This window comes from Megalobrama amblycephala, linkage group LG8 (genome assembly GCF_018812025.1).
Source record: "Megalobrama amblycephala isolate DHTTF-2021 linkage group LG8, ASM1881202v1, whole genome shotgun sequence".
NCBI classification, from domain to species: domain Eukaryota; kingdom Metazoa; phylum Chordata; class Actinopteri; order Cypriniformes; family Xenocyprididae; genus Megalobrama; species Megalobrama amblycephala.
Genome location: NC_063051.1, coordinates 5,171,790 through 5,388,253, shown reverse-complemented (window position 1 = coordinate 5,388,253; position 216,464 = coordinate 5,171,790). Strand labels below are relative to the sequence as shown.

Below are 216,464 nucleotides of genomic sequence, written 5' to 3'. Positions count from 1 at the left end.
AAGGGATTTAGCTGGTAAACATGTCTTCATGGTCTTCTTATTGAATTAAAAAAGTATGCACATTTTTAGAATTTATGTGCATCTTTGTGTTTCCATCTAGCATTTATTATGTGAAATTCGCATTAAAATACAGTATGTCGGTGTAGGTGGATGGAAACGTGCAGTAAACAGTAAAACTATTTGCACTACAAACCATTGTGTTTATAATTATGGCAATATATTAAAGTAATATGGTAAGAAATATGAGTTTGCAATATCAAGCAGCATAACAAGCTTTGTAAGGCTAAAAATGACAGATAGTAGATGACACTGTTTGTTTAAAACAAAATACCAAGATAGAATTATCAATAGATTTTTATTTGAATTACTATTCAGTAACTGTCATTTCAATTCCAATTTCCAATTCAGCTTTCTGTGGGGTTTGACCAATTCCATTCAATTCTAACAATTTTTTCTTGATAATTTCCAGAAAGAAAGATTTTTATGTTAGGACAATACAGGATAATTGCACTGTGAAGGAGTGAATACCTCCTAAATAGCACTGCAGGATCCCCAGTTAGAAATGCTGAAAAAAGACAGATGGGAATCGTTGCATTCAGAGTGGTGTCTCTGAATACTAAAAAAAAAGACAAATCAACCTTTTGCGTTTCACATCTGGACTTTTCAATCAGAGACTGACCCGTCACTAATAAGTGACATCCCTGGCACGCTCAGTAATTTATGAGCTACCACTGCAAATTGCCTCACAGGGGAACGCAGCAGTGCCGTTTGGAGAAAGTAAATGCCTTCGAGACGGACCCCTGACATGTCAAACCAGCTTTATATATGCCACCTCACACAAGAGAGAGAGGAAGCTCCTTTTCTTCTCTTAAGGAGCTTAAGGAAGCTCTATTTTACCAATCGTTTCCGCAAAGGCCTTTTAAAGTTATATGACACAAGGGCAAAGTTTTGATTGTTATTTGGGCTTTGTGGATGTCTGGTTTTTCACAAGTACTAGCCTCATTCTCCATGATCTCAAAAGTATATTATAATAAGATGGTATTGAAAGGGATAAAGTTCACCCAAAAATGAAAGAACCATGCGAGAACCAATGAGGTTCATTCTCGTGTGTTACGTAGCACGCTTGAGCTTCCGCAAGAGGTTAGTTTTTGAGCGTCAAGCAGGTTCAGTTGAGCTTCTGTTTATATTCAGTGAACAATGTTTATATGTGAATAAAAGCCTAAATTCAATATGTTAATCATTTAAAGCCATCAAGTTTCTTCAGAGAATTTGGACTGGTGTCAAAGTGTCAGTTGTGTAGCTGTCTATGGAGGAACAGAAAGCTCTCAGATTTCATCAAAACGTCTCATAATCTTCATCTATGTTCAGAAGATGAACAAGAGTCTTACGGGTTTGGAACAACATGAGGGTGAGCAATTAATGACAGAATTTTCATTTTTGGGTGAACTGTCCCTTTAAGTAGATAGCTCCAACTCTGAAATCTGCCACATACAAGTGCATTACTTAACGTCATGCCTAACAGCACTACTTGACTGTGGTAAAATGCTGTAATGGCTATATATTATGGCCAAAGGGTAGGGTTCAGAAACTTCTACTGAAGTAGCTAGTAGTTCAGACTTTCTACACTGCTTTTCTCCTAATTGTATCTACTGGGAGAAGATTCTCAAGTAAGGGGAAATAAACCATGACCCAGTTTTAGACCTGACCAAGAAAGAACCTTCTGTGACCTAGCCTAACCTTTTTAGCCATAATTCCCAGCCTTGGGAAAGACTCGCTGTCTGCAATCCGGTCAGTGCATCACTGTGATTTGTAGCTCCAATTGCAATGGTTTTCTAACAACTGTATATCAGTGAGAGATTTGGGATTTCTACAGTTCTTCATAGGTCACTTGTTTTATAGAGGGGGAAATAAAAAAAATCGATACAGCATAGTATTGGGATTGTATTGAGATTGTGAGCATTGTGCATAATTTTAGTATAAGCTTTGCGCTTATAATGCGGAAAATAATAATTTGAAATCTTCAATTCAGAAAAAAATATTACAAACAGCACAAGTACAGGGTACGGAAAGTATTCAGACCCCCTTACATTTTTCACTCTTTGTTATATTGCAGCTATTTGCTAAAATCATTTAAGTTCATTTTTTTTCCTCATTAATGTACACACAGCACCCCATATTGACAGAAAAACACAGAATTGTTGATTCTGCATTTTTGCAGATTTATTAAAAAAGAAAAACTGAAATATCACATGGTCCTAAGTATTCAGACCCTTTGCTGTGACACTCATATATTTAACTCAGGTGCTGTCCATTTCTTCTAATCATCCTTGAGATGGTTCTACACCTTCATTTGAGTCCAGCTGTGTTTGATTATACTGATTGGACTTGATTAGGAAAGCCACACACCTGTCTATATAAGACCTTATAGCTCACAGTGCATGTCAGAGCAAATGAGAATCATGAGGACTGCCTGAAGAGCTCAGAGACAGAATTGTGGCAAGGCACAGATCTGGCCAAGGTTACAAAAAGATTTCTGCTGCACTTAAGGTTCCTAAGAGCACAGTGGCCTCCATAATCCTTAAATGGAAGACGTTTGGGACGATCACTGTGGCTGAGCTCCAGAGATGCAGTCGGGAGATGGGAGAAAGTTGTAGAAAGTCAACCATCACTGCAGCCCTCCACCAGTCGGGGCTTTATGGCAGAGTGGCCCGACGGAAGCCTCTCCTCAGTGCAAGACACATGAAAGCCCACATGGAGTTTGTCAAGATGGTGAGAAATAAGATTCTCTGGAACTTTTTGGCCTTAATTCTAAGCGGTATGTGTGGAGAAAACCAGGTACTGCTCATCACCTGTCCAATACAGTCCCAACAGTGAAGCATGGTGGTGGCAGCATCATGCTGTGGGGGTGTTTTTCAACTGCAGGGACAGGACGACTGGTTGCAATCGAGGGAAAGATGAATGCGGCCAAGTACAGGGATATCCTGGACGAAAACCTTCTCCAGCGTGCTCAGGACCTCAGACTGGGCCGAAGGTTTACCTTCCAACAAGACAAAGACCCTAAGCACCTAGCTAAAATAACGAAGGAGTGGCTTCACAACAACTCCGTGACTGTTCTTGAATGGCCCAGCCAGAGCCCTGACTTAAACCTAATTGAGCATCTCTGGAGAGACCTAAAAATGGCTGTCCACCATCCAACCTGACAGAACTGGAGAGGATCTACAAGGAGGAATGGCAGAGGATCCCCAAATCCAGGTGTGAAAAACTTGTTGCATCTTTCCCAAAAAGACTCATGGCTGTATTAGATCAAAAGGGTGCTTCTACTAAATACTGAGCAAAGGGTCTCAATACTTAACACCATATAATATTTCAGTTTTTCTTTTTTAATAAATCTGCAAAAAATGTCAACAATTCTGTGTTTTTCTGTCAATATGGGGTGCTGTGTGTACATTAATGAGGGAAAAAAATGAACTTAAATGATTTTAGCAAATGGCTGCAATATAACAAAGAGTGAAAAATTTAAGGGGGTCTGAATACTTTCCGTACCCACTGTAAATCCGTGCTACTGCATCTCTCGCTTTCTCTCTCAGACATGAGCTGTTTAAAGGAAGCTGGCTCTTGCATATTTCTGAACATGGACTGCCTTAGTTCAGGCTAATTAAACATGTTAATTCGACACGCAAATGCCGTCACACCGAGTCTGTATTACGATCCAACTGTGCGCTCTGATGAAACAAAACTTCCGTTTCTTTCTTTCCGTTTAAGAAAATGTGTTGATAAATATGAGTTTTTTTTAAGGTTAAAAAATAGTATTCGTACATACACCGTAAAAAATGATCATGATACTAATGGTAAAAGACTAAAAATGCTACGTTAAAAAACTGTTAATTTGTTAACAAAGTTTTGTCTTAGTTTTTCTAATCAGTTATGTACATTATGGTTTTATGTTCTGCCTACTGCTGTTAAATGAATGTTTATTACATTATTTAATGTCATGTGTTACCATGATGGTGTTTAGTGTTAGTGTGAATGACACTGTGCACCCTATATATATTAGTATATACCTTCTAAGCTTGTTAACAGATAAATAATCTGTTTTATATAAATCTGTATAGCAATTTAGTCTCTCAAACTTGTGAGAGACCCCCCGTGTGTTGCTCTGTGTCTGTTCAGTCAAATCAATTAAAAGGAGGTGAGAATTGTTCCTGTTGACTCAGGAGCGAGAACATCAAGGTGCAAATCTTCTCCTAAAACAATGCACCCCCCAGATACAACAGGATATGCTCAGCACTGTTAATAGCAATGCAAAAATAAATTTTAATTAACATGACGAAAATATACATTGTTTTATTTCATCATGATCATGATGCAAAGTTGCATTACTTTGTAGTTGTCATTTATAAAACACAAAGTTTTAAATCAGAAGCCTTTTTGTCTTTTAACGAACAAAACTAAATCAATAACTTCAAGGTACACTAAGTAGTTACATATTCATGGTTCAATACAAGGAGGTCTAGAGTACCTAGAGAAAGCTAAAACATTAGCATTCCCATTCATCACAATAGCAACATATTTTGTTTCCAAACAGATAAATACTGCACCTTTAAAGGTAAGGATCAGTGCCTTTAAAAAGAGAAATACATATGAAAAAGCAACAGCAAATACATCAAAGCAAAAGCGAGATTTGAAGTCAAAAAGCAGGCAGAGAATCCTCCTAACAACAAAAAGAAAAAAGCATGAGCCTCGCTCTGTAGTGGCTAGTGGCAGCTCAAATGAGTCTCATTATGTTCGTTCCACTCTGCATACATGAAATAGAAAGAAATTGCCCTGAGTGTCAGTGGGACAACCACAGGATCTCTCCTTAATGTAGGGAACATGTCAAGGTTGCCCTACTTTCTCAAAAGCAAATGAATGATGCACCACATTCTAGCAAAAACTTTTGTCTTTTCTTGCTTATGCAACTAGCTAGTGCAGCTAACACTAGCAAAGATGGATGTGTGCAAGCTATATGCGACATAGAGGTTTGCCCTACGAGTGTCACATCTATCTGTGCATCTCACTTACTCAAGGTTGCAGTAAGATGATAAACTCTACTTCCAGGCCCATTATGATTTTCATTCCCCTGCTGGTAATGGGGCTTGAAAAGAGAATCTGGCTGTAAGTAATTAAGAGGGCTGTGCAGTGCCCCTAATCTGAATATGAAAAGAATGTTCCTGAATTTCAAACATGAACATGATTTGCTCCACTTTCGTTCATCGTTTAATGATTTTATAAGCCGTTTTGTGCTTTGTGGTTGTTTCTTTGTCACTCTGGGCTGAATTAAATGTTATTAAGCGTACCTTCTGTTTTTATTGACTTGCACCGTCAGCAATTACAACTCTCTGAACTAGAGGTGCTTTCTCAGAGGAGTGAGAAGACTCAAAAAATTGTATGAGAGGGTAAATAAATAAAGCACAGAAAATATTAAAAAAGAGACATAAGATGTGTTTCCACTAATGTTTCCTCTATCATTATGGAAAATGAGTAAACGGGGCCACTCAGCACCCCGGGAACACCCCACTCTTCATCGGTTACCCACTGCGCAAAACATGTTCAATGATAAATGTTCAAGATCTTCCGGAATATCACATCATTTTCTCAAGAGAAAATACTATTCATTATAATGTCCATTGTGGAGGGTTGAGGTGAAAACAGGGATTTTCAAACTTTTTAACGCTAACAAACCCCCTTCTGAAAAATAAATGCAACTATTTTATATAATTTCATGTATAAAATCCCATTTATACAGTGTGAGGAAAATATTAAGTGCTATATTATAAAGAACACAAAATTAAATAAATGATTTATTTATATTGTCATTTTAGTTCATCCAAAACAAATTACTCATTCGATTTGAGGAATATTTTATATATAGGATGCATTTATTTGAGCAAAAATACAGTATAAACAGTAATACTGTGAAATAGTCTTTCTATTTTAATGTATTTCACAATGTAATTTATTCCTGTGATTGTAAAGCTAAATTTTCAGCATCATTACTTACAGTCTTCAGTGTCACATGATACTTCAGAAATAATTCTAATATGCTGATTTATTAAGTAAGTAAATTGTATTTATATAGCACATTTAAACACAGCAAAGCTGACCAAAGTGCTGAACAGAGTATAGAAAAAAATGAGACAATACTAAAATGAGATTAAAACGCCTGGGAGAAAAGATACGTTATCAGCCGATTTTTAAAAAATGATAATAGAAAGTGCAAGGTGAATATCCAGTGGCAACTGATTCCATAAGCAAGGGGCAGCAACTGAAAAAGCTCTGTCACCCTTGGTTTTTAAACGTAACCGAGAGACATACAAGAGATACCGATCAGAAGACCTTAAGGATCTGCTGGATGAATGTGGAATAAGATCTTTTAGATAAGAGGGGGCTTGATCATTAAGAGCTTTAAAAACAAACAACAGAATTTTAAACTGGAACTTTAAATGGACTGGGAGCCAATGGAGCGATGCTAAGATTTGGGTGACATGGTCAAATTTCTTTGGATGTTCTGGTCAACATCCTTGCAGCTGCATTTTGAACCATCTGGAGGCAAGCAAGAGATGACAGAGAAAGACCCAAGTACAATGATAAAATGTGATAAAAGCATGAATGACCCTCTCCAAATCTTGAAAAGACAAGTTTAGAAATAATTCAATAAAAACTATTCTTAACAACTGAATTTATTTGCTTGTTTAAGCAAAATTCTGAGTCCAAGATGATGCCAAGGTTTCTAACCTGAGAAGAAATTGAGGGGAAATGATTGCCAAATTGATTAATGAGCCCATTTCTCAATCTCGGGGGACCAAAAACAATAATTTCAGTTTTGTCCTCATTTATTTGGAGAAAGTTATTTATCTTCAAGACAGTCCAACAACGGTTGAATGGAATCGGCGGCTTTCAATGGTATTTACAACTGGGTATCATCAGCGTATAAATGAAACGAGACATTGTGCCCTCTTATAATATTCCCTAGTGGACGCATATATAAATTAAAGAGGATCGGGCCCAAAATGGAGCCCTGAGGTACACCACTAATAATAGGAATTGGAAAACTTGCATGTTGATACAGAAATCAACATGATACAGAAAAGGGCCTGTCTCTAAGATATGAACTGAACTACTGTAAGGCAGTACCCTTGATACCAATCAAATGCTCTAAACACTAAAGAAGTACAGGATCTACACTATCAAAGGAGGCTGTAAGATCTAGTAGCATCAAAACAGCATTTTTACCAGCATCAACTGCAAGTAAAATATCATTAGATACCTTTAACAAAGCAGACTATGTGCTATGATAAGCAGTGAAGCCCAATTGGCAAGGTGCTCAAGAAATATTTCTTATTATTATCAATGTTGAAAACAGTTGTTCTGCTTAATATTGTTGTCGAAACCGTGATTTTTTTTTTTCAGGATTCTTTAATAAATATAAAGTTCCAAAGAACTTTTTGTTACTTTTGATTTGTATTTACTGTAATGTGTTGATGCTGCAAATTATAATTTTCTTTAAAAAAATAAAATAAAATAAAATAAAATAAAATAAAAACAACAATAATAAAAAAAAAAAAATCTTACCCCAATATTTTGAACAGTAACACATAATTTCAGATGCTTTTATCTTCCTTTTTTGGATGAAAAAAGAAAAAAGAAAAAGAAGCAGACAGACTTAATGGACAGAGATGATTGTTCAACTGATATGTTCTTCTAAAGCCTTACTGACTTGCAGTGCCATTAGAAATCTCTAGACTAAGGTAAAACTCAGCTAAATATCTTCCTACAACTTCCAATGCCCCTGTCAGATGTTTCAACTGAGCTGACAAGTGTGATAACTTGCTAATGGAAGTTAAAAGTGATCGTAGAGCAATCAGGGAAATCTTCCTTGTACAAGTAATGTGACATGATATTCCTGAGATGAGGATCATAAATTATCCTGTCAGAGAAGCTGATATATTTGACTCACATGTTTATACTCTGTCTTACAGATTTGATCCGACAAAAGAACAGAGAAAAACACATTTAATGAGTCATGCCAAAAATATTGAGACATACAGGTGCTTCTAAACCAAAATATTATGAAACTGAAAGATGGTGCTTGCAAAATCTTCTCTTCACCTTCATTTAAATGCAAGTCTCAGTCCGGTGTGGTTCAACATTACTTGTTGCAGCCGTGTGGCAACTCCGAGTTCAAAGTAATTATCTCCAAGCCAGTTTCCCATCCTTTGCTGCCTTTTATGTCTTTTTAAAAGTACAGACCTCGCCCAGAGCATTTCACTACGTTATGGCACGGTCCAATACAGCAGCCGCCTTGATGATGGGGTCCATCGACCAGAAAGAAATTGCTCTGGGTAACAGGCATGTCAGGTGGCCATATAATCAATCTTTCAGCACCACGGACAGCAGCGATGTGTAAAAAAATTTAGCTGTGGCATTGTGGAAAACCATTGACTACGTGCTGCCAGGAACAAGCTGCTCACAGATGAATGGATGAACATGCAGCGAAACACACCTAAAGATCTCACATGTGACCAAGAGATACAAAAGAGACCCTTCCCAAATCCCAGAGGCAAGTCGGCAGACAAAAGTTTCCACATCCTTTGATCTTCTTATCTGCAAAGTACAAGCACTTCAGATTCATTCAGGCTGACAGAAGGCTTCAGCTGAGACTCATCAACATCACATGCACGAGACCTGCACCCTCATGAGAACCACTTCCATCACTCCAAAAGGTTGTTGCTGTTCTCCACTTAAATATGTAGTTAAATGCAGTTAAGGGACCTTTTTTATGTTAAAATATTGGATAGGTTTTTTATTGAAGTCACTAATCAAAGCAACTTTAATTTGCTTCTAAGTTTGAACAATTGCTTATGTTAGCCGCAGACTAAAAAAAGGCAACTGTCACACATGTCTGCACTTCCAAATGCCATTGCTAAATCTAGCCATGTTTATAACTAATTATCAAGCATGTCATCAGAGACAAGCAGACAGATGGCATCAAGCAAAGCTGATGGAACACTGCTGATCATTGTCATATAGGTGTTGGAACAGAAATAGGGCCGTCAATGCCGATAGCATAGCTTGATACAAGTTAAACTGAACCGTTAAACTGAAGTATATATTCCCAGGATATTGAAATATCTAACCAGACTTTTTAACTACATAATTTAAAAGAAATTAATACTTTTATTCAGCAAAGACACATTAAATTGATTAAAGTGACAGTAAAGACATTTATAATGTTAAGTTTTCTATTTAAAAAAATGGTGTTCTTTTGAACTTTCTATTCTATTATACTGTTCTATATCAAAGAATCCTAAAAAAATGTATCATGGTTGATTTCAAAATTGATAATAATAGGAAATTATTCTTGTGCACCAAATCATCATATTACAATGATTTCTGAAGGATCATGTGACACTGAAGACTGGAGTAATGATGATGAAAATTCAGCTCTGCCATCACAGGAATAAATTACATTTTAAAATAAAATGTAATAGAAAACAGTTTTTTAAAATGTAAAAATATTTTACAATATTATTGTTTTTACAGTATTTTTTGCTCAAATAAATATGACATTGGTGAGCACAAGACCCTTATTTCAAAATCTAGGGGTGGGAATGTTTAGGCACCTCACAATCTGAAATTCCAAAATGTTTCATTTTTGCACTCACGTGAGCTTTTGATAGCAGCCGTTTGTCAGTGAGTTTTGTATATTGAATATACTTTATAGGCATATTGCATTCCAAATTGCATAAATTATGCCTTCATATAGCATTTTAAGGGAGAACACTGAAATTCTAGCAAACCCCCCCCCCCCCCCAAAAAAAATCATTGAATAGAGAATCGCGATGCATTGGAGAATCCCTTTGCTTCCCTATCAATAAATAAATAAATAAAAATAATAAATAAATAAATTTCTTTTGAACAGTAGAGTAACTCAAAGCAGACTTTTTTTCCCACAGACATGTAGTTTACTTAGGGGCAGCGATATGACCAAAATCTTATTGTATATTTATTTCACAATAATGATATACATCACAATATAGTTATTTTTGCTATAAATAAGGTTTTTATATGATCAAAATTTTTGAAATTTTTGAAATTTCATAATTCTTTTCACCAATTTAGTACTTGCCTATGTAAAAAAAAAAAAAAAAAAACTCAAGCTTACTGAAGACAAGTAAACAGTTAGTGATTAAATTAGAACAATGAAACTAATTACAACAAACTATAATAGAATAAAAAAATAAACCTACCTGAAAAACTTAAAGCACTAGAAATAAGAAATACTAGCCTACAAAAATTGTATAATCAAATGTATAAAAACACTGTATATCTTCACTGTGTAAATGAAAGATACATTTATTCTTATTAAAGAGAGACAAAGTGATTCAGTCAAGAGCATTGAGAGATTTTCTCTTTTTTGTTGTTTGATTAACATTAATGACAGTAGGTTTATTAGGTTGCTGTCACTTTAAGACAGAATGCACGGATCCAATATACTGTTACACATGCTTTTTCTTTCTCAACCGTTTATGTTCACTTAAGACATAAATGACTGTGTGCAGGATACTTGCAAAGGGTCATTTTGACACATAAGTATGTGTATTTAACTGTTGAAGCCCAATTAGGTGGCAAAAAGAACTCAGTTCAGTACTCACAGGCTCTATGAGCAGCGGCTTCATGTGCGCATAAAGCGAAATAAGTTCTCTTTCGCTGCTTATTGGATTTCAACAGTTGAAAATCACTTGTTTTAACCATAATACTAAAAAACGCATGCAAATGATAAGCTTTCATGACCATGCAGCAGAGCAAAGTCATGTGAGCATAACCACGATTGAGGCGATACTCCAAAACCTCTACCGGTTGACAAATTTCTACCGGTTAATCGCGTATACCGCTAAGTTTACTATAAGTGCCTCCAACAAAACTTTGAATATCTTTCAAAGATTTTGATCTAACTGACCTGGCACTGAAACTAAACTTTGGCAAATCTGGTGTTGTTCTTAGTTCCTCCTAAAAAGTGCACATTACATCAACCCAGTAACTTTTCTTTAACTTGTTTCATAGGCCAACCATAAGAAAAACCTTGTGGAAGTTGTGTGAAGCCAGCCCATGAGACTGGCAATTTCAGTCAGAGCTTGCCATTTTTAAGAGTAATATACATCAGACGGTCATTGAAATATTAACTTTAGCTATTATAAAAGTACATTTAAATGAGGACTAAATATTTGCATTGCTGCCAGTGTCTGACTGCCTCGTTTGATTCTGTATCCTGGAGGCACAATTGGGTTAGCGTGTCAATTGCACAGCGAAACTGTATCCGAGAGACTGAGGCTGTTCACTTAGGGGCCTTGACTCCTACTTTCTCTCTGTGATCCTGTGATGAAACATGGAGAGGCACACATATCACGCACACACGCTGCCAGCAATCTCAGTGTGAGCGCAGGGGGAAGACGTGAGCTCATTAGGAGTGTTATCCTGGAATGAGCTCAGCAGTGAGGCATGGGATTATTGCAGCTAGCTCTGCTACCCCGAGCTCAATTCTACATAATGAGGTATCCTCAGTAGGCCACCAGCGGTTGCGCTGTCTCATATCTGAACCTTGTGAGCAGACGACGTGTGAGTGTGTCTGATTATCTGGATGCATGTGCAAGACTGCTGATTTAACCTGTTGAAATAAAGATGACACATGTAAATAGTACAGAGCTAATTCAGAATTACAGTACACATCACAAGAGCTCATATGCTGCACTGCTTCACACTTCCCAACCACATGAATTATAGCTCTTCTCTTTCTGAGGCCGCAAGGTTGACTCAGTGTTTTTCAACTTTTTATGACCCAGAGATCTCCCATTCGCACTCTCAGCGAAACAAGATACTCCAGATTATAAAATGCTCGATTTTCTTAATTAACATTAGCAAACATTATTGCATTGTGCTAAACTAATGTTGACCTAGTTTCTCATTGACTGTACTGTCCTTTGTCATGTTCTGGATTCATCCAATTGCAATTAACAGAGTGACGTGTTAATAGCAGATTTGAGCTCAACAGAGGCAACAAATCAATCAATTATTATAGATATACTTATTTATACAACGGTTCTTTCTGATTCTCGAATCGGATTGGCTGAGAGGTCTTTCCAGTCATGAAATATTCTACCAGTATCGCCACGGGAACCGTTTCACCATTTGAATCACTCCGTTGTCAGGATTCTCACAGCAAGTGTCATGGCAAACCTACCATTTTTTTTATAGATACTACTTTTATTTTGTAACAGAATGTAGTTTTAAGGGTTTTTTAGGTGAGAATATAGTTGTTTAGACCTCAGATATGCGATTTATATGTAAAAGGGCAGTCTTTGGTCTTATTAATCTATTACTTGTTCCAGAGCTAATAGATTTGGCTTAAGGGCTATATTTATGTTTCAAAACTTTATATTTGTGAATTGAAAATATAAATTAAAAATTAAATCCTGTACTAACTAGAACTGTTTGCTTGTGTTTATTTCCTGTTTTACTTATACTGTTATAACGGCTACTGTTGTTAATTTAAATATTATTGTTCAATAAATAATATTTTATGTAAATAACAGTTTTTGGTATTGAGAAAGAGTCCATTAGTGATTTCGATTTCAGTGAAAGTTACATTAATACGCCATGAGATGGCGTCTTTACGAGTGAGTCAGTCATTCACAAAGACTTTTATATTGAAATGGTCTTAAACAAGGAAACAAGGACGTTGTTTTTACTTTAAACATCTTACGAGACGCAACTGACAAATGCATTTTCTAGCACCGTCATGGGAATGTCTTAAATGTTAAAAGGACAAAGACAAAGACATCGCTTTCCTCAGCAGACATTCAACTGATTTTGTGATTATGAATATAAGATTGGACTGAAGAATATCAGCTAGATGTCAATAAGACACTCACTAAGCCGATCTCTCTCATAATACTCTACATATTACAGTGAGTTTCAAAGAAGTGACTTAACGTTCCTTCGTTACTGGTTCTAAAGTGACGTTTGAGACTTGAGATTTGAATCCGTGGCAGAAGGAAGTAATTCCTCACAAAAGAGGGTTTTTAAAGACACTCCGTTGTTGTACTTATTTATTTACACTCTTGTGCCATCGAACTGTTGTATAAACGCAATATCACACTCGTAGCCATGGGATATGGGTGTATATCAGCACGCTGTGATTGCCTACGGCTGAATCATAGATGTGCTGATATACAGCCATATCGCATGGCTACTTGTGTGATATTGCTCATATATAATATATACATATTGCATGTTGAATATACTTTAAAATGTATTCAAAATATTTTAAAATAAAAATAAAAATATGTAAATTAAAATATTTAATATAATTAACATATGTAAATTAATTGCAAAGAAAAAATAATTATAACAAAATAAATAATAAAATGTGTATGTACATTTGTATTTCCCACTGTCTGATAGTCAAGCTCTGCGTCTCAATGAGCAACCTAGCTTCCTAGGTCGTGAATCAGTATATCGCGTAAATGAATGTGGCCGACTCCCTGATCAGTGTCCTGACTACTGAACTAGCTGATTGAGACGCATGCTAAGTCTTCTTAATCTTCACTGTGAAACAGGTGAAAGGAAATATAATCAAAAACAGGTCCAAACCTTTCCCGGGATGACAATCCTCTCCAAGAAAAAATGGGCAGAAATGAAATATTGATGCACTGCAGAAAATAGACCATGCCAGGCCACGGAGAGAGACGAGGAACTGACTGTGAGACAAGTACGAACACAAGTTAGGCCAACCTAATATACCCCAATCAATTACTCCCATGCTATCAGCACTGGGGCATGCAATTAAGTAGACGAGCCACTGTGCTTGTTTAGGGATATATCCATCGTAAAACTATGTTGGAGTGACACTGTGATTGATGGCCCAGGTTTTTCACTCTCTGTTTAATCCTCCCAGTCCCAAAAGAGATTCCTCTATGCCAGCACTGTCTCAGATTGGGAAAAAATAAAGCGGAGAACATTGATTACAGATCAGTGGATGAGAATGCTTGTCTTCTTAAATTACCTGGCAAAATAAACCCAACCAAGCCTGTAGCAATTGTACATGAGATAAACAGAAACAGTCAAATGAGGGGTCATGTGATCCGCTTTAAGGTGTACAGTAGCAGTGAGATGACTAAGCTGAATGCATTCAGCGAGTCCACAAACTAGATGCAGTATACACAATCTGAGCATGTCCCTGTCTGATTTGTGATCATTATCAGGGAGTAACACAAGAATTCTCCAAACAATACTGAACAAGATGACACCAAAGCAGCCTAGCATGGCTTAGGCTAATGGTGCAGATGCTCTGATAGCTAGAATGAGTGAAGAGGTTATCAACAATATAACGTCTTCCCTGGACCAAAGAGTAAATGCAATTGATATGTCTGTCAATGCTATATGCAAAAAGATCTCCTCAACCGAGAAAAAGCCTGATGAAACCGAGAAACTTATCTTGGATAACGTTGATTCCCTAGCACAAGTGGGTAACTGATTAATCCGACATAAATGAGTCAGACTGAACCCCAAAGTTTCTTGTTCCAAACATTTCTGCTTTCTCTTAAACTTTGGGCACTTTTATGTCCCAGGGTTTAATTTTTATTAGAACTGACATATTTCAACTTTTTCTTTTTGTTTTATGAAGATCACAAAACTGACATGTAAACTTTGTATCATGCCTTTATTTATTTATTTGTTTGTTTAAAGTTTAGAGCCTGTTTACACCAGGTCACTTCATGTTTGAGTTTACTGATAGGATAGCTATCTTCGATTTGTAAAAACTGTTCCATTTACACTTGGCCACATATATGTGTCTCCGCAAAATGAATAAAAAATCCAATCTTCAATTCCAGCGCTCTATGCAAATTTAACGGCGTTCAACAGATATGATCAGCATTTTATTAATCAGCTAATTTCAAGATCAAAGACCAGAAATAGGAGAGAGAGAGCAGCATCAGTGAAAAAGTGAAAGTGACATGTGAAGAATGATTATAATAACCCATACTCAGAATTTGTCCTCTGCATTTAACCCATCCCGTTAGTGCACACACATTAGGAGTAGAGAGTATTTTTGCTGTAGCGCCCAGGGAGTGATTGGGGGTTAGGTGCCATGCTCAAAGGTATCTCAGTCATTTCCTGCCAGTATTGAGACTTGAACCCGCAACCTTCAGGTTACCAGTCTGACTCTCTACCCATTAGGCCACGACTGCCCTTATGCTGTGCAAAGGTAGTCTCGCTACTTTTGACTGTGTATTGAGCTTCAGGATGCGACGCTGAACTTTCAGTTTCATTTGCGGCAGTTTGTGCATTGGCTAGCTGAAGAGATGCTCAGCAACTCATTTGCAATGGCCATATCTGTGGCGAATGCGATGCACGTTGCAGTAGCGCTGTCATATCTGGCTACTGGGTGCTGGGAGCCAATAAAACACTCTCACACTTTTATTTATTTTACCATTTTGGGAGTAGTAAAATGTACATATAAATGTATGTTTAAATAGTTAATTAATCATTTACTTACACTTTCTAAATGATCTTATAAACCACTGACATCTCCTAAATAACTGGTTTGTAAATAATGTAATAATTTAGAAATGATAAATTGATCATTAAAGGCACAATATGGATATTAAAATATCCAAAAACCACTAGAACAATGTTATATATTTTGTTGACTTGTGTACATACATTATACCAAATGCTTCCAAGAATGTTTAAATCCAGAGAAATAAGCAATTTTAACCAGGACTCGGGACGTGTCCGTGCGTCACTTATCAATGACATCATACCCTCGGTTTCCATGGAAACACCAAAGACACTTTATTATATTATGATTTATTAGACAGGTGAGCAACTGTTTAGATGGATATGTTCATCAACAGAAAACGAATCATGTTATATATCTAAACACAGTAACTCTTATTGTTTAAATCTCGTTTTCTTGATTTACAGTGAGTTCCATGTTTTACCATGCCTAATATTGATCTAGCTTACTGCAGTGTGCAACAAGTGTCTCAAAGCAGCTGCTAAGTGAACGCAGAGTAGCACTATAACAACTTTCAACACACAAATGTATCTAATATGATAAAACAGCGCTGCTTTTCCCTGGAAGAAGCGGAAGCGGCGACTGCGGCATAATAAAAGTTTTGCTGCTCTCAAGACATGTGTTGTGTTTGTCTCTCATTATCAATCGCTCCAGCGGCCTAATTTCTGCTCTCACAGCACTTGGTCCTGCTCTGCTTCACATAACAGTAATGTTAATAATCTCATCCATGAACATGATTTCTGCCCGAGTCCCATCCAGATTCTTTTCCACCGGCTGTAGACGTGAAGACAGCACATCCCATGATTCTGTGAAATCAAGGCGTCATCAAGCTACGCTTTTGTTTTGAATGAGCGACCTCTTGTGGCAAAAAATGTACATATTGTAGCTTTAATAAAGCATGAAAATACAATTATTGAACTCATTATTTATATGCTTATAAAAGAAGATTAAAGCATTTATAGCTGTATTTATAAACTGCTTTATAATGTCTATTAATGCTTTATAAATGATGAATTAACTATTTACTAATGCTTAACTAATGATTCATAGCATGCAGTTATTACAAAGTGATACCGAAATACATTGGACAACTCAATTGCATAAACGGTAAATAGTTTAGTTAACTAAAATATATATATATATTTTTTTAAATGTTTTTTTTTTTTTTTTTTTTTTTTACAGTGTCCTGGAGCAGTTTCCAACAGAGGATTATTAACCTTCTTGAAGGCACAGAGGCTGAAAATACAATATTTTTGAGACCTGACCGCCCACCTTGCTGAACCAGAATGTGTGTGGGGGAAAAAAACTGACAATTTTCTGTTTTATTTTTTGTCTATTTCATATGGCTAAAGAACTACAGCAGTTGCATTATCCAGCATCATGTAAAGCACAACGCAAAATCAATCTTATAAACTTAAGGAACATGCTTGTATGTGAATATTGCATTTGATAAGCGGGCACCCTGCCCAGCTCAGTGATCGGAAGCAATCTGCCGCACAGATACAACCAATCAAAGCAGTAACCGCAGGTGTTCGCATTCTAAACATCCTCCGGTGTCGTCCCACTGCTTATTTACACTGTAAGCACAGCTCATTCATTTTTGAACACACCCTACAGGTCTGGGTGACAGACACAGCTGACACACATAGCGGAAGAAAGCACAGCTGTTATTTCTCCCCACTTTTGCAATATCAGACGGGATAATGGCTTGCAGCGAAGTGCAGCGCGATAATTGATAAGATGGATAGTAACACATATGATGGAACATTCGAAGTTAGGTCAGTACACATGGTCTTGCCTGTTGCTGTCCACAGTTCAGGAATTAAAGAATGTTCGAAAGGGTCATTTATACAATGAAAGAAGCTACACTTATTTGTCTTGATAAACCTTCCGTTTCTAGCTAAAACTACACTTATTGCACCACAGCGATACTGGGCATTTTCAGTTAAATTCTGAATGGCACACAACCCTAGTTTTAACAATATCAATTTAATTAATTAATTAAATAATGAGAAGGTATAATTCCCCCAAAAATGAAAATTCTGTCATCATTTACTCACCCTCATGTTATTACAAACCTGTATGACACAAAAGATATTTAGAAAAAAAAGAAAAGAAAAAAAATTGTCCATATGAAAAGTCAATGTTGTTTTGAAGCCCAGTCTTCAAAATATCTTTTGTGTTCCACAGAAGAAAAAAATCATGCAGGTTTGGAACGACATGGTGAGTAAATGATGACGGAATTTTCCGTTTTCATTGAGCTATCCCTTGGGTTTATAGAGTTATGTATGCTGCATTAAACACTCTTTTTATTCTCAAACAGGTTTTGAGCCATATCCAAGTCAATTTACAACTAATCTGATCTTTCTGTGGTTCTTCCTGGGGAAACAAGCCACACAGCAGGCTGTGCTTGATTTTAACCGCTAGAATGGACGCAGAATATGGTCAGAATGATCCTACAGGACTTCGGGCCACTCTAGTTCTCATGCCGACCGTATGGCACAGGCCCTCAGAGAACCCCAGACAGCTGCGACCAATAGTCTGCCCTGTCACGGTCCCAACATACTGCCAGCAGAGAGAGAGAGAAAGCGAGTCTAGCAGATCATCAAATGAGCACAGACACCCGCTGCGAACATACCTCTATGGACTTATTGCATATGTGCATGGCCTGCTTTGTTTCTCTCTGGTTTAAAGCTGCACAAGCTTGTATATGTACCCCTAAACCAGCGTACCTGGTAATCTTGCTCTCTGGCCAGCGAGTTACAGCTTTGTAATCTCATTACCCATGCATGTCCCATTAATTTTCCTTCATGGTCAAGCAAGTCGTCACTTCTGCTGCAGCTTTCTGGTTCCAGCACCCCCCTCTTTTCGCTTTCACTGAGCAGATGAAGAGAAGCTAATGATAGCCCATTAAAAGACTGATCTCTCTGCAGAATCCTCAATGAGGCCTGACTGTGGGGAGAGAAGAAGAGGATGGCACTCCAGTGCAAGTCACCGGAAGTGATTGATTTCACTGATTACCTCATCTGGTCAATATCTGCTGAGGGGTTATAGCAAAATAATTAATATCTTGATATTCAAACTGTATCTGTGTATTGACACAAATTTCACCATTCGATTCCATTTCGATTCAATTCTGACCTCGATTCAATTCAACATTGATTCATTTGGATATATAGGCTTAGACAAAATTGTTGGTACCCTTGATAAATATGATCAAAGATAACTGTAAAAATAAATTCTCATTGTTTATCCTTTTGATCTTTAATTCATAAAATTAGATCTTTAATCTTTGATCTTTAATTCAAAAATCTAACCTTTCATTGAAGGAAAATAATTGAAAGTTGGGGAAAATCACATTATGAAATACATGTTTTTCTCCAAAACACATTGGCCACAATTATTGGCACCCTTTTATTCAATACTTTTTGCAACCTCCTTTTGCCAAGATAACAGCTCTAAGTCTCCTATAATGCCTGATGAGTTTGGAGAACACCTGACAAGAGATCAGAGACCATTTCCTCATGCAGAATCTCTACAGAGATTCTTCAGATTCCAGGTCCATGTTGGTGCTTCTTCTTTTCAGTTCACTCCACTCATTTTCTTTAGGGTTCAGGTCAGGGGACTGGGATGAGCATGGCAGAAGCTTCATTTTGTGCTCAGTGACACATTTTTGTATTGATTTTGATGTTTGTTTTGGATCATTGTCCTGATGGAAGATCCAACCATGGCCCATAATTGGATTTCTAGCAGAAGCGGTCAGGTTTTGATTTTTTATCTGTTGACATTTGGTAGAATCCATGATGCCATGAATCTGAACAAGATGTCCAGGACCTCCAGCAGAAAAATAGGCCCACAACATTAAAGATCCAGCAGTATATTTAACCGTGGACATGGGGTACTTTTTATCCATGTGTGCACCAAACCCATCTGGTGGGTTTGCTGGCAAAAAGCTCTTTTTTTAGTTTCATCTGACCATAGAAGCCGGTCCAGTTTGAAGTTGCAGTCTTGACTGACAACTGAATATACTGGAGATTGTTTCTGGATGAGAGCAGAGGATTTTTCTTGAAACCCTCCCGAACAACTTGTGGGATGTAGGTGCTGTTTGATCTTTTTTTAGGCTTTCTGAGACCCAAGACTCAACTAATCTCTGCAATTCTCCAGCTGTGATCCTTAGAGAGTCTTTAGCTACTCAAACTTTCCTCCTCACCTCGCATTAGGTCGATTTAGACACACGTCCTCTTCCAGGCAGATTTGTAACATCTTTAGTTGATTGGAACTTCTTAATTATTGCCCTGATGGTGGAAATGGGGATTTTCAATGCTTTAGCTATTTTCTTACAGCCCCTTTCTATTTTGTGAAGGTCAACAATCTTTTGCTGTACATCAGAACTATATTCTTTGTTTTTTTCTCATTGTGATGAATGATTAAGGGAATTTGGCTTTTGTGTTTGCTCATGTTTATACTCCTGTGGAACAGGAAGTCATGGCTGGACAACTTCATGTTCATGATCACCCTGGTGTGCTAAAAAATGTAAATATGAATGGGAATATACTTCAGATTTTACTCATAAAAAAATTCTAGGTGTGCCAATAATTGTGGCCAACATGTTTTGGAGAAAAACATTTATTTCATAATGTGATTTCCCCCCCACTTTCAATTCTTTTCCTTCAATGAAAGGTTAGATTCTTGCTAATTTTATAAATTAAAGATCAAAAGGAAAAACAATGCAGATTTATTTTTACAGTCATCTGTCATCATATTTATCAAGGGTGCCAACAATTTTGTCCACGTCTGTATATCCAAGTGTATCTGACTGCGTCCCACAGAACTACGCACCACGCCCCAACAAATTACGCCCCCTACTACAAGTTACTACAATGAAACAGCCAATTATCATTTTAAAATGACCATCCTTGGTGTGAACGGTCCTTTAAAGATCGATTCTTGGGATTTTATAATTGATATCTGATCATAAAAATAAAAATAGATTAAAATCAAGAAATCATTATTTTCAACCTAGCCTTAGTATCATTGTGATGTAATTGGGAAAGAGATGTGCAAAGAGAAATAACAACTGAGAAAAAATAAATAAAATAAAACAGACAACTTTCAGTCTACACAACTTTGGTTCATTTGGATCAATTTGATTCCACCCACATCAGGTCTCTTTTAACAATGTACTTTTGGGTCTTGCGTCATCAATGAGAAGAGGAAAAGATGCCAGTTTCACTGTGTTATTGAAGTATTTGTCCCTTTGGATTTAGCACCAAAACTTTAAACACACTTGTGTTTGTTGGGTGCATTGCAAGAGATGCAAAGAATGTGAGCTGAGGACATTTGATTCAGGGACAACCAGAAGTGAGAAATGCATTACACTACTGCATAATAATTGTGACTGCAAATAAGTAAGTACACCATTCATCAATAAAGGTGCATTTCCACAAGTTAGGATGGATTGCTTTTGTAATTACCAGTGGTTCCCAGACCTAGATTTTGGATTATAACTTTCTCACTAACCATATTAACTCTGAATTTAAACAGACTCAGGTTTGCAACAAAAGATGGACCAATGACGTGACGGGTCATTTTTTTTGTCCAAAGGCCTTAATAATAATAAAAAACAAAGATATGACATCCAAAATGTGTAGATCTCTTTTACTGAATACAAAAGGTTTTAATTATATTTTGCTATATATAAAAGTATTTTAAAACAATATTTCAGTGTAAACCATGATACATTTTTTCAGGATTCTTAGAGGAAAAGTTCAAAAGAATTTATTTGAAATAGAAATGTTAAGTAACAATGTAAAAATCTTTAACTCTGATGTCAAACATACGCAGGTTTGCAATAAAGGATCTAATGTAAAAAAAAAGTGCTCTAAATTTCAGATTGAGATTTACAATTTTATTAATTTTACTTGGTCATCATAGGCACTAAAGTGAACTATAGCCTTGCATACAAATGCTTTTATTCATTTCCACCATCACCCAGGTGTTGATACATTACTTGATGGCTTTTGCTGTGTGGACTATATAAGCTGACCTTGCCTTAGGCTTTAGCATAAAACTGCATACTTTGTATTTTATTGTCTGGAGGACTTTGTTTATATTTAATTGTTGTTTTTTTTTTAACACTTAATAACTTCAATGACTACAAAGTAATAAATTGGCAATTTTGCTATGCAATGCATATAAATTTAGACATTAACCTTGAATATCCCACAGCAATGGTCTTTTAAATTTAATTCTGCAATATCAGGATGTCCCTGTTAAATAAACATATTGTAGGACAACACTTACTCCTTTGTACGTTATCAGAAAATAATCTGCTTGAACAAAATATCTTAACTGACAGTTCAAACCAAATCCACCACTTTCGATGAAACGAGTAAAAGTAGTAGATGTCAAGGTAAAGCGATATTGATATTGAACGATATGTTGGATACCAACTGAAGAAAAAAACAAACAAATAAAATTCTTTGACCTAATGTTCAGCTTTTCTAATCTGAGGTTAAAGTAATACAATCATGTATTGCTTTTTCAAGGTTGTATTTGAGAGTCAAATCAGAGGTTGTCAAGTGTCGCCAAGAGACGTTAAAGCCTTACACGTTGCTTCTGACCTCAAACTTTATCTGAAAAAATGACCGACCACAGTTAACCTCCATAACTTTGGAAAATAAATCCAATGTGCGCTTAGAGCTTGAAAGTTTGTTTCTATTTTGAAACAACCTAAGGTCAAATAACAGCAATGCAACATGAAAAAAAAAAAAAAAAAAAACTATAATCCACCACACCAAAATGTATTTTTGAAACCATACATTGCATAAAGCAAATGAGAGTGTAGATGTCAGAACTTCGGTCCACATTATTTGACCTCTTCTCTAATATAAAAGCAGACACTGATATCAGACAAGAGTTCGCACTCTAAAGTGTTTAGCTATTCAAAGTTAAATAATACATATTGTTTGTTACCTCTCCTAACTTTGTGCTTCTTTCCTAACTGTTGGTATAAGACATCAAGGTAATCAATATGATTGTTAACAGTCCTTCATTATCAGAAACCTCAAGGGTATGTTACTGAGAAAAATGGTTTTGTTTATTTAATGTCCATTATTTTTCACACTTAAAAAGCAATTCAGTTCATTTCTCGCCTGAGTGATTTAATGATTGAGCAGTGCCACCGACATCTAAGTACTCAAGCACAGAAATTTTTAGTATTATAAGATGTAAACAGTTTAATTTAGGGACGGCTGCCTCAGAAGCTCTCATGCAGTCTGGAGACACGTTCAAATATCCTTTTATGAATGAGCTCGCTCACACTATTGAATATTGAAATGAATCCTGGTAGGTGTCAGATGTCATGCACAGAAGGCACATCAATGGCTTGGTGGAAGCACCACCAAAAAAAGGGAATAAATCTAAATATACACCATTGTTCAAAAATTTTGGATCAGTACAATTGTTTTAATGTTTTTAAAAGAAGTCACCAATGCTGCATGTATTTGAGCAAAAATACAGTAAAGTCAGTAGTGTTGTGAAATATTATTACACTTTAAAATCTATTTGAATATATTTTAAAATGTATTTTATTCCTGTGATGGCAACGCTGTCTTCAGTGTGTCACATGATCTTTCAGAAATCATTCTAATATGCTGATTTTAGTGCTCAAGAAAAATTTCTTATTATTACCAATGCTGAAAACAGTTGTGCTGCTTAATATTTTCGTGCCAGCTATGATACATTTGTAGCATAATGTTTTATAATATTATAAATGACTTTTTTTTTTTTTTTTTAAACAATTTCTTTTTTCTTACTGAATGAAAGGTAGCATATCTATGTAGATACAGTATATAGCATGTATGGATATACTAATAAAATGTTTGTATATGATAAGTTCAAAAATGTTTAAAATATCAACAGGTCTTCAGTATGAGGTAGGTGGTTTAAGCTATATCACATATAGACAAAGACATTCAAAACAGTAGTTTGCTGCACAATACATGTCCAGACTATGTAGCTCTATTTTCTAAAAACGTTCATCGCTGACAACCTTCTCTGAAGCCTTGCCAATCTCTGCTAAATATTTCAGATGTGGTTTTTCCTAGAACTCCGAAGGCCTAACAATACAGAATATTTGATGAACTACTGGTTTAAAGGCCTAATTTGCATTATAATATTTAATTCATTCCGTGATGCTCGTGGGATCATTTGTGTGTGCAATAAAGGATCTATCTCTAGATACTTCTTCAGTCACTCACCATGCATTGCCTTAAACCACAAATGAACTCCAAATGAACTTCAAAATGCCATTTAAAAGTCTTGTTGATAAACTCAAAAATCTCAATTTCATAGCTCGCCTACTTTCAATGTTGTGAAAAAACCTTCTGATTTTAAAATGTGTTTGTTTATAGTTTATCCATTTAAATAGCCCTTCATGTACAGTACATCTTGTTGCACAAACACCACACAATAAAAAAATCTGCAGACACAGTATATGTAGTATGATAGTATGCCCCTCCAGACATAGCCAATGCTTTTGATGGTACTTCCTCTGTAGACTCATGTCACCCACACTGAAGTCTTTAATTTATCATAGTCTGTAGATCTAGATTAAGAAGTTTTGTTTGCCCTCAAAGTTACAAAGTTAGAGAAAGAAGAGGGGGAAATTACAATCATACAAGAGGAGCATAATTAAAAGGCAATTATAAACAACAAACAAGCTAACATTATAACTATCGTGGCTGTCACTGATTTGATTGGAAGACAATGTTCCCTGTAATGAAACACTGCAAAGTAAGCAATTATGTTTACAACAATAAAGGTGTATGGAAGAGAATCTGTACCGATTAGAAATGATGGGCCATCATTTACATACTTCAAAAGAGAAAGACAAACTGACATATGTTACTGTGAAAAAACAATTCATGTTTTATTTAATTTTATATATATATATATATATATATATATATATATTTGCTAATGCAAATATTTTTTTTAAGTGTGGCACACGTATTCAAGTGTGTGTGTATATGTATATATATATATATATATATATATATATATATATATATATATAAAGAAGTGTACATGATATTATACATAATTTCTATTTATATTGCCTGATTTGCCATTCCGTATATACAGTATTCACCTCGACTGTTCACACTATTCACATTTCACTTTTCGTACATAATTTTGTGCATTTCATCTCTCAAAATGTAGCTAAGAGAAAAATGTGAGAACAGGATGAAACTTTCAGCACCTTAAACTCATCACTACTGATTGTTATTTAAGCCCATGAGGCACTTCCCTTTAATGTGTTCGAAATCACCAACTATACCCTTAAATAGGGAACTATATCATTACTACTGGAGCTGCCAGTTTACTTTGAAAATCTGAAATTATTATTATTTTTTAAATGATTATTAAAAAGTAGGCACAAACTATGCAAGAGTTACAGCCCTTCCGGTGCACCCAGTGTCCAAATTCACTCACTTGTTTTCATTCATTCCTTTAAAGGATTAGTTCACTTTCAAATAAAATTTTCCTGATAATTTACTCACCCCCATGTCATCCAAGATGTCCATGTCCTTCTTTCTTCAGTCAAAAAAAAAAAAAAAAGCTTTTTGATGAAAACATTCCAGGATTATTCTCCTTATAGTGGACTTCAATGGACTCCACTGTTGAAGGTCACAATTACAGTTTCAGTGCAGCTTCAAAGGGCTTTAAACGATACCAGACGAGGAATAAGGGTCTTATCTAGCAAAACGATCGGTCATTTTCGAAAAAAAATGGAAATGTATATGCTTTATATAAACAAATGATTGCCTTCCAAGTGGTTCCGCCAAAACCGCACTTTAGTATTCTTCAAAAAGCTTATGCTGTATGTCCTACACCTTCCCTATTCAACTTACGGAATGAACGCAGCTAGTGCCGGTTCCGTTTTTTCCATAAGTAGAATAGGGAAGGTGTAGGACATACAGCGTAAGCTTTTTGAAGAATACGAAAGTGCGGTTTTGGCGGAATCACTTGGAAGGCCAAATATAAAGCATATACATTTTTTTCCGAAAATGACCGATCGTTTCGCTAGATAAGACCCTTATTCCTTGTCTGGTATCGTTTAAAGCCCTTTGAAGCTGCACTGAAACTGTAATTTTGACCTTCAACAGTGGAGTCCATTGAAGTCCACTATAAAGAGAAAAATCCTATGTTTTCATCAAAAACCTTAATTTCTTTTCGACTGAAGAAAGAAGGACACAGACATCTTAGATGACATAGGGGTGAGTAAATTATCAGGAAAATTTTATTTGAAAGTGAACTAATCCTTTAAGGAGACAATAGCAGTGTACTAATGTAGGGAATAGTGAATCAGGGTATAGGCAGCGATTTCTAACACAGCTAATCATCGTTAAGTTTTTTTTCCTAAGAAGCACCATCAAAATCCATATATTGCTCATAAGGGATTTTCTTTCCCATGCAATTCAAGTTTGATAACAAGATAAATGGGATCTCTCAGCCAGCTCGAATAAAAGAGGAAATGCCTGTTAAAGTTTGACCTAAAGTGCTGCAATTTTCTACCCTCTTGACATCCACTAGGAAAGCAATTCACAGGCATCAAAGAGGACACTTACAACGTCACAATGCACTGACATCCAGCGAGAGTTTGGGAGGGTAGAGTGTTACTCTTCCCATATGAAATCCCTCTCTCAAATGAGTCTGATAGGAAAGACCTAGCTGTAGACGAAATTCAAAAGCATTGCGACTCAATACCAGCGCCGAGGCTCTCACCTCAGGAGACTTCTCCGATCCATGGCGAACAACAGAGGCACACCGCTCACCGCTGTGACAGCCTTCAAGGTGCACAGATAAGAAAAATGAGAAATGCCACCTCTGGGAACAGGGCCGCTATTGTTCTGAAAATGAAGTTGCAGTGTGGCTTTTTCAAATGCATTGTTTGCTCAGTTTGCCCAATTTAAAAACCTGCAAAGGATCCTTTCACATAGCCTTTGACGAGCTGCCAAGTGTAACTTTGTGCCCTAACGAACACTTTTCTTCTTCAAGTGACGAAGGGAATTCATAATTAATGTTCTAGAGTGCAAGGTTAATAGCTTATTCTGAGAAGAACAAAACAGTCTTTGAATTTTGCTACTTGGCAGTTGTTTATCTCTTTGCTCCTGCAATGTACTGAAGAAGAAGAGTGCTTCAACCCTGGACTCGGAAAAGACCATCTGAAGGCTATTTTGTCTGCTGTTCTTCAGCACAGCAATTACCACACTATATTTACGAGACAAATCTTGCTAAATGGGAATGGCCCTTGATACTTTGCAAATCACAGTTAGAAATTCACTTAGTGTCTTTTCACAAAGTTTTGTAAACTTGTATATACGATCTCAACAGGGGAGCTCGTCTGGATGCAGCTTACTGCATATGTATGAACCAAATAAACTACAGGACGCATACTTAAAACAAGCATCAAAAGAACAGCACGTGTGGCCAGGGTTTATGGCTCTTCAATAATAGATTAAGAGCTGCCTGAGCTCATGGACCATTTTAGGCATCTAAGATATCCCATTTAAATTATGCACTGAATATGTTTCTAATCCTGTTAAATTAGCCCATAATAGGCTACTACATTTTACAAAAGTGTAGGCTAATTCATAAAACTTTTAATCTCAGATTATTCGCCATTATGAGCAACATTCACTTTTTTGGACCTATAAACCAAAATAAAATCAACTCTATGCTGCTCAATATTGAGGAAATTTGCAAATTTAATACAACAGAGGCCTTTATGTTACCTATATCTCTGAAATTGGCAATTGATATTAACATTGAAAAGAAAAACCCTCTGGTCCTCCTCGTTTAGGGGTCACACTTGACTCCTTTGCACTCAAAAGTGAGTTTAGAGTGTCACCCCTTCATTGCTGTGCACTTTTTTTCTGCACAGTGCCTGATCTGTCATTTGTACCACCAAAAGATTCTCTGAGTTTTTGTATTTTTCCATATTTCCCATTAATTTCCGATGTCGGCCACATAGCTAATGCGACAAAAGTCACCAAGTGGCATCCCATTCCGACGGAACAAAACAATTTCAAAGCATAACATTTTTCGGTAATTTTTGACCAAAGAGGCCCAGAGAGTTAATACGACAACTAAAAATGAACATTAACACATTCATAAATACAAGAAAATGTGTGGATCATTTTACACTGCCAGTGACGATGACAAAGTATACCACTGCCATTGTAATCACACTGCACATGCTCTTCAAACATGACTGTTTGAAATGAAATGATTTCTGGATTCCTGCAAATGTGTAGGGTGTTAAAATACAGTTGTGGGATATTAAATCAGCTTTATTGCTCTTTAATTAGGCTACTGCACACACACACACTAAATAAATAAAATGAAAATAATAATAATAAAAAATATACAACTATAACAATAAGTGAAGTTCATAACGTAATTTCAGGAGGAGTGAACCCATCTAATCTTTCAATTAGTGAAATTCAAACATAATCTCAAGAGGAGGGAACCCTAATCTTTCAATTACATCCAGAGCATATAAGCAGCTACTCACCCTGCTCCGGCATCAGTTGTTTCGATATCCCTCCACCTCCCCAACTCCACCACGTAAATTAGGCATCTCATCTATCGTACTCCTCTTCCATGCACTAGTAGTCCCTGGGGGTATATCCAAGCTCGAGTTGAAGCTGCTTCCTCGAGCCCCTCCACAGCGGACAGCAAGCCAAATATGCTTAACTTTATTAGCTTAAAGATTTTATGAGGAAACGAACTCGTGAATATATAACAATATATAACAAAGTAAGATCCTGAACAACTAAGGCTCTTTACACAGCAAAGGCGGCACAGAAACCAAATCTGAAGCAGCATAAAACCATGAAAATGTGCATTTACATGTTTAATGCTGCTCTGATGCGGCATAAATGGATTTACACAGGAATTGAAATCGTGGGAAGCAATGCTTTGAACATAACTATTTTAAAATGACAGCTTTAACAAAGTGTTACAAATTTTAGTGTTTAATTTAAAAATAATAAAAGTACTGTAATCTGTAATACTCAAAATAAATCAAAATTTTCTGAGCATTATAGCAGTACTGATACTGATACTGGTACTGATAGTTATTTTGTATTTTTTAAATAAAATTGTTCGAACTGCAACAAACACTACAAAGAAATTATGACTTATTACACCGGTATATCACCGCAGGATTAAAAGCGGGCAAAGGTTTTTCAAAGAGCCAGAAAGTCACTGGCACAACAAACGAAGACTGATACTAGCGTTACCATTTCAGGCAGGACAGAAGATGTCACCATCGTGTGTGGGTAAAATATCATCCATAAGAAGAGGATGTTTGGAATATAATATAACAATACACAATTACAGTGATGCTGATTGGGTTAAGCATCAGAGAAAAATGTAGCAACGCGTTGATCTGCCTGTCTCTTCAAAGGAAGATTACAAACGGAGACTTCACGATGTGAGTACAGGACTCTTTTACTTCAATATACTATCCCACTCTCACTTTTGATTCTCGCACCGCCTGAGCTGACAGGCGTACTTTTGGCTGTCATGACAATGATGTAGTTTAGTGCGACACAAGCTCACGTTCATTTACACCAAAGAGTATAGAACAGTACAGGTGCTGGTCATATAATTAGAATATCATCAAAAAGTTGATTTATTTCACTAATTCCATTCAAAAAGTGAAACTTGTATATTATATTCATTCATTACACACAGACTGATATATTTCAAATGTTTATTTCTTTTAATTTTGATGATTATAACTGACAACTAAGGAAAATCCCAAATTCAGTATCTCAGAAAATTAGAATATTACTTGAGACCAATATGTGAATCTGGCGAGAAAGGATTTTTAGAAATCTTGGCCAACTGAAAAGTATATTTAAATGAAAATTTGACATGAAAAGTATGAGCATGTACAGCACTCAATACTTAGTTGGGGCTCCTTTTGCCTGAATTACTGCAGCAATGAGGAGTCGATCAGTCTGTGGCACTGCTCAGGCACAGCAGCTGTTATGAGATAACTTCATGCCCAGCACATCAATATTTAAAGTTGCTCTCAATATAATATATTGATAGTATTACTCACGGCCTTCAGCTCTTCTGCATTGTTGGGTCTGGCATATCGCATCTTCCTCTTCACAATACCCCATAGATACCTCAGCGAGTTTGCTGGCCAATTAAGAACAGGGATACCATGGTCCTTAAACCAGGTACTGGTAGCTTTGGAGTTTTGGAGTTATGAGTCTTTACTGTGTGCAGGTGCCAAGTCCTGTTGGAAAATGAAATCTGCATCTCCATAAAGTTGGTCAGCAGCAGGACGCATGAAGTGCTCTAAAACTTCCTGGTATACGGCTGCTTTGACCTTGGACCTCAGAAAACACAGTGGAACAACACCAGCAGATGACAGGGCACCCCAAACCATCACTGACTGTGGAAACTTTACACTGGACCTCAAGCAATGTGGATTGTGTGCCTCTCCTCTCTTCCTCCAGACTCTGGGACCCTGATTTCCAAAGGAAATTTACTTTCATCAGAGAACATAACTTTAGACCACTCAGCAGCAGTCCAGTCCTTTTTGTCTTTAGCCCAGGCGAGATGCTTCTGACGCTGTCTGTTGTTCAAGAGTGGCTTGACACAAGGAATGTGACAGCTGAAACCCATGTCTTGCATACATCTGTGCGTAGTGGTTCTTGAAGCACTGACTCCAGCTGCAGTCCACTCTTTGTGAATCTCCCCCACATTTTTGAATGGGTTTTGTTTCACAATCCTCTCCAGGGTGCGGTTATCCCTATTGCTTGTACACTTTTTTCTACCACATCTTTTCCTTCCCTTCGCCTCTCTATTAATGTGCTTGGACACAGAGCTCTGTGAACAGCCAGGCTCTTTTGCAATGCACTTTTGTGTCTTGCCCTCCTTATGCAAGGTGTCAATGGTCGTCTTTTGGACAACTGTCAAGTCAGCAGTCTTCCCCATGATTGTGTAGCCTACAGAACTAGACTGAGAGACCATTTAAAGGCCTTTGCAGGTGTTTTGAGTTAATTAGCTGATTAGAGTGTGGCACCAGGTGTCTTCAATATTGAACCTTTTCACAATATTCTACTTTTCTGAGATACTGAATTTGGGATTTTCCTTAGTTGTCAGTTATAATCATCAAAATTAAAAGAAATAAACATTTGAAATATATCAGTCTGTGTGTAATGAATGAATATAATATACAAGTTTCACTTTTTGAATGGAATTAGTGAAATAAATCAACTTTTTGATGATATTCTAATTATATGACCAGCACCTGTATATACACAGAATTTTGAGCAGGTACAGACCCGGCTTAACTCGACTGTGTAAAGATGCCTTCATGAGTCCATATTTTGCATGTGGGATTTTCCCTAAGAGGCATGAAAGTACTGCTGGGAATAGACAATGAAAAAATTGACTGAAATAACGATAATGCAAACATTTGCTCAAATAATTATGGCATAAACTGTTTAAAAGGCTGGGACACAGTCGGCCTGTCTCTTATTAATAACTCTATTCCTAAATTAATGCAATATTTTCAGAGAATTCAAGGTTTCTGAAGGTAAATTTAAGATTTTTTAAAGATCTTTTTAAGACCAGAAAAGAAAATGTATAATAAATTGAAGGGAAGACAATATGTCAATATATTCTCTAAATGTAGATGTCTAGTGATAAACACAGTTTGTTGTATTATTAGCAACACAAGTGCTTTATTCGCTCTACTCCCAACCACTAGAATATAGAAATAACTTTTTTACTCTACCTTCTGATCACACTGCAAAAAGTGATGTTCTTCATCAGTATTTTGATCTTGGTTTTGTGCAATTGTAATTGATAAGTGCAATTGTCTAAAGATTCTTAAATCAAGATACATTTTCTTGAGATGCAAAATGACAAAATATGAAGTATTATTTTCTGTGAAATTGGTGAAAATGAAGTGAATAAAACAAGAACAAACAACTGCCAATGTGCTCAGAAAAATCAACTTTTTTATATTTTTTTATAGGGAAGTGTTATAACTCATTGACAAATATCTGTTTTTGTTTTAAGCATAAACATATTCATTTTTTGCAAGGCATGCAACATTTAATGGCAAGACTTTATGAATTTAAGACTTTCTGCTCTGATTTAAGACCTTTTAAGGCCTTAATTTGTGTAAGGACGAATTAAGACTTTTTAAAGACCTTTTTAAGACCCGCGGAAACCCTGGAATATCTCTTGAATTAAATATATTTATTGGCAAATAGATATTTTTGTTTTAGGCGTTATGCTGTTAGATTTATGTCTAAAACAAGAAAAAAACCTTTAAAAATGATAAATATATCAGCACTTTTGGAAGCACTCATCCAATCAAATTAGAAAGCATAAAACATGTACTTTAGGTATAAAGTTTAGGTATTTAGGTATAGCAAAGCAATGTTAATTTTTTAAAAAATTTCCTGAATGCTTTTCAAATGCACAGAAAGGATGTGTTCCTTCACCAAGAATATGAACTCAAAGGTCTTAAAGGTCTGAATTTAACTTGAAAGCAGCTCATTACGGTAGTTTATAGTGGACTGTAAGGGGCTACACAAGGTCTCAGGAAAAAAGTGGGGTGCTTCATAAAACTTCAGTAAGAGATGTGATGAATGCTTAATCTGGCTGAAGCTGTGATTGCAGCAGTGCTGATAAGTGGCATGAGGCAAATCAGCAGTGAACAGTAGGAGGGTGATAACTCTCCGCCAGATCCAAGATGGCTCCCACGCTAATGCGGAACGAACAGCCAAATCTAAGATGGGCTCCCTGGGAGCTGCATGTTCACATTCAAGTGTGGATCCTTTATGGCAACAATCACACATAGTTTCATTTTGCTTTTGTTTTGGAGATGAACAGCTTGAGTCTTTCAATTAAAAAGGTAAATTAAGAGTAATGATCATGATACAGTCTTAATACTAGACTGCAGTAGGGAATACAGTGTATTCATAATTATTGTATTTGCTGTGTTGAATTAAAATGATTAATATTCACTACCATTAAAAAGGGTCTGGAGTCTATAAGATTTTTTAGTGTTTTTGAAAGTCTCTTATGCATACCATAAAATACTATTTTCTCATTTATTTTAACATGTTATTTATTCCTGTGATGACAAACAACAAAAAAATGAATTTTCAGCAGCCATTACTCCAGTCTCCAGTGATCCTTCAAAAATCATTTTAATATGTTGATGGTACTCAAAAAACATTTCTTTTTGTTATCAATGTTGAAAACAGTTGTGGTTTACTTTTGTGAAAACCGTGATATTTTTTTCAGGATTCTTTGATAAATAAGGTACAAAAGAGCAGCATTTATTTTAAAAAGTGCCATGTACTGTCACTTTTAAACAATTCAATGTGTCCTTCCTAAATAAAAATTATTATTAAAAAGTAGTATTGAATTAGTATCTTACTACTGACACCAAACTTTTGACAGGTAGTGTATATTTACAATTTGATGGGTGAAGAAAAAAAAAATGAGGAAAAAAATTGTTGTTATTAAAGGTACATGGTTAACAACACCCTTAATATTAACTAAAGTTTAGAGACAAGTAGTAGATTTCTAAGCTGCTTTAATTCACATCAGACAAATATGGGAATATGTTATCAAAGTTTGAGACACACACACACACACACACACACACACACACATACACACACACACACACACACACAACACACAACAACACAAAAAAAACAAACAAAAAAAACAGCAACAACAAAAAACAGAGTTACAGCGACGTTGAAACAATATGTTACAACACTTCCTGGTCTCCCCGGCCACTGAAGACAAAATATCAATTTGGGCATCTATGTTTTTTGACAGCTCTACATGGTTTTCACACCACAGAGCGAAAACATGGTGGTTTAGCAGTTAGAGCCCTTTGTGCTGTTGTGCCCTAAAGCAAAGCACTTCTGCTCCTGGTGTGCAATAAAATGGCTTACCCCTTGCTCCGTCTCCTTCCTTAATCTTTGTATCAGACAAGAGCAGGAAATCAGAGAAAAAAAGACTCCTAGAGTCCATCTGTGTAAGCCAAAAGTCCAAAAATAATATATACAGTAAATTTGAGCCACAGCTCTCCTATCCATGCTCAACATCTCTGTAACTTCCTTACCAGCAAGAACACACATCAACCATCATCTGACAAGCATACAGCATATACTCCACAGCCAGGTGAAAAATTTTGCTTTTTTTCATCTCAAAAGAGGAAAGTGACAAGACCAGACTGTTTCAATATCAACAACTCTCAAAGAGAAGTGAGGTATATTAATGTCATTCCCTTTGACAGCTCATAGGAAACATAGAGATCTGCTGGAGAATATAGTTTCCAAAAATCCTTAGTTTCAAATTCTCTCTTAAACTGCATCACAAAGACTAACACATAGATTGGGAAGAAACTTTAGATGATTTTTCTCAAATGAACATATTCTGTACATCTACTACCAAAACAATAACAGCGAATTAGTGAAGTGGAATGAACATAATATGGACATTTTCAGTATGTTTCAAGGTTGTATGCCATTCAGAACCGACTTTGAATTGAGGTAGCAAAAAATACACCGAATTTGAAATAGAGCTGCACAATTCTGGATAAATTGAGAATCAAATTTAGTTTTTTTTAAATAGAGATCATGATTCTCCCACAATTCTAAACAACTGTTAATTAATTGCTGCAGTATATTTAATTATATAAAAACATTAAAAATATTGAATTAATTTGATTAATTATTTATTTAAAAAATGAGGTTTGGATGAATGATTCAAACACTCACATTTCATTACTGTATGAATCAGCGTTTTTGAACGAATCTCTTGAATGAATGATGAAAGCCACTTGAATGCAAGCCTGCAACCTTAAAAACTCGTAATGCATGCTAACTCTGCAGTATGCAGGGAAGGAGGAAAGAGGCTGTTTTTTTATGGATGTCAATGGAGGAGACACTTCACTAGGCTGAATAAAACGGCCTCACAAAAAACAATTGTCCGACAGGCATGATTCAGTTTACGGCACTTCTCATTAATTTCTATGGTATCCGCAAACAATGACTGACTATTGCACAACTCTGAACGAAATTCAATGACGTCAAGTCAAGTCAAGTCACCTTTATTTATATAGCGCTTTTTACAATGCAGATTGTGTCAAAGCAGCTTTACATTGATAACTGGTACATACATTTTGGCTGCACAGCAGTTCTAAAAGAATAGTGTCAGTGCAGGCAGATCAGAAGCACTGTTGAATAAATGTCAAGAATACTGTTGAATATCAAATCCCAAGTCAAATGTCAAGTGTCCCCAACTAAGCAAGCCAAAGGGCGACAGCGGCAAGGAACCCAAACTCCATCAGGTGGCAAACAAGTGGCAAATAGGTGTTAAAATGGAGAATAAAACCTTGTGAGAAACCAGGCTTAGTCGGGGGGCCAGTTCTCCTCTGGCGAACAGTGCTTTGTTACGACTCAGGTTGCTATCATAAGTCCGATAGGATCGCAACAATTTATTTCAGTTCCATCCAGTTGAGGATCGTATTCATCACGCCGGTATGGACGGTTTGTTGAGGAACTGTACTACTGGCTGTCATGTCGATGAGGCCTTCACAATGGATGATCTAGTTGACTCGATCTCTGCTGATACTAATAAGACCATCCCTGGATTTTTTAACATTCACTTGTCACCACCTACTGTTGTAACAATGTAATTGATAGCCTACAATTTTTTTGAAGCGTCAAGTTTCTTTCAAAAGGTGATTTACTCTATTTTGATTGCTACCATAGACATCAGTGTTTATATCCAAACAATAAACTTTTACATATACTTTTACTTTTTAACTTTTCTTTTTTTTTTAGATTCTGCTTGTCAAAGGTTTAATAGACATAGATGAATTGCTGTCATAGGAATAAGATCGTGTGGGTGTTTGAATTGAAATCCAAAACTAATTTCCTGAAAAAGGACAATAAAGTATACTCTAATTGTAACATTTTACCGATTCGTCGTGCAGCACTAATTTGAATGTAAAAAAAATATAATTAAAATAAAAATTAAAAATCATTCTGTATTTAACTAGAAAAGCAAAGTTCATCACGTTTTGTTCAAGACAGATGGAGTGACAGATAGATATTAGTGCATCAAACATATGGAGCAACTGACAGATAGAGCGACACACAGCAACAGAAAGACAGAAGGCGACTGATAGATAGACAGACAGACAGATAGAGTGACAGAGAGACAGACAGGGGGTCAATTCTGACATTACACACTGGCAAAAGTTTCAAACATCTACGTCTTCAAAACGCTGATTAGTTTGGTGCAGCCCACTGTTAATTTTCTAAGAACATGAATCACAAGTTTTCACACAAACATTAGGCATGATATCTCTGTATATCACACACTGGAGATGCAATTTACCACATCAGGTAGGATTAATGTAAGCTCTGTTGATGGATAACTGTCACTATGCTTCATGTGCTTTTATAAGCAGGTGTTGATGGAAAAAAGTCTCACCTTTATTGCGAGACTGAATGCAGAGCATCACTATGAGCAACATATAGTGAAGAATGCATCGTGACTTTTTCTGAATACAGCAGTCTAGCATCTCAAAGGCCACCATAAAAAGACTACCTCTTCACAAGAGGTAGCTAAGGAAACTCAAAACCACCTGCTAGAGAGCACAATGGTCTTTAATGAATGGATTATAATGAGTATCGCTCAGGAAGAAAAGGTCTGTATATTTCAGAAGAGGCATAATACAGAGGCAAGAACATTAAACTTTGAAAACAGCTCACTGTAACCTTGTGCTTTGTCACTGATAAAAGAAACATCGTCATGACTCAATTCACAATCATTGCATCCTCTCATGAAGCAAAAATTGTGATTTACTCTGAATTTAAACCACAGTCCTGTCTGTGTTTACGCCTCAGAGGGAAATTGCGGAATATGTTTACATTTTCTGAAAGTTTAATTAGGAGAATAAAGATGCCTTTAGGGGGAATATGAAGTCTGTGTATCCCAATCACTTCACTTGTTCAAAGTATGGGAGCAACAACAATTATTAAAAATAACTGATAAAATGCAGAGAGTAAAAATAATTACTAATTAGTCTCGTATTTATCTCTAGGCAACTATGCCATTCTCTGAATAATTGTGTAAGGGATACAGCAAGTCGGTCATTATCTGCTTCGTGTCTGGGTCCTGATCACCACCTAGGTTTATTTTGCAATAATGACTAGCTGAATGTACATTATCCTGCTTATTATACCAAATAACTAAATATGTGGAAGTTAATTATTCATTTGAAATTATAATCTTTTTAACAGTCCATAACAATATACAAAACTATTGGCCTACTTGCTTTAAGAGAAGGCTAAACTTCTAATTAAAAATTCATTCTAATTATGGCTGGGCGATATGGCAAAAATACAATTGCAATAGTTTTTTTGGGAACACTTTACAATAAGGTTCATTAGTTAACATTAGTTAAATACATTAGTTAACATGAACTAATGATGACCGGCACTTCTACAGCATTTATTAATCTTTGTTAATATTAATTTCAACATTTACTAATACATTATTAAAATCTTGTTAACATTAGTTAATGCACTGTGAACTAAAATGAACAACTGTATTTTCATTAACTAACATTAACAAAGATTAGTAAATACAGTAACAATGTATTTTCATGGTTAGTTCATGTTAGTTAATACATTTACTAATGTTAACAAATGAACCTTACTGTAAAGTGTTACAATAAAGATTTGATTAATATTGATATGTATGACTACTGTATATATGATTTGGTAATGCTGCCAGCTTGAAGAGTATCCCAACAATAACTCAAGACTGGAGAAAACAAAGGCTTCATTAATTACATTTCGAGAATGCAATGTATTAACATAAATAGAATAGCATAACATAAACTTTTAACTGTGCGAACATGTTTTTTCTGCCTTGAAACAACAGAAGTTAGGTTGTCTTGTAACATATTAAAATAGTGGCAACAGACATCTCACTGTTAGATAAAATAAAGTTCAGATATATTAACTATGCATTTGGTTTACATCTATGAAATGATTTAGAGAAAGACTATGAGCAAAAAGTGCAAAATGTAAACATTGTAAACCAGTCATTATGCTACACAGATTAACATGGGACCACATTTTTGTAATCACTGTGTTATCGCTGCTTTTCAGGTGACCGTTTCCCGCTTGGTTGGAACCAACCGACGACATATTTTGCAGACTGTATGGGCCGGTTCACACAGAACGCATTGTTGCATTCCACTGCACTACTTTTATATTGATTTTCTATGTAAACATGGCAAACTGGTCTCATGACGAAAACGTACCAGTGGGCACGTTTTCGCGAGTCGCGAAATACGTACCAATGAGTACATATCGCTGCAGTTTCGCTCTGAAATGTCCACTGAGTGGCGCTAAAAGCGTGTTCTTTTTTTTTTTTCGGAGCAGATAATAGGGTGAATGCGGTACGTTTTTATGACGTTGCTTTTTAGACGAATCGCCGCGGTTCTCGATTTGACGTTTGCGCTCCGTTGCATTTTAAAATAACTTCCCACCGACACTACACCTAAACCTACCCGATAGTGTTAACAAAAGCAAACGTGACGTAAGAAGCGTCCGCGATCGTGTACCGTTTTTGAGCTCGTTTGGATCTCTATTTGAGCTCTCTCTTTTTTTTTTTTGCCGTCAGTCGCCTTTCACGGGATTCGTACCCAGGCAGGGGGAGTTGACTCCGTATCGGCTGAGCTACCGAGCAAGCTTGGTTACGGCCAAAAAAAGCGAAACGCATAGAGCCGGAAAGTCCACAGTACGTTCGGGCAAAAATCGGGCACTCTGGTCAGATGCGTTTTGAAGTCGTAACAGGATATTGCGCGAGGAGACGCCAAAACGAGTCTTTACGAATCCATAATCCGACCCCGGCCATCATCGAAACCGTGCGTGAAAATGAGCAAAAGCGATTATCGACGTTTTACCGGCCTCTAGTGTTCGTTTCTGTCGGAAACTGCAGCGAGACGTACTCTTTGGTACGTAATTTTGTGTCTCGCGAAAACGTGCCCACGGGTACATCTCTCCTATGAGACCAGGTTGCAACATGTGCTAGACAGACGTGTTTGACCATTTTGCAGCATCTCATGCATAACAGCTTGCAGATTGTTTTTTGTTGTTCTTTTTGTTCACCACCCATTGGTGAACCATTGAATTTTTGAAACACTTATGACATAACGAAATCCTTTGGCAGATTGATACATGCTCCAAACCACTGATTCGAAACAAAAGATTCATAAAGCCTCAAAGATTCATGAAACAGTGTTTTGAAATCACCCATCACTAGATATTGTTGAATAAGGTCATTATTTATTTATTTTATTTTTTTTGCTGCACAAAACGTATTCTTGTCGCTTTATAACATTAAGGTTGAACCACTGTACTCACATGATCTGTTTTAAATATGTATTTAGTAGCTTTCTGGGCATCTGAAAATGTTAATTATCTTGCTGGCAATGCAAGCCATCTGATGAAGCCAAGTTGTGTTCCGAAGATGAAGGAAGGTCTTACGGGTGTGGAACGTCATAAGGGGGAGTAATTAATGACAGAATTTTCATTTTTGGGTGAACTAACACTTTAAAAGCCTTTTTAAAAACATGATGCAACACCTGAGACCAATTTCAGCACCGATCCTATTGATCCATTCATGAGCTGCTACCTCTCTAATGTGATTTTATACAGCCTAATGAGCCTGAAAATGACAAAAAACTGTCATATTTCAATTTTATTGATTTGTCTGTGAGGTTTGGTTATTCCCAAGCCTTTACAGGAAATTGCAGCTCTATCAAAGGTGACGAGCCAATAGCATGTATTTTCTAACTGTGAAATAATGGTAAATTTTCACTCATTAGTTCTCATTGCATTCGTTTCACAAGAAAATGGCTTTTTGCTTTCCATTTCAGATTTAGGGGTTCAGAGTGTTGATTGTGGTCCTCTGCTAGAAGATGGTTAGAGAACAAATAGGCTGTCCATCTGCCAGCCTCTGCTTACATGAGCTATACCACAATATATCCCTTATGTTTTCAATAGTTTCATCATTGCATGAATAAGATGAATGGGCGTTGACCGAGGGATGGGCCATCTGGATAAAGCTATGGCAGCAGTAGCACTATCGACTGTGCTTTCCAATCACCAGCCCGAGGCTCATTCGTCACAGTTTCTGATGTGGCGACGAGCAGAACCCGGGCGGCTCTATCATACATCATAACACTAAGCTTGTTTTTCAAAACTATAGAGGTCTAGTGAACGGGAACATTGAGTTGTCTAAGAAATTCCTTTAGTCATTGAAATTCTGTGTTTAAAGCAACATATTCTATGTCTTACAGCGCAGATAGGGAACATTTGCATTCAAAGCTATTCACACTGCTTATGTGCAAATAGCTCTGCACTGTCCCAACACAACAAACAAAATTAAAAATCTAATACATGACCAGACGCTAAATTCAAGACAGCCAAGATTACGTACAGTTTGTACATAACCAATAGAATAGAATGTAAACAGCATTTCGTAACCACAGGATTTATTGCCAGTCTGCATCATTATCCACCTAGCAACTAGTGTGAAATAAATGAAATAAAAAGCAATACATTTGTATGGTTCTTTAGGGATGCAAAATATGCTAAGGAGAAAAAAATTGCACCCAAAAATGCAAGTTGTTACTGCAATGGCGCATTTACATGACTATCATGATACTTCAAGTTTACCTGTGCAAGTTATAATATTGTTTACACTGATTTATGTCATATAAGAAGCATTTGAGTGAAAAAATGTGTTTGATTTTCTTCAATCTCAGAGGATAGTCAATAAAGCAGCCAATTCAGAAGGTCCAAAGACTAACATCATAGACTGTTACTTCAACCAGTGTTATGATATTCATCCCATCCCTGGAGTGAGCCTATAGCAATAAAAGAACAAACATTTCTCTGTTTGCACTTTTATAGCTGTTGTTTTTTTGGTTTTGTTTTTTTTGGTTGGACTTCCGATGGAGCAGCTTGAAGTTTTTATGACGAATACTGCAATTTAGGTTACATGGCATATTTGGAAAACAGAAGTATACACAGTGGATTGACAGCCATCTGCTGTTTGTTTCTTTTTATCGTTATTTGCTCAGCGATGTTCCTCCAATTTTTTTCCAAGGTCAACGTGTTCAGACGCAGTTAGCGTTGCACCATTCGCTCATTCTTTCCTTATACCCAAAACGTCCCATGTCACTGCTAGGTTATAAAACAAATTAAATCCCTGTTCACACTTCTAATTTGCTTACCGCCATAGCGAGAGGCCAACACGGAATTCCTCATACAATTTATGTCTTCGCAAATTTGACATTTGACACAGCTGGTGATTCAATAGGCTTTACACCAGAGAGCAGACAGAGAGATAGAGCAGGTGTAGATGCAGAAATGAGTCAGGACAGTCTTTAAAGCTGAAGTGTGTAATTTCTGTACTACTAGCGTCAAGAAAAATAGCATGTATATATATATATATATATATATATATATATATATATATATATATATATATACATATATATATATCGGTCATTGACGAATAAGCTTTTTAAAAGTATAAAAACATAATGGAGATATAATTAATTTTGAAGTTTTCTTAAGTGTTTACAATGAGATTATGTTGTTTTTATAATCAGTTAACACTGCTTTTGCCATTTTTTACAATATGGGCAAAATTTGTCTCCAAAAAAGTCATCCGTTTTACGGAATGACACTTTTGGTTATACCGAATGACGATATTTTCAAACAATGCTAACAGGCTGATATCTAGCTAGCTAGCAAAAGGACAATCAAATATTTTATATTTAGTACAAGGTTTTAAAATATTACAACATTTTCCATGTTTTATAGCGGTTGTACCGAATGACCTGATGTTTCGGGACATGCGTATGAGCAAGTGAAAAACATTAATTTTTCAAACAGTTAAGAGAGAGTTAGTAACTTTGCTTCACGACCATGTGGTCCTTTGCAGGTGTCTGAATGATGTCACATCCTATCACATGATACTGACCACATGACTTGATCCAGAAAGATCCCTTTATATTAGTTACTCTGAATTACATCAATGAAATTAATTTTTTTCAGACATTCTTTCTCATAACAAAGCAGCGACTTCTACACATAATTTTAATACCATTTTGCATTGTTAATATATGATGTTCTAAAATCATGCCAGAATAAAAAAATACATACATTTATTACATTTTTAGATATTTTAATCACAAAAGAAAAGGCTGTATTGGCCTTTGAATTACATTTTGACACTTCAAAATCTACTTTTACATGTAGCAAAATGTAATTAAAGGTGCCCTAGAATCAGAATTTGAATTTACCTCGGCATAGTTGAATAACAAGAGTTCAGTACATGGAAAAGACATACATTGAGTTTCAAACCCCATTGTTTCCTCCTTCTTAAGTAAATCTCATTTGTTTAAAAGACTTCCGGAAAACACTCGGATCTCAACATAACACCGACTGTTACGTAACAGTCGGGATCATTAATATGTATGACCCCAATATTTGCATAATGCCAGCCCATTCGACGCATTAGACAAGGAAAGGCAGTATTAACGGCTGGATCTGTGCACAGACAAGGTAAGGAAGCAAGAACAACAGCGAAAAATGGCAGATGGAGCAATAATAACTGACATGATCCATGATATCATAATATTTTTAGTGATATTTGTAAATTGTCTTTCTAAATGTTTCATTAGAATGTTGCTAATATACTGTTAAATGTGGTTAAAGTTACCATTGTTTATTACTGTATTCACGGAGACGAGAGTCGTTGCTATTTTCATTTTTAAACACGTGCAGTCTGTATAATGCATAAACACAACTTCATTCTTTATAAATCTCCAACAGTGTGTAATGTTAGCTTTAGCCACAGAGCATAGCCTCAAACTCACACAGAATCAAACGTAACCATCTAAATAAATACTTTACTCACATAATTCGAAGCATGCATACAGCATGCATGACGGACATCTTGTAAAGATCCATTTGAGGGTTATATTAGCTGTGTGAACTTTGTTTATGCGATGTATATATAATCGAGAGCTCGTGGGGCAGAGGGAGCGCATCTCTTAAAGGGGCCGTGCTGAAAAAATCTGTGCATAGTTAATGATGCCCCAAAATAGGCAGTAAAAAAAATTAATAAAAAAAAATCTATGGGGTATTTTGAGCTGAAACTTCACAGACACATTCAGGAGACACCTAGGACTTATATTACATCTTGTAAAAAAACAATCTAGGGCACCTTTAAAACCTTTTGAATTCAATAAAAGAGATCTAGTTGTATTACCTTACATACTTTGGATTTCATATCTTTGTTTTTTTATTATTATTAAGGCCTTTGGACAAAAAAAATTACCCGTCATGTCATTGAACCATATACTAAAGGGCAGTTGAATGCTTGAATCTGATTGGTTGACGAACGTTCGTAAGTAATTACAAACAATGATTACAAACTATTATGCTGTCAAACAGGTCTCCCTGTCTGTAATTCAACCTAAAATAAATAAATAAAAATTAATAGTAAAATAAGCCAATATTGCTCTGACAGGAAGCAGATGTTTTGAAAGTAGATTGAGAGTTTATTCTTTTCTAAGAAATACTTACAAATGGCTTGTTGATTGTTGTCACTGCTTATTAAAAATGGGATAAGAGAAAGTGTTTGAACAACAAAAATAAATTACATACATCAGCTTTAAAGTAACCAATAATATGCATTTTTAAATTTGGGAATAAATATTTAGGGTCTGTTTAGTGTATATCATTTTATTGAAACAGTGTGCAAAGAAGAGAGGAAAATCAGAACAATATTAAAGGACAAATGATAACAATTCCCTTTGTACTTTGATGTCTTATGAGTTACAAATTAATAAATATTTCTATTCATAAAAGTAACATTAATTTTATTAAATACAAAGCTACTTTTGGAGCTTTTTTTTCTGTTCTGCCTTTTTTCAGAAATGTCTTTTTATTATAGTCACTGAAGCTATTTTATGTCAAAACGTCAACTAAAAAAAGAAGCACATTATTAATATATTTCATGCCTTAGAGGTTTAACAGGCTTCTAAGTACCAAAACAATATTTTATGAGAGAAAGAAAAACAGAAAAGTTTTTCTGCTATATGAAATATAAAGAAGGTCAAAGAAATTTCTGTTGAGCGGAGTGTGTTTTCTAAAATTATTATAACGCATGAAGAAAAGCATTCCTATCATCCATCATAACTGGCCACATAACACTAATTATCTCTAAGGTGTGCTTCAGCTGATGAGTGATCAAGAATGTTTTCATCCAAGGAATTACTATTGTTCCCTTAAATGATGGTGTCATTTATCATGGCTTTCACATCCAATCATTCATCCTGGAGCCATTTATATATTTTCATTCATTTCATTATCGTGCCAGGACTAGAAAAAATCATTCACACGCAACCTCACACAATTCCTGCGCAAATATTTGTAGAAGGGATTGCATCAGAATAGAGGCAGTAGGATGTTCTTGACGACTATCAGCTCAGTAAATTATTTTCAGAAGAGATTCCTTCAAGTTTATTATCTCTGATATGGATGCAGAATCACACAGTGAATGAAAACTGACAGCACCGAGGGGGAAAAAAGAGATCTTGCTCATTCTCTAAATGTTTGCATCAACAAGTAAATGCCTGTAGGCCAAAGTCTGTGACAGGTATTACTATAAGAAAGGTGACCTATATAATGCAGATTCATTAAAGCAATAGCTCATCCAGAAATGACAATTCTGTCATTATTTACTCACCCTCATGACACTATGTATTTTGTTCTTCTGTGGAACACAAAAGCTGAACTTTTGAAGACTATCCTGCATTGGGAAAAGTAACAATTTTTGAATCCACTGATTTATGTACAAACTATTCTTTTAAATCTAGTAAACTGGATGATTCATTCACTGGTCTGAGTTGAACTATACTTTTATGAGTCATTTTCATGGTTTTGTGTGTTTTTTTTTTTTTTATATGAAAATATGAAATAGTGACTGCTACAGTACATTCATCAGTATTTTTATGTTCCACAGATGAAATAAAATCATACAGGTTTGGAATGACATGAGGGTGAGTAAATGAAAACAGTATTTTTATTTTTAGATGAACTATTCCTTTGATTTGATCTATGAACTCATAATAATGCTTGGGCAATTTTACATTTTAAATAATGTTTGAAATGCTCCTCTAGGTGCAAGATCACACATTTTGGGGCATAACTGTGATTTTTGACTTGATCTTTTAACTAGCCAGATTAAAGTCAAGGCCAAACTTTTAAAGCTCAAGGGCAAGCTCTCTTGTCAGGATCCGGTGAGCTCCTCTTTACCACAGAGAAAGCAATTTTACACAGGATAAAGAACTAATCCCAGACAATGCGAGGATTAGTGCAGCAAATGACCTTTATCTCGCCATGGAGCAATGAAAGCCTGCACAGAAATAGTTTAGGTCTTGATCTGAAACCCACCACTAAACTTATCTTTGAATTGGAATGTATCATGCTGTTTAACCTAAATCAATTTTAAAGAATAGTTCACAACCTGTTGTTGGGAAGGAACAATCTCCCAAACCCTGGCACCCTTCTCACCCCATTCTCAATTAGTCAAATCATGGTTGCATATCTGAACTGGGTGAATGCAGAAGCACAGACTTTAAAGGTGCCATCAAATTGAAAATTTAATTTACCTCGGCATAGTTGAATAACAAGAGTTCAGTACATGGAAATGACATACAGTGAGTCTCAAACTCCATTGTTTCCTCCTTCTTATATAAATCTCATTTGTTTAAAAGACCTCTGAAGAACAGGCGAATCTCAACATAACACCGACTGTTACGTAACAGTATTACGTAACGTATTCACGGAGACAAGAGTCAATTAAAAAAAATCTATGGGGTATTTTGAGCTGCAACTTCACAGACACATTCAGGGGACACCTTAGACTTAGACTAATCTTGTAAAAAAACGTTCGATGGCACCTTTAATTTCCAACAAGGTCTCAAGGAGTCTCAGGCATAAAAACTTCAATGAAGCCAACTGTCACATCCACACGTCACATGAACTGTCAGTTTGTTTGTTTTTCTGCTGTCACGTGCTTCTTTGTCTGAGTTTTCCGCCACAATCCGTTACCATGGACAATAATCATCCACATCACAGCGTGTATATTAGTTCAGTTCTATTGGCGTGTCTTTGTCGGGTCTCGTTTTACGTATGTAATGAGTTGGTGTATGTTCTGATCTGGATTCTGTATTCTCTCTGTGGATTATCAAGTACAGACTTGTTTAACTCTATTCTTCCTTGTCATGTGTTTGATACACCACCGTTGTGCAATACCAACATTATCGCAAAGAAAGCTCAAAGACAAAAACAAGACACCTAAGATTGGTGTAAAGAGGATCTTAATCTTAAGGTCACCTGTTTAAGCTTAAACTTGTCTTTCTTTTAATGATTGTTTAATTGAAACATAACTGAACTACTAAACTTTTCCATGTCTTTTCTTCCACAAGGTCCTTCTATAACAAAGAGCCAGGTAAATAGGACAGGACGAATCTTTGACATTTCAGAGATGTTTTGAAAAGCTTCTGAGCACAAGCTTTGAAGGACTATCCCTCTCGAGGGATTCCTTAATGAATACCTTTTGATGCTACAACTGTCCTCAAAAGAAAATGACTATCCTTGAGTTAAGGAAAACTAATATAAATCACATTGCCAGGTATTGTAGACCTTATTAAGATGTACTTGTTTTGGAAAATTTTCATTCTTTGCAATTTCAGGACTTACAATATTTTTCCTGTGACCTTGCAGAATTATTGTGCCACAGGCATGAGTTATAAATGACCTCAGATACGGCAGAAGATGGACTAAGCCCAGAAGGACATTTTATGGTTGCTTCATATTCATAACTTTACATATTCATAACTTCATAATCATATGCTGAATGATTAAATAATGTCTTTTAAGTGAAAGAAGAAATAAAAATGGGTCCAATTTACTTTGATAATCCAAGTACTTTGTCTCATTGTGAATGATTCAATGGTTTATGCTACTTCAAAGAAAAAAAAAAAGTTTGTCCTTGTACTTTTTTTATTAAAATGTAATGAACAATGTTTACTAACAGCCAAATAGCTAGTTAGTAGAGCGGCACAATTCTGTATAAATTGAGAATCACAAACCAGACTTCATTTGATTCATTACTGGATGAATTAGCATTTTTGAAAGAATCTTTTGAATGAATGATTCAATGACAAATAAAAGTTTGTATTTACTGCACCTACTGATGTAACAATGTAATTGATACAATTGTTATTTGAAGAGTCAGGTTTCATTCAAAGGGTGATTTACTCCATTTTGAATGCTACCATAGACATCAGTTTTTATAGTTGAACTATAAACTTTTATCCAGGTACTTCTGTGATAATTTGAATTATTGTAATGCAGAAATAATGATAGCCTACTATGTGATTGGAAAGGTCATTTGTGAAGTTGTTTCAAACATTTACATGACAACTGCTGTCTCTGACTCAGCGGCAGCGCGAACACAGACTGAAATGTTCTGCTGTGATCGTACTTGTCAGGTTTAATAGTTTTAAAAGGTTTAACATAGCAAATAATTTTCATTTAGGCATAAGATCATGTGGGTGTTTGAATCGAGATCTCGATATTTTAATGATTAGTAGTGCAGCTCTACTATTTAGGCATTATTTTAGGAAACTTCATAGCATCATTTTGGTATGTAATGCCATTTTTTTTGCCATCTAATCAATTCCCAGTTAATAATATCAAGTCCTGATCTACATCTAATATCCTTTTTATAAGAAAATACATCAAACTGCACAACCAAAATGGATTGTGAACTAAATTAAAGTTGACTAAGTGACAGCTACATCTGGTAGAACTTTATTTTACAGTCCTGTTCCACATGTACATACTATGTACGTATTATAGTAATTGTAATAACTGTGTAATAACTAGGTACTAAACCTGAACCTAACCTTTACCCATGTTACATTGTATTACCCAGTATTTTCTTAGGTAAGTGCACGTATTGTAAAATAAAGTGCAATCAAAATGCTTCTAAACATTTAAATGTGCAATTACAGAAAATTTTGGTTGCATGACATTCAACACTGATCACAGATGTATTGTTAAAACCTTAATTTTATTGGAAGCTTCTACCTTGATCTTTTCACTCACCATTCTCAGCTTTTGAAGGCAATAGCAGGATCCAATTTTGCACAGGATGTCATATTTCAGTACAAGAGCTGCTGGGCTGGCCGTATCTATACGTTCCTTTATTCTCTGTCATTCCCAAATAAAAAGACAGCTCCTGTCTGTACCAATTAGGGCTATCTGGGCAAGGCCATCTCATCTTTGAGATGCAAATATGAAAAGAATACCAGAGAGAAGTGATGTCTGTTGCCGCAGTGCTTTCAAAAGTATAATTAGGGTGAGCATAGGTCTCGCTTTCAACAGAAAAAAAATGCAATTTAATTTTCAGCCACCCAGACCCACTTACGGAAAATGACTGAACTTCCTTTTTCACAGTTTCTGTTTTTCCCCCCTGTGGTCATGCATTTAATTGTTTGCTGCATGGGAATCAATAACCAAGTCATAGTTGTTGTAGTGAATCACTAATGTTGAATGCTGTGGTTAAAGGAAAATTTCATGCAAAGCTACTGTATCAAAAGCATGATACATTAGAACAATTTTAACTTCAGTTTGTTAAAAAAAAAAAAAAAAAAAAAAAAAAAGAATCAATGTATTAAAAAAAATCAAATTGAAAAAGTATTTTATTCAGTGTTTTATTTATACAGTTGTTTTCTTTAGGTATAGTTGTAAAATACTTATGCACATACATATACAATATACATAGGTATTTAAATACATACACACACACACATATACACAGCAATGATTTCATATTTCAAACATATTTCACATCTAAGTGATTCTGCTGATACACCTACAGTACCATAAACCAGGAATTATTTTCTTGCATGACACAGATGCTCTCTACAGAGCTTAACTTGTATTGAACTCTTTTAAACAGAACAGAACAATCCTTTAAAATAAGCCACTGCTAAATACAGCGTAAACATGTTTCAATGCAGCTGGGAAAACGGATGACAAAACAAACAAGCAAAACCATTTCCATCAAAGCCAATGTCAATATGCTAAAGTTCCTCACTCTCCATTTACTACTTGATCTGTGCTTCCTATGCAGACGTTTGCTCTCCCTATAATCTTAATCAGAAGTCAAGCCATTTACACAGTAAACAGGTGTGAGAGGTAGAAATGTGGCGGGGTGCCATGGAGTCACATCTCGCGTAATCAAATCTCATTAGAGACGTGTATGGAATCCCACTGCGAGTCATGCAAATAAGGATGATTAATATTTAGCTATTTGTTGAGGAAATAATAAGGATGGTAAACACAATCATTCTAGAGTCAAGCATCAAACCACACACAAAATGGGCTTTGGCTGAGTGTCTTATGTGTGTCGAGAGCACGCTTGTGATTGAAATCAGGATCTGTGGTGGTTTTCATCAGCTTGTTGATGGAAGACCTAGCTTAAAAGGATTTAATGGTTTGAATTTTAAACATAATTACTGACTTCATGAAATATAGCTATTCTTTGACTTAGAATCACACATTAAAGAAGTGGTTAGATCATTTATGTATTTTCTCTATTTACAGCGGTAATGACTATAAGCAGTTTAGACAATGATGACTAATTTTTTTGCCTGGCGAGGCTCAAAAATTTGATTCAGAATATTTTGGGGGAGAACATATGGGAAAAGAAACATTAACTGCCTAAATCATTAATTGACTATAATCAAACTCCTTTCAAGGAAAGTCTGTTCACTCAACGGCCATACTTGCACCTCCAGGCAGCTATTTCAGGCATCCAAGACCAAGTCTACCTAAATGGGGGAATCCTGAAATCTCAAAAACGTCTTGCCGAACTCACAATTAAATAACATATTTCAAATCAGCAACAAATTAACTGTTCCGTAAATGTGGTTTCCTTTGCTTAAATAGTGTTAAAAATGCTTATTTTTCAGGCTAGACCAGCCAATGGGCATGTGCAGTCCTAAGTGCATGTCTCAGAACACTGTTTCTATAGCAACCAGAGCAAATAACCAGGGATGCTAATGATTAATCGACGATCAATAAATTGTTGATAATAATTTAATTGATAAAAGTTATTGATGGTCGATTAAGCATTAGAGTGCTTAGTTTTGAGGTGCATGCGGCTCATGCGCAAAACTCGTGTAGCAGACACACAAGTAAAAACATAATGCCAAGTTGATTTTATGCCTGATTTAAGCCCGATTTGCAAGTTAACAAGCTCACCGACAGGTCGGGCTGTGATCAGGGGCAAATCAGTGGGTGATCAGTGCTCGCCAATCTTTATGTGTGAACGTATGTATGTAACGACGCATCAAAGAGGCTCGCTGACGCATCGCTGACACCTTGCTGATGCCAGACAAATATCTAGCATGATAAATATCTGGAGCTGTCGGCCAACTCAACATCCTGTGGCGTCACGTGTCACGACAAGCTGCAGCTAATGAAATATACACTGATGTCTATTGAAGCAGCAATAACAATCCATTCAAATATAATTTGCCGACGTTTATTCTTATCAGATACACATTGTGTACGTCACTATAAACCTCACTCTATTCTTCTCCCAGTTCACTGGCCACATGTATTTCGGGACAGATGGATGAATTCATGCGTGCTGTAGCCTGTAAATCCAACTGATAGAACACTCATGTACACATATTTGAGAATTGGAATATCAGATAGTTGATGACATGGTGAGCAAAGCGATAGATCTGTCTGTCCTACAAGTGTGGCCGCACGGTGCACAGCAAATCTCCAGAGTTAAATCAATTCTGCTCAGAGTACATATGGTCCCTCTCTAAATAGTGTTAAAATAACACTAAAGCAGAGTTAAAATTAATGAGATAATTAAGCAATTATTTAAGTGATGATTGAGCATTAGTGATGAACACCTGCTGTTAACAAGCAGAATCACTGAAGAAAAGAGAAACACAAGAACTACAACTGACTTCAGTCACAGCCTTATTAATTGCTTAATTATCTCATTAACGTTAACTCTGGTTCAGTGTTACTTTAACACTATTCAGAGAGAGACCATATGTACTCTGAGCAGAGTTGATTTAACTCTAGGGATTTTACTGTGTGGGTCATGTGACAAGCATGATGCGTCATCATGCAAACAGTAAAAGGGAAAAGTTCTAAAATAACGGTCACCTTAACTCTGGGAGGTCAGCCAGAATGTTTTAAACTTATGTGTGAAAGGGTTATTTTAATTTTAATTATATTTAGTTCTAAATTTAATCTAATTTCTTCCCAGCTTGTGTAGTGTATAACTTCCTGTTGCAGATCATTTACGTCATTAACTGCCACGGACGAGCAGTTTGAAAAATGAATGAATGGATGGATGGATGATTCAGCTGTGGGCGGCCATCTTCTGGTGAGGCGCGGGAATTCATTTGGAGTGCGAATCTCACAGTGCATTGTGGGTATACTCTAGCTATTGAACGTACATCAGTTGTACACTCGTTATTGCAGTGCATTGTGGAGTTGAGTGAATGCATGTCCACTATGGTTTCGAACACCACTAAAAATGGCTGTTCCCTCAAATAGAAAACCTCAAAATATTCACATTTTTTTTTTTTTAAAAATGTTTGAAATACTTTGACAGTTTAGAAATCAATATTTCTAAGAACTTGGCACATTTGCAAACTCGATTTGTAAAAAACTTCTGCGGTTCATCCTTATTTGTCATTGACCCTAAAACACACAAAACTGTTTCTTCACCATTGCAAAGAAGGGAAACTATTAAACTGGAGAATCAGATCAAAGTCATCCATAATCCACTGGCTGATCTTACTGGCTGTAATAATCATATAAAAAATAATAATACATGAAATCAATAAGAAAGGCAATGTCCCTGGAATTTATCATTCATACTCTGCACTGGGCTTCTCACACCTTGGATTATATCCATCATTGCAAATATAAACAAATTCAATACTCCATCAGCTGTTACTCTGTTTAGAGTCACAATTCATCACTGCTCTTGACGTTATTGCCGAGCCTCCCAGCCATATCTATCTGCTGCCTATCCTCTGCATTGTCCCTTATGGAGCGACTCTGCAATGGCAATTAAATCCGTCTTGCTGCTGTGGCAGAATCTGCGTTCGAGCAAAGACGCCCGATGTACATTTGATAGTGAAGGCTCAGCAGTAAAGAGAGGATAAAGGGACTCCAGATCAAGCGTAAAATTACAGATGGTGGCCATGAATACTTCAAGAGATGGTAAATGACTGTCTTTCTGCACTCGACCTGCGTCATACTTCATTACCTTATCAATGAAATGTGCCTCAAACATTGAAAGAAGGAAATAGTTCTCATTTGATTCTCATAACAAGCAAGCTTGTTCATTATTTTGCTGGATGAAAGACTTCTTTAAGCTTTAACTTTTGTTTACAAATGAACTTGAATCTTGATCAGGTCTTTAATGCAAATGCATCTAATGCTACACTGTAAAAAAAAATCCCAGTAAAATTTACGGTAAAAAATCAGCAGCTGTGGTTGCCAGAACTTTACCGTAAAAAATACAGTAGCAATGTAAAAAAAAAAATCTGTTAAATTTACGGTAAAATAACGTATTTCATTAACTGATATAATGTTAATTTACCAACCTAATGAAGTACTAATATCTGTTTTGTACCTTTATAATACACTGACAGTCACCAAACACAGTGGTGATAAGAGTCACATGATGAATCAAAGTTCATCACAAGCAGCTTTTCCACAAGCTGAGAAGGACAACACTAACATATAGAAGGTGGTGCACACAGTGTCATTCACACACACACACACACTAAACACCATCATAACATGCATGAAATTTTAAAAATGCAATAAACATTAATTTAACAACATTAGATGTAACATAAAACCCTAATGTACATAACTGATTAGAAAAAAATGAGAAAAACTAAGAAGAAACAGAGTTATTTCAATGAAAATATATCAAATGTGAAGTGTCAAGCAGGGAATTGTGGGAATGTCAATTTACGGTTTTTCACTGTAAATTTTACAATGAATTGTTATTTTTCACTTCCAAAAACTGTGAATTTAATGGTATTTTACTGTAAAATTACATTAAATGTACCGTTAGATCTATTACAGTTATTCACCGTATATAGTACGGAAACTTTCTGTAAACCAATTGACAGTTTTTCACCGCAGCATTTTTACAGTCTTTTACTGTTAAAATCACGGTCATTTTTTACAGTGTACACTCTTAAAAATAAATGTTCTTTGTTGGCATCTACTGTATGATTCCATGAAAAACGTTTAACATTCATGGAACATTTCCATTTCACAAAAGTTTCTTCAAAAATAAAGGAGGTTTTCGTGGCAATGCAATATAAAAGAATCATTTTGGGGTTCCCTTTAACCTTTCATTGAACAGTTCTTAAAAGAGACATTTTTTCTAAACATTTTGATAATCTACAGAACCTTTTTCCACTATAAAGAATGGATGGTTCTATGGATGTTAAAGGTTCTTCATGGAACCATCAATGCCAAAATAGGACCTTTATTTTCAAGAGTGTGTTGGAGAAGGGTTCTTCAGATTAATAAAAAAAAATGTTTTTTGTTAAGAATTGTGCACTGAAAAGTTATTTTTGGGTTCTTCTATGGCACTGCTGTGAAAATCCCCTTTTGGAACCGTTATTTTTTAAAGTATACAGGCGAACAGTTATTGGAAGAAACCAATTACAAATTCTATAGAATAAAATAGACCATGTCTACATTTGACGCAAGTGACATGAGCATTCTTGTTCATTGTGTTTGATGTGAAAGCTTTGAAATTCCCTCTTTCCCAATTAACACTCCATTCGTTACTGTTACTATGGCTGGAGGTCATGAACGTGAAGCATTTGACTTAATTTGCCACATTGCGTTTAGCTCTTGAGACTACGCAGGGTAATGTGCTTGCTTAGAGCAGTGTATGAAAAATGAAAAATGTCACAAAGCTAATGCACCCGGACATGAAGTTAAAGCTGAGCCAGTTAACTTTTACACCTTGCCTTTGAAATCTGTTGGTGGAGGAATCGCAGCTTACAAGATCTGTCCATCATAAAGAGGGATCAAAGAGAGCTGAATGTGGTACACGGTAAAGGAATGTCGATAACTCTTGTGCTGAGAATCCTGGGAAAATAGAACAGGTGGATAAGCAGTGCAGTTTGTAAGTGTACGTTTAAATTGTTATGCAGTGTTTTCAACTCAGACAGGTAATATTTTTGTCATTGTCATTTTGACATTGACATTTTTGCCTCTAGCTGACAGGTGACATGGAGGTGTTTTTTTTTTTTGCCAATGATTGTCCCATGCTGACTGTTTGGTTAATGCTGCAATGCAGATCTATATAAACAAGCTTTGGGCTTTGGCATGATCTTGACAGCACTAGGCTATAGTGACATTACCCTCAGGAATCCCCCAGGAGTTTGGTATGCGGAAGTACACAGATTATATTTTGTACTTATGATAGGAAGTTTTATTAACTGACACAAAAGTTGTTAACAGTTACTTCTTTAGAATAACAATTTATGTAAGAATGAAATATGAAGAATAATAACCACAGGCTACGTTCACAAAGGCTGTACAAATAAAGTGTAATAAACAAAAATAAAGTATTTAGATGTTTCATTCTTTAGTCTCAGCACCAAGTTTCAAAGATCTTTCAAACAGCTATTGACCAATATTTAACCCTGCAATGCTCACGTAAACAATAATACACATCTACTTTTCAATCACCATAAAAAAAGGAGAAACATGCTTTCTGCCTGCATAATGGTGCAGTTACAGCACCTGCCAGCAGGGGATAACTGTCAAAGCTAACCAGTCAAACCTTCCCCCTGATGTTCACAGCACATTCTTAAATGTTCCTTGTCGGAGGTTCTGTGGGTAGACGGTTAGGTAATCTGAGGTGATTACATTCCATTTTCCCAGCAATTTTCTCTACAATGGCTTTGTCGCACCTAATAGTATCATTTCAGCATGAAGGTCAGATGTTGGATTTCCAACCTGTGAAACATTGTGCCAGACATAATGAAGCTTACATGTACGTCTGAGTTCATGTTGTAAATATTATATAGTAAATATAATTTAAGGGCTTCAGATGTCCATATTTAGGATGTAGCAACAAACTTAGACAGTACCCTAAACAGAGATGCATATTACGGCAAATAAAACACAACGCAATTTTTTTTTTTCTAAATACATTGGTTTAACATTATGCTGACGATATTGCGATGCGCGTCACGTGCACAACTTAAATCTCAAACGTGCAACAAAGCAATGTCCAAAACATGCCGCTAGCTTTGAGTATTATGTGCATGGTGTAATTGCTCCGTTTGATATAAGTTTATACGTGACAATTTAAAAGACATGAAAACAATCAACCTGATCTAAAATTGCCTCAAAGCCAATGACAATAACGTTCGATAAGTGCAGATAGGACATTGCTGTATTGCTGATGTTTGAATACATGAACACATTTTAGCAAAGATTATCCAATCAATTCCTGATAGACAAAATCAAGTCCAGACCTATACATTTTTTCTTGTTCGAGAGCCCGTTTCAATCAGATGTATGTCACAATAGGAAAGAAAAGACTATTGCAGCTTCCATTTCAGGCTGATTTTAATATGCTATTCTGAACAAGGAGGTCCTGGAGATAGCTATTTAGATCAATGGCAGTTGTTCAGCTGGCATGTACAGTCCTTAAAGCATGTGACCTGATATCTCCCATCTTGCTTCAGGGCTGCTCAATTCTGGAAACAATCTCTGGAGCAAATCACCTGAGCTGTTAATTCCATGTGAATGATTACTCTATCTGTAACTGGTGAAACATCTTCTAATATATATATGACCCTCTTCACATACTGTTTGTTTTAGCAAGTGTTTGCATATAAATTAATTGATTCCAATAGAATTTAACATTAGCATGTCAAATTATTTTGAAAAAAAAAAAAAAAAGTTTAACAGTTTTCCTTCATTGCTGAAAATCAAAACATAAACAATATTTATGTTTTGAGCTCACTGCAATGCTTTCTGGGATTATTTCTCCCTTCTCTGAATGACACATGTGATTCTGCTTTAGAATCGGCATACGTATTTTCCTACAATTTCCTGATGCCTTAAAATGTTGCCTCCATAAGCAGCTCACTAAGTTTTGGAGCAGAGAAATTGAATTGCTGGTGCTAAGGACTTCATACAGAGTATGAAAGCCTCAAAATTGCTTTGAATTTTTGATAGCTTGTTTCTTCAAAGCACAACAATACATTACAGCACCCAGTTAAAAATAGCACTTTGCATTGAAGATGCACTCACTTGGGTGTTTCTCTTTATGACTATGGCCATATATCTGGTCGTCTCAATAGCACATTCATAAACCCTTAATACTTTGACTGGGCACACACATTAATTGCAGGAATTAAGTAGTCTTGTCGCAAGCAGTAGTTGTCTCTAAATTCCTCATTCGCTTCATGGAGTGTGTGGGTGGGGGGGATAGGAGGGCATCTGATTTATTGTTCAATAAAGCCAAGACCTGTTTTGCTCAATTAGCTCTATTTATCTGAGTAATGGTATTTTACTGGGCTTGCCCTTCTCCCTCCGTCGAGGCAGCGAGGTATGCATATGGCATTAGAGCCTGACTACATTTCATTCAATTTCCCTTGTGAATCAACGAGGAGAAATATTAGAAAAATGTGAATAAATAAAGCTATATATTCTCCCTATTATTTTTGAAAGCAATGTAATGAAATAATTTGCTAGTCATATTGTCAAGTCATTTGTCAAATAAACGTGGGTGTTTATTTGTATGCCATGCACCATAGCAGAAACAGGTTCATCATTATGATGTATTTGTAGGCACGGGACGGATTAATGAATGTATACATACGCAACCAAAATGAGAGCACTACTAATCTACATTGCATTCGTCTTCCATAATCGGAGGACTTTTTAATCAGCTGTCTATCAATATATGAATTATTAATAAGCATATTCAGGTAGCATGGTTAAATTGTACTCTTTGTAATTTTTATGTCGAAACAATCACAAATAATCATAATCACACTATAATTGGCCTTATAATGAATGAGCTTATAAAGAAAGAAGGCAGAACATCAGGTGCCCTGGTGCAAATAAATGCTATAAAGACAGTACAGTCTCTAGAGCCTCTCACTCTGATGGTCTCAACCACCAAAACTGGCACCACAGTCAAGACTTTAAGGTTTTTTGGAGTCATTATTACTAAGAACCTCAAACAGAAGACTAAAAAGGTTGTATCGCTTGAGACAGCTCAAGAAGTTCAACATGCTCCAACTTGTAAAATTATGAATTTACAAGTTGAAATTACGAGCTCGACAAGGGCGTGAATGCTTTTTACAAAGTCGTAATCTCATAATTACGACGTGGCGTGAATATACCTACAAGTGAAATCTGTGTAGGGGAACTTTTTCCAATATCACCCTAAACTCCTATTTGTGCAGATTCCTATTTAAATGAATGGATGTCAACCAGCAAAATTTTGCCGAACAATGGTAAGTGTGACCACATTTTTAGAATCGAATACTCTGGTGTTGCTGATAATCTTGACTGCCAATTTAATTCAAATAGGTTCTGGAGGTGGGCGGCAGACTGCATCCAATGATGACCATCTGACACATACCAGATAGTCATGATGAGGTGAGAATAGATTCAACGACAGTAGTGTAGAACTGAAGATCCATCTGGGGCACGTTGAACTTCTTGAGCTGTCTCAAGGAATACAACCTCTTTAGTATTGGAGTTTGGTTCTTAGTCACTTTCTGTTGGTTAATAGGTGCGTTCGCGCCGTGTCGTAATTACCGTAATTATGAGATTTCAACTTGTAAAAGTGTTCACGCCTTCTTGGAGCTCGTAATTACAACTTGTAAATTCGTAATTTTCAGAGAGTTCCGGCTTGTATCACGTAACCGCTGTATCACGTACATGCTGCAGATTCATATTGGCATTGATAGTGTTGCCATAGAAACTCATCATTCCAAGTCTGAGGACATGAACAGCTCAGGGGTGAGTTTCCCGAAAGCATCGTTAGTGAACCATGGTCGTTAGTCCCATTGAACTCTATTGGTAACGACGGAACTTGCAACCATAGTTCGCTTTGGGAAACGCACCCCAGAGTAGAACGTTACGTTTTGTCATCGCGAAATTACGGTAATTACAACATGGTCTGAAGCGTTCATGTGGTACAAGCTGGCGCGCTCCAAAAATGACGTATTTACAAGTTGTAATTATGAGTTCCAAGAGGAGATGAAAGCTTTTTACAAGATGTAATCTCATAATTATGACATTGTGTGAGTGGTATTTCTTGGATCACTACACTATTGACAAAAGAAAAATGCCCACAAAATTTCACTGAAATTTCACTAATATGACTGCACCTTAATTGATAGTTTTCACGTGACATCACGCCCTGAAGGGAACGCCCCCCTGGCGGGCAAAACAATGCTTTCCTCCATTGCCCGCCAGTCATTTTTACCAGGTTTGTAGTAAGACAGCGATATTAAAAGGCCAAATTCAATATACACCTTATTGATTATGCATACTTTGTACAGGCAAACAAATGAACACAGCAATTAATGCAACACGAGGTTTCTCGTTAAGTGTTTTTTTCCATCGAAAACCATAATAAAGAAAACGCATTGCGTTCATATTCTGGGATCATCTGCTCGACTGTATATAGTATGCATCATCAAAAAAGGGTTAAACTGAAATTGATCTTTTAATATCACTGTTTTAGTACATTAAGGCACTTTAAGGGTGGGTTACACTAAGGATTCTTTAGCCTGGCATCGGTTCACTCTCCGCCTATGCTGCTTGATCAGCCCTTTAATTCTAATGGTCTTTCTGCGTAGTTAATCTGTGTTTAAAATTAGGTGGTGCAACACAACTCGATTTAAAATAAAACCCAGATCAACAAATCCTTGATTAGTGTTAAACTTTGCTTAATTTAATTCTTATTGGTGCAACCCACCCTTGTGTTTTTCACGTTAGCTTTTAAAAAAAATCGTCCCGCTGTTTTTAGTGATTGAAATCACTCCAGGTGCTGTATATGGATCCAAAACTTGCATCTTGTTCACATATTTTTGTTTTAAAGGTGCCCAAGAATGCTTTTTCACAAGATGTAATATAAATCTAAGGTGTCTCATGAATGTGTCTGTGAAGTTTCAGCTCAAAATACCCCATAGATTTTTTTAAATTAATTTTTTTAACTGCCTATTTTGGGGCATCATTAACTATGCACTGATTTACACTCGACGCCGCCCCTTTAAATGCTCACGCTCCCTGCCAAACGAGCTCTCGACTATATTACAGTGCATTTACAAAGTTCACACAGCTAATATAACCCTCAAATGGATCTTTACAAGATGTTCGTCATGCATGCTCTATGCATGCTTCGAATTATGTGAGTAAAGTATTTATTTGGGTGTTAACGTTTTATTCTGAGTGAATTTGAGGCTATATGCTCTGTGGCTAACGGCTAATGCTACATTGTTGGAGAGATTTATAAAGAATGAAGTTGTGTTTATGAATTATACAGACTGCAAGTGTTTAAAAATGAAAATAGCGACGGCTCTTGTCTCCGTGAATACAGTAATAAACGATGGTGAATTTAACCACATTTAACAGTACATTAGCAACATGCTAATGAAACATTTAGAAAGACAATTCACAAATATCACTAAAAATATCATGTTATCATGGATCATGTCAGTTATTATTGCTCCATCTGCCATTTTTCTCTATTGTTCTTACTTGCTTACCTAGTCTGATGCTTCATCTGTGCAGAGATCCAGACGTTACTGGCTTGTGTAATCCCTTAAACATGGGCTGGCATTATGCAAATATTGGGGCGTACACCCCGACTGTTACGTAACAGTCGGTGTCATGTTGAGATTCGCCTGTTTTTCGGAGGTCGTTTAAACAAATGAGATTTATATAAGAAGGAGGAAACAATGGAGTTTGAGACTCACTGTATGTCATTTCCATGTACTGAACTCTTGTTATTTAACTATGCCGAGGTAAATTCAATTTTTGAATCTAGGGCACCTTTAAGATGGAAAATTGACAGGCTTGTGCTGCAGTTACATGGCTGTTTTGCCCTCCAGGGCTCCGCGACAGTCACGTGACTGAAAACTATGAATTGGTCAATGACAACACTGAGTGTTCTGATATTTCTTAATGTTGGCTGACATTCGTGGCAACATTGTATATCTGTCAGGACCACTATCATTAAAGTTGATTGACAATTAGCATACAGTTTGAATTGGCGGTATGGTTCTTCTGTTATGGGCAAGAACTCCCTGCCCATCCATGTAGCTTAGCATGGATAAGAGCAGGGAGAGCAGCGATAAACCCTCTAGGGTAAAACAGAACAGAACCAACATAAATGTATTGCAGATATCATTAATGTTCAATAATTTAATGTACAACATAATTCAAGAAAAAATGAGTCTAAATCAAAGAGCAATATCAGAAGGCCAAGTGCTGACTGGATGAGAGGAGGAGCTGGTGATGAGAGTAATTAGCTCCTGAGCAACATGATAAAGCTGCTGATAATACTGAATGGACCATATATAGGGATGCAGTGATAGGCGTCGTATTCTTATAGGCAGACATGGATCACCTGAGAGTCAGCTGATGTGAGCTTGAATGACGTGACCTGCCAGAACTAATGCTATGCTTGATATCTGCTCATTTGAGTAACTGAAATCAGCATTACTGTTATGTCAAGGTGCAAAATTATGCAAAATTTCAGTCCATTGTCCTTTGTCAAGCACCGCACACACAGAACACGTGTTCAAACCATGCAGCTTTTTGTTGATCAACATGCCGAATTTGTGTACGCATAAAATCTGCGTGGGTAACTTTTTCCCCTTATGCGAAAATCCCGATCGCACAGATTCCACTTGCAATTACTGGACAAAATTTCACCAAATAACACCAAATAAGCTCTTTCTTGTTTTGTACAGATACAACAGCCGCCATCTTGTGTCTCAGTTATTGAGTGTAGTGACAATGACCTCAGATGATTTCACTTCTATTAATGTGAGACTGTTCTCGCTGCAGCCTGTATCGTGATTACACACTGGATTAAATCAAATACATTGTGGACGCGTGTTTTTTCCCTCAAACCAGTTCAGCACAACCTCTGCCCCACAGCCAATTCAAAAGAGTTCATTACTGATGTCAGTTACAATGCTATGGAAGCTTGTTTCCGCCACTGAATACAAAATAAAAAAAGGTAATTATGACATTTTATCTCACAATTCTGACTTTTTTCTTGCAATTGCGAGTTTACATCTCACAATTCTGACTTTTTCGCTCAAAATTGCATGATTTAAATTCACAATTGCAAGTTATAAAGTCAGAATTGCATGATATAAAGTCGCAATTCAGACTTTTTTCTCAAAATTGTGAGATTATAATTTCTGACTTTATAACGCAAAACTGCGAAATAAAGTCAGAATGAGTTATAAATTCGCAATTGCGAAAAAGTCAGAACTGATTATAAACTAAAGCACAGTTGTGAGTTTATAACTATAGCATTATAACTCACAATTCTGAATTTATTTCTCGCAATTTTGAGTTTATATCTCACAATTCTGAGAATAGAAGTCAGAATTGCAAAATGTAAACTCACAATTGTGAGATAAAAAGTTGCAATTACCTTTTTTTATTTTTTGTTTAGTGGCAGAAACACGCTTCCCATAAAGTGCTGATCACCTACACAATGCTACAAATACTATCCCCTACACCTTTATCTTAACCTGGTTTTGGAAAAAATCATGCATCCAATACGTACTGGATTTAATACATACATCATCATAATACATAATTACCTTAATACAAATTTAAGGTAATATAAAAGTAAAATTATATATAAATGTAACTTAACTTAGGCAACAAGAAAAGTTATTATGTACAGTATAAAACTACTATTATGCTAGCTAGCTACATGGGCTTCAATGGTACAGTAAATAACCCTGAACTTTCAGCCATATTAAAATTGAAGCTTTTGCTTTTATTTTAGCTATCGCATTTTGAAGCAAAAGAAAATATGCATTGCTAAGCTTCAGCAAGTAATGAAGACAGAGACTGCAGAAATTCCAATCAATAGACTGTCTGTGTGAGCACTGTGCTGTGGCCCCATCTTCACTCAAGGTCTGTCTCTAGCTACATGCAAGAAATGAATTAAATACACAAATATTTCAGCATCTCTAGACTTCTAATTGTAGTTAAAAAAGAGATGGCTGTTGATTGGATGCTGGAGAAGCTTCATTTAATGTCTCTCTATATAATGCAAACCTCATTAAGGAAAATGTAGGCATTGCAGTATGCATTATGGTTTCCAAAAGCTAAATAAATGCTAACAGGGGACAGAGCAATTATAATTCTGTTTACCTCGTTTGAAACATAGCAGTAATGAAATTCAGTTCACATAGAAAATGTGATAATTTGAGGAGTGTGAAATGTGAAGTTGTGAATCACAGAGATAAGGTATAAAGAGATCGTCTGGATGCAGATCTCCTGCTGTGTACTGTAAACATAAAACATAAGTCAGATAAAGAAAATAAAATGCTGATACTATACTTCAGAGTTTTTACAAACAGTTGGCAGTGTTTGACAGAAGTCCTCTGAAAAGATAAGACAAAACTTGCCAAACTTGCTAAGATATGACAAAGGGGGGAAAATGTCCAGATATTTCTGCAGCAGGGAACAGAAATATTGCAATGCAAATGTTCTGATAGTGCTGCAAGAATATGTATGATCTCGTACATGGAAAAATGCAAGGTCATTTTTTACGCTTTTTAAGGGTTAGTTCACCCAAAAATAGAATTTCCGTCATTAAGTACTCACCCTCATACCCACCACCCTTGGAATCAACAAGATTACCATCATTCAAGGTCTAGAAAAGTAGTAAAGATATTGTTAAAATAGTCAACGTGACTGCAGTGGTTCAGCTGTAGTCTACACTGTTTACATGGGGGATAATAAAACCTCTTGGATTTCATCAAAAATATCTTAATTTGTGTTCTGAAGATGAACACGAGGGTGAGTAATTAATGACAGGAATTTCATTTTTGGATGAACTAACCCTTTAAAAGCCCCCCAAAATGAGCTGGGAGATGCATATATATAAAATGATCTTTAGAACCAGACTTCCAGCAGGGGCTTATGGCTTAGTGGGTCATGCTTGACCAAAACAATCTGAATAAAAGCCTAAATTAAATCTGTTCATCATATAAAGCGATTGTGTCTCAAAGCGCTCAATTCACATATGTGATATACATATATTAGTTTTATTACTCTTTATGAACTTTTTGAAGTGGTAGTTGGATAACTGTTAATGGAGGGACAGAAAGCTCTCAGACTTCTTCAAAAAGATCTTCATTTGTGTTCCATAGATAACAAAAGTTGGTTACACTTTGTTTGGTTGTCCTTCTTACACGTTACATGTAGTTACTATGGTAATTACTATAAACTGTGCATAATTACATGCAACTAACCCCAAACCACACCCTAATCCTAACCCTATAGTAAGAACATGTACTTAATTCTTATTACTCAGAATTCGAATGTATAATTACACTGTAAAACAAATATGGGCATCTTAAAATAAAGTGTAACCCTTTATTTTAAGGTGTAGTTACATTGTATTTACTCAAATAATAATAATAATAATTTGTTACATTTATATGGCGCTTTTCTGGGTACTCGCATATGGAAGGGGAATCTCCTCAACCACCACCAATGTGCAGCATCCACCTGGATGATGCGACGGCAGCCATATTGCGCCAGAACGCCCACCATACACCAGCTTATTGGTGGAGAGGAGACAGAGTGATGAAGCCAGTATATGGGGATGATCAGGAGGCCATGATGGACAGAGGCCAATGGGCAAATGGGATTTTTAACGACCACAGAGAGTCAGGACTTCAGTTTAAACATCTCAGTACTGAGTAATATTAAAGGTGCCCTTGATTCAAAAATTGAATTTACCTTGGCATAGTTAAATAACAAGAGTTCTGTACATGGAAATGACATACAGTGAGTCTCAAACACCATTGTTTCCTCCTTCTTATATAAATCTAATTTGTTTAAAAGACCTCTGAAGAACAGGCGAATCTCAACATAACACCGACTGTTACGTAACAGTCGGGGTGTACGCCCCAATATTTGCATATGCCAGCCCATGTTCCCAACGTTATGAAAGGCATTAGACAAGGGCATCCAGTATTAACGTCTGGATGTGCACAGCCGAATCATCAGATTAGGTAAGCAAGCAATAACAACAGCGAAAAATGGCAGATGGAGCAATAATAACTGACATGATTCATGATAACATGATATTTTTAGTGATATTTGTAAATTGTCTTTCTAAATGTTTCATTAGCATGTTGCTAATGTACTGTTAAATGTGGTTAAAGTTACCATCGTTTATTACTGTATTCACGGAGACAAGAGAGCCGTCGCTATTTTCATTTTTAAACACTTGCAGTCTGTATAATTCATAAACACAACTTCATTCTTTATAAATCTCTCCAACAGTGTAGCATTAGCCGTTAGCCACAGAGCACTATCAAACTCATTCATAACCAAATGTAAACATCAAAATAAACACTGTACTTACGCGATTAGACATGCTGCATGACGAACACTTTGTAAAGATCCATTTTGAGGGTTATATTAGCTGTTTGAACTTTTTTTATGTTGTTTAAGGCAAGCGTGAGCTCCGTGGGCGGAGAGCACGAGCAATTAAAGGGTCGGCAGCCCTGAATCGGCTCATTTATAATGATGCCCCAAAATAGGCAGTTAAAAAAATGAATTAAAAAAAAATCTATGGGGTATTTTGAGCTGAAACTTCACAGACACATTCAGGGGACACCTTAGACTTATATTACATCTTTAAAAAAAAAGTTCTAGGGCACCTTTAATTAACTACATGTACTTACTATAGAGCTACAGGTAGGTTTGGTTTGGGGTTAGTTACTTGTAATTACGCATAATTTACGGTTATTACTATAGTAAGTACATGTAGTAACTACATCACCTTAAAATGAAGTGTTAGCTCAGGTAGCCACCATGAGATCATGATCTCAGTAAAATAAAATAAAATAAAATAAAAACAATTTTATAAGAGTATACCTTAAAAACTCTCTTTTTTCTTTACTTTGCTGAAGTTCACAAAACAGTGCAGCAAAATGGTGATGAATGAAGCTTTCATCTAAAGTGAATAGCTGACAGCCCCTTAGACTTGGAGATCAATTCATTTGCTGCAAACTTGCAATATGCTGAGATCTGTCTGTCTGTCTGTCTATCTAGCTGCACATCATTCTGTCTGTCTGTCTGTCTGTCTGTCTATCCACCCCGCCTGTCACAGTTTCAGTCAGTCTGGCTTTATTTTTCAGCAGAGGCAGATCTTTGAGGTTTCTAATACAATACCAGCCTTTTATTTAGTGGAATTCATCTATTGTATCCTCAGGCTGCCCACTCAGTAAAATGTTGCATTATTGATATGTCCGTGTTGCTGCGAGATGCTGTATCTGTATATGCTGAACAAATCATAACGCTCTTTCTTTTAGAGTGGCTGACCTCGTCGTTCTTATTCTCATTGTCTCATTTCCAACTGCTCCACCACTTTCACTGAGGTTATTTCCCTGACAGAGCGCATCCGTGTTCTTACAGCCAAATACATAGATTTCCTCTGGGATGAAAGCTTATTGAGCACAATGTCTGATATGCTTGGTATAACCATATTCCAAGAATATAGCGGAATCTATGGTGCGTAGCTCTCAGACAGATGTACTATTTTATAGATCTTTACTCACGATATATCTTTTTACAGACTCTGCCTGCAGTATCCAATACTTTTTGCTGTGTTAACTCCAGTGTTTTTCAAAGTCCTTGTCATCCTCTTTCAGCTTTTACCTGCATCCAGCTGTGGGCCTCGAAAATGAAAGCTGCGTAAAACGTTCATAAAAACACTACAATAGGATACATGCATTTAGGCATTAAAGGATTAGTTCACTTTCAAATGAAAATTAGCCAAGCTTTACTCACCCTCAAGCCATCCTAGGTGTATAAGACTTTCTTCTTTCTGATGAACATAATCGGAGAAATATTAATAATTATCCTGACGCATCCGAGCTTTATAATGGCAGTGAGCGGGACCAACAAGTATGAGCTGAAGAAAGTCTCCATCCACATCCATCCATCATAAACATACTAAACACTGCGGGAGGGCCTTTTGGAGCGAAGCAATGTGTTTGTGTAAAAAAATATCCATATTTAACAAGTTATGAAGTAAAATATCTAGCTTCCACCAGATCACCTTCTGTATTCTACTTACGAAGAAAGTGTATTACAAAATGTTTACTCTACATCCTAAGCCTTCCCTATTCAACTTACAGAAAAAACTTAACTGACGTGACGCCAGTTTACGCTTTCTTCGTAACTTGAATACGGAAGGTGCTATGGTGAAAGCTAAACATTTTACTTCATAACTTGTTTTATGGATACTTTTTTACACAAACGCATCGCTTTGCTCCAGAATGCCTTTATTAACCCGTGGAATAGGTTTATGATGGATGGATGTGGATGGAGAGACTTTCTTCAGCTCATGCTCATTGATCCCACTCGCTGCCATTATAAAGCTCAGATGCGTCAGGATATTTATTAATATTTCTTCGATTGTGTTCATCAAAACAAAGAAAGTCACCTAGGATGGCTTGAGGGTGAGTAAAGCTTGGGCTAATTTTCATTTGAAAGTGAACTAATCCTTTAATCAGCATTGAAGGTTCAATAAGCAAAAAAGCCATGATGCTGCATTTAGCAAAGCCAGGATGAAGAAAAAAATGATACAATTTAATGTCCAATCTGCGCACAAACCTCATTCAACATCCTTAAACATGCAAACAGAATTTACAGAAACATTGTACAGAATGTGGGTTTGACTCATTGTGGAGCCGTTCCAAAAAACATACATAAACATGAACACAATTGCATTTTCTGGAGCTATTATGGTGTTTCTGAATTGTCCATTTATGAATAAAACTATTTCATAGGATTTAATGCCAATGCGGAATTTTGGAATTCCAACCCTGTGTCACGGAATCCATGAGAATGTAATTTGTTACGTCATACTTACCAGAACATCAAGGTCATTCTAAGGCAAAAGAGGCTTTTTTTTTTTTTTTTTTTTTTTTACGGATGAACATTGAGTATGTGCCTATATGATAATATACTGAAATATGGCTAGCAGGTTAACAGCAGCAGACTCACTGTAGGCTTTATGTGGTGCTGAATGTGGCTATGCAATTGTTAGTATAGCCCGAACCGTTAATTATAATCAGTTCAATGCGACAATGTTCAACAAAGCATGAGAGACTAATTGTGAGTCAACCCTTATGTTGCCTTACACTTTTTGGATTTCAACACAAATTACGATTATTTAAGCAACAACTCCTTCGTACACATAATAACCCACATTTAATGAATGCACAGTATACAGTATCTGAAATATAAAATGTCAATAATATTTGCTTCGAAATAAAAATAATACCCTGACATAAAACTTGCTTGGCTACATGATGACACAAAGAAAGCAAAAACGGTGTTTATCTTCTTACAGAGTTTGCATTCAAACTCTCTGGCAGCTCCAAAGTCACCAATGATTTGCAAAGATTTAATACAAAAACACCCCACAAAAGTATACACAACTGGCATGATTGATCAGTTACAGCACGCAAAACAAACTAAGCCTCGTAAAATGATGTAAGTATGACTGAGAGTTTGACAATAACACATTAATTGCAAAGATGTCCTTCGGGTGCCGTTATGCCGTGCTTTTCTCCTTCCTCTTCCTTTTGACTGACCTTTTGTGTGAGCTTGTCCAACAAATAAATTGTCCGTGGTCCATTACGCTGTGCTCTGATTGTTTCCCTTGATTTCCATGGAGACCCTTTCCTTGCGTCCAGAGTATTCTCCGATAAAAGAGCCGTCCTCGTTGAAGTGAGTGTCCTCGTCGCCGTAGTCCACCATGCTGTCTCCGCAGTCTCCTCCTTTTAAGTCGCCATTCGACGAATGCTGGCAGCTTTTCAGTGGTTTCTCATCATTATCGCTGTGTAAGACAGGGAAATGTGACCGAGTTTGGCTGATTTTGTGCTTGTTAAATTTGGTTGGTCTAATGCTAAGCCAATACCTTCTTCTATTAGATTTTGAGGAGCTACAAAATACATAAGTTTAGATTTCTGAACAATCAGTCACATTCACACAAATCATATTCTGTCATTATGTACTTGCTTACATGTTGTTTCAAACCCATTTGGTTTTATTTTTTTCTATGGAATGCAAAAAATATATTTTTGAATAATCTTTATGGAACTCTTTCCATACTCCATGTCTGTCAATCTCCAAAATGGAACAAAAAAGTGTCATAAAATTAGGGCTGTCAAACGATTAATCACGATTAATCGCATAATATATGTGTGAGTACTGTGTGTAATTAATATGCATATATAAATACACACAAGTTAATGTATATATTTAAGAGAAATATGTTATTTATGTACAAAACATTTGTATTTATATATAATATAAATTATATAAAAATATAAATAAATACATATACTTGTAAATATTTCTCAAATATATACATGAATGTGTTTGTATTTATATGTACATAACAGCACAGTACATCCACATACATTAGGCAAACTCAAACTTTTAGTTTGTATGTGATTAATCGCGATTAATCGTTTGACAGCCCTACATAAAATATCATCCAAGTAGTCCATATGAAATAGTTCATACCTGTATGTGCATTATATTCCAACTATATACAATACTGTTTAAAAGTTATGGGAAAGTTAGATTTTTTTTTTTTTTTTAAAGGAATGGTAATTAATAATTTTGTTCAGCAAGGATGCACTAATTTGATCAAAAGATTTCTATTTCACATCAATGCTATTCTTCACATTCAAACTTTCGAATGGTAGTGCGAGTCTTCCAAAGTCATATGCAAATTTTGCGTGAGGAAAAAATAGAAGTGTAAGTTAAGGGGGTCGCACACCGGACGCGAAGCTCAGCACCGTGTATCGGACAACTCGCACACCGGCCACACACATTATATATGCGCAAGCTCAATTTTGAATCGACTCCTGATATATAAGAAATATAATATAAATTTAATGTAAAACAATGTACAATGAACAACTTCCTGAGTCGTTGCTGGGCACCGCGGACAGGCGCCGAATGTCGCCGCCGGTGTGCGTACGCTCATAGAAAACAATGCATTCGAATTTTAAAGACTTGTCGCGGTGCTGCAGGGCGCTGAGCTTCGTGTCCGGTGTGCGACCCCCTGTATTCATTAATAATTTTTGCCCCAAATTAAAAAATATGGATATCATAAATGTTTTTTTACAACAATTTTTGGACTCAATTCCATTTTGTCGCCAATAGCCGGTTTTCCACCATCGAGCCGAACAGTATAAGAATTGTAAGGAACGTTTCCAGTTATATATCCACTTGATATTATGAATTTTGGCAAATTAAATTTGGTCTGTTCCTCACACAACCATACCAGTTGTCTTCAGAAGACAATATAAGAAAAAATATATATATACAGGTGCTGGTCATATAATTAGAATATCGTGAAAAAGTTAATTTTTTTATTGAAAATTATTTTAATGAAATGAAACTTTCATTTATACTAGATTCCCTACATGTAAAGTAAAACATTTCAAAAGTTTTTTTTTTTTTTTTTTAATTTGTTGATTAGAGCGTACAGCTAATGAAAGTCCAAAATCCAGTATCTCAAAATATTAGAATATTTACATTTGAGTTTCATTAAATGACCATCCCTACAGTATAAATTCCGGGTATCTCTTGTTCTTTGAAACCACACTAATGGGGAAGACTGCTGACTTGGCAATGGTCCAGGAGACAATCATTGACACCCTCCACAAAGAGAGTAAGTCACAGATGGTCATTACTGAATGTGGTGGCTGTTTACAAAGTGATGTATCAAAGCAAATTAAATGCAAAGTTGACTAGAAGGAAGAAATTGGGTAGGCAAAGGTGCACAAGCAACAGGGATGACCACAAGCTTGAGAATACTGTTAAGTAAAGCCAATTCAAACACTTGGGAGAGCTTCACAATGAGTAGAATGAAGCCGGAGTCAGCGCATCAAGAGTCACCACACTCAGACATCTTCAGGAAAAGGACTACCAAGCCACTTCTGAAACAGAAACAACGTCAGAAGCATCGTACCTGGGCTAAGGAGAAAAAGAACTGGACAGTGAACAGTGGTTGAAAGTCCTCTTTTCAGATAAAAGTAAATTTTGCATTTCATGTTGAAATCATGGTCCCAGAGTCTGAAGGAAGACTGGAGAGGCACAGAATCCAAGCTGCTTGAAGTCTAGTGTGAAGTTTCTGAAGTTAGTAATGATTTGGGGGGCCGTGACATCTGCTGGTGTTGGTCCATTGTGTTTTATCAAGTGCAAAGTCAATGCAGCCATCTTCCATGAGATTTTGGAGCACTTTATGCTTCCATATGTTGACAAACTTTATGGAGATGCTGATTTCCTTTTCCAGCAGGACTTTAGCACCTGCCCACAGTGCAAAAACCACTTCCAAGTGGTTTGCTGACCATGATATTACTGTTTTATTGGCCAGCCAACATGCCTGACCTCTGAATCTATGGGATATTTTCAAGAAAAAGATGAGAAACAGTCCAACAATATACAGATGATCTGAAGGCTCAATAGTGCCTCAGCAGTGCCACAGGCTGATCACTTCCACGCCACACTTCACTGATGCTGTAATTTGTGCTAGGAGCAAGTCATTTGCTGTAATATGTGCTGCCGACCAAGTATTGAGTGTACAAATGAACATACTTTAAAGAACTTGAACTTTTCTGTTTTGAAAATCCATTTTTTGATTGATCTTAGGAAATATTCTAATATTTTGAGATACTGGATTTTGGACTTTCATGAGCTGTACGCTCTAATCATCAAAATTAAAAAAAAAAAAAAAAACTTTTGAAATGTTTTACTTTACATGTAGGGAATCTAGAATATATGAAAGTTTCATTTTTAAAAATAATTTACAATAAAAAAATGAACTTTTTCACGATATTCTAATTATATGACCAGCACCTGTATATATTGGAGTAAGTTTTACAGGAAAGTACTATTTCAGTTTTTCTACTTCAATATTTCACATTTAATTCAATGTGTTACTTGCTGTTTCTTTGTAGTTGCTTGTGATATTCATTAGCAATATCTGAGTGAAAATTGTTTTAACACCATTTTTTGTCAGTGCAGGTTAAGAACAATATGACGTTAGTAAATAATAACAGAATTGTCATTATTGTGTGAACAACTCTTTTAAAAAGATCAACACAGAAACTCCAGCATAACAACTCACTCCCGTTTCAAACACGCAGTGCATGTTCCCATGAAACCACCAGCCCCAAACCCAAATGGAAGGAATAATATGATAGAAATATTAAAAAATTGTGTGAGTTTGGGTGTGCGTTTGAGCATGCATTAACTTCACTCAAACTGTGATGCTCATGCATTCACACTGTTTGATGTCTGTATAAACAAGCCTTGTGGTTCAAATAGTGGAATGTAAGACTCTGAGTCAGGCAGTTCAACCTCATTTATCATAAACGTCTCAGATGATCTGCTCAAAATATTTCAGATTTATAATTGTCACTACAAACACTGTTCTCAAAGAGATTGTTTTAAATTGCATCAAAAATGATTAATGAAACAAGAAACACATTTATTGCTGGACCGAAGATAAGTGTCTTTCAACTAAACTGGATTGTTTACTGTCATCCTACTGGGCAATCCTTTGTTCGCTCGATCTCAATACAACCTCATTTTCATTTTTTACAGCGAAGCCATTGTTTCTAACGTGCTACATGTGTACTAGCTACTCACAAAGCACCACGTGAAACAGGAACACATCAATGGCATTGATGTGTGAACAACATTGGTTTTGTTGTTAATGTTTAGCACATACGTGTGGTGGTTACTTTAGCTTGCTGCACGTCCAGAGCTCGGGCTGGTTTGGTGCTGGCTTTCAAACCAAAGAAAAAATGCACAAATTACAGGAAACAGTGTCAGAGGTTGCCGTCATTCTGCCACTATGTGAGCTGTGAGTAGTAAATCTTGGTGGCGGTATGAAATACCTGTATTCACAGAAGGTATCATCATTTATACCCTGGGACTCCAAGTCGGGGTGCAGGTCTTCCTTCTCTTTCACTGAATAAACAAAAGACAGCATTCGTAATTTAGTGAGACTAACAAATATTGCTTATATTTTTATTAACATACAATATTGTAATAAGATATATTATGTTTGTGTATGTGTGTGTGTGTGTGTGTGTGTGTGTGTGTGTGTATATATATATATATATATATATATATACACAATTGCGTGTTAAAGTCAGAATCACGATTTTCCATACTTCCATTCGCGAGTAAGTCAAAACTATGAGAATTCGTAATTGTGAGAAAAAAAGTCATAATTGCCAGTTTTTATCTCACAATTCTGAATTTAAAAGAGTCAAAATTGCAAGATATAAATTCACAATTGCAAGTTATATTTATATTGCAATTTATTTATATCGGTTTTGACTTACTTGTTTATGGAAGTATGGAAAATCGCGATTCTGACACGCAATTGTGAGTTTATATCCCGCAATTCTGAGTTTATATCTCACAATTCTGCCTTTATAACACGCAATTGCGACTTTATGTCACACAATTCTGACTTTATAAATTGTAATTGCGCGTTTAAATCTCGCAATTCTGAGAAAAACGTTAGATTTGTGAAATGTAAATTTGCAATTACCTTTTTGTTTTATTTTTTATTCCATGGCAGAAAATTTCATACGTGAGTAAGTCAAAACTGTGAGATATAAATTTACAAATGCGAGAAAAAAGTCATAATTGCGAGTCACAATTCTGACTTTATAACTAGCAATTGTGAGTTTACTGTATATATCACAAATCTGAGAAAAAAAAAATCGCAATTGTGAGAAAAAAGGCAGAATTGCGACTTTATATCTCACAATTCCGACTTTATAACACGAAATTGTAAGTTTATATCTCTCAATTCTGAATTAATAACTTGCAACTGTGAGTTTTAATCTAAGAAAACTCGCAATTGTACGAAAAAAAGTCAGAATTGCGAGATAAAAAAGTTGCAATTACCTTTTTTTATTTAGTGGCAAAACAAGCTTCCATAACTTTACAATCAATATACATTTTATAAATAATTTAAAAAAATGCTGAATTCTTAAATGTAGAAATTATAGCATATATAAGGTAATTTACAGTCAACTTTTACATTTCATACAGGCTGCTCAATTAAAATAAGATTATTTATGAAAATTATAATACATTAGCAAGCACATCCGCACATTCATATTAACACATGTAAATGAACAGATTTGACTCATGCTGTTTCTGTAAAAGTAATTAGAAAACTTTCACAGTTGTAGAGGTTACAGTGGTAAGAGATCCAGTTAAGAATACAACAACGCTATTGGCTAGAACCTTGAATCGAACCCACTTTGCAGCCCCCAACAAGGATGTGCAAAACGTTCTAAATATAAATGCATTAACACGTTTCACGTGCTACTGTGATGATCAAAGTGTGAATTTGATATACAATGTTTTTCAGTGTGATTTTTTTTTTAAAACTTCTTCTTAAACTTTTTGGCTTTTTCATTCTTAAAAGAAAATCTCCTGGCAGTTCAGACATTTGTTAGGGTCTTCTTGTGTTATCTGACTGCTATTTATAGGATTCAGTTCACATTCACAAAAGAACTGATTAGTTTCATTGTGTGAGAGAATACCTGAGTACTTTCCTCCTTTATTTCGGTTCACAAAGCAGGCTATGAGCACCGTGAGAGTGAGCAGAGCTATGGCGCACATGAGTCCGATGAACCATCCCTGGTTGGAGATGCCTCCATGAATACTGGCCAGACCTGTGAGAGACAAAACATTCACTTACCAACCCACATTTGACACATACTGAGGACACTTCATTGAATGTTGACATCCACCGAGAACATCTGACACTAAATGAGAGACACCAGGCAAACTCTAGAATGGAAATGTGCTGATATTAATATTAAACTGCCAGACTGCATGTCTAATTAATCAATGGAAGAGGCTGATAAAGCATAATTGCTTTTATCAAGTCCACAGAACACATGCTCTGGGACGGACATGGCATACACCACGCATGATAATTTTATCACAGGATGTTGCTTGCACTCTTGATGAGATGAGAAAGGAAGAGATAAAGACAATTTTGGTTTGCATTTCTGTCATCTCGGAGACTGTTTTCTCCTCACCTTTCACCCTGGTCCTGATAACGTCTTCAAAAATACTAGAATTATCAACCCAGCTTTTAGTCATAAGACGCACTGTGTATTCAGTCCCAGGTTCGAGCCCTTCAATGATGTGGAAAGTCTTAGAAGAGTTTAGCGCATCGGATATCTTCCAGTTACCTTCACCTACAAGATGTGCATAGTGGGTGAAGTGGTGTTAGTATGCTACAAATCTCTACTGCCTATATACAGGCAAAACAGTAAACAATTATTAGGGCTTCTAAATTAACACGTTCATTTGGGTACAAGTAATTCTTTAAAAAGTGCAACTGAAAATTTAACCTACAGGTATATGTAAATTTAATCAAAATCATGTAATTTATTCATTAAAAAAAAAAAAAAAAAATTGACAGCCCTAATAATTATAATATATTTTACATATATATTCAGTTGCAAATATGAATATAAAATTGAATCCATACATCGACTTCATAAATCTATGATAATACGCTAAAGGCTACACAAATCACTAAGGAACTTATTTTTGACTGAACAAATACTGTTAAATGGAGAATTTAGACAAGTGCGAGAAATACTACTGAACTTTGAGGTATAATTAACAAGAACTAGAATGAAGAACAGTAAGAAATGCTTACGGTTGTTCATAAAGGCAACATATAACTCTGACTCCGTCTGCTCTGTGCCTGGAATCCAGCTGATATTTGCAAAGTTGTGACTAACTGAGGTGCTAATATTCAAAACAGCTGAGAGAAGAGAGAAATGACACAGTGGGTTAGTACTGTAAATGACACAAGGAAGGGTTGCTTGTTAGATACAGTTAGACTTGGAGGAGAAAGATTGCCTTCTTTATTTTCTTAATATTCACTGTAATATACAGTATGAACGTTGCCAGATATTACTTTAATGAAACGCTGCTTATTAGCATTGCCATTATTTTCAATTTGTGATGCACTGTCAAGTCGCAATGAACTGCTAATGGAAAGAGTATCACAGTAACATTGTCCTAACCAGACGTGATACTATAAGGATACAAATAATTAAAGCTGTTTTTTTGTATGTTTGTAAGTTTTTTCACAACCTTTTAAATACATTCATTTTAGCAGTGAATGACATCACCAGTGAAGTAAGAAAAGTTAGTGTTTATACAAAAATAAAGTAATTACCAGTTTGACAAACATACTGTACACTGTAAACCTGAATAAGTTGGAAAAACTCAAAAAGAAAAAAGAAAAAAAGAATTTAAAGTTTAAGTAAGCAGAACATGCAGATATTTATTTTGTACTCATACATTTTAATTGCTCTTAACTTGAAATATTTGAGTAAACTAATTCATATACTTAACTTATGTAATCAAAATTGATCATACTTATAAATTATCATGTAATCCCAATTTAATCCTTTTTTTGTAGTGGAAAATTGGCTAGCTTTAACTAGCTAATTCATTAAATGCTAGATTGCTGATTGGTGACTCAATGCTTTGATAAAATTTAAGTTTGTCTAAATGAAAAGAAACAAGTTCATAAAACTCAAAACAATGAAACAATTCAGATTACTTAAAATGTGTCAGTTTTGTGAACACAAAACAAAAAGAAAGTTCTAAATACTCGTAGAAGTTACTTTGATTGAACTAGTTTGTTTAATTTGAGTTGGCTCTACTCAAAACAATTAATTATTTTGAGCATCAGGGTTTACAGTGTAACTGTAATTTTGTCATGTGAATGTAGCATTAAACATTAAAAGTGTTTTTATTGGCTGGGATTTTATGTTGCAGGGCATTTTAACTTTCACTGTGGTCAGACTAATTACTTGTTGCTGGAAACCCGAGATTCGAGGCTGGATAGGACATGGCATGAAGAAAATTAGCATGATGGGATGTCACAAACAAATGGCGGATCTTCAGATGGTGGAATGGAATGCAGTTTAATTTCCATCAGAAACATAGCTGCGAGTCTTCTGTAATTAAATGACTAATTAACGAGCTGAAATAATGATGTGCTCGTTACACTGGGCGAAATAAGATGAAATAATAAGAGATAATTCTAGACAGTGTCGCTGAGTAATAATTACGCAGTCACTGAGTTCCGAGAGCCGCAGAAAGACCTGAACCGTTTCTATTCAGGAAGCCAAAAGTATTCAACTTGGACAATTGCTACCTACACGGCTTGCCACCGGAGCTATATCAATCACAGATAACTTGTGTTTTCATCACCTTCAGGTGTAGCAATTAGGCAGACTGTTGTCTGCTGTCAAAACTCATTACCACACATCTCAATCACCCAACACCTCTCCCTTTGGGCAAAACATGCAAATGGAACACATTTATTCTAAGGCTCTTTTCAGGAATTCATCTGCACCGAAGGACCGTACCTACCCTGCCGCATGCTCAAATGACATCCCCTAATCGTGATGCGTTTCCATCCACCCTGTTATTGTAGAAATTGCGTTAATCATCGGTGCGGTGTGACACCTTTGCTTGACACGGAAATGGTGCCATAAATATTGAGCGAGCTAGTTGGAGGTTTGTCAGTCCACATCTGCTGCCACAGCGGGAGGGAGGAAAGCTCGCGCCACACGTGTCCTGAGAGGCTGGTACCGAAAACCACTTTTGTGGGGAAAAGTAGGCGCTGAATTTAAACGGTTTCCTCTTATCCACTTAGCAGCCACTTCTGTGCAACATCAGCACTGTTCCTCTGTCCCCCGATAAGCCCCAATAAATCAAATCTCAACACTTTGGCTATATACAGCATACAGTACACAATTGTTGGTGACTATATACACTATACAGTACACTATTGTTGGGGATCAGTAAGATTTTTTTTTTTTTTTGAACAAAATACAATTATTCAGCAAGCATGCATTAAATTGACCAAAAGAGACAGTAATGATTTTTGCAGTGTTACAAAAATCTATTTCAAATAAATGCTGTTCTTGTGAACTTTCTATTCATCAAGGAACACTAAAAAAAACTGTTTTCCAACATTTATCTCAAGAAATGTTTCATATCATCCCAATATGGCGCTGACATCTTGTGCTGATTTGGGACCTGAGTCTGCGCAGTAGTGAACTCGGGACCCGATTCTGAGCAGTAGTGAGCATGAAGTGGAGTCTATCAAAGCCCCAATCACACTCGCACGGAATTATTTAGTACAGTTTACTGCAGAAAAACTTACTATGTCAATGTGGAATAAACAGTAATGGAAATGTAGAAATTGAAGTTAAAGCTCCAGTCTCCTCCCGAAAATCCCCAAAAAAGTCAGTTGGTGCCTCATTGACTACTTTGCTCAGAGAAGCTGTCAATCACAGCTGTCAATTATGGTGTCACATCCCTGTTTTTATAGCATCAAATAACTAAAACCAAACGTATTTAAAAAAATGACCACTTAAACTTACATCAGCGTGATAAAAACTACATAAAATGACAGAAACTAATTATTTGAAGTGTAATTTAATTGTTTAATTTGTCTCACGTCCCATTAAATTACATGGAGAGGGCGGGGTTTATGACCTATACTGGGACCAACCACCTGGGGGCGATTGAGATGCTTTGGCTTCACTTTTCAGGACTTGTGCGGCACGCTTGGTTGCAGTAAACCTGCACAACATTCTTGAATGAATAATTAGATGCACGCTGGTCTGTTATTGTAGGGACATCGACTTTACATTTTCACACCCCTAAACATGACGCGGAACAAAACAATCTGTGATTGGTTGTGTTACACGTCAGTCAAATGTCCTCTCGGGTGGTCCTTGGCCAATGAAAGATGTGATACAGTCCAGACCAGTGGTCTCCAAACTCCTGAAGAGTTTAGCTCCAACTTGCCTCAACACACCTGCCTGGAAGTTTCTAATATGCCTTATTAGACCTTGATTAGCTGGTTCAGGTGTGTTAAATTGGGGTTGGAGCTAAACTCTGCAAGACAGTGGCCCTCCAGGACCGAGTCTGGAGACCCCTGGTCCAGACCTTCTGCGTCAGTCTGAAGGTCTGGCTATGCGAGACTACGCACATAATATGCATGTGCATGATGTCACTGTTTTCACAAATTTGTGTTTTTGTAGTTTACATGATAAAAATATCGATTTCAAAAACTTGCACTGTGAAAAGTTTGCATTTTCAGGCCCCCAAAATGCTGTTGCTGCGTAAATGAATGGCCAAAACGCATAAAAAGGCAATAATAATAATTAATTTTAATAATATTTCACAATATTACTGTTTTTACTGTATTTTTGATCAAATAAATTCAGCCTTGGTGAGCAAACTGTATGTGGCTTCTTTCAAAAACATTACAAAATCTTTCTGATCCCAAACCTTTGAACAAATGTGTTTCCATTATTACAAATCTGAATATTTGCAGAAACTATTGGCATAAAAAAGCCCAATTTGTTCCTTATTTGTTCTTTCAGACTTGCTGTTGTGTGGTTTAGTACCTATAGAAGAAAGAGTAGCATTAGCCACAGGGGAAACAGTGGTTTTTCTTGAAGGAAATCGTGAGCCAGATTTTCCTGGAAAAAAAGACAGTATTTTAAACGGTTTGAACCGATGTGATATGACTACGAAAGAGTTAGGCCCGTGATGTACTAAATAGGAAGATGCTAAATGCGAAATAAAAATGGTCTGTGTTAGCTGAGACATAGCATTATGCAAGAAATATTTTGATTGGATTGAACTGGATTAAATGGAATAAATCAATTAGTTTCATCTACCAACATAGAGCAGATGACAGGTTAATAGTGAGATTTATCTAATTTAGCAACCATCTATAGAAGGCTTACACAAGGACAGAGGGAAAAAAACACATGAAAATGAAATGATTATTATAGCACATGCATTTTCAAGATAGTGTCCTACAGTACAGCTACAAATTTATCCTCTAGTCTAGTGTGCTAGCTATTTCTAGAGCTAAAGAAAACAGAATACTTCATACTGATGTTGAAAGAGGCCGCATCTGTTGAAGCTGGCAAAACAAAAGCAATAAAGCAGTGAAAAAGACATATTGCAACGACGACAGAAAGACACTAAGATCACAGCAACTTTAGTTCATAAGACAGCTTGTTTATAAGACAGCAGTGCCTGTTACCGAAGCATTAAAGCGAGAATGCAATAGCAAGAAACAAGGAAAAGTATTTAAAAATATGATGTCATACTTTTAAATGTCACACCAGAAATATGAAAGTATTATAAAAGGGTCTTATTTGTATGGCGATGTCGCAGTGATGGTACCAGATGGAAATACCATGGTATGGAATAGCATAGAAACCAAAGTACTTTAAAGAATACAATGGTTTCACCATGTTTCATGGCCAAAAACATGATAGGTGATTCAGAATGGTAATGATTATGTAAGAGAATGTGAAAGACAACTCTCAGATTTGGATTTTCATAAAAAACTCCCAGAAGATCCGACTCAGATTTTTAAAAAACACATTTATGCTGCTCTTGATTTGATGTTACAATCGGGCGAGATTAATAAAAGAGAATTTGAATTCCTTCAAATAAAAAAAATCCTATTATCTCTACATTCTATACCCTACCTAAAAATCCACAAATGTTCAGAATTTCCCCCAGGACGTCCAATAGTATCAGTAATTGGTTCATTAACGTCCTCTATTTCTACATTTGTGGATTTCTTTTTAAGACCATTCTGTGAAAAAATGCCTTCTTTTTTGAAGGATACTATGCCTATGTTGTCTTTCATTGACTCTATAAATCCGGTACCTGAGGACATATTATTGATCTCTTTTGATGTTCAATCTTTATACACATGTATTCCACATAAAGAAGGTATTGAGGCTATGATTCATTTTTTATCTGAACGCGACGATCTGATACCCTCGAATGAATGCATTAAGACACTATCTGAAATTGTACTTTCCTACAACTATTTTATATTTCAGAATGACTTCTTTATCCAAAAAAGAGGTGTGGCCATGGGTAGCACATTTGCACCCTCCTTTGCAAATGGCTGTTTTTGAAGAAAAATTTGTCTTCTACTAATATATTGATTTGGAAGAGATATCTTGGTGATTGTTTTTATCTCTTTAAAGGTGATGTTACACAACTGCATTCCTTTTTTCAATATTTAAATGCTTGCTCCGACTTTTTGACATTTACAATGGAGTTTGACCTAAATAAAATTAGTTTTCTGGATTTTGTGGATAATCAAAGAAGGTAACTACCTCTATACAGAACTTTTCAGAAAACCTACAGCTCGCAATACTTTTCTGAGAGCTGATTCTTATCATTCTTTACCTCTGAAGAACAGCTTACCATATAGTCAAATGTGTCAGATAAAGAGAATTTGCAGCAAACCAGATGATTTTAATAGGAATTTAACGTTTTAAAAGATTTGTTTCACTGTAGAGGATATACTGCTGAGCAAATTCAAGCAGCAGAGACAAAAATTGAGAGTCAATCCCTATTAAAGGAATAATAAGCTGTAAAACTAAATCGGTTATTTATCTTATAACATGCCCATGTAGGAAATCATATGTTGGCAAAACAGCTCGTGAGTTGAAAATGCGCATTGCTGAACATCGTAGCACAATTCGTTGTAGCAACATGAATTATCCACTGGCTGCACATTTTGTTGAATCTAACCATCCCGTTGCCTCTTTATGTTATATAGGTATCGAGCGAGTGTCTCTACCGACGAGAGGTGGCGATCTTGATCGCATTTTACTCAAACGTGAAGCCTATTGGATATATAAATTAAGAACTCTTACTCCTTACGGTCTGAATGTTGAATTTGATCTCAGCTGTTTCTTCTACTTTTTAATGTTGGTGATGTTTCTATTGATACTGACGTGTATTTATTCTTGTCATGTATATTTGACAGTTTTTTAGAATATTAAAGGGATAGTTCACCCAAAAATGAAAATTCTGTCAGTAATTACTCACCCTCATGTTGATACAACCATGTAAGTCTTTCTTTCATCTTCGGATCACAAATTAATATTTTTGTGATTAAATATGAGCGGTGGAATACTCCTCCATTGGCTTTAAGGGGGCCCAAACTTGTCCGTCCAGAAAGTCAGTGAAGAAAATGTTTAAATAGTCCATGCCACTACAGTGGCTCAACCGTACGTTTCTCAAGCGACGATAATACTTTTCGTGCGAAAAAAACAAACAAAAGAACGACTTTATTCAACTATTCATTTTCTCTCTTGTAGGCCTCTGACGTTAGTTCACGAGAGCTCCATGACGCATGCGCGAGAACTAAACTGACTACTTCTTCTTCTACTACTACTTGTTACTGGCTGCTCACTCCTTAGGAGTATTACCGCCACCTAGTGTTCAAGATGAAGTGCTGGCATAGCCGGAAGCGCTAAACTTTGTTTACAAGCAGGTGAACATATCATAACATATGTATCATGACTTTAACAATTACCACATACTGCTTCTACTTACCTTGTTGGTCTGTATAAACAAGTTGGGCACAGCTGTTGATTTCAGTAATCTTTTTTGTTGAACTGATTTGAAGTCGTCTGGAGAGAAATGTTCACTGCACAACTTCATGTGCTTGACGAAATTAATCGGTAAATTAACATCCCGTTGAACAGCCAGCAGCCATAGATTCAGTCGCTCACGATCATTTGATGGGAAACGGTGAAAGGTAAGCCGTTCATTTTGTGGCAATGTTAAGGCACCTTTACGTTTACTCGTTAGTTTTTCACGATTCGGACATCCAGGAAATGCACACTTTCTAACCATTGTAAACAATTACTTAGAGCGAGACCAAAAGCACGATCAATGTCGAATTCAATAGCTTACATACAGCGCGCGCGTTCACCTGCTTGTAAACAAAGTTTAGCGCTTCCGGCTATGCCAGCATTTCATCTTGAACACTAGGTGGCGGTAATACTCCTAAGGAGTGAGCAGCCAGTAACAAGTAGTAGTAGAAGAAGACCGTCGTCAGTTTAGTTCTCGCGCATGCGTCATGGAGCTCTCGTGAACTAACGTCAGAGGCCTACAAGAGAGAAAATGAATAGTTGAATAAAGTTGTTCTTTTGTTTGTTTTTTTCGCACGAAAAGTATTGTCGTCGCTTGAGAAACGTACGGTTGAGCCACTGTAGTGGCATGGACTATTTAAACATTTTCTTCACTGACTTTCTGGACGGACAAGTTTGGGCCCCCTTAAAGCCAATGGAGGAGTATTCCACCGCTCATATTTAATCACAAAAATATTAATTTGTGATCCGAAGATGAAAGAAAGACTTACATGGTTGTATCAACATGAGGGTGAGTAATTACTGACAGAATTTTCATTTTTGGGTGAACTATCCCTTTAATTGTTTGATTGTAGATTTAACTGGGATTAATTGTATGCACCTGTTGATGTCTACTTATGCTCTCTCTATTCTGAGTGAAATTACACCTTGACAAAGGCTTTTTGCCGAAACGTTGGTGAATAAACTGTTTGCAAGTTGAGTGTGCAGTCATATTTCTCATATACATTTGGACTTATCCCTCCTGACTGGCACCTCAGACGGCAGTGCGTTTGTTTCAAAAACATGATATTGCCATGGAAACATGTCCAGAAATACATGGAAATACTTTTAAAATAAAACATTATTATCCTCATTCACGCAGTTGTGGTTAAATTAAACCGATTTTTCACTAACTGTATTTTCTTGATGTATGCTGATCATGTTTACGTCTACTGTAGGCGGTTGTTTCCCATTGACACATAAAGATATCTCTCCTCACATCAGAGCAGTCATTTGTTTTCTTGACTGTTTTCAATTACTCTGCCGAATATTGGTATTATGCCTTGGGATTTTCATCTCGATCATATTTCTTCCGTAAATACAACTTCCTATATGAACCCTCAGTGAAATGGAAATAAACAGCACTTTATCAACAATCTGCTAACTGCCGATGATAAGTATGTTGCATTGAACCATTAATCATGATAAATGTGCTGTAAATTCACAGTTGTGTGGTTTTTCCATTTAATATATATATTTTTATGTTGATTACCAACTTATTTCTTCGTCTGTAATAATAACAATCCAACATTTCCATTCCCAAAGGCAAAATATTATTTCTTCTTCCTTTCGCAGGCAAGCTTTTACCCTCAAATCAATAAGTGCTTGGTCTTCCAAGACAGTGATGAATGCAGCCCAGTCGCACACAGTTATGATATTGTTTAGCTATAAAGAAATGCTTAGATGGGCATATGAAAAGCTTGGTGAGATGGGAGGTCGAAATAATGTCCCCTGCATTCGCCGGGTCGATGCCCATAACAACAGCAACTTGGTCATCCATGTCAGAGAGCCAGATTCCCTGTCCTTTGGAATGCCACAGGCTGACTCCCCGGAGAGGACCCCACCCCTGAGCAGCTGCTGCCCCGTACTCACTTGCTTCAGGGACAGTGGTGCGCTCCTCGCTGGCAGCTGGTCCGCAGCCCACCCGCGTGCAACACCGTAGGTAAAACTTGTATTTGCTCAGTGCTTCCAGGTCCTGGAGTTGCAGCTTATTGCTGTCAGCAGAGATGTTGACGGTCATCGGAGGACCTAGTTCCTCCGTGTCATTTACTAAACAGGAAAAGGAAACAGCGTATCATCAGTGCATTTCTAAACTATTAATATAGTTCCACATATTAGAAATATCACACAGATTATAAACCAGAAAGAAAGATGTGCAGCAAAGCGACATGTGTTCATCATGTGTTATGGTTGGTCGCTCAGCTGGACGGGTAGCAGGAAGGCTATGTCATTGAAATGTCAGATGTGTTTAGTCAGCCAGAGGTCAAATTCATTTTTTTTCTACTGACACAGACTGACAGTCTTCACTAGGATTGTCACAATACCCAAATTTCAGTAGTGGATGACAACAGGGTTGTCACAATACTATGACTTGTGGTACAATACAAAAGTATCACAATGCCACTTACTGTATGTTGTTTGGACGTGTTATCGGATGTCATATTTTTATTATTTTTTAATGCACAATACTGTACTGTATATAAATAAGTATTTAAACATTTATTTAGTTGTATTGAATATTTGAATATTGTCTTATGTCTAAATTCAACCGCAACTAACACTCCTTTTATTATTAAAGTCCCCATGAAATCAAAATTGATTTTTTTTGGCTTTTAGTATGAATATGTTAGCCTTACTGTTATCTATAAGCTAGTGTGCTCCAAAACAATGACAAAATTTGCATTTAGAAGATATAAGCATTCAAAACTTACATTCTCTCACTTCCGCCAATATGGATCAATAATTTTTATGACATCAGTCGGCACTTCAGTTTAGGGCTGCAGTTTGTCACGCGCATTTCGTCAGTAAAGCCGGTTCCCTGATTACCGCTAAATCGCCATCATCTGCTTTCAAATGGAGCGGCATTTAATAGACAGAACCGTAGATCACTGAAAAGCCACGCAATATCGCATTCATTATCGAAGGCGATTTATCTGCGATATGAACGCGATATTGCGTGGCTTGTCAGTGATCTACGGCTCTGTCTATTAAATGCCGCTCCATTTGAAAGCAGGTGATGGCGATTTAGCGGTAATCAGGGAACCGGCTTTACTGACGAAATGCGCGTGACAATCTCATGCGATATATCGTGCAGCCCTACTTCAGTTTCTCATCACATTTTCTGTCCAATCAAATGCTCTCTAGAAACGTCCTGCCCCCTACATTATAAATAGACGCTGAAGCTGCGGCTAAAATTGGTCACTTGTTCACACATTTACTATTTTCTACATGGTGAATGTTGTGAATGAACTGAATTGTTGTGAATACGGAACAAGACGCGACTGACAAATGCTTTGACTAGCACTATCAGTCACAGGAAAACCCCTTAACTGTTAAAGAATGCAGGTAATAAACTCGTTCAATCAATCTCTTTTTCACAATACTCTTCTACTGTACATAATACAGTAAGCTTCAAAGGAACAATATAAATTGAGAACAAACAGTTTACGTTGCTAAGAGTGGTTGCTAAGGGTGTTGTGTAGTGATACACAGAACCGTTGGGTGAAACGGTCATAGCCATGTTTTATCGTGAATAAAACACAGCTATTGACCAATCAGAATCATTGCCGCATACCAGAAAACTCATCTGACCCATTTTAATTCTGCACAGAATATATATTTTGAAGCGATATGGAGGAGATTAGGAGGAGAAAACTGCGACATTACCGAGCTCAACGGCTCTGGACGAGCTGCGATATAAACAAAATGCTATTGGCTATTATAAAAAAGGGGAGGAGATATTCGATATGTCCCACCCTGTCTTCCTGTTTCAGTGGAAATTACATCAACACATTGGATAAACACTTCAGTGGGCCTTTAAAGTTAAATAACTATAAAAATGTAATATTTTTTCAAGCAATTATTGATGAACAGTCAGAAATAGGGAACAAAGAATTAAATTAAGAGATTTTTCTTGGCAGTATTGTTGTATGATTTTATATATTAGATGCAAATTTGGACACAAACCAGATTTTTTATTATTTATTTATTTTTAATTTTTTTTGCATTCACTCATGACAAACCAATTGTCTATGCATTAATAACCTCGGCAAGAACTGCATTTGACCTTTCACGCACATGCATCACAGCAAGGGACGAGCGTTATTCACAGATCATGCACACACATACCAATGTGTGCGTTTGAAAGTAGCCATCAGTCAAGACAGGACTTGAGAATCAAATTAAGTACTACAGATTAAAACATAATTTCCTGTGCATGTGATATGAAGCTATTATGCTTATGCAACAAACAGGTTTGAGTCTGCCCTGCAACATGTTCTGATTCTCCATGTCTTCCAAATAATTCTCTGTCAAATAAAAATAAATAATAAAAAAACACTAGTTCTGTAATTCACAATGTGCAAATTTTCACAATGTGTGATTTCAGCATAGTTGGATCTGGCTGCGAGCCATCTGTGCAGTGGCTCTTTAATCCCAGTTGCTATTTTCCATTCGATGGGTACAGCTGTGTGCTCTCTCGCTAGCATTTTACACACCACTTTCTTCAAGGGGACTTCAATGAGCCCACTTCAAAGAGAACACAATGGTTGTAGCAAGCTCTCCTGATGAAAATGTTGCTTCTTTTAATACGCAACCTGACACTTGGCCTCAATGATCAGCCGCAGCATCAAACACAATTAGCTGACGAGGCCTCCCAGACTGTGCGCATCATAATCAGCTTCGTCATCACTCCTGCTGGGATCTGGTTACGTGTTGAACGGTGTGCGTGCCCTGCCTGGTGTTATACTGTGATACGATGCATGTAGAACAGCGTAGGGTCAGTGTGAAAAAGGGTGTCAGGATGGTATACCGGGTCATAAAAGTTTTTCCCATGAGGTCTGCACTATCTACGTGCCATGATTTGGGAAACCCTAGTGTAGACAATCTTAGATCTTAGGTACAGTGTTGCACGTACAGAGTTTTGAATTGAGATAAAAATACCGAAAAAAAATCTTTTTGGTCACCTGTATGTCGTGAGAATGTTAATTAACGTAAGAAAACTGTGAACATGTGAATGTGTTGTTAAAGGGATAGTTCACCCAAAAATGAAAATTCTGTCACTAGACAGTTGACAGTAGCCATTGACTTCTATAGTATTTTTTTCTTCCTACTATGGAAGTCAATGGCTGCCGTCAACTGTCTTACCAGCATTCTTCAAAATATCTTCTTTTTATTTCATGGGAAGAAAGAAACTCATACAGGTTTGGAACAACATAAGGGTGAGTAAATGATGACAAATTTTCATTTTTGAGTGAACTATCCCTTTAAATTAATGAAAAATTAACTTGGGGAGTAAGTATTTTAGGTTAAAAGGGTTTGGCTGACAAAATAACAGGGGCAGATCTATTTTTTGAAAAAAAAAAAAAAAAAAAGACTAAATTAAGGGGAACTAATTTTAAAAACATTTTTCCTATAGTAGCACAATCTGAAAAGTGGGGGATAACACAATATAAAATGTATACGCTTTGCTCGTGAATATTAATTAGCAGTAGTCATTCACCCAGTAGTCTAACTGATTTGCTGAAAAGTAGGCATACACTGCAAACCCCCCCCCCCCCCCCCAAAAAAAAACCTAAGTGGTAACACTAGTTTAGAATCAAATTCTCACTATTGACTGTTGCTTATTATCATGCAGATTACTAGGATATTGGCTGTTTATTAGTATTTATAAAGCATATATTAATGCCTTATTCTACATGACCAATGACCATATTCTACATCGCTAATTCTACCCAATTCCTATCCAATACCTAAACTTAACAACTACCTTGCTTACTATTAATAAGCAGTAATTAGGAGTTTATTGAGGCAAAAGTCATAGTTAATAGTTAGTTAATAGTGAGAATTGGACCCTAAACTAAAGTATGAATGTTTCTTCACAAGTTTTCTGTTGAATTCTCCAATTAAAATATCAAAACAAGATTGTTTTTTAATTTTTATTTTATAGTTAAGCAAGTGAAAAAAAAAATCTGCTAGTGCATTAAGACAAAATACACTTATATTCAAGATACAATCTATGCAAACAAGTCATAATATCCTATGCAAATTCTCTTTTCAAGTAAATTTGAAGAGTTTGGTTCCAAAACGCAATAAACGGCATTTTCAAAAAAATTGAGTTTCTGCCAAAATCAGTATTGTATCTTGTCGGTATTGAAAAGTGATTTATTAATTTTGCGCAAAATGCGTTATCCGTCGTGTTATTCTGTAATGTTTTCTCCCTTTCTTTCCAAAACGCAACAAACGCCAGTCTCCCTTCTCTTCAGAACGCAATATATCCGCTCAACCAATCACATCGCACCGTTCCACGCACTGTAAACATTGAAGCCATTTTTAATACCAGTGCACTCAACAAATTGGTCATCCATGTCAATGTTTATTTAATCGTGCAGTGACGCCAGATACTCTTTAATCGGTAATAACAAATAACTTATAACATTAACAAGATGGCCCGTTGAATTCATTTTGGGAGCGACAGCTGAATGTATTTTTAGTAAAATGTCTGTATATAAGATAAATATTGGCAAAGTTTAGACTCTGTCATATATGTGAATCAACTTACTTTGTTGTGTATTTTCAACTTTTATATTGATGCATTAATTGCATTTTGAGATAAAAAATAATAAGTTTTTATAATAAACTTTTTAAAATCAGAATGTAGATTTGAATTTTTAATGTTTTTATAACCAAAAGATGCTATGTGAAAGTCTGAAACAGAAAATAGTGATTTTCATCTTGCCACTTTCTTGGTAAAGAAAATGCCTTTTTGCTCAGATTAATCAAAATGGAGTTATTGCGTTTTGGAACCAAACTCTTCATTTCTTGTTTCAAGGATTTTTAGATATTTTAACTTGAAAAAGGCTGGACTGCTTTTACCTTCTGCGATGATGCTTGCCTCTGTTAGAGAGGTTTTGTTTTATGTGGTCGGCTACAATTATGCTTAATTTTACAATTAAAATTTGAATATTAAAATCTATATCCTGAATCCTGAAAAAAAATACATCTTGCTATTTAGAGATATGCTATATTCCCTAGTGCATCACTTAACTATTAATATGATGTGCACTGTTAACCCGCCACAATATGTAATCAGTGGTCTTATTCACTGTAAATCTTAATTAAAACCAAAGCGTACTCTAACGGCATGCAGTAAATAGCTGTTTAATTCACTAGTGTGCATTCAATTCAGTATAACAGGACTTGCAAAAATAAGTAAATTGAGTGAGGAAACTCAAAGAAGTCAAAGTAATTATTTTCCATAAATCATTTAGCAAATACATCTGTGTCTTATTGAGGTCCTACGCAGTCATAATACTGAAGTGTCTGTTGAATATAAGATGCAACTGCCAACCCTAAGGTAGGTGGCGCAACAATATCTCCTAGTGGTGAGACGTAGGCATCACTTGATGTAATGAGACATGGAGTATAAAAGAGCACTTTGCTGTTTTCCTATGTCCAAATCTGCATCTGCATCATGGGGAACATGTTGATACAGGGCAATAGCTTTTTTATGCTCTCTGTGCCATAAAAATGTACATTCTGTAGTCTGGCCCTTTAAGTGACAAGTGGTTTGTGGTTTTACTGTAGAATCACTATAATGACCAGTAATACTGCTGTGGCATGGGCCACGTCAGAAATGCATATGAGGAAAGCTGTTTACTCAAACCCCTGCACATAACCCTAACAGAAAGATGTAGTGAGGGTTGTGAACAGAATGGAAATGCAATGTTAACATACTTAGCTGATATTGGAGGATGTAGCCAATTAGGACTCCATTTGCGTCAACTGGAGAAGACCAGGTCAAGGTGACCTTGTGTTTCTGGATGTTTGAAACACTGAAAGCAGCTGGTTGACCAGGTACTGAATGTAAGGAAAGAAAGAAAGATTTGACAGGTATATTTATTTATTTAAAGGAACATTTGACACACATATGGTAATTACACAGCCCTGCATCTTGAAAGAAAATGAATTGCAAAAAAAAAAAAAAAAAACTATTACCTAATTAAATGAAGTTGAGTTCAAAAATATCAATCAAAACTTTGCATCATGCATCATTTAATTATATGTATCAGCTTTAATGCACTTATCAAAATAAACTTTCTTTGACTGTTTCAATGAAAAAAACTGACAAAAAGAAGTATTTAAAATGTATAAGTTAACTTTTATTCTGCAAAGCAGTGGACAAATATGTTCAAATTCTCTATTTAATATCAAATAACTTTATATAAACACAAGTTTATGTAAGCAATAAGGTGCGAGGCTTTGCTGTATCATGAATACGATGTGAAGCGGAGTGCCTGCAACCCCTTCAGCCGTGACTTATTCACGATACAGCACTAGCCTCGAGTACCTTATTGCTTTCATAAAATGGTTACCACACAATATTCATTTATAAAATACAAATATTAAAGCCAAAAATATGTATCAATGCAACATTCATGAAGTAAAATCACTAAAAGCCTACCTTCTGCCGGAAAAAAATAGTCCCTGACCGTGAACAGCAACAGAAGTTACATTATTACGCCATTAGATGGCAGCAAAGACTGTCTTTATGAGTGTGTCAGTAGCGAAGATTTTTACATTGAAAAGACTGAATTGTTGTGAACACGGAACAAGACGCAACTGATAAATGCTTTGACTAGCGCTGTCAGTCACGGGAAAACCCCTTAACTGTTAAAAGGACAAGATAATACATTGGACATTTAAACTGATTTTTTATTATGAACACAGGACTGACCTGAAGGAAAATGCTAAATCTGAATGCAGGTAACAAACTCGCTCACTCGATCTCTTTCTCATAATACTCTTCTACATAATACAGTAAGCTTCAATGAACAATATCAATGAGAACAAACATATGTTTACGTTGATAAGAGTGGTTGCTAAGGGTGTTGTGTAGTGATACACAGAACCGTTGATTGACCAATCAGAATCAAGGACAGGAACTGTTTTATAAAAATAAATAAGCTTTTTTTTCACAAAATCTATAACTTTATGTCACTGTTTGCATGTAGTAAAACAACCACAGATGTGGCAGAAAACATCTGGGTCATTTTTGCAGTTTCTTCTGGCACTTGCCATAATTTTAACCTTGAAATCAGGATTAGGCATAAAATAAGACAATACATAGGCCTATGAAAATTGGCTGGGAATTGTTGTAATTGTTGTAACTTGGCTCTGAGAAACATAGGAATCATGTATTTGTGGCAGTTTTTCTGGTGATTAAGGGATGATACAAGACTTTTTCACCATTGTAGCAAAAATGCTACAAAAATCACATATTTTGTGAGTGAATGACATGCTAGAGCAAAACAGTCACTGTTTTTGGAATCAGCACCCTAAAGTTAGTAAGAAACAAGTACTGGATTTCATTCAGCAAATATGGTGCAGGGAGGTGATATTCATTTGTTTGTTCCAAAACTCTGTGACTGACTTTCTTTTAACTATTTCCATCTCATTTATCACTCCCAGAAGTAATTTATTATGTTTAGCTCAAGTGTTCACACATATGTTCTCCTCACTCACCTCCTTCAGGGGTTTTGAAGCTGACCGGATGACTTCCAGGCCCATTTCCTCTACTGTTAAAGGCCATGACAATGAGGCTGTATTCTGAGAAAGGCCTAAGCCCGGTGATTACAGCGTGGTTCCTCTCGCCTGAGAATGTCGATGTGTGTTTGTCACCGTGTGTCTTCTTTGAGTCCAACAGACTACGAAGCCTCCACAAGCTTACCTACAAGTACATGAGGTTAGATTAGTCCGTAGGTAGTGAAGGTACAGCTGATGAGTAAAAAACAACATGGATTAATACATGTGGATAGCTGTGACAGCTTGCTGGGAAACAAGAGGAGCTTCAAGGTCACAAAATGGGTCATTAGCCTTCAAACCATGGCTAAAAAGCAAAAGACACAATGGTGTGGAATTACCCTGTAGCCCCCCAGATGTCCATTGAGTTTGTCCTTGTGAACATGCTCCCATCTGACCTTCACCATGGTGTTGTTCATTTCCACGGCTACATCCTCTGGAGCTGCTGAGGGGACTATGGACGAATAACATGCAAATGAAATATTACAAATAGCTCTATATAGCTACCTTCAAATTACACTGTTCCTACATCAAGATAATGTCAGTGAATTAGATTCAGCTATATCCACGGAATAAGGACCAAGAAATGTGGTGTAATTTTGTGGGTAATCATGGGAAAAACTGTGGTGGGGGTAATAGTTGTTTACGTGGAGTTATGGACTGTAATATTGTTTTTATGCTTTGTAACTACATTCTGTTATCAAACACAATGCAAATTGCCTACACAACAGTTATTTGCCATACACAATCTAAGTAATATATATAAACAACACTCCACATTCACAAGCTCACAGACACTATATATAACACTTCCTAATGGAAAGAGGGAATAAATCCCAGTCAACACCAGTGTTGGGGAAACAAGTGTACCTTGCCAAGCTAAGCTACTGATAAATTAAAAAGGTTAAACTATAATTAACCTGAAAAGGTAGTTAATAAAAAGTAGATAAATACATTGATAGAAGAAATATTTTTTAAAATAATTAACTATTAGGTTTAGGACCCAAAAATTAGAAGATTTTACACACTGTATCATCAACAGTACTTGTGAAGTATTGCATTCGAGTCGTTTAGTTATATATATATATATATATATATATATATATATAGTTGTTATAACCATTAAAAAAAATATGGAAGCTTGTTTCTGCCTTTTTTTTCTATTGCGAGTTATAAAATCAGAATTGCGAGATATAAACTCACAATCACGAGTTATAAAGTCAGGTGAACCATCCAAACGAATTGATTCACTAGAATGAACCGTACTTTTATTCCTTCAGGTTGCTAAGCTTGAAATCCGCATGCACAAAACTGCGATTTAGCATTAATTTGCTTATTTTCATTTGGGGAGTAAATCAGTTACTTCCGCAACACTGGCAAACATGCGCTAAGATAAGAGAGAAATAAGAAAGAGGGAGACTGAGAGCGAAAAGGGGACTAAACTAAGCGTATTGCACAGAGACGTAGTAAGTGACCTGAGATAACATCGGGAGGGCAACTCCAAAAGAAAACTGAAGGCAAGAGAATAATTACAGTCGCAAATGTAAATAGCTCATAGCCATGATAACATTTCATTTGTTAGTCTACAAAGACTCTGAGTGAGGAAATCGTTCCCCCTTGTGCAATTTAATATCCTCAATAAGGCAAAACAAATCGGGGTATCAGCGCTGCGTTTGGATATTGTTTAAAGGCAAGATGGTATTTCATCAGCGTTCTTTGCCCTCTAGGTGTGTTGATATTCTCGTCACACATGTACTGCACTTTCGCTAGGGGGTGGGGGGTGGGTGTTTCCGTTTACAGGCATTGCTTATTTGCAATGTAACAAGACCCTTACAGACAAAGAAAAGGTTAGGAAAAAAATAAGATGTGCCTTTCAAATTCTTCACCTACTTTGTATGCTCTCAAAGGTAAACATGCACAATGCTTTGACAGTGAGTGAAATGTCAATGGTATTGGCTTATTTGAATGCACACTCATCTCCACAACTCGGACACAATGGAGGTTGTTTCCTACTTACAATCCTCTCCTGAGTATCCCGTTATTATTTTGGGGTCCGGACCCCAGCCTGCGTGGTTCCTGGCTTGAATTTTGATCTCGTAAAGGACGAACGTCGGGGTGTTTTTAACCACAAACAAGTGCCTCTTCACCATGTGCTCCACCCAGTCCTCTCCGGCGCCTTGTCTTCTGTAGCTTACTTTGTACTCCAGACCAGGCCCGTTGTGTTCAATAGGTGACAATGGCTGTGACAAGAGTACAAAAGAGCTCGGTTAGCTGACGGGAAACAGTAAATCAAAGGAAATAACATTTAGTTGCTCAAACACTTGCTGTTTTTATTTTCTCAGCCTCAGAGGGCACGCTTATAGAACTTTCACTCGCTGACTATATGACCCAATTGCACACAAAGTAACCAAAATTTACAATCAGAATGGCTAACTTTTACACCTTTTACAGAAAAAGGATGAACTTTTCTTTTTTAATTTGTCCAAGTTTATATAATGAGCATCTGAAGGTGGTTAGTGGCAAGTTAGCTATACATCCCTGAATAGAACTGTATATTCATGCTTTGTTTTCTTGGTTATGTTATATTCTTCGAAATAACCTGAATTCTGATGAGAAATTGTAGGATTTAAAATGATTTTGAAAGAAGTCTCTTATGCTCACCAAGGCTGCATTTATTTGAAAACAAAAAAACAAAAAACAGTAATATTGTGAAATACTATTACAATTTAAAGGTGCCATCGAACGTTTTTTTACAAGATGTAATATAAGTCTAAGGGGTCCCCTGAATGTGTCTGTGAAGTTTCAGCTCAAAATACCCCATAGATTATTTTTAATAAATTTTTTTAACTGCCTATTTTGGGGCATAATTAGAAATGCGCCGATTCAGGTTGCGGCCCCTTTAAATGCTCACGCTCCCCGCCCACGGAGCTCGCGCTTGCCTTAAATAGTGCATAAACAAAGTTTACACTGCTAATATAACCCTCAAAATGGATCTTTACAAAGTGTTCGTCATGAATACTGCATGCATGCGTCAGATTATGTGAGTATTGTATTTATTTGGATGTTTACATGATTCTGAATGAATTTGAGGCTGTGATCCGTGGCTAACGGCTAATGCTACACTGTTGGAGAGATTTATAAAGAATGAAGTTGTGTTTATGAATTATACAGACTGCAAGTGTTTAATAATGAAAATAACGATGGCTCTTGTCTCCGTGAATACAGTAAGAAACAATGGTAAATTTAACCACATTTAACAGTACATTAGCAACATGCTAACGAAACATTTAGAAAGACAGTTTACAAATATCACTAAAAATATGTTATCATGGATCATGTCAGTTATTATCGCTCCATCTGCCATTTTTCGCTATTGTTATTGCTTGCTTACCTAGTCTGATGATTCAGCTGTGCACATCCAGACGTCCTGCCCTTGTCTAATGCTTGAACATGAGCTGGCATATGCAAATATTGGGGGCGTACATATTAATGATCCCGACTGTTACGTAACAGTCGGTGTTATGTTGAGATTCGCCTGTTCTTCGGAGGTCTTTTAAACAAAATGAGACTTACATAAGAAGGAGGAAACAATGGAGTTTGAGACTCACTGTATGTCATTTCCATGTACTGAACTCTTGTTATTTAACTATGCCAATATAAATTCAATTTTTAATTCTAGGGCACCTTTAAAATAACGATTTACTATTTTAATACATTTTAAAAAGTCATTTATTCCTGTGACAACCAAGATGAATTTTCAGCAGCCATTATTCCAGTTTTCAGTGTCACATGATCCTTCAGAAATCTTTCTATTATACTCATTTTGTGCTCAATAAACATTTCTTATCAAACATTTCTGAAAACAGTTGTGCAGCTTAATATTTTTGAGGAAACATTTTGATGAATGTTTTGTGATACATTTTTGAAGTTCAAAAAGCAGCAATTATTTGAAATAGAAACATTAATGTCTTAAGTGTCACTTTCGATCAGTTTAATGCATCCTTGCTGACTGAAAGTATTAAAGGGGTGGTTGATTATGATTTCACTTTTTTAACTTTGGTTAGTGTGTAATGTTGCTGTTTGAGCATAAACAACATACAAAGTTACAATGCTCAAAGTTCAATGCAAAGGAAGATATTTTTCTTTAAAAAAATTCAGTTTAAGGACTAAAACAAACAGCTGGTAGGGTCTAAAAAAAAATGTACATAAACATTGCTTCACAAACGAGGGTCAATTAAACGCTGGATTTGCACAAAATATTAACATGACGGCACATGATGAGTTGAATCAACTCCACGGCAACTGCATAAATTTATCAACTACCCTTTCAGAAACTTTCAGTTGCTTTCTAAAAGTTGTAAGTTCTTTCTGTCTCTCTATCAGTGTCAGAAAAATATAAGGATGAATACCGTTACTGACAATCTTCATTTTGGCTGCGTGAGATTGTGAGAGCAACTGAAGCGCAAGCTGTTAAAGCTCCACCCTCTTTTGGAAAGCGGGCCGGGAGCATCAGCTCATTTCCATTTAAGGGACACAGACAAAAATAGCGTGTTTTTGCATATATATGTGTATATATATTTTCCTGCTGTTTGTCTGTACAACATTTGTGGGGGATGCACCACCTTTATTTTTTACATTATTTGTTTATAGTTAAAATTATATAATCCATTAATTTTATAATCCTTTTTTTTTCTATGCGGGTATATTTTGTGGTAACTTGCGCAGAATATGTTCATTGCTGATAGACCTGTTTCATTGTCAGTAATTTATCATGATGTCAAACAATGTAAGAATTGACTTTTATTAACACAGCTCTGAGGTACAACAGTTAACTTTTCTTTTACAATCATCCTGCAGCAAAAGACAGAATAAAATGCAAATACTCATTAAAGTCTACCATTAACAATGAAAATCCTCATAATTCTACAAAAGTACAGGTGTATTAGCATGAAAAGGCAGCCAAGTAATAGCCCAGAAACCATAAAAGAGATTCACCTTTATGTGAAAATCTGAATTTATGTATCCCGTTACCTTTTACTTTTTAATCAAAAACTCACTCTGGACTCCTTTTGATGGGAACCTCTGTCCAGAGAGATCCATTTCAGCAGGGCTTTGTAACTTTACCAACAGCACGGCGATGGAGATAGCCGTGTTTTTCTATGCAAAAATTCCTATCTTGGGAAATACGCTTATCGATAATTGGAACCTAACAACTGACACTGTTAGTTTGCTCTCCCCCTCTGAGAACTAAATGAAATTCTGTATTTGAGAGCACTTCTTTATCTGTGCAGCCCTTCCAGTGCTTTGAACCTTAGATATTCTTGAAGACTATTGGAATTGAACGTTTAGCATCGTACCTCCCAGTTGATATCCATTTCATGTGGCAAATGACCTTCGATCTTGATATTTTCTGGGTTCTTGTCGGGTGCTTTGGAAAGAGCAGAAATATGGATTTTGTTGGCGGTGAAATTGTTAGTGGAAAAATGGCCTGTGAAATATGCACTTTATAGACTGAAGCTTAAACGAAAGGGAAAATCAATTATCTCACAAGTTTTAAAGTTCAGTAGGCGATAAAGTTGGCCTCAATGTTATCTGTGGATGTGACGTGGTTAGGAGAAACAGTAAGAAAGCTTATATATACCTGATGCTGGAGTTTTGTATCTTTCAGTGGCCTGGCTTGGCAAACCTCTTCCAACCTCACTGATGGCGGAGACTCTAAAGCGGTAGTCCGCATGTCCGTGAAGTTTCAGCAAAACGGAGTGATGGTTTCCCGGTACTCTCTTCATCTCCCTCCAGGCGCCTGGCTCATGCTGGCATTCCTCAAACTCTATAACAAACTCTGCACAAAGTTTAAAATTAGAACTGTCAACACATAGACCACAATGAATCTTTTGTCAAACCTAAATGAAAAATCACACTACCATTCAAACGTTTGGGGTCAGTAAGATATATCAAAAGCTTTATATACAGAAAGACTGTGCACTCCTATTACTATGAATGGGAGAAAGTGCAACGTGCCATATGGCGGAATAAGTCCCGCCTTCTGAATAGAGGAGCCAATCGCTTCTTGGTAAAGTCATCGTGTCACTTCAGCTGCCGTTAGAAGCTCCAGTTGCTATAGTAACATTCAGTGTTTGGAGTCGTGTGCTTAGGACTGCGCATGCGCATTAGCTTGGTCCAGCCTTTCTTTTTCATGATTCGAGTGTCATGATTCAAAATTTATGAGAGTTGTTGTCAGATTTCATTGGTGATTCAAAATATTTCATTTAATCGTAAGCTTGGCGAACAGTTTTGGTGAATTTGATGTTTCCCCATTCAAAGAGATAGGAGTTGCACTTGCATGCCTGAGAGGCGTTTCAAAGATGGCCGCCAGGTGAAATGACTTGTCTTTAAAGGGACTTTGAATATATAGCTTTTTTTTTTTTTGGGGAAAGTAATAAATACTTTTATTCAGCAAGAATGCGTTAATCAAAAGTGACACTAAAAGACATTTATAATGTTACAAAAGATTTCTATTTCAAATAAAGACTGTTCTTTTGAGCTTTCTATTCATCAAAGAATCCTAAAAATAATAATATTAAATAATAATAAAAAATGTTTCTTGAGCACCAAGTCAACATATAGAATGTTTTCTGAAGGATCATGTGACACTGAAAACTAAAAGGCTGTTGAAAATTCCGCTTTGTCAGGAATAAATTACATTCTAAAATATATTAAAATAAAACATTTAGTTTAAATAGTGATATATTTCACAGTATTGCTGTTTTTACTTTATTTTTATAAATATTTATAAATATATGCAGCCTTAATAAGCACAAGAGACAAAAACATTTTTTTTTTTTTTTTTAAACCCCAACTTTTAAATGATCATGTAATTTGCATATGTGGAGTCATTTACATAAGATAAACACTGAACAAATTAATTATATTCTGCATGGCAAGTCGATGAGTAGCCATACTCAGTGTATCCCAAGTAGTGATATACAGTCTGGGCAATATGGGTGTTAAGACCATATTACCAGTAATGGAGCTGTTATGGTCATCTCCTGGAATCCACTGCACTTTCACACTTCTGCCATTATGTTCAGACAGGATCACATCCTCTGGTGGATCAGGAACATCTAAGGAAACAACACATTTTATTTAGGACTGACAATCGATTAAGAATCTCAATTTCAATCAGATTCATTACATGCTTTTGTTGCTTTTTTTGTTTTTGTCGCCATTTAATAGACATTTTAGGGACAGTAGATGAAAAGAAGGAAATGATAGGGAGAAGTGGAAGGGTGGGTCTGGGAAATGACTCCAGCTGGTTTCAAGCATGCCAGGTCGTGTCTCCAGCTAGATCGTTTGTACAAATACTATGCGGTGCTGTCTTATTAAGGGTATAATTCCAGTCATGACACAGCGGGTAGCCAAATCCTCCCTGTGTTGTGCGCTGAACCCATTTCAGCCCTCAAACCTTCTGTCTATCTTTACTTTTCTAAACCGTAAAGACTAAAATCGCATAACTCACCCACAACTGAAAGCTGCGCAACCGCCATGTCTTGGTCGACCGGTGTTCTGGCCACACAGAAGTAGAAGCCCTGGTCTCCAAAGCTCACATTAATGATCTCAAGCACTCCATCGTCCAGGATATATCTACAGACACCAGCAAAGACACTGATTAGGCAGCTCTGACATTCACTACTCTAAAAGAATGAGATCCTGTTGTATATCTCACCGTGCGTTCTCGCTGCCGTTGAAAGTCATGCCATCTTTTTTCCAGAGGATCTCAAAGTCATCACCGAAGGAAGGATCGAACTCTGCCCGGCATGAAAACTGGATAGTGGTTCCAACTGAAACCCGCAAATTGCGTGGAGGATCAACTATTCTGGTGGGATCTGACGGTGAAAACAAAAGTCATTTTGGATTATATGGATGAACTAAATTGATACATTTTGACTGAATCTAGTGAACCATTTCTCTTACCTTTGACTTCAAGTGTTGCAGCAATGACAACTTTGCCCTCTGTATTTTGAGCAAAACAAGAATACTCCCCCATGTCCTCTTTCATCACGTTGTGGATCTCCAGTGAACCATTCTTATGAACAGAAAACCTTTCTCCTTCCACTGCATTGGCACTGTCATCTTTACTCCTGTGTAACCATACACCAACTGGGTCATTCTCAGGAAACATTATGTATAATGGTATTTCCATTACTTAATTAAAAATTCTGTCAGGACCACTATCGTCAAATATGATTGATAATGCATAGAGTTTGTACTGGCGGTGTGGTTCTGTTCTGGGCAAGAACTCCCAGCGCATCCATGCAGCCTAGCATGGATAAGAGCAGGGAGAGCAGCAATAACCCCCCCTAGGGTAACAGAACAGAACCAACATATGCAGATATCATTAATGTCATAATTTAACGTACACATATTTTAAGAATTAGTCTGATTCAAGGGAATCATAAGCCAATTCTGACTGACGAGAGGAGGAGCTGGGGATGGAGGAGGGTCATTTGCTCCTGAGAAATGCAATAGCTGCTGATAATACTGAGGAGCTTATATATGAATGTTGTGATAGGCGTCGTATTCCTATAGGTTGATGCGAGTCACCTGGGAGTCAGCTGATGCAAGCCTGACTGACGTGACCTGCCAGAACTGACGCTAACGATGAATTATAAGTCACAGGATACAGAACTTAGTCAACATTATTTGATTTAACTGTTTAGTGTGTAAGTCACAGAACTTTTAAAATAAAACTTTTATTTTATTTTGAAAATGTGCATGTCCCAATTAATCACCAATACATTTTAACTGCACTTAAATTTCACTTCGATTGAAATTAATTATCAAGCTTTCACTGAAAACACAAGCAAACAAACTCCTAAAAGGGTTATCCCATAATTTACTCACCCTCAAGCCATCCTAGGTGTATAACTTTATAAACTATAATCACTGGCTTCTGCCATATGCAAGTCGAGCTCCGGCAGAAGAGTGACCTCCGACGTATGATGTAGGATGTACAGTAGGAAACTAATAGGGCTGGGCAGCAAACTCAAGCTCCTCTTCTCTTATATTGAAATAACATTTCTCTTTTAAAAAAAAAATCTCGTTTTAGACTTCTAATTCATATTTTTTATTTATTTATTTTATTATTTTTTTGCTCTATCCTCTATGCTTCCGTCTTCATCAATACGTCATGTGTCAGGTCAGAGGTCACTCTTCTGCCGGAATTAGACTCGTGTAAGACCGTTATCGAAAGCCAGTGATTATAGTTTATATAGTTATAAATATGCATATTTTTCTTACAAAAAAGCACTGCTTCGCTTCCGAAGGCCTTTATTAACCCCGTGGAGCTGTATGGATTACTTTTATGTAGGATGGATGTGCTGTTTTTGGCTTCAAAAAGGTATCAATCACTCCCATTATAAAGCTTGGAAGGGCCAGGATATTATTTAATATAACTCCAATTGTGTATAAACTGAAAGAAGAAAGTCATATACATCTAGGATGGCTTGAGGGTGAGTAAATTATGGGACACTTTTTATTTTTGGGTGAACTAAACCTTTAAGTTTATGCTTTGTCATGCTTGACAACTCTGTTATGGACAAAAATAGTGGTTATTTTGTGAGGTTATGTTGTGTGGTGTAGAGCATTATTTAAGTTAAGTACATTACTTTGCAATTCTGTAAGATTCCACTCCAAGATATTTTGAATGTAACATAGTTTGAAGAGAAATGTCATGGATTATCAAATGAAATACCTTTTTAATTGAAATGAAAAAAGAAAAAAAATCCTGAAATTGAGTTTCTAGAGAATACCTAATTAATTATCATGCTTTCACATGAATCTGCTCTTTCTGAAAAATGCAAAAAAGTCAAAAGTTCAAAAGTTTGGGGTCAGTAAGATTGATTTTTTCCTGAAAGAAATCAATACTTTTATTTGGCAAGGATGCCTTAAATTGATCAAAAGTGATAGTGAAGAATTAATATTGTTAAAAAAAAAGATTCCAAATAAAAGCTGCACTTTTGAACTTCTATTCATTAAATAATTCTAAATAATGCATCGGTTTCTAAAAAAATATTAAGCAGCACAACTATTTTCAACATTGATAATAATAAGAAACGTATCTTTAGCACCAAATCAGCATATTATAATGATTTCTGAAGGATCGTATGAGGATTGAAGTAACGGCTGCTGAAAATTCCACTTTGCCATCACAGGAATGTATTACATTTAAATAGAAAAGAGTTATTTTAAACTGATTTTTAATCAAATTAATCCAGCCTTGGTGAGCAAAAGAGATTTCTTTCAAAAACATTAAAAAATCATTCCGACCCCAAAACTTTTGAAAGATAGCGTACATTTAATAAATTCAATAAAATGCTCTGTTTGCTTTCTCTTATCAGTCAACACTTCTGCTGTTATTGCTTTAACTTAACAGTAGCATACTTACAGATGCACATGAGTAGTTTACCTCATTATCACAATGCTGAACACAGCCTGAGGGCCCCACCCTTGAGTAAACTGTTTCACCAGTGCAAAACCACATGAAAGACACTCTATTACTGAAGTGGTGTGCTGCCCTCTGCTGGCCTATACAAATACTTCCCCTACAGCAGGTTCTACTCACCACGTAATACTGGCGATTGGCGAGCTGAAGACCTTACAGTGCATGACCACACCTTTCCCCTCCACTGCCATATATTGCAGATTATTTTCTGTTAAGATCAGGGGCTGGATGTCTGGGGAGAAAGTTATCAGCATCGCACCATTAAACACGACAAAACACGATTGGATTAGTCTCTTTATCTCTTGTCTTGTGATGCACGTTGTTATCAGTTAAGTAAAAAAAGTCCTTGTCCTTGGAAAAGCAGCTTCTGGCTCTATCAGGGGAGGTAAGCGGGTTGCAGGGTTACAGAGAGAATTATGTTTTTCTCTTTCTTCTTTATTTAATTTCATTTTTCCTTTTCATATTTTTTTAAAAGTAAAGATCCTTAGCAGCTTATTTTATCTCGCAGATGAAAGCAACACATGCTTTGGTTAGAGCAACTGAATATGAATGGAGGAAGGCGAAATTGTTCATACATAAAAGCGCCTGGCTGCCTGAGGGAGAGTGTGTCTGGAGATCAGAACCGACAGAACAGCTCCACCCTAAAGCCTGTGTGCTATCATGTGGACCTTCCACTCTCTGAAAAAACCCGAGGGCCATCCACCGTCCATATCACACTTCTGCTTAAAGCCCTGTCCACACCAACAAAAAAACAGATGCTTGTTCACGGCCAGGAAACACAATGGTCATCATGTGATTTTTGGCCAGTATCTTAAATGGGTGGAGATCATGCTTAAAAATGTTTTGCTGTACTCTGAACTGTAACACTGTAAAGCCTGACATATGAAATAATTGTCAATATATATATATATATATATTGAAATAGAAGAGTGTATTTAAAACTAAATCATAAGAAAGATTGCATATTTGTTGAGTATCAAATTTGATTTGCTTTTATGGCTCATATTGTATGACATAGGAGAATATGTGTAACCCCTCCAGTTCCTTGAGCCGCTCCGAGCGGGATGCAAACCAGCGTTTCTGGCATGGGAGGCGGGCTCTTGCGGCAGTCGCCAGTGTGCCTCTTGAGGTTTACTGGCACAAATCTTACTGGCTGGTCTCTGTTACACTCAATCCCTAAACCTCGCTCCCATCCGGGTCACGGCACCAATGTAATCAGTCTTACTCAACACGTTCCGAGCGGGATTCGAACCGGCATGGGAGGCTGGCGTGCTAACAAGGACACTAAAGACCACAGTCTCTTTTGAGTGTGCCTTTTGAGGCCAGAGGAGTGAGGTTTCCTTGCACAGCTCTTACTAGCTGGCCTCTGTTACATACAGAGCTCACAATTGCTGATTATTATAATGAATGTTTCATTTTTATCATCAAAGCTCTGTAGATTTTAATGTGGGTGCAAAAACATACAATGTAATGTAATGCAGTGATGAGTGACAAATGTATAAATAAAAGTTCCTCAAAAGCTTGATGTATCATATTTGATAAACACATTTTAAAAAATGACGTTGCTTCAGTTGCTAGTAAGTGTTCATATAGTAATATTATTACTAACAATTTCCCAACAAAGTATTACAACCTGAAGGGGGATATTTTTATAATTATACTAAAAGGCCTTTTACCTGCTAAAAAAAGTATAAACTATCAATTAGATGACAGAAGGCATGTAGTATATAGACCCTTTTCACATTTCCGGGTTTCTCAGAAGTGGAAGTCGTCATAGTTGGGTTAATTTCTATAGCGGTGAATGAGAGACTACATTAAATATATTTTTTGTGTTCCCATTTGCTCAAACAGCAAAAGAAAAACTCCATAATAGTGTTTTCACGACTTTCAAAAAGAGAGAAAAATAGAGAGAGATTGATAAACGTCAAAAAATAAATAAATTGAAAAACATAAATTTTACCGTCACACCCATAGACGCTGTATTAGAAACACCCTTGCAGCAGCGGTAACTAGTTTCTTGTAATTTGATGCAACGGTAATGTAATACAAAGTATAGTGGTATAAATGTACAGTACATACATTTTAAAAAATATTAAAATATAAAAAACTTTGCAGAATTTATGATGTTGACCGTTAAAACACGTCATTACAGTCTGTGAAAAGTGTCTATTGTGTACAACAGGTTTTTTAGCAATGCTTTGATCTCGTTGATAATATAGAGGCCTTAGAAATTTGCATATCAAATATGATCCAGTAGGCTTTATAGCAGGGATGGGCAACTCCGGTCCAGGAGGGCCAATTTCCTGCAGAGTTTAGCTCCAACCCTAATCAAACACACCTGAACCAGCTAATCAAGGTCTTCAGGATTAGTAGAAATCTATAGGCAAGTGAGTTTTTATCAGGGATGGAGATAAACTCTGCAGGACACTGGCCCTCCAGGACCGGAGTTGCCCATCCCTGCTTTATAGGGTTAAGCACGGAATGTGACAGCTGGTAACATCTCTACTAGCAAAAGATAATTAATGATTTTATTATTATTGAATGCAATCACAATATTAGATTACAGTTCATCTCAAAATGGGAAGACATCATGTTTAATTTGATTGAAAATCCGTTCAATATACTGCACAGCTGAGTGCGGTTTACTTACTCATAATCATGATGTTGGCATTGGCTAGGATGGTGCCGTGTCTGTTTGTGGCCCCACACTGGTAAACAGCGCTGTTTTCGGGGTTTGCGTTGTGGATGGAAATGGTGCCATCTTTCAAGATTTTCCTGTTGGATGCTGGGACCTCTGAAATAGAAAATGTGGGTCAAAGGTTTTGTTAAAACAGTGTATAACAGGATATATAAAAATTATTATGTGAAATAATAATTTCACAGAAAGTTATAATTGCCACTTTGATTCACATATTTAAATGTTATAATCACATCTGTCAATTTCTGCTATTTCTGAAGTCACAATCATTTTAAATCAATGCAATCTGAATTTTATATTGTTAATGGATGGTTGTTCAGGAATTAGGAATGTTTACCATTCAATGGTCGGCCGTTGACTCTCCAAGTAACACTAGGTTGAGGATTTCCTTTCACGACACACTTGATCACCACATCAGATCCAATCGTCCCCAACTGGCTTTGAGGTTCAATCTCAAACTCAGGAGGCTCTGTCCATGCAAGAGAATCGAGTCGTGTAAAGCAATGCATTATACACATGACATGATTTTGATTAGTCAATCGCAGCATTCAGCAGTCAGATATTTCCTAATATTCATTTTTGTTTGAACACAAACAGCTGTTAAAGATGCTGTGTGTGTGTGTGTGCCCTGACCTTGCTTGCTGCTTGAAAATAGAAACTATTAATGATATATCTATCCTTCACAGCCTCATTTTCATTATCTGTTCATTTTTATTCAGTATGGCATCTACCTTGACTAAGATAAGGGTATTGAAAAAATAGAGACTATACATGATGAAAATATATAAAAAAACTAAATATACACTTATTAGAAATACTATGAACAGTAATCTGTTATGATAGTATTTGATAGTAATTGTCCTTTTAATAACCTGAAAATGGCCATTGTGTCCTTAGAATGTGTATGGTAATTAAGCAATGTGTATTATAGTATGACTTCTTATAATTGTCCTGAATCAGTCCTGCAAGCACTTTTTGTCTTTGGACAGAAGATGGCGCTCTTTTACCACTTGGAGTGTATTTAATGCGTACATGATATGAAACCATTTATAAAGCTACACTGGCACATTTACTGTGGTTATATTATGAGATTACTGTGATTAAATAATGTGACTCACCTTCTACTGTAACATGAAAATAATGCACAATCTCTCCATGGGGATTTTTGGCTTTGCACATATATTTCCCTTCGTCCTCCTCATTCACCATCTCTATGGTGAGCATCTTCCCATGACTCTCCACCACAGCCTTTTCTGGAAGCTTGTTGAAGCCTGTTTTAACCCACTCCACCTTTGGTGTGGGGCTGAAAGACAGACGGTAGTGATGAGCTAAATCATTTTTATAGAGTCTGCCCAGCTTAAAAAAAAAAGTTCTATGAACGTTATGCTAATATTCCCGTAACGTTATGAAAACATTATTTCTGAATGTTCTCTGAAAGTTCAAAACATGTAGTTTTTAAATTATTTTTCTTGATATGTGAACATTAGAGAAAACGTGGGAATGTTTAATTTATGGGAACATAACTTTTGAATGTTTTCTGATTGTTTTTAAACAAGTAGTAATAACGTTTAAAAAAAACGTTAGATGCATGTACAACTAAAACATTTTAGATAAAAGTGTTCCATGAATGATGTCTGAATAATTGTTTTTGTAGTAATGTTTTGCAAACGATGATCAAATAGACTTGTGATCAAATAGACCTGTATATTAATAATGTATATTATTATGCATAATATTAGTATTTTGACACATCCATCTAAACGCTCTTAAACTTTTTTTTTTAATAATCTACATTTTGGCATCCCCACTAGATATCAAATGCATTTCAAGCGGTATTATTGAAAGAAATGCCATGCTCCTAATTAAGATTTACAAATCGATTAAATTAATAATGAATATTAGACAATGACACTTACAATCCCTCTGCAATACACTCCAACTGAAGATCTTTGCCTTTCACCAGATATGTATGTGACTCCATTCCTGTGGGCGTCAGTAGACGGGGCTTCCTCTCCAAGAGAGAGTTTGCTTTATAACAGTGAAAAGATAATATAATATAATATAATATAATATAATATAATATAATATAATATAATATAATATAATATAATATAATATAATATAATATAATATAATATAATATAATATGTAAGCAATAAGGTACTTGAGGCTGTGCTGTATCACGGCTGAAGGGTGTTGTTAGGTGTAAGTGGAGTGCCTGCAACCCCTTCAACCGTGACTTATTCACGATACAGCACTAGCCTTGTGTACCTTATTGCTTTTATAAAACGGTTACCAGACAATACAAATATTAGAGCCAAAAATATGTATCAATGCAACTTTCATGAAGTAAACTTTCCCTAAAAGCCTTTCTTCCTCTGGAAAAAAATAGTTCCTGATGGTGACCAGCAACAGAAGTTACATTATTACGCCATTAGATGTCGGCAAAGACTGTCTTTATGAGTGTGTCAGTCAGTAGCGAATTCAAGGAAGCATTTTAACATACAAAATATAATACACTTGTGATCCAGTACAGAGAATAAGTTATGAATGAACCTATGAATTATTTCCAACAGTTGATCAGAGACAACCTGTCAGATTTGCAAATCTAGGCTAAAGAGTAAGCAAGTATGATGTGACATGGAATGAGATAATTAATCAAAACTAATTAAAAACAAAGTAGCTGCTCAACACCCATGTAGCATCTCTAATGAATGTCACTCACCATAACCTCTGCCGCTACCAGAGCCTGAGTCCTTCATTAACTTGTCTTGGATGAAGAAATGGAGACAAATAAAAATATGTGTGGCAATGCAAAAACAATGAAAACAATAGATAATATGGACATGAAATACACCAACAAGTCATCACAGGAAGTATCAATATCTACCAAGCTGATTTGCTGAGGTCCAGCAAGCGCTTGGAGATTGACTACATGAGACACTGGAGATGTGTATTAGATGCACATGGCCAGCATGTTTGAAACCAGTGCAGGTCATGTAAAGAAATGACTATGTTATGCAATCAAACTCTTGAAAAGGACTATTTCAACGTACTGCTTTTGACCACGACAGACATGGCAGTTTTCTGGACGATGGTTCGTATGCGCGGGAAGGCAGCGAAGCAGCAGTAGTCTCTGCGGCTGTCAGTCTCAATGGCGTTTGAGAAGTACAGGTTCCCATTCAGACCCACTGATACTCTTTCATCCTGCTCAATGTGCTTTAGACCTGCGATGTTTCACAGAAAAGGAAAAAAAATATACTTTAATGAGGCTCAAAACTCAGTAAGAATGATACTATAGTAATAATACGATTATTTTAATGAACATAAATATGGTAGAGGCCAAAAGTTATGTCCGGAGGGGATATACTGTATATAAACCATCAAAATATGAGGAAAATGTTTTTTAAATATTCTAAATATGAGAGTAGAACAAACCACTAAACTTGGTTACCTGACATATTTGCCAGTTATTGCCAGTAGGTAAACTTCAGTTACAGGTTTTATTTATGAAAAAAATAAAATAAAATAAAATAAAAAATGCATAGCAAAAAGCACACAGGATTAAGCATACACTGACTACAACATAATCAGATACTATATATATATATATATATATATATCTGTATTTTTTTTTTTTTTTAAACAATAATTGGGTTAAATAAAACTGCCCAGCATGTTGGGCAAATATTTAACCCAACCGCTGGGTTTGTCCATTTTTCAACCCAACTTCGGTTGTTTTTAACCCAGCATTTTTTAGAGTGTAGACTATTAGACTATATTCATCAGATGATCACTGAATGCACAGTGGACGGAATGTGGATCAGGATTAACTTTACCCAAATAAAATGAAAAAAAAGATCCCAGATAACCAGAACTTACCAATTGTCATCCAGTAGATTTGCAGTGGGGGGATTCCTTTAGGTGGGTTGCACTCCAGAATGACTGACTGACCTTCCATAACCTCAATTGGATCAATGATCTCTTTAGGGAACTTCGGAACATCTGCAGAGAGTAACAAGCAAAATAAATCTATACATACCATTACTTACAATTTTACAAATGAAATCACCATTAGGTGGCAGTATAAGACAGATTTTCTCCCCTAAGGCATTCCTGGAAAGAGATTATTCGTTCCAATTTCCCAAATTTAGTCCGAAAACCTGCCAATAACACATCATTCTGCTGCTGAAACTGTATGTGTCAGCTGAATGACTGATTGAAAACTGTTCTTGTTTGGTAACTGATTACTCTTTGCCCTGGTTACATCTTTAGAGATTTATGTGGTTTATTTCAGAACACAATGAGAAATGTTATGTCGAAAAATGATGGAGAGAGGGGAAAAAACTCATTTTTCATCAGCCCTCTCCTCATGGTCCATAATGCACTGTGATGAAAGGGAAAGAAAAGCTCCAGGGTTTGTTGTGGGCAAGTAAAATGGATATCCCACTATGGACCAGAGCAGTTGTTTCATTGGACACCAATCTCTAAATCATTCCGAAAGAGTCGTTACAGAGCATACAGCACAAAGTTGTACATTACTCACTGGGAACAATGAATTCGATCTCTTCCGACATGGCTGTTCCTAACTTGTTGGTCGCAAAGCAGCGATAATTGCCCTGGAATTCTGTGAGATTCCCATTATTGGGAATTATGAATGTTCCAGAATCATCTAATGTTATCAGTCTGGGGTCCTGATCCGGATCAAAGTCTTGTCCATTCTTTGTCCACCTGAATCTGAAAAACAGAGAAGATCAGTGATTAATTGAAATTACACCACTCAGTGTGCATCCTTTGAAATATGAAACCACAAGTATTTCCACATTCGGTTTTCAAATTGAAATGACATCAAATACTCAGACGAGGCTTTGAAAGGTGCTTTGAAATGCCAGCGGGGTGTTTCTGATGTTGTTTTTGCGTATATTGGGAGCTGTTCTCCCCATGATCTAGCCCTGCTGAATTTCCATGCTGGTTTGGTGCTGATCTAGCACAGCTGCACTGTTCATCACGCAAAAATAGCTGGTGATGTTGATCAACCAGCACGCGAGCACTGTGATGATGCTCTTGCGGTCGTTCCTGAAGGTCGTTCCCTCCATCTCTGCTCTAGTTTTCAATGCAAAACTAGCACAAGCAAGCAATTATTTGAGGAAGACAAATGATAACATAATTCCATAATACCAATCTCATGATTTAAACTGATCAAATTTGATCAATTTTGAACAATTAGTAATCAATTAATTTAAGTTTTATAATCAGGTCGATAATGAAAAACCAGGGACTGTCCCTAAAAATAAACATTCATCTTCATCTGGTTTCCCCAAGGTAGTGTATGTACTCTTGTTCACTATCTTTTCTTTTCTTTTTTTCCAGCAATAACACATTAAACCGATTAAAAGTGACAGTAAAGACATTTATAATGTTACAGACGATTTCTCTTTAAAATAAATTATATTCCTTTGCACTTTCTATTCACCAAAAAATCCTGAAAAAAAAAAAAAAGTATCACAGTTTGCACAAAAACATTAAGCAGCACAACCATTTTCAGCTGTGATAATAATATGAAGTATTTATTGAGCAGCAAACTAGCATATTAGAAAGATTTCTGAAGGATCATGTGACACTCAAGACCAGTGTAATGATGCTGAAAATTCAGCTTTGCCATCACTGGAATAAATTACATCTTAAAATATATTCAAATAGAAAACAGTTATTTTAAATTGTAATAATATTTCACAAGGTTACTGTTAAATGCAGCCTTGGTGAGAATAAGAGACATCCTTCAAAAACATTTAAAGGGATAGTTCACCCAAAAATGATTTACTCACCCTCAACCCATCCTTGGTGTATATGAGTATCTTCTTCCAGACGAATATTATCGGAGTTATATTAAATAATGTCCTGGTGCACTTCCAAGCTTTATAATGGCAGTAAATAGAGGATGAGATTTTCAAAAAAAGTGCAACCATCCATCATAAAAGATAACCACACGGCTCTGGGGGGTTAATAAATGCCTCCTCTTCTCTTATATCGAAATCATCCAACATTTCTCTTTAAAAAATTTTCTAATTCATGACCGGTGTTTTGTTTTGCTCTATCCTCTGCAGTTATCCAATACGCTCTATCCAAAACGTCCTGCATCAGGTCAGAGTTCACTTTTAATAATATAATATTTTAATAATATGGATATTTTTCTTTCTGCATCTTTTCGCATCGCTTCGCTTCAGAAGGCCTTTATTAACCCCCCGGAGCCCTGTGGATATCTTTTATGATGGATGTTTTTTTGGGCTTCAAAATCTCATCTTCTATTTACAGCCATTATAAAGCTTTGAAGAGCCATGTCATTATTTAATATAACTCCGATTATATTTGTCTGAAAGAATAAAGTCATATACACCTACGATGGTTAGAGGGTGAGTAAATCATGGGGTAATTTTCATTTTTGGGTGAACTAACCCTTTAGATAATCTCCCTGCTGAAGCTGGTCAGGCTGGTTTTAGAGGGGTTTGGGTTAGCTAGGAGACTGGGAGGCTGGGAGACCAGCTAAAACCAGCTACTTCCAGCTTAAACCAGCTAAGACCAGCCAACCAGCTTAGCCTGGTTTTAGCTGGATTTTTCAGCAGGGAGCTCACTGAGCCCAAACTTTTGAACGGTAGTATATGTATGTGTATATGGCTTACTCTGGTCCAGGGTTTCCTGTTGCCTCACACTTCACAGGGAAGCTCTCTTCGAAAGGGAAGGCGACCAGAGAAGTAGGAGACTGTTCTGTAATTGTGGGAAGCTGCTCCACTAGATAAAGAAACAGCCAGAGAGCTCAGTAAGTGCTCAGTAAACTGTAGAGGAAAAATGGCAGCATGCAACCTGCATGCAGCAAATGGTGATTTGAAATGGCTTTGGTTCAATCGTAATGATTTTCCACAATCAGGTCGGCTGTTTTGATCAATGCATACAAACACTACAGGTAAACAAAATGTTTGTTGGAGAACATAATTAGATATTGAATCATTGATTGTGTTGTTGGTCAAAAGTGAGTTGTTATCAGGCAATGGCAAATGATCTGGTCAAATAATGTCAATGAGAGTTTGTTTGTGGTTTAGAACAGGAAGAAACTACTGGCTAATGCAATTTGAGTGCAAAATTGGATATGCATGATCAAAATCATGATGGAGTGGTGGTGTGGGTTACAATATGACAAATGCAAAGTGGTTTGCTGGCTCTGTTGTTGGAGGTTGTCCACAATGGACAAAAAAACCCTGTAAAATTCCTCTAGATGCTTTGATGCGAGTAAACATTGTTATTAAAATTTCAACCACAACCCCAAAACAGGGTTTGATTTGTTTTTGTCAATGAAAATTAACTTAATTCACACAAAAAAGCACAATGTGAGCACAAAAAACCACTGACCATGTACCATGGTAGTACCATCATGGAACAGGAATATGGTAATTATGAGGTACCATGATATCACCATCTGATACCATAGCACTGCCACAGAACTTAATTGTAAATGTCCCCAACAAAAGAGCACATCTCTGCCTTTCTGCAGGATTTTCAAAATAAATGTTTGATGGATGATAGTGAGGTCTGCAGATGAAAGTTTACTAGCTCTATGGATGGCTTGGCATTACAAACTTACTGTTCATGCGTGCTAAAACTAACAAATCCACCGCAGCAGGGAGAACACAGAGAAACAAATGTGCAGGGATTTGTTAGAACCATAGATATGATTTCTGTTGAACTGCTAACAAATAATGAATTGTCAACAAACAATTAAATCCAGGTCAATGACTGGCTAAATAAAAGTAGAGCTGAAAAAAATAAGAACATTGTTGTTTTCCCCTAAGATATCTTTCAGGCCCTAAAGATATATTGTGAATAATTTAACATCAACAAAATACACTTTTATCAGGTTTCCATGGAAACAGCCCTAGCAATAAATTATACCTGCTCTCAGCATGAGTGAACCTACAAACACCCAGTTTCAAACAGATTAGTTGTAAGAACAGCTCACTATGGAAGCATGTTTTCCCCATAGAGTAAAAAAATAAAACAAGTAACTTTTTGATAGATTTAAAATAATATAATGTCACATTGTGCTAGAAAAAAATAGATATAAACTCAAAACTATGAGAAATTAAGTTGCAATTATGGAATATGAAGTCACGATTGAAATATACATTTGTAATTGTAGGATATGTTACAATTATGAGATATAAAGTGTAATTGTGGGATATGAAGATGCAATATACTATACATTTTTAATTGTGAAACTTGGATATGAATATGATGTTGTAAATGTGTTATACTGTATGAAGTTGCATTTGAGAGATTTGGACTTGCAATTGTGAAAAAGTTGTAAATGTGAGATATAAAGTTGCAAATGTGAGATATGATACGAAGAAGCAAGTCTCAATTATGCAGTCCTTCCAGGATTTCGAGGGACTTTTTTTCTGATTTTTGCGGCCTAAAATGACTGAATTTGCGTCAATATTTACAGCATGTTTTCATGGGTTCACTGAGATCATCACCCCCAGTGGTGAAACATTGAAATTTCGAAACGTTTCAAAACACTTATGACGTAATGAAGCCTTGTTTACTGAAATCACTTGACTTTGGCACTCTGATACACGCTCCAAACCACTGATTCGAAACAAAAGATTTGTAAAGCTGCGAAGCTTCATGAAGCAGTGTTTTGAAATCACCCATGACTAGAAATTGTTGAATAAAATCGTTATTTAGTTTTTTTGGTGCACAAAAAGTAGTCTCGTCGCTTTATAACATTAAGGTTGGACCACTGTAGTCACATGAACTGTTTTAAATATTTAGTACCTTTCTTGACACTGAAAGTGTAAATTAACTTGCTGTCAATGGACACCTCACTGAGCCATCGGATTTTATCAAAAATATCTTAATTTGTATTCCAAAGATGAACGAAGGTCTTACGTTAAAGGTAAACTAACCCTTTAAAGGTGCCATCGAATGTTTTTTTACAAGATGTAATATAAGTCTAAGGTGTCCCCTGAATGTGTCTGTGAAGTTTCAACTCAAAATACCCCACAGATTTTTTTTTATTATTTTTTTTTAACTGCCCATTTTGGGGCATAATTAGAAATGCGCCAATTCAGGCTGCGGCCCCTTTAATTGCTTGTGCTCTCCGCCCACTCCCGAGCTCTCGACTCTATCATTGCATAAACAAAGTTCACACAGCTAATATAACCCTCAAAATGGATCTTTACAAAGTGTTCATCATGCATGCTGCATGCATACATTGGATTATGTGAGTATTGTATTTATTTGGATGTTTACATTTGATTCTGAATGAGTAGTATGAGTAGTTTGATAGTATGCTACGTGGCTAACGGCTAATGCTACACTGTTGGAGAGATTTATAAAGAATGAATTTGTGTTTATGCATTATACAGACTGCAAGTGTTTAATAATGAAAATAACGATGGCTAGTAAGAAACGATCGTAACTTTAACCACATTTAACAGTACATTAGCAACATGGTAACGAAACATTTAGAAAGACAATTTACAAATATCACTAAAAATATCATGATATCATGGATCATGTTATTTATTATTGCTCCATCTGCCATTTTTCGCTATTGTTCTTGCTTGCTTACCTAGTCTGATGATTCAGCTGTGTACAGATCCAGACGTTAATACTGGCTGCCCTTGTCTAATGCCAGCTCATGTTCAAGGCATATGCAAATATTGGGGGTGTACATATTAATGATCCCGACTGTTACGTAACAGTCGGTGTTATGTTGAGATTCACCTGTTCTTCAGAGGTCTTTTAAACAAATGAGATTTATATAAGAAGGAGGAAACAATGGAGTTTGAGACTCAATGTATGTCATTTCCATGTACTGAACTCTTGTTATTTAACTATGCCAAGGTAAATTCAATTTTTAATTCTAGGGCACCTTTAAGTTCTAAGGTGGCACCAGCGCCTGATTTGGCAGCACTGTGAGGGCTGACAGAAAAGCACTGAGCTTAAGATGCAGATAATATTAACTTTTATTTTATTATTAATAAATATTAAAAATATATACTAGGGTGTGGAAATGGCTAATAAGCCAATAAGTGCTCCTCTACAGCATCTACTACAGTTGAAATTTATTGTATTTTTTTTTTTATTTCTAAGTGTTTGCTTTCTTACATCGTGAAACCTTTAGTTTTACAAATTTGGACAAACTATGAAATATGAACAAATAATGTTTTGGACATCACATTAAAAATAACATTCAAATTGGGCAATATTTTAAAGCTTTGAAGTGTTGGGAAAAGTTGTGTGAAGCACTTAAAAGCACTCGAAAACATTAGACCATTTCTGCCACAAGTTATTTCTGTTAGTGTTAGTGGCACAATGTTTCTCATGGTTTCCAGATTACACAGCGCTGGGAAGAAAGCGCTTGAATCACCACAGAATTAATAACATCACTGTGAAATCTTGTGATATAGGAAGTTGCATTTGTGAGATATGAAGTCTTTTTTTTTTTTTTTTTTGATTTTTTTAAGATGTTAAGCTGTAATAAAGATATGAAGTCATAATTGTGTAATATGAAGTTGCAATTATGAAAATAAAGTTGAAATGAAGAAATTAAGTGGCAATTTATTTTTTAATCTGTGGTAGAAACATTCTTCCATAACTCATTGTTCTTCCAGAGAGCATGAAAAACTGGCTAAATTATGCACATGACAAACAATTATACTGAAACAGCACTGAAATATGATCAAGTATATAAATAGGAAAGGATAAGACATATTACCAGAAAAATACTAAATAAATACTAACAGGAAGTCATTCATTCAGCTTACCATCAAGTGGAATATCCAGGGCATTAGTTTGATACCTGCAGCTCATATTAAGGCAAGCGCCCAAAAGGAGGAGGATTTTCCGTAATAACCGCATGACTGGCCACAGCCTCAGAGGTGAGCAGAGGACAACTGGGAATGCAGCAGTTTGCCAGGAGTCAGTGCATCTCACTCCAACACAGGCTGGGGTCTTGCTACCTGCACAAAACACAACACAGTTCTTACTGGCACCCAGACGTCAGCTGCAGACAAGAAATCATTGCCACACACACACACACACACACACACACACACCCATGAGTGTATAAACAATACACAGACTTCCGAAAAACCATATGCTTATGGTCGACCCACGATATCACATATAAAAACAACCCTGTCACCTGCACAGACACAAAGACTTGCATATTCTGCATGTCTCCTGCTGAGTAACTTGCGTCAATGTCTATCCTAACTTGTATTTACTTGAAATGCATCTGTGAGAGGAATCTCCATATTAAAGCTCTCTATCACTGAGTCCCTGGAGACAGGAATTGTATTTCTGTAAATTGTTTGTCGGTGTATGTGTGGCAGGCACATTTTTTTCCTTCCTCTTTTCCTTCGCAATGCTGAATACGAAAAATGAAACCTTAAAAAAATAAAATAAATGGAGCCCCCCTGCAGTTATGGTAATGCACAGCAGCTGTTCATGAAATTATTCTGAATTATGAATTCATGGCACTGTAACAGTGACAGATTTTGATTAGCTGGATGCAGTAGAGAGAGCAGAACCACACGGCTGTTAAATCACAAAGCTTGCAGATGTGCCTAATATGCATCTAGAAATACACCGCTTTGTTATAACAAAATGGATGAACTTTGAGTTAAATGTCATGTATTCTGCCATTAAAGTCATTCCTGTGCAGTCTCTTGTGATGTCATGTATGGTAAGGGATCAGTAGTTGCTTTAACCTTTTGGAATCTGGCGGCAGAAAGACATGAGACAAATGGAGTTCATGCCCATTTTCCCTTCAGATTCATAACAGTGGTGCAATAAAATGCTGCAGCTGATCGGAGTAACTCTAATGGAGGTCACCTTCCATGACGTACCGGGAATCAGCCTTGTACTTTAAAACCTGCAATTAAATTAGTGGAGACCAGTTGCAGTTGTTCGTGGTGCCTGGTGGTCTACAACACCAAAAACTAGGGTTAGACATAATCTGCAAGCTTTTTCTACACTGAGTTTGGTAGAAAAATCTCTGGGATTCTGGAAAATGGATTTTAAAAAAAATGAAATATGTTAAATGGAGCTGAACTTATTGGTAGCTGAAAGTAGCCAAATTTGGCTGCCATATTATTTATTCAAGTGCCCTTGTTGTGCTTTTTCAAATATTACCTTTTATGTTTTAAAAATCAAAGTTCACGACAAATAAATGTTTTGCCTCCTAAAAAGAAAGAATCGATTCTAAACTGCAGAAAGGTATGAGACTGGAATTACAGTTGTAATTCCAGTCTCACTTCCTGTTATATACCTATGTAAAAATGCAACAAATTTGCATAATGCCAGCATATAGTCTTCATTGGCTGCCCACGAACACCATCTACTTTGACCAGCACTTAAACACAGTAATGAGGCCTGGAAGAGTTTGGTTCGTGTTGTCAACATGTTGAGAAGATGCTGTTTTCAGCGCTACTTCCAAAGGATGAGGACTCATGCTGGAATTGATACGGAAAAAAACAACAGCATCATTACTGTTCTTATTACTGTATCAAATGCTGAGGAAGCCTGTGGAGCAGAAATTTAGATATGGTAATGGGTGTTTCGTTTCTGACATGCACTGTAAGCGGTAGGCCAATCACAACATACTGGGCCGTTTGACCAATCAGAGCAGAATAGGTTCGCAGAAAGGAGGGGCTTAGAGAGACTGAATCTTCGAACTCAGACTCTTTAAGAAATTAGGTGATGCTGCAATATATATTATGAGAAAATTAAAGAGTTTTTAGACCTTGGGTGCATGTAAATCTATTGTAGGAGACCTCCAAACAAAATTAGGAACCTTAAAATAGTATAATAGGGGCACTTTAAAAAATATACTCGTAGTGCAGGGAATGAGATTATTTACAAATTATTGTCTTCTACTGACAAATAAAACATAAAATACAGTGTCTTAATAGAAATTAAATATTTTTATACATTAGATATTTTGATTTAATATTGTACAATATTTTCTGTCAGCTGTGCACGATATTCAGCATTCAAGTATTGTGTGTGATACACTTTGGCCCATGATTGAGTTAGTTTGAGGCCCCAAAGTCACTTTGGATAAAATCATCTGTTAAATGACTACTTCATTTACACAGGAAATTTCATCTCAATGGCTGTACATCTATACAAATTTTACTCACTGTCTCACTGATGCTCAATTGCCATTCTCATGTAGGCTGAACCCTGCGCTTATTAGTTCACTTCCTTTTTGACTTTAATTAGTTAAACACACAATAAAATGGGTCAGTGCTTAACTCTGAGAACAAAAGAGTATCAGGAAGGGAGGCAGATAGAGAGAGAGAAAATAAAAAGGGAGGCCCAAAGCTCACAAAATACAACTTTATCAGTCATTTCCACCCCTTTCAGGAAATAAATTTTCACAGAAAACCAGTGATGACTCTTTGTAACCATATGAGGTCATTTATTCAGGCCTGTAATTAAAGTCAAAGGAGGGATTTGGTTGGTGCAGGGCTGTATGTTCTCTTTATTTCAGCTATTGGGGCCAGTCATGAGCAATAGCCACACTTCACTGCCCCTCCATTTTAACCCCACCAGCTGCTTCAATCACCACCTTTTTCAGCCAGACCCCTGAAGCCCATCCTCCCCTTAATCTTCTCCTCTGCTTAACAAATCCGATAGGAAACACAGAGGTCAAACACCAGTAAGCGGAGAAGTAATTGAATAATTGACCACTGTGTGAATGAGTCGATTCCCTTCATTCCTCAGTGGGGGCTCTTGTTTTCGGATGGGCTTGAACTCTGCTCCACATGCCTGCATTTCTTCATAATGGTATTAACTCTGCCATGAAGCTTTTGTGATTCAGTGCTGGTTATAGCGACCCCTGGGATGACCTCTGTGATGTCACTATAGAGGATGGGTTACTACACCCCTTGACTGTCATAATGAAAGGCTTGTGGCTACGGTCTGTCGGACTTGGATGTGTTTCTTGGACCCAAAGACAATGCCTGAGGCTCTACCATTTGCCCTGAGACTGCTCCCACAGATGGCGGCTAGCTTTAGTAGGCAGATTAAAATCAAAAGGTAAAGCGTTAAGCTAATTGGATTGTGATTTATTGGACAGTTTGGCATGTTACTGGTGGCATATGTTTACCTTCTTGATCCAATACAACATGTCCTGGATTTTCACTACTGCACTAGTTCTCTCAGCCCAATTTAAAGGTGTGGTATTTGAGGTAAGTATTTTCTCATATTCCAGCAACCTGACCAGCCCAACATGACAACATTATTTGTACCCATATCATGAATTCATGATATAAATTACAACTTAATCAGATCAGTTTTTCTGGCACATAAGCAATGAGGGGTTTTGAATGAATGAAAAAAAATTAAATAGAATGACAACATCAAACCTAAATATATACACTTATCCTGAATACAAGTAAAAACCTTTTAAACGCCCTAATTTACACAACTAAAGACACGTTCCCACTCCAGGAACTAGGGACTTTGGGGTGGTACTCGGTGTGTTTCGACCGCAGGCACCAGGGTCTAAATGAAGTTCCGGGTAAAAATTCCCCCCTCTCAGAAATTCCCTGCTCACGAGGTAGTATTTTTTCAAAGTTCAGGAACTTTCGGGGATGGGACTTGGGCGCTGAACATGCTGATTGGTTGAGTTCATGCAGCATTTTGATTGGTTGACTCCACGCTGTATTTTATTTCAACCACCATTTTTGAAACAAAAACTGTTGCGGTGCGTTCAGTAAGAGTTGTTTGCTATTCCAATCAACAATGGAGTTTAAAAACTACGACCGATGGACCTCAGGCTTTATTAAGAATATATGCAGAGGACGAAATCCAGCGTGAACGTGAAAGTCACTCGCAGTCCTACGTCATCGGACTAATCTTCACGGTACTTTCGACCATTATGAAAACACAGACACCAAAAGGTCTGGGGGGAAAAAAGTTCCTGGGACAAACTGTTCCAGGCAACTTTGGTGGAAACAGGGCTTAATATGAAAACATAGTAATGAACAGCAGAATTTAACTTTTATTTAATATTCTGCTATAAAACAAGATCTTAAATGGTGCACTTGTACTTGGACTTTTGTTAATCTGTTCATTTACATGAACCATTTGATTAAAACACTTCACTAGAATGAATCTTGTGACTTTACATTACACAATTTGAGAGATACAATCCTTTATAATGAATCAATTCACTAGAATGAATCAGCCTTTCAAATGCAATGTGTGAAAAGAGTCATTTTTAGTTTGTTTTCAGCAGTCTTCCCATGGCAACATATGTAAGAAAGAGAGAGTCACACTGTATGTGTGAGAGAGACTTGTTCGGTATGAACAGATTCACTAGAATAAATCCATATTTTCCATAGCAACATATTTGAGAGAGTCATTTAGTATGAAACAATTCATGAATCTGATCTTTCGCAACATACTGTATGTAAGAATGATTTAGTGGAAATAGATTGACTTAAATCAGACTTTTCAACACTACATATAAATGACACGACACTGCAACTCAATTTAAAAAGTATTGGAAAAACAGCATGTACAATGTTACTGTCACACTACTGAAAAATACAGTAAAGTTAGTTTCTATGCTGCTTAAACACTCCCTAGAATTGTATATCACAAAGCATACTGAAGCTCTTGTCATAAAAGAGTCTTAATAGGAATATTCAAGCCTTCCATACAAATAGATCAACATGGGTCAGATTAACCAACTCCATCCACTCGTAAGTGGATTTGAAAGGAAGTGTCATGAAGACAAAGTAGCAAACAAAGGCAGCTCCTCTAAACATTTCAATCTGCAACATTCAAACTAACAAAGCTCATCCCCATACAGCCCACCTAAGAAAAACCCTGTAAACACTGAAGTGGGACTTTCTTAACAACTACAGCCTGTTCTTAATCCTCACATCCCAGTCTAATGACACTGGCAAGGGGTAAAAGCTGCCCAGCGTGGGAAGGTCCGTGTGAACTCTGACCTGGCACTGCCTGGGCAAAGCGGTCTAGAGCAAGAGCCAGAGAAGGAGGAGAAGGTAGAAACTGGGCCGAGAGAAATCAAGAGGAAGCTTTTCTCCCCAATTGACTGATGGCGTCCAGCCCCTCTCGCACTCGTCTCGCCCACCGTGAAGACTCATTTAGCGTGGCGGATAAGTGTAAATCAGGACAGTGGAAAAATAGGAAGCAAACTGGCAGTAGAAGGGAGGCACGGTGTGAGTGCTTGGCTGTTCAAGCCTGGAGGAAAAACAATCACGTCTATTGCGTAAACAACAGGATCAGTCCCTGCCAAAGCATCGCCATTTGTCTGATTATTACTGGCCGTATTTAATAAATGACCAAATGCTTCTATTACTTCTAAATACATTATTTATTTATTTTGTTTATTTATCATTATCGATATTGGATATTTAGCACCAAATATTTTATATTGAATTGTTTTGCCCATTTTCAGCATCTAATACAAAATAAAAGTAATAGTGATGAATAATAGAAAAGACTGTATTGATAAAAAAGATTTTCTTGAAATCTTTCCCTTTAAAGAGATGTTGTTCCAACCCCGCATGACTTCTGTGAAATACAAAAGACGTTTTGAAGACTTTTGATGATTGACTTTCATTGCGAGACATTTTTAGAATACATCTTTTGTGTTCCACATGGAAGCTTGTTTCCACCACGGAAAAAAAAGAGTAAAAGATAACTGCAACTTTTTATCTGACAATTCTGACTTTTTTCTCAGAATCGCGAGTTTATATCTCACAATTCTGACTTTATTTCTCAGAATCACGAGTTTATATCTCACAATTCTGACTTTATTTCTCAGAATCGCGAGTTTATATCTCACAATTCTGACTTTACTTCTCAGAATCGCGAGTTTATATCTCATAATTCTGACTTTATTTCTCAGAATCATGAGTTTATATCTCACAATTGTGACTTTATAACACGCAATTGTGACTTTATGTCAAGCAATTCTGACTATAACTTGCATTTATTTATATCATGCGATTCTGGGAAAAACAGTCGGAATTGTGAGATAAAAAGCAATTATATTTTTTATTCAGTGGTGGAAACAAGCTTCCACAGTTCCAAAATGAAAACAGGTTTGAAACTACATGAAGGTGAGTATACGAGAGTATCCCTCACAGCAAAAGAACGGACCCGTATCAGCGTCTACTTGCGTGCAGTGACGGATCCGCAACGAAGGCGGTGTGGGATGTATACCATACAAACACTTTCAATGGAGGGACAGAAAGCTTTCGGACTAAATCTAAAATATCTTAAACTATGTTCCGAAGATGAACGGAGGTCTTACGGGTGTGGAACGACATGAGGGTGAGTCATTAATGACATATTTTTCATTTTTGGGTGAACTAACCCTTTATGACAACAATAGTCCTGAGTCAAACTGCTCAAGCCATTGATAAAGCTGTTAAGTCATTGCACTTTCACTACTGTTGAAATAAAACGCTTTTATTGCGTGGAAAAGTCGGAAATGGTTCATTGACATTACCTGAGCAGTTTCAAGGCGCGCATTTATTGCATGGACGGAGCAAACACATAATGTAAATGTCTAAATGTATACGCACAGTTCAATGAATGAAAAATGAAATTATGAACTTAATGTCATTAAACTGAATGTGCGAGGAAACTTCTGAAATAACTACACCATTAACAACACTGACATAAGAGCGCGCGGTTGATTTAAATCGGTTGATTTACACTGATTCATTTGTGCTCCGAATCTTCCTGAAGCAGTGTTTTGAAATCAGCCATCACTAAATAAGTCGTTATTTTGTTTTTTTTGGCGCACCAAAAATATTCTCGTCGCTTTATAATATTAATATTGAACCACTGTACTCACATGAACCGATTTAAATATGTTTTTAGTACCTTTATGGATCTTGAGAGAGGAAGTGTCATTGCTCCCTATGGAGGCCTCACAGAGCCATTGGATTTCAACTAAACTATCTTAATTTGTGTTCTGAAGATTAACAAAGGTTTGAGGCTGAGTAATAAATGACATAATTTTCATTTTTGGGTGAACTAACCCTTTAAGAGCACATGTTGGGACTCTTAATAACTAGCAAGAAAAGAGTGAATGCTAGCAAAGTTGCCTGCTTACAGTAATTCTACTTCAGATGGTCTCAATACCACAGCATTGTCAATAAGTAGACGGATATCTGCTACTCAGCACACACTCAGAATTTAAGTGCCTTTTAGTATAAAAACTTAGTGTGCACACTGTGCAGGCCACTAATGGGATTAGCTCCATCCCTGTCTTGTCAAACTGGATTAATATATTCTGCTGCCTGAAGAGTCTTGAAGGCTGTATATCCTTCTCAAACCTTTGGATAAGACCCCGATTCTGATGTAATCTCTTCCGCACAGTTAAGAAATTGGTGAGATTACTAGCACTAAAGAGCAATTAACAAATTCTCCTCATTTTGTGCTCTAATTATAGTGTTTCATCCATTTAGTCACTTTAATCTCTTGTTTAGCTTGATTACACTGTGAACAAAAAAGAAAATATCTATTACATTTAGGCTACATGTTTTCAGCAGCAACAGCGTATTATATGAATCAGGGTATTACATATACACACATTATATACAAACACTATTCCTGCAATTTTCAGCAACCATTGCTTCAGTGTTACATGACCCATTAGAAATCATTCTAATAAGCTGAACTGGATGCTCCAGAAACATTTATTATTAGTTTTTGCTGCTTAATATTTTTGAGGAAACCGTGATACACTACCATTCAAAAGTTTGAGGTAAGTAAGATTATACTTTTATTCAGCATTAAATTGATCAAAAGTGACAGTAAAGACAATGTTACAACCTACAAAAGATTTATATTTCTATTAACATATTGTAAGAGTATAGTGCAATAAAATAATCATAGCTATTCATATGATAAATCAATCTTGGAAGAATGTGATGATAAATATTTTACTTTTTATTCCAGACTTTGATGAGCACAGTTCAAGACATTGTTGAGATATCTCAGATATATGACATAAGTGATTACTAGTGTCTTTTTCTTAGAATAAAAACCAAGCAGCAAACTAATGCAAAAAAAATATCTCATTTTCTCACCATTTAATCTCACTGATCTCAAAGAAACACATAAAAAGATGTCATTCGTGATTTTTCTTTTCTTTTTTATGAGCACCGATCTATCTTTATCATTCTACAATACAAATATCCATTAATCGTAAAGGATTAGTTTACTTCAGAATTCAAATTTCATGATAATTTACTCACCCTCAATGTCATACAAGATGTCTTTCTTTCTTCAGTCAAAAAAAAAAAAAAAAAGGTTTTTGAGGAAAACAATCCAGGATTTTTCACCATATAGTGACCTTCAAGGGCGAGTTGAAGGTCCAAATTGCAGTTTCAGCGCAGCTTCAAAGTGCTCTACACGATCCCAGATGAGGAATAAGGGTCATATCTGGTGAAACGAAAAAAAAAAAAAAAAAAATATATATATATATATATATATATATATATATATATATATATATATATATATATATATATATTTCCACCTACGTCACACGTGACCTTTCCAACATAATTACATAAAGTGTGCTGCATTGCAGAGCTAGTGCAAGATGAGCATTTGATGTTAAAAAGTATATAATTTTAATTTTTTTTGTAAATAGATGATCATTTCGCTAGATACGACCCTTGCTGCATTGAAACTGTTGGTAACCGTTGAAGTACACTATATGGATAAAAATCCTGAAGAAAGAAAGACATAAACATCTTGGATGACATGGGTTGAGTAAATTATAAGGAATTTTAATTCCGAAGTGAACTAATCCTTTGAACCATCAGAAAATTGAGAACTTAACTGTTCAAGCCCTTTAAGATGGTTACTACAAGTCACAATGCTAGCATGCCGTACAAAAGCAAAACTGTTAAAATCAGCATAAATAATGTATAAATAACACCCTCAACAGCCATCAGCTACACAACATATACATAATTAAAACTTCAGTTCGGGCAAAGCGGAGACAACTAAATGAGATTAAGAAGTTGAAACGATATTAAATAATAACTATGGCTAACTGAGATTTGACTCCACTTCAGTCTGTTTTAACATGCATGCCAGAAACGGACTGGTTCAATTACCAGTCCATCAATAATACAGCAGCCTGAACAAAGCGTCGAGGCAGGAATGGAATGGGACAGGGGAACAAGCAAGGAATGTTGTAGGGATGATTTGCGCTTAGATGGAGAAAGCAAGCATTTGGGCAAGAATAGAAAAGATGTGGGCTGGTGGAAGACAGCTATGGAATAAGATAGTGGGAAGCAGAAGTCATAAACCGTCTCAGTCATTGACAGGGGATGGGAGAGGGATGTGGGAGTGAATGAAGGAGACAGAATGTAGATGGATGGGGGCAAGGGATGGCGTGGGCGTGGATCATGAACTTGCAGCACGGAGAAGTGGAGAGATTGTTTTTTGATGGAGTGGGAGAGTGGATGAGCAAAACGTAGAATGACGTGCAGGAGAATTGACTGAGACGTACAGATGGATTATGAAACCGTGAGAGAGGAAGAAGAGCGAAAAAAGATGAGAAAAGAGAGCGAGAGAACTATAATCAATGAAAAGAGCTCCTAACCTTAAGTCCCCATTGGAGAGATGGCAAATGACCTTGTGACCCCCGTGAACTGCTCTGACAGAGATTAACGTATCCCTGGTCAACAGTGCAATTTATTTTAAAAGTGCCATCAAACCCAGACCAGTTCCTAATCATCAACCTGTTACATGCTTTTCTTGGATTTTATGGAGTGGGTTCCCTAGTGGAAAATGTCTCACTTCCTCTCATAAATGTTCTTGTCGTGCAAAAATACACACCAGGTGAAAAACCAAGGGACAGATGAGAGATAATAACAAAATGGCCTATAACTCATGTCTGCTTTTAAGAATTAATGGCCTATATAATGTGTATCTGTACAATTAATGCTGTTTTCTTAACTTTTCTAATAAGCTGATGTCTACTGGATCTGAACAAATCAGTGTTTTTAAACAAATCTTTTGAACAAATTACTTGAAATGTGTGACTGTGTCCCTGTCTTTAAAGATAGCATGAGCAAACAGAGTTCAAATGTGGGTTATGAAGGATAATTTCATTGGTTGGCCCAACCGAACGAACACTAAACAAGAGTAACTGAATCTCTTTTGTGAATGAACTGAACTACCGTGTTCGTGAATGAACTGAATGAAGGATCTGCAGGGCGTTGTTCGTTCAAGTCAGCACGTGAGTCAATTTTGAAGGCTGACTTGAATGATAAACACGATTAAAATGGCCCAAGCACATTACATTATTGAAACTTTATTGAAACATTTATAAAATCTATATGGTTTGTTTTGGTCGATTCCTTTATTTTAACAAGTAAATGATTCATTGACTCACTGATAACACACAAAAGACAGCCACTTGTCTGGCATAATGGTTTAACCTGTAGAAATAATGAACAAATATTTCAATTACCAGATTCAAAAGAGTTACTTGGATGAATAAAAGTCCTCACCACTACTCTCCTGGATCAGTTTCCTTCCCTCTGCCCCCTCAAGTCTCTGTTTACACTGTAGTATTTGACTTTCAAGTCATTTACATCATCAACTCAAGTCCCATCGGCAACTGTTTACAGCTGTAAATAAGTAATGAATCAGGTGGAGGTACCAGCTTCACTGTTTTATTCATGTTCTTGCCACTTTGGTTTTACAACCAAACCAAAACATACAGATTGCTGTAAAATGGGTGAAAAAGGAGCAAAGAATGTTGCACGCTAAAGGCAATTTCAATGGAAACAAGCTGTAATGAGAAACGCATTATACTCAATAGAGATTCACTCCCGCAAATTAGGCCAGATTGCATTTCTACCAACCAAACAAACTGAACTGTGACGTATCGGGTCCACAACAAAAGCTGTAGAGTTCAAGCACCCTAAAATACAGCAGATGCCTTGCATTGCTTGTCAATATTTCACAATTTCAGCTATTTAAAAATAAGTTAATGACCAGAACGCAATGTTCTAAAGATGTGTTTTGAGCAAGCCCAATCTGAGAGCGAGAAAGGAACAAATTGTGCGTACAGCTAAGGTCAAAGAAGACGGCTGTGAAGAATGAAAGAGATCGTTCAAAAGCTCTGCAATCACAGATGTGCTGTCAAGTAGGGAGGAGGGGGAGGGACGGAGAGAGAGGATGTGTAAAAATGTCCCTACATGTGCCATTTCAAGTACATGTGAGAAAGACCTGGCTGAGTGAGAAATTCCCTTTTGTGTCTCGGCTTTTATAATATTTTTTTTTTTCATTACCCTCTTTCTTTGAAGTCTTTGAGATGAGTGGAATTCTGTGTGCCCTGGACAGCGATCATATTAGGCCGTTATTCGTGTTGAGTGGCCTGAAGTAGAGGGGATTGGAAACAGGCACACCAGGGGGACAGGAGTGTTATTTTGTGGGAACTGACACAGCAAGAGCCCTGGCTACGTTCATTCAGATCTGACGGATGTTGGCAATCACCCAGGATGAGACTTGGCTGTAGCCAGACAAGATAAATGGAACTTGTGCCCAAGATTATCTTCTTCCCCTGACAAATCTAAAGCTAATTTACTTTTTTCCTCTAGTAGGCAGAATATTTTATTCCTAAGGCAAAGAAATATCTTGTGTTTGTTATAGAGTAAATACTGCACTAATTCCCCTCTGTATATCTTCCATTCAATGGCACACCTGTGTCCACTGACTTTTGTGGTGTATAGAAAGTGATTCATGTGAGCTACTAATTTAGAACATGTTACAACTTGTTCCTTAACATCTGGATAATCTTGTTTAAAAATAAGCTATTTGACAGTTCTGTCGGAAGCATCGAAACGTTCTGGATTTTGTCATTTCAATGCTCAGATAAACCACTGGGCTTTTTATCAATGTGTTATGAAACAAAACATGACACAAAGTTGTAGAGGGATATTTCCAAAGCAGTTTCAGAGATATTTCAATTCAGACAAAAAAAACAAGCAAACTGCAAAATAAAAAAGTTGCTTACTGGATACACTTCTATAACCTGATGGAGGAGCTTATTAAAATCCATAGGAAAATTATCCAAATGATTACAGAGCAAATAAACCATTTCAGCATCCTAAATAACCAACATCATGAAAAAAGATTTAAAAAAAGTTGAACCCTTATGTTCTATTGAGATTGACTTGTCTCAGAGAAGCTAAGAATGTATGTGTACAAATAATAATCATAATTAATTGTTAAAATATGAATTTAGAACTTAACCACTTATTTTCCCCTCAAATTCTTGAAATTTGAAAATTCTCTGACCTAAATGAAATGACATGGAGATACTTTTGAACTTTAACCCTCTGTTGTATACCACAAAGTTGACATGGATTTTCAGAAATGTAACCTTGTTTGTAATACTTTGCCTTATACCGTATACAGTAATAAAGTACTTACAAATCATTAACAAACTATTAGTTTATAGTTCATAGTTAACAGTAGTTAATATTGTAGTCTCTATATTGTTCTACATACAAAAAGTGAGTTCTTTATTCATTGTAACTGTAATTGACACAATTATTATAGTTTAATTAGCTCGTAATAAAGGAATTGTTAACTGGTTATTATGATTAGGTCACAGAAAATGGGAAAATGTCATATATATATATATATATATATATATATATATATATATATATATATATATATATATATATATATATACACTTAATACTAATGCAATTCATGTCTAATAAAGGTTCCTTGACCTAATCTAAAGTGAGAACTATTTACTGGTAATAAGTTAACAAAAACATTATCTAACTCTTTACATATGAGCTAATTAAACAATAATAATTTGGTTAATTACAGTGACAATGAATGAAGAACTCATTATTTGTATATAGTCTATTTATATATTAACATTGTAGAGACTGCAATATATTAACTATGAATTAACTATAAACTAATAGTTTGCAAATGATTTGTAAGTACTTTATTACTGTATACTTATTCTAAAGTGTAACCCATTGTTTCTATTGGAGGTTTTACTGGAGTTTATCTCGCAGAAGCATTTGAAAAATCATTACATTACTTTTTTTTTTTTAATTATTTATATGCATAATATGGTCTCTCTAAGACCACAAACATAAGATGTTTGAAGACAGTTATCAAGTTAAAATTTAGTTTTTAATCAATTCTCATAAGATTAAGAAAAGGTATTAAAATTAACAACCTATTTCATTGTAAAGTAGATTTTTCCCCAAATGGAAACAGAACAAAACATGGGAGTTAATAAGCAAAAACATATGTGAGTGATAATTGAAAATTACAATCCATCTGACATGGACATTACTTACAAGAAACTTGCAAAAAAGTAAAAATAAAAAAGGTAGCACTTAATATTAAATCCTATACTGGATAAAAAGAAACTGATTTTGCATTTCACAGACTGCTTCACTGTTCCCCCAAAGGCTTTCTGTCACACACGTGCAGAGGTCACAGCACACACCTCTACAGTAGTTGCAGTAGTAATTCCCTCTACCGGGTTGCTTTTATATCAAGCTCAGACAAACCCATCAAACAGAAGCCTAAATACTCACAGGAATCTGCTTCATTCTTGTCCGCTCTTCCTCAGAACGACAGTCGAACCCTTCCTCTTCTGCTCAGTCTAATCCCACAGGCGTGAAAAACAGAGAGTGCTGAGGAAATCAAGAGAAACGTCTACCACAGCATACGCGGGAGAGAGCCCCGCCACTAGCGCATTGAGCGGTGCGGCGCGAGAGAGGCACTGGGGGGACATATGTTGCCAAAGCCTCTCGTCTGGCAAAGAAGCTCATTAAACGAGTGACAATCACTCCCACAAAGCCAGATCTGAGCGCTTTTCACATGGAGTGGACAAAGAAGGAGAGATACAGAGAGAGAGAGAGAGGATGAGAGAGCATGAATGGAAGTGAAGGAATTCTGGATGGAGGAAGTTGCATTTAAATCACTAAGGCATGGGGAGACTTGTTTATGTTTTGTGCCATAGATGTCAAGATCCATGTTTTGCCTTTTGTAACACTGCCACTATGGTTAAATAGGGTTAATTTGGTTAGCTTAGTTTCGTATTATTTCATATTAAAAAGTAAAAACTGCAACACACATCTTTCAGACAAACATATAAAGACCATTTCTGAGAAAAGCATTAGTTTAGCCATTTATAACTATGTTTTTATATTTTCTAAAGTACTAGTAGCTGATGTATTGGGTGATTGCAAGGACGTTGCTATGCAGTTGCTAAGGTGTTCAAAGTGGTTTTTAGTGTGTTGCTATGTGGTTGCTAGCGTGCAACTAGGTTGTACTGGGCATTCAAAAGAGCCCACACAAGACTATATGCTATGGTGGTATACATATATGGGTAAGGTCGCTGCTTCAGTGTAAGTCTATGGGTTTTTACAGTCATTTTATCATCCACCAGGGTAAATAGAAAAAAAAATCTCTTAGAAAATATATATATATTTTCAAATCCCTAACCCTAAACATGAACAACAGCAATAGTGATGCTTGTTTTATCAAAAACTCCAATACAATCATTTCAGAGAACTGTGCTTAAATCTGAGAAAAACAATATAGTCATTTTTAGCTAATTTTTTAAAGAAATCCAAATGTTTCACCCAATTGTTAGTTCATTGCATACAATGAAGTCAATGGAGTCCAATGTTGTTTTGACCCTAGTGTTTTTTAAAATATCTTATTTTGTCTTGGGAATGACATGAAGGTGAGCAAATAATGACAGACTTTTCATTTTTGGGTGAACTATCCCTTTAAATCAGAGGTTCTCAACATTCTGATAAACATGCTTCGCCAGATATGCATAGGATCGCAGAAGATTTATATATACTGTATATATTTATTGTACAAATGTAAACATAATTTTAGCTGTAGGTTAAACAAAATATGTATATGTAATATGTATTAAAGTATTGTGACATATAGGCTACAACATGATTCAGATGTGCACTTTCCACTATAACAAATACAAATTAAAATCAACTGCAGACTGTAAGATTCTAAAGTATATTAATTCTGTTGCATTGGTGAGGTGCAAGATTTCTAAAAAAAAATTGATCACCATGGACCAAAAAATGTTGATAACCTCTGACTTAACCTCTGACTTAAATCCACCTGATTGACAGCAACAGTTCATCTGTACCTCACAAATAGGACTAGACCCCTGGGGACCATGTGATTTGCCGACAGAGCAAATAGCACAGGGCAGGACACTGTCACACACTCTAAACACAAAAGCCCCACCCCTCTCCAACAATGCTGAGGGTGGAATGGGCTCGCCGTGATGTATGATGTGGAAATGGGTGAATGGGTGTGGGGAGAGTTTGAAATCGGGAAGGGTTGACATGTTTGCTTCAAATATGCTGATGTAGGTGCCGCTGACTTATCTGTCAAATGGAAGAGTGCCCATATAGGTAAAGGAATAATTAGTCTTTCAGGTTTCCAGGAAATGATGTTCTTCATGTGTCAAGTTTCCGTGTGAGGTGAGATCATACAATGTGCCATCAATTACAGGAAACATCATTAAACGTACAGGAGCCATAAACACTCCTAATTAAAATTCAATTAAAATGGATTCGTTCATGTGTTCGCTACCATTAATTTAATTATCAGTGACTCCTACCCATTACAGGGCTCGAGATTGCCTGAAATGCATGACGGACTCACATATTATTCAATGTAAAATCTAGCTCGGTGTCTGACAGATGTTTTGATCGGCTTCCAATCAGGACAGTTCATCACTTAAGTGTGTTTTCTTTAAGCCAGAACCATTTTCCCCTTTCCTGTTTAACATGCTTGGAATGTTAATTGACTAACTGAGGAAAAATTTATTTCATAGGGTTCCGGAAGTAAAAAAAATCCTATGCATTTTTTTCATAGGGAAAATGATTTTTAATGATAAAAATCATTATTTGAATTTTCATTTTTGGGTGAAATATCCCTTTAACTGTTAAAGTACCTTTGTCTTTTTTCCAATTTTCAAAAATGTTTTTGCTTTAAATCAAACGTTTGCAATGTTGGGATTCACCACATACAGTAGCTGGTTGGTTTGGTTCATGACTTATGTCTCTTTAACAAAACTGTTTTAAAATCCCAATGGAAAAAATACTTTCGGAACCAAGGCCACTGAAAATGTTGCATTCTATTGCTAAACTGTTCTGAGTAGTTTTCGAATGTTGCTAAGGGGTTGCCATGGTGAGTGGTTGCTAGGGCATTACTAAGTGGTTGCTAGGATGTTTTGGGTTGTTGGCAGGTGGTTGATCAATCATCAAAGTAATCATTCAATCAATAATAGCATAAATAGGGATGAGTTAAATACTAAGTATGCACATTAACAGTAATGTTTGTCTTAACAAGCACAGCGAACAAATATAACATCTATTATTGATGCTAAGCTGTTCTGCAAAGAGGCCATTCATCTGAACTTGGGCGGTAATGTGAACAAGACCCTTTAAATGCCCCCTTTACTGGTTGAAGGAGAGACAGAGGCAGGTTTTGGCAGGAAGAGAGAGTTGTTTGATAGCGTGAGCAGATTGCCAGACAGAGAGAACACTCAAAGCGCCACTGTGCCGATGCTGAACTGACGGGGCCCTTCCAGTCCCCAGCACGTCCTTTTTTAAGTGCTCGAAGGATGAAGCTGGCATTATGGCCACACAAACAGAAAGAGGGCTGATGAACTTCATAGGAATGCTTCCTCCTGAAAGCAACAGGGTTGGAATAGAGTGGCGGGAGGGAGTAAAGAGAGCGAACGGGAGGGCAAGCTGCCAGTTCCACCAAGCTTAGTCTTCACGCAACCAGGCCGAAACAAACCTGACATTGTTTTGGGCACTGCCTAGGGGATCACATCCATTCTTTCTTTTCTCTTTCCTCGGCTCCTCGATTTCATTCACTGTTCAGTCAGAAACTGCTCTCTCGCTTTTCCACTTTGGAGGATTTGGTTGAGGTTGTTTGATCTGTCATTATCGTGTTCTACACCCACTTGTTTGTTTTGTTACTTAGTAATCGAATAAACTATATATGACTGAATAACATCTCTTATGAAAATGAGTCAAACAAAACAATATTGTGTTGCAGTTAACATGCCTGTACTAGGAATAACAAATAACAATGACTATATAAAAATGCTTGATTGGAGACCAAATAAGCAAATAAAGCACAAAGCCATAGCATACATACTCAGGCACTCGCCACACAAAATGTCTTTTCTATACATATAGAAAATCTGTATCACCAACTACCACACAATACACATTGCAACACATCATAATATTGCAACTGGACCACGACTGTCACATGAAAGATTTTATTCTTTATGCTTTATTTTTAAAACAGACCGTAATTTAAAGTCCCCCTGAAATCAAAATTGAAGTTTTTTAGCTTTTAGTATGAATATGTTAGCCTTAATGTTATGCATAAGCTGGTGTGTTCCAAAACAATGACACAATTTGCTTTTAGGAGATATAAGCATTCACAACTCTCACTTCCACTAAAATCGATCACGGATTTTCATGACATCACATCGCACTTTAGCTTCTCATCCAATCTTCTGTCCAATCAAATGCTCTCTAGAATCTGAAGTCCTGCCCCCTCCTACACTACGTATCCGCGAGTCGGCTCATACCACAAAAGGTATCGACCCATTTAAATTATGCACAGAATACTATATTTTAAAGGTCCCGTTTTTCTTGGTTTTTTGAAGCTTTGATTGTGTTTATAGTGTGCAATATAACATGTGTTCATGTTTCGCGTGTAAAAAAACACAGTACTGTATTTTTCACATAATTTACTTATCTGTATACCGCTGTTTCCACTGTCATAAAAACGGGCTGATGACTTCCTTGTTCTATGAAGTCCCTCCTTCAGAAATACGTAACGAGTTCTGATTGTGCCAGCGGTTCCTGTGTTGTGATTCGACAGCAGCTTAGCGAACCTTGCCCGGAAAGTTCACGCCTCTTACCATAACGTGGAGATGCACGCACTCAGTGTTATTGTAAACATGTCTTTAATTTTACCCTATCAATTTGAGCCGGAATCAGACCCGGTGATTGGACTGCGGGATGAAAATAACAGCGTTTCGATGACATGGCAACAAACACACTCTACAAACGCAACTCTTGTGTATTCCTGTTTTAGTGACATCATTAAAGAAGGAAGTAGAGGGATGTAGTCCAAACTGGCCGTTCGATGTAGGCGACTTCTGTTAAATAAAATATCTCGCTTGGCATTGAACTTTGAGCTTTAAAATTTTACAAATTTTATTTATACTCTAACAACAACATTACACACTAACTAAAGTTTGAAACATGGGATCACGAAGAACGGGACCTTTAAAGTGATATAGAGGAGATTAGGAGGATAAACGTAGATATTAAGATATTAGATTATAAGTATTAGATATTAAAAGGAAAAAGAGATTTTACTTTAACGGCTCTGGCCAAGCTGTGATATAAACAAAACGCTATTGGCTATTTTAAAAAAGAGGCGGGGCTGTTTGATATATCGCCCTGTCTTCCTGTTTTCAGTTGAAATTACATCAACACAGTGAATAATGCTACGCATTCCAAGACACTTCAGCGGGCCTTTAAGGCATATTCACTCAGAATCGCGTCCTCCCTCATTCAAATCAGGCACGCACACGAGAACTGTGCAGAAATCGCATTAGTTCTATCGCTAATGCGGTAGCCTATATCTGAATCTTTGATTTGAACATTCAAAGAGAACAAGATTTGAGAACTAGGAAGTCGCATGCGCTCCCCTCACAATACATCCCACTCTTTGAGAACCACTGCAATAGCCTATACAACATCAAATATCACGTATTTAGCCATTGAATTGAAGTAAATTAACACTCTGAGGTCTAAAAACGCGCCGGCGCGTTTTGCAGGTTTTTTTTCACATTGCAGCAAAACAGACTTAAAATACTCTGTCATTTTTTGTCATAGAGACATAAGTAATACATCAATTGAAACAATAGAATATCTCCTTTTATTTGTATACACTCAGAGTAAAAACAAAATGTTGTGCTTTTTGTAAAATAAAGAAAACTAACATGATGCGTGATCTCTCATCTCCCTCTGAACGAAGTCCAATCTGATAGTTCTCAGAAAATGAAGTGTAACTTAGTGAATACTAATCACAAAAAATTCATACTTATGTCTAACAAAACGTTGAAATGTCAGGTTTTAAATCGTGCAAGTCAAACCGAAAACAAACATTCTGTGTTTATGTAATCTGTATGAAAAGAGAGCCATGTCAGAAGTCCGTGATTCAGCTCATTACCCACTAATGCGGCCACGCCCACGGAGCCAGCGCTATTCACAGGCAAATTCAGAGACAACACATGCATTCATCATCTCAATCGTGTATTTATTGCCTTGAAAATTGTTTATCTGGATGAAAAAGCCATGGTTAGCGATCTCTGGAAGACATTCAGTAAATTCCTGTTTGTTTTCTTCTATTGATAAGTTTTAAGTGAGTTTTTGTTTCTTTAGCGCCCTCCGGCTGTAGTATGAATTGGTAAACACCATTCATGGAATATCGTCGTCTTCTTAGGTGAATTTGTGAACTAAAATGCACAGAGCGCCCTCCGGCTGCAGTATGAATTGCAAACACCAGCGCTCATAGAGATAACAATGAATATTAAATAAAAAATAACTCCTCTGTATAGAAAATTGACATAAACATATGAGAATCCTATATTTCTCCAAATGTGCATGCTTTTAAACTAAAAGCCTATATTCAGACTCTTTGCATCACAGAAATACATTATATTTTAAAGTATAATATAAAACCATTATTTTATATTGTAATAAAATTTTTCTGTATGTTTCATATACCATGATGAGCTTGAGACATCACAGAAGTTTTTTTTCACAGCCTACCTGACTGAAATGCCTCATTAATATGCAAGTCTTTTCAGGTCATTACTATTCAATTCTTTTGTCTTCACAGGTGAGAATGAGCCATTATTCATGGAGATTCACGCCTCCTCGCATACCGTGTTTCTTGGCAAAAAGTGTCTTACAAAAACTAAATCAGTATATTGTTATAAATGAAAGAGTAGTCAGCATAATTTTTACATAATTTTGAAGCAAAAACTCTAGTCTACAACCAGGGACGTGCACAGGAATTTTGAGGGGCAGTTGCTCTGACCTAAAAAAAGGGCACTCCCCTACCAACCACTCCCCTAACCCCCCTCTAATAATTCAACGGCCCGTCGTCAATTATTCCTTACTTGAATCACAGCTTAAATAGTGTTTTGACATCGACAACCCAAGTGCATTTTACCTCAAACTTGCGTCTAGTTAACTTTCTAAAGTAGCAATCGCTTCTCAGGTCGACATTAACACACTGACACAATTATATTCAGAATTAAAAATATTTTATACCACTTTTTAATGTGTGATTGTGTAAAGGTTTTCACGAGATACCAACCTTTCGCGAACTTGCTTCCAACACTCGTTCTCATGGAGGCGCGGTGTGCACGGAGGGGAGGGGAGGGGAGGGGCTGTGCGCGCGCGAGTATGTGAGAGAGACGCGTAAGTGAGAGACGCAGGGAAATGAAATGCAGCTGAACGTTTGCTCTATGAAAGACATTGACAAAGACGAAAACTAAGGACATTTAATCTATAATTTTATTTTATTTTAGTTAGTTTTGCCAAACACACATTACAGTTTTGGTTAGTTATCGTTTTTTTGTAATGCCTCGTTTTTATTTTCATTTCAGTTAACGACGATTTTTTCCCCCACCTAGTTTTCGTTATTTTCGTTCGTTTTCGTTAACGATTATAACCTTACTCACCTTTCCGACAACGTTAAGTCGTCTCACCCGACAACCGCGACAATCTCCTTCTAGTGCCGCTCATGCAGGCTCAGCTCAGGTGCCGGTCGCGTGCAGCGCTGCAGCCACGTAAACAGAGTTTGCCCTTCCCCTATACTGACTTTCACTTTCGGACGGGTGCCCGAATATGGAAGTGAATGAGGCTTTGAGATTTTTTTTTTTTTTATCTAGGCCTACGTGAAATTCTGCATCCATTGTACTATTTTTTTATTTATTTTTTTCCACCTCGGAAGGGCAACGTGAGTCGAGAAGGGCATATGGGCAGTTGCCCGGGCAACCTAAGCAACCCCCCTGTGCACGTCCCTGTCTACAACCTTCAATACCCAAAAGTCTTGTGAACACAGATTTAATATACTTTTATTGGCCTTATATCAGTGACTTAAGTTTTTTGTTTTTTCAGTAACCACGCATAAACGTTATTCCTTCAAAAACACAAACATGTACACACATGTTCCTCACATATTATGGTAGCCTAGTTTGTGCTGAATACAGTGTAATGACACTTGTGTCATTAATATGTTTATGAACAACTGAAAAAAGCACAAATGTCAGGGCATGTCAAAACTTCTCCAGGCCCCAAATCAGCCTCAGACTCCAGAGGGTTAACTTCAGAAGCATATGGCATTATAGCTAGTAAATTTGATTCATTTTCATGAATCAGTTCATCAAGTGTCTGTTCAAATGAATCAATTAAAAATTCAAAGATTCGTTTCATTATTTCAAAATGTTTACTGAAGTAGTATTTGCCATCTGTTAGTGTGGGAAAACATGCCTTGATTAGATTTTTTTGGTCTGTCTGTCTTTCTTTTTATTAAACATTGCTGAAATGCTGAAAAAAAGTCCAAACCTTGTCTGAGGATAAATGAACATTTCTCCATGACTATAACTGTACAGATAGACTGCGGGAAAATGCACAACCTGCAAAAACCGCAAACCAGTGAAGGGCATAGAACAGTGAAGCACAGGTGCATTCCTCTATTGGAAATAACCCTTCTCTAACCTTCAGGCAATGCTGACAACCTACACAATGAGCTCACCTGGGCCCTGATCAATGCCCTCCAGCATGTCAAGATGATATATGCAGCAGCATTTAAAGTGAGTCTCAGAGCTGGTGATATAGGCTGAGGCATAAAGACCGCTGTACGACATGTGCTAGGTCAGGGGCAGGACGAACCCAGTTCACCAGACCGAATAAGGATGGTCTCCTGCTGACTGAACGCTAATCCAGCGTGCAATGATTACTGAACTGAACTCTTTCCAGACCTACAGAACCGCCAAATTATGTTACTTTTATAATCAAACAAAACTTTTTTTTAGTGTTTTTTCTGGTGCTTTATGCATATACTATCATTACATGTTGTTAAACCAATATATTTAAGGGCTGTCAGTTTAATTAGTTTAATTTATTCTTATTTTTAATTAATTTGTTTGATTTGTTAATTATGAAAATTTGTAATAATAAAACTATATATATATATATATATATATATATATATATATATATATATACAGTGTGTATTTTTTATTATTTACTATTTACTTTTTATTATCATAGTAATATGTTTGAGAAATCTTTATTTGGAGGCTTTTCTTAGCAATTATTTGGACAATCATCTAATTTATTTGCCTTTTTTTTTTTTTTTTTTTTGACATTTTATTTTACACTTTGTAAGTTTTCAATGCTTCCCATGATCTATTTTAAATCTCAAGCTAGTCTTCAGAGTAAAACAGCTGCTGATGGGGAAAAAAAAAAGTTAGCATGAATTAGCTTGTTTGACATGCTCTTGGCATTGATCGTGTCACTGAAATCAAACAACATTGATCAATGACCTCCCATTCAATGGTAGAAAATGCTCTCCTAAGTATTTATTTTAAGTAAGGTCAATTTACTCAAATAATTTATCAGGTAGATTTGCTCCAGAGCCCCAGAAGTTCATTTGGTTTGCCGCCAAGTACCTCGTTTTGAACTCTTTCAAACATGTCATAATTATCGTTTATCTGATGTGTAGTGCTCCGTGAACTCTAACACCATATGCCATTCTAATAAAATACTCATTGTCTTGATTGCCTGTTTATATGCAATTCCCCTTAGCCTTGACATTTTAATAGCAGCTAAATTGTTTCCAGACGCAAGATTGTAGAAGCAGCAACGTACAGAACACAATTTACTGTATGCATTCATTATACAATCTACAAGTGTGCAGAGACAAAAATATAGCATGTTCAACACAGCTGTTGAGAAAGCCGTCAACTCAAAGCCAAGTTCTTCTTCAAAATGGAATTAACTTAAGTGTGTTAAAGTGAGGTTTGGGTGAGGCTTAGAGTGCCAGATGGTTAGCATAACTCAACCTGAGAGAGAGAGAGGTCGAGAGAGCTCAGACTCCTTTCTGGCCGTCTTATTCACAGATGGCACTCTCTGCAATCACTGGCATCAATGACCATGTGATCATTCTTCCTGATTACCCGCCCCACCAAAGACCTTGTGCAAACATATGCCAATTAAACAAACGTCTTTCACTGAGATTGCAAGTTTGGGTGTCAAACAGGCAAATGTCGTGGATTTATAGGTTTAAAGGGTTAGTTCACTAAAAAATGAAAATTCTGTCATCATTTACTTACCCTCATGTCGTTTTAAACCCATAAGACTTCCATTCATCTTCGGAACACAAATGAAAATATTTTAATGAAATCTGAGCGATTTCTATCCCTCCATTGACAACTACCAAAAAGTTCATAAAGAGATTGTAAAACTATATATGAATTGAGTGGTTTAGTCCTTTTTTTCCTGAAGAGACTCAAAACTTTATACGCTGAACAGATTAAATTTAGGCTTTCATTCACATATAAACTTTCATCAACTCACACATCATATACGGTAAACGGAAGCTCAAGCATGCATGCTTGATATACGAGAACCAGTGAGGTTCATTCTCGTGTTACGCAGCACGTTTGAGCTTCCGCAATGGACTAGTTGACATATGGATTAGTTTTACGATCTCTTTATGAACTTTTTGAAGTGACAAAGTGGTAGTTGCATAGTTGTCAATGGAGGGACAGAAATCACTCAGATTTTATTAAAAATGTCTTCATTTGTGTTCTGAAGATGATTGAAAGTTGATCGGAACAACATGATGGTGAGTAAATGATGACAGAACTTTCATTTTTGGCTGAACTAACCCTATAAAGGCTGATGTTTTGCTTTTAACTTTATACTGCCACCTAGTGGTGTGGATTTAACTTAGGCTATATCAAAAACAAAATATATTACGCTGTAAAAATTGTTTCAAATGAAATCCATTTTTTTTCCACAATGTCGTTAGGGAAGAACGATTTATGGGTACTACATCAGCCGATATTTGTGATTTTTTTTTTTTAAATGTATCCGTATCGTTCAATATTGTTTATATATCGGCTGATATTGGGAATTAACTGTGCATGCTTATTTCTGTACTACACTAGCTGATATTAGTGATTTTTAATTTAATCTGCATCTGTCAGTATTTTATTAATATTTTGATTATATATTGGCCAATATTGGGAATATAACTGTGCGTTCTCATTTCTGCCTGTTTTAGATTACCGTTGTTGTCACTGAGCACTCATATAACTTATGATTTAATAACACTTTTTAATATGATCTTTAGAATATTTCTAAATGACTTTTAGTTATAATGCTGCAATGCCTATACATTACATTTTATAATGAAAAAATAACATTTAAATTATTTTTTTTTTTCACTCTCTCTCTTTTTTATATCAGCAATTTATTGGTTGTTGGCCATAGGATCAATGTTACAAGTCAGAATTTTAATATATTTAAAACACTTTTTTTCAAAGCATCTTTAAAGGTAAAGAAAAGAAATGGTCAGTAATGTCCTATCTGATAGGCAGTTCCTTTGCGGCTCTCTTTATTGCCCCAAGTCTCTCATCTAGTTGACAAGTCGGGGTCTTCCTGGAACCCATTTTAATCATGTTACCCCAGAAATCAATAAACTATTTCCCCCTGGGTCAACCTCAACAATGGAGAGGGTCTGCCATCCTGTAGTACTCTGAATGTGTACTCAAGCCGTCTGAGTGCAACACAAACACAAAGCTGCGAAGACAAATTCATTAAAATAACCTCCAAGTCTCTTACAAACGAATGGGTGTACATGGCAACCTATCCTCGCCTTAACCGCCTGTGCATGTACAAAAAGCTTGAAGGGCTTTCCAACCAGAAAAAAAAAAAAAAAAAAATCTGGTCGATAGTAATTCTGCAGGCAAAGTGCTTCACTGACCATCATCACACAAAAATTCTATCATAAAGCACTCCAGTGGAATCCATACTACTCCTACAGACACTGCAGTTCCTGTTAGATCAGATTCACAAGTGAGATGCGTGTTTCTGGAAGGCTTCTATATCATTCCTTCTCTTCCTATTGCCTTAATGAGATAAAACACAGCGGTTAGTAGGCCCATGATAAGGCAAAGCATCTAGCTAATGCCTTTTAAGGAGAGGGTAAGCAGCGGTCCGTCTTTGGAGGCCGGGGGGTTGCGGTAGGGGAATGGAAGGGCATGTTGTAATACTGCTCTAATCCTTCGGTGGATAATGTATCAGGGATCAGCTTCGCATGAGCAAGTTTCTCCTGATGAGGTGGAGGTCTCTACACTCAGAAGGAAAGCAAGGTGTTGCATTGACATGCGGGTCACAGTCGTGCATGGCTCTGGAATGCACAAGTGTTCTTTAGTCAGTCCACGGAGGAATAGTGCAGGGGGAAAAGGTAAACTTCCCTCAAAGCATTTTGCTCATTTAGTCCATTAAAAGAGAATGCTTGAGAAGATTCACTCTATGTATGAAAAAATGAAATGGTAGGATACATACCGTAGGTTATGAATATAGGATAAAGGACACAGCTAATTAAATTAAATTATAAAATTATAATTAGGTATTCTCAGAAAGCGCCAGGGGCAACAATAAAATAAAAATTCCAGTATTTCTTAGCCTCAGGTACAATCAATTGTGGGAAAGACACAGTCTCATCTTTCTCAGCAAGGTGCTTTTTTTCTTCCACAAAGCCAATTAATGAAGACAGAATGAAAGAAGCCACAGGCAGAAGTTTATAAGATGTATTAGAAAACTGCATTACTATGCAAATGTACCTACTGACATCCTAGGATTCATTAAATCAATCAGTTACTCTGAAAGCAACAGGACCTAATGACTAATCACACTCATTTTAGAAACTTTTTAGTGGAAATTTGACAACTGAGAAACACAGAGGTGATTTTAAAGATGTACTATTCAAGAAAACAACAAAAATATGTTTGGTATAAGTGTCCTTAACTGCTTCCTTATATCATGTTACGTAAACAGCAATTTTACACCGCATTGACGACCATTGTCATCACTCGACACTGCAACTGAATTTAACTGAAAATGGCTTCTGGTCACTGCAGATCACAGTATATGTGACCTGCCCTTTACGAAAATGTTCTTACTGGCTTAAATGTGCAGTAAACGATTTGTGAGAAACACTGTTGATATTTGAAATCAACCCAAAAAACACTCTTCCCTACATTGCTTCGCCTCTAAAATACACAAACACGCAATAAAAGAGTGGATATCTCTTTATCATAGCTGAAGCAAAGCAAAATAATGCTTTGTGAAAAATAAAGTGAAGATGACGAACGAATGACAATGAAGAACAAACAATGAACATATAGGGCCCTATAATACACCCGGCACAATGCAAGTGTTTTTTGCTAGTTTCAGCCCGACGCAGTTATCATTTTCACGTTGTTTAAATAGCAAATGCATTTGCGCCCGTTTTACACTGCATTAAAAGTATTTATTTTATTTATTTTTTTGTTATTTAAAGAGCGCGTTAGTAATATGTGCCTATAGGCGGGTGCACAACACACGTACACTCTGCTTATTACACGCACAGGGACATGCAGCAGCAACCAAACATGGCAAATATTAAAAATAAAAGGATTACAATGTAAAAGATTATTATTGTGTGCATAAAGATAAAAATGCTTTGGTGGAATCCGGCTTGTCCCATAGATGGTCTGCTCGCGCGCTTTAACCTCGCACATGAGCAGATCCTTTTCCTCGCTAGAGAAGCGTTCAGTTTTTCCGCTATGGCGTTAAAGGGAATGGGAGGTGAGACTTTGATTGGTTTATTGCATCTTACTCCCAAAACACACCCATTACTCGTTAGGGACAACCCTTTTAGACCATGCACCAAGTGCGCCAACCTTTTTTCCCATCGTTAAACTAGCAAAAGTGGATTCGAACATGCCCTAAGTGCACTTGCGCCGTGCGCTTTAGACCATGCGCTTAGATTGTTAAAATCTTTCTTCAAATCTCCCTCTTACTTACTCTCTCTCCTCCCCCATCATGAGTAGACACGCCCCCTAGTGCTGATTGGCTACAAGGGTTTTGAGGTGCTCGGTCCGATCCATTTTCAACAGGGATGCTCAGAAATTGCTTACTGCACCATTAAGGCAAGACCAATGAATAGGGTAAAAAAAAATTAAATATTATATATCACCATACTTTCCCTAGTTGATTAATCACAGTACCTTAAGTCAATTGCTTTGTATTACAAGTTTTCGGAATGTTATGTTATGATTAAATAAGCAATTTATGCGTTATTTACTTAAATATGTCCTAATTTGCATAACATATCCAGAACATTAATCTAAATATTGGATAAAACCAGGTCCAAAATTCTTGTTTCATTTTGTAGACATACAGTGAAATCTCTTTTTATCACTCCATAAATAAAAAAAGCCCCCAAAAATATTTTTAGGAATAAAGTGTTATATAAATTAGGTATCTGGTGTATGTAAGTGTTACTGAAGTTTTGCCTGCAGTGTTTTGCCTTAAACCAGCATCATCTGACATAAAATTATAATAATTTAGCAGAAGAAACTGAATTTTACTATGTATTTACTAAGTACTATGGTACTAAAGTTAAGTCTATAATGCTTTGAGACATGTAATGTAATTTCCCCTATTTGTAGTAATGTTCTCCCATAAGATTCACCCATAATGCAAAGCTATATTAGAACATTCATAACAGGCTATAATTCATAGAATTTCTGAAATATTAGATGTTCTCAAATGCTTTTGGTAACCGAGCCATCCATGTTTTACGCTGCAGATACATTTGAGAAGTCATGATTGAAAATATAGCAGCACCTGCAGTGCACATCTGGTATTTGTGAACCCCCTGGGCCAAAAGTGCAGGTTTCCTTACAAGCACTCTGGGACATAGACATATAACTTTGTAATTGTCCACTTAAGCCATTTCAGAGGGTAAGGTATCATGTAGTTTTATGGTCCACATGCTGAGTTCCTCCAACTCCCCCCAAAAAATAATCTTAGCTGGTTTATTATATGACCCTAAAACAGCTTGAGTATAAAATTCTACACCGTATCTTCTCCACATTGTGTGATAAAAAAAGACATTGCGTTCTTACACAGCTTATTCTGCAAATCTCAACAGTCTTATCCACCCTGATGATTTCAAATAATGTAAAGTAATCTCCAAGCTCAACATATGTAAGAGGTTTTAGAGTTTCTCATTGGCGGCCTGCGGGCCGCTCTCACAGATGACACATAGCCTGTTTCACTCAAGAACATTGAAAGTTATCTTTCGGGATGCTTGAAAGGAGAGCCACGGCATTAAAGAGCCCAGTGAAAAGAAGGCTTTTACAGAGGCGTCTTTGTCAAACTCATATCAAAGGCTGCGTCTGGAAAGTGAATAGTTTAGCTTTGTGTTTGGCAGTGCATGGGTGGGAGTTTGTTGTGGTGTGGAGATATCCCTGTGTACACGCAGAGCTATTGAAAAAGCTATTGGGAAATCTCCAACATTTTACGGCTCTTTAACCAAGAGTGTCCCTCACCGCATGATATCATGGTTTGACATCTTTAAAGAACCTTATATTTAAGACCAAAGCACTATTTGGACAGGATTAGTTTTTTTAAACAATGCTTTATGATTTCTCTGTATTTATTTATTTATTCATTTATTTTACATAGATGGGAGTGTCTGTTGTTAAATTCAGTCTTTAAAAAAAAAAAAAAAAAAATATATATATATATATATATATATATATAAACTGACAAAGACTGGCAATTAGTTTATGTGAAAAAAATACATTCCTGTTCAAATAGGGCTTTAATGTTTTAATGAATGGACCACAGTCTGATCTTTTATCCTTTTTAAATGCTTTTTTTCATTAAATTCATATTTTTATCATTAATATACATGCAGTTATTATTAAATCTACTTATCATTTTATTAATAATTCAATTCCAGTCTGACAATAAATCTTTTTCTAAACCTTCAAATAACAACCTTAAACCTGTCTCATAGTGGCAACACATTACCCACTGTATAATTTATCGATATTACCCGCCAAAATGAGGACATTATCAGATGGGGGCGCTTTCACTGGCATCCATTCAGAATGTGCTGTCATTGTTCAGCCTAAGGCTATAGCTTGGTGCCAACACATTGAGTTCAACACATATCCTATCTTCATTAACATGAGACCTCCAGCTCTCAGATACAATGTCATTTGGAGAGCAGATGTTAAAACACCGATAGCGTAGCCTAAATATATTACCCTTCTTGATGACGTCAGCGGCCTCAACTGAAGTGTGGATTGAATTAAGGAGTGCTGAATGAATTCGATGAATGGTGGTCAGAAGGTTAAAGAGTGAAGAAGGGTTATCTCAGCTGCAATTAGCATGTGCTCTGAATGGAAGCTAATGAATGGCATTCTCGAATCTTTGTGTAATTGGTTTGAGGGACATTGTGTCCTTGCAATAAGTCTGTTTCTACACCAACAAGACACTGGGTGGGTTAATCTGATTTGAAATCTGATCCAAAGACTATATACTCCCATTTACTAATTCACATTTAGGAAATGATTAGGAAATGAACGTTAGCATAGGATGTTACGCCTACATGTCTTAAGCACAGAACGGTCATTTGTATAAATGGCTTCCTGTGTCAAAATGGCCCATGAATTATGTGCCAAAAGTCAAGAGAGAAACTGTAAAATAAAACAATTCTAATAATATAAGCAGATATTATTCAAAACAACAACTCTCAAATCATATTATAAGTATTAAAGTAATGTTCAGGATTCAATACAAGTTAAATTTTTATTTCAAAGAAAAATGATTTCAGGTGATTTCAGTTATCAAAGGAAAGAGTTTCGACTCAACCCTCAGTTTAAAACAATCAAAAATTCATGTTAACACTTTCCCCACCATTAAAAAGATTTTTCGTGATTTATGACACAATGGTTCCCTCCAAATGCCAAGTATTTTCCTTCTGAAAGAGTACAGCATCTCCGGATCCAAAAACAGGCGAAGAAGAAGATCTGTGTAAACCAGGGCTGCGTTCCACTCCAGTTTTAGACACGCACTCGCGAACGTCCCTACACACTTCCCCTCGGGGAATCCCTGCCGCCATTTTGAAGTGCGTTGCACTTCGTGAAGTGGACGAGGGAAGTTTACATGGACAGACCCTCGCTCCCTCGATTTTAACCGAGGGAGCGAGTCTACATGACATTTACACTTCAGGCAGCTCCATAACCCACAATGCAACACGATTATGACGTCAGCGCATTTAATTTACCCTACCACAAACAATTATATGATATATTAATTATTTTTTAAACATTTAAAACACACATATATACATATAGAATGCTGTATTAAACAAATTTGTAAGGGGAAAAAATAAATAATAAATCAGCTCCATTGCAGATTCCAAGTGATCAAGGGCTTAGGACGTTCCAGTTCAGCCCATTGCCCACTTCTGGCGGAACCTTTGCAATGGGCTGAATTGGAACGACCTAAGCCCTTGATCACTTGGAATCTAGCGGTCCTAAAATGACAAATGGGACACCCTGCGGTCTTGTGGACTTAACATACACGTGTACGCGGCAGCCATTTTATATGCCTCTATGTATGCTTGGGCTGTATAAAAATTATATAAACAAATATTAAAATTTAATGTATTAATATATTTATATTAAATATAAAATATTAAAAATACAAAAAAGAAAATAACATAAACTATAACTGTGTTAAAAAAAAAAAAACAGTCAGCTTAAGGTAGTTACAAGTATTAAAGGTCCCGTTTTTCGTGGTTTTTTGAAGCTTTGATTGTGTTTATAGTGTGCAATATAACATGTGTTCATGTTTCGCGTGTAAAAAAACACAGTACTGTATTTTTCACATAATTTACTTATCTGTATACCGCTGTTTCCACTGTTATAAAAACGGGCTGATGACTTCCTTGTTCTATGAAGTCCCTCCTTCAGAAATACGTAACGAGTTCTGATTGTGCCAGCGGTTCCTGTGTTGTGATTCGACAGCAGCTTAGCGAACCTTGCCCGGAAAGGTCACGCCTCTTACCATAACGTGGAGATGCACGCGCTCAGTGTTATTGTAAACATGTCTTTAATTTTACCCTATCAATTTGAGTCGGAATCAGACCCGGTGACTGGACTGCGGGATGAAAATAACAGCGTTTATTGTAAAATGAGGGAACGTGCCCCATAGTCCGCACATGGTCACGGAGTATCTTCGTGACATACTCTAACAACAACATTACACACTAACTAAAGTTTAAAACATGGGATCACGAAGAACGGGACCTTTAAATGCAGTTAAATGTCAAAACAATGCCAATATCATACACTATAGAGTTGTGTGGGGTGGGGGTAAATTAAGCATGACCTGCTGCGACGTCACAACCATGGTGCATTGTGGTCTATTGTTCTACCTGAAGTGTACATTCCCTGAGGGAAAGTGCTTAGGGAAGATTAGTGCACAAAACCAAGCGCTATTAGCCTGGTGCAATTAGAGCTGTGCGAAAAATGGGCAGCAGGCCGAATTTTCCTTTAGAGAGATGTGCGTTTACATTTTCTTGTGATCAAGGCAGCTGTAATTTAAATGATTTTCAAATTATGGATAAAAGGATAGATCCAGACACCTTATGTGGTCAAGCAGTTTTGGCCCATTCAGCCGAGATGTTCACTTGTATTCTGAAACATTCCTTTAAATACAATTATTGAATCTTTTCAGCAATTTCATGAAGACTTCCTCCTGCTTTCACATTGTATCAGAAAAGAATAGATGGACATTGCTTTGAAAATGGCTCTCTGTGACTTTAAGGGCATTGGGACTGTACAGCTGAGCAATCATCTACCCAGCATTCTCTAAAATGCTCATTGTGTACCCTCCGACAAAGACTTCAAAGATGAAAGCCATACACAAAATAAATATAAGAGCGGCAGGAACTGAACAGATGTTGCAAGACATGAGTAACGTGTTGGTCTATGGAGGAAAACAGAAAAAAAATGTGTATTGTTGTAGCCTGTTGATAGTCAGCAGTAAAATGTGTGATGAATTGTTTACTTGATGTAAGGCTCTTTGAAACCTCCAGACGCTCTTATGCTTGAGTAGACACACCCAGTTGCTTCCATGTTAAAATTTCTAAAAACTGCATCATCAAACAATGCAAAATATCTCAAAAAATCTCTGTTTGCCCTCTTGAGTGAATTGAAAAAAAAAAAAAAAAATAGGTTAGATCCCTTGTTGACACATTAAAATTTATAAATGCTATAGAGAAAGCTTTGAGTACTTCAGTTCATTGAATAAAAGACATTTAGATGAAGAAAACAGAAAGGAAATACCCTGCTTAGAATATTTCATATTAATATTCTACAATTGACTGGCATGCTTTTTTTAGCGGTTGACAGATGAAATGCACACGACATGTGAGCACAGAAGACAGCTCCCCACGAGTGTTTGCCAATGATGTCAGATTTTCATTGTTGTTGTTTCAGAAGGATTCTTTTTACTTAAATGGAGCCTAGTGGCACAATGAAAAGGAAAAAAAATGCATTGGTAAAAAGAACAAGTATAGAAGTCCCTGTGAGGCATTACAATTAATTTTAATTAAATAAAAAGCTATTATTTTCTAATGGAATAAAATGTACATATTTATATTAAAAATGTACAATATTAAACCAAAAAAATAGATTACTATACTGTATTTCATAAGCAAACATGCAAATTTATAATATATATTTATTTTAAAATAAAATATGACTTGGGGCCAGATTTAATAACAGCTTGTGTAAGCGCAAACCCTCTTTTGGCATTAAAAACTATTGTTAGGATTTACTAAAGACACACAGTAAAAAATGAGCACTGAAAAGTCGTGGACACAGTTATTTTTGCGGCTGACCTTATTGCATATGCATTTGTAGGAGTTTCCTTTTCAGATGCAAAATTTATGGGAGGAGAGTATTTAAATGAATCATGCAAGGTGATTTATTAAGGTTTGCGCTAGTCCATTTACTGGTACAGTATTTGCAGCATTATTTACCGCCCCCAAAAAGCATGTCTTAAACCAGATGCTAATTTGCACTGCTCTTGGTAGATTGCATTGGTCATTATGGAAATGATCTGGTTGCGTCTGTGTTCTTTAATTTAATTAATTGTCATCAGTTGATCACGCGCAGAACTTTCCACTCCCATTGGCGCTTTTTTGGAATTGCGCTTTCACGCTTATTTGCTCTGTTTAGTAAATCCGGCCCCTAAAATCTTAGGGGGGAACTTCAAGTAAATCATTGTGATCACAGGAGTTCAGCTGACATAAAAGCTTGGGAAGCCCTGATCTAGAGTATGGGAATGCACACTCATATATTAAAATAATGTAGTCATGTTCTCTGGAGGGCAACCGCAGGCCAGAGAACTGTCAGACAGAGAGCTTTGAAGTCTAGTATCAGAGTTCCAACCTTTTATATTTTAGGAAATTAGATTTTGCTCTTGCATTTAGCACTTAGAATATCAAGTTGTGTAGAAACTTGCCAAGCTCATTTCAACGAAGAGCTGGAAGGGGCAAAAGTTAATCTGGGGCAGCAGAAATGAGCAGAGTCAGGCTGTGATCCGAAAGTCACATCTGCCTTTCAAGGAAGAGGAAGTCTTAGTTTGAAGAGGCCCTGATAAGGACATAATTACTTTGACTTTCCATTTCGGGACTGAATGTTAAGCTCTCATCAAGTGTGCAAAGCACTTCTCCTGACTGCATGGTTTTCAAAAGTCAGAGACAATGAAGTACAGGGCTACCTGATTATATGACTGAGTCACCACATATTGTTCAGATCTACACAGAAGTTTCTGTTTCACTTGTTTTACTGTTTCATAAGAGATTCATAAATGATTCTGGTTACAGTTCCTTTGAATGATTTTTTAAGAATGTTGAAGAAAGATATCCTAAACTATATCCTAAAAAAGCTATTTTTTCAAGTACAATTTGTTAAAACAAAATTTGTTCTCCAATATTTGTCACATGACATATTGTCACATGAACTAACAGTAAGTAATTAGACTGATTTGAACTCACAAACACATACACGGTAATAGTTCTTTGTTCTTTTCAAAACTCAAAACACAAGATAAATTATAAAATTTGTAAAAAAAAAAAAAAAAAAAAAAAAAGAATCAGTGCACGAGAGTCACTCATTTGAATCAGACTGGTCATACTGCATTTTTATTGTTATATTGATATATCCAATCCAACGGACTGATCTGTTGAGTATCAGATTGATTAACCAAATATTATGAAAATCAGTTCCAGATTTTTTTTTTTTTTTTTTTTTTTTTTAATAAAAAAAAAAAAAACGTTCTCAATTTTCAAATCTAATGGTGACACAAAAGATTTTGAATGAACCTCAATGTTAATGACTTAGATATGGCATTTATTTTTGTATTATTTATTATTTTTATTATTATTATTATTTATGTTCTTTAAATGACCGTTTCATTATCATTATGTTCTCCTATTTTGAATGTGTATTTGTATATTATTTTTTGGTTTTCATTTGTGACCTGCTCTGGCGAAATGAGTCGGAAGTCGCAACGTTCTATTTTAAGATATGGGCCGATAATGTGGAAAAACAATGAAAAAATCAATTTTTTTTTAAGCTAATTTCAAAGAACAGACTTTCAAAAATAATCTCCCAAAGTTTCGTAGTCCAGATAATTGAGTAAAGGTATTTAAATGGCTATTAAATTTGACATGGTTTTACCGTTTCGACTGACAGGCACGCGATTGTTCCAGCCATCCTCCTGTCAGACTAGCGCTTCAGACAGTCCTTCAGACTGAAGTTTTCGTGAGGATTTATAGTTAATGGACTGTTTTGATTTCGGTAATTACATCTAGAAAGGTAAAAGCATTGATGGCATCTATAAAAGAGATATATGAAAGCGAAACGAAAGTCCACTGAGGAGGACGCACGAGAGGAGACCTGCGCGTTTAATTGGTATGTGTATACTGTAATACTGCATTTACAATGCTTATCAGTGGTATGTACTTTGATCGTGAAAGTGAAAGTGCCCTTTGCGGTCGCATCGCGATGCCCCCGTGTTCCCATTTCTCCCGATGTGAGCTCCAGTCCATTACAATTTAGAGCGGTATTAAAAGAATACCGAGCCTTTTAAAGAAACTCTTAATTAATTAATTCAAATAAATACTTTAAAGTAATTTGAGCTTCAGCCTGGTTTAATAGCATTTATATATATATATATATATATATATATATATATATATATATATATATAATGTCTTTGGTCAAATTAAGCTGTAAAATAAATAGTTTCACCCTTTAAATGCAATGGATTTTGAAAGATATCAACAAAAAAACGGGCAAAAAACTTTAAAAGCGATTTTCTCAGGTTTTCAATTGGAAAAAGAAGGCAGACGACCATAATTCAAATGGGTATATCTTTAAAACCATTCAAGGTATGACTTTGACTAGGATATCATTGATACCAAAATCTCAATTTTGAAATTTGGGTCACTGTGACTCATTTTGCTAGCCTGGTAATACCAGACTCTGCTACTTCACTTTGCTTCGTAGACAGAGTCTGGAATGGCATAATAGAGAAGTGTTTTCTCTCTCGCTAGGGGACGCTTGTCTGAAGTTTAAAATCATTGGTTACCCGTAAGCCAATCAGATACGTTTAGTTATGACGTATGTTATCCGCCTGTACAGCCGCATCGAAGCACAGACATCATGCATCGAACTCAAATCTATGATTGAACTTCCACTGTAAACCTGTTGTAAACACATGATGATGTGAGCGAAATACCGGAGTGAACATGGCTGTAAACGACTTTTGCAGATTATGCGAAGTTAATGCATCCCGAAGTTTGCATCCCGTGTCTCGTTTCCCATTTCCGCGGTCGTTACGGTTTTCGATTTCTCTAACCTACAATGTAAAACTCGGCGCTTAGCATCTACGTCACGGCTCTCAGCCCGCCCTCTGTTCGTTGATTGGCCCGGCTGTTTCCAGACCGGTGGCAAACACAAAGCTCTGACGCTGTATCAGACTGAGTACAGAAGCGAAATGAAATTGAGCGGAAGTAGGAAGTCTGACGTAGTCAGGCTATCATTTTGCTGGATCAGGTCACATTTGTTAATGAAGGAGGACGTTTATTTTGACATAATAGTCATTTGTGTTAGCTGATATTTTGCGAGCATGACTAAAGCATTCAGAGAAGGAGCGAGGCTAACTTAACAAAGTTAATAGTTAACAAGGATTTTCCAACCTAAGTTTTTGGTTCTTGGAAAACAAGGTAAAAACATTATGTTTTCATTCTATTTGTAACTTGTTTCACAATTTCACCTGTCTTAATGGTCAATAAACATGGCTTGCTGTCTGAGCTATTTAATAGTCACATCATAAATGTGATAATACATTTATCACTTAAAAAAATAACAAAAAGGTACCTATATCTGCTGTAGCATGAATAAAGGTTCAGCTTTGTCAGAGTGAAGAATGTCACCAGACCTCTCACCACCACAGGAAACCAACAGCCTTGTTTTCGCCCTGAAAACACATTCATGTTTACCACAGGACTGAGGCACCACACGCAAGACCCACTGAGGCCATATTGTGACATGGGAACCCCAATAAAAAAAAAAGAAAAGATGTTAAGAGCCAGGGGAATTTGCATTTTGGAAGGCGCTGAATGAAAGTATTTGTTCTTCCTGTTCCTCAGTGAAAGACTCTGTTAAGCCTAAGATGGTTAATAGATTCTTGCTCATATACAGAAGTCAGGATTATGAGGATGATAAGTCTGACAATTGATGTATGTTTGCCTTGGTGATACTTTTAAAGGCAGGCGATAAATTAGGCACCATGTTTTTTTCCTCACTTTTCCCCCATTAGTTCATCAGTCAGTTACGTTCTCTGGCAGGTCGCTTGACGTGTCCTAGAAACGGGGGCTTTATCTTAAAATTATAAGGGGAAAATCGCAAGCGAAAAGGACAAACACTTCCTGGCTGTTTATGTGAATGCAAATGTCAGGCCTTTTCATCTCGCTCTTCATAGAAATAGCTTTGAGGTTCATAAGGTGGCAGTATTTTGAATTCCACTTTAATGGTAGTTAAAGTGCTTGTTAGTAGTAGAAAGCTAAGGATGGGCATTGTTCCTGATGTGTTTCGGAAAAAGGTTTGTAGGAATTATTAATGCTTTTACGTAACGTTAACATACTGGATCAAGAATCGATCAACAGAACATGAAACACAAAAATGTATCATTTTCAAATGAAATAATACATGTACAAAATTAAATCTATCAAAAATAGTCTACTGTACTGACTTCACAACACAAGTATTTCACAACAAGGACACTTAATAGAAACTATCTAACAACCACTTTTCAACAAGCTAAAAAATACACCTTAGTAACCACATATTAACACCCTAGCACAACCCACAATACACTAGCTGTTTTAGTTACACAAGCAAAAATCTAGAAAATGTAAAAATTGAGTTGTTATTGCTGCTTGTATACTGTAAGACCAATTTAAAATTGAAGTCACTTGCAGTCAGTGAACTTAACATTTTACAAAAACACAACAATCTACAATATTTTCGGTTTGTAAAGCTTGAAAAGGCACAGCTCTTTGCAGAAAGTCACACATGATGTCATTTCCATGCTGATGAATATACCCATCCACTCAGATGACATGGTACACTTCCCCATTATATTCCCCTTTCACACCAAATAATACGTGCTCCACCACAGTGTAGTTTTTAATGGATTTGATTCCGATATCTTTTAAGAGCTCTGAAAGAGACTGCTTTTGACACTAATGATGGTTGCTATTGACCTGGGATGCAAACCCATGCTGTGTAACACAGCAGGACAGTTTGTTCAGTTGAGGGCCACGTCACACCCTGTATCGCCCACAGCTTTCATCCGACAACATACAAAAGTTCAAGTCAGCAAATCTGCTTTGTTGTTTCACCACTAAAACATGCATAATTTATGCCATACCTTAGTAACCAAAGTGATAATGGCATGAAAGGTTGGAGATCCACCTGAATTTACATTTGTGAGGATGCTTTTATTCACACCATGATCTCGGATTTAAAATGAGGTTAGTGGGAGAGATCAAATTGATTGGAATGACTGCAGACTAGTTATTCACTCAACCAAAAACCTGCAAGAGGACCCATGTGATTCTGGAAATGGTCCATCTTTTACTGCTGACAGGGTAGGGCCCCTGCCCTTTAGATAAGAAGATTACAGAGTGATTCAGAGGTCTAGCAGATTTATTGTGCCAGAGCTGAGCCATTTAAAGGATAGACGGGAACTCTCTCTTTGGAGGATGCTGCATTCAAGTTTTAATATCTCCCAAACCCAGCTGTTCACCCATCAAATGTGACAGGTGTATGAAATAAAAGAAAATAGAGATTTAACCTTAAGGTGACATCTTTTTAAGCACAGTTGGCTCTGTTTTAGTCAGCATGTTGGTAAAGTACAACGTGATCCAATCCTTGTTGCATTTTAGAGAGATTTTTCATTCAAAAATCTATTCATCCATAAAGCCCAACTTAATTTAATATGGGTTTGCAACAACATGAATGTGAGTAAATTAACTATTCCTTTAACTCCTCCAGACAGACATTTTCCATTTTCTTGATGACCAGCTTACATCTTCTTTTAAAAGTGACCCATTTCCGATATCTGCATTTACACTATAAACTTGGCGAGACAGGTAGACGTACTGACCTGGAAAAGCTTAAAAAGAAAGTGAAAATGGCAGGATTTGCAATAGACGTAGATGAAATGATAATGCAAGCTTTTGCATTCCTCGCCATTGTAAAGAGTCATGTGATCACTCCAACTGAGTTGACGTCATTCACCACCATTGCTTTTTCAATGACGTATGACTCACATTGAATATCCAATCTCTCTGCTTACATGGCAGACGCAAATGCATGTATGTGATTCATATCAGATTTATTTCTGCATGTGAAATTAGTAACCGACCTGAGAATATTGGAATCCATGTGCTTTTTTTTCTGCTTACAAGTTTGTGGGTCATATACGGTCTGTTCTACATTGGAGGAAAAAATCTGAATTGGGTCACATGAACCATGTTATGTAAATGCAGCTTTATATAGGGTGGCAGTAATGCTGGAGCCTATCGCAGAGTCTTGGGCCAAATGCTGGGAAACACCCTGGACAGGTGGCCAGTCCATCACAGGGTTACACATTTTCCAAGCCAACATATGTCCTGAAGGAGAATGATATGAGAAATGAGAGACAACACAGAGAAAGGACAGAGACAAATGAGCAATGACCCTTTGTTGAAACAAGACCGCGCCAATGAAGCGAAACCACAGAAAGGCATTATGTCTCTGATATGATCACACACTACAAGGGGTCACGAATCAAAGGAGGGAATGCCATTACTGGCACAGTGTCAGGCCTCGTTCTGCATGGCAAAGCTGCTTATTGATTAGAAAAAAAATATTGATTAGTGACAATGAGCAGCCACAGGCTAATCATAACTGATGCCTTCAGTTAACCATTTCAGGCACAGAAACAGACTTACTTTTCAAGCATTACATTTTATCACATGATTTGATAACAAATGGGTATAAAACTGAAATTATAACACAGGCTAGTGGTCTATGGTCATTTTGAGGTGGTTTTGACCACTGCTTTTTAAGTGGCTCTAAAAGTACTTGGTTTGTTTGGTTGATGCACATCATTACAGTGCACTTAGTCTGCATTTATTTTGTGAGTTGATTAGCATAAAACTTTAATTTCTTAAGTAGTGGGAAACTATCAATCTTTTGAACTGTGCAGAGTAGTTTGAAATCTCATTTGTCATTATTATATGTAACACCCCATTGTGTATATTGCAAAGATCTCTATTTTCATCAAACATAGAATGCTTGCCACCATTTTTGATATGTAATTTGGTATTTCCTGTATACATAACCCCCACATTTTTATAAATTATCATTTTAAATTGTTACCTTCAATAACACTTTAATGGAATATGAAAATCAATTAAAAATCAGGTTTTTAATAAAACAAACTAGATTAGATTGTATCTATAATAGACTGTATTTTGGATATTGTTGTATTGTGTACTGCTCTCCAATGACAGTTTTTAAACTTTTTAAGTTTTTTAAGTTAAAAAGTACAATTAGAGAAAATACCAGTGCCAGTACAGTAAGAGAAAATACACCTGTATAAAAGATACATTCTCTGAAGTCTTAATATCTTGCATTGCTTCTCAAGTAAATTCAAAGTGTTTCAAAGATTTCTAAATATTTTAACTGAAAAATAAATAACAAGAGTTCAGTACATGGAAATGACATACAGTGAGTCTCAAACTCCATTGTTTCCTCCTACTTATATAAATCTCATTTGTTTAAAAGACCTCCGACGAACAGGCGAATCTCAACATAACACCGACTGTTATGAAACAGTTGGGATCATTAATATGTAAGCCCCCAATATTTGCATATGCCAGCTCATGTTCAAGCCATTAGACAAGGGCAGCCAGTATTAACGTCTGGATCTGTGCACAGCTGAATCATCAGACTAGGTAAGCAAGCAAGAACAATAGCGAAAAATGGCAGATGGAGTGATAATAACTGACATGATCCATGATATCATGATATTTTTAGTGATATTTGTAAACTGTCTTTCTAAATGTTTCGTTAGCATGTTGCTAATGTACTGTTAAATGTGGTTAAAGTTACCATTGTTTCTTACTGTATTCGCGGAGACAAGAGCCATCGTTATTTTCATTATTAAACACTTGCAGTCTGTGTATCAAATGTAAACATCCAAATAAATACAATACATAATCTGATGTATGCATGCAGCATGCATGACGAACACTTTGTAAAGATCCATTTTGAGGGTTATATTAGCTGTGTGAACTTTGATTATGCAATGATAGAGTTGAGAGCTCGGGAGGGGGCGGAGAGCACAAGCAATTAAAGGGGCCGCAGCCTGAATCGGTGCATTTCTAATAGTGATCGACCGATATTGATTTTTTATAACCGATACCGATACCGATTATTTGCATGTTTATGTACCTGATAACCGATATGCAGAACCGATATGTGCCATTTAATAGGTTTAAGAGTGAGGAATAATTCACTGGGTAATTTTAATTTAATTCACTGAATAATATTAGCTGGAATATATAACATTGTCAGGAAAGTAACAAACAAAACAGCATACATCATTGCATTTTCCAACTAGTGTTATTAATTATTATGTTTTGTCAGTCTAGATCATGAAATGCTTTCTGACAAAGTGCTGTAACTTATCTATGCATTTACACAAAACTATAAATTGGGCTACTCAACCGCGATCGCGTGTGGAGATAATAAATAATTTCCACAGAGCTGCATTTATTTAGATTTGTATTAACTAAATAATGGTTATGTAGTAAATCAAATGATTATATAATCTAGGGTGTTTAAACGAGATAATCTTGTCAAAAATTTCATGCAGTGGCCGTGCTTGAGGCTTCCTGTCATCAACCCATTCAGGTGCTGAGCAATATGAACTTTTTTTTCCGAGACTATATAAAGTTAAACAGCACTTGTCAGTTGGCATTTTATGATCTAAATTTTATCTAACGTTAAATCATGAAATGCCAACTGACAAAGTGCTGTTTGACTATAACTTAATCAACCGCGATCGCGCATGGAGATAATAAATAATTAATTTCCACAAAGCGGTAGGCTATATTTATATGTGTATTAGCGAAATAATTGTTATGTAGTAAATGATAATATAATCTAGGGTGTTTAAACAAGATAATCTTGTCAAAAGTTTCATTCAGTGGCCGTGCTTAAGCCTCCTGATCATCCGTCAGTTGCTAAGCAATATGAACGAACTTTTTCTTCTAGACTAATGGTGAGCAAATACAACAGATAGAGAATTAAATTCAGCGCTTTTATTTTCAACATGCACTCATTCATGTCTGTTTTATTTAATTCATGTAAAGTTACGTCTTTATTGGGGCAGGACATTACGAATTACACTACGTGACTCAATGAGTTCGTCTCAATTGTTTAGAAACAAGCTGCATAAATTAACTATATCAGGAATTTATGTCTCAGATCTCATTTGTGCATGTCTGTTATGTTAAATAAAGTTGATTAATTAAAGCAAACCAAGTAGAACATATACTTTACCTGTGCACTGAGTTGTTGTTGACTGATCTCCTCAGACGCCCGGGCTGTAATGGCGGAAATCTCAAAACGGCCACAAGATGGCGCCGTAAATCGGCGAATCCGATATTACAAAACCGATACCCGATTATGAAAAAATGCTTAAATATCGGGAAAAATATCGGTAAACAGATACATCGGTCGATCACTAATTTCTAATTATGCCCCAAAATAGGCAGTTAAAAAAATGAATTAAAAAAAAAATCTATGGGGTATTTTGAGCTGAAACTTCACAGACACATTCAGGGGACACCTTAGACTTATATTACATTTTGTAAAAAAAACGTTCAATGGCAGCTTTAAGAATATATTTTTTGCAGTGTATACCATTATTTTCCTAAAGTTTTTCATAGTGACTACTGCACCTGGGTTTTAAGGGTTTTAAAGGAAAAGGATCCATCTAAGCAATGATAAAATCAATTATAAGCCGAGACAGGAAATGTACCAAAGGTATATGTGCAAGTGGAAATGTTAACTTGAACTCTGCAATGCACCTTATCTAAGCATTTGATGAAGAATCCATGGTCTGATTGAAGTGGGACGAAATAAAGAGTTTCTCCAATACTTCAGATGCTAAGGAAGAGATCTATATAAGCACTTTTAATTTGTTTAATAGGTTGCCTATGCCAGAAATACCCTCTCAATATCTGACCCACTAACTATGCACAGCACTATGGCTGCTTAAATCGATCAGCCGTACCAGACAGCAGCGGCTCAACTAGGATAACAATCAATGGCATTGCTAAGTGCGGGACAGGCCAAACATCCCTCATGGTTTCTGGGGCTGCAAGTGTTAAATCAAACTCTCATTGATTGTGTGGCTTTCAATTGGATGGGGGAGGGCAGAACTGGGGACCAATGAACTACTGGATTGCAGTCAAATAAAACCAATGCGAACTTTAGTGCAATGAACAATTGCAATGTGACTTATGCAGATAATATTTTCTAATATATTATTAATAAAATTGTATTTAACTGTATTTACTATGGAAAATAGAGTTGATTAATGTGTATTGTCATCTTGTGTATTGACTCACTCCATTTTCAATAGCTTTGCTGACAGCATGATAAATGCACTTAGCATTTTTGTATCTACATGTTAATGCCATTTGTGGGCATCCAGGATCTTTAATTCTATACCGTTGTCAGCACTGACTATGAGACGATGGAAGAATGTTTCAGAGTAATTAGGAGTCTGGGGGAAAAGCGAGTCTATGAGTCTTTCGAAAGCGCCCTTCCCCCCGCTCAAACACAGCCTGCATTGGGCACCCCTCCTCCCTTGTCCAAACGCGTAATATTTTGAACGGTAAACATAACCATCCCCTCTCCCCACCCTAAATGAAGATAAATGAAGACTAAAACCCTTATTAGATGGCTGACAGGTGGTAGGGTTGAGGAGAATGGGCAAAAACTGCTGCAGTAAGATGGGCATGCTTCCTTTGGTTGTTCCTGGATACCACCAAGAGCTAGCGGGAAGGAGCATCCCATGGCTGATAATTCATAGTGCTATGGTCTTCTCGGTCTCAAATGAGCCAGATAAAACTGCAGCGCTTGCAGAAAAGACGCATTATGGTCTCTGGGCCTTTGGTGGCGTTTTAATGATGATGGCTGTAGAGTTTCTACTACGTGGTAGCCCTGGGATTGCATGCCCCCACTTCTGGCGAGCAAGGTTGCTGATTGTACTGCCGGTCTTAATTCAAGCTTCAAGCATCCAGGGAAACAGGAACCTGTCCCTGCATATCTGTGATGCAGCATGCATCAGGATGCATTTCTCACAGTCACTCTATTCATCTTTGACTGTGTGTTCAGCTAGTATTGATTGATCTAGTATTTGTGCCACATCCCTGTGGTCGCTGATGCACTTTACATGATTAAGTATTCTTCCCATTTTCAAAGAGAGAATTGATCAAACCAGTTAATTGTTCACTAGTTCAGTGTTTTTTAGCTGATGCATAACGATCTCCTGAATATGGCTTTTTTTTTTAATTAATGACAATGTGCAGAAAAAAATCTTTTTCAATCTAAAGATAGAGGTGGGGCATTGTATGAAGGAGGTGCCATTTGATAAGGTGATTCTTAAAGTACAATTTTGTAATATTGTAGCATTTGACATTAACACCGCCAACCTGCCAAATGCGTGTAGATTTGCTTCAGATGAATATTGTTGGAGTTACAGGGCTTAAATTTCAGCGTGGGATAGGTTGTTTGCACATGACGTCACAGCAGCAGCACGAATGAGTCTGGAGGGCAGGGACTGGTTTTTCTATATAGGAATCCTATCAAAAACTCAAAATTTGTATGTTTTGCGTCGTTTATGGTTGCTCAAATCAATAAAATCGAGAACCCAAAAGGTGTTTATATCGTTTACATATACTTATACCGTTTTTTATAACTTATATTGTTTTTTAACTTTAAAAGTTGTTGCCTTTAATAGTGTTTTGCGTCCGCTGATACTGAAATGAATATGGATACCTGCTTACCTTATTTGTTTTTGACTTGGTTAAATATCCACATTCTTCATGGTATCGTTTGCAGGGAAGAGAAGATATTTTATCCCATTTAAAAAAGACTCAGCTATGTGATTATTTTATTGAGTGATAGGAAGTGGGTTAAATCAGTGACATTATTAGATTTGATATAGGGCGTCTTCCCGTCACCTCCTCAATAGTGTGTTTTTACACGTATAAAAGGCAACAATTGTATTACAACGTCCAGTTTTTTCTTTTAACGATGATGTGAGCTCCTGTTGTAATTCTAGATTCAACATAAATGACCTACAATTGCGACATTTTTCACAATCACGACAGAAAATCAAAAATACTGCCCTAACTTCACTAGCAGAAAGGCAGCGCGATATAAACAAACCCAGATTAGAACTGAACACGGCATGACGGCAGCTTCACATTCTCTATATACCTCCTCGATGGCAGGAAATTCTTTCAATTCAGTGGAAAAGTCGCTCATCTTCATAACATAAAGATCACGTCCAACATATGTTGTGATTTTCTGTTTATACCTTTCTAAACCAGCACAGAAAGATCTCTTCCATTCTAATTTTCACTGCTTGCCCTCCACCGGTATTTCGTGCGTCCCCAGAACCACGTGATTGCAAACAACCCATTGTACATATTGCGCATAATTTCACTCATTCCATCAGATCTTGTGCCTTTCAATAACTTAAACAGTCAAATACAAACAAAATAATGTCAAAATGCTGGTCTTGGAGAGTATTCACGGTAACCGTCAGTTATGCTTTAACTGAGTTGAGAAAGGACATGCATGTGAATCAGTAAAATGGATCAGTGTGTCAGGTCTTAAACTGACAGCAGCCTGATATGCCTGCTGCCAAATTATATTAAAGATATCTATATGGCAGTTTTCCCACATGGTATCAATGTCAAAACTGCGGCCAGTGAAAATGCTGAGTAGCAAGTAACTTTGGAAAACCACTAGCCACAGTATCTGGTGAGCAAAAAAGTTAATTTCAAGCCCCGTATGTATATATGTAAGCAATAAGGTACGCGAGGCTGTGCTGTATCGTGAATAAGTCACAGATGAAGAATGTTGTTAGGCACGATGCGAAGCAGACTGTGAACAGTAACAGAAGTTACATTATAACATCATTAGATGGCGGCAAAGACTTAATGAGTGAGTCAGTCAGTAGTGAAGACTTTTACATTGAAAAGACTGAATTGTTGTGAACACGGAACAAGACGCAACTGACAAATGCTTTGACTAGCGCTGTCAGTCGCAGGAAAACCCCTTAAATGTTAAAAGGACAAGATAATACATCGGACATTTAAACTGATTTTTTTATTATGAACATAGGACTAACCTGAAGGAAAATGCTAAATCTCTCGATCTCTTTCTCACAATACTCTTCTAAATAATACAGTAAGCTTCAATGAACAAAAGCAATTGAGAACAAACAGTTTACGTTGCTAAGTGTGGTTACTAAGGGTGTTGTGTAGTGATACACAGAACCGTTGGGTGAAGCGGTCATAGCCGTGTTTAATCGTGAATAAATGTATATAATGCTTTTTAAGTATTATATCAACTAAAATCAAAGACAACATTTTCCAAATATTTATCACAACGATCTACCAAAATATGAATATAGTCTAATACAGGAATAAAAAGTAGCATTAAAGTAGGGGACAATAAAGTTTTTACAATACAATACAATATAAACACGGAGGTGGGGACAGGTCAGAAAAGCATCCTCAGGATTGAAGAAAAAAATAATAGTAATAAAGAAATAAAGAAATTATGTTTTTAATATGACAAATAATGGCAGAATCCATTCAGAACTCGTTTTGAAAAACAACCCAGGTACTGCCACTGTGTTGCAACATCTGTTCTCAGAATTAGATATTTTCCTTATTTTCCCTTAAGATATGACTGTTTTTCTGAAATCATTCAATCTTGCCAGCTGCATTTTCAAATTCATTTCCTTTACAGATGCTTTAATGCATGTCTATATAAAAAATACAAGGGAGGAGGGGTTTCATTTCAGGCAGCGTGGAGAGCAATCATCTTGCCAAGCTCGGGACCTTTATGAATTCCCAGCGTATCTCCTCACACCAGCTGTCTTCCATTGATAACGGCAGGTAGACACGGCTCTTTCAAACCGTTATCACCCCCTCCCCCCACGGGCTGTGTAGAGTGGACAAGACCAAGTGGACAAATATGTATGTTCACTAAAACATGAAATAAAATCATATCTTGCCACTTTTGACACACTCCTATTTACTTTGTTCTGAATGCTAGTAGATGAGACAAATCCATTTGTAATGCCACATCTCCTGCAGCTTTAGAACTGAACCAACTGGGATGAAACTGCGTATGTGATAATATGTGAAGTGGGGTTAATATGGCGACAAGCATGGTGGTAATACATTGAGCGATAACCTTAAACCTAAGGTCTTTACACTTATGTGCTAGGTGTCGCTATGCTAATCTGCTTAAGCTGTTGTATCCCAAAAACTGTGGTTTTGCTCTGCAAATGGATGATATTTGTGTTCACAGGTCTAGCGAAGGTGAAGTCTGTCGTTAGCATTCACTGCTAGGTGTGGTTAAGCTCACTGTATGTCATCCACACTTCACAGCACAAAAGCAATTTGGTGACGTGACTCCACTGCTAATGCTAATTTACTCACAGCAGTGTCCAACAACAAGGCCATTTTCTATTATTTACACTGCAGTCATAGCAAAAAAACACAGTTAATATAATGATAACTATGTTAAGATTATGCCTTATTTATCATTCTAGGGCATTTTTCTGCATTATTAATAGACTGATATGGTAGTTATGAATAGAATATCATAAGCTCATAAATCATTTATGTTTTCACACCTTACAAACAAAAATCTAACCATACCTCAATATCAAATCAGAATTGCCTTTGTAAATACATATTACTGGTGCACATTTTATTAAATAATAAATATCCAAGCTTCAGATTTAATAATAAAAAAATTGAATATTGCAAAATCAATATCTTTTCTGAGTGAATTATTCAGTCAAATGACCTTTCTGGTGCACATCTGTTTTTTCTTCTGTAAATGTGTTTCTGTCGTAGTTTATGCACGACTTCTGACAGAATAAAAAAAAATGTTTATTAATTTTGTAATATTATATACATATTTTTCCATCCAGCAATTTTATGCAATATGCCAAAACTTACATAACATTGTGTGAATGGAAAATTGGTTATTGCTTCATCTTAAAAAAAAATGACAAAATGTACGTTATCTGCCTCTAAAACAAAACAATGTTATGTTGTTGTTGTTGTTGTTTTGGCAAATTAAAATACTAAAAATGTTATGAGAATATTTGAAGTTCTTCAGAATGATGGAACACCTTTGATGGAAAGCAAGTAGAAGTGCATCTATTCCAAATTAGGCTGGTTGAGAAAGTTACTAACAAGACCGAAACAGTGTAGCTTCTGTATGAAGACACAATTCAAATAAAAGGCCGTTTGGGTCCAGCAAAGGATGTTCATGTCAAGTGAGAGGAATGCTGAGCACTTGGGACTGAATGGAGAAGAGCTTGCCCGAGTGCCCTTTATAAGGTGGCATAAAAGACTAAGTGGAATGTGAGTTTTAATGGATGAGCTGGCACACCGGAGCTCAAGCCCTCTCATGCCACAGGTGGCGGGAAGGGGACATGGGAGTGGGATTGTTTTTCTATTGCTGTCCAAACAAAAAGTGACATTATATATGATGCTGTTGTACAACGATAATGGGATTAGATACAGTTCAGCGGGAGATGAACATGAGTATGTGCCCTTATTCTCCTTACTCTTCCCACTTCAAGTCTATTCTTTCTGTCTCTCCTTCTTTATTCCTTCCTTTTCTTTTGGTTTGTGACCATTGCGGGTGACTGCATCAAGGCTTTCTGATCATTCTAATTCTAATTTAAAAAAAATAAATAAATGTTTACTCACTCTTCTGTCATTCCAAATACATAGACTTTCTTTCTTCTGTGGAACACTGCAGGACACTATTTTCCATGCAATTGAAATGAATGGGTACGAGAGCTTTCAATCTTAAAAAAAAATGATGTAAAAGTTCCATAAAATTAATCCATATGTTCTAAATCTTATGAATCCATGAAATTAAAAAGGCAAAAACAGAAAATAAGAGATCAATTTCTTCTCTTGGCTTGTTCATGATATAAGTAGCATTCTCCAATTTGACAACTAATCATTCTTTTAAGTTAGTACTTGAATCAATGATCCAGTTCACAAAATGATTCAGTTTGCATGATTCGTTCAGGAACCTGACTGATCCGGTTCCTCAATAACTCGGTATTCCAATTGTAGTGGTTAACAGCTGGAAGGGAAGACTATCTCGAATTATCTATTAAATACCCTGATGGCAACATAGTGTCGGCCCACATCCGGTCTGCATCATGTAGTCCACATGTACCAGATGTGAGCCGGATATGGGCCACACTATGTTGCTGACTGGGCAACAATGCAAATTTCAGTCAGTATTTCACACAAATCTATCATATGAATTCAGAGGACATGGGAAATAGCGCACGTCATATTAACTACTTTTATGAAGCTCCAGTCCTTATTACATATGCTTGGAAAAAAGTGATCAACACAGTTTCCACACTGAAAAACATGTTTCACTTAGAAATCGATACAAATAATTACAAAGAAAAGAATGAATTTGAATTTACATATGACATTTTGAAGTAGAAAGACTTGAAATAGTATTTTCATGTCAAATGTACTCCAATAATCTTTGTTTATCTACAACTTTATAATGCATTATTTTTCCTATTACTGTAGGTTGCATGTAAATCATCAGGTTAGGATTCGGAACAACATGAGGGTGAATATAAGATGAAAGAATTTTAATTTTTGCTCACAAACAGTGCTAAATTGCCAAACCTGCTCTGCAAATTAAATGCAGCTTTTATCAATTGTGTTGAAAGGCCAAAAAATTGCTTATCAAAATAACACGCACTGCATGAATTCTGTCTCATGGTTCTAGCCAGATGAAATAGTGTTCCTCTCCTGCTTTTGCGTGCACGTGTGGAGAAACGGCGTATTTACGCCACAGGCACCTCACACGCTAGTAGTTCTATCAAGGGTCCCATGTGACACAGGTTGCCCATAGTAACCGGCTTAGCTGCAGTCAATGGAAAATAACACATTAAAGAGTAGTGAAAACAACTTCAAACACAGCAGTCTTGAAAGATTCAGTTAGTGGATGTAATGAATCAGATACAAACCGCTCGGGGCTGTTCGAGCACAGCAGAGCTCAACGTGTCAATCATAGCTGATGGCCTGTGAAAATGTAGGCAGGGTTTTTCTGATTCTCGACCCCATTTGTATGATGGACAGCCCCGTCGTCCAATTACCACCACACGCTGCCAGATCACCACAAGGGTCGCATTTAACAGACCTCGGGTGTAGGAAGAACACCTGCATCGTGCAATTTACCACTGGGTTTGTTGACAGTTCTGGATCTGTGACATTTCTAAATGAGCGAGGGTTCAGATAACCTTTGCCGATCGTATGAAATGTACACTTTGCAACAGGCTAAGCGATGCAGGATTGGTTTGTAATAATGGAAAAAAAGAAAAACTATTTTGTAAATATATAAATAATTAAAATATGAATAGAGCATCATTACAATGATGCTTGTCAGTGACACAAAAGACCTTTTTTGATCTGAACAATCTATGCAAATGATGTTGACGAAATGCCTAACGGTTATTGTTTTGCTGTCATACGCGTTTAGCCCAACACAATGCATGTAGACACATGATATATAGAAAAAGACTGTATTGAAAGCTAACATACCCGTTCTTCTCAAACATCATTAGCAGGAAAGGAGTGTGCAAAACTGCTTTGTTCGTGTCTCTACTCATCCATGTCAGCTGGTACAATGACTGACAAAGAAGTGAAACCACTTTGGCAGCCATATTTGAGGTGAGTCATATAACAGCAGGTCTCTGAGGCGCTTCGGCGCTGACAGTGACGTGTCCGCGCTCGCTTTCCCAGCTAGATAATTAGCGGAACGCTGAAACCTGCTCAAGACACAGGTAATAGGTAGACAACAGAGCTGAATTTTAAAAAAAGATGAATTGCAGAATGGCAATAAAGCATCAGTATGTACTAATTAGTGTTAATTATGAGATGCTTTGCTTGAAATTCTTTTGTCAAGGACAGCCAACCAATAAAATCAAATTAGAACTCTTCTTTTTGTCATTCCGTGCTTCTCTTGGTCTGAAAGTGATAACCAAGCTGCTAGTATCCTGTATGTTTCATAAAATAACCATAAAAAACTCTTTCACATTTAAATCTGACTGTTAAGGGCTATTCACACATACAGTAGCCTATATACTGTAGCAACTTTGCTAATAAGCTTGAATATAACAGTCAAGGAACTAGCTTACTAGCAAACAACACAACAAGACTTCACAATCAGTATGTCAGCTTAGTTGCTGTTTTGAAGCAACTATGCTGAAACATCTAATTTGATTTCCTTTTGATTTCATTGCCATTGTGTCTATGCTATTAATTCTAAAGTAGGATAATTATTTCCCAGGTGAGATAACATGAACAGTAACTGTGAACAGTTTTTACTAGTTTATACTGCATATATTTTTAATGTCTCTTGAGCCAAAACAGACTGAAGTATCTTGAGATTTTCAGCTTACACAGAATGTGTAAATGAAATTAAATCAGTCTTTCTGTAGCCTTTCAATTCTTCACATTTGGAGCAAATGCACTTCAAAGTCATTTTTACAAAAGAACTACATAAAAGTACAATTTTTCATGTAAACATTCAAGATATGAGCCGAACTTTACATTATTCCATAAGAAAACCTGCTTCTGCAACATAAAGAAAAATGGTTTGGTAAATCATTGTTATAACATACTAAGTCATAATTGTGACACAAAAAGGCAATATTATGACATATTGGCCCGGTTTCACAGACAGGCCAAGAAAAAATAAAAAATAAAAAATTTACTGGTGTGCATCTTGAGACAAAACAATGACACTGACATATTTTAACTTAAGATATGTCAGTGCAAGTTACTTTCAGTTAAAACAGCTCAAACATGCATTTAGTCTAGGACTAGCTTAAGCCTTGTCTGTGAAACCGGGGAATTAAGTCATAATTAAGAGAAAAATGAAATTAATTATGTCATACTATTTTTTGTCATAGTTACAACTTTTCATCTCATAATTTTAATTTATATGTCATAATTATTACTTTTTATCTCATAATTAATTTACCAAAGCATGATTTTTTCTTATGAGGTGGAAATGGACTTCCACAAACAAAATTGGATTTCGAAGTTTAAAAAAAAGCTGAGGTATCTCATTCTTCTTCTTACAGATCATTCTATCTCTATTTGTATCTCATGAAAGCACTACTGCAAATTTAGCAGGACAGCTATGTAAAATGTGAACATCTTGCATCAATAGACTTTTTTTTAAACTATGCTAAAGCACTCTGCTAATGCAACCTCCTGTCTGTAATTAGTTAAATCAATTAAGCTGAAATTACCATCACTTATGCTCTTTTGTCTGGTAGTTTATGTGTCTAAATCTGCCATGCAGCAATTGTCACTAACCACAGTAATTACATCTTTCAAATAAAGTCTAAATCAATGCTATACCAACTCCAGAGGTCTGCATTTGCAATAATTTAACTGCAGCGGTTTTAAGCTTTTGAGATTTACATTTATGTGCTTTGCATATGCTTTTGCCAAAGAGCATTCAGAATATACATTTTATCAGTCTGTATGTTGAAATCAAGATAGCACCATGCTCTACCAGTTGAGCTATAGGACTGGGATGTAGAAGCCAAAGCAATAACAGTATTTTCATCGCAATTAACTGAAAGCAAAAGCTTGTTATCCAAGAACCCAGTTTCCTCATTTCCCAACATTTCCCAAATTAGTGACCAATCACCCTTATGGGAACTAACAGCACATCTGTATTCCTTCTAAATACAAAGATAAATTGAACAAATTAGAGTCTGGCTTGAATTTAACAGATTTCACTGGGACCTGCAGAAGAAAATGTAATGAGGTCACAAGGCCATGGGCTCTCAGCGGGGTCAGTAAGGGACATGGGGTATTGGTCCCAAAATGCAGTGTTGAATTATAGGTTTGGCAGTGTTCTGGTACAACAGTTGCTGTTCCTGCAGGATGTGAACATTGAGTTCTTGAATATCGCTGTGCTTCTGGCCCTAAGCATGATTAGGTGCGCACAGTGCCAAGGACAGACACAAAGATCGTCTTATCCTTCCGCAAACTCTTTGTCAGACATTAAACTGTGCCCCAACCAGGAGTAACACGGTAAATATCCAGAGAAATTCATTAAGAATGCCTTTTAAATTCCTAATTCATTCTTAAACGATGAAATTAATTTGAATTGAGGTAGAAAACAGGATGCAGAATTGTCATTTAAATTGAAATGTAAGGAAGCAGAATTAAAAATTAGATATATAGATAGATTGTTTTGAAGACTGATGCAAGTTCTTCTCACATCTACAATGAGGGTTCACCGAAAGACTCAAACTTAATTATTTAGCTAATTTAACCAGCTAATTCGATTTGTGTTGGGTTAAATCCAATTACATTTCCACACAATCTTTGGCCATATGTTGAGATTTGTGCAACACTTCACATATAAAAGGCTAAATCTAATTACCTAAAGATACTTTTCTTTGCAACAGTGTCTTTAAAGTTTAAGTGCACATAGAGAGACTTACAGAGACTGAAGTTCATTTTGCGAGCCATTTATTATGCCCTCCATGCTTCTTTTCTAATCAATGCTCATCAACCCTCTGATGCCCAGCTAATGGTGTTTTACTGCTCTCAGCCAGTAAACATCATCTCTCCATGCAGGGCACGCACATATATTAGCAGTATGTGTGTAGTGTTTTTTTTTTTTTTTTTTTCTCCCACTTGCCTGTCTCCTTATAGCACCTACAATGTAATGGGTCCCAATGGGGGTGTTATATATGGGTCTCACACTCTGTCATTCTGATAGACATGGTTTCCGTGTTGGATATACTGCATAGAGAGGCTTGTTAAGACCATAGTGCATGCTAAACAAATGGAAGTGGGCATTAGAGAAGGCAGAAATGGTTTCATTCACATTGGGACTGCACCTGCTGGTTTTGTTTTTGTTTATGTGTGCACATATGGAGTTCATACCCATTAGGACTGATTTACAATGTGATGCAAGACAAGCTTTGGCATGAAGGTTGAACTCAGACAATAAAACAAGTTAATGACCCACAAGCCCTTGCTTGAATTATTTAACTTAGTTTTGACTCTTCTGTTGATCTCAACTCATGCTTTAAGGGATTATTCATTAAAAATATAAAACTTTGGTCATTATTTACTCACCCTGATGTTGTTCCAAACCTGTATGATTTTTTTTTCTTCCGTGGGATAAAAGAAGTTAAACAGAATATGGAAAGAGCAGCATGAGCAGTTATAGTGAAAAGTAAACAAGATTCATTCAATAATTATTTTTTTATATTTACTTAGCTATCATTTGACTTTAGAAAATAATATAGATTCTGAGATGTATTAAATGCTTTAATGGTGCTTTTTTTGTCCATTTTGCACCAGCCATTCATAAGGTCTTTTTTAAAATGAGTTGTTTTATACTCATTTTCCCCCATGTAACTGTCAACAGTAAGTACATTTCCACATAAATATAGTACCTAAATAATAAAACAATTAGTATATCCCTTCTTGTAGCTCAAACAGTACAGCATGGCGTTAACAACTTCATGGTCATGGGTCCTATTCCCAGGAAAAGCAAGCACTGATAAAATGTGTACCTTGAATGCAATAAAAGACGCTTGGATAAAAACGTTTGCCAAATGCATAAATATAATTATTAAGCAAAACATTTTGCTTGAAGCCTGTATAATGCATTATAAAGTTGTTTGTAATGTATGTTGCATTACATATTTTCATAAAAAATTGTATCCAAAGGTAAAATGCATTAAAATTTTTGCAGATTCCTTGTTACATCTGAAATTGGTTGTTTGCCATGTGTTTTAATGTATTACACTTTCTAAAGGTGTAACAATGAATAGATTTGTATTATGGTTACAATTATTCATAAGTTCAATACAATCAGTAAGGTGCATTACAAGGCATAATTAGTGCATTAAAAATAATTTTATAATTCATTAGCCTATATATAAAGGCTTCAAGTGTTACCGAAAATGTATCTAAAACTAATTATGGGCAATACAAATACTTACAACAAATAACAATTGACATTATTATTATTATTACTTTTAATTAAACTAAATGAAACCTAACATGCATGGTGATGTGCACACCGTTTAGTTTAGCTCCCATAAATACATAGTTTATAGGTGAATTTATGTTGAATGCTCAAATAATTAGTAGTGCATAAAATGTAACTTATTGCCCATTTCTCATCTGCTGTCATTGTAGGAAAAGAGCAACATGATCACTCTTTAAACTACATCTCCATTTGTGTTCCACAGAAGAAAAAACATCATACAGGTTTGGAAGGACATGACAGAATGTTCATATTTGGGTGAACAATCATGTTCACTTTATAAAGGACCTTGTTAACGCAAGAGCTAAATGTTTCTTTTTTAAAGGTCTTCTTGCAGGTCCTGTGACTGGTACATCCTTGTTTACATAGTGAGAGGGACAGATTGGCGCAAAAGCAAACCACTACATGTTTCATATCACGTCCCTGTACACAATGAGTCTATTCACTGCCATGAACTTTTAGGTCCCCATGGCTGTCACATCTATCCTCCTTCATCCTTTCTTTCTAGCATCCTTTCTTTTCCTCCACTCCATCTTTGAGGTGCCTTTCCAAGCTTGCCCATACCCTGAAACACAACCTCCTTTATGAGAACCCCAGGGACAAAGATGTCGCTATTCCATAAGCAGTCAAAGCCCATTCATCATTTTTTTATTTTTTATTTTTTTGTCTTTTTTTATATAATCTGCTCACTTCATAGTTTGGGTCTTGCTGATTTGAATAATGGCTTGTATAAATTCCATCAGTGTCACATGCTTCGAATTTCATTCAGTATCACTATCACAGAAATATTATATGGTAGATATCATGAGCATGCTATATTTCACGCCATGTTATGGGACATATACTAGCATGATTTTTTAATGCGGCACCCTGCGGTGTACAATATACGTCTTGAGAAGTTCAAACTCATATCTCCTGTTGTTTAACTGATATGTCCTTTCTCATGAATAAGATTTAAAGTGCATCGATGGAAGTGGAGATTTGTGAAAGAGATAGGACCATTAATCAGACTATGACCGCAGGCTTGCTGGGGGATGGGGAACCTGCAGGGAATGTTGCTGCTGGCGTTATTTTGCTCAAAGGCCTGTGCAACACTGTGATGTTTCATATTAGAAAGATGCTGATCTTTCAGCTTCCCATATCAAAGCTAATTTGATAAGGTTACACATGAATAAATACGCAAAGGTATGACGTCATTATGAAGTTACTATCAAAGTTTTGTCACCCTGGACAAATTGTATACTGTTGCCAGGTATAGTATGGTCAGTTTCTGTCTCAGAGTAATGTCATGTTGTCAGATATAAAATTACACTATGGGCTAAAAAGTCACAATTGCGAGATAGAAAGTTGAAATTACAATAAATAAAGTTGCATTGTGAGATATAAAGACGCAATGTGAGATATAAAGTCGCAATCATCAAGTCGGGTTTATTAATGGTATAAAGTGCCGGGTTCCGTGCAAAACAGCCAGAAGCACATCTGAAAGTATATGATGATTACAAAATTATTTAAATCAACATGAAATAATAATTGCAACCCAATATAACCCACTATACATTCAAGCTATATTGAGGCATGAATAAATTTTTTTCACAGGAAAAAAAATGTTTAAATATGTCATTTTGGTGATCAAAGATGAGTTTTAATGGATACAATTTTTGACTACAAGAGGACTTTGAGAAAAAAAAAAAATGCAAAAAATGCAGATGCAAAACCTGTTAAATTTTGAAAATTATGATTTTTTTAAACTTTGAAATAAAATGATCAATCGTGCACAGTGACACCAGGAATATGCTTTTAAAGCAAAGGAAACATCATCGACTTTAATTTCATATTGACTTCAAACTAAAAAGGACCAGTGCTTCCCTACCTCTGTGAAATACAGTCTGTGCATGCCAGAGATTTTATTACCACAAAACCACAAAAAGTCGAAGGGCACTTTCTCCGAATGATAAAAGACGATTAACTTCAGTATTTAACGATCCAGTGCTTCAGGATCCAAAAAAAAGATACACTGAATGATCAAACAACATCTAATGCTAGTACAGAAACTGTGCTTTCCTACTGCCTTAAGCATTTGTAAAATCTACTGGATGTTTTTGGTGCTTTCTGTTTCCCTCTTGGGGAAGGATGGATAAAGGGAACCTTGAACATGTCTGATAAGATTGCCCTCCTCAGGTTTGTCCTTCAGTATTACCTCATTATATTAATTCTCCTTTTGGCGCAAGTGATGACGGTGACCGAGCAACTCCAATGACAACCAGCCTGTTAAAGAAGGTATGGGGGAGATCCTCCATCACAATAATCACCGCATCTTTACTATGGCTACCCGTTACTCCCCTCCCCCAATGCTCAACAGACAGAATTGATCTTATTCACACCCACATTCAAAACCACAGAATACACAGGCTACACACAAACACACAGGCACTGCCCTCTCCTTCAGAGAGAATAGTTTAATAAAAAATAATATAAGAGGATCTTAGAGATGGTGGTTTCAAGCCAGTAATCATGTAAAAAGAAAGTCTCACTGTGAGCAATGTATTCAGCATTGACAACAGAAGCTTATATAGTAACGTCATGTACTATAAAACATTTATCAAGGACTTAATTATAGCATAGGTCCAAGGTATTACAATTATTAAAGGGATAGTTCACCAAAAAAAAAAAAATTCAACCCAAATTTGGGTCAATTTGGACAAACCCAACAATTGGGATAAAAAATTTAATAAAAAATTTAATCCAACGGTTGGGTTTGTCCATTTTTGACCCAAATTTGGGTTGAAATAATCCAGCATTTTTTAGAGTGTGTGAAAAGCACAGTTTTAAAGTATAACGAAGCAGTGTTCAGGAGCTGTCAATCACAAAAAGCACTATAAAAGTATTAAATATATTATATTTTATAATATTATAATATTATAAAATAATAATATAATACATAATAGTTATTAATAAAAAATATAACATTTTTTGAATCATTTTATATAAAAATATATTGTCTTATTTTATTTTTGTTTATATTATTGTATGGCATTATGCTTTCTGTAAAGCACTTTGTAAACATGGTTTTAAAAAGCACTTTATTAATAAAGCTTTACTTCTCTTAAATCTTATTCATCCATACACATATTCAAACTTTGTGTGTCAAGAAGATGCATTGCAGATGATTTCAAGCCAATGACAGCAAACAGTTGTTCTATTTGGAGTCCACTATATGCCCACTTTAAGTATGGAAAAAGAGCAATGTGAACATTCTGTAATTTCTTCTTGTGTTTTACAGAAGAAAGTAACAACATTAGGCTGAGTAAGTAATAACAGAATGTTCATTTTTGGATTGAACAATCGACCCTTTGAAACTGTCTGTATGTTTAACATTCTCTAACTTAGTCCTTGAGAAAAATGATTTAGAACTGAGACTGTGTTTGTTACCAAATCAAATCCAGTTTGCAAAGTTTGCAAATGTCAACTCTGTGACATTTCCAGTCATGTTGCATTTGCAAACCAGACTAAAAAGCTCATTTGAATAACTTTTCCTCCCTCTCAAATTTCCTTTCACACAAATTCCCATCATATCTGTGCTTCTTTTCAGACGTGCCACCCTCATTCATTTATTTATTTATTTAGCATCGTTCTGCTTTAGAAAACTTTGGCGCCTACATTACGCTCGCATGAAAATGAAAAGCGAGATGCAGCATATTTTTTAGCTTAGGGCGCAGGTGTTTTTCAATTGAATTTGTATGTCTGAGTGAATATGGCATCACACATGGAGATGAGAGGCCTCTGTGTAGGTTTAATCTCTGCCTGTGATGGTTCGAATCCACAGTGAAAATCAGTTAGCCTACACTGCGCTCAGCCACAGACGTTATCTCACACACAAAATGAAATCTGAATTGTTTTTGCAACCTTTGAATATGATAAAAGTATATCATGAATAAGAAAAAGGTCTTATCACACATCAATTTACAGTGGACTTCAAAGAGTATAAAGAACTAGATTTTTGGTGCTTGACCACAAAACCCACAAACATCAAACTTTGTTGTGGTTGCTATGCGTTTCCTAAGGTGTTATACTGTATGTGCCTATATCATTCCATTCCCTATAGATAGCCTATGCCTCAGTTCCTCCTTCACCTTTAATCACCCGCCAATTGAAAGCATAATTCTGAATGCTTAGAAAACAGCACACCTCTCCTCAACAAGCAGCAGAAAATAATTTTATTGGGTGACAGGCATCTGATAGGCACAGAATACCTTTCATTATAATGATGCCGTGCTGCATTGTCCATTTACAGTGTTCTATTTCTGGGTTGATGGTGAGAGGAATTTGCCCTAGTTTTCCTCACAGTGGCCTCAATTGGCAAAATTTGGCAAATAAATGGCCTTTACGCCATGAAAGAGTCCTGGTCTCAACTCAGATAAGACAGTAATGAGCATAAACATGAACAACAGTTGATCATTGAATCTATTTTTCAGTAAAATTGGACTTAAATTGGTATTTTAGTACTTGATCATCAAACTCAAAAAGAAACCTCTAAAGCTCATCGTTTTAAGAGGTTGACGATGTCAATTAGAAGTTCTTATGAGTTCTGAAACATTGAACTTTGTTATCTTTCAAATAAGGAATCATAAGACTTTCAAACTATGTGTAGGCCTAATGATTTATAATTTCGCCATTAAATTGCCTAGTAAATAAAGACACAAATGTATGACCCATTAAACTTATCAGATTAACTGTTGCATAATAATAATGATGATTATAGCTAGCCCTAATGGATACCGTACATAAACAAGATTTGAATGTGAAACAAATGATCGCTTTTGTTTCTGGTAGGGGGATTTAAAAAAAAAAAAAAATGTCTAATAGAAAACCAGCCATCTACGGTGTTCTCACAAGCTCAGATGAGCACAATATTCATTCCTCTGCCACCGCTCATTAGTAACAAATCAACACCCACTGTCTCAGTGGAGGAACATCCAACTCATTTCTTATCTGGCTTTCCACACTCTTTACTGTGGACCAGAGAAGAAACCAATCATCATCCTAATTCATGGTACTGAATTCACTCGTGAAGTCTCAAGGCACACGAGGCTGCCTTCTGTCTCTAATGCGACTTTAATTGTTTTCCTTACAGTAGAGTAACTTATCTTGCTGTCATGACACAGATTTAGAAAGAATGTGATTTTCATAATAGGCGCAAAGGCTTGATAATCACATCAAAATTTGACTGTGAGGGCTGCATTCAATATGTTTTACATTAAAGAGCCTACTTAAGAAGCTCACAGAGCTTACATGTTATGTAAATGGGTTTTGTACAACTAAAACTCTTAAAATGAAAGGCTCTTCAATGGTTCTTGATGTTATATCAAGTTGTTCTTTTGATCAGCATTCTAGGTTGTTGAAAATACCAGTATATCAAGGTTGATTCCTCAAAAGGTAGCAAAAGGTGCCTTCTCAAAAAGAAGGTATTAATATAAAACAAGGTAAATATGGGATCAAACAATGTATACATCACTCATTTTTATAAAATGTATTGGGCAAGAAATTAATTGACTCTGCAAACATAAACATAATATTAAACGTGATTGAACATTGTATAAATTACTAACATAAAAAAGCAGGTGAGAATATTAAATACTAAAGATTAGTGGTTCAGCGGATCACAAAACTCATGGTTCGGATCATATCACGGTTATTAAGTCACGGATTGGATAATTTTTCAGATAAGCACAAAAAAAAAAAAAAAATTGGGGGTAACTTTGCATTTATTACTAAGCCCACTTTAACTACTCTGATACCACAGCAGAAACTACTAAGCAACTAATACATTATTAAAGGCAAGTGAACAGACTGTAAAAAGAAAAAAAAACTGTACACAATTACAAGCATAGATAAATACAACATAAAGTATAAGGTCTAACTGTAGTATTAATTTTTGTGTACAGAAATGTAATAATGAAATGTAAAATGACACTGTTCACTGTATACATATAGCTTAATCTTTGTTAAAGGGATAGTTCACCCAAAAATGAAAATTTGATGTTTATCTGCTTACCCCCAGCACATCCAAGATGTAGGTGTCTTTGTTTCTTCAGTAGAACACAAATGATTATTTTTAACTGCAACCGTTGCCGTCTGTCAGTCAAATAATGGGAGTGAATGGGAACTCGATCAATAAGAGTCGAAAAAACACGCACAGACAAATCCAAATTAAACCCTGCAGCTCGTGACGACACATTGATGTCCTAAGACACGAAACGATCGGTTTGTGTGAGAAACCGAACAGTATTTATATCATTTTTTACCTCTAATACACCACTATGTCCAACTGCGTTCAGCACTCGTTTAGTAAGGTCTGATCGTGCTCTGATGGTGCGTTCACACCAGATGCGAATGAAGCGTTAAGCGCGAGTGATTTACATGTTAAGTCAATGCAAAGATGTGAATAGACATCCTGTGGTGTGAATGAAGCGATTCACGCAAATGATGCGGCGCGAATTGAGCGTTTCGGGCATTTGACGCGCATAAGCAAACAACAATGGAGGACAAAATCATTGTCGCTGTACATCTTCATACTTTTATAGAAACAAGAATAAAAAGGATCTTGCTTGAAAGAAAGTGAGTGAGGAGGTCGGACAATCTGGCAAGTTGTAAAAAATGGTCTTTACTCAATTTGAGCTATATAAATATACATATTGAGACTACAAGCTAGCTAAAGCCGACCAATTAAACTTATTCGCTGTAATTTACAACTATTTCCCCGCTGACAAGTTGTGTTTATTCAGAGAAAGTGTATAGAAAGAAGTGGAAGAGTCTGGGACACATAAAGGAGCGGGAGAGCCCCTCTCGTGATGTGAATTTGCGTCTGTTGTGAAGTGAATTTCACGCACGAATGAAGCGAGTAAACTCAAAATGTTCAAGCGTCCAAATACGCGCGAATAGCGCGATTTATTCGAGCAAGTCGCGTCTGGTGTGAACGCACTGTGACAGCGGAAGTGATGTCTTGCGCATATACTTCAATGAGTGCTAGGCATCACTGCTGTTGTCAGAGCGCGATCAGACCTCACTAAGCGAGTTGGACATAGTGGTGTATTAGAGGTAAAAAATGATATAAATACTGTTCGGTTTCTCGCACAAACCCATCGTTTTGTGTCTTAGGACATCAATGTGTCGTCACGAGCTACAGGGTTTAATTTGGATTTGTATGTGCATGTTTTTTCGACTCTTATTGATCGAGTTCCCATTCACTCCCATTATTTGACTGACAGACGGCAACGGTTGCAGTTAAAAATCATCATTTGTGTTCTACTGATGAAACAAAGTCACCTACATCTTGGATGCGCTGGGGGTAAGCAGATAAACATCCAATTTTCATTTTTGGGTGAACTATCCTTCTAGAGCTGTGTTTTGTTGTTTGGTTTACATGACAGACATCAGCAGGTATTTATAGGTTGCTGTCACTTTAAGAATAAGACCATGCATGCACACTCTGATAGATAGCCTACACATCTTAATTCTTACCTCGTTCATACATAACCGGATGTGTTTACGAGAATATTTGCCGAGAGGGGTATTTTGACTGACATAAAGCGTGTATGTGTCCATCCAAGTGCATTGAGGATGCGATTTGGAGAAATCAATTTGGAGTTCGCGAGCGATCTGAAACGCGCCTCTCTCTCTGTGTGTGTGCACGCAAGGCTTGTATGTAATGTGCATCTATGCGCACCGATTATAGCGTGGGGTGCAATACCGAATTAAATCCTCTTTTGCCTCTTCTAGCGCTGGAATGGTTTTATATCTATTTAATGTGTAAACTAGCAAGACAAAACACATGCAAATGATAACCTTTCACTCTATTGCGGTTAAACTTACAATTGATCCGCGAATCACATGCGTGCCGAACCGTGGGGCTTGGTCCGTAGGCCTACGGATCACGGATCAACAACGATCCGTTTAACCACTACTAAAAATTGAAAAAGAAAAGAAAACAAATAATACTAAATATGATATTTATATAAATGTAAACATATTTTTAATGAATGAACACTGTACAATAGTGTCATATAGTTTAAAGATACAAGTGAAACGTCACGTGAGAGGAGGCGGCGCCTCTGTGCCACCATGATTGGCTATTGATCACTCTGTCAACACAATAATGTCCGCCTAAGATGTTCAAAAAGGTGTGCAAATCAGCCTGAATATGTCAAACTGGTAAAAAAGTAACAAACTACAAAGTAAACAACTTACCAGCATCTTTACTTTTGGTCACATCCAAATCAAAATGACCCTAAAATTACTTACAAATTACATCCACCTGCAGATGATTTGATAACTATTGATTCAAAAAGGTCATTATTTACTGTATAATATAACATAATATAAATATGGTTCCATATGCATTTAACCTAGAAACAATTTCACCATCAAATGGATATGGAACATGAATTTACAAAACCTCTATCAATGCATGGAAAGGACTTTTTCTCTTAGTTTCAAAAGCTCACCACACACCACTGCAGTACATAGATGTGTTCTAAACAACTAGAGAATAGAAAGTATGCTGTGGAACTTAAAAAGACTCTCCTACTGCACTGGCTTGCTCTAAAACCACCTTTTCTTCTAACTGAAACCTTTATTTTTAAGACCGTATAGCCTGGGGTTCAATGAGAACCCAAGAGCAAGCCAAGCACTCCAGAAAACACAAGAGATCAATCCTGTAGAGGAAAATTAGCATCTATTCAAGACTAATGTTGGTGGTAAGGATGTCAAGGGCTAGCAAGGGCATGCTTTTCAAAAGCACAATATGTTTCAAGCACCACAAGTGCAATGAAAGTACCACATATCTGTACTATAAACATCTGCACGCCAGAGTGAATTTCAGATTCACAGATTATACTACATCTTTGAAGTCCCATGAGAACAAAATGCCACTGATACACTATTAAACCAAGAGAAAGAAAGTTGCAAATCTAGCAGTTTTCTCATTAGGTATACATCTGTATGGCTTAAGCAAAAAACACAATATCCACTATGCTTAAATCTATATATGATGTAGTTCTGACTATATGCCTGCAGTGAAACGTTGACAGAAAATAGCAAACGTCTCTAATCATAATTTAATAATCTAAACCTCCTTAATATAGCCGTATAAGCACACAAACCGTAAATAAAAATCAAACTACAGGGTTTCCTATTACAGCTGGAGTTCAGATCAAGCACGCTACTCATAGTAATTCGAAATAACCGGCTTTGATTTCACCTGTCAGATGCGCAAAAGCAGAGAACGCTTTAGAATAACTCTCATACATCCCATAAGAGGCTTTCAGTCTTAAAACAGGCGTATTTAATGATATTTACAGAATAAAACCTCTCCTTTCCAAAAAAAAACAATGAATTGCCTACCTTTCGCAGTAGTTTGTATGCGAAGAATGCAGAGCTCGAGCTGTTAGTCAGCGCGCGACACCAGAATGTCTCGAGTGATGATGCTTTTCCTTCAGTGGTACGTTTCTCTTACAAAATACGTTCAGTGAAAGGCTGAACGCAGTCAATAGCTTTTAGAAATCCATGGCAACCGAGAAAACCCTTCACAACTTCGCTACATTGTGACCGGGTTAACACACCCCCTTCCTCATGACAGTGACTCTCTAACAATATGCCAAACGGTGACTATGAATTTCTCATAGTATGAGACTATACACTATGAGGTCTTAGGGCTATTTGTAGGGTACTGAATCACTGTATAATATTCCTCTTTCTAATTTTTTGTTTAATGGGTTCTAATATATAATAAATATGCATTTTTATGAAATCAAATGGCCATAAAACATGACTTCAAATGTTGTATGTTCCCTTAAAAAAAAAAAAAAAAAAAAAAAAAAAAACAAAGTTCAAACCAAGCTGCTCTTGTGGTCTGAGCAGGTTGACTGGTTTTAGAGGGGTTTTGGAGCACTTTTCAGACTGGACCCAGCTGGGAGACCAGCCTAAACCAGCTAAGACCAGCTGAGTCAAAATAGTGTAATGTTAATGCAGAGGACTTGGATGAAATATTTGGCTCCTGCTGTGTCTTCAGCACCTTAGACAGCAGCACAATTGGCAGCTTCTGGCTTATGTGTAGTGTGCTAACATTTACAGGCACTACATTGTCATGGAAATTGGCCTGTGTGCTATAGTGATTAGTGACCATAGGTTTGAGCTCATATACAGTGAAGAAAGCCCCAAAAAGGACAAATAAAAAGCTAAATCTTTTTTGCACAAGCACACTTACCATTTTGCACACACACACATATATATATATATATATATATATATATATATATATATATATATATATATATATATATATATATATATATATATATTGGGGCCGCTATAGTATCTGTAAGCCACAGTCCATACCCTTAAAGTTTACATTGCCATTGCTAGTGTGGACAGCTTTTGTCAGTTATACTCCTAGTTATCAATTTGTACCCATTTAGTCGAGTTTATTTATTATAGCCAACACATCAGAATTAACAGAGGAAATTCATACCTCCTAAACGAGTGCCTAACTCATTCTAGTGGATTCCCTCAAAGACAGCAAATGACCAGCGAAAATCTAAACTAATCTAATTTGGGCCAGTCTAACCTAATTGAGAGGCTTACAAGATCATAGATTCACCCAGCACAAAATGTAATTGGATCTTTTTATGAGGCCCACTGCTTCTCAGTAGGTGCTCTCTTAAATCCAAATTGATTTATTGTCAGCCGGCGGACACCTGTCACATCTAAGTGTGTACTGCAGGGCCAGGAAAGTGCTTGCACTACACCAATCTATAGTGATGAGTATCAGACATGTGATGACTGAAAGGTTAGGGGAGTAGCACTGAGTTATGGGTAGTGTAGCAGAACATGTTGCTCAGCTGGATGCAGATTGGTAACAGTATCTCAGTAGGATTTTTGTTAGTCAAGCTTGATTGCTGTGTGAATATCACTGTGGATGTAGAGGGTGTGTAAAGCAGATAACATGACGTTTTTTCAGACTAAAATACTTAATGTCACATATGGCAAACATTTAAAGTTTACTATTGAAATGTTTTCTACTATTCTAATATTAATTACCAAATTAAAACATCAATTCAGAGACATATATGCGAGTGCCTTGAAATTTTAAAGCTTCTTGTGTTTACCAGTGGCAAATGGAGGAATGAACAGTCATCGTTTGGTTAGCAAATAGTTACAACCTCTTTCAAAAGTGTCAGAGTTCACCAGTTCAACCTGAATACAATAATACCTTTTATCTGGACTCTCTCTTTCTCCCTCCCTCTCTCACGCACTGGTGTATCAATGGAGCAGAAATGGCTCCATTGACATCCCGAGGATTGTGTAATGAGAATAAATGAAGTGGAAATGAGTATGCAGCCTGTTTGCGGTCTGCTGACCTTATAGGTCTGAATATACATTTTCCCTCTGAGGTATAGAAAACACTGGACTTTAAAGATTTGCCCCTGAAGGTAGACTGCAATTAGACATATTTTGTAGGAACTGCATAAGACTATTTATAATTGTAACAGTGAGTAAAGCCATAAAACAAACAAACAAACTAGAAATTAAGATTTAACCTTGGCTAAATATATTTTCCTGACAGTTAAAGTAACCTATATACAAATAATTATATATATATATATATATATATATATATATATATATATATATATATATATAGTACACACAAACACACAAAACAGATACAATTTTATTATATTTGAATTAAACAATGGATGGATGGAAATTACAATGCCTCCAGTTATAAAAATCAATAATGCAGAAACACAGGACTGAGTTTTTGTTCTTAAGTTTTTCATATAATTAACAAATTTTTCACATATATTTGGTTCTTAATCATCAGCACATACATTTCTGACTTGCAAAAAGGTATTACTCTATTGTCTTCATCTGCTATTAGGAACCTTTGAAGGGTTTTAAGTAGACCTATGGTCTCTCTCATACAGTATGTTGTACATCAAGAGTGGATTTTTGATTCATCAAGTTAAAAGCATGTTGGTTCCCTAGATGGATGTCAAATCTTCCATTACCTGGAGACACAGACAAAAAAATAAATAAAAACACATTCTGTCAAACATTCTATTCCAAAGTATAGGATGTGTTCATGTTTACTGAAATTGAAAGATTACACACCAATAAGACATTTTTATTCCACATAATCATTTCACATTATCTTCCCCCTGAAACAGCATGTAATGCCCTTTTGCTCCAGCATACTCATCTGATTACAACCAGATTATGAGATTCTCATGTGGCAGGCTATTGACTAGAGGTTCCCTTAATAACCACATAATACCTTTATCACGATTTCATATGCTGCTTCCTGTAATCCTCCCCCTCCAAAACCCAAGCAAATGTCACTGGAAGATGTGGATTTTGTCAGCCCGAATACTATTGGCTGACCTCGTCATTGAGCTGAAGCAAAGGCCATAACTGGTGGTGAGCATGTAATTAAAATGTGTGGATAGCAACGTGGAAAGGCATTTTCCAATCCCATAGTGGACAAAAGATGTTCAGACCCTGGAGAGATCCATGGTGTTGATGAAGAACTTAATTATATGCTTTCAAAGAATCATTAAATGGTAATGAAGCAATAAAGAGAAGTCGGACAGCTTGAGAGATGGAAAATGTCTCCGAAAATATGACTTTGATAAGTCATATAAAAGTACTCCTGCTGCAATTGTATAATATAATGCAAAAAAAAAAATTCTTTAAAGCTCATGCAAGCATAACATTTGAAGTTGTCTCCTGAGCTCTCCACAGCCGCTCTGCGAGAATTAAATGTAGCATAATTACATTTCTCAGTGGATGATTGCTGCACAATGACAGTGTGTTCATGCAAATAATGACTTTCATTTCTTACCCTGATGCGCCGAAGAGAGGCTTGCATCTCTATATCTGATGTCACCGGAACACAAAAGAGGCTTCATGCTTCGAAAAAGGAAAACCTCCCAGATTGATCTTGTACATCTGAACTTATTGTTGGGTGAATGTAACCACAGCAAATGAACACTGGGATGCTGTTGCTATTCTTCAAAAGAGGTCTCGCTTCATCAAAAATTCAACACGGCCCCTCAGGCATTTCATTGACATGTTTGCTCAGTTCCCCTGATGAAATTCAGAGATGAGGAAACACAACAGTTTTGCTGTTTGGCCCCCAAATCCCACTGGTGACTCAAAACATGGTAATAGATTTTCTCTCCCGAGGGATGAGATTTTGCCACATCTCAGTCGAATGCTCGCTCCACCTATCAGACAGAATCATAGCAGTTAGCAAGCCAAGGGCTCGGGAGAGGGAGAAAAAAGTATGAATGTGGAGGACAGTTGTTTTAGGGGAAAGTACAGGCAATCAATATGGTTAGGCCATGGGGCAGATGAAATCACAATTTAAGCCGCACAGCTAATTAAAGAAAAGAGACAAAAATCAATAAGAATGGTCCCCAGTATATTGTCTCTACATTTTATGCCCACGCAGTGATTTGTAATTGGATATTAAAGGTGAGACAGATGGTTTAGGGGTTTAGTTTGGGGGTAGTGATCGCTGATGATGTGAAGGAAGGGAGGAAAGCACAAAAGAGGCAGAGAAAAGCTAGATTTTTTTACATTTTTCTAAAGAAAATGTTAGTACTTGCTTATATGTACAACACAGCACCATAAAGTTAAGGCGTTAAAAGATTAGTTCACTTTAAAATTAAAATTACCCCAAGCTTTACTCACACTCAAGCCATCCTAGGTGTACATGACCTTCTTCTTTCAAATGAACACAATCGGAATTATATTAATAAATATACTGATGCATCCAAGCTTTATAATGGCAGTGAGCAGAACCAACGAGTATGAAGCTGAAGAAAGTGCATCCATCCATCATAAATGTACTCCACACAGGCCCGGGGGGTTAATAAAGGCCTTCTGAAGTGAAGCGATACGATTGTGTATTAAAAATATTCATATTTAACAAGTTATAAAGTAAAATATCTAGCTCCCACTAGACCGCCTTCTGTATATCTGATTGCTTAGTTAGAAACAAGTCACACAATAAAAAAACATAGGCCAAAAATCCCCTAAATGAACACTGAAGGAGTGGCATATCAACACACCAGAATATTATAGAAACTTTTTTTTTTCAGTAAGCAACCACCCAGAACAACCGCATAGCAACATGTTAAAAACATCCAGAACACCTGTATAGCATAGCAACATTAAAGGTGCTCTAAGCGATCCTGGGTGGAGTAACTTCCTGTTGAAGTTCGAAGTATTGTCAAACAAAACAGAGGCTACCTAGACCCTCCCTCCTCCTCCTCCTCCTCCTCCTCCTCCTCCTCCTCCTCCTCCTCTCCGTGCTTCCTGAAACAGTCATGAACGCACATTTAAAATCATTCTTGTCGGTTATTGGCTGGAGCATGTTTATTATGTTTCGTGGTCCAGGCTGCACCAGGTAGTTTTTGTTGCCGTTTTTGGCGCTTGTGGCGACTACAGAGACTGTGTTTTTTTACAGTGTGTTCAGGGGATAGGCAGCTAGCGGATAGTGAGGAGATGTTTGCGGTATGTGACAAAAAATGTTTGGCCTAAAAACGTGTGACATCGCTTTAAGCATCATTGTGGCACATGTAAGCAATGCTAATCCATCTGAAAGCACTGCGAGTTTGAGTCGCTTATAATGTACATTTGAAAAAGCAACACGCGTCAAACATCTTTCCAGACGTGAGGAGCATTTATTAACATCTTGGCCAACAAAAGACAACATTTAATAACATGCTTTACTCCAAACTCACTTCATAACGACAGTTGAGCATCCTTCTGTGAGATGATGTGGCTTCTTACACAGAATAAGGCAGTTGTGTTTTTATCAATCAAAGCATTTCAATCTTCTGTTTACTCAGTTACAGCAATAGTATGATGCCCATAGGGATTTCCTGGAATGATGCGTGTTATCTTCTTCTGCAGCAGGGCATATTTAGAGTTTCTGTGCAAGAGCGCCCTCTGACTTTCAGATGGAGAAGCATTTACTACTGATCACAGAGGCGTACAGCTCTGACAAGCTGTGCATAAAATAATCGCCGCCTTTGCCAAATCACGCAGTTTAATTACGATAAATCGTGCTGCCCTATTTTAAAACATAAAAAGCAGTAAGCATCCATCTAGCAACCACCCAGAACACCCTAGGAACTGCATAGCAACATGCTAAATGCCACTCACAATACCATCATGATGCGTAGTGAATGGGCAAGCAGTACTCAGTAATCACAGTTAGTGACAAGTATTGTTCTAAAATAAAACAAAATAAAATATGAATAGGTGAAAAACATAAATGCAAATTAGAAATGTTGCCTTGGCATCTAACTGAAATACAAAGTTATGTCATGAAACTCTAGATGGTCCTTAACCTGCAAACACATATTGGCAGTAGCAAGTCCCAAACTTGCTAGCATAACATGTCTACTCCACCAAGACCAAACATATTGACATTGTCATATCCATTACCATGCCAAATATTCTGAGTTGTCATGACAGAAATAACTTTAAGTTGGAGTACTAAAATTACTAAAACAAAACATATAAATAATGCTAAAAAAAATAAAAATAAAAGTAAATTCAAAATATTAATATGTACTATAATAGTATATATAAAAATAATATTAAAATAACCCTGTTACTAATAGACAAAGCCAAGTAGACTAGTGACAGTGAAATACAGATGGAAAGACAGAGAAGGTCTCTCCTATTATGTTCTGTCTTTTATGGTGCACAGAAGAAAAACAAGAAAATACAGCTTTTCAGTTGAGTGACAAGCACTGAAGCCTGACCTGGTGTTTTCACCCCATTTTCTGTCGCCTGCAGTCACCAGCCATCTCACTTTCTGTATTTTGCACCTGAGTCATTTACACCGGGTGACAGACAGCCATCAAATACAGCCTGCGGCATACGCTGTAGCATCTCATAAGAATTTCCTGACATTTATAAAGTGACATGCAAGTAGTTCTTTTAATAGGTTTTAAGTGATATGGCAGGTCTTATCAGCAAGTTCTTGGATGTGCAGTCCCAGAATGCTTTGCAACTCAAGCGGCTGGGTGAGGCGTTAAAGAAATGTCATGAAATAGCTACTACTCCACATTGTAAAAAAAAAAAAGAAACATGAATGACTGGTTCTTATAAAGACAAGACACAGCTATGTCAAAAATAGAACCCACAGATCAGCGTGTGAATCGGTGAACGGTCATCCTTATGGGAAATAGGATTGGTCAGACATGACTAGATGGTGATAGAACGACATTTGTTTCCGACGAGAACATACGACACCCACATGTCAAAGTCAATGGACTCACGCATACCCCCTTTTCTCTCTTTCCCTTCCTGTTTTTTTCTCTATACAATGGCTGCTACTGTTTCTCCATCCAGACAGAAGATCTGATAGGTCTCTCTCTTTGTGCGCATCTATGGAAAGCACAAAGAAAAAAAAAAAGAAAAAACCTACATGATGCTACACTACCATTCAAAAGTTTTTTTTGAATTTGAAAGAAGTCTCTTATGCTCACCAAGGAAGCCTAAATTCGAATTTGGGAAGACCCGGAAAATGAGTAAGGCAGTACGGATTATGGAAGGCCAAAATTTTAACACATGAACAACATGTAAAATACACGTATTTCATGCTTTAAATATGTGTTGAATACTCGTCTTCAACGCGTTGATTTTTCATGCGCAAACATAATGTATTTAAGGCGTGAACTTGATAACGGATCCCCATAAGGGACATGATTAGGAGTGCTGTGCTAGTCGGTTACATTACAGCACATCAGATTTCACTTATCACGTGATGACCTTAAGGAAAGATGACTGACAGGACGATGTCTGAAGATTTGGTGTGCAACAGATCCTGAGCGCCATTGACACATATCTTATCTTGCAAAATGTGTGGTCAACTCAGTTAATTACCCAACTATATAATTGCGACAGAATGCAAAAGCATTAAAATATATTATTTCCTCCCATCTCGTATTTTTTCCTCCATCATCATGTCCCTAGAATGCAATTTCAGGCACATCCCTAGTAAAAATGGTAATATTGTGAAATATTAACAATTAAAAACTAATTTAATATATTTTAAAATGTAATTTATTCATATGATGACAAAGCTGAATTTTCAGCAGCCATTACTCCAGTCTTCATTGTCACATGATCTTGCATATCTATAGACCCCTTAATCGCCTGCGTCACTGTGACGTCACCGCTCTAGCTGGAGGCAAAACATAAATAAGAACTCATAGCAGGCGCGCTAAAAGTTTGAGGTTTTGACTTTAAAATGTCATCTTGTTGTGTTTTTGGCTGCCAGAATAGAAGGAACAGGACTTTTGGTTCAAAACTAAAGTTTTACCAGATCCCGGCAGACATTCCTTCACAGAAATTAAAAAGATAATTGTGGTTGAATGCAATACGGCGTACAGACTGGATGGAGACGATCATAAATAATACTCGTGTTTGCAGTGCACACTTCATATCAGGTAAAATAATCGATGCATATGTAATGGTGTGTTGGTTTTATCTAGTACAAATCAGCAAGTTTCTGTTTTATAGGTGAAAATCGCCAACTTTCAGCGCACTAGCTAGCTTAAATGTTAAACAAACATACAGCGATAGATGTGTGTGCCATCCTTTGAATGGTCTCTTAAAATAATCCACATTGCTAGCCATAATCATAGTTAGCCCAGCGTTAGGTTACATTAGACAATAAGCCTTGACAAAATTCCCCGAACCATCTGAAAGTAATTCATATGTTGTCTAGGAAATATATAAGTTAATTTACAAAAATAGCTGTCACGGTCCCGCAGAGTCAGTGACTGTACATATTCGGACAGTTCTGAACCTTCTTCTGCATCTATGTTTAATAAATCCCTCCTAAAACATGCTAGCTTACGCTTGTCAACATTGAGTCCAGCATCTCTTTTTGCCTCCAGCTAAGCCCCGCCCACCAGGAAACATTGCAATGTTTACAAACTTTTAAGAGGTCTATATATGCTGCTTTTAATCAGAGAATAGCATCAAGTCAGTTAAACTCCTGGGATATTGATCTGGGGTGCGTTTCCCGAAAGCATCGTTAGCCAACTATGGTCGTAAGTCCCATTGAACTCTGTTGGTAACAACGGAACTTGCGACCATAGTTTGCTTTGGGAAACGCACCCCTGGTCAGTTAAGTAGCAGAGGGGGTTGTTAATCAGCAGCAGCTTTGGTGTTAATGAAATTATCAACAGGTGCACTAAATGGGCAACAATGAGACGACCGGCAAAACAGGAATGGTTTCACAGGTGGCGGCCGCTGACATTTTCTGACTGTTTTTCACTAGTTTTGCATTTGTCTAGGGTCAGTGTCACTACTGGTAGCATGAGGCGATACCTGAACCCTACAGAGGTTGCACAGGCAGTCCAACTCCTCCAGGATTGCACATCAATACGTGCCATTGCCAGAAGGTTTGCTATGTCTCCCAGCACAGTCTCAAGAGCATGGAGGAGATTCCAGGAGATAGGCAGTTACTCTAGGAGAGCTGGACAGGGCCGTAGAAGGTCCTTAATCCATCAGCAGGACCGGTATCTGCTGCTTTGTGCAAGGAGGAACAGGATGAGCACTGCCAGAGCCATACAAAATCACCTCCAGCAGGCCACTGGTGTGAATGTCTCTGACCAAACAATCAGAAACAGACTTCATGAGGGTGGCCTGAGGGCCCAACGTCCTCTAGAGGGCTCTGTGCTCACTGCCCGGCACTGTGGAGGTTGATTGGCATTTACCACTGAACACCAGAATTGGCAGGTCCGCCACTGGCGCCCTGTGCTTTTCACAGATGAGAGCAGGTTCACCCTGAGCACATCTGACAGACATGAAAGGGTCTGGAGAAGACGGAGAAGCCATGGAGAACGTTATGCTGCCTGTAACATGGTTTAGAATGACCGGTTCGGTGGTGGGTCAGTGACAGTCTGGGGAGGCATATCCATGGAGGGATGCACAGACCTCTACAGGCTAGACAATGGCACCCTGACCGCCATTAGGTATCGGGATGAAATCCTTGGACCCATTGACAGACCCTACACTGGTGCAGTGGGTTCTGGGTTCCTCCTGGTGCACGACAATGCTCTGCCTCATGTGGCGAGAGTATGCAGGCAGTTCCTGGAGGATGAAGGAATTGATACCACTGAATGGCCCCCACGCTCACCTGACCTAAATCCAATTGAACACCTCCGGGAAATTATGTTTCGGTCCATCCAACGCCGCCAGGTTGCACCTCAGACTGTCCAGGAGCTCAGTGATGCCCTGGTCCAGATCTGGGAGGAAATACTCCAGGACACCATCCGTCGTCTCATTAGGAGCATGCCCCGACATTGTTAGGCATGCATACAAGCACGTGGGGGCCATGCAAACTACTGAGTACCATTTTGAGTTGCTGCAATGAAATTTCAGCAAAATGGACTTGCTCACTGTATATTTTTTCACTTTGATTTTCGGGGTGTCTTTGAATTCAGTCCTCTGTAGGTTGATAATTTTCATTACCATCAAACGATGTGGCATCCTTTCATTCCTAACACATTAACCAGTCCATATCAGTACAGAACTCCATTATGATATTTTCCCCCATTGAGATCTGATGTGTTTTCAAAGTGTTCCTTTAATTTTTTTGAGCAGTGTATATATGTTTATATATAAAATTATAGTTACATAAATATAATATATTATTATATAAATATGTTTATATTTAAATATAACACAAATTTATATATATATAAGTTTACTATATTGAGTTTACTAAATTGACATACAATTTTGGTATATTGCTTGGGTCCCTCATTCAGTGTCAGTCAAGTGATTTTCTACCCATTCTATTCACCCATCCACCAGGAGAAAAATATAAATCCAAGACCTGTCCTCAAAAATTCACACAATTTGAGGTTTCCCACTGTGCAGAATGAGTTATGCACCAAAGTTGAATACTTTAGGGTTAGGGGTCTTTTCAAACCCCTATGATCAAAAGCAATAGTGATACTTGCATTAGCAACGACCACCAATAATAAGCATTACTGTTCCACTTTTTGGCTCTCAAGGCTAACGCTTAGCAGTAGCCTGTTGCCTGTGGATAAATGGGAGATTAGTACACAAGACTACATCAAAGTAAATTAAATTCAAAGTTGTGCTAAAAGAAAAATTTAATCTTCGTTTAGAGGTCTTGAAGAGGGGATGTGAAGTTCTCCATCTTCTTCCACATCCTCTTTATTGTATTCTCCTCCCCCAACTACAGCCGCAACTGCTTTAAAAGCACACAGCGGTTGCTATAGAAATGCAATCTAGGTGGCATGCAGGAAGTTCATTAGCTATCCAAATGCATATCATTAGAGCCTGCGTAGTATTCAGTTGTGAGGGTGATGAATATAGGATTTATTTTTCAGCAAAGCCTTTGCTTTTAACACATTCATCAACTGCTTTGTTTTTTATAGTGCATTCCCTTTATAATCACATGCAAACCATATGCATCTGCACCATGCCACTCTGGAGGGTTCTTTAGATTGGGGGGGGGGGTCCCTTCAAAGCTCTTATATATTGCTTTTGTACATCTCCGCTAAGGGATAATCTTGATGGACCTTGTGTGTTTATTTCAGGTTTCAGCATAAGGATCCACAGCGGAGTAAAACAAGCACACAAAAGGGTGACTGATAAATCTGTCAGGGTGGAGAAAGTGCCCTGCCCCTTGAGCTCAAAGATGTCTGCTCGCGCACACAAAGCCAGGCAGTGTTGCGTGAAATTTGCATGTGCCTCTTCGCAATAAGCCTGGCAGCAGCATGGAAGCCAGACGGTTCGTCTCACAACTATTTTCAAATCAAAACAGCACAGCATGTGACACATTAAACAACATCCTAATCATGGATCCATTATCCACAAACACTCTGGAAATAAATGAAATTAAATGTTCACATAAAATGCATTCAAGTAAGTGAATGCATTTTCGCAAGAAAAGTTCTGAAGAAAATATGAAGAGCAAAAGTCGCCATCATGATGCTGTTGGGAATATTATAAGTGTGTATATATATATATATACCTTGAACATTTCATTCATTATTACATGAATCAATATTACATTTCATTGTAATAAAATATGACAAGATCTCAGAGTTAAACTGTGTCAGAAAAAAAAAAAAAAAAAAATCCTAATTATGTCAAATAACATTTAAGCAAAACATGGTCAGGTCAAAGTGTCTGAATAATTTTTGGTTCCAAATTTTTATCAATTTTACTGGAAGTCCACTGTATGAAGAATTTTTGGGTATAATATGTCACAGATTACTTTATTTTGCTATCCTCACTTACATAAATGAACTATAGTGTCCTGCACCCACTAGTAAAAATATATCAAAAATATAAAAAATGTCTCAATAATTTTTGGTTTGACAGTATATACACACACACACACATATATATATATATATATATATATATATATATATATATATATATATATATATATATATATATATATATATAGATTATATTATAAGATTTTATATAAGGATCATGTGACACTGAACAGTGGAGTAATTCAGCTTTGCCATTACAAGAATAAATGTCATTTTAAAATATAGAAAACAGTCATTTTGAATTGTAACAATATTTCATGCCTGTAGCATAAATGGTGCGGGAAGAGTTTCACACTGCAGTTTATTATACTTAAGTATGCGCTATATGGATGCTTCACTTAGCAAGCACACTGATAAATGCAGTCTGTTTAGCTAGGAATGCACAGTATTTGTATAACACTTAAGCTACAGCTATAAGCAAACACCTTATCATAGGTTTAAATCATGGACAGGAAGGTAAACGAGCATGGAGCAATTTCTACCTCTATATAATATGTTGGCCCGACAAACTACATCATGATGCGATTTCAGCTAAGTGCCTTATTCCGCTGTGGCTTCTGGCAGCTGCAGAGCTAGGCAGACATTCCCATTGCCACTCTGATGACATCAACTTGCCCCCTAGAGCAGAGGAGACATGGCATTTCCTCCTCATCAAGACAAATAAAGCAGCACTTTGATGGTATCATCCAGAGACGAGACCCTCGCTCTCTGACACTGTCAGTCACACCAAACAGCGGAATCACATTTCCCACTAATCAGGTTCTTGCCTGTGCAGTGTGTGTGTGTGTGTGAATGCATCTGTTTGTATGAGACCGACATGGAGGTCTAGACTGACTAATGAATAAACTATGCTCTAGAGGATCCTCTTTCAAACGAAAGAGTGATTTTGATTGCTGTCTGCATGTTCAGAATACATGTGGACTGTGCAGAAATTCAGTAGTGTTCACAAATACAGAATTGTTATGTAAGTTTATGCTTGTTTCGTTTCGGTCTCTGCATTGTTCATTGCAACAGCAACAAGTCAGTAATGAGGTGGAAGCATAACTGAACAGATGTTTGCAATTGAACAGATGTTACGGGAACGTATATAATAATATATCCTTCATTGTGTAATGATATTCCACAATCTCGTGTCTGTGGTTCAGCGGTTGCTTTAAAGAATATAAATTGTGTCTGGAGTGGTTGAAAGGAATAAATGAACACATAAATGTAATTACATTTTTTTTATTTTTTTTTTATTATACTTGCATTTTGGTGGGAAAGCAGATTAGTCATTAAATATTTGCCGGGTTATGTATAAAGCTGAATTGTATTTGTTCTAGATCATTAGATGTGACATTATGGTGCCTTGGAAGCTTGTCTTTAAATACCTTAATATATATATATATATATATATATATATATATATATATATATATATATATACATACATATATGGTAAAAATGATAAGAGTAGTATCCTGAATTCAGCCTCTGTTAAAAGTGGGCATGTGCTGCCCTCCTCTGTCTAGCACTAATAAAGCTGGCCCTCATTGCATTAGCACAAACTTGAAAGCTTTTTTAAGTATATGACGCCCCCTATTGTTGGAAAATGTAAAGTACCATAAACCTACTGAACAATTTTCAGAAAGTGACATGATAGAGGCCATATGGGCTAACTGTTTGCATGCAGCGCCACAAGCCAAAAGACATTAGTATTTCATCACACACCCATGCACTATTAACACTTTCACTATGCACAAGGACACTATAGTTAAAGTGCATGTTTGATCAATTTATAAAAATATATGACATACTTAAAAATTATCCACTTTATATCAGTGATTATATCAGAAAATGTGACAAAAGTCAACAGAAAGTAGATTTAGAAATGAGCGAACAAATAATTAATTAAACATGCCTGTGATCAACCATGGATTACTTCAGTCACACATTACACATCCGATGACTTTCAATGTCCCCTTGTTAATAGGGTGCCTGCATGCTCACTTCCCCTATGTTTTTTTTCTTGAATTTATAATTAAGACCCATTTCTGTGTGTGTCAGCAAGGGGTTCTCAGGAGAAGCAATGGCCTGCTGCCTTAATGGTGGTGCATTTGGTCTCTAGAGGACTGTTTATTGTGCCCTTCAGCAAAGACCCTGTCCTTAATTACTTCAGTATGGGTTCTGTCACACCAATGAGACCCAGCATGGGTTTACACTGTAATACATTGCCTTGGCTACAGTTGATTTTAAATAGAGCTCCTTGCCAGCAAAAAAAATGTTATTACTTATTCAGGTGCTTTGTGGGGACTGTTTAGCCACAGCTCTTTAGCATTATCAAGGGTCAGTTTGGATAAATATGAGCATTTTTTACACTTCAAATAATTAATTTATCTGTAATTGCTTATGAATTACATAACATACAATGAATATTGTCTCTAAATGTATTGCTGTTGTTCTCCAGCGGCACATGCTACTTGTAAAATTTACATTTACAACAATAAAACACTCTGTTAAGGAAATCTCCTTGTTAATCTTCTATCTTGGAATGACCCACACTGATTATTTATCTATAACATCAACTTTGGATCTCAGAATGTGCAAAAACATACTGCAGGTCACATTCATATATAAAATTAGCCATTTGGTGCACTGACCACTGAAGCACTTTTACACAGCATGTGGCCTAATTTTTGCCCTTCATGGTTAGACAACCACCTCCACAACCCCCCTTTTTTGAACATTTATGGCAAGCGTGGTGTTACATCTAGTAACACATTCAATGTCGCTGATAATTTAGAAAAAGTAGGAAATACAGAAGAGGCCATCTCCCTATCAAATATCAATGATACCACCTGTCATCGTTTGGGTAGTCTCATGCCAAGCGCCATCTGCTAACAATTTGCCAAATTTAGAAGCCATTGTTCTTGGGGGAAAATATTTAAATATGTGGAGTTCATTAAGCACATACAGAACGATATTGTCTACTGCATAAAATCCTACTTTGAGTATTTTTAATCTAATTTTTAAGATCAAATTTACTTCAAAAAGAAAATGTAATTGTCAAGACTAATAAAAATGTATTAAGTTTTTTTTTCTTTCTTCGAACTACGATTGTAACCATGTTTTTTGTACATTTCTGTTAGTATAGCTTTTTATAGGATCTTTACATAAAAAACACCACACTCTGATTTTTAGTGGGACCGATGCTGGACCAAAAAATTCTGTCATCATTTACTGCCCCTTAAGTTGTTTAATATCTGTAATCTGTATTCGAGTCCAAATCTGCTAAAGCGGTCATGATGAAACAATGTGATTTTTTTTTTACTATTATTAACAGGATCTGCATTTTCATGGGTTTAAATAAAAGATTTTTGTTATAAGAGACAATAAAAACAACTTTGTGCATCAAAACTACTCCTTTCCTGTTAAAAAATAAAAAAACGTGCGAATAAAATTTGCGACAGCTGAATGTAACATTTTTGACAAGCCAAACATGTCAATCTGTAGGTAACATGTAGCCTAATTTATTTAAGCCACAAAATAAACTTCATTCCCTAAAATAAGTATAATGAACTATACTATACACATCTCCAGCACGTTATCCAAAAAATCAAACATATTTCACCCCTTAATCACGTTATCAAGTCATTCAAAAACTTAGGCTGGCTGTCGGTTGGAATATTATAAGAAAAAACATCACTTCACTGAATACTTACCGGCTAAGAAATAAATAATTATTACCTTATGATTCATCTGTTTTCAAATCCACATCATTTCAATATCACAACATTGATGTCTGTCAAAAAATAATGTTCACAATACATGGTAGTATTTATGAGAAGAAGAGGTCCAGCCAGTATACACATTTCCTGGAAAACCCACACTACCATATGTTTTGAATGCGTCATTGCTTTTCATGAAGAGGGAGAACATGGCTTCAACATGCTGTCTGTCAGAGACAATAATGTGCATAATATATAACACTTCTGAGTATAAATTTGTTCTTCACTCTATGAAATTGAATCAGAATGATCAGGGAGCTGTGTGAAATACTTCACATTGCTCGCTAAAGAGAATAAACGGCAATCCAATTGAAAAACTTTGTCGGGTTGGTGAACATAATTCAAAATGTGCTGGTTTTGATGAACATTTTTATGCACGAACTACACATTCTGATTCTGACATTCCTGATTTGAATATTTCCAATAATGTTTTATTCTTGACTGATGTTTTTTCATAATTTTGGCAATGGATGAACTGTTATCTTGAGATCCTTGTAGTCATCCAATTTGACTCTCATATGCTGATGTAATATAGGTGATTTTTATAAAATGTAGTTTGATCATTATCTTCTCAGTTGGTTAATAGATTAAGGCAGTTTTGTTGCATTTATTTACTCAGCAGATTTTCACTCATATTTCTTTCTTCTAGTAGAAAGATGTCATTTTAAATGTTTTGGGACCCCATTGACATTTTATGGAGAAAAACCTTTTTGGATAAATGATCCGTTCAGGATAACATCAAAATAAGCCCAATGTAAAATAATGCTCCTGATGAATTTTATATGGATTCACCAAACAAGCAATCACTTTTTTTTTTTCTGGCTGATTTGCGAAGTGAATTTTAACCACCATAGGTAGGCACTATCACACTGACACAGTAAATTAGCCAATCAAACTGACGTGGAGGCACTGCCTTCTCACACATGACTGTATTTTGCAGTCCATGTCACGCTTTGGGACCTCTATGAGAACATAATGAGCTGAAAGGAAGAAAATAGAGATGCTGCCTCCCTCTAAAACTTTAGCTGTTGCTGTTGGACAGTTTTACTTTAAGTCAAGTCAAGTCACCTTTATTTATATAGCGCTTTTTACAATGCAGATTGTGTCAAAGCAGCTTTACAGTGATAAGAGGTAAATACACTGAAAAAAAATTATAAACGCAAGACTTTTGTTTTTGCCCCCATGTTTCATGAGATAAACTCAAAGATTTAAGACTTTGTCTATGTACACAAAAGGCCTATTTCTCTCAAATATTGTTCACAAATTTGTCTAAATCGGTGTTAGTGAGCACTTCTCCATTGCCGAGATAATCCATCAACCTCACAGGTGTGCCATATCAAGATGCTGATTAGACAGTATGATTATTGCACAGGTGTGCACAATAAAAGGCCACTCTAAAATGTGCAGGAAAATGGCCATGAGAATGCATCTTGGCCTACTTTAGCCCCCCTTAACAAGACTATCAATGATGCCAATCACAACAGGCATGTTGGTAACGGGTCCAAAATTGGTCAGGGTGAAAATGAGAGTGCATTTGAGTGTACTTCAGAGGGCATTTGATTAATCTGTGAAGTCAGTGTGTGAATGGCAGGCAAGGCCTACAGGGAATTGAGATCCCATAGGGAGCGAGAAGGAGAAGGAAACAGAACAAATCAGGGAGTGAGGCTTGGCTAGGGAGCAAGAGACACGACTGTTGACAGTCCCTCTCCTCATTAGAGGGGCAGTGGCAGGGCTTGGCGGTGCATTCTGCTGGAATATGTCTCTTCTGCAGCCCTTGAAGCTCTCTGAAGCCTTCTGGCGCACTGCGACCATGTCAGGCTCAAAATGAAGCCACTGCTGCCCCATACCACTGCACTTTTTTGACATTAATTATCAACACTGACAAAAGTTTGCGCAAAACTTTATTTTTTCAATTTTTATCCCACATGACACTCTATCCTTCCTTTGCTACACCCCCCCTAGAGTTTTAGTTTATTGACTCCAGCGAGGACATGAAGATAAAAAGGAAAGTGAGTGTCGAGAGTTGACGACAGCAACTGAGGGATTAAGGGAGATGCATCAAAAGTAAAAAAACAAAACGAGTGGAAAAAACAAAAAGTGTCCAAGTAAGAGGTTGCGAATGTCCAGGGGGGTCTAACAAAAGAGGATACAGTTATTTTGTGACCCTACAAGGCAAGGGCTTTTCCAAATTCACTTTCTATGGGAGCTCAGTGGCAGGCTTGTGCAGGGGATTGTGGGATTAATGGTTGAGTAGAGCAAACTGTGAGAGTGCCAAAATGTTGAGAAATGCTGAACTTCATGCAAATGAGAGGCGAAAAATGCCAGAAGGCAGCCAATCGCTATGAGGTGAATGCAAGCCAAGGTCACCACCTTGTCAGTCATAAGCATTTCAGAATCTGTTGCTTTGAGCTTGCCAAAGAAAAATTTTATTTTTTTGCACTGTAATTATGCATATAGGATACATTTCTTGACCATGTATTGGAATTATTCATGGACCACACTAAGCACAACTACTTCCTGTACATTTGGCAAACAATCCACCAAAACAACAGACCTCTAATACACATTGCTCACAAATAATCATACCCTTTTATTCAATACTTTTTGCAACGTCCTTTTCCCAAGATAACAGCTCTGAGTCTTCTTCTATAATGCCTGATGAGTTTGGAGGACACCTGACAAGAGATCAGAGACCATTCCTTCATGCAGAATCTCTCCAGATCCTTCAGATTCCCAGCTCCATGTTGGTGCTTCTTCTCTTCAGTTCACTCCACTCATTTTCTTTAGGGTTCAGGTCAGGGGACTGGGATGGCCATGGCAAACGCTTGGTTTTGTGTTCAGTGACCCATTTTTGTGTTGATTTTGATGTTTGTTTTTGATCATTGTCCTGTTGGAAGATCCAACCACAGCCCATTTTATGACTTCTAACAGGGACAGATGAAACAAAAGCACAAAACCAAGCTTCTGCCCTGGCCATCCCAGTCCCCTGACCTGAACCCTAAAGAAAATGAGTGGAGTGAACTGAAGAGAAGAAGCACCAACATGGAGCTGGGAATCTGAAGGATCTGGAGAGATTCTGCATGAAGGAATGGTCTCTGATCTCTTGTCAGGTTTTCTCCAAACTCACCAGGCATTATAGAAGAAGACTCAGAGCTGTTATCATGGGAAAAGGAGGTTGCAAAAAGTATTGAATAAAAGGGTATGATTATTTGTGAGCAGTGTGTATTAGAGAAAAACATTTCTCTCATAACAAGATTTTCCCTCCATTTAAAATTATTATTCTCCAATGAAAGGTTGGATTTTTGTAGATTTCTTAAATAAAAGATCAAAAGTATTAACGATGCAGATTTATTTTCACAGCCTTCTTTGGTCATATTTATTAAGGGTATGAATAATTTTGAGCACGATTGTATATATATATTTATTTATTTTTAATTGTTTTTTCCACAGTTCAAAGAAAGTCAGATACAGATTTGGGATGACATGAGGGTGACTTTCATTTTTGGATGAACTATTCCTGGATCTGGATCTTGAGGACATATTGTGCATATGAACATAAGGAACCTGGTTCATTTGTGATGATGCTGATGCAATAAAGACCAGACAGATGCTGACTGAATGGAAAAAGGAGAGAGAAAGGATAGGATACAGTATATAGATGAGTAGAAGTAGAATGAGGGCATGTGTGAGACAGAAGAGGCAAAAATAGATAAATAGTCAAATATTACTACAGCATATAAGGGTTCAAAACCAGCCTGTGGATACAAATGTAAAAAAAAAAAAAAAAAAAAAAAAAAAAATTGCTGCTGCATATCAATGAATACATATCAGAATTGGGGGCGTATTTTATTTTGTTATTTCACTGGAACAGAGAGCAGAGGCGTATGACCCCATCTCAAGCCAATGGCTATGCTCAGAACAGCATATTATCATACTATTTGTATGTTTGCTGCTGTATTCAGTATGTATACTGTGCTGAGTATGCAAAAAAAAAAAAAAAAAAATGTTTATGCTGAAATTTTACAGTACATCTGCAAGGTTTAATTTCTCTAAAATAAATAGGAATGAATATAAAACTATAAATATCACACTAACTGTCTCTAAGTTAGCAGACTGTTTGAATAAAAGCTTATACAAATAAAAAACACACTGAATAAAATGCAATTTGCGTTTGATTTATAGATCAGACAGCATGATCTTAGTCCTTAATAAAAAATAAAAAAAATGAGTTTTGCTAAATGGAAATAGGACAAGTGTTGTAAAAAGTCCACACATTGCATTTAAATGAACACGCATTTTGATTGGTAACAACAGTCATATGACACTGTCGTTATTTTTACGCCAGCTAGAGGGCGCATGACTTTAAAATGTAAATATAAGTTGTAATAAGGTGCTTGAAAAATGACCTATAGTGTCATTTGCTGCCCATGGCCACTATTTATCAACTGATTATTGATCAAAATAATACCATGGGATGGTTGATTATGATTTCACTTTAGTTGGTGTGTAATGTTGCTGTAGAGCATAAACAACGTCTGCAAAGTTACGACACTCAAAGTTCAATGCAAAGGGAGATATTGTCTTTTAAAGAATTCTCTGTTTAAGGACTATGACAAACGGCTTTTAGGGACTACAACAAGCTTCTTCCCAGGTTAGTGACATCACTAACCCTAAAATTTACATAAACCCTGCCCCCGAGAACATGCAACAAAGAGGGTGAGGCCATATTGAGCTGCTTTAGAGAAGAGGAAGAGTTGTTTTAGTAGAGTGTTACCATGCCATCATTTTATGCCGGACTGTTTCATAAACAAGGGTCAATTCAATGCTGGATTTGTTTTATTCACATGGCAGCACTGAAAAACACATAGAATCACAGATTAATAACAAACAGTTATGAGAAAATGGATGTTTAGAGGAAAGGCATTTGCTTTCCAGCAAAAACAGGGAACATTTTAGGAACTTTGGTAAACGTTCTGGCAAGGTTCTCTCGAAGTTATGAACAAACAGTATTTTAGTAATGTTAATAGAACATTCATTCAGAGTTTTAATGTTCTTACACAAAAACATTTATACATTGTTCATGGACTGCTCAGTTGGATATTCGTCTATAATTTTTTAAATGTTACTATTGTGCAGAACGTTCAAAGAACATTAAAAAGTAACTTTCCCATAATGTTAAATGTTAAAATGGAATGTTTCCTTAACATTCTGTATAACCAGAAAAAAAAAGTTTTTGAAACATTTAAAAAACTGGACATTTTAAACATTCAGAGAATATTCAGAAATAATGTTCTCATAATGTTTGTTAAACGATAAATTCCTTAATGCATGTAAAACCAGGAAAAAAAGTTTTTGAAACATTCAAAAACTGAATGTTCAACATTTTGAACATTCAGAGAACAATTAGAACTATTGTTTTATAACTTAATGGTAACATTAGCAAAACGTTATACAAACATAATTTTGTTTGCAGTGTTTAAAAAATGTATCGTTATTATACTGCATTCTGCTTATGCGTTATAGCATTGATTTGATATCAAGCAATACAAATGGAAATTTGAGGGACATATTGTACATCAGAGATTGCAATGAATACTTGATCCCACTTAACTGATGTTCTTCAACCCTTTTCATTTGCTTAGATGCCAAGTGAACGATGTATAGGGATTTACATCCCAGATAGCAACTTTGTGCAATTCCAGATTCGGCCTACATCTGCCACGCGTGGTATGATCTTAGCCACATGTAGCGTGGAATGATGGCACTTGGGCGGACCGCTCCTGTTTGCCAGATCTGAGCCACAAGCAGGTTAGCAATGCCACATGTTTGATTGGTGTTTCCATTAGTTGGGCTCTTAACTCTTATAATATGTTTGTTTTCTCTGGCTGCTGTGACAGTGTGTTTGTCAAACACATTTACCGTAGCAAAGAAAGCTGAAATGAGATCAGATGATGATTTTTAGCTATTGATGGTTTTTGACGGTTTTATAATCATCATAAAATGTAATAACTGTGTTATGCGATTAATACATTTGAATTACAAACCCTGTTTTACCGCAACATGAAATCACACTGTATTGCAGAAATCCTTTAGGAGAAAAAAAAAAAAAACATGAACAATAAACTACAATGACAAACATAGATATGAGCAATCAGCATATGAATTCCAACAATGATGATGACAAAATATTCAGACAATCAGATCAACTCTGGATGTCACAAAAAGCTACTCAAAGACAGAACAAAAACCCCAACAAAAAATAAAAGCAAATAGTTAGAATTAAAGAAAATAATAGGACAATTCAGCTGCATAATTTATTCATGCTGTGATGCATGCTGGGAGTTTTGTACTATTGTTCCCAGCATGCATTGTGGCATGACAGTTTTGATTTTCCTTTGATTCAACTTTGTTGAGATTCATGTGCTGATTCTTTATGTCTTTGTGTGTTTTCTTAGAATAACAATAATCATTTTTGTGTGTTTTCTTAATCTTCTGATTAGCTTTGTTCCATTATAAGATTTCAGTGACAGTCGGTTTTATTCAGTTGCAAGATCTCAATCGGTTTAATTTCGTTTTGCGAGATCTCAATGACGGTTGGTTTCGTTCCTTTACAAGTTTTCAATGACAGTCAGTTCTGTTTCGTTACGACATCACAATGACAGTCAGTTTAGTTCCTTTATGAGATTTCAATGACGGTTGTTTTTTTTTTCGGTTACAAGTTTTCAATGATGGTCAGTTTTGTTTCATTATGAGATCTCAATGACAGTCAGTTTTTTTCCTTTAGGAGATTTCAATGATGGTCAGGTTTGTTCCTTTACAAGAGTTCAGTGACTGCCTGCTTTATTTATTTATGAGATCTTGATGATGGTAGGTTTTGCTTCATTGCGAGATCTCAATGACAGTCGATTTTGTTCCTTTACAAGATTTCAATGACAGTCGGTTTTGTTCCTTTATGAGATTTCAGTGACGTCAGTTTTTACAAGTTTTCCATGACCGTCAGTTTTCAATGACGGTCGGCTTTCTTCTGTTATGAGATTTCAAAAACAGCCAGTTTATTATTTACTGTATGTTGCAGTAAAACAGAGATTATAATTTAAATGTATTATTTTTTTTTTTACTGCAAATGTGTTTGACAAACATATGAGTTAAGAGCCCAACTAATGTAAACCAATTACCATTATGGTGACTTCAGATGAAACAAACATGAGCGTTAATAAGAACTTCTGTAGATGAATGACAGAAATAAAATCAATCTGGTTAGTAATATGTGAAGCTGTAATGCTGTTTGTGGAGTTGTTTAATCCTCCTCTGCTGAGATCCAGAGAGATTTAATGTCTTCTTTTATCTTCAGCTGACTTCATCTAAGGCTGTGGCTGAAGTCAGTTGTAGCTCTTGTGTTTCTGTTTGTCTCCTGTTTCTTGTCTCTTCTTTCCTTCAGTGATTCTGCTTGTTAACAGGCTTGTTAATTCTAAGATGATTCTATAAATAATATATAAAGATTTTGTGGCTTAGATAAGGTCCAGTTCTGGTTTATGTCTTTGCTCGTGGTTGACATGTGGCATTGCTATGGCCTTGCTATGGCCTGCTTGTGGCTCAGATCTGGCAAACAGGAGCAATCCGCCCAAGTGCTATCATTCCACGTCACATGTGGCCCAGATCATCATACCACACGTGGCAGGATTTGTTCTGGCACAAAGTTGCTATCTGGCATTGTTTTCTCACAGAAAAGGCATCAATATAGAACAAAAACTGAAAGAAAAAATTGTTAGACATAACTCTAGTCTCATACTGAGGCCATTTAGATTGTGATTGTGCTGGGTTGGAACAATACCCGATATATGCACCATGACAAGGTCTTCTAATGTTCTGTATTGAGTTTTGGCAGATGTCAAGGGCCTCTGAATCAAATATAACCATGCATGGTTTGTTGTGATCCAGTAATTTTATCATTCGAATGTCTCTTGAAGCAGACTACCCTGTTAATTGGCTTTTGCAGTACAGTCATACTGCACCTGCGTCCTGTTACATAGGGAGCACTGCTGGTTTGAAGGGTGCTTCACTGGCTGGTTGAGAGCTTTAAATAGTCTGATGTTCCTTCTTAGAGTTGAGTGAAGAGACCAGTGCCGGCTCACAGATCTAGGATGCTATGCCGCAGTATCAGCCATTATTGAAAAGCCACATAAGAGTCACTCATACAGCTCAATACAAGCTATGCTCATAGCAGATGTTCCTCAAGTAGTCATCAGTCATAATGCAGACATTATATTTGAATATTAGTGATTAAAGACTTTTTCATTGATAAAATATCTAAGGTTCAAAGCTTCCTGGTTGATGAACGCTGCACTAAGACTTTTTCTTTCTTAATTTGCAAATGTGATTGATTCGTTTTAGTACTCTGTCGGGCCGTCGCAAGATAACATTTTAGAAAGGTTCAGTTCGTTATGCAGTATGCAGTATACTGGATATCATGAACTAACAAAATCCTTCAGCATTTATTAGGCATTTTATTAGGCATTTTCAACCACAGAACTGCCTCTCACTGGTTATTTTCTCTTTTTCAGACCACTCTCTGTAAACCCTAGAGATGGTTGTGTGTGAAAATCCCAGTAGATCAGGTAGATTCTGAAATACTCAGACCAGCCTGTCTGGCACCAACAACCATGCCACGTTCAAAGTCACTTAAATCTCTTTTCTTTCCCATTCTAATGCTCATTTTGATCTTTAGTAAATCATCTTGTCCATGTCTACATGCCTAGTTGCTGCCATGTGATTAGCTGATTAGACACTTGCGTTAATGAGCGGTTGAAGAGGTGTACTCTGTAAAAGAATATATGCACAGGTGCGTATAGTCTTTCTTTACAAAGTGACATTGCCAACTACTTGTCTGGCATGCGTAATACAGAGTTTTTAGTCATTTTCGCGGATCCGTGTGGATGGGGATAGTTTTGATAATGTTGTCATCTGTACAAAGAAAAAACTTTTCTGTTTTTAGTACATCGTTGTTGTGTAAACGTACCCTTAATTACATAATTTTTAGCAAACTATTCCTTTAACTACACTTTAATCTCATAAAATTTCCAAAATGGAGTCAATAGGGTACCTATCATTTTTATTTCAGTGTTAACTCAGACCTCAGACCTCAGACCTCAGCAGGTTCAGCCTTGCTTTGGATTGGGGCAGCTCAGGTGAACCCACTGATGTCACACAAAGAGACAAAAACACAAATAAAATATTGAAGCAGAAGCAAGGTCTTACAGGTGAGGAGTATTGCTTACTGATGCTGAGGATTGCTTGAAGATTTTGCTAGACTTAGGCAAAGTGCACTGAGGTTAACTGTTAAATGAATAATTTTCTGACTGTCCTGCACTTGATGTAATGAAGAATTTTTTCATGTAACAGAGAAAGACGTGACATACATGACATGTGCTTCGCAGATCATCAGCAGGGCTTTGAACTATTCAAGAAGACATAATGAAAATAGAGATTGAAACTTTCCCAGAGCTGGACACCTGCAGACATGAAAGTTATCAATATCACTGTAACCATGGCAGCTATGCAAAAACAATGCTGTTTTGAAACCCACAGGAAAGCAAAAAAAAAAAAAAAAAAAAATACAAATGATATCTCTATAATATCTTTTTTTTTCCTCCTAGAAAGAAATGATGTGAGCAAATTGAGACACTTTTTCAAGCAAAAACAAATAATACAAACCCGATTCCAAAAAAGTTGGGACACTGTACAAATTGTGAATAAAAACAGAATAAAACAGAGAAAAACAGAACGATGTGGAAGTTTCAAATTTCAATATTTTATTCAGAATACAACATAGATGACATATCAAATGTTTAAACTGAGAAAATGTATCATTTTAAGGGAAAAATAAGTTGATTTTAAATTTCATGCCATCAACACATCTCAAAAAAGTTGGGACAAGGCCATGTTTACCACTGTGTGGCATCCCCTCTTCTTTTTATAACAGTCTGCAAATGTCTGGGGACTGAGGAGACAAGTTGCTCAAGTTTAGGAATAGGAATGTTGTCCCATTCTTGTCTACTTCAGGCTTCTAGTTGCTCAACTGTCTTAGGTCTTCTTTGTCACATCTTCCTCTTTATGATGTGCCAAATGTTTTCTATGGGTGAAAGATCTGGACTGCAGGCTGGCATTTCAGTACTCGGATCCTTCTTCTACGCAGCCATGATGTTGTAATTGATGCAGTATGTGCTCTGGCATTGTCTGTTGGAAAATGCAAGGTCTTCCCTGAAAGAGACAACATCTGGATAGGAGCATATGTTGTTCTAGAACTTGGATATACCTTTCAGCATTGATGGTGCCTTTCCAGATGTGTGAGCTGCCCATGCCTCACGCACTCATGCAACCCCATACCATCAGAGATGCAGGCTTCTGAATTGAGCCCTGATAACAACTTGGGTTGTCCTTGTCCTCTTTAGTCCGGATGACATGGCGTCCCAGTTTTCCAAAAAGAACTTCAAATTTTGATTCGTCTGACCACAGAACAGTTTTCCACTTTGCCACAATCCATTTTAAATGAGCCTTGGCCCAGAGAAAACACCTGCGCTTCTGGATCATGTTTAGATATGGCTTCTTTTTTGACCTATAGAGTTACCCTATGACCCTTACGCAAAGAGATTGTTCAGATTCTCTGAATCTTTGGATGATATTATGCACTGTAGATGATGATAACTTCAAACTCTTTGCAATTTTTCTCTGAGAAACTCAGAGTTCCAAACTGATATTGCGCCACTATTTTTCACCGCAGCATTGGGGAATTGGTGATCCTCTGCCCATCTTGACTTCTGAGAGACACTGCCACTCTGAGAGGCTCTTTTTATACCCAATCATGTATATGCCAATTGACCTAATAAGTTGCAAATTGGTCCTCCAGCTGTTCCTTATATGTACATTTAACTTTTCTGGCCTGTTATTGCTACCTGTCACAACTTTTTTGGAATGTGTAGCTCTCATGAAATCCAAAATGAGCCAATATTTGGCATGACATTTCAAAATGTTTCACTTTCAACATTTGATATGTTATCTATATTCTATTGTGAATAAAATATAAGTTTATGAGATTTGTAAATTATTGCATTCCTTTTTTGTTATATATATATATATATATATATATATATATATATATATATATATATATATATATATATATATATATATATAATGTATATAAATGATTACTATTATTATTATATAGATGTAATAAATTTAGAAATTTGATGTATATAATAAATTATATATTTTAATAAAGTTAACAAAAAAATCCTTTATAAAATTATATTATTCAATCAGAAAAATATTTTACTTTCTCTGTCTCAAAATTTCCATGGACCTTCAAGCAAACTCTTGCGAGCCCAGTTTGATAACCTCTGTTATGTCTAAATATAAATTTAATTATTAATTAATATAAAATAAATGTAATTCCATGCTGATTTTTTAAAAAGTAAACTGCATGAAATTCACACACTGGTAGCGTTGATTGTTTGCATCAGGTGAGCTGTTCTTAAAAGTCCCATGACATGCTGCTTTTTGGATGCTTTTATATAGGCCTAAGTGGTCCCTAGTACTGTATCTGAAGTCTCTTTCCCGAAATTCAGCCTTGATGCAGAATTTCATGACATGAGAAATCCAATTTGCCTTGATCTTTTGACATATAAGAGGTCTTTGTACCATTAAAACAGCCTGCAAGTTTCCTAGCTTAAAACGTCCTCATTATAAACAAAGAATTTTTTAATCAAGGTTGAAAAACACAATATACAAGCAAGAGCACACCAGCTCTAGACAAACAATGACATGTGATTATAATAGGTTCTATTTGCTTTTGATTTGCTTGTGGCCAAATGTCAGCCGTTAAGTGACTGAATGCCAGTGGGCGGGGCCTATTGTGTGATGATGTATAACCATTCATTGATGTTTTGCCGGGTGTGTCTCATACGTCCCGAAAAGTGAAGCTGCGGGCTCTTTGATCGTCCCCTGGAGGCTGGATGCAGTACAGGTCATAAACCCCGCCCGCTCAATGCAGATGAATGAGACTTAAGTTAAAACATAAAAATAAATGATGCTTCAAATAAAATTTTCCGAAAGATGGTTTTGGTCATTTAAGGTAGCTGATTTATAGTCAATTGTTCGTTTTTGTGATAAGTTTGATTTTAGTAGGGCTGCACGATATATCGCATGAGATTGTCATGCGCATTTCGTCAGTTAGCCGGTTCCCTGATTACCACTAAATCGCCATCACCTGCTTTCAAATGGAGCGGCATTTAATAGACAGAACCGTAGTTCACTGAAAAGGCACGCAATATCGCGTTCATATCGCAGATGAATCGCCTTCGATAATGAACGCGATATTGCGTGGCTTTTCAGTGATCTACGGCTCTGTCTATTAAATGCCGCTCCATTTGAAAGCAGGTGATGGCGATTTAGCGGTAATCAGGGAACCGGCTTTACTGACGAAATGCGTGTGACAATCTCATGCGATATATCGTGCAGCCCTAGATTTTAGTTAGCAATTTGGTGCTATAGAAACGGGGCGTGTCATCGTGATTCACAGTTGATTGACAGCTTGTCTGAGGACTGTCGGAGCTTCGAGGGGAGATTGAAGATAAATAAATAACTATTAATTTTCAATTTCTGTGTTATTTCACACCGACAAAATGACCTGTTCAGCAGTAAACTGTACTAACTGACCTACAGGATCTGACGGATATCTGAGCTTTTCTCGGTAACGTTAAATGTGGACTTCATAAGCTAATTAATAAACGTTATTAGTTAAGATAACATTAACGTTAACGCCTAACGTTAGCCATGACGGAAAAAAGCAGGTGATCGTTATCTGGCAGTTATAATTATTTTTATGGGTATAAAATAATAATTAGCAGGATAAAACTAATGATAGCCTACTCTAATTAATTATAGAGCACTGTCTACAGCAATCGATCTCCTAACGTTAGTTTAAACATTTTATTTAAAATGGCAGGACCGTTTCTGACATTTTAGAGTTTCTAGAGGCATATTATATTGAGTTCATCTATAATGAATGCTGTTTCAAAAATATTATTGCTCTAAAAACAGAATAGCCTATTATTTTATAGGTAGAATTTTAAATTACGTATAATTCATATAGCCTATTTAAAATACATCAATGATGACACAGGTCGTCTGGGCGGAAGTTTGATACCGCGACTCCGCCCCCAGGCTCCACTGACGAGTCTTTCTGCGCATGCCCAGGTTCCAAACGTTTTTTGTTTTTTTTTGACGTTTTTGCGTAACGTGTCAGCGCCCATCGCGTCCGTTTTTGGCTTCAGTTCAATACAATGGAAGGAAGCAGCGTCGCGGCATCCATCTTTTTTTACAGTCTATCCCTGCGTTCCATTCGGAAGGGCTCATCCCTATGCCCTAATCCCTTCAGAGGGTTTACCCTCCGGAGTGAGAGCTTCGAAGGGATGAAGGGTGTAGGGGTAAAAAAAACTGTTCTTTTGGAACGCACTTCAGCGTCATCTTAACGAGACAATCAAGGAGGATAAATTGTGCAAGCTGCGCCTTTTGTTTAACGTTATTATTTATTTATTTATTTATTTATTTTAGGTTTACCGCATGTAGGCTATATTGTATCTATGTATTTGAAACATTTGAATGGACTGATAAATGAGCTGTAAAGTATTTTTTTTTTAAGTACAATGTCATTTTGACCATAATAATGAACCAAATCTAACTTGTTTAAATATTACAGTAGTACAGAAAAATATTATACATACCTTTATAGTTAAAATCGAACTCCTAACCTCCTGTACCCATTCTGTGACGTCAAACAACTTCCCTGTGCAAAGGATCATGGGGGCCCGAAGTGTCCATCAGTTGTTCCCTTCGAAATCCTTCATTCCGAAGGGCCCTTTGAAGTGGCCAGTTTTGAGCACTTTGGTTTGGAACGACCCTTCAATATGGCGGCCATGATTATTTTCACTCCGAAGTGCCCTTCAGAGGGCGATATATCCCGTTTGGAACGCACCGTATGTGTTTTGCTCTAGAGGCAGTCATATGCAAATATATTTGCCCATGTGACGTCACAGGTCACCCAATATCAAAAAAAGCTGTTCTTTTTTTGTTTTTCCTTGTCTTTCTTTCGTCATCTTTATATTTTCGCGAAGCAGTATTTTGCTTCGCTTCAGCTATGATAAAGAGACATCCACTCTTGTATTGTGTGTTATGGTGCAGTAAGCGATTTCTTTCAGTAAGCGATGTGTTTGTTTGGACAGTTTTCAAATATCAACAGCTTTTCTCAGAAATCGCTTACTGTGCCCAGGGGCGTAAATTTCATCTGACAGTAGGGGGGGACAATAAACATAAAATTTCTCAAGAGCAATTTTTGAAGGGGACACAAATAATAAAGCCAAAATTTTACTTATAAAGGATATATGTAATGTTACACAAAAGAAACCTTACTATTATTTTAGCATGGAGACCAGCCATAATTTATGCTCAATGTTTCTTTTCGGTTCAATGAAAAAAACTGAATAAATTGACCAAAATATTCTTCTTCAAAATCATTTATTTATAGGAATATTTTTGAAGCTGTTTACAACCAAGTTACCAAAATACGATGAATACACATTGAGCAAAACCGAACACACAACAGTAAATCAATTAGCCTTCTTACAGTTCACATATTCTTATCACAATGTTAGTTGTTGTTGGTGTGGGTGACTTTATCCAACAAGCTATCGTAAACAAGCTAGCAAACAAGCTAGGTAACATTATAATAGCTAAAATAGCGGACTCACGGGAAAAAGCTATCTTTTTTTTTTTCTTTTGTTATGACTAATTACTCAGCATCGTCAGTATTAAAGATAAAACAATCACTTCATCCGATGTTTTTGAATAAAATAGCCTTGACAGCCTACTTACTAAAACGCTTCTCCCGCCGGCGCCGCCGGACTTGTACACACGCGAGTGTGACGTGCGCGGTGGACCAAACCACTGTGTGGCAAGGGAGGTGTGACTCAAAATGTTTGCGTTTGTATTGCTTTACTACTTACACAATTATTTTAAGTATATATCATTTATTTACAGTACTTAGTGTGGTTTTTAATTATATTTTTTGGGGGGACAGCACTCAGATAGGGGGGTCCTGACCGACGCGATTTACGCCCCTGAACAAAACTATAATATTCCTGAGGTACAAAGAAATGAATTCTGAATGATATTCTTCGTTGAAGACCAGAACAGATAACAAAATGTATTTCCCTACACCAATGGATTTGTGATCCCACATGCAAAAAAATGAAACAATTGCTGTGTGTGTGTATCAGTCTAATCTGAAATGTAGGAGGCAGTCGCATCCCTTAATATTCTTTTATTAAGGGTTTCCTATCATCTCTTGTTATGTTTTTATGACAATGTTTGGAGACAGGTGTAAGTTGCAGCCTCACTCAATCAAATCTGGCTTCCATCCACCTGCAACACAGAGGAAATGATTTAGCAGCTGTTTCACCACTTCAGTAGAGAATAATAACAGTTTGCCATCAACCACAGAAGAATTATTTCACTTAAACAAGCCTAGACCTGTGTGAAAAGAAAAGAATTACCGTGATTTTAAAAAATGAAATGGTGTTGCCTGGATAGATGGATTGCTAGTACATAATACTTTTGTAAAATGATTGGTATGCCATCACTTTTCAGAGATGTGGATATTTTCAGAGCAGTATGAATGAATCTGAGTGGCAATTATTGCCCCGGGACACATTTTTTTCAACTGCATAAAAACCTGTCAAGGTATTTACTGGGATAACAACAACATTTGTCATTCAAGACGTCTATAAAAAGGGGAAACTTTGAATAATGCTGTTTGAATAGAAGTTGCTTGCGATGGACTTCTGAAATAGGGAGAAAAAGTCTCATCTTTGGGAATTTTTTAGTAGACAATTCATGTTCCAATTTTATATGATGTGTAGCCTACACTGTTGTCATTTACTGTATATATATATATATATATACAGGTCCTTCTCAAAAAATTAGCATATTGTGATAAAGTTCATTATTTTCCATAATGTAATGATAAAAATTAAACTTTCATATATTTTAGATTCATTGCACACCAACTGAAATATTTCAGGTCTTTTATTGTTTTAATACTGATGATTTTGGCATACAGCTCATGAAAACCCCAAATTCTCAAAAAAAAAAATATATATATATATATGTGTGTGTGTGTGTGTGTGAGATTCAGACCACAGGCATGGAGGTGAAGTTTTAATACTGCTGAGTGGTCACTAAAAATGGATCAGTTCAGCATTAAAAAAAATAAAATTAATTTATATTATATACATTAATTTTTAACATAAAATTAATTTATATTATACATATACATACATTATATATACACATATGTATATGGACTGACACTGTTGGTTATTTTCATCTGAAGCTCCCTCTCTTGTTCCTGTTGAATAAACCATTGCATAACACATGCATACACATACATGCACTCACCCAGCTGGCTATTTCCCATGATGAATTGTAGGGTTATTTTCAGCCCTTTCTCTTGGCAGAAACACCTGGCACTGATTGAGGATCAGGTCACATTAGCACCCTAGATCAACTCATGAAGCAAGAGTCCGGGTGAGATCGAGTGCTCTGGCACTGGGCAGGCCGCTAAGGGTGCTTGTCTAGGACAGCAGATGGAGGGATCTGCATATTCCTAGCACAACTGACTGTCTGGAAACTGAGAATGGACCAATAGGATGGCTTTTTTTTCTTCTTCTTTTTTTTTTTTTTAAATTATATAATTTTAATATTATACATGCACACTACTGGCTCTTATGCTCACCAAGGCTGCATTATTTGATTAAAAATACAGTAAAACAGCAATATTGGGAAATACAGTTACAAAAAATAAATACTTTTATATATATATATATATATATATATATATATATATATAGTATGATGACAAAAGCTGAGTTTTCAGCGGCCATTACTTCAGTCACCATAATTTTGACATGTTCCTGGATCAACATATTTTGTTGATCCTGGAACAACATTCCTGTCCGAAAATGTAGTCCTAACTGTATACCTTTTCTTATATCAGAGGGAAATGATATGTGAATAACACTGATGTAGAAGCAACTATCCATGTGTCACGAATGACCGTTGATCACACATGACAAAGATTATATAATTCAAAAGTCTTTAATGAATAATCCACAACACAAAACTCAGTATAGAAAACAGGCAAGGTATAACAACCGTGATACACTGAAGAGAATGGACAAAACTCAAATGAAACACAAGGACTTAAATACAACAAACAAAGGGAACTAATTAGGAAACTGAACAGAATGACTAATCAAATCAGTAACCAAGGTAACAAAAAACGAAATTGACAAGCAGGGAGAAAGCAAAGACAGAAAACAAACTCAAACTGCAACTGACACCATGGTTGTAAGCCAAAACTTGACATAAACTGTAAACTTGTCCCTCAAATCTGATTGGTTGATGTTTTTGTTCCAGGATCAACAAAGATGTGATTCAGGAACACGTTGTACTTGGTGAAATCACATTCAACCATTACTCCAGTGTCACATGATCCTTCAGAAATCATTTTAATATGCTGATTTGAAACATTTCTTCTTATTATTAATGATGAAAACAGTATATTAAGCAGCAAAAACTGAAAACAGTTTTTGCTGCTTAATATATATATATATATATATATATATATATATATATATATATATATATATATATATATATATAAAGAAAATATTTTTTTTTTATTTATTTATTTTTTTTGGTGGAAATTGTGGTTGTGAAAATTTGGCTTGAGTTTTTTTTTTTTTTTTTTTTTCCCAAGAGATTAGTACTTTTATTAATCAAGGATGCATTAAATTGAACAAAAGTGACAGCAAAGAATGTTACAAAAGGTAGTAGCACTTTATTTTACAGTCCTGTTCCCCATGTACATATGTACTTATTAACTTATTATAGTAATTACAATAACTGGGTAATAACTAGGTACTAAACCTGAACCTACCCCTAAACCTAACCTTAACCCATGTACCTTATATTAACCAGTACTTTCTTAGGTGAGTACACATAAAGTGCAACTCAAAAGATTTCTATTTCAAATAAATTCTTTTCACTGAACTTTCTATTAATCAAAGAATCCTTCAAAAATCTATCATGGCAGTTAGACGTTTTCAACATTGATAATAATAAGAACCATTACTAATAATTGAGCACCAAAATAATTAGTAATAATTAAACACATAAAAGCAAATTAAGATAAAAAACATATGATTTCTGAAGGATCATGTTACACTGAAGACTCCTATTGGCTGCTGAAAATGTAGCTTTGCCATGACAGGTATAAATTACATTTAAAAACATATTTAAAAACTGTAATAATATTTCACAGCATTGCTGTATTTTTACTGCATTACAGTTTTTACTGTAGGCCTATTTTTGATCAAATAAATGCAGCCTTGAGCATTAGAGATTTTTCCAAAATTTTGAGCAGTAGTAGTTACATATAAATAATTCTATTATCATTAAGGATGAAATATGCAATTTTTCCAAAGGCCCAGAATATTTAGATAAGTGTGGTCTATTGAGCTCTTTTGAGCCAGTAAGCAACTAACCAAAACATCTTAGTTGTTAGTAGCAATACCCTGGCATCATGTCAGTTAATATGAGCATGCAACACTCACATTACCTTTAAAAAAAATAAAAAATAAAATCTACTATAGACAAACCACAACCCTAAAATCCACCATTTTGGCATTTTTCAATGAGTCCTAACAGGGTGTTAGATTTTCAGACATTTTATATCCCAAGAATAACAAAATCACACACACTTACAACCACACAAAATCGTCTGGCAGTTGTAAATTCTGCCACCATCTTATTTGTATTGTATAAATTTACACCCACCAAAATGTGTGTGTGTGTGTGTGTGGGCACACATGTGAGCATGAAGTGTTCCTGACAGTGTGCCCACTTTTAATGAGAAACACCTGGCCCTCATTCATAATGGAGGGCGGATTTCAAATTAATTTGGTGGCACTTCTGTCTGTCCTGGGTGATGTTCAACAGCTGTACAACTCCACTCTCAACTGCATAATGAATCACGCTTCCCTCTCGTTTGAACCCAGAGACGGGCTTTTCATTGTTCATCTTCTCTGGGTATTGAGGGCCTCCACCTCTATAATGCAACGTTTTTGTCTGAAAAGTTGCTAAACATGGAGTCCGATTTTAACCATGATGTCTGGAATAATGTTTGCATGTCTGTGGAAATCTGCTATTAATATAGAGTGAATGTCGCAAAACTTGTCAAGGAATGTAATACTAAGACAATAATAATAAAGACAGAAATTATATTTTGCATGATCAAAATGGGTAACACTTTACATTAAGTTTCCATTTGTTTAAATGAGTTTATTGCATTGGTAACACTTTACAATAAGGTTTCATTGGTTAACATTAGTTAACTACTTTAGTTAACTTTTGTTAATATCTTCTTTTGTATTCAACAGAAGGAAGAAATTCATACAGGTTAGGAACAACTTGAGAGTGAGTAAATAATTACATAATATAAATTTTTGGGTGAACTATCCCTTTAAGTCAGAGAGAAGTAAAACTGCTGCTGTGCATCTGCCCTGGTGTGTCCTTGTTCTTTGAAATACAGTTTCATGAAGAAACTAAACCTTGAGTTTAATGTAAGACTGCACACATTCACAACTTCCTTACCAATCCAGACTCTAATCAAACTTTAAAGTGAGACTTTAAAGTGGAAAAAGAAATACGTGACTTATTGCATTACACGGGGCACCATCATTTTTAAAACGACTGTGAAGATGAATCATAAAAACAAGGATTGTGTCAAAAGCCTGTCTTTCATTTTTGTACACCCACCTATCCACACTCACAGTCACATACGCAGACATAGCTGTTTGTCAAGTGCTGGATTTTTCATATAGAAGAATTTCTGTGGACATGCATGGCAATGCCACTTCAACTTCCCAAATCGTACCCTCTCTGATCTTCCTAAGCAGCTTGCTTTTGATGTCACAATGGTTATAGGTTTAAGGAGCAGGATGTCACATCTCTTTTGACGATTTTGATGTGTTCTCCTTATCTTCTCTGCATGTTTGCGTCCAATCTTTTACTGGTAATAGAAGATGTGTCATGCCCTGATGAGGCATACTGATCATGTGACCCAACGAGTGTGTATTTCTTTGAATTAGGAGGGTGTCAAGATGTCAAGGTTTGGCTGG

At 36.5% G+C, this 216,464-nt stretch overlaps 1 protein-coding gene across 11 annotated transcripts; it reads right to left on the bottom strand.

Annotated features, from left to right (window-relative positions):
- Positions 1–66,801: 66,801 nt before the first annotated feature.
- Positions 66,802–180,570, bottom strand: chl1b (cell adhesion molecule L1-like b). Of its 11 annotated transcripts, XM_048198879.1 has the most exons (32): positions 129,271–129,542; positions 115,423–115,617; positions 112,233–112,250; positions 111,277–111,385; positions 109,146–109,336; positions 108,482–108,604; positions 107,656–107,826; positions 107,325–107,369; positions 106,516–106,627; positions 105,718–105,902; positions 104,937–105,068; positions 104,552–104,695; positions 102,022–102,133; positions 99,372–99,538; positions 99,124–99,283; positions 98,917–99,041; positions 98,420–98,521; positions 97,042–97,239; positions 96,758–96,828; positions 93,418–93,640; positions 91,742–91,854; positions 91,344–91,548; positions 89,556–89,678; positions 83,694–83,870; positions 79,259–79,288; positions 78,762–78,836; positions 74,972–75,079; positions 74,340–74,501; positions 73,836–73,967; positions 72,162–72,234; positions 71,993–72,049; positions 67,901–68,077 (listed from the first exon to the last, which is right to left on the bottom strand). In XM_048198879.1, the coding sequence occupies exons 2-31, from the start codon at positions 115,514–115,516 to the stop codon at positions 72,007–72,009; spliced, it is 3,723 nt and encodes a 1,240-aa protein (XP_048054836.1). In that variant the 5' UTR covers positions 115,517–115,617; positions 129,271–129,542; the 3' UTR covers positions 67,901–68,077; positions 71,993–72,006. The 11 variants fall into 11 exon arrangements, with proteins under 11 accessions (XP_048054829.1, XP_048054828.1, XP_048054831.1 ...); XM_048198872.1 differs by lacking the exons at positions 71,993–72,049; positions 129,271–129,542 and adding an exon at positions 180,378–180,570 and having other exon boundaries at positions 66,802–68,077; XM_048198871.1 differs by lacking the exon at positions 71,993–72,049 and having other exon boundaries at positions 66,802–68,077; positions 129,271–129,539.
- Between the last annotated feature and the right edge of the window lie 35,894 nt (positions 180,571–216,464).

Excerpts from the sequence above, each read along its gene's own strand:
- chl1b (XM_048198872.1), bottom strand. The coding sequence starts at position 115,516 with ATGCGGTTATTACGGAAAATCCTCCTCCTTTTGGGCGCTTGCCTTAAT. Across the intron at positions 107,370-107,655 it reads GTCTGTCGTGGTCAAAAGCA|ACAAGTTAATGAAGGACTCA; the intron begins GTACGTTGAAAT and ends TCTTCATCCAAG. Across the intron at positions 99,284-99,371 it reads TGCAACACTTGAAGTCAAAG|ATCCCACCAGAATAGTTGAT; the intron begins GTAAGAGAAATG and ends TTTCACCGTCAG.